A 288,358-nucleotide genomic window follows, 5' to 3' on the forward strand; every position below is an offset into this window, starting at 1 on the left:
GGAGAAATATCAATAACCTCAGATATGCAGATGACAACACCCTTATGGCAGAAAGTGAAGAGGAACTCAAAAGCCTCTTGATGAAAGTGAAAGAGGAGAGTGAAAAAGTTGGCTTAAAGCTCAACACTCAGAACACTAAGATCATGGCATCTGGTCCCATCACTTCATGGGAAATAGTTGGGGAAACAGTGGAAACAGTGTCAGACTTTATTTTTGGGGGCTCCAGAATCACTGCAGATGGTGACTGCAGCCATGAAATTAAAAGACGCTTACTGCTTGGAAGGAAAGTTATGACCAACCTAGATAGCATATTCAAAAGCAGAGACGTTACTTTGCCAACAAAGGTCCATCTAGTCAAGGCTATGGATTTTCCAGTGGTCATGTATAGATGTGAGAGTTGGACTGTGAAGAAAGCTGAGCGCCGAAGAATTGATGCTTTTGAACTGTGGTGTTGGAGAAGACTCTTGAGAGTCCCTTGGACTGCAAGGAGATCCAACCAGTCCATTCTAAAGGAGATCAGTCCTTGGTGTTCTTTCAAAGGAATGATGCTAAAGCTGAAACTCCAGTACTTTGGCCACTTCATGCGAAGCGTTGACTCATTGGAAAAGACTCTGATGCTGGGAGGGATTGGGAGCAGGAGGAGAAGGGGATGACAGAGGATGAGATGGCTGGATGGCATCACCAACTCGATGGACATGAGTTTGTGTGGACTCCAGGAGTTGGTGATGGACAGGGAGGCCTGGCGTGCTGCGATTCATGGGGTCGCAAAGAGTCGGACACGACTGAGCAACTGAACTGAACTGAACTGAACCATCTCCTACCTTCCACAATCTCTGCCTGTAATTCTACCTTCCTTCTATTGCCTACTAGTAAATGTACATATTCATATCTAAGGCAAAGTTCCTATCCTGTGTACCAAGTTCCACTCCTCTCACATACTCAAGGGCATCACTACAACAATTGTCCTCTCTTTGCAGCATTATCAATTGTTCCTTGTCTACTAAAATTTTCCAAAATGTACAAATATATTTTAGCTGTCATCCACTGACTCAGTGGACATGAGTTTGAGCAAGCTCTGGGAGGTGGTGATGGACAGGGAAGCCTGGCATGCTGGAGTCCAGGGGGTTGCCAAGAGTCAGACACAACTGAGTGACTGGACTGAACATTTTAAAAAAGACTCCTTAGACTCAATTCTTCTTCCTGCCATTACCTCATTTCTTCTTTTTACCACAAAAAGCCTTGATAGAATTGTCTAAACTTGTTTTCTCCAATGTCCCTCTTCCCAGTCACTCTTTTAATTTTTAATTGTATTTATTTATTTTTGTCTTTGTCCAACCCAGTCCAGTGTTCTTGCCTGGAGAATCCCAGGGACGGGGGAGCCTGGTGGGCTGCCGTCTATGGGGCCGCACAGAGTCGGACATGACTGAAGCGATTTAGCAGCAGCAGCAGTGCTGGGTCTTCGTTTCTAGTTGCTGTGAGCGGGAGCTACTCTCTTGTTACGGTGCCTGGACTTCTCACTCCGGTGGCTTCTCTTGTTGCAGAGCACAGGCCGTATGGTGCAGTGGGCTGCAGTAGTTGCGGATCTTGGGTGTGCAGGCTCAGTAGTTATGGTGCACAGACTTAGTTGCTCTGTGGTATGTGGGATCTTCCCGGACCCAGGATCAAACCTGTGTCTCCTGCAATGGCAGGTGGATTTTTGACCACTGAGCCACTAGGGAAGCCCTTCCCACTCACTCTTGAAACTCATCTCATTTGGGTTTTTGCTCCTTCTGTTCCTCCAGACCTGTTTTTTATCACAGTTAACCAATGACTTCTGTATTGCTAAATCAAGGAGCAATTTCTCATTCTCAGTTGATCACTTCCCCTATCTCAAAACACTTTCTTCCCCTGCTGTGACAAATGTATAGATTTTTTTTTAGCAAATAATCTTTCTTCTCACCATTCCGCTGTGGGTTGAAGACATTCCCCACTCCCCTCTGATGTTGGATTTACCCATGTGCCCTACTCTAGCCAATGGAGTATTAACAAACTTGATGCGAGCAGTGTCCCCAGGAGCAAGCACGTTTTGGACTGGTTCTTGTACTCCAGTTATCTACCATGGGAAGATCTTTTCCCTGTGGCTACTGACTCTTCATTCTGGGCTCCAGAATTAACACACATGGAACAAACTGAAGCTAAATCTGCAACCTAAAGCAGAGCCATTCATCTAGGTCCACTGAACCTCAACCAGCCTGCTGACTTGCAGGCATTAGGTCAGGTATATTGCTATAAGCCATTGATTTTGAAGTGATTTGTTATGCAGAACTGTTGTGGCAATAGCTGACTCATACATTTGCCTGCCAGGAGACCACACTCTTCTGATTTTACTCCAGGCTGAGGACTGTTCCTTCTCACTTCTTACCGCTTAAAAGTGGGGTACCCCAGGATGAAGTTCTAAAATCTCTTCTCTAGTCCCCTTCGTGGTTCTCTTAGCCATTCTCAGACCATTATATATCATGTGAAAGCTGACTTCTCCCAAATTTATGTTGCCAGGCCAGACCTCTTTCTTGTACTCCAGATTGGTAGAAACAACTTCCTACTTGACACTTCCACTTGGATATCTAATAGGTGTCTTAAATCAGTCCCACAAACAGTTCCTGATGTCCCCCCTCCCAACAGTCTTCTCTCAGTCCCTCTTTTCTTAGTAAATAGCAGCTCTTTCCTTCCAGCTACAAACACCCTGGAGTCAACCTCGACCTCCCCCCATCCTTCACACTGCATGTCAGCTCCTCTGGAAATCCTTTTGATATTACCTTCAGTATATATATGTATATATATAACTATATATATATATATATATATAGTTTTTCTGTTTTTGCCTTGTAGGATCTTAGTTCCACAATCAGGGATTGGCCCTGGGCCCTTGGCAGTGAAAGGGTGGAGTCCTAACCACTGGACCACCAGGGAATTCCCTAGAATATATTTTAAAATTTTGATTCTCTCTAACCACTCTCAGTCAAGCCGGTCCAAGCCACCTTCCTTTCTCACCTGGATGTTGAAAGAGCCTCCTAATTACCAAATTGCCTCTACCGTTCCCAACCTGCTCCTGCCCTACTCTCAAAAGTGTTGTCTTAGTGCTCCCTCTAAAAACTTCAGTTACGTGATGTCACATATTTACTCAAAATGCTTCCCTTGACCCTTTGGCCTCATTTATTGAGGTTCAACCACTCTGGCATCCTTGCTATTCTGTGAACTTGATCATCCGATCCTCACTCCTGCCATTAGCCTCATAGTTCCCACTGTTTGGAATGCTGTTACCCAGATAGACACACAACCTTGCCACTTATCTGTTTACAATTTTGGCTCAAATGCCTCCTTCAACTGAGGACTTCCCTGGCCACTTTAACATTCCAACTCCCTGTCTCCAAAAGCCCGTATCTCTTTCCCTTCTTTATTTTTCTTGGCAGCACCGATCATAACATGACAGTTGTATTTCACTTGTTTATTTATCTGTGGTATGTCATCCCCAACTGGAATGATGCTAAGTGAGGGTAGATTCCACAAGAACAGAGAATTTTTGTTGTTGTTGTTATCTGTTGAATCTCCAGAGCCTGGAACTTAAAAGCACTGAATATATATGTTAAATGAATGAATCCACTTGATTTCTGCCTACTTGAAATTTCATAATTATACGTAGGTGTATGGATAGTGACAAACACAAAAGCAAATATTGTTAAGCAACTGTCTCTAGTTCCCAGTAGCCACGTCTATTAAATGGCATGTTTTTATGATGAAAGCAAAGTTTATCTAAACAGAAGGAGAAATCTTTAGCTTCTCTACTACTTAATAACCTATTTTAACAAAGAATTCCAGGCTTCAGGATCACAATAATCAAGAAGCAAGAATATCTAAATGATTAATAATATTATTTTATTTCCCTTGCCTTTAGTTTCGCTGAAGCTGGGATTCTCTTCAATTTGAGCTTTCATGTTTGTTGCTCACACCCTCCCCAGTGGCTACTATGAGGGCTCTCAATATTTTGTATAAAACCTTTAAAATCTCCTGTTGATGCAGTAGGATTAGGTGGTGGAAGGCCACATCTGTACCTGAGTGAAACATGCTTCTTCTCCCTCCCCTTCCTCCTGGGTAGTCTGGACCTTAAAACCACAGCAGAAACTCACAGACCATGTTTGTGAAGTGCAGGGGGTCAGGACTGCAGCCCCTCCTGCTACTTTCCGGCTTCTAGAAGACAACTCAATTTTCATTCTTGAGTTTTTGCCTCCACAATCATTAACTTCTTAGGATTCTTATTTTACCTTCCAGATATTGATGCCAGGATTTCCAAACACAACAGCGGTTAGGAGGATCAAGATCAGACACAAAGCAAGGCAACGCCTAACATTCATTCTCACCCCACCATTCAGGCCAACCCAGGATAAGGAGAAGTCAATGTGCTGGAGTGTGCTGGCTGCAGCAGCTGCGGTTACTAATCAGGACAAGAAAGTTAACTTGGATTATATACGATTTCCTGTTCACTGCTCTAATAGTCCCCTTCGCTCCCCAATATTTGCCGCAACTCTAGTTTTTAATAAGTAGGGGTGGGGCTGACCCGCACTGGGCCTCTCACGGCCATCGGGTCTGGTCACCATTATAGGCAATGAATTAACCCTCCGAAAGAACCTTTGCAGGAGCTGAGAACTCCCTTTTTTTTCTACCACTCCGCCGCCAGCCTCATCCTCGGCCAGGTTTCCCTCATTTCAGATTTTTCTGCAACTTAATCCTGAGTCATGCTTGACAACAGTTTTCACATTATTTAAACCTTTATTATTTAAGCCTCGAGATGACCTCAGGTGATGACATCTGTGCTCAGAAAGAAATGTCCAGAGGTCAGAACCGATCTTGCCGAGCAACCCTCGGTCCCCGGTCCCAGCGGCGATGCGAGCGGCGGGGCGCCGAGCCAGGCGGAGGATGGGCGCCCGAGGCCGCGCGCACCTCCCAACGGGTCCTTCCCAGCGGGCAGCTCCTCCCCGCGCCCCCTCGCGGGTACCTGGCGGCCGCGGAGGGCGGGCAGGGGGCGGCGCTGCGCGGCGTCACGCGGCAGGGTGGGAGAGCGGGCAGGTGACACCCCGGCCGCCTCCGCCCCTTTCCCAGCTTAGTCGGCGGCCAAGGCAGCAGGGGCCGCTGTGAGGAGCTCCGCGTTCGCGCCGCCGCCCGCCGCCGCCCTCTGCTCGCGCGCCCAGGCGCTTCGGCTCCGCTCCTCGCGGGGTGAGTGCAGGGCTCCCAGCCGGGGGGCCGGGGCCTAACTTTTCCGGGGCGCAGAGGAGGAGAGATGGGGAAGAGAGGGAGATGACCCCAGGACGGGGGGATCGAGGGCAGCCTAGTGGAAGGAACTTGGGCGCGGCGCGCGAGGAGTGGGATCCGGGTCCGAAAGACTCGGGAGCCCGGCCAGGCCCTGCCTGGACTCTGGGGGGCGCTTCGGAAGTTGTGGCCGCGACGCCGGCGAGTGCCCAGGGTCAAAGCCCTTCCCGCCGGCGGGCGGGGCCGCGGAGCTCACCTGCGCCCTCCCTGGGAGCCCCCCAACCCCCCCCCCTCACCCCGCCAGCATCGCACAGGGACGGTGGTCCCCGCCGTCCCTGGGTTTTGAGCCCTCCCCTGGCTTTCCCGGGGCACTGGGCCCCGCTGTTCCAGGCGGGAGGACAAAGGTGCTTGCTGGTGGGACGGGGAGGAAGAGGGACCTCCTCGACCTTGACCGCCGAGGTCATTTTCCCAGCTCCGGGATCTGGCCTTGCTCGCCACAGCCTACCCCTACCCCGCCTGCCCGAGCCCCTGTCTTTCCGCACCTCAGGGGTGCTTTTTGTGTGTCCTCGAGGCCAGAATTAACTCGGGGAGCTGCTCTTGCTTTTTGGCTCCCTGAACTGCATCCTGTCCCGGCAGCGGCTGCTGGCTGAGGAGAGTGATGAGTACAGAGCGGTAGAACAGGTCGTGCCGGAGATGGAAATCGGAAAGCCTGTTGTTTCATCTTCCGAGGTATCGTTGGTTAGAAAATGGGCCTTCCCCCCAATCAACCAGCGCTGATTCAAACTTACCGGATGCCAAGGGAGCGTTCTTTAGAGCTCCCTGGGGAAGGCTGGGACAGGAAGGATCTGGTCTCTACCCCTGTCCAGCTTGGGGAAAACAAGTCCCACAACGACTGAAGAATAGTTTTGGCGACCAAGCCTTTTTCCTCTTACTGATCTATTCCCTCGAAAAGCTTTTTCACTTAACCCTATATTCTCAGGTTACTCTTTCTCACTCTTACTGTTTCACTGCCTTGAAAGAGTCATCATACTTTTGATTGTCCCCAGTCTTCTTGCCCGTCACTTGACTGTTAATTCCCTTACTTTGTAGTTTTTGTTTCTACTGCTGGCTTGAAATTGTTCCCCTCTAGGTCACTGAGGATTAAAAAAAAATCCCCTCCACCCCCAGTGGCAGACATGTATTGAATGCTTCTTGGTCTGGCACTGTTCTAAGAACTTGTATCAAATCTGTTAATTCTTACAGCAGCCCTATGGAGTAAATAAATGAAAACATGATCCTTTTTCAGTTAAGGGAACTGAGACACAGGAACTTGCCCAAAGGCACACAAGTAGCAGGAGGAGATTCCAACTGAGATGCGAACTCAGGGGCTCTGGTCCAGGGCTGAGGCTGGTAACAACCTCTGTGGGTACCCACTCACCTAGAGTTCCTTTCTTTCTTCTCTGACTTTCCTGAAGTCCTGTGCTGTTTCATGCTTCACTGACCAGGCTCTCATTCTCTGGTTCCTTTTTTCCTTCTTGTGTAACTTTGTACTCATTTAGGTTTCCCTTTCATAGAATTTTGTTACTTAGGTTATCACTGCTACTTACTCGCCTTAAATTCTGTGGTTTCCATGGATCTTATTCAGTTTGAGTGTAGCATCTATCAGTGCATATTGTAATACAGCAAGTCCCCCTCATATGAAGGACCTTCCCGATTGTGAACTTTCAAAGGTGCAAGTGTGCATCTGGTTCCTGCAAGAAACAATCTGCGCCGTCAACGTCAGGTGTGAGTGAAATAGCAGCTTGCTCTCCATTTCCTTTTGCTGATGATACTTCAGTTCTATCATCTCCCATCTCTTCTCCCTCCTCCAGTCAGTGACTCTTCTTGCCTGTTCACTTGATGCCAGCCCATGTATGCCAGCTGTTGTACAACTGTACACATTTTCTTTGTGTTTTTTGTGTGTGTTTGTTTTTTATGTATTATTTGTGTGAGAAGTATTATAAACCTATTACAATATAGTACTAACTCTGTTGGACTTAACAAACACTCTTGGAATAGAACTTGGTTGTTTGTAGGGGACTTACTGTATTTCATTTGGATTTGTCTTGCTTTACGCCAAAGCATTTCTAGTTAACACCAGTTATGTTAGCTTCCCTCCCCTTTATCATAGTCACCCAGGTGCAAAACTCAGAGGTTGTGTCTCAGATCACACTTTTCCCAATCTGAAACCTCTTTTCAGCTTTTACCTTGTCTCTTCCTTCTAGCCTTCCTCATTCTCACCTCTGTTCCCCTCTTCTCTTTACTAGTCTCCCTCTTCCCCACTCCTGAACATTTGTTTATCACTTATATCATTTTTTTGTTGTTGGTTAGCTTCTTTCATCAATAGTCATGGTCCATAGAAAGATTGTAAACAAAGTAAGGCTAACTTTTCAAGCCTTGCAACTAGTATCAGCTTGATAAATGGTTGCAGAATATGATACAAGATGAATTAAGGTAGCATATATTGGGTGGGTTGGATGATGATAGAAAACTTAAAAGTTTTTAAGCTGGGTTTTAGAGAATGTTAGGGAGTTTGTTTCAGTAAACAGAGGGGAGCTGGCAGACAATGCGGAAGAAGAGGAGTTGGCCTCTGTCAGCTACATTGCTGAAACCCGCCTATCCCAGCTAAACATTCCACTTAGAAGTGTAATGAATAAGGACCATATCAACAGAGAATCATGAATCCTAACCTTATCCTAGCAAAATAAGATATGAAACCACAGTGAGTTACATGAAAACCCCAATTTTACTGACAAATATAACACATACATAAAAAATGCAGAAAACATAAATGAAGAGATTACCACAGTAGATAATTTAGAAGTAGAATAACTGTCTTATTCTGACAGTAGATATGATAGTTGGATATTCTGAAGACAGGCTAAATGGGAATCTTTTCTCAAAACCTCTGTGTAAGGTGATGTGGGCATGGATTAATCCTGAAAGGCATTGTTGAAGAATAACTGGCTGTGCTTGGGGAGGTCTGAGGTGAGGAGAAAAGAAAACTGGAAGGTGTTAAAGTGGTGAGATTGGGGAGCCAAAAAGAGAATTTCTGCCCCTGAGCATGATTCTACCACAGTAAACATTTTGCCATTTTACCTTTGTCTCTCTCATTTTTTAAATACATATTTTCCTCTGTTATACTATATATAGAGTTTTAATATTTTATATTTTCCTTGTAATATATAGTAAGCATTTTTCTTATAATTTCTAAAACTCCTATTATTTGCATTTATCCCAATAATTATAATATGATTTCCTTAACTAATCCTCTGTTGTTGGATAGGTGTATTAGCAATAATTGTAAACAACTCACATTGCAGTAATGCTTACCTTTGCAGATATGTCATTGTACAAATTGGGATTTGTTTCTTTATGCTAGGCAATGGAATGTACATAAAAGAAAGCCTCTGTCTTCAGGTAATTACTATTTGAGTTGAAGAAATAAGACTTTTTCTAATCTGTTTAATTGTTTATTCTTCTTGGTGTGCTACATGTGCAAACATCAGCTTTAGAATATGGAAGAATTTTGGAGCCTTTGTATATATAGTTGGGTAAACTCTGGGAGTTGGTGATGGACAGGGAGGCCTGGCCTGCTGCGGTTCATGGAGTCGCAAAGAGTCGGACACGACTGAGCAACTTAACTGAACTGATATGTAGTAGCATGTTAAATTGAGAACTGATCTTGAATTTCAATAAAATACATCATAAAGCAGGGAAAGAAGCATCCCATAAACAAAATTGGACTCATCCAATTTGGACTACTCACATTATGAAAAGTTGAACACCCATGCACTTTATAGGATCAGTCTTTTTTTAAAATTGAGGTTTTTAATTACTCCTAATTGATTTAGATAGGAGAAGGGGACGACAGAGGATGAGATGGTTGGACGGCATCACCAACTCAATGGACATGAGTTTGAGCAAGCTCTGGGAGTTGATGATGGACAGGGAAGCCTGGTGTGCTGCAGTCCATGGAGTCGCAAAGAGTCAGACACGACTGAGTGGCTGAATCAAACTGATTTAGATATATCAAAAGCACATGTTATTGCCTCGACAAGTAAAATTATCCTTTTTATTGGTGATAAATATGTCCAAAGAGATAGATATTTCCATTATTCAGATGAACTAAGTTACCATATAACATATAACTTGTAAGACTGCCTTGTTAAAGACAAATCTGCATCCACTTGGAGAAGCAGCCACAGGCCTTGACCACCAGCAGCCCAGCTCCTTTGTTTCCTCCAATATTAAGTATAGAGTCAAACTCAGCCAAAATTTGGGAATTGCAGAAGTTCAAATTCAGTAAACATCTGAGTGTCAGGTTTGCATCAGGCAAAGTGGTTGGCAGGATGCTGAAGCTCGTCCAGGTCTGTGTGGGTTCAAGGGAGGTAAATATAGTACAGTGTGAAAAACTGCGATTAACACAAACAGAGCATGGGGGAAGCCAAACGGGAAGGCAGGCAAAACTGCCCTTCTGAGCCGAAAGAAGGAACGCTGGAAGTAGAGAGGGGCTGAGGGCTGGAAGTCAAATTCAGGCTGTGGTGCATTCAGAGAACTGGAAACACTGGAAACATCACTGCAGAGCAGGGTGTGATAGGAGGTTGCTAAGCATGCTCGGCTTACTGAAGGCTGCGTTTCACCTAGTAAAAATTTTGGATTTTATCCTACAGGCAATGGGGGTGCTTTGGAGCCCTTTAAGAAGGGAAGGGACCTGTTCAGATTTGTATTTCGAAAGCACCCCTCTGCACTTGCAACTTCATCATTCTGGAACCTCTCCCTCTCCTGTGGAGCTTTATCTCTTTTCTCTATCTGACCCTGGAAAGGACAGCTCCCTTCACTGTTTACATGAGATATCTTGATTATGCTCAGTGTACACAATAATTTGGGAACAGAAAATGAGCTTGTGCCAACTGTTTATAGAATGCACACTCTTGCTAACGATTTTGAGGGGAAAAGTTTGGGCATCTTTTAGGTATCAGTCAATAGTCGCAGTCAGGCACTTTCTGTGCATTTTTCTCATGAATTGTCTGCAGACAGCAAGGTCTGCACCAGAATCCTTATAGCACACATGGGTGCAGAAAAGTGAAGAAAAGTGCTCAGGTGAAGAAGCAGAAAGTGTGCTCAGTAAGGGTCCAGGGTTACAAGTGTGCAGCCAGGATTTAAACCCAAGTATAGTTACAACATTCAGGCTCTTCCGCCTTAGTATACTAACTTTGTGGGTTGATTATTTAGAGGGTGTCTCTTAAGACACTAGAGTTCTGATATCCAACACTAGTTTTGTGAGGTTCCAAGTAGCTAAGATGGTAAAAAAAAAAATCTGCCTGCAATGCTGGAGACCTTAGTTCGATCCCTGGGTCGGGAAGATCCTCTGGAGAAGGGAATGGCAACCCACTCAGTATTCTTGCCTGGAGAATCCCATGAACAGAGGAGCCTGGCGGGCTACAGTCCACGGGATCATAAAGAGTCAGACAGGACTGAGCGACTAATACTTAATAATACTTAAGGACAACCATAAACATAAACCTTATTTTAGACTTTTTAGGGTCAGTTGTAGAAATATGAGAACTAGAAAAAGAGGGTTTGGCAAGTTGTCCCTCATCTAAAAACAGCCCCCCGTTCCTTTGTCTCCTTCCTTTCCATCCCAAATTGTGGGATTTTTGTCTTAATAGCACATTTATGATGTATTTGTTTGCTTATTATAGTTACATGGCATAACACAGACAGATCAGAAGGAAAGGCTGCTTGTATCTCACGGGGTCTTACCCTTAGTCTGTCCAGGGCTTCTCTGCTCAGTCCTCTTCTTACCACTTCCTGCCTTCTTCTCTAGGCAGACAGTGCTGTGCTGGATCCTACAAGCCCAAAGATGTGTGTCTGAGAAGCAAACAAATGCTGACCTCACACATTAGACCCTCTGCTTTTATCCTGCAATTCGCTGCAAGGCATATTCTTATACCTTCAGTCTTTGAAAAATTTCTTTGAAATTCTAAGAAGTGAGACTTTAACCTGAAGAAAGAAAGAAAATAGAAATCATTCTTAGGAAACCAATGTCAAGTGACTGCTTATAGAATAACTTATTCCTGAGCAAATGTGGAATTTAAAAAGTGAAGTGTAAGAACCACAACCTCCATTGTTCAAAGGGAGGAGCAAGGGGGTAATAGATATAATATTAAACATTAAGTATAGTCAATATTTTTACAGTTAAAAAATAGAAATATATTAGGTTGAACATATTCAGTTGACATTTCTCTAGGAAAAACTACTTGGATATTGGCAGTTACATATGATTCATCCTAATATGGGGCTTCCGAGGTGAAAATAGTGGTAAAGAGCCCGCCTGCCAATGCAGGAGACATAAGAGACAGGGGTTCGATCCCTGGGTCGGGAAGGTCCCGTGGAGGAGGGCATGGCAACCCACTCCAGTATTCCTGCCTGGAGAATCCCATGGACAGAGGAGCCTGGAGAGCTACAGTCCATAGCGTCACAGAGTTGGACACGACTGAAGTGACTTAGCATGCACACATCCTAATATAAAGATAATCTTCTTGACATCTAACTGGTTGACCCTATGAGCCCTTGTTCATTTCTCCGTAAAATACACCAAATGCTGCCCAGATATGATGAATATGGGCTTCGAGTAGCCTGTTCCCTGCTCCTACGACTGGGTCAGTGACTGTATTGCAAGCCTATTGATGTCAGTTACGCTTGTTATTGTGATTAGGTAATTTAAATGTGTGTAAATCTATAAAAGTACAAAAGGAAAGAGTTTTATTCCTGTGAAGAGAATGTTGTGTCCTTTGGAAAGTTTCCTTTAAAGCGAGTAACTTAAAAAGTAGGCAGGAGAACTGTAAAGAATTGGAGAGATTTTGAAAGCTTGAGAGATAATATCCTAAGCTTGCTTTGCAATTTTTTTCTGTTTGTTTTCTTTTTGTTTTTTAGTTCTCAGTCCACATAGAACACTAAAAGTGAGAATTGTAGAAAATAAATTCTGACTATGGTTTATGTGAGAAAAATATTGGGCAGAAATTCTTCCTCAAGGGAAATCTTGAAACAACTTTGGAAAACTGGGAAATTAGTGCTTATTAATATGTCTTAAGGTAAAGTACATATTTATGGTATATATATAATTTTTTGATTCTTCAGTTTTTTTTTGATTAATCAACCAGAACCAGTCAAAATTGCAGCAGTATTTTTATTTTAATTACAGCTGTTAGACTATAATCATTTATGCTGTTTCATAGTAGATTGTGAGAACCTTTGCCTCTGTAGGTATTTTATGCACCTCATTAATAAAAACAAGTGAAACTTTGCCATTTAGATTGTAAAAATCAGAGTACATGTAGATTTTTTTTCCTTTGCTTAGCATACCATACTAATGGTACATAGTCAACTCTACTTCTTATTTTAAATTAGGCTTTTAGTATCCATATAATATTTAAGCTTATTTTAATAATGTGAACCCATACATAGAACCTAGAGCTGTTTCCTACCTCCCTTAAATGACTTCCATAAAGATTGAAAGCAAAGATACAAAGGCTAGCGTTAGCTAGAATCAGTTAAACTTGATCAATTTCTTAGTGTTATTAAATTGGTAAGTTGAATTAGGCAAGGTATAATTTATTCTAGATTCAAATGTTTGTTATAGTGGTATGATAATTACTTTCTGAAACATTATAACAGGTTAGTGAAAAAAGACCAAACATAAAATGTGAAAAATAAAAATACATTTTCTAATAATAGTATTTATTGAACACTTGCTGTATGCCAGGCACTTTGCTAAATTCTAATGTGCCTTATCTTATTTAATCTTCACAGAAGCCCTACTAGGAGGATGGTAGTGTTTCTAGTGTATAGACAAGAAAACTGATGCATATAGAAGTTGAGTGACTTGTCCAAGATCATGTGGTTAGACACAGCATCGGAAATCAGACCCAGTTCAGTCTGAGCTCCAATGCCCACATGCCCATGCTCTTACCACTTTATAATGTAAGTACTCTTAATCGGAATTTGAAGTATAGATTTTTTTTCTTTTTGTAAGCAGTTTATTTGAGAGGTGGTCCTAGGCAGTAATAGCAGGGACAGGGGAAGGGAGGCAGCCAGTACAAAGAGTGTCAATGAAGATGGTACTACCACTGCTGCGGGTGCCTAGGCCTCCTTCCCACTGGGACACTTCTCAGACTCATCTGTCCAAGCGGCAAAGAAGTGAAAACTTTGTTGGGACATGTGCATGTCTTTCAAAAGACACGTTAAAGTGTTTTGCACTTGGAAAGGACCTTAGAGATCCTTTAGATCAACTTCTTCTACAGATGAGGAAACCGAGGCCCAGCAAGTACAGGTCATTTGGCCAAGGCTTTGTGTGTGTTAGTCAGTCATCTCCAACTCTTTGTGACCACATGGACTGTAGCCCGCCAGGCTCCTCTGTCCATGGAAGTCTCCAGGCAAGAATACTGGAATGGTTGTCATTTCTTCCTCCAGGGGATCTTTCCGACCCAGGGATGAAACCTGGGTCTCCTGCACTGCAGGCAGATTCTTTACCATCAGAGCCACCAGGGAAGTCCAGTCAAGGCCATAAGCCTGTTTAAAATGTGGGACCAGAGTCATATATGTAAAAAACTAACTTATGGTTACCAGGGGGAAGAGTGGGAAGGTATAAACTGGGAGATTGGGATTGACGTATACACATTACTATATATAAAATAGATAACTAATAAGGACCTTACTGTATAGCACAGGGAACTCTGCTCAATAGTATGTAATGACCTATGTGGGAAAGAACCTTAAAATGAGTAGATACATGTATATGTATGACTAATTCGCTTTGCTGTATACCTGTAACTAATGCAACATTGTAAATCAACTACAATTTTAAAACAATTGTTTTTAATTAGGAAATGAAACAAAAATGGGGGACTAAAAATGAGTTCTCCTGATTAGAGTCTAAATGGTTTTCTGACTTGCTAATTATTTTGTCTTCATTAACCTTAACTCTGAATATGACTTCACTACTGAATCTGGTTTTTTAAGATTTTTTTGATGTGGACCATCTTAAAATTCTTTATTGAACTTGTTATTATATTGCTTCTGTTTTATGTTTTGTTTTTTTGGCCCAAAGGCATATGGGATCTTAGCTCCCAACCAGGAATCGTACACACATCCCCTGCATTGGGAGGCAAAGTCATAATCACCACCAGGGAAGTCCCACTACCGAATGCTTAAAGCCCCTAAATTGCCCCATCCATCCTTGTCTGTAAGTAACAGCATTAATTAGTCCTGTAGATTTTACTGTACATCATGACCCGGACAAGGATTGCGTTTCCCCTGTGTGATGAGTGGGACACACAAAGCAATGTGATGTTTCTCGTTCTAAGGCCCATGAATTATAGAACCTAACCCTGAACCATGATTGAAAGTGTAAAAGAAGAAAAATGCATTATCTTAGCCAACACAGCTAAACCATCTGGCCCAGCCCATGCTAGCTCATCTAACAGCCCCCTAACACTCATTCTCTGTCCTTAGCCACAGTTCATCACCTTTAGGTGACTGCCTGAGAATCTCATGGCAGTAGCATCTGTGGGACTGGATGGGGTGAGGTCAGAGGAGAGTTGGTGCCCACTGCTTTTCTGGGCACCCCCTAAAAAATCTGTCAACCTGTAATCTTTCACTATTTCATCAGTAGACAGAGCAAGGATGGGTTGTTAACCATTTCCTTACTACCAAACAAGTAGGTGCTGCTGTTTTTCCTCCTTGTCCTTCTTTGCTTGTACATGCCATGAAAGAAATTCTTTGCATGCATAATCTTAGTTCTTAGTGTAACCCTGAGTGATGTGTATCTCAACTCAATTTTAGAGACAAAAATTTGAGACTCCAAGAAATTTAGGTGATTTCTGCTAAGGTCACTGCAGGGTGAGTGGCAGACCTGCATCTGTGCTTAGTCACCCAGTCATGTCCGACTCTTTGATCCCGTGGACTGTAGCCCACCAGGCTCCTCTGTCCATGGGGATTTTCCAGGCAAGAATACTGCAGTGGGTTGCCTGCCCTCCTCCAGGGGATCTTCCCAACCCAGGGATCAAACCCAGGTCTCTTGCATTGCAGGCAGATTCTTTACCATCTGAGCCACCAGGGAAGCCTGGACCTGGGTCTAGAATGCAGATATTCTGATTACATAGCCTGCCATTTATTCTGTGTGACCTTAGAATCTATTTCTTCCTCTTTAGTAAAGAATCATGGAGGATGGCAGATAATGTGCTTATGAAATAGGACAAAGTTTGTACGTGATAATATATAATTTACATTCCACATTAAAAAGAATATTTGAAATGCTCACAATACATATATTATGATTCAAGCACAGAAGGGGGAAATCTAGGTGATAGAATTATGATAATGGAACACTAAATTTTAACTACTAGCTGGGAGTAGATGAAAGAATAAGATGGTATTACCACAACTCTACTGGTTTGGTTTTTTAAAATGAAAGATCAGTTTTTAAGGTAATTTTTTCCTCCTAGAAATGAATTATAGGAGGAATTTATTTATCAAGTAGGTTCTTTTTTTTTTTTTCAAGTAGGTTCTTATGAAAAGCATCTTGAATCACTTCATGTAAATATAATGCTTTCAATAATAGTTTTGGTAAAGATGGGAAAATATTCTTTAATTAATATTGGTTCTTTATTTAAAGTTTATTTCCTTTTGTCCCAGCCATGTGGCGTGCGGCATCTTAGTTCCCGATCAGGGATCAAACCTGTGCCCCCAGCAGTGGAAGCATAGAATCTTAACCACTAGACCACTAGGAAAGTCCCATATATTAATATTGGCTCTTGATAACTAATTTATTGTGGACAATAATGAAGGTAAACTCTGAAGCATCTCTTCAGGTAAACTTTGAAGCATCTCTTCAAAGGCGTCAGGGTTAGGCTAATAAAGTTTTATTGTTCAGTTGCTAAGTCATGTCCAACTCTCTGCAGCCCCATGGACTGTAGCACACAGTGTTTCCCTGTCCTTCACCATCTCCCTGAGTTTGTTCAAACTCATGTCCATTGAGTTGCATGATGCCATCCAACCATCTCATCCTCTGTTGTCCTCTTCTCCTCCCTCCTTCAGTTTTCCCCAACATCAGGGTCTTTTTCAGTGAGTCAGTTCTTCCCATCAGATGGCCAAAATATTGGAGCTTCAGCATCAGTCCTTCCAATGAATATTCAGGATTGATTTCCTTTACATTGACTGGTTTGATCTCTCTGCAGTCCAAGGAACTTTGAAGAATGTTCTCCAGGACCACAGTTCGAAAGCATCAGTTCTTTGACGCTCAGCCTTCTTTATGGTCCAACTCTCACATCTGTACATGGCTACTGGAAAAACCATAGCTTTGACTATACGGACCTTTGTCAGCAAAGTGATGTCTTGACTTTTTAATACTTTGTCTAGGTTCGCCATAGCTTTCCTTCCAAGGAGCAATCATCTTTTAATTTCATGGCTGCAGCCACCATCTGCAGTGATTTTGGAGCTCAAGAAAATAAAATCTGTCACTGTTTCCATTGTTTCCCCATTTATATGCCATAAAGTGGTGAGACTGGATGCCATGATCTTAGTTTTTTGACTGTTGAGTTTTAAGCCAGCTTTTTCACTCTTCTCTTTCACCTTCATCAAGAGACTCTTTAGTTTCTCTTTGCTTTCTGCCATTAGGGTGGTATCATCTGCATATCTAAGGTTTTCTCTTGGCAATCTTAGTTGTGATCCACACAGTCGAAGGCTTTCGCATAGTCAATGAAACAGAAGTAGATTTTTTTTTGAAATTCTCTTGCTTTCTATCATCCAGTGGATGTTGGCAATTTGACCTCTGGTTCCTCTACCCTTTCTAAATCCAGCTTGTACAAGTGAAATTTCTCAGTTCATGTACTGCTGAAGCCTAGCTGGAAGGATTTTGAGCTTTACCTTGCTAGCATGTGAAATGAACGCAGTTGTACGGTAGTTTGAACATTCTTGTAGACTTCCCTGGTGACTCAGATGGTAAAGAATCTGCCTGCAGTGCAGGAGACCCAGGTTCAATCCTTGGGTCGGGAAGATCTCCTGGAGAAAGGAATGGCTACCCACTCCAGTGTTCTTGCCTGGGAAATCCCATGGACAGAGGAGACTGGTGGGCTACAGTCCTTGTGCTGCAGGCTATAGTCCAGGTGTCAGACACAACTGAGTGACTAACACTTTCACATCTGAACATTCTTTGGTATTGCCCTTCTCTGGGATTGGGATGAAAACTGACCTTTTCCAGTCCTTTGGCCACTGCTGAGTTTTCCAATTTGCTAGCATATTGAGTGCAGCACTCTAACAGTATCATCTTAGGATTTTCAATAGCTCAGCTGAAATTCCATTACCTCTACTAGCTTTGTTCGGAGCAATGCTTCCTAAGGCCCACTTGACTTCCCACTCTAGTATGTCTGGCTCTAGGTGAGTGACCACACCATTGTGGTTATCCCAGTTATTAGGACCGTTTTTGTGCAGTTCTTCTGTGTATTCTTGCCTCTTCTTCTTAATATCTTTTGCTTCAGTTAGATCCTTACAGTTTCTGTCCTTTTAACCATTCAACATCACAATAATCCAAGTCTATGCCCCAACCACAAATACTGAAGAAGCTGAAGTTGAATGGTTCTATGAAGACCTATAAGACCTTCTAGAACTAACACCAAAAAAGGTGTCCTTTTCATCATAGAGAATTGGAATGCAAAAGTAGGAAGTCAAGAGATACCTGGAGTACTAGGCACATTTGACCTTGGAGGACAAAATGAAGCAGGGCAAAGGCTAACAGAGCTTTGCCAAGAGAATGCACTGGTCATAGCAAACACTCTCTTCCAACAACACAGGAGTTGACTTTACACACAGACATCACCAGATGGTCAATACTGAAATCAGATTGGTTATATTCTTTGCAGCAGACAAGGGAGAAGGTCTGTACAGTCAGCAAAAACAAGACCTGGAGCTAACAGTGGCTCAGATCATGAGCTCCTTATTGCAAAATTCAAACTTAAATGAATTAAGTTTAGGTTCTTATAATGATTACAGTAAAACTCATGCTAAGTAAAGCAGGTTTTTTAGACCTAAGATTAGTCTAAGGATGGGCATTAGAGGGTTCATACCATCTCAAAAACATCAAATCTATGTAGACATTGTTGTTTCTGGAGTGGTAGCCCACAGCACCATAGTCTCAAAGCCTATTGATTTAGGAGAGACATGAAATAAAATATATAAAATGCTTAATAAAGTTTCACTTATAAACATCTACAAGGATTAGCTTTTAATGTTAATGTTAGAATTAGGCATATAATGTTTTCACAAACTAACTGTGTAGAATTTATCCAAGTTGCAAGGACACAGCACTAACAGCGAGGCCTCTCAACAGAGATGACCTTCTTCCATGATAGTTTTCATTTCAGTTTTCCTGGTTCTCTAGGAAAAACGACTTCTGTTTTAAGTGGTAAATCAATATTCACTAGTTTATGAGATAAACCTTGACTATTTTCTGTGGGTTAGACACTGGAGATGTAGAAATCTGGAAGTCAACTCCCCTCCTCATTTCTTTCTATATCTCATGCTCACATCCGATTTAGCAGCCATCATGTCAGGTACGTCCCCAAAGTGTATCCTGAATCCATCTGTTTCAATAAACTCCTAATCCTGCTGCCTCCCTACCATCAATTCTCTACCAAGCAAGCAAGTTAATTTTTAAACACATAAATCAGATCATGTCACTGCTTTGCTTAAAAGCCTCTGATGAGAGTTTCAGTTTTATAAGATGCAAAGAGTTCCAAAGATGGATGGAGGTAATGGTTGCTCAACAATATGAATGTACTTAATACCACTGAACAATGCACTTAAAAATGGTTAGTTGGTAAATTTTATGTGTATTTTATTATTTATAATAAAATATAATCATACAACAACAACAAAAAGTCTTTGATGGTTTCCCATTGTACCTAGAATAAAAACTCTGACTCTTTCACTGAGGGCTCAAGACCCTGTGTACTCATTTCTCCGAGTCATCCAGCACCAGTCTCCTCCTTGACTCTGCTTGCTATTACTCCAACATACTGTTTGTCCCTGCCTCTGGCCTTTGCCCTTGCCTTTGTCTCCTCCAGGACTCTTTGCTCCTCAGATCCTTTCAAATGTTCTAGAACTTTCTGACTCCCCTCCTAGTGTTGCTGTCTTCTGTCTCTGTTGACCCAATCATATCAGTCTGTCATGTTTCATTTCTTCATAACTTTTTTTGTTTAAGTTTGGATAATCTTTGTTTTGAGCTTCCCCAATGGCTCAGCGAGTAAAGAATCCACCTTCAATGCAGGAGACACAGGAGACGCGGGTTCAATTCCTGGGTTGGGAAGATTCCCTGGAGAAGGAAATGGCAATCCACTCCAGTATTCTTGCCTGGAAAATCTCATCGACAGAGGAGTCTGGTGGGCTACACTCCAAAGGGTCATAAACAGTTCAGTTCAGTCATTCAGTCCTGTCTGACTCTTTATGACCCCATGGACCACAGCACGCCAGGCTTCCCTCTCCATCACTGATTCTTGGAGTTTACTCAAACTCATGTCCATCGAGTCAGTGATGCCTTCCAACCATCTCACCCTCTGTTGAACCCTTCTTCTCCCACCTTCAATCTTTCCCAGCATCAGGGTCTTTTCAAATGAGTCAGTTAGGGTCTTTTCAAATGAGTCAGTTCTTCACATCAGGTGGCCAAAGTATTGGAGTTTCAGCTTTAGCATCAGTCCTTCCAATGAATATTCAGGACTGATTTCCTTTAGGATGGACTGGTTGGATCTCCTTGCAGTGGAAGGGGCTCTCAAGAGTCTTCTTCAATACCACAGTTCAAAAGCATCAATTCTTTGGCGCTCAGCTTTCTTTATAGTCCTCACATCCATACATGACTAATGGAAAAACCATCACTTTGACTAGATGGACCTTTGTTGGCAAAGTAATGTCTCTGCTTTTTAAGATGCTGTCTAGGTTGGTCATAACTTTTCTTGCAAGGAGCAAGCGTCTTTTAATTTCATCACTGCAGTCACTATCTGCAGTGATTTTGGGGCCCCCCAAAATAAAGTCAGCCACTGTTTCCATTGTTTCCCCATCTATTTGGCATGAAGTGATGGGACCAGATTCCATGATCTTAGTTTTATGAATGCTGAGCTTTAAGCCAACTTTTTCACTCTCCTCTTTCATCAAGAGGCTCTTCAGTTCTTTGCTTTCTGCCATAAGGGTGGTGTCATCTGCATATCTGAGGTTACTAATATTCATTTCTGTGGAACACTGCAATCCTGGATTAGGCTGGATAAATTAATTGTAGGGGGATGACAGAGAATGAGATGGTTGGATGGTATTGCTCAAACATGAGTTTGAGCAATTCTGGGAGATGGTGAAGGACAGCAAAGCTTGGCATGCTGTAGTCCTTGGGGTTGCAAAGAATCGGAGACGACTTAGTGACTGAACAACAACAAAATCCAGAAATAGAAAGCACAATGATTTAATTTAATCTTACTGTTGGTTGCTTTCCTTATACACACTTCTTTTTGAGGACCATTTGTTTTTCTTCCTTTTATGGACTTATCTGTATATGTTGTGGGTGTGTGCTCTTATGTACATGTATGTTATAATACTTTTCCTATGTTCTGATTTGTAATGGGAAAGACCAGTACGGTTTTTGTTCTCTCCAGGAGTTGTTAATCCACATGACCTACCCACCTACTCGGGGTACCATCTCCCTTCCCTGATAAGACACCATACTCTATTCCCATCCCCAACCACACTGAAACTGTTACTGCTAATTCTGGCTTGTCTCAAAGATTTGAGGTCAGTTCATTTCCCACCCTTGCTCTCATGATTCTTGGTTACTGCCTAAAAGAGAAATGCCTTACTAGGCATCACAGCCTTTCTGTTGTCTCCTCCTGCTGTTAACCACACTTCCACTGTCTTTTCTTCATTGAAGCCCTCTTCCACTGTGTTCAAACTCTGTCATATACTCATTGCTATCACCTGCCAAAAATAACTGAGTCATGGCTCTTCCCCATCCCACTTTCACTTTCATCAAGAGGCTTTTTAGTTCCACTTCACTTTCTGCATATCTGAGGTTATTGATATTTCTCCCAGCAATCTTGATTCCAGCAAGTATCTGCAAGAGAATTCCACACTGTTGGGACGGTGGTTTTAGATGTTCTTGGAGTGTTCAAGAAAGGACCAGGAGCCCGGGGTGGCTGATACCCTCTGTGTCAGAGGATAGGTGAGAAAAGGAGAGGTCGGAGAGGTAGTCAAGGCCGCTTAGGACCTTGGAGGCCATTATAGGAACTTTGACTCAGTGTGAGTGAGGTGGGAAGACATTGGGGTGTTTTAAGCAGAGAAGTGACGTAAGGGTTTTCATTTTATTTTGTTTTTTTCTTCGGTGTGTTAAGTATGTTGAAGAGGAACAAAGGTGAAATAAGGGAGACCAGCTGAGAAGCTATTGCAGTCATTCAGATAAGGGAGGACCACTGTTAAGTGAAGATCAAATTGCCAACATCCGCTGGATCTTCGAAAAAGCAAGAGAGTTCCAGAAAAACATCTCTTTCTGCTTTATTGACTATGCCAAAGCCTTTGACTGTGTGGATCACAATAAACTGTGGAAAATTCTGAAAGAGATGGGAATACCAGACCACCTGACCTGCCTCTTGAGAAATCTGTATGCAGGTCAGGAAGCAACAGGTAGAACTGGACATGGAACAACAGACTGGTTCCAAACAGGAAAAGGAGTACGTCAAGGCTGTATACTGTCACCCTGTTTATTTAACTTAAATGCAGAGTACATCATGAGAAACGCTGGGCTGGAAGAAGCACAAGCTGGAATCAAGACTGCCGGGAGAAATATCAATAACCTCAGATATGCAGAAAGTGAAGTGGAACTAAAAAGCCTCTTGATGAAAGTGAGAGTGAAAAAGTTGGCTTAAAACTCAACATTCAGAAAACGAAGATCATGACATCTGGTCCCATCACTTCATGGGAAATAGAAGGGGAAACAGTGGAAACAGTGTCAGACTTTATTTTTTTGGGCTCCAAAATCACTGCAGATGGTGATTGCAGCCATGAAATTAAAAGACTCTTACTCCTTGGAAGAAAAGTTATGACCAACCTAGATAGCATATTGAAAAGCAGAGACATTAGTTTGTCAACAAAGGTCCGTCTAGTCAAGGCTATGGTTTTTCCAGTGGTCATGTATGGATGTGAGAGTTGGACTGTGAAGAAAGCTGAGCACCGAAGAATTAATGCTTTTGAACTGTGGTGTTGGAGAAGACTCTTGAGAGTCCCTCGGACTGCAAGGAGATCAAACCAGTCCATTCTAAAGATCAGTTCTGGGTGTTCTTTGGAAGGAATGCTTCTAAAGCTGAAACTCCAGTACTTTGGCCACCTCATGCGAAGCATTGACTCATTGGAAAAGACTCTGATGCTGGGAGGGATTGGGGGCAGGAGGAGAAGGTGACAACAGAGGTTGAGATGGCTGGATGGCATCACTGACTCGATGGACGTGAGTCTGAGTGAACTCCGGGAGTTGGTGATGGACAGGGAGGCCTGGCGTGGTACGATTCTTGGGGTCGCAAGGAGTCAGACACGACTGAGTGACTGAACTGAACTGAACTAAACTGTTAAGTGAAAAGCGACTTGGATTCCAGAATTTATTTAGAAGGGTGTTGTCAGGATTTGCTAGTGGATTTGATGTAGGGGTAAGAGAAATGGAGGATTTTTTTTGTACTCTAAATTACTACGTGTTTGGATGGACTGGCCAGAATCCCAGTATCCTGCCATCGCCACATCTGAAGCAGACTACCTTTTCCATTTTCATATGCGAATAGAACACAGGGCTCCTTTTTTGATGCTTCCCTCTGCAGCTTTACTCTCTCCTGTTCTTAACCCACTTTGTCTATCATTGCCCCTCCTGAGTCTCACATGCTTTGGACTTTGACATCTGACTTGATTTGGCATCTCCTCATCAGCTATTGCTCTGGGAAACTTCAAAACCCTTTCAGAAGCCAACTTAGGAGTAGCCTTCTCAGAAAAGTTCATTGTCTGACCCAACTGTGATAAGTTCTACCACACTGAGACTGCCTGCTTTCATAGCCTATCTCTGGGACTTTTAACCTGGATATGTGCCAAGAAAAACATTATCAGTTCTAAAAGCCCTTCTTCAAACCGTAGTCTCTGGTTTATCGGCTCTCTTACACCTCCCCTTCTTTATTTTTCCCTTCCAGTGTTATTGAGATACAATTGACGTACATAAACTCTGTATAAGTTTACAGTATAATTATTTGACTTATACATCCTGAAATGATGACCTCAGTAAGTTTAGGGAGCTTTTCAGTGAACTTTAGTGAACTTTGCAGAACAAATCTGAAACTTGGGGGTGGGACTCCAGCATCGGTAGTTCTTAATGTTCTCCATCATCTCATAGTTACAAACTTAAAAAAATAAATTATTTTACCTTGTGATGAGAACTCTTAGGGTTTACTCTTGTGACAACTTTCCTATATATAAAACGTACAGCAGTGTTAACTATATTTATCATGTTGTTACATCCCTGATTCTTATCTATCTTACAACCAGATGTTTGTACCTTTGCTGCCTTTATCCAATACCCTCTCCTTACATCCCTTGCCTCTCAAGCCACAAATCTGATCTCTTTTTCTATGACTTTGTTTTTGAAATACAATTGACCTACAACACTATATTAGTTCCTGGTACAGCATAGTGATTTGGTATTTCCATACATTTCAAAATGATCACTGTGGTAAGTCTAGTTACCATCTATTATCATGTACAGATATTACATAATTACTGATGATTTTCCCCACACAGTACCTATCATACCCGTGACTCATTTATTTTGTAACTGTGAGTCAACCTCTTAACTTCCTTTACCTATTTCTCTCCTCCCCTCACCTGTCCTCCTGTACTCATAGTGTGCGTGCTAAGTCGCTTCAGTCATGTTCGACTCTTTGGAACCCTATGGACTGTAACCCACCAAGCTCCTCTGTCCCTGGGATTCTCCAGGCAAGAATACTGGAGTGGGTTGCCACGCCTTCCTCCAGGGGATCTTCCTGGCTCAGGGATCGAACCCACATCTCTTATGTCTCCTGAATTGGCAGGCGGGTTCTTTACCACTAGCACCACCTGAGAAGCCCTTTTACTCTCAGAAAGACCTTCATTTTCCCTTAGTCTCTCAGCTCTCTACTTCTGTGTTTGTCTGGCAAAACCCTAACTCCAAATTAACCCTATAGTCTTCTTCTGAACATATACCTAGGCAGCTGAACAGAATTGCAGAAAGCTGGGTAAAAAGGTAAATTGATACTCTATTAATGTATAGTTTCCAGACTCAGGTATACTCTGACCAACATTACTTAATCCTTTCACTCCGTGACTCTCAACCTTGGCTGCAAAACAGAATCTTCTTGGAACTTTAAAAAAATCTCAATACTTGGGCTGTCTAGGCCAATTCAGTCTGAAATTTCAGGGTGGATCTCCAGCACCAGGAGTTCTTAATGTCCTCTGGGTGATTCCAGTATGCAACTGAGATTGAGAAACACTGCTTTCAACTTGTCCTTGAAAGATTTTCATTTTCTACGCCACACAAAACCTCTTTCTTTCACTACCCTCCAAAACCTTCCTCCCTAACCCTGTTTTATCTTACTAATCAACCTCACCTCCTACCTTGCTAGAAAACTTGAAGGTTTTGTTGGTGAATCTTTCAATTTCTTGTCCCCATTTAGTCAACTGAACTTTTTAAGCAGTTTATTTATTTTTGGCTGTGTTGGGTCTTCGTTGCTGCACGTGGACTTTCTCTAGCTGCGGCAAGTGGGGGGCTACTCTTCCTTGAGGTGCTCAGGCTTCTCATTGCTGTGGCTTCCCTTGTTGCAGAGCACAGGCTCTAGGCAGGCAGGCTTTAATAATGGTGGTGTACAGGCTTCAGTGTCCCGCAGCACATGGAATCTTCCCAGACCAGGGATCAAACCCATGTCCCCTGCATTGGCAAGTAGATTCTTAACCACTGGACCACCAGTGGGTAAGGACCACTAGGACCACTAGGAAGTCCTAGTCAGCTAAACTTTGAACTGGGGCATGGTTAGTGCCAGGCGTTGTGCTGGGCATTGGGCATAGAGTGGCGGGCAGGATCAGAACAGTCCAGGCCATCCTGGAGCTTTCAGTACAGTGCCACAGGCAGGCGGGTAAATTGTGGCACGTGGTGAGGCAATCAGGTGTCACTGGAGCACACAGGAAAGGCCCTAATTTAAACTCGTGCCAGGAAGGCTGCTTCCCTGCATCAGCTCATCTATGACCTGTCCTCCTTTCTCTTGCCCTTCATGGAGGATGACCTGCCAGACTCACCATCATGCTGGCCTGTGTCTCCATCCCTTCTATTTCTCCTCCACACATTCCTTGGTTGTCCCTCCCTGTTTCTGTCTATTGTTTCTTCCTCTCACTGTAAAAATTCTTAAGGTTTTACCAGAATGATAAAGCTTGATCGTGCATCTCTTTCCTCTTCTCTAGCCTTCACAAGCTGTCCTTTTGGACTCTTCCTTTTTCATCTTCTTTGTGAGATTTCTTCCCTCAGCCTACCTGTTAAATGATGGTATTCTCCACAATTTTTCTCATTCATCCATAACTGATTTTAATCACCATCTAGACATGTGCTGTGTGCTAAATCACTTCAGTCGTGTCCAGCTCTTTGCGACCCCATGGACTGTAGCCTGCCGGGATCCTCTGTCCATGGGGATTCTCCAGGCAAGAATACTGGAGTGGATTGCTGTGCCCTTCTCCAGGGGATCTTCCCAACCCAGGGATTGAACCCATGTTTCTTACGTCGCCTGCATTGGTTGGTGGGTTCTTTACCCCTAGCACCACCTGGGAAGGAAAGCTTCCCAAATCTGTATCGATCTTCAGCCTTGACCTCCCTCCCGAGTGCCTGCAGCCATCTCGACCTGAATGTCCCACAGGCTTGTCACATTGGAATTTATTAATTCCCTATTCCTCTTTCTGTGTTCCTTATCTCCTCTGGTGACACTGTCATGCACATAGTCACCCCAACCAAACCAGTAAATTCCGTCACGCTACCCTATGTCTTTATTGTGTCTGGTGAACCACCAAGCCCTTCCTGCATTGCCTCATACATTTTCCTTGGCTTTGTTTCTACTACCGTGGCATGTCAACAGATCATCTCTGTCTTTGTTTAGGCCTTTCAGCATTTCTCACTGGGATGATTGCAATTAAATCCTAACTGGTCTCCCTGCCTTTAAGGCTCACACCCTGACATTCATCCTTCATCAGGTAGGTCACAACACTTTTTTGGGAGACATCCTTCAGAAGCTCCCTCTGCCTTTGTTAAGGCTGCACACTGTACTGAGAGGGTGCTTCTGGGGTGAGGGCGCGTCTTGAGGGTGGGGGTCTAGGGGATGGGGCTCCAGCAGAACCGTGTGGTTAAGTTCTTTTATGTCATTGTGCTTCAGCATAATATTTTGCCTTTTGAAAGCTTTCCATTGCCTGTGCACCACCTTTTCTTGCTCTTTCTCATTTGTACTTCTTCCTCAATGCATTCGTTATCCCAAAGTGCTCAGTTCCTGCCAATCATTAAGAAGTAGCTCAGATCTCATGTCTTTTAGGAGGTCTTCTTATCATTCACATCCTTATTAATTTATTCACTGAGATTCATGGGACATCTGCGTTGTCTCAGGCAGCCAACAACATCAAAAAAGGTGTAGAAGATGGGAGCGTACCTGGGTGTATTCGAGCAGTGCTCCTTAGATTATCTGTGGTGATAGACCAGTTGAGTTGTTCTTTGTTTTGGCTCTATCATGGAACAATAAGTGGTCCTGTTGCACATGATTAAAATGCAGTTTGCATCACATGTGACTCACCGGATTAATTCAACAACACCCAAACTGGTCTATACCTTGTTCAGCAAGTATCACATACTTAAATGTCACTGAATTGTCAAGCTGCCATAAACATTTCCAAATACTTGATTTCTGGACTAACCTTGGACCAGAATGGTAATAAACCATTCGGACATCAGCACCAGTCCACTGGCCAGCTTTGAGTAGCAATGTACTAGAGGGTTGGCTGTAGATGCTATGGTAGGAGAGAAGACAGTCACACCAGGGACTCAAAAGACTAGACAGAGTAGAGCTGCAAGGTGGGCAGAGCCCTGTTCAGTTCAGTTTAGTTGCTCAGTCGTGTCTGACTAATTGCAGCACACCAGGCCTCCCTGTCCATCACCAACTCCCGGAGTTCACTCAAACTCACATCCATTGAGTCGGTGATGCCATCCAGAGAAGGGCAAAAAAAAATTTTTTTTAAAGATATGCTCACCAGCTAGGTGAACAAGTCATTTTAGCCACAAGGAGAAATTGGAGCATAGAGAAAGGGAAGGTGGAGTAGGCTGGGACCACAAAGACTAGGATTGTTGTTTTTGTTCAGTTGCTAAGTCCTATCTGACTCTTTGCAATACCACGGACTGCAGCACAACAGCCTCCCCTATCCAGTGATGCTGATAAAGTGCTGCACTCAACATATCAGCACATTTGGAAAACTCAGCAGTGGCCGTAGGACTGGAAAAGGTCAGTTTTCATTCCCATTCCAAAGAAGGGCAATGCCAAAGAATGTTCAAACCACCGTACATTTGTACTCATTTCACATGCTGGTAAGTTTATGCTGAAAATCCATCAAGCTAGGATTCAGCAGTATGTGAACTGAGAACTTCCAGGTGTAAAAACTGGGTTTAGAAAAGGCAGTGGAACCAGAGATCAAAATTGCCAACGTCTACTGGATCATAGAAAAGGCAAGGGAATTCCAGAAAAGCGTCTACTTCTGCTTCATTGATTAAAGCCTTTGACTGTGTGGATCACAACAAACTGTGGATAATTCTTACAGAAATGAGAGTACCTGACCACCTTACCTGTCCCCTGAGAAACTTGTATGCAAGTCAAGAATACCAGTTAGAACCAGACTTGAAACAACTAATTGGTTCCTAATTGGGAAAGGAGTATGACAAGACTGTATGTTGCAACCCTTTATTTAACTTATATGCAGAGTACATCATGAGAAATGCCAGGCTGGATTAATGATAAGCTGGAATCAAGATTGGCGGGAGAAATGTCAATAACCTTAGATATGCAGATGATATCACTCTAATGGCAGAAGGTGAAGAAGAACTAAAGATCCCCTTGGTGAGGGTGAAAAGAGGAGAGTGGAAAAGCTGGCTTAAAACAACATTCAAAAAAGTAAGATCATGGCATCTTGTCCCATCACTTCATGGCAAATAAAAGGGGAAAAGGTGGAAACAGTGACAGATTTTCTTTTCTTGGGCTCCAAAATCACTGCAGACGGTGGCTGCAGGCATGAAATTAAAAGATTCTTGCTCCTTGGAAGGAAAGCTATGACAAACCTAGAGTATTAAAAAGCAGAGACATCACTTTGCTGACAAAGGTCCATCTAGTCAAATCTATGGGTTTTACCAGTAGTCATGTATGGAAATGAGAGGTGGACCATAGAGAAGGCTGAACTTCAAAGAATTGATGCTTTTGAATTATGGTGCTGAAGAAGACTCTTGAGAGTCTCTTGAACTGCAAGGAGATCAAACCAGTCAATCCTAAAAGAAATCCACCCTCAATATTCATTGGAAGAACTGATGCTGAAGCTGAAACTCCAGTAATTGGGCCATCTGATGTGAAGAGCTGACTCATTTGAAAAGACCCTGATGCTAGGAAAGATTGAAGGCAAAAGGAAAAGAGGATGACAGAGGATGAAATGTTTCAATAGCATCCCCGACTCAAGGACATGAATTTGAGCAAACTCCAGGCGATGGTGAAGGTAGCAGGAGCATAGTAAATGGGGGTGCTATAAGGTAAGTGATGAGGCTTCAGAGTCAGCAGGAGTTGATTTTATTCATTCAGCAAATACTTTCCAAGAATCAACTATGTACCAGATCCTTCCTAGGCACTGGAGACAGAAGCCAAGCAGAGACAGTTTTCTATCTAGTTTTCTATCTAGCTTAGGAGGGTCTCTAAGAGTAGACAGAGTTAGGCTTTAACTGCAAGCAGTCTTTGAAGCATTTTGAGCTGGAACGTGGCATAGTCAATTTAATCCTTGGGAAAATGACCCTGGTGAATTGAAAGAAATGGATTTGGGGAAATGGATAGCTATTGAATCAGGAAAGTTAGTTTAGGGGTGGTTATAGTAATCAAGGGAAGAGATGATAAAGATCAGAAAGTAGCAGTCAGTGGTTTGGGGAAGAAGTGAAGGTGAGGGAAAGAGACGTATGAGAAAAATTATTGGAGTGATATAAATTAGTGGTCTTGAAGGGTCAGTTGAGTTTAGGATGGCTTTCAGTTTCTGACGATTAGGTTGCTGTTCAGTTGCTAAGTCATGTCCCACTCTTTTGTGACCCCATGGACTGTAGCCGCAAGGCTCCTCTGTCCATGGGATTTACCAGACAAGAATGTTAGAGTGAGTTGCCATTTCTTTCTTCAGGGTTTTTCCTGACCCAGGGTTAGAACCTGGGTCCTCTGCATTGGCAGGTAGTTTCTTTACTGCTGAGCCACCAGGGAAGCCAGATGATTAAGGCTGGTGGTCCAATTAATTCATTGGAAAAGGGTACAGTGAAGCACAAGCTGGAATCAAGATTGCTGGGGAAAATATCAATAACCTCAGATATGCAGATGACACCACCCTTATGACAGAGGATTGAGATGGTTGGATGGCATCACTGACTCAATGGACATGACTTTGAATAAACTCTGGGAGTTGATGATGGATGGGGAGGCCTGGCGTGCTGCAGTCCCTGGGGTCGCAAAGAGTTGGACACGACTGAGCGACTGAACTGAACTGTGGGTGCAAAGGAAGGGGAAGGGATTAGAGGAGTGGTAAGTACAACATCTGAGGACGTTATGCAGTTAGGTGCCTCTTCTCTGTGCTCCTACACTGTGTTGTGCTAACCTCTATCATAGAATTGTTTACTGGGTTTCTAAGCTTATAAACTCCTTGAGAACATGTACTTACTTTTCTGTCCTAAATGTTTGGCAGCGAGCCTAACATGAACAGGCTCCTCAAGTGGTTCTTTAGCTGAACAGAAAGGGAGAATCTTGATTTTCTATTGCTGCCATAACCAATCATCACACACTTAGTGAATTAAAGTAACAGAAAGTTACTATATATAGGTCTGTAGATCAGAAGTCCAGGTTGGTATGGCACATGGAACTGTGCTTAATATTATGTGGCAGCCTGGATACAAGGGGAGTTTTGGGGAGAATGGATATGTGTATATGTATGGCTGAGTCCCTTTGCTCTTCACCTGAAACTATCACAACATTGTTAATTGACAATACCCCAATACAAAATTAAAAGATTTTTAAAAATTAAAAAAAAAAGAAAGAAATCCAGGTTGGGAAGGGTAAATGATGTGCTCTGTGTTTTACAAGATGTTGGCCATCTTTGCTCTTATCAGAGGCCTCTAGAAAGAATCTGTTTCCCAGCTCATTCAGTTTGCTGGCAGAATTCAGTTCTTTGTGGCTGAAGGACTGAGGTCCCTGTGTTGACTGTCATCAAGGGCCACCTTAGCTCCTAGGGGAGCTCTTTCCAGTCCTTGAATGTGGGCCTCTACATTTGAGCACCACCCACAATTCACTGAATCCTTCTGCTTCCAGTCTCTGTCTTCCTTTCTTCTCCCAGTCAGACAGTTCTCTGCTTGAAAGGGCTCATGTGATTATATTGGGCCCACCTGGATAATCCACGATAATCTTCCTACTTTAAGGTCTCTAACCTTAATTCGATCTATAATAGAGTCCCTTTTCTATGTAACATAGTCGCAGATTCCAAGTCTAGGGCATGCACATTTCAGGGGAGGTGGTAACATTACTAACCCTATTAGTAATTATCCACCAAGTTGTGTGGCGATTAGGATCATGTTTCTTAATTATTTATTAATTCCAGCATATCCCATTTGTACAGGGGAGGACAATGAGATTGAGGCTGGCCCAGGTCAGAGGGAAACGGGAGCTGAGGGAGATGACAGTCCTTCAGTGTCTACTATTCCTTCCAGTCATCTGTCTTTTTATCTGTCCCATCCATCCATCCCATCCAGTCATCCTTTCAACCTGTCATTCATAAACATTTGAGTACCATAAGAGTCTATGCTAGGTTGGAAAATGCAGGAGTGAGTGAACTACAAAGATAAATGACTCCTGATTTCTGTTAGCTTGTTTTCAGTATATTGATGTCTACATCAAATTTTCATTAGTTCATACCATGTACTGGTGAGTTTGGCTTGTCTTAATAAGTTTTCTTACCTGCTTTAGTGAATAATCTTTTTTTAACATGCTTTAGCTTCATATCTTATACCAAGGATTCAGTAAATTTGTGTGATTATGATCATTACTGCTTGGGTCATTCCCTTTTATGTGTGGCCATAAAATATAGGAAACATTAATAAATGTATATTTTTGCTGTTTTAATTTTTAACTTTATTAAAATGAGTAACCATTGTTACCAATTTCTTACCAATTTTTCCAGAGACAAGGAAGTATTTATGTTGTACATGGTAATAATTTTATTTTTAAGTGATTATTTCATTGAAGCTTAAAGGTACTTCATTCCTTCTTATATCTACATAGTATTTCCTGATATGAATATGCTAATTTTTAACAGGTCTCATATTGGCAGACATTTAGTTAGTTTCCACTTCTTTTGCTATTAAAAATTGTGAAAAATCTTCTACGTGTACCTTTCACAGTGTTAAATACATAACACCTGGAATATTGCATTGCAACAATTGCCAAATCACTCCCACAGAGGTTGTACCAGCTCAGATTCCTACCAGCAGTATACAAGGGTGTTTATTTCACTATATCTTGGTCAGCACAGTGTGTTATGAAACTTTATGGTCTTTACCAATTTGATAAATAAAAATGGCATTTCACTTTAAATTTGAACATCAGATTGCTGAGTAAGTGTGGACATCTTTTTTGCATATATTTTAGAGTTATTAACATTTCTATTTCTTTTTCTATAAACTATCCACATTTCTTATCCATTTCTCTGTTGGGTTGTTGGCTTTTTTCTTATTAATTTGCTGGCAACCTTTATGTATTAAGGAAACTAGCCATTTGGGAGATAAGCTGCATCTATTTTTCTTTCTGTTTGACTTGTCTTTTCTTTCCCTCCTCATGTTTATTTATTTGACTGTGACAGATCTTAGTTGTGGAGGTGGGATTTGTTGTTGTTGTTGTGGCATGCAGAGTCTTTAGTCAGTTGCAGCCTGTGGGATCTAGTTCCCTGACCAGGAATGGAAATTGGGCTCCCTGCATTGGGAGTGTGTAGTCTTAGCCACTGGACCAGCAGGGAAGTCCTTGTTTGACATGTCTTTTGATTTTGTATAACTTAGGCTTTGGACACACACACACATTTAATTTTAGGTGGGCTTCACATGTTTACAAACTGGACATGTCTGACTTCTTGACTTTGTGTCGTGGTTGGAAAGACCATTCCTCATTTCAGAATTATGAAAGAATTATCTCAGATTTCACAAAATGTTTTTTAAACTTTTTATTTTGAAATAGTTATAGAATCATAGGTAGTTGCAAAATTAGTATGGAAAGGTCCTTCACTCGGTTCCCCCCAGTCACCAGAAATTTTTATAGTTTCTTTTATTTTTTTGTATGCAAAACGTGCTTATGGGGATGGTTTCCCATTCATCTTGATACAGGGGACTTTTAGTGCTGCTTCCGTCTGAAAGAGCATCCTTCTGTAGCCTTGCCTTTCCTCCTGTAGGCCGGCAGTGGACAGTAGAGCAGCCAACACACAAGACTGCTGTTTGTGCATGGCTAAAGACAGTGGTGATTTTATAGCATCCTGGGCATTTTACATCCATGAAATAGGAATTGGGGCTCTGCACCAGGCGCTTCTTCTTGTGTTTCATCTTCTCTTCTGGAGAGGGATGAAGAAGATCCTTTTCGAGAGGCATGTTCTCGTGAGGAGGTCGTCACCGCTGGAAAAAGCAGTTTCATTTTTTAAATGTTTAAATTTTTTATTTCTCTGAAGTTTATTTTGGTATGAGATGTGGATTCCAATTTCTTTCCAATTGGTAACCCATTTGTCTAACATTATTTACTGTCATCTATATTTTCCCCAATAATTGAAAATGCATAGGGACTTCCCAGGTGGCTCAGTGGTAAAGAGTCTGCCTGACATTGCAGGAGACACAGGTTCGATCCTTGGTCCGGGAAGATCCCACATGACTTGGAGCAACTTGTGCACCACAAGTGTTGTGCCTATGCTCTAGAGACTGGAAGCCGCAACTGCTGAGCTTCTGCAACACAATTATTGAGCCTATGCTTTACAACGAGTGAAGCCACCGCAATGAGAAGCCAACACACCATAACTAGAGAGTAGCCCCTGCTCGCGGCATCTAGAGGAAAGCCCGTGCAGCAACGAAGACCCAGCACAGCCAAAAATTAAAATTTAAATTTAAAAAATGCATCTGTCAATCATATGCTAAATTCCTGCATATACTGGTTAATTTTTTCAAATATTTAAAGTATCACAACCAGGGAATTCCCTGACCATCCAGTGGCTAAGGGGCTTCCCAGGTGGCGCTAGTGGTAAAGAATCTGCCTGTAAATGCAGGAGACATAAGAGATGCAGGTTCAATCCCTGGGTTGGGAAGATTCCCTGGAGGAAGGCATGGCAACCCACTGCAGTATTCTTGCCTGGAGAATCCCATGGACAGAGGAGCCTGGTGGGATCGCAAAGAGTTTGACATGGCTGAAGTGACTTAGCATGCATGCATGCCAGTGCTTAGGACTCCAGGCTTCCCTTGCCGAGGGTCCAGATTCAATTCCTTGTTGAGGAACTAAGATCCCACAAGCTGTGAAGCAAATAAATAAGTAAGGAAGTATCATAACATGAAGAGACACTAAACTCTCAGTGTATATTTCCCATGAGCTACATGTTGAGATGACCAGAGTTGACCTTGTTTCAAAATTATTCTGGTATAATTTGGCCTGTTGGTCTAGAATTAACTTTGTACTGTTGTGGGTGTGCTAGGATACAGGTAAATAATTCACTCCTTGGCCTCCAGGAGTTCATCTTAGCTTATTGATCCCAATCTGTTAAAGTAAGGCCTTTAGAATATGTAGTAATTAAGGTGAACCACACAATTAATCTCACAAAACCTTTCTGAGGGATGTATATTATCTCCATGTTGTAGATAGGAAATAGAGACTTAGAAAGATTAAAATTGCCCAGACCCAGGTCTAGAACAAGTGGGCAGAGCACAGACATGTTCTGGCCTTGTTATTAGCATTATCCCACACTGTGCTAGGACATGCCTCAGGCCTGCCGGAGATGTCTCTTTACTCCATCAGTCTAAGATAAAAACTGACATCACTTCTAGGCTGCAACATAACTCCATTGTTCCCTTTTGCCTTAGCAAACCTAAATCACCATTTTTAGTTCTTGCTTTCCAATGAAAAGGCTAAGCAAAGACAGATAACTTTTCCAAGGTTTTTCTGGTTTCACTCTGGTTTTCCTAAAGGAAAAACAAAATACTCATCTGCTTATTGAGTTATCTGAATTTAAGGAATAGATTTAGATAATTCTTAAATTATTTTCCAGTTCTGTGATTCAAGATACATGTTTTTTAACCTTGCTACTTGTTTTCCATAGTTTGATGTGCCTATATAGGAGAGAGTGAACAAAAGCATTTAAAGAATGACAAGTATTTTTATGTGGGTTATTTAAAGGGAAAACATGCTAGAAATTCTTTAATCCAATTAAAATCACATCTGTTAGGGGAAGTCCCGTAGGCTGATTATTGTGTAATATAATAGCAGTCTTGATTTCAGTTCGTTACATTAGCTTGCTAGGATATATTTAAAGTTGTTCAGTCGCTAAGTTGTGTCTGACTCATTGGAGCCTCATGGACTGTAACACACCCATCTCCTATGCCCTCCACTATCTCCTGGAGTTTAATCACATTCATGTCCATTGAGTCAGTGATGCTGTCTAGCCATCTCATCCTCTGCTGTCCTCTTTTCCTTTTGCCTTCAGTCTTGCCCAGGTTCAGGATCTTTTCCAATGAGTTGACTCTTTGAATCAGGTGGCCAAAATATTGGAGCTTCAGCTTCAGCAACAGTCCTTCCGATGAATATTGAGGGTGGGTTTCCTTTAGGATTGACTGATTGGATCTCCTTGCAGTCCAAGGGACTCTCAAGAGTCTTTTCCGGCACCACTGTTTGAAAGCATCAATTCTTTGGCATTCAGTCCTCTTTATGGTCCAACTCTCACATCTGTACATGACTACTGGAAAAACCATAGCTTTGACTATATGGGCCTTTGTTGGCAAAGTGATGTCTTTGCTTCTTAATACGTTGGCTTTGCAGGTGGCACAAGTGGTAAAGAACCTGCCTGCCAATACCGGTTAGACTTAAGACACACAGGTTTCATCTCTGGGTTGGGAAGATCCCTGGAGGAGGAAATAGCAATTCATTCCAGTATTCTTGCCTGGAGAATCCCGTGAACAGAGGAGCCTGGTGGGCCATAGTTCATAGGGTCACACAGAGTCGGACACGACTGAAGCGACTTGGCACGGTACAGGTTTGTCAGAGCTTTCCATCCAAGAAGCAAGGCTCTTTTAATTTCATGGCTGCAGTCACCATCTGCAGTGATTCTGGAGCCCAAGAAAAGGAAATCTGTCACTGCTTCCACTTTTTCCCCTTCTATTTGCCATGAAGTGCTGGGACCGGATGCCTTGATCTTAGTTTTTTAATGTTGGAGTTTCAAGCCAACTTTTTAAAGGCTGCCACTTAAAATTCTCTATGTGCTTTGAGTTCAAAGTTATCAATTCACACACCCTATATGGTCCACTTAAAATTTCTGTTAGTTGCAGTGTAGTGCTTGAGATGCTTTTCATGGGATAGAGGTTTAAGGTGAAGTAAAGCAGGTGAGTCTCTAGCTCTGAAGTTTCCTTTTACTGTTAAGAATCATCACAGTAGCAAAGCAATGTCTTCCAGATGATGAGAACTTCCAGAATGGCCCAGATGTCTTGGAAGTTGTGTCTGTGTGTGGTCTCTGTGGATGGTCCTCACACTGGCTAATTTCGATATCTAGATACAGAAGTCATTTCATGTGTTTGGTAGCGGGGAGTATATTCTTAGGGTCTAGTGAGCCATACCCAAAGCTAGCCATACCCAAGAAACTGGTTCCTAAACTAGAATTCCAAGTCATTCATTTAAAATTGGTCATATATATAGACAAAACCAATACTGAGTAAATGTGCAAGTGGATAATCCTGCTCAGGAGATCCAGGTCTATGTGAGAAGATTGTTTGTTAAAATCAAAGTAAATATGTCCTATTCCATTCTCCTCTCTAGAGATGATTCTTTCTTTTAAATCCTTCATTCAGCACACCCTTCTCTGTAGGGCAGGGAAACCTAGTGAATGCTTTACCAACTGTGTTGTTGAGACTTTGAGGGGACCTCTGTTGTTCAGTTTGCATTCAGTTTTACATCACCTTCACTAATTTAAACAGAACTATCACAACCTGCAGGCATACATACCTTGGAGATATCAAACGTTTGGATCCAGACCACCCCAATAAAGTGAGTATGGAGATAAGGCACATGAATATTTTTTTTCCAGTCTATATCAAAATTAGGTAACATCAAAGATCACTGATCTCAGATCACTGTAAAAAAATACAATAATAAAATGCAAAAGTTTGAAATATTGCAAGAATTGCCAAAAGTGGCATAGAAACACAAGGTGGATCAACACTGTTGGCGGAAAAATGGCGCCAACAGACTTGCTTAATGCGAGATTGCCACAAAACTGCTTTTTGTGAAAAACACAGTATCTGTGAAGCGAATAGAATATATGATGATGAGACAAGGTATACCTATATTTTGATGAACTGCTAAACTTTTTCCCACGGTGGCTGCACCATTTTACAATTCCAGTAACAATGTATGATTGTTCCTCTTCTTCCCTGGTTATTGTCTGTCTTTTTGATGATCACCATCCTAGTGGCTATAAAGTGGTTCTCTGGTCCACTTCCGAATCCCCAGGATAATCCTGGACCTGCTTATGGTCTTAGTAAATGTTGGTTGACCGGCTAAGTTTGTTTTGACATCTTGTGTCTCTTAACACACTGGAAAGCTGTGTGCTGCGGTGAATAGGCACGGACCAGAGTCCTGTTGAACTTTGAAAACCTGCTCTGTGACATAGTAACTGTGTGATTAGGGACAAGTCTCTTAAGCTTCAGTTTCCTTATCTGTGACATTAAGATTGTTGTTGTTGTTCAGTTCCTAAGTCACGTCCAACTCTTTGTGACCCTGTGGACTGTAGCCCTCCAAGTTTCTCTGTCCTCCACTATCTCCTGGGTTTGCTTAAGTTCGTCGGTGATTGACGAATTTGCTTCAGTTTGGCGAATTGACTTCACCATTGAGTCGGTGATGCTTTCTAACGGTCTCACACTCTGCCTCCCCATTTAGATAATATCCTTTCCCTAGAGTTGATATGAGGGTTAAGTATTGAATAGATAATGTGAGTGAGATCCCTAGCATAGGATTTGACCCAGAGCCCTTGATGAGTGGGGAATGTTATTCTCTTGGATAACATGGGTAGCAGCTTACCCTACTCCTGTGCCTCAAGAAATAGAAGCAACGGTTGATTTCAGATACACCTAATTGTACTGCTAGTGGTAAGCTGGGTCAGCTCCCTTTCTTTCTTTATAAAATCTCCCTGCAAATCTACTCCCAGAATCTGTTAACACTTCTTCAGTTTTTGAGCAAAAACCACTGAGGTCTGGTGAGATAGTTGATTGTCATTTGTGGTTTTGCTTCTTCCTTGGGATTTTCTGCTTAAGCTTTAACCAACCCATTGCTAGATTTGCTTGCTTTTGTTAACTCGTTGTTAAAACGGCATTCTTTTCAGAAGCACCGGTTTTAAACACTTTAATAAAAGCAGCTTTTTAATTGCAAAAAAACTGACTGGTAGAAAGGCATGAGGCCGGTTGGAAAAGTGCTGTGTTCTGAAAACCAAGGTCAGGGTTTCAAGCTGCTGCTGCTGCTAAGTCACTTCAGTCGTGTCCGACTCTGTGCGACCCCATAGACGGCAGCCCACCAGGCTCCCCCATCCCTGGGATTCTCCAGGCAAGAACACTGGAGTGGGTTGCCATTTCCTTCTCCAATGCATGAAAGTGAAAAGTGAAAGTGAAGTCACTCAGTCGTGTCTGACTCTTAGTGACCCCATGTACTGCAGCCTACCAGGCTCCTCCATCCATGGGATTTTCCAGGCAAGAGTACTGGAGTGGGGTGCCATTGCCTTCAGGAAGAAGCCATAATTGTGGGATGGCAGGGAAATGCGTATAGATAAGGACTCATGAAAAGCCTTTTTGCATTGCACCTGTGAGTGAGGACACCTTTAAGCAAGAGAGACAGTTAACTGAGGACAGTCACACCCTTTAGTCCATGAAGCACCCTTTAGAGACAGTAGGATCCAGAATCTTCACCGTGATGAATTACAGTATGTCAGATCTATTCAGGAACAGTTCCTCTCTCTTATCATATGCCCAGCCCTTATTTTTTCCATTTGCCTTATGCTCCAGCATGGCCAGGGGCTTGTTGCTGTGGTTATTGATTTACCAACAGAGGCTTCAACCAGTTAAACTTTTCCCTATCACAACACATGTCTCATGATGAAAATTAAATGTACGCCAAATAATAAGTTTGGCTCTATTGTCAAATTTATTGGCAAGGCTCGTTTTGCTACTCTGTGCTCTTCCCTTTCAAGTTTTTATTGTTTATATCTCTCATTTTTCCTTTTTTCTAGAACTTGTGTTAGATTAACACTGAGATTAATTAAACAGAGAAGCATTCTCCAAAGAGAGCAAAGGAGAGCTACAGTCGTTCGAAGGGTAGGATGACAGTCATGACTGGGAAGGGATTTTACAGACTAATGAAAAGAGACTGCATTGTTACTGTCCTCAGCCTTCCAAGAACCCCATGAATGAGGTTTGACTGAGATGTAAGATCAACACACTTGATCTTAATGAGTCAAGGTTATATTCCTAAATTTTATTTGGAGGAATCACAAACTCTCCACCTCAGAATTAGCTAAAGCTAATTTAGCATACTGTATTATACTAAATATACTGTATATACTAAATATACATACTATACAATACATAACATTATTATTGTTTAGTTGCTCAGTTGTGTGCAGCCCCATGGACTGTAGCCCGCCAGGCTACATGGGATTTCCCAGGCAAGAATACTGGAGTGGGCTGCTATTTCCCTCTCCAGGGGATCTTCCCGACACAGGGATCGAACCTGCATTCCTGCACTGTAGGTGTTCTTTACCACTGAGCCATCTGGGAAGCCCAAATAATAATATTCTTCAGTTCAGTTCATCTCTCAGTTGTGTCTGACTCTTTGCGACCCCATGAACTGCAGCACGCCAGGCTTCCCTGTCCATCACCAACTCCCGGAGTCCACCCAAACCCATGTCCATCGAGTCGATGATGCCATCCAACCATCTCATCCTCTGTCGTCCCCTTCTCCTCCTGCCCTCAATCTTTCCCAGCATCAGGGTCTTTTTCAATGAGTCAGCTCTTCGTATGAAGTGGCCAAAGTATTGGAGTTTCAGCTTCAACATTAGTCCTTCCAATGAACACCCAGGACTGATCTCCTTTAGGATGGACTGGTTGGATCTCCCTGCAGTCCAAGGGACTCTCAAGAGTCTTCTCCAACACCACAGTTCAAAAGCATCAATTCTTCAGTGCTCAGCTTTCTTTATAGTCCAACTCTCACATCCATACATGACCACTGGAAAAACCATATCCTGACTAGACAGACCTTTATTGGCAAGTAATGGCTCTGCTTTTTAATATGCTGTCTAGGTTGGTCATAACTTTCCTTCCAAGGAGTAAGCGTCTTTTAATTTCATGGCTGCAGTCACCATCTGCAGTGATTTTATAGCCCAGAAAAATAAAGTCAGGCAATGTTTCCACTGTTTCCCCATCTATCTGCCATGAAATGTTGGGACCGGATGCCCTGATCTTAGTTTTCTGAATGTTGAGCTTTAAGCCAACTTTTTCACTCCTCTTTCACTTTCATCAAGAGGCCTTTTAGTTCCTCTTCACTTTCTGCCATGAGGGTGGTGTCATCTGCATATCTGAGGTTATTGATCTTTCTCCCAGCAATCTTGATTCCTGCTTGTGCTTCCTCCAGGCCAGTGTTTCTCAAGATGTACTCTGCACACAAGTTAAATAAGCAGGGTGACAATATATAGCCTTGATGTACTCCTTTTCCTATTTGGAAACCAGTCTGTTGTTCCATGTCCAGTTCTAATTGTTGCTTCCTGACCTGCATATCGGTTTCGCAAGAGGCAGGTCAGGTGATCTGGTATTCCCATCTCTTTCAGAATTTTCCACAGTTTATTATGATCCACACAGTCAAAGGCTTTGGCATAGTCAATAAAGCAGAAATAGATGTTTTTCTGGAACTCTCTTGCTTTTTCGATGATCCATCGGATGCTGGCAATTTGATCTCTGGTTCTTCTGCCTTTTTTAAAACCAGCTGGACATCTGGAAGTTCATGGTTCATGTATTGCTGAAGCCTGGCTTGGAGAATTTTGAGCATTAGTTTACTAGCATGTGAGATGAGTGCAATTGTGCGGTAGTATGGAGAAGGAAATGGCAACCCACTCCAGTATTCATGCCTGGAAAATCCAATGGACCGAGGAGCCTGGTGGGCTACAGTCGATGGGGTCACAAAGAGTCAGACACGACTGAGCGACTTTTCTTCTTCTTCTCTTGAGCATTCTTTGGCATTGCCTTTCTTTGGGATTGGAATGAAAACTGACCTTTTCCAATCCTGTGGCCACTGCTGAGTTTTCCAAATTTGCTGACATATTGAATGCAGTACTTTCATAGCATCATCTTTCAGGATTTGAAATAGCTCAACTGGAATTCCATCACCTCCACTAGCTTTGTTTGTAGTGATGCTTCCTAAGGCCCACTTGACTTCACATTTCAGGATGTCTGGCTCTAGGTCAGTGATCACACCATCGTGATTATCTGGGTCGTGAAGATCTTTTTCGTACAGTTCTTCTGTGTATTCTTGCCACCTCTTCTTAATATCTTCTGCTTCTGTTAGGTCCATACCATTTCTGTCCTTTATTGTGCCCATCTTTGCATGAAATGTTCCCTTGGTATCTCTAATTTTCTTGAAGAGATCTCTAGTCTTCCCCATTCTGTTGTTTTCCTCTATTTCTTTGCATTGATCGCTGAGGAAGGCTTTCTTATCTCTTCTTGCTATTCTTTGGAACTCTGCATTCAGACGCTTATATCTTTCCTTTTCTCCTTTGCTTTTCGCTTCCCGTCTTTTCACAGCTGTTTGTAAGGCCTCCCCAGACAGCCATTTTGCTTTTTTGCATTTCTTTTCCATGGGGATGGTCTTGATCCCTGTCTCCTGTACAATGTCACGAACCTCTGTCCATAGTTCATCAGGCACTCTATCAGATCTAGTCCCTTAAATCTATTTCTCACTTCCACTATATAGTTTTATATAATATATATATGTATATAGAATTATATAATATTTTTAAACATATATAATATAAATATAGAATATATATATATGTTATACTCTAACTTAAATGTTCATGTCTTCCTTTAAGCCATGAGAATTTCATTAAATGGTCACAATTCAAATGAGTGAAATACAAATAATTTTATTTCTAGAGTTAAATAGAGAAAAAAAGTACAATTGACCTTTAATGAAAATAACACTCCTCAAGTTTTTCAGAATCAAATCCCATTAAAGGAAATCTTTTGAGAGATCAAGTATAACATCTCAGAAAAAGGCAAAAGACACAAGTAAATCCAAGTAAACTGCAAGTAACTGAGAAGTTGACCTTGTCAATGAATTATTTACAGATAAACATGCCTCATTTCCTTATACTTTAACTTAATTTGAAGTTGAGAACATTGGACCTTCCTGCTAGTCAGTGCAACAAAGTGTCAACATTAGCTCTGATCATTACTTGATTGATTCATACCATGGACATTTATTTCTTGCCTTCCCTCCCCTGGTGTAGTTCTGTGTGAGATACATTTGTACATGACACCCCTCTTATTACTCCACAAGAACTTACTAGAGTTTTAAGTGATGCAAGATGTGTCTACAGATAAAATGTAGTGTGGTAACTACCTAACATAGAGGTACAGGTACAAGCAGGAGTGAGAAGCAAAATAATGGACAGCAGTGGGGCATGAGTGTCCAGTCCACCAGACAGAAGACCCCCCGTGAAAACCGACCTGGCTGTCCCAATGCACCAGAGGCAGATATCAGTACTGGTTATTATGCTGTGCTGTAGGACTGCATATAATGTGGATAATTCCACAATGGATTCAGCTAAATAATAATATATAAAGTGTTATCACTCAGTTGTATTTGACTCTTTGTGATCATAACAATTACAAGTGTGTGTCCAGCTCTGTACTGTCTATATTTATGGATTTATAGTGTGTTATCTGTATCATCAGAGACTGGCACAAGATAGTCCTAAATAGCAGACATGTAAGGGTCACTAGAAAGTCTTATATGGTATTGCAAAACATGCTTAACTTATCAATCATGTTTTTTTAAACAAACAAACAAACAAACAAACAAAAAATCAAGATTAGTCTATCCTGAACACCCATCACCAGGATGAGCAGAGAGCACTTAGATGGGTAGGCTCCTTGTTGGAGCTTTGGTTCCTATTTGAAATGCTACTGAAGAGTGATCTCTTCAAATCACAATTTAAGCAGACATTGTTTCTCAAAGCCAACCCCTCTTTCTTCCTTGTGGGTTATCAAGTCTTCTGCCTTTTTCAGACTCATCCTTCCACCCTCAAGCCATTGTTGTTCAGTCACTAAGTCATGTCCAACTCTCTGCGATGCCATGAACTGCAGCACGCCAGGCTTCCCTGTCCTTTCCAACCATCTCATCCTCTGTTGCCCCCCTCTTCTCCTTCCCTCAATCTTTCCCAGCATCAGAGTCTTTTCCAGTGAGTCAACTCTTCACATCAGGTGGCCACACTACTGGAGCTTCAGCTTCAGCATCAGTCCTTCCAATGATTATTCAGGGTTGATTTCCTTTAGAATTGACTGGTTTGATCTACTTTCTGTCCTAGGGACTCTTGAGTCTTCTCCAGCACCATAGCTGAAAGGCATCAATTCTTTGGTATTCAGCCTTCTTTATGGTCCAACTCTCACATCCATTCATGACTACTGGAAAAATCATAGCTTTAACTATACAGACCTTTGTTGGCAAAGTGATGTCTTTGCTTTTTAATAAGCTGTCTAGGTTTGTCATAGTCTTCCTTTCAAGTAGCAAGCATCTTAATTTCATGGCTACAGTCACCACTCAGGGTGATTTTAGAGCCCAGGAAAATAAAATCTGTCACTGCTTCCACTTTTTCCCCATCAATTTGCCATCAAGCGATGAGACCAGATGCCATGATCTAAGTGTTTTGAATATTGAGTTTTAAGCCAACTTTTTCACTTTCCTCTTTCCCCCTCATCAAGAGGCTCCTTAGTTCCTCTTCACTCTCTACTATTAGAGTGGTGTCATCTGTATATCTGAGGTTGATGATACTTCTCCCAGCAATCTTGATTCCAGCTTGGGATTCATCCAGCCCAGCATTTCACATGATATACTCTACATTTCCTAGAGAAGGAAATGGCAACCCACTCCAGTATTCTTGCCTGGAGAATCCCATGGACGGAGGAGCCTAGAGTTGGACACGACTGAGCAACTTCACTCACTTCACTCAATGGGCTTCCCTGGTGGCTCAGACGGTAAAGTGTCTGACTGCAATGTGGGAGACCTGGGTTCAATCCCTGGGTCGGGAATATCCCCTGGAGGAAGAAATGGCAACCCACTCCAGGACTCTTGCCTGGAGAATTCTATGGACAAAGGAGCTACAGTCCTTTGGTGGGCTACAGTCCATGGGGTCGCAAAGAGTCGGACACGACTAAGCCATTTCACTTTCACTTTCACTTTCACTCTACATATAAGTTAAATAAACAGGATGACACTATACAGCCTTGCCATACTCTTTTCCCGATTTGGAACCAGTGCATTGTTCCATTTCTGGTTCTGACTTTTGCTTCTTGACCTGCATACAGGTTTCACAGGAGACAGCCATGTGCTTCCCCAAATGTGCAGGGTGGGGATAAACACAATATCAATTACCCTTTAGAAACCACTACATGCCCAAACCTTTTTCAGTGCTTCATTTAAATATGGAAATGTGATACAGTTCTGGGAGGAGGTGTTTAAGGGGCCTCTGAGAGCATTGGAAAAGGTTTTAAGTCTCTTAAAAAGAGACACAAAGAAAAGACTCTTCTACTACTCTGGAAGAAGGTGTATGAGAATGTGATATTTGGAATGACGATCACCATCTTTTTCCACAAAAATGACAAAGTAGAAATGAACTAACTCAGAAGAAATTTTCCTACCTTTGGACTTCTTTTTCTATGTTTCTGTGTAACAGCTCTTACTGCTTAGCACTTCAAGTTGTGTTCTGTTATTTCCAAATGAAAGCATGATCCTTGATACTATAACATTCCCATTTGAAAAACAGAAATTAGGTGCTTAGTATCTTTGTTTGATATTTGTGTTGATCACTTTTGTTTGCCTAAAAGACAAGGCTTATATTCTAATTTTCTGTAAGTTACTAAGACCTAAGATGTAGCAATAATTTCTCTTTTCACAAATGCTTAAGAAACTTATTTCACCCTTGACACAGTTTAAATACTTTACATTTTGGGTGTATATGCTGACTCCAAGATGCTGCAGATTTCATATCTGTTGCAATTATTTTGAATCATCAGAGAAATTGTTTCCGTTGTTGATTGCACCTCCTGTTCTTCCCGTTCTTGACCCAGATATATTATCATATCCAAGTGACATGCATTATTGAATCTTTTATCATGAATCGTGTGTATTTCTCATACTGTGGATATTGTCATGTCAGAGAACAGTTTGTGCAGTATAAAGAAGAAGCTCTTAAAAAAAAAAAGAAGTTCTCAGTGGGAGGGAGATTCAAGAGAAAGGGAGATATGTATATCTATGGCTGATTCATGTTGATGTATGGAAGAAACCAACACAATAGTATAAAGCAATTATCTTTCAATTAGAAAGAAATAAAAGGAAAAAAATTGTTCCCAAACCTGGCCCATCATCAGTGTCTCCCCAGACATACTAATCTTTCTCTAGGTGATTAGCAATCAACCAGGTCTGGCAACCGCTACTTTTAGGAGTAGAGGAGAGAGGAAGTTTGTACTGTCTGATCCCATACGTAAATGGTTTCAAACCTCTTTTGACAAAGTCAGCCATGTAAGAACAAAATCTCTCAGCAAGTTACAGAAAGCTTGTGTATCAAGTGAGTTGGAAGAAGGAGTCCTTTGGTCTCCATGTCCTCTGTCTACACGGCCATCCCCTGAGATGTCCAGGGTCCTTCAGGTCTTTGAGCACCAGTCCGTGTAGGTCTGCGTTGTTGCTAGCTACACGGCTCCGTCATTTTCTGCAGCTCTTCTGCAACACAGCCACGTCCACTGAGGGCACTCAGGAGACTTTATGCTGCCCTTTCACCTCATGGGAGACACTCGCCATGGCTGCCTAAGGCCATATCAGCCACCTGTTCCCCCTCTACCCAGGCAGCTGAGCCTGATCCCTCTCCTCTCTGTTTCCTTAATCCTACTTGGCACCTCACCAGGGCTTATTGCCCTTTTTTCTGAGATCAGCACGAGTTGCCTTCCCTCTGACTCTCCCCTTTCCCAAGCCTGAAGCATGCTCTTCTGTGCTAGGAGGCATGGAAACTCCCAAGGTTTCCTTCCAGATCTCTTGTCTAGGCCCTTGAGTTCTTCTGTATGGCTATGTAACTAAGCTTTTATAACTCAGAATCTAGGATAAATCTTTCTGGTTTTTTGCCTTCTCTGTTGTGTTTCATTCCCAAGGTGATTTGCATAATCTAGCTGATTAAGGAAATGCCAAAGAGAAACACAAATGTATATATGAAACATAAAAATAAAACACAAAACCCTGTATGGTAAGTGTAAGGAGTATGATGTACTTTTCACTTCTGCTCTGTGTGTGTTTATGTGTATATACGTATAATCGCAGTACACACAAGTATATGGTAATTAGCAAAATTGAAAATCTATCCTTTGAAATAATTTTTCACTGAGTCTGTTCACATTCTCGACTTACTTTATTTAAATTTGAAGTCATAATAGATGACGAAGGGAAAAAAGGATTTAAAATAATACGCTGAGGGCTTTCCTGGTGGTCCAGTGGTTCAGAATCTGGGATTCCCCCATGCAGGGCACAAGGGTTTGATCCCTGGTCCAGGAAGTTCCCACATGCCATGGAGCAAGTAAGCCCGTGTGCCACAACTGCTGAGCCCATGAGCCACAACTGCTGAGCCTGTGTGCTACAACTGCTGAAGCGTACGCACCTAGAGCCCATGCTCTGCAACAAGAGAAGCCGTTGCCATGCGGAGCCCGGGCACCACAACAAAGAGTAGCCCTCGCTTGCTGCAGCTAGAGAAAGCCCACGTGCAGCACCAAAGACCTAACATGGGCAAAAATAAATAAACAAATAAATCTTAAAAAAATACATGCTGGAAAATACACATCCCACATAGTCACCTCAGGCTACTATACATATATTCCACTAATATTACCATAGCCCTAAACATTTCTGGATTTGTTCCTTTGCAGTTTACAAACTATAAGTTGAAAATGTTAGTAAATTATGATTAATCCCACCTCTACTTCCCCCATTCCAACTCCACTTATCAAGACATAGCTCAGCTTGATCCACTGACTTTTGAAACTATTCTTAACTTTTGATTAGTTCTGGGCATGATTTTTAAAGCAGTAGACAAAGACTTTTCTCCCTTAGAGCCAATTAAATGAAATTCTGAAAAACTCTGATGTTGATTTGTAAAGAAAAGCTCAAAAACTGCTTTGAACAGCAGTACCACTGAAATGATATAATTACTGAAGTGATTACTCTGAAGCATTTTATTTCAATGAAAAAATATTGGTCAGTCAGTTCAGTTCAGTTGCTCAGTTGTGTCCGACTCTTTGCGACCCCATGAATCGCAGCACGCCAGGCCTCCCTGTCCATCACCAGCTCCCGGAGTTCACTCAGTTGTTCTCAACTAGGGATGGCTTTACATGCTAGGGGACATTTGGTAACTTCTAGAAACCTTTTAGATTGTCGCAGCTAGAGAAAGAGTGTTCTTGGCATTTGGTGAGTGGAGGCCAGGGTTGATGCTGAGAATCCTGCATTGCTCAGGACAACTCCCCATAACTTGTTTGGCAAAAATGTCAATAAAGCTGAGGTTGAAAAACCTGGTTTAAACAAACAAATGATCACTTTATAGTCTTTCTCACATTTTAATACACTTAAAATTTCTGATCGCCTTACCCCAGCTTCAGGTAGGTCAGTTTTGTTCTCACCCTGCTGCCCAATTTCCATTACAGACCTCCTCTCCGCTTGTACCTTCCTACAGGTCATTTCAGTTTATGTGTCCCTGAGCAGGGTCTGCAGCTAGCCAGATCTGTTCTTGCAGATCTGATGTCTGACTTCTAAATCAGAGATCAGTAGGGAGCCCAGGGCCTCCCAAATATCAAAAAGAAAGGGAGAACCATATAGCCCTTCTGGGATGACAGGCATGCCCTGGGAAAGCCAGATGCTGACTCTACACTCCTTTCCCTCAGGGAGAGTGTCCCAGTATATTTTGCAGGATTTGGATAAATCCCAATACATGAAGGTTCATGTGGAAGTGGTTGGCAAAGGCTTTCAATTTATGGACTCCTGCCAAGTACTTCCCACCACAGGCAACCTTATGGTCACAGCCCTATCTGAATGGATTTCAGAAAGTCCTCAGCAGAGTGCTGCCTTCTGAATCCTATTGGCAGATCTCAAAGTGATCAGATCCCTCAAATTCATTATGTGTCCTGGTGTTAGTATATATGTGGCTTCAAAGAGTCTCCAGGTAAGCTCTTGGAGCAGGTACATATATCACATTTGAACCTGACATCTTTAATTTCAGGTCTAAAGAAGCTAGTCTTTTTGCCTTTTCATACTGTTCATGAGGTTCTCAAGGCAAGAATACTGAAGTGGTTTGCCTTTCCCTTTTCCAGTAGACCACTGTTTTGTCAGAAATCCCCGCCACGACCCATTGTCTTGGGTGGCCCTGCATGGCATGGCTCATAGCTTCATTGAATTACACAAGGCTGTGATTTATGTGATCATTTTGGTTAGTTTTCTGTGATTGTGGTTTTCATTCATGAGGCCGTGGGGTTGTAGTTCTTGCTTCTTCTCTCTGCCCTCTGATGCGTGAGGATAAGAGACTTGTGCAAGCTTCCTGATGGGAGGGCTGTGAGGAAAACTGATGCTTTTGAATTGTGGTGTTAGTGAAGATTCTTGAGAGTCCCTTGGACAGCACGGAGATCAAACCTGTCAATCCTAAAGGAAATCAACCCTAACTATTCATTGTAAGAACCAATGCTGAAGTTGACGCTCTGATACTTTGGCCCCCTGATGTGAAGAGCCAACTCATTGGAAAAGACCCTGATGCTGGGAAAGATTGAAGGCAGGAAGAGAAGGGGATGACAGAGGATGAGATGGTTGGGTGGCATCACCAACTCAATGGACATGAGTTTGCGCAAGCTCCAGGGTATAGTGAAGGACAGGGAGGCCTGGCGTGCTGCAGTCCATGGGGTTGCAGAGTCAGACATGACTTAGCGACTAAACAAAAACAAAGGAGCTAGTCTAGGCAGATTAAGTCTCTCCTTCACCAAATGATCCAGTCACGAAGTGATACTGTCCACTACAAAGAGTGAAATTCATGGTTTGTTGCAGGTGCTGGTCAATGAAATAGAAGCACCAGTTCCCCATCAGTGAGTTCCTGTTTACTCTCATCCTGACACATATATCCAAGGCCTTTGGAGAAGGGCTGAGCTCTGGCAAAGGAGGCTTTTTCTGTTCCCTGATAGCACCTGCCTGTCTTATCTACCCGTTATGGAGGTGTGGTCATCTGTCTACTGTTGCTGAGTTTTAAGTCTCTGCTTTACATGTATGAGAACCCTGACTATTCTGGCCTCTCCAGACCTGAAATTTTATGCCACTGAGTATTTTAAATCAGTTATTAAGGCCCTAGTTCTGCTATCAGCTAGAAGATATCTCTATACCTTCACCACATAAAATTTATTTCTCTCCTTCTGAACAGTACATTCACTAAAAAAATCAAAGGTCTGTATTAAAGGGCGGGTGAGGAGGGTGTCTGGGTTAGGAGGGGGAAGGTATGCCTGGCTCTAGTCTGGGGGTGCTGTATTTACAGGACAACTCAGGTTGCCCTCAATTCATTTACTAACAATTTTCTAGACTAGACCCAGCAATGTAATATTAGCACCGAGTCCATCACTGAGTCAGCTTATAAGGAAATTCTCAGCAGTTTATTTAGTTCCAACAGGCTAAAGGGATCAGGTTTTCTTTTCTTGCCCCATTTTTATACAATGATCCACGTTCCTTTTCCTCTGGTGGGTCCACAAGGGTTAAAGACTGTTGGATAGCAGGTTATCCCCAAGCAAAGGATCAGTGAGAGAGTTCCACTCCAGTAAGCTTGAGCCACCAGGTCCCTTTTCTGTCTCTTCAGTCTTCCCTCACTTGGTGGGTATCTGCTTCTGCAAATTCCCCCTCACAGACCTTTCCAGTGTGAGTTACTCCTCTGATGACCTTCTCCCTCTTCCTCCATCTCAATCTTGCATAGTCTTTTAGAAAAACCAGCTCTGTTTGCTGCCTGTGAGTATTGCTGACCTGCATTAGACTGCTGTGGTCTCTTTGAGGCTTTGTGCTTTAGTGAGGGCTGGGGAGAGGAAAAAGGCCTGAGTGGAATGAGTAGGAGAAGAAGAGGAGGCAGGGCTTGCCCAGAAAACAGCTTAATACTTTGAAATGTAAGTCCATCATTTGCCTTATAAAATTAGAATCCTTCACTCTGATTCTGAATAATTTAAACAGCGTTATTTTGGCAGTTTAATTAGGAGAATAGTGGCCCAAGGTATGTTACATCAGTGGTTAAGGTGAGCGGGAAAGGAGCTTTTATCAGGATCTAAAACACTTATATCAAAACCACTGAAAAACATCAAGGGAAGAATCATGTATAATTTGTGACATACCAGCTCTAAAAATGAAAGTAGTAGAGTTTTCTCTAGATCTGTTCCATACACTGCCATTCAACTTGGCCAGATGCTTTCCATTTAAATTTGTATAGCTTATCTCTACAAATGATAATATCTGATTTTGATTGAATGTTCATTTTTTATCAGATTCTGTGCTCTAAATTTCATATATATTATCATATAAGTTTCATGAATTTTATATATTAACTCATAAATTATTCCAAACAATTATTCTAAAACAATGAGTTGTTGTTTTTTAATCTTGTTAGGTTGTAAATTGCCATTTTTCAGATAAGGAGGTTGAACTTTAATTTTGCCCAGGGTCACACAGCTAGTCAGTGGTGGGATTCAAACCAAGGTCTTTGTGATCCCAAAGTTTCTGCTCCTACTCCCATATCATATGTTTGGTATAGACACAATCCACAGGAAAACTAGAGTCCAGGCTGACTCTGGCAAAATCCTGGCATCCCCACAGCCAATCTTGAGTTTGAACTCAGCTTGAGGACACAGGATGTATCAGATCAGAGGTCTTGCTGAGATACCATCCTGTATTTGGAGAGCTCCTCTGAAGTGTGCCAGGTGGTACAATGGTAAAGAATCCACCTGTCAAGGCAGGAAACATGGGTTCGATCCTTGGGTCAGGGAAGATCCCCTGGAGAAGGAAATGGCAACCCACGCCAGTATTCTTGCCTGGAGAATCCCATGGACAGAAGAGCCTGGCTGGCTACAGTCCACAGGGTTGCAAAGAGTTGGACAACTGAAGCAACTTAGCATGCCCTCTTTAATAGACATTTGGCTTGTCTCCAATCTTTTACTGACTGATACAATGAATAAGCTTGAATATATGTCATTGTGCATATGTGCATATATTTCTATAGGAGAAGTTTCTAGAAATAGGATTGTTGCCTTAAAAATGTGGGTTTATATACTAATTTGCACTGCCACCAGCAATATGTGAGTTTTCCACAATCCTTCCAACAGAGGGAACACACTTTTCGATTGTGGAAAACTCATACATTACTGGTGGCGGTGCAAATTTTGGCTAATCTGACTGATAAAATGTTTGGACTTTAACCCATCCCATGCAATAAAATGCAGTATTATAGATTTTTCTTACTATGGTTAAAGTTAAGCACTTTCTATATGCTTATGAGCCATTTGCACTTCCATTTCTCTGAAATTTGTCCGCTTTATTCTTGGTTTATAGGTGTTTCCTTATCAGTTTCTAAGAATCCTTAATATATTGGGGAGAGTATCACTTGTTTGTATTATGAATTGAACATATTTCTTTCTCCTTGTCATTTGCCTTTTTCCTTTTTTCTTCTTGATTTTCATATGGTTAAATTTATTAGTCTTCTTTTATGTTTTATGAACTACTAAGTCAAATTTAAAAAGTTTTTTCCTACTCCAAGATTATAAAAGTGTTCTCCCTGTTGTCATCCAGGACTTTCATGGTTCTTTAAAAATTTTATTTAAATCTTTGGTCTATTAATACTTGGAGTTTATTTTGGTTTATAGTATAATTTTCGGATCCCACTTTTTATTTTCAGATGACTCTCTAGTTGTATCACACCATTTACTCAACAACTGCTGGTAATTCAAGTGCCTACTGCTTTCAAGTGCATGTATATCATATACAATATGTCTTTTAAAAATATACACATATATTATATATATATAATATAAAATGGCTTTATCTTAGAATACCAGAATAAAGTCTAAATTTTTCTGTTGCAGACCTAGAGGGTTTATTTTTTTGTAAAATATACATAATGTAAAATTTACCATTTTAACCATTTTAAGTAAAATTTCCCATTTTAACCATTTTTAACTTTAACCATATAAAGTTCAGTGGCACTAAGTATATTTGCATGCTTTGTACAACCATCACCACCATCTACCTTCAGAACTTTTTCGTCTTCCCCCCATATGACTTGAAATCAAACATACTGGTCGTTTTATGATGTCCCATTCCTTTGTACGGTGTTGGCTGTTTTCAGAGATGTTAAAATTTGGGAAAGTGTATATCTTAGAATTTATGAAATATGGTACTAAATTCCCAAATGTTTTTGGTATGTTTTTTAGATGTTCTGTTCTGTGCCACTGTTTTGCTTCTTTATGTACTGCTGCTGCTGCTGCTGCTAAGTTGTGTCCGACTCTGTGCGACCCCATAGACGGCAGCTCACCAGGCTCCCCCGTCCCTGGGATTCTCCAGGCAAGAACACTGGAGTGGGTTGCCATTTCCTTCTTCAACGCATGAAAGTGAAAAGTGAAAGTGAAGTCGCTCAGTTGTGTCCGGCTCTTAGTGACCCCATAGACTGCAGCCCACCAGGCTCCTCCATCCATGGGATTTTCCAGGCAAGAGTACCAGAGTGGGGTGCCATTGCCTTCTCCCTTCATGTACCAATGTCACACTATTTTAATTACTAAAGATTCAAAATGTCTTTTAATACACGATAGAGCTAGTTTCCCCTCATTGGTCTTCTTTTTCAGAAGACATCTTTTTCCATCTGTTTTTGTCTATCTGTCCAGATAAACTAGGCACCTTCTCTTTGGATCTTGTAGATCTTCTTTTCCTCCCTCTGTCTACCTCAGTTTCACTTAAGTTATATAAACTTGAATACAGAAGAACTTCTTACACCTGAAGATCAGCTAAAAGTTTGGATCAGAGTATCTTTTCTGAAAGTTTATCTTCTTGACTTGGTTCAACCTTGCCATGGAAGGCACAGTCCATTCCTGACCTATTTTGCTGCCATAAAAGGAAGATGGATGCTTCTATGACAGTTCTTAGAATCGCTTACCCCTTTTGTATCTGGTACATAGAATATCAGCCTTTTTAAGTGAATTCAGCATTGTCTTTATGATGAAAAGTCTTTTAAGTGATTACAGTTGCATCAGGGTTTACTGTGGTTCACTAATGCATTTACCCCCGGTAGGTTTGTTGTTTTGCCAGTTATTCCTATTAAATTTTTAGCATATTTAATATTGTATTACTAGGAACTTGGCTTCTTATTTGCATCTATAGATCATAAACCCATCTCTTTTTTTTGTTTGTTTGTCAGTAATTCCTGTGGAAAATGGCCTTCAGTGATCTTACATCGAGGACCGTGCGTCTTTATGATAATTGGATCAAAGATGCTGGTAAGTAACCAGATTTCCTAACTGTGGCTCATCCTTCCTTTTTTAAGTAACCAGATTTCCTAACTGTGGCTCATCCTTCCTTTTTTGGTTGTATTCTCGTACTTAATAGGATTTCATTGAAACAGAATGAGAGACTTAGCAACTTAACACTCCCTTACAGACACCCCATAAATTGATTTTTTCAAATTTTTATTTATTTGGCCACACCGGGTCTTAGTTGTAGCGTGTGAGATCTAGATCCCTGACCAGGAATCGAACCCAGGCACCCACATTGGGAATGAGGAGTCTTAGCCACTGGCCCACCAGGGAAATCCCCTTGATTTTTATTTTAATTAGTGAAGAAGTATCAAAAATTTCATTGAAGATATGTATAAAGATAGAGGTATTAATACGTAGCTGATGTTCAATATGATGTTTGTAATTGTGAAAATAGCTTTATACCCAGGGAAAGGAATTAGTCCATGCATGGTGGTACATCATTCCAGCTCAGTAGCCATTAGAAGTGATTTTGGGGCACTGTGCTCTTAGGCTTGATTCTGCCCTAATGCTCTTAAGGGAAATAACAGTTATCACCAACAATGACTCTGTCCAGTAACTCTTGAGTGGGAAGGGCCACAGCCCCCAGGGGTATGTCAGAAAGCAGGGGCATTTGCTAGGGTAACCCCTGAGTAATTCTGAAATGCCCACCTTCTCCCATTGCCCATTAAAAAAAAATCAACATTGTTGAAAGGCATTTAATGCCATAGTGAGTGGTTTAAAATCATTAAATGCAAGCAGGTTATAGAAGACCACCTGTATTTCATACATGCATGCTCAGTGGCTCAGTCGTGTCCAGTTCTTTTGCAACCCCATGGACTGTAGCCTGCCAGGTTCCTCTGTCCATGGACTTTTCCAGGCAAGCATACTAGAATGGATTGCCATTTCGTATTCCATTTGTGTGGTAGGATTATGGGTAATTTCTATTTACTTTTCTGTGTCTGTCTACTAGATGTTTGGGGGTTTTGTGTTTTGTCTTTTATTTGTTTGTTTGGCCACAGTATGCGGTGTGAGAGATCTTAGTTCTCAGACCAGGAATTGAACCCTCACCTCCTGCAGTGCAAGTGTGAAGTCTTAACCACTAGACTGCAGGGAAGTCCCTGTCTAGATGTTGTTAAACCACATCAATATGTGTTGCTTCTATAACTGTTATAAAATGTTTTAAACAAACATTTATAACAAATGTTTTATAATACTTAAATGTTTTATAACAAAGGTAGCATTTTTATTTATTTATTTATTTTTTTTCCCAGCCACACCAAAGGTAGCATTTTTAAAAGAATAGACAAGGAATCAGAACATTTCAGAGCTGAGATGGACTTAGATATCATCAAAGCTACCTTCTCATGTTGTTGTTCTTGTTCAATAGGGTCTGACACTTTGTGACCCCATAAACTGCAGCAAGCCAGGCTTCCCTGTCCTCCTCTAACTCCCAGAGTTTGCACAAACTCATGTCCATTGAGTCGGTGATGCCATCCAACCATCTCATCCTCTGTTGCCCCTTCTCCTCCTGCCTTCAGTCTTTCCCAGCATCAGAATCTTTTCCAGTGGGTGGGCTCTTCACATCAGGTGGTCAAAGTATTGGAGCTTCAGCTTCAGCATCAGTCCTGCCAATGAATATTCAGGGTTGATTTCCTTTAGGATTGACTGGTTTGATCTCCTTGCTGTCCAAGGGACTCTCAAGAGTCTTCTCCAACACCACAGTTTGATATGAAAAACTCTCATATCTGCACATGACTACTTGAAAAACCATAGCTTTGACTGTATGGACCTTCCCAACATCATGGTCATTTGTCAGCAGAAAGATCAGAACATACATTTTCTGGTTATGATTAGTACTCTGGTATTTCACATTTGAATTCCTTTCCACATATTCACCACCATCACCACTTTAGATTAGTTTGTTACCTATCAGTTAGAATCACATATTCACCAAATTCAGGAGGAAAAAGTGTCACCTCTTGCTACCTAGCACAGTTGAAATTATATTTCTGTTTACACTGATTTCAGCAAAGATACACTGTTTCATGGTTGCTATCTTTCTCAGTGGACTTCCTGGATGATTCAGTGGTGAAGAACCCACCTGTAATGCCAGAGACCCAGATTTGATCCCTGGGTTGGAAAGGTCCCCTGGAGAAGGAAGTGGCAACCCACTCCAGTATTCTTGCCTGGGAAATCCCAGTGAAAGAAGAGACGGGCAGGCTACAGCCCTTGGGGTCTCAAGAATCAGACACAATTTAGCAATTCAACAACAACAAATCTTTCTCAGTAGATTAAAAACCAATCTCATTTCACTGAAAAAGATGCTATAGTTTTGCCCCTGAAGAATGCAAAGGTTCTTAAAAGGATCCTAAAAAGGATCCCATAAATAGAGAAGTTTCACTCTGGTGAATGGAGATTGAAGGGAATTTTTATATATATATATTCAATTTTTTCTTATTTTTCAACTTACATAATGACACAGAGAATGTATAGATTTCTTTAAAGATTATCTTTCTCTGAAGATTTACAGTAGTTCTCATAAATTCAATATTTAATTTAAATACTATTTTTTGTCTGTTGTAATGGGTTTTATTTATTTATTTAAAAATATGAATATTTTCTTTTCAAGGTAGAGGTGTAACTGGCTACCTGAACTCTCATGATTTAACCTTGGGAACCAAGTAGATTTGGATAATTTTTTGAAATAGACATGTTTGGAAGAACGGATCACTTGCTATCCAACTCTTGCTACTCATTATCCCCATTGTAAGAACCCAAGACATTCAATTAATCAATATCCTAATTCAAGAGCCAAATAGATTTAGGTGATGATGAATATCTATATAGTGCTCTAAGTATAAAATGTTTTAAGATGAACTACTTCTGAATTCCACTTCTAATTTTATTCATGGGTCAACTCTTTATTTTTATTATGAATACTTACATTGAAAAGATTATGAATACTTACATTGACCTAGTATTAGGTCAGAAAAGGGAATGACAAAGGTGAGAAGTGGTTCAGGATAGACGAGGAAAGTCCTGGAAGCAGTGTCGCAAACAGCGTGGGGAGGATGAAAGGAAGAGGCAGGCGATGCTACTGATCTGAAGCTATGCTAATTTAAAGTCTTCAGGGAGGAGGGAAGGATGGAGATGTGTGGTGAAAAGACCTTGATTTAAGTTCTGCCACTATTGTGAACCAGCTCAGTGATCTTGCACAAATTATTTATTGTCTGTGAGCCTCAGTTTCCTTGTTAGCAAAGGAGAGTTGAGCCTGGTATCCCCCAGCTACCAGATAATACGCATGAAAGTGTTAGTCACTCAGTTGCGTCTGATGCTTTGTGACCCCATGGACTGTGTAGCCCACCAGGTTCCTCTGTCCATGGAATTGTCTAGGCAAGAATGCTGGGGTGGATTGCCATTGCCTAATACGCATGAAAGTGCTATGTTATTTAGGAAGTATCCCAACAGAAACAGTGGTGGTGGTTGATGACTTATAGCGCATTTCCATGTTCAAATACTTTTAATATAGCATATCTTTTTTTTTTAAGTTTCTTCATTCTTTTTCCTGTTGAAATCTAGAAGGGTTAAAATGGTTTGTGTTGAGATATATATCTTTATGAGAACACTATTGGGTATAACAGGAGGGGTTTTTTTTTGCTCTGTGTAGTGTGATATTGATCTCTGAGAACCATTAGGAATCATTTTTGGCCATGTTAGTTCTGTTTTACTTTGCCTATACTTCAAAGGGCTAAGGCCATGATCAAGTGCCAAGAATTTCAAGTGTATTCTTGGCTTTGGCCCTAATTCTGAATAGACTTTGGGAAACTTACTGATACTCATTGGCTTTCTGATTGTTAGAGAAGTAGGAGGCAGGCATAGTTATTTCATGTGGAAAATTCCACAGCTACAGAATTTTAAAATGGTTTAATTAATACTTAAGCTATAAGAGGATTTATAATGTTTTGATGTTTAAAAAGCAACTTTCCTTGTATTCGAATAGTAATGATTTTGACCTTTCAGACTCAGAGTGATCTTTTTGCAAGAAGACAGAAAATCTGCTGCCACTCTGAATCTCTAGTACTTCACAAAGTACCAGAGGTACATGTTTGTTTCTCCTTCCAGCTTCTTCATCTTACTGGCACTTAGAATTTTAAAGGGTGTACCCTTTGAGCTAGTACTGCTACTTAAGAAGAGAACACATTCTTAAAAGTGGTTGATGGAAAAGCTCATTAATATTCTATGTATGTGACCCTTATACTCCCCTGTACTCACTCTCCAGAATGCTCTTAGAAAAGCATTATGGGGCTAGTAATAAGTCAGAACGTCAGAGCTGAGGTCTGGACTCTCAGACAGCCTGCCCCTCCATCTTCTGCCTTTATCTGTTGGTAGTACTTAAACGCAGCTCTGATGCTGAATAGAAGGTACAGGAAACTCTCTCTCCCTTATCAGCCTTTTGTCTCTAAAGAAAACAGAGCACACTTCACCCCAGAACCTTTTGCGATTTGTGAGATCATAGACTGAGGCAGAATTACCTTTATCGAGCCACCAGCCCCATCTGACTTGCAGATGTCTCATCAGCGGGAGCCCCCTGCCTCACATGAAAGTGGGCTCCCTATTTGGAAAGGTATCTGCCAAGAGAGAAGGCAGGAAAAATGAACAGTCATCAGAGTCATGGACATATTAAATGCTTTATTTGCTCAGTAGGGAGAGCTAATTTAAGCAAAGGAATAATCTGAGCAAAGCTTTACTTCTAGAAAGTAAATTTGGTCATTATATAGACGATAAGATGGTGGCAGATTGGATCAGGAGACAGAGAAACCACATAAAATTACCGCAGAGCACCTAGCAGTGGGGTACTGAGGGCCTCAGTGTTGCTGAAGGAAGCATTGAACTCCTGGTTTATAACTTTGATGGAACGTTCATCATGGTCATCGTAGCAGCTTATTTCAAAATATAAAGGCCTGGGGAATTCCTTGGAGGTCCAGTGGTTAGGACTCTGCTTCCACTGCAGGGGTACAAAACCAAGATCTGCTGAAATAATAGTAGCAATGCTTACTGAGCACTCAAGTTGTGCCAGGCTCCTTACTTGTAATAACTCACTGAATCCTCTCTGAGATACATGTTGTTTGGCGCCCAGTTCACAGATGAGGAAACTAAGCACAGAGAAGTCAAGTCAGTGACCCCAGGTCACATAATGAGTCCGTTGGAGGGCCAGGATCAGTGCAGGCTGAGAAAGGATTAAAAAGCTGGGTGAATTGTTCTGTTATTTGCTTTGAAAATAGTATGAAATTAAATGAACTAGCTTTTCCTCAAAGATAAGATTTTTTTAAAAATCTGTAGAACTTGAAAGGCACACGCAGGATTTTTTTTTAAAGAAGTATGTGCTTATAATGTTAAATTACAGGAAACATGATTTATTTAAATATTATTTTCTTTTGCTTCCTGAGCCAGCCCAGCATGCTTTTCCTGGCTTTTTGTTTTTCCTGCTGCTACCAGCGGAAGACCAGAAATATGGTATCATTTGATACCCCCATCTCACTACCCTCACCATCACACTACTGTCGCTGAACTAAAAAAAGAATGAAATAAAATATCTCTAATTCAGAAATTCCTTTACTGACAAAAACAAAAACCGAAAACTAGTTTTCAACCATGCCTATGATACCCATTCATAACAGAAACATTTAAAATTTCTTAAAAAGAAAAATAAAAATCACCCATGTTGTCACCATCCAAAGGTAATAATGTTGACATTCTTCTAGAAGCCTTCTTTTTTTTTTTGTTTTTTAGAAGCCTTCTTTTAATACTGGTTTTATATGTTTATTTCATTGAAGATAAAAGCTAGACATATTAATATGGTTTATATTCATATATTTAAGGTTTGGATTACTCGCTGATGGGGGAAAAAAATCCACCAAAGTTTTGGTCATTTCTAAAACCACAATGAGATATCACCTCACACTTGTCAGAATGGTACTCATCAAAAAGAACAAAAGTAACAAATGTTGGTGAGAATGTGGAGAAAAGGGAACCCTCACGCACAGCTGGTGGGAATGTGAATTGGTGCAGCCACTACGGAAAACAGTATAGAGGTTTCCCAAAACCTAAAAATAGAATTACTATATGACCCAGCAATTCTACTCCTGGATATATATCTGGGGAAAAAACAACAACACTAATTCAAAATGTACATGTTCACAGCAGGGTTATTTATAATTGCCAAGTTATGGAAATGACGTAAGTGCTCATCAACAGGTGAATGGATAAAGAAGATGTGGTATGTGCACACACACACACACACACACACACACACACACACACACACTGGAATGCTACTCAGCTATAAAAAAGAACACACTTTTGCCCCTTGCAGTAACATGGGTGAACTTTGAAGGCATTATGATAAGTGAAATGTCAGAGAAAGACAAATACTGTATGATATAACATATGTGGAATCTAAAAAATACAACAAGCTAGTGAGTATAACAAAAAAGAACCAGATTCACAGATACAGAGAACAAACTAGTGGTTACCAGTGAAGAGGAGAGAGAGGGGGAACATGGGGTGGGAGAGTCAGAGGTAACAAATTACTCGGTGTAAGATCAACTGCAAAGATGTTTGTACAGCACAGGGGGTGTGGCCAGTATTTTGTAGTAATTGTAGATGGAGCTTAACCTTTAAAAATTGTGTTTTTAAAAAAGTGTGATCTGGTCCAATTCTGTCCTTTGGTCCCCAGTTCTGTGACAATTTTCCTTACTCAAACTTTCCTGGTGAGTTACTAGACTGTGGCTGGGGTTCCTTAGGGCCTTTCTAATTGCATACAGCACCCAGATATCCTGGGAAACTTGGTACAGGAAAGGCAGGGAATAAATCGAAGTACACAGGGAGGTATGCTGCCTGCATAGCTGATTTCACGGCTTTTCCTGTTCTAAAACGGTGACGTCTTACTACGAATTTTTTTTTTTTTGAGACCTTTGTGTTCTTTGTGTTCCTGCGAATGTCTTTGAGCAACGTTTGTTGAACATTTGTTTCGCACACGATACTTCCTGAAATCGTTCCTGCTAAGAGCATCAGTCCAGGGGCACTTTTCAGCCCACATTGTCCTTTCCCTGTCTGCCACATTTGTTACCTTGATTGCTTCCAGAAGTCCACTCTTCCTCTGGCTTAAGGATATCACACTCTTGTGGTTTTCCTTCTCCATTTTTGCCTAATCCTTCTCAGTCCTCAGTCCTCTCTCCTCCTTTGAATGTTGAGTCCTCCAGAGTTTGACTTTGGCCACTTGCTCTACTTACTCTACTCACTTTTCCTAAGACAGTATCTGAACAACAACTACAAAAAACTCAAGTGTTTTTCTTAACTTCCACCTCTCATTCCCCATGATTAAATGATTTATGAAATTTTATGTTTTCTACCTCCTTACTAGATGTCAAAATGATTGATCCTATTGATTTTCTCCTATCACTACCTAATTTTTAGTAGTTTCATTATGACTTCATTTTCACAAAGGGCTATCTTTCCTAAAGATAGGAACGCTCTGCATTCCACAGAGTGTTGTGGTGTTCCACAAGATGTTAAATAGTATTCTATTGATGCAAAAAATCAGGGCTCCATGGCCAAGTAAGTTTGAGGAATGCTGCATACCACCATTCTCACCTTGGCAATTCAAAACAAACATGAAGCACTAAGAAATTCTGCTGAAAAGTACTTTGTTTGCTTAACTTAGCATTTCTAGTAGACTTTTCCTACTTTTTGGGGTGGTAGTTTAGTCACTAAGTCTTGTTGCAACCCCATGGACTGTAGCCTGCCAGGCTTTTCTGTCTATGGGATTTCTCAGGCAAGAGTACTAGAGTGGCTTGCCAATTCCTGCTCCAGGGAATCTTTCTGACCCAGGAATCAAATCCAAATGTCTGCATTGCAGGCAAATTCTTTACCGCTGAATTTAAAGAATTCTTTAATATCTTCCTTGTATCACATAGTTTGGGACATGCTTTGGTAGGATACAAGGTAAGGCACAAACTCATTTTTCTCCCAAGTAGTCAGTTTTCCTTTTCAATGAATTATCTCTCCCTTTCTTCTTGCTTATATGGCTTTCTTTATCATATATTAAATTCCTAAATATCTGAGGTCCACCTTAGAGCTGACTTTTAGCTTATTATTTTGAGATAAGAATTGATGCTTTTGAACTGTGGTGTTGGAGAAGACTCTTGAGAGTCCCTTGGACTGCAAGGAGATCCAACCAGTCCATTCTGAAGGAGATCAGCCCTGGGATTTCTTTGGAAGGAACGATGCTAAAGCTGAAACTCCAGTACTTTGGCCACCCCATGCGAAGAGTTGACTCATTGGAAAAGACTCTGATGCTGGGAGGGATTGTGGGCAGGAGAAGGGGACGACAGAGGATGAGATGGCTGGATGGCATCACTGACTCGATGGACGTGAGTCTGAGTGAACTCCGGGAGTTGGTGATGGACAGGGAGGCCTGGTGTGCTGTGATTCATGAGATTGCAAAGAGTTGGACACGACTGAGCGACTGAACTGAACTGAACTGAACTGAAGGCATCTGTCAGTTTTTTTGAAGGAAGCCCATTTGAGTGTAGAATAAATCATCTTTAATCACTACAGATATGCCCCAGTATATCTGAGTATCAAATGTGAGCTTTCCAGCAATAAAACTGAGGCCGAGTGAGTCATCAATCATGGAGTCTATTGAAGAAATTTTTGACTTGGATAAGAAGTCAGACTTGAAGGGATATTCAACTTTTTTTGGTAATTAGCTACATCATCAGCAGTCTCAATGGGCAAGGGCTGTATTCCCCCCACCGTCCTTTCCAATTAACAAGAGTGGTATTTAGCAACCTAGGGTTAAAGACTCAATTTTGAATCAGACACACTTGGAAATTTGTCCACACATATTTGCCTTTATAATATTCTGGCTTTGTGAAACAATTTTGTAAAATTACACCCAAGATTACACTTAAGATTATGAAATTAATCACATTTCACCTTGAGTTGCAGTTTTTTAATTAATCTAATTCTCATAGCCTGGAACTAGCAGTAATCATGTGAATTTCTTCTTTACATGATTGTGAGGCTAATACTGTTCTGTTTTTCTGTTTAAAATATCAGATGGGTTAGCCCACATTCTGGACACCTAGAACCCACAGTTCAGATACTTAAATGATGCTAAAGTCCCTTTCAATTGAATAATCCAGTACACAGAAGACCTTTCCCATTTTCTTGGGGAATGAAGAAAGTTAACAAACAGCAAACCAAAACATATTTATATACATGAAAGAATGTCTGGGTGGAGAAACTCTACTGTGTTACTAGTGGTTATAGATGGAGGATACGATTTTTCCATGGACTTGCTCCCCTGCGATGTGGTTTCTGGTTGGGTTCAGCTAATAGAGAGATAGGGAGGAGGGTGAGGCTAGGGTTTTGATTTCCCTGGCCCCTTGTTTGTAGGATCGCTGAATCCCTCCACTGAAGGACATGGCTCCTCACCAGAAGGGCTTCTCCACGTGACTCTTTCCTGAGTTCTGGTGACCAGTACCTCCCTTTGCCCCTTGAGCCTCACTGTTTCTATCTCTGTCCCAATCCCTTGTGATTTCCCTTGACACGAGCTGAAGATGGTAGTCATCACTGACCAAACAGTTCACTGACAGCATTAGGATCTAGGTGCTCACTTAAATGCTGGTTACTGTCAGTTACCACGGAGCTAAATGGCTGTGCACTTACATCTTGTTTTTCTCTTAGATCCTAGAGTTGAAGACTGGCTCCTCATGTCCTCACCTCTGCCACAAACCATCATCCTAGGATTCTATGTCTATTTTGTCACGTCCCTGGGACCAAAGCTCATGGAGAATCGAAAGCCTTTTGAACTCAAGAAAGTGATGATAACATACAATTTTTCCATAGTACTCTTTTCTGTGTATATGTTTTATGAGGCAAGTATCTTCAGTATTCCTAATGGGAGAATTTTACCTGAGTCTTTATGTTCGTCTGTCATGATGTTTCCTCATATGACTTTAAGGGTAACTCTCCAAGGTTTAAGAAATTTCAGAAACTTAGCTCACTAGAGCAGATATTTGCACCCCTCCCCAAAAATATTGTTTTCTATAGACCAAATATTGAACTCCTTAAAGGATCTTGGTATAGTCTACCTTGCAGATAGTGAGAATTAACATTAAGTCCAGGGACTCACACACAGTTAACCATAAAAGATGATTGAATCCATAAATGTTCAACTTTAAGGAAACTCACAGCTGGAGAAATTAGATACACCCAAGACAGTGTATTGCCTGGAAAACTCCATGGATAGAGGAGCCTGGCAGGCTCCAGTCATGGGGTCACAAAAGAGGCGGACACGACTTAGTGACTAAACAGCAACAACAAAGATAGCGTAACTGCCAAGTGGAGGACTGATATTTGAGTCCAGGTCTGTCTGACATCGGAGCTCATTCTGACTCTAATGAGTTGTCATCATCATGGTAGTAATTTGGGGTTCAGAATGTATACACACCCTGATGACCTGTTAGGTGGTAGACTGTTTTGGTTTAGCTGAGTTTTGTGGGGAACAGAGAACTTAGACTTGTACAAGGCAATAGATGAGGGAAGCTGTCCCTTACCTGTCAAAGAGAGGTGGAGAATTTCCAGGACCACAAGCAGACTCATGAATTCTCTCTCTCTCCCTTCTGCTGATTATAAATCTCAGCTACGCTCCCTTCTCTGCTTTTCTGGGATTCCTTGCTTCTCTTTCAATGCTGGCTGGCTTCCTCCTCTTCTGCTCCTTATCCACTTCCTCTGCAGCACAGCCTGTGCTTCCCCATTACCAGGACCCGGGAGGACCTCGCATGGCCTCTCCAGCCTCTCCAGACCTCATGGCCTCTGCACATGCATCTCTCCAGCCTGATTCTTGCTGTGGATTCACCTGACTAGCTCACCTTAAATCTGCTCTGGCATCATTTCTCACAGGCCTTCCTGAAGTCTGAACTTACTTTGCTGCCTTCTACTTTATTTCCAGACTTAACTCACAGGTCACCTTACTGTCCTTTCTGGAGCATAAGCAACTGAAAGGGAGGGAGTAATAGAATAGAGCTGGGGCGTGGGGGTGCAGAAAAATACATGCTTTTGGCGAGTTATCAGAGATAGAATATAACCTACTATATGACAGACCCAGAAGTACTAAGAACAGACCTGGAAGCCAGGAGACCAGGGACTAGTTAGTCCCAGTTACACTACTAACTAGCTACCTGATTTTGAACTAATCATTCAACTTCTGTGGGCCTCAGTTCTCTCATTATATAGAGTCAGGATTGACCTTGTCTCTCAGATCCCTTTATGCTCTGCTATCTAATTGTGTCATTGAATGTGGTGTCTCCAAATGTATACTCTGGAAGGAATCCAAGTATAACCAGTAAGTTTTGGTTTCAGCTTTAGAAATTACAACATAAAAGGTCTGAGAATGTTTGAATCTGAGAGTTTCTATCCCCTGTTAACCAGTAATACCTGAGTAACTTATATGCCAGTTTGGAGATTTATTACCTACCAAAGAGAAATGGTTACTCTTCCTTTGTGAAAGTCTAAAATATAGACATATATGTCAAAAGCTCTGCAGACTTTTGGAATGTTCTTAAATTTAATATCAGGAAAGCATTGAGTTCTGCTTTCTGTTTAATCAAAGGTTTTTGACAGCTGAGCAGTGTGTCAGTTCCAGGACACATTCACACATGGTTGATTGGGTGGAGCACAATTGCATTTGGTCTACATCCTCCACTAAGGATGTTAAGGCAAATGTGCACAAGGTGAAAGGAAGTACATCAGACTAAAGGAACCCACGTGCCTCATTTTATAGTGATGGCTCGAATGTGCTAGTTACTTGGCAAAAGTTGAGTAATAAAGAGAGACCAGCAAAGGCCCCACAGATGGTCACATCACAGAGCTTCTCCTATTCATCGCAGTGCTTATTTGGAGTAGGGAATCAGTCAACCTCATCTAAATGAAAGGAGTTAGCCTGTTACCTCAATCAGTCAGAAGTGAGTCTGAGTACGAGAGTATGAAGACTCTCACTGACAGATCAGGACTTTGTAAAACAGATTTAACTATTTCTGTACTTTCCTTTGTTCCTTCCTTTGAGAAAATTTATTGACTTGTCTTTGTAAGATATTTTTCTCATCCATGAAATATGTTTTTATGCTTTTCTGAATCTTAATTTTTAAGATTTCATAATTTACCAAGTTGATGGTGTTGATATTACAAGTCAAGCTAGGAGCTAGTTATCAAAAAAGGATAGTGTTTTTAAATACTATGGTCTAAGTGGTTTTTCTTTCTCCTTCATTTCTTTTCACCATTAAAATGTTATTCTGATTATGCCTCCTAAACTTTTGCCAAAAAAGTTAACTTACTGTAAAGTTGTCATTTCAGCTTTAATAATAATTAAAAGTACAGACTTAAAATGTAATGGAATAGAAAATGGTATAATCCTTATGCTGGGAAGGAAGACATCTTTCTTAGGGAAGATGCTGGCTTTTGTGAGAACAGGATGCCAGAGAAGAAACTGGTCATATTGTCAGAGCCCTAACTTAAGCCAACCATTTAATATAGATATTAATTTAAAATTAGAGCCCTTAGCTTTTCATTTTCAGATGCTGTTTTAAAAGGAGAACTTCCTACCACTAGACCAAAAGAATATCAATGTAATCTTTGAATTGTGGTCCAGACTTAACAATAGGCCTTTTCTTCTCACCACTGGCCTAAAGTCACTTCGTGGGTGTGTTGGAATTAAGGCTTGCCAGACTGTATTCTCTTGTTAATATTTTTGTCCCTTACTTGTTATGTGAATTCAAAGCAAAACTAATATGTGAGTCTTGTGTTTGGTCTGTCTGGATTTAAAAGCCATGGACTATCACTTCCTATTACATCCACTAACTGAAACAAGAAAAATCTAGTTGTTATAGACATTGGATGAGTACACTGAGAAGGTTGGTTTGCTCATTTATTTGTTGACTAATTGCAAAGATTTGAAATGATCAAAAAAGGCTGATTTCAGACTCAATCACCCCTTTGAGAATACACAAACATGCACAGGCACATAGAGATGTACATAAATAAAGTCAAATACTTACCAGTGTTTGCTGTTTAAACAAAACATTCCTGGTATTTTGTTCTCCAGTTTATTAGAATAATCATTCCAAGAAATAGTCATTTTAATTAGCACACAGTTTATATAAGTGTGACTTTACAACTTTTAAAACTCTTGATGCTTTGATATGAAGTGAGTTCCTGGTTTGTGATTGTTCTAGTCCACCTTTCCCTCTGCACTGACTGCTGAGTTAGCTGAAAATGTAATGAGGAGACGTGGCCAAAACTACCTTTGTTGTAGCTGTTGAGCAAGTACTTTTCTTCTGTGATATGCATGTGCTCTCTTACAGTTTATAATGTCTGGCTGGGGTACAGGCTATTCGTTTCGATGTGATATTGTTGACTATTCACAGTCGCCTACAGCACTGAGGGTAAGTTTCTTTTCAGAAAAACTCTAAATCAGTGTTAAAACTTTGTGGACTCTATTTTTAAATACTGAATGTGAAATCAGAAGGAGTAAATGACTCAATTATCACATATGTGTTGAGTGAAAAAAGCTAAAAATTACAAGAAAAAAAATTCAGGTGTGGGGTTTTCTGTAAAATGCAAATTGGTGCTTTTCTTTTTGAATTTCTTGGATTTAAAAGTAAATTTGTACCTGGTTCCTCAAAAATGGAATTACCATATGATTCAACAATTCCACTTCTGGGTGTATACCTAGATGAATTGAAAGCGAGGATTCAAATGACACACATACCTATGTGAAATAGATAACTAGTGGGAAGTTGTGTAGGGCAGGGAGCTCAGCTCAGTACTCTGTGAAGCCTCAGATGGCTGGGATGAGGGTGTGGTGAGAGGGAGGTCCAAGAGAGAAAAGATACACATATACACATAGCTGACTGACTTCATTGTACAGCAGAAACTAACACAACATTGTGAAGCAATTATACTCCAATTTTTAAAAAAGATATTTGTACACCAGCTTTCACAGCATTCTTCACATTAGCCAAAAGACGGAAGTCAACACACATGTCCATCAACAGATGAATGGATGGATAAACTGATATATAGATACAATGGAATATTTTTCAGCCTTAACAGGAAGGAAATTCTGACACCTGATACAATGTGATTGAGCCTTGAGGACATTATGCTGAGTGAAATAATCTAGGCACAAAGGGACAAGAAATATTGTACGATTCTGTTTTATGAGGAACACAGAGTAGTCAAATTCAGAAACAGGAAGTAAAATGGTAGTTGTCGGTGGGTGGATTCCCAGGTGGGGACTTACTGTTTCATGGGTACAGAGTCAGTCCTATGAGAGGAAGAGCTTTATGGATAGTTGTACAAGAACGTGAAGGTACTTAATGCCACCAAACTATACACTTTAAGATGGTTGAGATGGTAAATTTTATGTAATGTAAATTGTGCCAAAATTAGAAAATATAAAGTTCTTTCCCATGTTAAAAAAAATAATGAATTCCTTTCTATGTGTGTTTCTGCAGATGGTACGCACCTGCTGGCTTTATTACTTCTCCAAATTTATTGAGCTATTAGATACTGTGAGTATATCATCACCACATTTGGTAAATGTTTGATGTTTCAATGAAAGTGATAAACTGTGAGGGTTCGGTTGTCTGATAACTTTGGTTATCTCTCTTCCTCAGGCAGACTCCTATTATCTATTATTTTTTATTATCATTTTAGAGAATAGATAGCATTAACTTATTTTTCAGTCTTTTGCAAATGCCAAAAGATTTTTTTGTGTATCTACCATCTGGTTAAGATAAGAATGTAACTGTCACATATACTACAAAACTGAGCATCTTTATCTAGATGGATGACGGTTGTTCTGTGAAGTAAGTTCAGGAAGCAAAGAACAGAGAATATGTTACCTCTGATTCTTTATATCAAAGCAGTGTGTCATCCACACTCCTTTAACAGGACACATGCTTCAAAATTCATTAAGTCACACTAGAATGTTGTTATCTCTGGGATATCAGTAATTTTGGTAATATCAAAACTATATCCAGCTGCCTTTCTGAAGTCTGTCTTATTGGGTCTTCTCCCTTCCTGAGGATCAACTCAGTGGCTCCTGCGAAAAGCAAGTGCCATGGATTAGGATCCATGATGAGAGGAGAAAACCTTGTACCTTTGTTTCCAGAAACAACAGAAAGCTGGCTATTATTGTATCTTTGTGGCATATGGACCTTATTTATCTGTAATCCATTCTGGCCTAAGACTGCCAAGTGTGTTTTCTTCAGAATATATTCCACTACATCTCTAGTAGCAAATCTAAACATGCTTTACCTTCTCAGCTGGCTACACATAATATTAGAATTATTGATGTGTGTGTTAGTCGCTCAGTTGTGTCCGACTCTTTGTGACCCCACGGACTGTAGTTCAGCAGGCTCCTCTGTTCATGGAATTCTCCAGGCAGGAATACTGGAGTGGGTTACCATTCCCTTCTCCAGGGGATCTTCCCCACCCAGGAATCAAATCCTGTTTCCCCCATTGCAGGCAGATTCTTTACTGTCGAGCCACCAGGGAAGCCCTGAATTATTGACAGAAAGCAGAACTCAGTAAGCACAGAATCCAGGGGTTCTCAAATTTTAGCATGCATTAGAATCACCTGGCTGGGCTTCCCAGGTAGTCCTAGTGGTAAAGAATCCACCTGCCAATGCAGGATATCAGAGATGTGGGTTTTGATCCCTGCGTGGGGAAAATCCTCTGGAGGAGGGAATGGCAACCCACTCCAGTATTCTTGCCTGGTAAATTCCACAGACGAAGAAGCCTGGTGGGCTACAATCCATGGGGTCGCAAAGAGTCGGGCACAACTGCGCATGTACGCACGCACGCACGCAATCACCCGGAGAACTCATTAAAAACACACATGCTTCAACCCCACCCTCAGAATTTCTGACTCAGTGGGTCTTAAATGGAGCTTAAGAGTTTGCATTTCTATCAAGTTCTCAAGTGAAGTTATTGCTGTTGGTCCAGGGTCCACACTTTAAGAACCCCCACTGTCGTCCATGGGTTCTCAACCCTATGGCACTGTAGACCTAATTGCCTTAGAAAACAAAAAGCTGGGCCCCACCCTAGAGATTTGGTGTCAAGATGGTCTGGAGTTACAGACCAGGCATGGTTATTTAAAAACAAAAGACAAACCTTCTTGGACCTAGTAATAGGCAGACAGAGTTGAGAACCATTGATCTAGCCCAGAGGACTTAATCTGAAAAGAAATGGAAGCCAGAAAGTTTTAAGGCTTACCCAGAGAAACGCCGCCACGGTCTGGGAGTAGGACCCCAGATTGCTCGTGTATGGCTTTTTCTGTTGCACTGCGTTGCCTTCCTCTACATGCATAAGCAAATGTGCTTTGACATCATTGTTCCTGCTTTGCGTGTTCTCAGTTTCAGCTTCCATAGGAAACTGGTGCTTCTCTGTGTCCTTCCCTGAACCACATTTCTCAAATACTCTTACGGATACTTTTGTTTCTGCCAGTCTGTTTAGTCCTGTACTTAGAAGTCTAACTTAGCTCTGGTTTTCTACATTTTGAATATTTTTGAACATTTAATTCTGCTGTTGAATATGTTTTTGAGAAGAAAAAAGTCCCGTCCCCCTGCCCCCAGCTTTCTTATTCTACCTCTTTGTTTATTATAGAAATTATAGAGTTTCTGACTAGATATGTTCAATCTGGATGAGGGCTTTAACACCCTTCTCACTTTTCCTAAGCTGCTTTGCTTTCGTTTCCACCTTACTTCCCTAATTAATTCTTCAAGTGTTTCCCTCTTCATCTTTCTTTAATAATAATTTGCTAACTTCTGATTTGCTGCAAGTCTTCTTTCAATTTGCTTGATCCTTTATCTAAATTGGTAGAATATGTTAGGGAGCAGTATAGAATTTCAGTCCTAGGACTTCAAAGTCTGCTTTTCCATATATTTCAAAGTCTGCATGGGTGGTGGTGGTGTTGTTGTTTTTTTTAATTTGAACCAGTAACATTTTTTCAATAATTTTTGGTCATATCCTTCACTTTATATCTTTGATTTTTAAACACGGCATTCAGTATCTTTTCACCTTTTTATTGATTCTTCCGTGACTAGGCATCACACCTAAGTTCTCTTGTACTAATTATCTTTTGAGTTGCCTCTTAGAGAATCAGCTGCTTCTGTAGATTCTATAAGGCAACTCTTTCAAAGCACATTACAATATGGAATAGTAATAGTTTGCACTTGGCCGATATTTTTGTAACATTAGAAAATTATTGGATGATTTTATATGAACTTGATTTTCTTTAAATTATTTCAGATCTTTTTTATTCTGCGTAAGAAAAATAGTCAAGTGACTTTCCTGCATGTCTTCCATCATACCATCATGCCATGGACCTGGTGGTTTGGAGTCAAATTTGCTGCAGGTAGCCAAGGGAGAGTTGGGATTATGTGCTATAATTGGTTACATTTCTGTATGCTCTAAGCATAAATTCTATCTTTAAGTGTGATTTAAAAGAATCCTAAAACATCAAAGAATCACTTTGATCAAACTTCTGACTTTCATTAATTATCTGAAACATAAACACAGGACTCATAACTAGATCTTCCCCCACTCCCCAATACTCTTTAATATGTATGACCTTTGGGTATAGTCTTCTACTCATCCTTTAGTTGTTTTGCTTGGATTTTATTCGTTTCCTATATAATTCTATACATATTTTAAAATAAGTAATAAATGATAAAATGGTAAAATCCTTCATTTTATAGAAATATAGTTAGATAACTATTGCTTATATGTTTCCAGGAAGTTAGAATGCTTATCTCAAGTTCCATGTCTTCTTTGCTTTCAAATTTCCAAAAGCTGATACACCAACAACTCTTTAAAGATGTGTCAGATTACAATTGTCCCACCTTCCCTAAACATCCTACCATATTAAAGGATGCTTTGATTGTTTTTTAAGGTCAAAAATAGTTTAACTCAAAAGCTTGGCGAACAGATTCTTTAGTTGATTTTTATTTTAGGCTTCTGAACATCTAGAATATGAGAGAACAGGAAGGTAAGTACTTTTACCTATCATAAAGTTTTCAATAAGTGATATCCTCAAGGTTATAGTCTTATTAGCAAAAGTTGTCTGGGGGATTTATTTGTTCTAGTTTCTTCAATTTAAGAAGTCTTCCTGTAGGCTTGCAGGCCATTCTAGGCAAAGCTTTAACATTTCTATGGACAGCTCACCTCTATTGGGCACTCTGACTTTGTAAGACTAAAGGAAAGAGAAACTACAATTGAGGAACTCTTGTTTGAGTTTTAGACTCTCTAGACATGGGGAGGAGGGTCGGGGGTGGAAATCTGCATGTCTCAGAGCATGAAGGGACATAGATAAGCCAGTGGCTAGAATAGGATGCCAGAACCTAGGGGAGCTAGAAGGGCTGGCCCTACTTTGACCCAAGGGCATCAGATTTTCCAGTATGTAAAGTAGCTCCTTGCCAAAAATTGGCATTTATCTGTTGAAGACTTTTTTTTAAAGGAAATGTAGTTGTTTTTCTTATAATGTATATATATGAATTTAAAAATTTAACCCACATTATAACAAGAAGGTCTCATCTGAGTCCATTTCACAAATCGAATGTAGTTACATTATTTAATCTCCATTATTTTACTTTGCTTTCCATGCTTTTGTTTTCTCTTGCACGTATATTGCGCCTCTCAGTTCTTTTTACAGTGATATTTCTTGACACTATTTCTTTTGGCGGAAATTAGAAAATACCTAAACATCCAGTAATCGAATGGTTGTGATGTCTTGTGTTTATAATTGTGAAATGCAAATGATTTTGAGAAACATGTAGCTCCAACTCCTGTTAAGCAGCTTGGCTCCTAAATTTATCAGAAATAGATGGCTATTCTTACTATTCTATTTTTAAAGTATGCTGGACAAGGTGTTTTCACACTCTTCAGTTCCGTTCAGTTCAGTTCAGTTGCTCAGTCGTGTCCGACTCTTTGCGATCCCATGAATTGCAGCACGCCAGGCCTCCCTGTCCATCACCAACTCCCAGAGTTTACCCAAACTGGTGATGCCATCTAGCCATTTCATCCTCTGTCGTCCCCTTCTCCTCCTGCCCCCAATCCCTCCCAGCATCAGGGTCTTTTCCAATGAGTCAACTCTTTGCATGAGGTGGCCAAAGTACTGGAGTTTCAGCCTCAGCATCAGTCCTTCCAATGAACACCCAGGACTGGTCTCCTTTAGGATGGACTGGTTGGATCTCCTTGCAGTCCAAGGGACTCGCAAGAGTCTTCTCCAGCACCACAGTTCCAAAGCATCAATTCTTCAGCGCTCAGCTTTCTTCACAGTCCAACTCTCACATCCAAACATGACCACTGGAAAAATCATAGCCTTGACTAGATGAACCTTTGTTGGCAAAGTAATATCTCTGCTTTTTAATATGCTATCTAGGTTGGTCATAACTTTCCTTCCAAGGAGTAAGCATCTTTTAATTTCATGGCTGCAATCACAGAACTTATTTATTCAGATATCTTTCAAAAGACCAGATTATTCTATTCCAACACTGAAGAATAAGTATAAATTAAAAATAAATAGGAAGACAGTACCCCCAAATACAGTAATTAAGAGATACTGACACAAGGGGTCTCCCTTTCCTTCTTTATCCATCACTGTATTTTCTAAATTTTCTTGTTTGAATATCTGTTGATTCTATAGTGGACTAGCAAACACTTGAACAGCATACCTAATATCTGTTCAGTGACAAATACAGCAACAAGAACAAGGGTGTTTCCAGAAATGTGGTGTGGTGTTGGCTTTCATTCCTAGAATAAAACTGTCCAGCTTTATCTGTCCTTTCAAAAACCAGAGCACAGCTGATCTCTATCTAGTATTTAATTTCCTGTTTGCCTATTGTACTCCTCCCTGGGATAATAGCAATCCAGTTTTTCTTTTGAATGTGATGAAAATATTTCTGTGGCAGGTTTTTATATTAATTATGTATATACTCCCTTTCAGAGATACGGAGAATTGTGATAATTACCCAGGTGGTTCCTTTATATTTTTTCCAAACCAAAGAAGTAAAATGTGATGGTACTAATTATAATTCATTTTTTGCAGAACTATTGTAAAGAAGAAAGCAAGCTTACAAAGTACTTTATAAGAAAAGTCTTCCAAAGGAGATATGAGAAGTATTACTAATTAAAATGTGATTGCTATGTGAACAAACATGAAAGTAACTCACCAGAAAACAATCACTACTAGAGAAAATAAGCAAGCTAATTTGATTTGATAGCTTATTTTAATCAGTAACCCTAACTATAAACACTCTTAGCTACACTATGGCCATGCTAAATTCCTGTCCATAGGAGCCTCATTTTAGGACATTCAAATGGTGAAAGTTTCTGAATGGAAAATAGAATCTGGTCTGATTCATTATCAAGCATGAAATAGATTTCCTGTGTATCTGTAATTGTGAGACAATGGATTTGAAAGGTAGCTGGCTTGTCCCCATTTAAGTAGCTTAACTCATAAACTCTTCTATTTTTAAATTACCCTAGAAAAGGTGTTTTTACACCACACTAATTTATTTATTTATGTTTCTTTTGGGAAAAAGACTAATCCAAATGTAAATAATAGAAGCTGGAAGTTTGTTAATAAGTTTCATTAGTTCAGTTTCTTCTTACTTGAAATTTGTGATAATGAAAGGATTAGCTGAAATTTGATTTATTCTATTCAGGAGAGGAAAGTTTATGAAATATAGTATAGCATGAAAAAGACTTTTCATATTTAAATATGAAATTTTAAAATATTTATTTTAAAACTACTTACTTTTAAGCAGTTTTAAATATTATTTAAAACAGGTTATTTTAAGGAGTACTTTGGCAATGGTAACATTTAGAAGTATCTAGCATTGTTGCAATTATGGATGATTTTTTTTAAAGTAATTATTTCTGCTATGAAGCAGTTTTTATGACATTTGTCCTTAGAAGATTGTAGTCAAAGTAATACATTTCAGTTTTGCTTTAAACTTTCTATAAATCACAGTGTTCATGAATTCAGTCCTTTGTCTAATGTAATTAGGCAAATTTGTGAGATTTTGTTTTATTTCTGAAATCAAAGAATATTAGAGTAAGTAAAATAGAATATTTTTAGAAAAATTTAAATTCCAAGTCAACATTACTAAACTGAATCAGGCTGTATGTAAAGAATGAAGATTCTTCTAAATTGTTCATCTTAGGAAAGAGACACTGGGGAAGAGTTTTGTTTTCTTCCCCCACCATCTACTAATCACTTTGTTTTCCCTTTCCACTGTACTACTGATTCAGTTAGGGCTTCCCTGGTGGCTCAGCTGGTAGAGAATCTGCTTGCAATGTGAGAGACCTCGGTTTGATCCCAGGGTTGGGAAGATCCCCTAGAGAAGGGAAAGGCTACCCACTCCAATGTTCTGGGCTAGAGAATTCCATGGACTGTATAGTCCATGGGGTCGCGAAGAGTCAGACATGACTGTGCGACTTTCACTTCATTTCACTGATTCAGTTAAAGACAATTGAAAGAATCTTGGCTTATATTTACTTCAGGGTCTTCTATCCTAACTTGCCTGGAAAATCCCATGGACGAAGGAGCCTAGTCTGCTGCAGTCCATGGGATCGCTCAGAGTCAGACATGACTGAGCAACTTCTCTTTCACTTTTCACTTTTATGCACTGGAGAAGGAAATGGCAACCCACTCCAGTGTTCTTGCCTGGAGAATCCCAGGGATAGGGGAGCCTGGAGGGGTGCTGCCTATGGGGTCGCACAGAGTCAGACACGACTGAAGCGACTTAGCAGCAGCAGCAGCAGCTTCTATCCTAAATCGAAGGTGATCAGTGGGAAATGTGGTAGGATTAGAAGAGGAAACCAAGATAGGAAGGCACAATTAATAATAGTCAAATGGAAACAGCATCAAAATGGTTTAACAATTAATAAATGTTTATTTTGGAAAAACAGTGATTGATTAAAACAAACTTAACATAGCTTACTTATGAAAGCCAGTGGTTCTACTGCCAAAATTTTGTGGCACTAAAAGTATTGAAAACTATTAAGAGTGAAAAAAAGTTAATTTGATTTTACACAATAATATGTAAGAAATGTATATATAGATTCTTAGTGGCTTAATCTGTAGTAACTCAAATTGGAAACAACTCAAACATCTTTTGATTGGAGGGTGGATAAATATGTTGTGATGAATTCATATCAGGTAATACTACACAGCAATAAAAGGACAATTTATGTGGATGCATCTTAAAAACAGTATGTTGATTAAAAGAAGATAGCCACAAAGAATACATCCTGTATTAATTCTAAATTAACTAATTAATTAACAAAAGTAATTAATTCTAAATTAATTAACAATTAATTCTATTTATATGAAGTTTGTAATAGGCAAAACTAACAGTTGATGATGGAAGTCAGAATAAAAGTTACATTGGAAGGAGTATATTCATTAGAAGGGGCACATGGGAACTTTATGTGGCATTAGAAATGTCTTATATCTTGAATTTGGTGGTGGTAACATATTTTAAAAAATCATCAAGTTATACACTTAAGATTAGTGTACTTTGTGGCTTTATATGTTAATTCTTACTAAAAATGAATTTGATTACTATTATTTAGCAATATATTATATTTAAAAGGTAATTCCACTTAGTTTGTTAAGGTAGGTCCAAATCACAGGAAAATCTTAGTGTTAAGATAGAATAAATAAAGTCGTGCTAATTTATTTTCCAGGATTTTATTTTATATTTTACAAAATGAATGTAGTATCCAGCTCCCTCTAATTTTATAGATGTTTAATAATAATGATATTTCATATTTATTTTTCTTCCCACTAAAATTAAAGAAATATACTAAAAGTTCAGACCAAAATATATCTCATCTTAAGGAACAGTGCCCCTATTTTATGATATTTTTTTTCCAGGTGGTTTGGGAACATTCCATGCCTTTTTAAATACAGCTGTACATGTAGTCATGTATTCCTACTATGGACTGTGTGCACTGGGACCAGACTACCAGAAGTATCTGTGGTGGAAAAAGTATTTGACGTCATTACAACTTGTGAGTAGTTAATTTTCTTTAAAAGCAGATATGAAACTAAACTGGGAGTCACTTGACTTCTTTATGAATTAGGATATTAACGAAAGGGCAAAGTTTACAAAAGATAGGAATATAAATTGCCTGGCCTCTAAGGCATCCCGGGTGGCACAGTGGTAAGGAATCCACCAATGCAGAAGATTCAAGAGACATGGGTTCCATCCCTGAGTAGGGAAGATCCCCTGGAGTAGGAAGTGGCAACCCACTCCAGTATTCTTGCCTGGGAAATCCCATGGACAGAGGAGCCCGGCAGGCTACAGTCCATGGGATCGCAGAGTCAGACATGACTGAGCACACACACATGCATGGCATACCATCATTCTTTATATCTTCCCTGAACTTTTGTCAGGAACTTTATTGAAAACAAAGTATATTTGGTAGCCAAGAGGCTCAGACAATTAAACTAGCATGTGTGTTTTTATACCATCTTTATATTATTTTATGCATTTATATGAGGAGGAAATGGTAGCCCACTGCAGTATTCTTGCCTGGAGAATTCCATGGACAGAGGATCCTGGCAGATTACAGTTCACAGGGTTGCAAAGAGTTGGACACAGCTGAGCAACTAACACATACACAACATGGATTTATATAAAATAAATTTATTTATGATCAAAATAATCTCAAAGTTATGTGAACCTCATTAGATATAATATTAAATTAGAAGTTAGAAATTCCATATGCTAGGTCTAAATGACCTTGAGGGAATGTAACTTTCATGAGCCTTCCTGTGTGCCTGCCTGCCTAGTCCTAACATTTACAAGTTTATCTTTCCTCCAGTTAGTAAAGTATTGTGGGAATTAAAGGTGTAGAGTGGCGCTGTAAAATACATGTTGACAAAAGTGACAGCACCCTAAATAACCAAACGGAAGGAAATTATTTTAAGTCCTGCTTGGAAATATTACAAAGTTCTGAAAATTATTCACAAGTCCTTTCTTTTTAAGCATTTTATGCAAATGGAAAGTAATATATGTTTATTGTAGAGAAATTAGAACATCTATACTGCATATAGAATTTGTCTTAGGCGTTTTTTATCACTTAACATACTCTTAAGTGTTGTAAAAACTTTTTAATAATATGGAAAAATACTTATATAGGGAAGATACATGCTGTTTATTATTTTTTCAAATGTGTTGATAATATTTACACAAACACACCTGCATAGAATGCTGAGGATGCTACTTTGACTTTCTAAAGTTTCATTTTCTCATCTGCAAAATGAGAGGAATAATTGTAGCTACAGCACAGAAATGTCTTAAAAGTTCCTTGAGATAGTGCAAGGAGAGTTGATGATGATAATAACAAGAATGATATAAAAATCATAACTATGGTTAGAATAGATTGTGGGTAATCATTATTTATTTTTATGTGTAGATTTTTTTTTTTTATATGTGTAGATTTTTAGTTTTCCAAAATTTCTACAGAACATGTGTTACCTTTTAGTCATGAGAAAAAAGATATCCAAAAAATCTGGACATTAGCCCAAAACATGTAATATGTTCTTTTAAGACTGTGCAGAACGTTCTGGGACACAGAGCCCTTGGTCATATGATGCTCTCTTACTGCTTGAAAATTCTCTGCTATAGCTGGCAGATAGGATATATTTTTGTCTACGACAGTGGAGGACTGCTGGCAAATATGAAGACTCAGTGATGCTGTGGTTCCAATAAAGTAAATGAATGGGTCTCTAATTAGAATGTTTTTATTCCCCGCCCCACCCCATCCTCAACTGAAATAGCCAGGTTAACAACAGGATGGAATGTTTGAAATCAAGCTGTCATAGAAAAATTAGGCCATAAGGTAGTGGCCCTGAGTGTATTTCTTCAGACAAGACCTCAAGTTGAGACTGACGGGTCTCTGAGTGTTAAAGCGCTGCTGCGCCGTTCTGCACGTGTGCGTGCTCAGTTGTGTCGGACTCTTTACGACCCCATGGACTGCAGCTGTACAGCTCCAGGGAATTTTCATAGCACTCCCTGGAGTCGTGTGCTTTGGCACCACTGAACAATGTTCCAAATTCCCATCTGCATTTTGACATTGTTCCACCTACTCTCACTCCCTTGGAGGCTAGATTGAAAGATAAAATTCCCTGTTCAACAGTGGCCTAGATGCGGTTGGAGAGTGTTTAAATATAAGCAAAGAATGTGTTAAATAATTGCTCCATTGTGACTCTTGGGAGCTTAACAGTACTTTCCATTCTTCTATCTGTTAGATCCAGTTCGTTCTTATCACCATCCACATCAGCCAGTTCTTTTTCATGGAGGATTGCAAGTACCAGTTTCCAGTCTTTCAGTACATCATTATGAGTTATGGCTGCATCTTCCTGCTGCTCTTTCTCCATTTTTGGTACCGTGCTTACACCAAAGGTCAGAGGCTACCCAAAACTGTGAAACATGGAATCTGCAAAAACAAAGATCACTAAAGTTCAAGTACAACATAAGTCTATGAAAAAGATTGATATCTTGTCTTCCTTGACAATCAAGAGATATTTCCATGTGCAGTGCATTTTGTATATTTTTCAAAACCAAAAGCTTGTATTTTTATGATAAGTTATTGGGGTTGCTGGTATTTGAGAGCCCAAAGCTCCCAGAGAACAGTCTTCTGATAATTAGAGCCTAAAGCAGCCAGTTTTTCAGCTGCTTTTAAACCTAAAGATCTTATTTAGCACATTTTTTAGATTGAAAGAAGGATGTGAAACAGTACAGTAATCTTCAAAGAAACCCAGTATACATGAAAAATATCATTTGATATTTTGAGCATGGGAAGAGATCCATGCAGTACAGAAGATTCCTTCTGCAGGGTCTGAAAACCTTTAACTATGGGCTCTGGCTTTGTTGCTTGTTGACTATATTCAGAAGACACTGTATTTACTCTAAACTTAACCTCCCATTCTGAAGAGCTAACGTGGTTTTGATAAGTTATCATTTAAAATCACTAAGTCATTTTTAATGAATCTCTTAAATAGCCGGCACCAGTTTTGCTTGTAAGACTTCCTCCCAACACTTTTGCTTGGTAAACTGTTTAAAGGTAACAATCCTTTAGGTTAGTACATTGATGTACTTGATACTAAGGTGGAGTTAATATTTTGAAAACAAGGTGATTTGTTCTGATGGCTTAATGAACACTTTACTGTTACTCTTTTGCACTGAACTTGGCATATTTCTGGGAAGCGGTGAATTTGGCCAAGGAAAAAATACATAGTTGTCTGTAGTATTGATGTAATGTCACTTTCTCATATGATCATGGTTTAAAGGATTATTTTGGTTAAATATATATTGGTTAGATGTGTAAGTGCTCATATCATTAGCACACATTAAATGATTTTATACATAGTTTTCCAGGGGTGGGTGAAGAGTGGCTTGTGAAGCAACTGGAAGCAAATGGTGGCACAGAGACTATCCAGGGAAGACTTGGTGATAGGGGTCTCTCATAAAGAGAGCGAGGGAGAGAGACTGTGTAACAGTTATTGTTATAGATTCACTACATGGAAAAATGTTTTCCAGAATTATGAATTAATTAACAGCCTAGAATTTTTCTTTTTACATATTTATGAGCTATATAATGAAGAACTGCAATGCATTTTGTATAGCTTTCATTTCTTTAAAATTGCTGCTTTCTAAAATTCTCTTGTTTTCACATTTTGTTGGGGAACCCAACTACTGATCAGTAGAGTTTCACCCAAGAAATAGCAATAGTTGGGCATTTCTGAATTTTTCCATATCGCTCTTTTACTTGTTATACTTGATTTTAAAAGGTTGCTTATGCTTGTGTCAGTGGAAGCAATTGGTACCCAGTCATTGTGTAACACATAATGATACTTATTGAACAACAAAGACTGAGTTTCTACCAACTATACATCCATAGAGTTAAGTGTCTCCCTCCTAATCCATTCATTTATACCATGGCCTTTTCTCTTCACATTCAGCAGGTTCGTAAGTTTATTTGCCTGTAGTGATTTCACTTTCTTACAGTATGAAATGATGAAGGTTGGTAAAAGGAGAGATTACATTTAAAAATAAATAAATAATAACAGGAAAGCAAAGGTAAAAGAAACAGCAGCTCTAATTTATTTCTCTATGAGAGTCTTAGGGTCTCCTTAAGTGTTTTCCTGTTTTGGCTCTTCAAATCCAGCCTAAGCTAAAGTGAAGAGGTATGGTAGATGCTGTTACACACACGCACAGTTCCCAAAGACCCCAGTCGGGTAAAGACCAAAAGGAAGCAAAACTAAACGAAGATAAAACAGGAGAGCTGGGTTCGATCCCTGGTTTGGGAAGATCCCCTGGAGAAGGGAATGGCAGCCCACTCCAATATTCTTGCCTGGAGAATCCCATGAGAAGAGCCCGGTGGGCTACAATCCATGGGGTCGCAAAGAGTCGACACGACTAAACGACTTTCACTCACTTGGTATCTTTGCATACTTTCTGCCTTGTACTGCACAACCTCCCCTCATCTTCCTGTAGCCTTTAAAATGATTGAGGTGCCTATGAACTAATAGCCACATGTGATGGAATCACACTGTACACTGTATGAATAGGAGTAGAGAGCTAGAATGTTACATGAAAAGAAATCACAGCTGGCAGAGGCAACCTCCATGTGAATGAACATCAGCAGATCAGAGTGCCACTGGATGCAGGACTGGGTGGGTATTGTTTTCTTAAATGGCTCTGTGGGTCACAGAAAGTTTCTGTTGGACTTCCATCCCGCTTTTCAAGACTTCCTTGCCTTTGGGTGTGCTTTGCTTACCTGACAAATAAAAAGGCCAGTTACAAAACCTGGCTTCTGATACAAAGCTGAATTCTTTAGAACCTATAGCTACATTATAAATAAATACAAATATAAAATTTTAAATATCTGTGGGACATTGCCTTTTTACAGTCTTAATTGAGAAGACTGCATTGTTACATAAATTATAAGATTATGAAGTTGCATTTCTTCAATTATCCCTTATTTCTGTTAACTACTTTAAAGACTGTGGAAAACTCTGTGGAAATTGTCAAAGTTTGGGTCTGATTTTCAGTGTGTGTATTATAATAATAAATTCGTGGTATTGCATGTCTATGTGTGTATGTTTTTCATTTTGGAATCTTAACTACGTATGTTTGCATGGAAAGATGGTGTTTTAATCTGCATATTCATTTAATCAAATCATTTCACACACTTGTTGTACCCTTGCTATGTTTAGAGCCCTGTGCTGGACACTGAAAGTGAAAGTAAAGTTGCTCAGTCGTGTCCGACTCTTTGCGACCCCATGAACTATAGTCTACCAGGCTCCTCCGTCCATGGGATTTTCTAGGCACGAGTACTGGAGTGGGTTGCCATTTCCTTCTCCATGGGATCTTCCTGACCCTGGGATTGAAGCTGGGTCTCCCACACTGTAGGCAGACGCTTTACTGTCTGAGCCACCAGGGAAGTCCTGGACATTAGAGTGTTACAAAATACAAAGATGCCTACCTACCACATGGGACTTTCCTGATGGACCAGTGGTTAAGACTCCACACTTCCACTGCATGGGGCACAGGTTCAATCCTTGGTTGGGGAACTAAGATCCCACACACTGCACAACACAGCCTAAAAAACAAAAATCAAAGATGCCTACCACGTAGTTGATACCCCCTGGAGCTTGCAGGATGTCAGAGAAGATTGTGTTACAGGGAAGTCTATGGTTGGTGTCATATGAGTAAAGGTCCTGGCACTTAGTAGCAGGGAAGGCTCCATGAAGGTATGTAAATGTGGGTCATGTACAGATTATCAAAATGGGAAGTGGGTTAGTGGAAAGAAATAACAAATCGAGGTCCAGAGGCAGGAAAGTGTAGGAAATGGCCAGCAGACCAAATTAGAGCAAGGCATCCTCAGATATGCAGATGACAACACCCTTATGGCAGAAAGTGAAGAACTAAAGAGCCTTTTGATGAAAGTGAAAGAGGAGAGTGAAAAAGTTGGCTTAAAGCTCAACATTCAGAAAACTAAGATCAAGGCATCTGGTCCCATCACTTCATGGCAAATAGGTGGGGATACAATGGGAACAGTGAGAGACTTTATTTTTGGGGGTCTCCAAAATCACTGCAGATGGTGACTGCAGCCATGAAATTAAAAGACACTTGCTGCTTGGAAGGAAAGTTATGACCAACCTAGACAGCATATTAAAAAGTAGAGGCATTACTTTGCCAACAAAGGTCCGTCTAGTCAAAGCTATATATAGTTTTTCCAGTAGTCAGGTATGGATGTGAGAGTTGGACTGTAAAGAAAGCTGAGTGCTGAAGAACTGATGCTTTTGAACTGTGGTGTTGGAGGAGACTCTTGAGAGTCCCTTGGACTGCAAGGAGATCCAACCAGTCCATCCTAAAGAAAATCAGTCCTGAATATTCATTGAAAGTTCTGATGCTGAAGCTGAAACTCCAGTACTTTGGCCAACTGATGTGAAGAACTCACTCATTTGGGAAGACCCTGATGCTGGGAAAGTTTGAAGGTGGGAGAAAAAGGGGACAAAAGAGGTTGAAATGGTTGGATGGCATCACTGACTCAATGGACACAAGTTTGAGTAGGCTCCGGGAGTTGGTGATAGAGAGGGAAGCCTGGCGTGCTACAGTCCATGTGGTCGCAAAGAGTCGGACATGAATGAGTGACTGAACTGAACTAACTGGTGAGACTATGAAATAGCATAAGCACAGAGAATAAAAGACTTACCAGATTTGAGTGGGGGGGAAAAGAAGATTGGTCCTTACCCAAGAGGTTAAGGACCCTTGGGTTATGTTACTTCCACTCCAGAAGGTAAGTGTATTGTTGACTGGAGAGGAGATGAATGGGTGGGAGATGAGGACAGAAGTTTCTGTAGACATTTCTAGCAGATGCAATCACAATGAAACGCTTACAACACGTCCTGTTATACCAAGTTGCCCCAGAGAGAAGACCAAAGGGCTCTTTCTTTTAGTGGCTAACTGGGTGTGGTCATGGCTTTCACTGACAGCTGTCATCAGCTCAGGCTGCACATGCATATATGATCCAACCAACAGCACCACCCTTATCATCTAAGTGAGCACCTATATTCAAGCTGCAGCATTTTTAAAATATCACTGTACTTTGCATATATTCTAAAGTCAGCAGGATTCAGTCCATTTAGGGAACAGCCTGGTTACTAAAGACAGAAGGTTTGGTACAAGGTATTATTGGCTACAAGTGTCCAGGCTGTTCAAGGGGACATTCTGTGCCCAGGTTGCTCACGGGGACTTACAACTTCAATAGGCCTGATGTATGCATCTGACTACCTGAACGTGCAAGCTCTGGATTCAGAGCTGCTGTCTTCTGTCTTAAAAGCTGAATGAACGCTTGTCAGCATGTCTTCCACCTGCTTTGCATTGTCCTGTTCATGAATCTGTTTCTTTTTATTCTCAGGCCAAATATCCTACTTTGAGCCCAGATAGTTTTGCCCAGGTGAGAGCATTATCCTTGGTCTTTTTGCATTTTTACCCATCATAAGAACTTTGTATCCAGCTAAGCCACTGTCATGGAGGGCAGCTGGGGGCAGGAGTTGAGAGCACTGACTCTGGAACCAGCCTCCTGGTCAGATCCTGGCTCTGATACTTAAAGCTGTATGACCCAGGTGACCTCTCTGAGTCTTAGTGTCCCCACTAAAAATAGGGACCTTGGTACTACTTCCTTCATCGGTTCAGTGTCAGTGGAGATTAGATAAGTTAATACAGGGAAAGCTTTTAGGGCAGCACCTTCCTTCCAGTTCAGGCCCCAAACCTCGAAGTCATCCTCGACTCCTCTCTCTCACTCAACAACAAAGGCTTCCTCTTAAAGTAGCAGCAGAATTTGACCACTTCTGGACCCTCATCATGTCGGCCTGTATTTCTAAAATAGTTTCCTCTCTGACTCACTGCTTTGGCCCATGTCTCCATACAATGCATTGTCTACACAGCACCCAATGTCATCTATTAGCAAATTGATGCACGTCACACTTTTACTCGAGACCCAGCAATGGCCTGTGATTTCACCCAGAGATGAAGCCAGAGTCTCCACGATGGTCTACAAGGCCTTCCATGGTCTGTCTCCACTGCCGTTGCCCCTCTGTCCTCATTTCCTATGACTCCCTACTCGGCTTCCTCTGGCCCAGACATGCTGGCTTCCTTGTGTTCACTGGCCTGTGCTAAGCACAGTCCCATCTTAGGCCCTAAGGTTTAGCTTTTGCATCTGCCTCAGGGTCACTTCTTCTTGGCCAAACCCTTCATTTCCCTCCAATCTTTGCTCAGATCACGCTTTCTCAATGAGGCAGGCCCTGTTTACCCTATTTTCTACTGCAACAAGCACCTCCCTTTGCCTTGTACTTTCTTTGTTCCATACAACTATTATTACCTTCTAACATGCCCTACAATGTGCTTAGTTATTATTTATATTGTTTGAAGGTGAAAAGTGAAAGTGTTAGTCGCTCAGTTGTGTCCAGCTCTTTGCAACCCCATGGACTATAGCCTGCTAGGCTCCTTTTGTCTATGGAATTCTCCAGGCAAGAATGCTAGAGTGGGTAGTCATTCCTTTCTTCAGGGGATCTTCCTAACCCAAGAACTGAACCAGGGTCTCCTGCATTGCAGACAGATTCTTTACCATCTGAGCCACCAGAGAAGCCCCCATTTATATTGTTTTTTTAGAATGTCTTTCTCATTAGAAAATAACCTTCTTGAGGGCAGACATTTTTGTCTGTTTTGTTCACTGCAAGTTCCTAGAAAAATGCTGGCATATGACAGGAGCTCAAAAAATATGAGGTTCTCTTTCTCTGCTCATTCTTTTACTGACTTATTCATTCATCCAACAACAGTTTATTAAACTAGTATGTATCAGATTCTGCGCTGAACACTGAGCATAAAAAACAAGTCAAATAATAGCAATCCCCACAGAGATTTGCACTTGGGTAGAGGGAGACAAGTAGGCAAACAAGTCAAGTATCCCAGCGGAAAGTGATTTTTAATCTGCATGATGTAGTGACACAAAGGAGAGAGAATTTTCCCTGGCTGAGGGCAGGACTTCAGAAAAGGATTGAAAGAAGAAGTGGTATCAGCTGACTTGTGAAAGATGAGAGGCTGTTTGTCAAAGAGAAAATGAAGACGAAGAGTGTGCCCAACAGGCAATTCCAGGTGAGAAAAGGAAAGAAACGGCCTGGCATGAGCTTAAGGGAGCTTTGTAAGGTGAATGCAGTGTTTCCGCTTCAAGGGTGCAGGCCCAGGCCCAAGACTGATTGGGAAGCAGGACGGAGGAACATTGGTGTGTTGATTTTGGACATGTTGAGTTTGAGGGGCATCCCTCCATCTAATCTTTTCCTCAGGCACTAGTGTGATGACTGTTCTGTTTAGGCAATGAGATGAGGAGAGAAGAAGCAAGGGTGGTAGGTAAAGAAATGTGGGATTGAGGGAATTTTTTTTTAAAGAAGAAGAAGCATACACATGTTTATTTCCTCTAGGGATGGCTTGAGAAGAAGAGTGAAAAGTTGCATAAACGCAGTGGGGAATGGATGCAGCCAGGGACAGAGGCAGATTTCAAATAATCCCCAGCCTCTAGCTGAGGAGAGCATACATTTGTAGTGGTCCCGATGCACATAATTGTGTTAGCCCATGATCGTGTGGGCACAGAGAGGCTTGCATTGACCAAGGTAGGGATTTGCAAGAAGGATGCAGCAGAACAAGGAAAGGAGAATATTAAGAATGACAGTAAGAGCAGATGAAGTGATGGAGGTGAGTGAAATCAGGATTCTCAAACAACAGTGGTGCTTACTAAGCTCCTTATGTGTCTCATGCAATTATATCCTCAGAACATCCCTACAAGATAGGTACAAGAAGGAAAATACAGATAAAGAAATTAGCACTTACAACATCTAGGTAAATTGCCCAAGATCAGGCAGTTATTAAGTGGTAGAATGCCTGCATGCTCAGTCAGGTCTGACTTTGCAGTCACATGGACAGTAGCCTGCCAGGCCCCTGATGCCAGGCTCCTCTGTCCATGGAATTTTCCAGGCAAGAATACTGGAGCAGATTGCCATTTTCCTACTCCAGAGAATCTTTCTGACCCAGGAATCAAATCTGTGTCTCTTGCATCTCCTGCATTGGCCACTGTGCCACCAGGGAAGCCCGTAAGGTGGTAAAGCTGGTATCAACCCAAATCTGTTTGATTTCTTACTCCTACTCTTAAATCATCGTGCTATAGGGCTAGGAGGGGTTGATGGAATAAGGCTGTGAACTGATTTGTAAGTTCAACCAGGAATGATGAAACCCAAAATAACAGTTACTTTTGCGACCCCATGGACTATAGCCCACCAGGCTCCTCAGTCCATGGAATTTTCCAGGCAAGAGTACTGGAGTGGGTTGCCATTTCCTTCTCCAGGGGATCTTCCCAACCCAGGGATCAAACCCAGGTCTCCCATACTGCAGGCAGACGCTTTACTGTCTGAGCCACCAGGGAAGCCCAAATAAGATAGAAATTCTTTCTCATGTAAAGTTCCAGCCATATGCAGTCAGAGCTGAGTTGGTTGCAGTCGAGCATGAGACCTAGAAACTTTCTATCTGGTAGCTCTATCATATGTCACTTCCATTCCCATAGTTATCTCATGGTCCAAAATGGGTGTTGGAATTCCAGCCATTATTCATATACACATGTTTCAGCCAGTAGGAAGGAGGAAGAAGATAAGAGAAAGACTTGATCCCTCCATTTAAGGATGCATAGCAAAAGTGACCAGAGAAGGCGATGGCACCCCACTCTGGTACTCTTGCCTGGAAGATCCCATGGACAGAGGAGCCTGGTAGGCTGCAGTCCATGGGGTCACAAAGAGTTGGACACGACTGAGCGACTTCACTTTCACTTTTCACTTTCATGCATTGGAAAAGGCAATGGCAACCCACTCCAGTGTTCTTGCCTGGAGAATCCCAGGGACGAAGGAGCCTGGTGAGCTGCCATCTATGGGGTTGCACAGAGTCGGACACCACTGAAGCGACTTAGCAGCAGCAGCAGCATTATGTATAGTAACACTTGACGATACCCCCTTGAGAGCTAAGCTTCTGCATAAATTATCTGGAATTATTCTGCTTGAGTAAGTTGCCTATTCTCTCCCATTTATTCATTCTCTCATTTATTCATAATCGTAGGGACTCATGAATATCTATTGTATACTTTGGGTGATAATCTAATACTACCTCATTTAATTTGTTGCTCAAATTCTTCCAGCTTTGGCCATTGGGAGCTCTCCCAGGTGGCTCCTGTGTCACTTGGACATATCTCTATGTCCTTACTGCCTGGCACTGCAAGATGCTCCAAACTTATCTTGCATATTTTCTGCCCTAGTCCTAGAATCTGCCAGTTCTCCAAGGGCCCTGGTTTCTTTGACTGGAGAATGGTGTTAGAGATCAAGACGTAGCACCAGGTGTGCTCATTACTACTGGGGTGTCATTGCTTCCAGACCCTCTCAGCTGACAAAGCAAGGAAGTATATGTATACACTAACCAGTTTATATGCATATGTCTATAAATGTTTCTATACGTAACATCTGTATCTATATGAAGATAAGCAAAGTTCATATTAATATCTTCAATTCTAATCCATTACTAAATGGATCACTCTAGCTTTGCCCCTTGCTTATCTGTAACTCCATGAGAAACCTGACTGCAGTATCTACCATGCATTTACTTAATAGTTCAGTTCTAGTATACATAGGTAACAGTTTCAGAACTGTTAACCCACAGCCCACTTAGTCAACTAGAGTTCCTTTTCTGTTTAATTTAGAAACTCTACTCATTCCCACAATTACTTAGATCAGCAGCGTTGCCCCTAATCCTCTTCAATGAGGTTGTTTCATATATTTGTAGTACAGTTAGATTATTTTGTCACATTCTACCTTCTATCTTGGAAGCTTCTCACCTTCTAAACAATTTTTAAAATGTTTTGCATCCCTTTAGGTTGACTCTTCGTGCTTTAAAAGTCTTTTGAGTTGTGACAAATATGCGATGTCAGATATCCACCATTATCACGCAGGATAGTTTCGCTGCCCTAAAAAATCCTCTGTGTTTCACCAGTTCAACCTTTTCTCACTTCGAATCCCTGATATTCACTAATCTATTTACCATCTCTATCAGTTCAGTTCAGTTCAGTTCAGTTGCTCAGTCGTGTCCAACTCTTTGTGACCCCATGAATCGCAGCACGCCAGGCCTTCCTGTCCATCACCATCTTCCGGAGTTCACTCAAACTCCCGACCATCGATTCGGTGATGCCATCCAGCCATCTCATCCTCTGTTGTCCCCTTCTCCTCCTGCCCCCAATCCCTCCCAGCATCAGAGTCTTTTCCAATGAGTCAACTCTTCGCATGAGGTAGCTTTGCCTTTTTCAAAATGTCATATGAATAAAATCATGTGGTATGTAGCCTTTTCCAGATTAGATAGTTTCACTTAGAAATATGCATTTAAGATTCCCCCTTGTCTTTGTGTGGTTTGAGAGTGCATTGCTTTTTACTGCTCAATAATAATTCATTGTCTGCATGTACCACATTTCTTTATTCATTCACCTATTGAAGGGCATCTTTATTGCTTCCAGTGTGGGAAGATTATGAGTAAAGCTGCTATAAACATTCATATGCTGATTTTTGTGAGGAAGTAGGCTTTCACATCAGGTGAGTGAATGCCTAAGAGCACAATTATATAGTAAGACCATATGTTGCTTTGTAAAAAAACTGCCAAAATTTCTCCCAAAGTGGCTGTACCACTTTGCATTCCCACCAGCTATGAATGAGAGTTCCTGTGGTTCCACATTCTCTTCAGAATTTGCTAGATTCAGATTTTTGAGTTTTAGACGGTCTAATAAGTATAAAGTGTTATCTCAGTGTTGTTTTATTATTAATTTCCACTTTCCTTATAACAGGTAATATTTCAGTTTAGTTCAGTCACTCAGTTGTGTCTGACTCTTTGAGATTCCATGGACTGCAGCACCTCAGGCTTCTCTGTCCATCACCAGCTCCCGGAGCTGGCTCAAACTCATGTCCATCGAGTCAGTGATGTAATCCAACCATCTCATCCTCTATCGTCCCCTTCTCCTCTTGCCTCCAGTCTTTCTCAGCATCAGGGTCTTTTTCAATGAGTCAGTTCTTCACATCAGGTGGCCAAAGTATTGGAGTTTCAGCTTCAGCATCAGTCCTTCCAATGAATATTCAGGGTTGATTTCCTTTAGGATTGACTGGTTGGATCTTTTGCAGTCCAAGATAATATTTAGTATAATCAATTTCTTTTTGTTCCTCACATGGAATGCCTTCTGTTTTCTGATCTTTGCAAATTTCCACACATTATCCAGCCTTTGTTCAAGTGCTTTCTCATCTGTGAAATCTTTACAGGCCTTATGAGCCCTTATCATCACCTTTCTCATTTGACTTTCTATTGGCGTTAAGTGGAGTGACATCATGCTTGTATCTAACTTGGTCACATTCGGCTACAGATCCACAGTCTTTACCTGTGATTATGAAGCCCAAGCTTTTTAGTTTGCAGCAAATGTATTTGGAGGCCAAACCTGACTTGGGCAATGAGAAACCACCTTTTTATTCATCCGCACAGGGTGAATATTTATATATTTTACTGCAGATATATGGATGTGTTTGATTATGTAGTGCTGCCCGAAACTGTACTGTGATGTTAAATGATATACTGCTCATGTACCACATATTCTCCTTAAAAACATCCTAGGTTACATTTAGTAATCCTCAGTGGAGTGGCATTATTTAAATTGCAGGACAGGGGTGGGGAAGAAATGGATCTGAAGAGGCTAAGAGATTCCTTAGGCTTCTGAGAGTAGGGGAAACCTTCACCTTCCTTTGATAGTATCTCTGGAGAGAAATGGCTGCAGGCCATCAGACAGGTCCAGAGAGAGCCTCATAAAGATTTCTGGGCTGTGAGGCTGATCCTAATGTAGAAAGGAGCTACTGAATCCTTGGGGAGAGGGAGAGAAGGTCAGTGGGCATCATGAGAGCCATCTCTAAGATCAGATGACAAAAATTATTCTCCCCTACCCAACCTTCCCATACCTTGAGAAAATCATGGAAAGAACTGAGGGTATGTTTTAATCTGTTAAATAGGACCAAACAGATAATAATAATAATAGTCAGGGTTAGAAATTAAGTTGGACTATAAAAAAACAGAAAAGGTTCTATTTCTTGAAGTCATGAGTTTGGGGGCTAAGAATCATCCATGATATTAAGAAGAAGTTACATCTAGTCCTCACAGAGAAGTTGATCCATGTTACTGAAATAAACTGCCTAAGGTCTCACATCTTAGATGTCCTTGAATCAGCATCCAAACCTGAGTACCCATTCACAGATCTGTGCAGTTTCTGGTTTCCATTAGTAGACATCCCTGTGGCATCATGTGGTCTGATTGCTTATGTTATGGTTCTGTTCCATCTATTTTCCCCACTTGTGTACTGTGTAACTCTCCAGCTTCCTTCTTTGTACCATTTTTCAAAGTTAAGCAAGATAAATGCTTTCCACAATTCTCTTACCCATTGTAAGAGTAATCACAGTTCCCGAGAGAGGAGCTCTAAGACTGTGATTTTTAAGAATATAAATCAATTTCATACCTATAGGCAAACTAGCCTAGTATGGCAATTCTTCATCTAAAATCTATTTCCTTTGACATTATTTACTTCTATCACTGGAAAGGACTTTTGCATAAAAGTGCAATATAATTTGTCCTCTTTTTGTTGAATCAAAAACAGTTACTTTAAAGGAGTAACATCTAAATTCTTTTCTTCTGCTATAGGAGAGAAGGGGACATCTGTTGTTGCTGGTTGGTGGTGATGGTGGTGGTCGTGGTCTGGGCGTCGGTGATGGTGGTGATGGTGTGGTGGTGGTGGTGATGATGATGGTGGTGTGGTGGTGATGGTGGAGTGGTATTGGTGTTGCTGGGTGATGGTAATGATGGTGTTGGTGATGGTGATGGAATTGTGCTGTGTGATTGTTTTTAATATCTAGTGGCTTCCTTTGACACTTCATTGACTTTTCCAACTGCTTTTCTCTGGACTACTATTGACTTAGTTCAGTTCAGTTGCTCAGTCGTGTCCGACTCTTTGCGACCCCATGAATCGCAGCACGCCGGGTCTCCCTGTCCATCACCAACTCCCGGAGTTCACTCAGACTCACGTCCATCGAGTCAGTAATGCCATCCAGCCATCTCATCCTCTGTCGTCCCCTTCTCCTCCTGCCCCTAATCCTTCCCAGCATCAGAGTCTTTTCCAATAAGTCAGCTCTTCCCATGAGGTGGCCAAAGTACTGGAGTTTCAGCTTTAGCATCATTCCTTTGAAAGAACATCCAGGGCTGATCTCCTTCAGAATGGACTGGTTGGATCTCCTTGCAGTCCAAGGGACTCTCAAGAGTCTTCTCCAACACCACAGTTCAAAAGCATCAGTTCTTCGGTGCTCAGCTTTCTTCACAGTCCAACTCTCACATCCATACATGACCACTGGAAAAACCATAGCCTTGACTAGCTGGACCATTGTTGGCAAAGTAATGTCTCTGCTTTTGAATATGCTATCTAGGTTGGTCATAACTTTTCTTCCAAGGAGTAAGCGTCTTTTAGTTTCATGGCTGCAGTCACCATCTGCAGTGATTTTGGAGCCCAAGAAAATAAAGTCTGACACTATTTCCACTGTTTCCCCGTCTATTTCCCATGAAGTGATGGGACCAGATGCCATGATCTTCATTTTCTGAATGTTGAGTTTTAAGCCAACTTTTTCACTCTCCTCTTTCACCTTCATCAAGAGGCTTTTTAGTTCTTCTTCACTTTCTGCCATAAGGGTGTTGTCATCTGCATATCTGAGGTTATTGATATTTCTCCTGGCAATCTTGATTCCAGCTTGTGTTTCTTCCAGTCCGGTGTTTCTCATGATGTACTCTGCATATAAGTTAAATAAACAGGATGACAATATACAGCCTTGACGTACTCCTTTTCCTATTTGGAACCAGTCTGTTGTTCCATGTCCAGTTCTAACTGTTACTTCCTGACCTGCATACAAATTTCTCAAGAGGCAGGTCAGGTGGTCTGGTATTCCCATCTCTTTCAGAATTTTCCACAGTTTATTATGATCCATACAGTCAAAGGCTTTGGCATAGTCAATAAAGCAGAAGTAGATGTTTTTCTGGAACTTGCTTGCTTTTTTGATGATCCAGCGGATGTTGGCAATTTGGTCTCTGGTTCCTCTGCTGTTTCTAAAACCAGCTTGAACAACTGGAATACTGTAGACTAATTACACAGATTCTTGTTGGTCTTCCCTCCTGGGGTCAAACACATGAATCCCCAAAGTGAATGTTGCTATTATTTTTAGAATATTTTACCTGTGATTCACTATCACATTGTCATTTTTGTACAGTAGTCTTTCTTGCCATTTGTTAAAAGTTCTAACACTTCAGGGTTGTGACACTTGTACTACAATGAACTTGATCTTTGCCTGATTCATTGTTGTATGCCTGCATAGTTTTCCTTCTTTGTTTTCAGCTTTATTAAGGTATAAATAAGGTATAAAGGTATGCAACTTGATGTTTTCAATACATTGTGAAATGTATAAATAAGGTATAAAGGTATGCATCTTGATGTTTTCATTACATTGTGAAATGATTAGCACAATCAATCTAATTAACATATCCATCACTTTATGTAGTTACCGTTTTCTTTTTTCTTCTTTCCTTCCTTCCTTCCTTCTTTCTTGCTTTTTTTCTGGTAAGAACATTTAAGACCTACTCTTTTAGCAAATATCAAGTATTTAATAACAGTTTTGCTACTATAGTTACCACATAGTACGTTAGATATCCAGAACTTTTTCATCATGTGTTGCTGAAGCTTTGTGCCCTTTGCCAATATCTCCCCATTTTCCCCTCCCAACTAGCCCCAAGCATCCCCCATTCTAGTCTCTGCTTCTATGAGTTTGGCTACTTTAGGTACCTCATATTAGTGGACGCATGCAGTATTTGACTTTGAGTCTGGTTTATTTCACCTAACATAGTATCTTCCATGCTCATTTATGTAGTCAATAATTTTTTCAAATGTGTCCTTGTAAGGGGTATATTTTTGTGGCTCTACATTCCCACCTGGCAAATATATATGACACAGTTTTTTAAAAATTAATTAATGTATTTTAATTGGAGGATATTTATTTACAATGTTGTGTTGGTTTGTTGTACAATAAGAGTCAGTCATAACTACATATGTGACTCTTGAACCTTTCTCTTGAACCTCCCTCTGACCCATCCCTTACCTGAACACAGTTTTTAATAACTGAAGATAATCTTGGATAATATGAAAAAGACATGGACTGCATTGATAAATAACTGTTTACTCTGATAACTGAGGTAATAAATGTGGCAGTGCTACTGTGGCTTATAAATAGACGGTGGATTCTTCAATACTATAAAATCTGCATGTCAGATCTTTCCCCCTAATTAGTTGGTAATTGAATTACATATTGATTCTTCAGTTTCTCCTTTCCTTATTTTTATAATTGTTTGAAAAATGGAAAAGATTGTTAGAATAAGACAGAAATGTGTGGTTTATGTGTTTAGAGGCAGTGGAGGAAAGAAGGGTCTGTGTATCTGTAACTGGGAAGCCTTCGAGGAGAAGAGCAGAAGGACGAGTCCATAATGATTTGATTGTTAAGATGTCATTTTTTTTACAATGTTTACAATATGAAACTTCAATGCTTAATTGATTGTACCCTTGCAGTTCCTGTAGAAAGTAAATAATTGTATTCTAGTTTAAGTACAGAATTAGAAAGAAGAAGCAGCTTGGTTATTTCCATTGTTTTTTTCCTCCTAATTCTTTTCAAATACATTGTTTTTCCCAGTCTAATTTAAAAGATAGTAAAAGCAATAAGTAGAAAATGTGGAAAACACAAAAAGTACAATTATAAAATGAAAAATCTACTTATATTCCCCTCCATCCAAAGAGGTCCACTGTTAACATTTTTATATAAATTTTGGATAAGTACTGGCAAATAATGCTATGTAAACAACCTCAACATCTCAGTGGTTTACAACAACTAATATTTATTTTGCAACTCATGGGTCTGTGGGTTGGTTGGGTTGATTTTGGCTGGACTCAGTTAGGCCAGGCTATCCGCATCAGGTCAGGGCTGAGTCCATCTCATGTGACTTATTTTGGGCCCCAGCTTAAGACACAGCACTGAAATTTTTCAGTAAAATGATATGAAGAGGGTATAAGCTAGGCTGATAAAGAGTGGGTAGGGCTACAGATGAAACAGCATTGGCCATAAGTTGCTAATTACTGAAACTGGGTTTGCTACACTATTCTCTCCATTCTTTCATATGTTAAAATTTTTACATAATAAGGAGTTAAATTTGTATCCAAATACTGTTTTTACTATTAGAAAATTCTTTAATCCCAATCCTTTAAGCCTGCATACCATATTATTAGTAGTATTATTATTGTTAATACTTTGTAACAAATATTGTGTGTCTAACCTATAATCCTGTAATGGTCAACAGTTGATCTTAAGATCCTTCCAAAGGTCCATCAATTTTTATTGACACTCCAGACTTGTTATATTTGTTTGGTTCAGTGTGTTTTCAATAATAGATCCAGATAAAACTGGAAAATCTTTTAATAATGAATATACCAGGATCACCACTCTCTCTCCTGCCCCTGGGAGGAATAATCAAATCAATTCCAAAGCAGTTCTACTGTTTTTTCATTTATAGACCATCTGTCATCCTATGTATTTTCTACAGATTCCCAGGGTTTATCAGCATTATAACCAGCTATTCCATTCTTCTGTTAAACCCCAAGAGGACTCCTGGGGACTGACCAAAAGGGCGCTCTACTAATCCTGCCCAGCTCTGTCCTCTCCTGCATTTAATAAAATAAGTCCTCATTGAGGGGCTGGCTCATCACACTCTCTTCTAGACTGAGGTTCTGGGAAGCTCACAGCCACTAGGAAAAAATCTCCTTTTTCCCACATGGAGAATCATACAGGACATCCTCTTTGTCATCTAACATTATTGTAAAGATCCCATCAGTTCAGTTCAGTTCAGTCGCTCAGTCATGTCCGACTCTCTGCGACCCCATGAATCACAGCACGCCAGGCCTCCCTGTCCATCACCAACTCCCGGAGTTTACTCAGACCCATGTCCATCGAGTCAGTGATGCCATCCAGCCATCTCATCCTCTGTCGTCCCCTTCTCCTCCTGCCCCCAATCCCTCCCAGCATCAGAGTCTTTTCCAATGAGTCAACTCTTTGCATGAGGTGGCCAAAGTACTGGAGTTTCAGCTTTAGCATCATTACTTCCAAAGAAATCCCAGGGCTGATCTCCTTCAGAATGGACTGGTTGGATCTCCTTGCAGTCCAAGGGACTCTCAAGAGTCTTCTTCAATACCACAGTTCAAAAGCATCAATTCTTCGGCGCTCAGCCTTCTTTACAGTCCAACTCTCACATCCATACCTGACCACAGGAAAAACCATAGCCTTGACTAGCCGGACCATTGTTGGCAAAGTAATGTCTCTGCTTTTGAATATGCTATCTAGGTTGGTCATAACTTTCCTTCCAATAGGATATTTCCACTGATGGGAAACTCACCCATTAGACCAAAAATAGTCTATCTCCACAGCCTATCAGGGTTTTCACCCATAAGGATAATCTCTCTGTGGAATGAAGACAGCATTCTTAGAAAGTGACTGCTAGCTGAAGAGTCTGTGTTCTCTGATTTTTAGGCACCTATAACTACACTAATTCTTCTATTAGATGTGGTGAATCAATAGTCAACCAGTAGTTCAAATTATTTTCTTTGTAGCACTAGTAATTTAACTGTTTGGTTGGGTTATCTACTGTTCCTCAACAAATGATCCCAAAACAAATATATGTATATATACATATATGCTTGCCTGCCTACCTGCTAAGTCACTTCAGTCATGTTTGACTCTTTGTGACCCTATGGACTGTAGCCCACCAGGCTCCTCTGTCCATGGAATTCTCCAGGCAAGAATACTGGAGTGGGTTGCCATGCCCTCCTCCAGGGGCCATGGATCTTCCCAACCCAAGGACTGAACTCCCATCTCCTGCATTGCAGGCAGATTCTTTACTACTGAGCTACTGGGGAAGCCTATATATATGTTGTAAATAATGCTGCTGTGAATATTGAGGTCATGCATCTTTTTGAATTAAGAGTTTTCTCCACACATATTTCATATATATATATATATATATATATATATATATATATATTTGGCAAATGATCCCAAAGACAGTGACAGTGGCATTGAAAGACAAAGGTCCACAGGTTCTTTGGATCAGGAATTTAGACAGGACACAGCATATATTGTTCATTTCCCTTCCATGATGACTGGGGCCTCTTGTTCTGAAGATTCAGAAGGTGAGGAATGTCTTGAAAGGCTGAGGGCTGAAATCATCTGGAGGCTTCTTTATCTACACGTCTGGCTCCTGGGCTGAAATGCCCCCAAGGCTGGGCTCTGCTGTGCTGTCAGCCAGCACCAACACTTAGCCTCTCCCAAGCTTGGCTTTTCACAGCATGGAGGCTGGGTTTCTGGAGTGAGGACCCAGTAAAGGAACTTCTGTAGAGTGAGTGGTCCAAGAAAACTGAGGGGAACTGAATGGCCTTTTAGGACCCAGTTCCAGAAGCCGTATGGAATCACTTCTGTCATACTCTATCTGCTTCAACGGTCACAAGCCCCCTGGATTCACTGGGGAGACCCACCTCTTTAGGGGAGGTGCTTCAGTGCATTTGAGGGCTTGTTTCCAAACCACCGCATAGCTTCAGACTCCAGTAGGAGTCTGTGCCATCGGCGTTCCCCTGGTAAGATGCTTTGCTCCCAGTATGATAACCGACAGGGAATGCAGAGCAGACTATTGTCTAGCATCACAGTATGGACAGAGTGCTTCATATTCTTGCTTTTCCAAAATTGTTTCCCAGCATTCTTATCTCTAAAACAAAATATGTGCTGTAACCATATCATTTGTGTTTTTAGAGATTTTAATGGGCTCAGTTCATTTCTGTATCTTCTGTGGAGCATTCCAAATATATCATTGGTTTCAGAGTTAGGGAAGGCAGTGTTTCCTTTGGCTGTCTAGCTTCCATTTTCCTGTGTTCAGTGGATAAACCAGTTGGGGTTACAGTCTGTACAGGACAGAACAGAGTGTCTTTGACACCCCTCCAGCTGAAGTAGCTGAATGAAGCCCCTTCAACTGTGTCCTCATCAGGTAGAAGTAGCCAGTGAACTATGCAGGCTCCTGCTCTTGTCTCCACAATACCAGATACCAACCCTTTCACATTTCATGTTGGCTACTTCTCTTTCGTCCCTGCCCACCTTCCTGTGCCTATCCTTTGGTCACTTTTCTATTAACTAATCTCTTTGCATTTTTTAAAACAGCTATTTACATAGCAATCCTATATTTCCTCATTTTAAAATGGAACATTTTAAAGCATTTTTGTTTTTTCTTTCATTTATATTTTTCTGTATCTCTAATTTTTGCAATAAATATGTATACTTAAATAAACACACCCTCATTTATTTTAAAAAAACAAACAGGAAATAATGAAGGTTGGTAAATTGGAGGTATTGAAATCCTTTTGCAGCTGAAATGGAGAAAAGTTTGGTAGGTCCTCAAAAAATTAAAAATAGAATTACCATCGTTGTTGTTATTCAGTAGCTAAATAGTGTACAACTCTTTACAACCCCATGAACAGCAGCATGCCAGGTTTCCCTGTTTTTCACTATCTCCCAGATTCTGATCAAGCTCACGTGCATTGAGTCAATGATGCCATCCAACCATCCTATCCTCTGTCACCCTCTTTTCCTCTTGCCCTCAGTCTTTCCCAGCTTCAGGGTCTTTTCCAATGAGTCAGCTCTTTGTATCAGGAGGCCAAAGTATTGGAGCTTCAGCTCCAGCACCAGTTCTTTCAGCGAGTATTTAGGGTTGATTTCCTTTAGGATTGACTGGTTTGATCTTGCCACATGACCCAGCAATTCCACCTTTGGGTATATATACAAAAGAATTGAAAGCATGGTCTCAAAGAGGTGTTTGTATACTCATGTTCATAGTAATCTTTTTTTAATTCCCTTTTTATTGACTGATTGAAGTATAGTTAATTTACCATGTTGTGTTAATTTCTGCTGTACAGCAAAGTGACTCAGTTATACACATATATAAATTGATTTTTATATTCTTTTCCATTATGATTTATTCCAGGAAATTAGATATATTCCCTTTGCTATACAGTAAGGCCTTGTTGTTTATCCGTTCTATATATAAAAGCTTACATCTGCTAACCCCAACATCCCACTTCATCCCTCCCCCAATTCATTCCACTTTGGCAACCACAAGCCAGTTCTCTTTTATAGCATTCTTTACACTAGCCAAAAGATGGAAGCTTCAGGGGAGTGTGTAATTTCCTCGGGTTTGTCTCACCACAGCAAAGATTTGAAATGGTGGACCAGTGTTACAGCTCTGTAACAGCTCAGAGTTTTATTCCACAAGCAAAATACACCCTAGAGGCATGAGTGTGGGCCAGCCCCAAAGGAGAGGCCTCAATCTGTCTTGGCTTCCTCTTTTTATACGTTTTGTCTCCTCCCCCCTGAGCCTGCCCTATGCAAATTGGGCTAGCCGAGAAAGGGGTTGTGTTTGTTTCGCCTGAAGTTCTCACTCTGTTCTCCATATTTTCTTTTGTTCCTTTTTTGTGGGCTTTTCTCTTTGTCTTTTAGCCACTGCCATTTTGGACTCCTTTTTCCTATTCTAACTACCTAACAGAAGCAACTCAAGTGTCCCTCAAAGGATGAATGGGTAAGCAAACTGTGGCATATACATGCAATGGAATATTATTCAGCCTTAAAAAGGAAGACTTCTTAAGACTTCGCTGGTGGGGAAGTGGTTAAGACTCTGTGCTTCCAATGCAAAGGGTATGAGTTTCATCTGTGGTTGGAGAAGTAAAATTGAACTAAGATCCCACATGCCATGCAGTGCAGTTGGGGGCGGGGGGAAGAAGGAAATTCTGTAGGCATGTTACAACTTTAAAGACATTTGATGAGTAAAATAAGCCAGACACAAAAAGACAAATACTGCGTGATTCCACTTATATGAGGTACATAGAGTAGTCAACTTCATAGAGATGGAAGTAGAGGTGGTTGCCAGGGGCTGGGGGAAGAGAGGAGCAGGGAGTTTAATGGGTACAGAGTTTCAATTTCACCAGAATTAGTTCTGGAGACTGGTTCCACAACAATGAGAATGTACTTAATACTACTTGAACCGTAGACTTGAAAATGGTTAAGATGGTAACGTTATGTTGCTCCTTCCTCTTTGCATTACTATGTCAATCAGATTTGCTGTCAGTTCTGCTAGCATTGTAGAAAGAGTTGGAAAGCTTAAAAAAAAAATTTAGAGCATCTCCACATGCCTCACAAATTATACATAGTTTTAAGGAATCATTCAGGTTATTCTCTGAACTCTCAGTGCTTCATTTATGAGGGCAAAAAGGCAGATCCTTTGAAGTAAGGAAATGGTGACATTCAGCCCTGTGCTCAGACACTTCCCTCCCTAACCCTCTCACCCATCTTTTCCTCCTCCTAGCAAAACAGTCAAACAAGTTTCCAGCTGTTATCCTTTTCTTTCCCTTCCTCCAGAGACCTCTACCCTGCCTTGTAGGCTTTTAGAGCATGTTTGTTTATTGGCTTTGTGTATCTGTGTGTTCCTAAACTCCCACCATTATCAACTCCAATTTCACTTCTGTGTTTCCCTTCTCAAATAAAAGAGGAATTTCTGTTTTCCCTTATCAAAGAAAAAAGGGGAACAGATAGAGTAGGGGCTGCATCCAGGGTTGGATTGGGCTCAAGGAGGAGCTCAATAACTCGATTTCTTATTGTCTGTCGAAATCTTTAAAACGGGCCACAAAATGGGCATATGCTGCTGTTGCTGCTGCTAAGTCACTTCAGTCGTGTCCGACTCTGTGCGACCCCATAGACGGCAGCCCACCAGGCTCTGCCGTCCCTGGGATTCTCCAGGCAAGAACACTGGAGTGGGTTGCCATTACCTTCTCCAATGCATGAAAGTGAAAAGTGAAAGTGAAGTCGCTCAGTCGTGTCCGACTCTTTGTGACCCCATGGACTGCAGCCCACCAGGCATGTGCTAGGTTTAGGGAAAGGGAGTGCCAGTGAGGTTTCACAGCTACCACCCTGGTACATGTTACTTGTCAGCTCTCTGTGCATGATTGCAAAGAGCCTCTCAGCTGGAGTGCTGATGTGTACCCTTGACTCAGCCAGTCTTTTTTGCATTTGTCAATATTCATTTTAAAATATAGATCAAATATTGTCTCTTTCCTGCTTGAGCCCTTCAATGGCTTTCAGTTACCTGGAAGATAAAAAGTGAAACCCTGAACATGCTTTCAAGGTCCTGCAGAGTCAGCATCTGCCCAGCTGACCAGCTACCCTACAGCTCCTTACCCTAGCCGGGTCATTAAAAAAAGACCCTGATGCTGGGAAAGATTGAAGGCTGGAGGAGAAGGGGGCAACAGAGGATGAGATGGTTGGATGGCATCACCAACTCGATGAACATGAGTTTGAGCAAACTCCAGGAAACAGTGAAGGACGGGAAAGCGTGGCGTGCTACAGTCCATGGGGCTGCCAACAGTAGAACAAAACTTAGCGACTAAACAACAACAATGACTGAACAAAGATTTCAGCATTTTTTTGGTTTCTCAGATATTCCGAGTTCCTCTCTTTATCTCTAGATAAAGAGATAAAGTCTGGAAACTGCTAGATCCACTACTCCCTTACTGCCCCGAACACACACAAAATCCTCTTTCCTTTGAACTGAGTAACTCCTATTTTTTTGTCTTTTTTTTTTTTTTTTTTCTGTATCACACCATGTGGGATCTTAGTTCTGCAACTAGTGGTGGAACCCACGCCCCCTGCAGTGGAAGCAGAGTCTTAACCATTGGACGGCTGGGGAAGTCCCTCATTTCCTATTTTAAGGGAAACTTTCCCAACCCAGAATATATCAGACTCCCTGATGTATGCCTAGAACTCAGTGTGCCTATTTTTTAGAACACTTACAGTGTTTTTAATTAAATGTTTATATAATCTTCTGATTCATATGTGCTTTTTTCACTAGACTGTAACCGCAGGAAGGCCATGACTCTGTTTGTCTTGCTTCAAATTTTAATCCTGGGTTCTTAGCACAGTGTAAGTATTCGAAAAATATCCGTTGACTCAATATAGTAATGTAACGATAAGTTGTGAGCCTATTCTATATTACACTGGGTCAGGCATTGAGGGGTAGAGGAGTTAATAATAGCACCTATTTTTAACCTGCATGAGTTTAGAACAAACCTGGAAATAGACGCAAGATTCAGGCAGACAAAGATAAAAAAAATTTCATTGTTTGTATCAAAGAGAAAAGGCATAATAAATACCATTTCGAATTAAAGGCAATAGGTGCTCCTTGGAGAAATGGTCAACTCCGGGTCTGGAGAAGCAAATATATCTGATGAGCTTAAAATATCTTGTAGCAGAAAATAAAGACACCATTTAAAAACTAATGGGGACATATGGAAACAATACAAGAGCTGGTTTCAAAAAGACAATGACAGTAATGGGTGATAATTCATTAAATAAACAAGGAATCCGTGAGTCCATAATTAAATCACTCTGTGGAGGTGGAACCCAGGCATCAGGAGTTTTTGAAGCTCCTCAGGTGATTCCAATGTTCAGACAATCTTGAGAACTGCTGCTGTAAGAAGTCTCTCCTTGGAGAAATATGATTAGGTAAGGAATAAGTATTCAGTGTCCACGTTAGTCAGGGAATGCCCCCAGGTTGTGATAGGATGCAAGCTCAGAAGGAACAAAAGCTCCTAGAGGCTTCAGAAAATAAAGATCGCAAGCCCCTCCTCACAGCCTTTCAGCTCCTACCCAACTGTAGTGTCTGTCCTTGGCCACAGTATTCCAGAACTTTCTCATTAGTTCTAGTAGCTATTTTATGGCCCTCATAGAATTTTCTACGTAGGTTATCAAGTTGTCTGTAAGTAAAGATGGTTTTACTCTCTAAGTCATGGTCCCCAACCTCAATGAGTTCTCAATCTAAGGTGAAAAAACTTACATACAAATAATAATTGTAATACAATTAAGTAGAACAATACAGATAACAGTGAAATTATTTAGAAGGAAATATCTGGAGTTGGTTGAAGTTATCGGAAAGGCAGCTAAAAAACTGAGAGAATCATCAAGAACAATAACAAAAAAGTGATGGACAAAGGAAGGACTGCTGAATTATCCAAAATGATTGCAGTGACTTGTTAGAGGAAATGCTTCTCGGCATTTTACCTAGAAAGATCCAGCTACTGTTGGGGAAATGCTAATTAAGTCTCTTGTATTAAAGCTGACTTTGGAAATTAAACAACAACAAAGTCATACATCTTCTGTTCCATTGATCTGCATCTATCCATTCAACAGTGTCACAAGCTCTTGTTTCTATGTACATAATAAACCTCTTTCCACTTGTTAAAAAAAAGAAAAAAGATGGTTTTATTTTTTCCAATTTGGATGCTTTTTCCTTTTCTTCCCTCATTGTGCTAGCTAGAACCTCCAGTACAGTGTTGGATAGAAATGGTAAGAGCAGACATCTTTGTCTTGTTCCTGATCTTAGAGAGCAAGTATTTGGTCTTTCATCAGGTATGACATTACCTGAGGATTTTCATAGATTGTTATTAAGTTGAGGAAGCTCCCTTGTATTCTCTAGTTCGTTGAGAGCTTTTTTTAAAACTCAGAAATGGATATTGTCAAACACTTTTTCAATTTTTTTCTTTTCTCTTATCTTAAATAAACCCTTTTAAAAATAGAAATTACACACATAACAAGAGTAGAGAGAACAGGAATAAAGAACTCTCATGTACTCATTATCCAGCTTGTTAGAAATGGAAATTTTCAGGCCCCAGGAAAGTTCTACAGAATTAGGAACTTTTGGGGGTTAGACACAGTAATCTGCATTTTCACAAGGCCTCCAGGTGATTCTGATCCATGCCCTTAAGGACTGAGTCTTTTAAAAGATAACTATCATACAATACAGTTTTAAACTCTAATTCTCGATTATCTTCAAATATCTCTTCAATATTCCATCTTCCAATTGTCCCACAATTGTATTTAAACATTTTTAGTTTAAAAAATTTTTAAAGTAGGTTGAATTATGATCTAAATAATACCCACATGCTGTGATTAGTTTCATTTGTCTCAGATGTCTTATGGGTTCTCCCTCTACTCTCCACCTACCTTCTTCCTTGTAATTGCAAATAGCTGGTCACTCACAGATTCTCCCATGTTCCAAATATTACCAGTTGCAACCCCACACCTCATTATTTTTCCATCCTCTGCATTTCCTGAAAATCAGTAACTGCGTGATAGAAAATGAGGTATGGTCAGGTTCAGTTTCAATTTGGGGGGCAAGAATCCTTAGCAGATGAAGCTGTGGTCCTTATCGCTAAAACTTGATTCTAACTATTTGCCCTGCAGCTCTGTAGCTATTCCAGGTTCTGCCTCAAACCTCCTGTCTCATTTGAGGTATACCTCCCCTGTTCCCATCTCCTTGGGCTCTGTACTTTTCCAGGCTCAGTTGAGAAATCTGACTCTGCTTACAACCTTTGTCTAACATTTCTTTAGGATATTTCTGATAACTTTATCATCATGCAAAGATGAACATGTAAGAAGCATTTTTTCCTAGAATGCTGCCCAGGTCCTCTGGCAGAGCCCAACTCCAGACCTCAGCTGGTCTGATGGAGAGAATCAGATAATAATGGCATACCTGTGTTCACTCCTCTGGTCCCCCTACGCCCCAAAGAAGCTACTTTCAGGAGAGGAGTTAGCCTGGCATCTGTGTTTTAAATAAGTCTCCAGGGTTCTGGTATGTAGATGAGATGGAGGTCACTTCACAAGGAAACTGAGGAGCTTCTCTCCCTTCTAATTCCTCACTGGAGCTGAAATCAAAGCACTGCCCTGCCGTTAATTCCAGGAGCCCCCCAATTAGAGAGTTTTCAGAGACAGCTAAATAAGGAAATGTAGTCAAGAGGGTTTGAATGTCTAGAAGGCCTCTCTTTAATTTTAAATGAAAGGGGAAAACCCACAAAAATCCACAAATGGTATATCTGGTCAAGCTGTAAGCTGAATGCTGTGTGCACTTGTCCACGAAATAAAATCCTTTTGTCTCCTTCCCCTCCACTTTTTATAGCTGGCTTTTGAGTTACAATGTAGGTGGACTAAATTCTGGGTTATTTGTGAGTTAGCTCTTATTCCCCCTTTAGCTTTAGGGTAAACTCCTTGTTTCTTTTTTTCTTGCACAGTAGAAGATCTACACCAGTTATGTTTAGGCAGGTGGAGACTGGAGGTCGGCTCCAGCCCTGGTTAGGTTTTGTTTCTTGATCAGAGGGTTTTGTTTCTTGATCAGAGTGCTGGTTACAAAGATGTGGTCAGTCAGTGAAAATTCCCCAAGCCCTATATAGGTAATGTCCATGCGTTATAACCCAGTAAAAACTTGAAAGAATGAAAGGAAAAAGATCTGTGTTGGAAATCAACAAAAGAAAACCACAAAATATAAAGAAGTCATCAAAACAAAACGAAAGAGAAGTCATCAATAAGGATGAAATGCTTAAAATAACTCTTTTCTTTTTTATTCAAGCCAGTTTCAGTCACTCGGCTCTGAAAGAAAATAAGAGTGGCGGTGTTGTAGGCGAATACAATCACCACTGCTGCCTTTGTTAGTCCTTCAAGATAGCCCCGTACATACAGACACCCTGCCCCAAGCGCAGCTCACACACCTTCCTTGTTCCCCAACTGCTTCTGCCTCCCAGTCTCATTTTCATTCTGCTCTGGCTCGGTGCTGCCGACCACTGTCCCACTTCTGCCTCTCTGGGCTCTTGCGTGTGTTTGTAGTCCATGGGCCTTGGCTCCCAGGACCCTCTGCTGCCCAGAGGGTCTTACCTCTGCCCCGGGCACCTTACTAACTACAAGATGTGGGTTGCAGTAGTGCTTTCTAAAAGTTCTGCACATGCTTGTCCTCCTCTACCTTTTTTTTCCTTTTTGTAAACTGAATTCTTTAGGGCTATACTAAGTATCTTTGCTACTTCAGGGAACATTTGTGATGAACCTTTTAAAAGTGCAGATCATTTTATCCTATCTTTAGATTTTTCTTAAAACTGAGCTTAGGGGCTATAAACTCCAATACTTTGGCCACCTGATGTGAAAAACTGACTCATTTGAAAAGCCCCCCGATGCTTGGAAAGATTGAAGGTGGGAGGAGAAGGGCACAACAGAGGATGAGATGGTTGGATGGCATCACTGACTCGATGGACAGGAGTTTGAGTAAGCTCCAGGAGTTGGTGATGAACAGGGAAGCCTGGCGTGCTGCAGTCCATGGGGTCACAAAGAGTCAAACATGATTGAGCAACTGAACTGAACTCAACTGGGGGTTATGGGGGTCAGGCAATTTATGTACTGTACCGATACTGGAATTTAACATTTCAAAATTTGTTTGCTACCTGAAAGTTCAATCACAGGTAATGATTGTAATTCTGCTGAGGTGAAAACTTGAATCTTGAGCCTTTGAAAGTGAAATAGAGGGGGAAATCTTGGATGGAAGCCTGGAGTTCAAGCCTCTAGGGAGGGAACCAAGAGATTAGGATGATTCCCTAATTGAGCTAGCACTGGCTCAGGGCAGGCTGAGGAATCTCAGAAGATGAAATGCCAGGAGTGGGCAGACAAGCCTAGACTCAGAGGTGAAGCAGCAGATTTATGGGTCAGAGAAACTAGTCAGTCAGGGTAGTAAGCTAAAGGGCTGAGATGGGATAGTGAGGGCCTCTGTTCTCTCTATATTCTTCCTTCCTCAAAGTCCTCATTTATCTACAGGGCTTCAATTTCCCCAACTCTACCCTCCCCTCTTGAGCTAATATTTTCAACCATGGGTCATTTCTATTTGGATGTTTCACTATACAGGCTACATATCCAAATTCCAGCTTTTGGCATTTATGAAGAATAAGTCCACTGACTTGAGTAATTCTGAAATACGAGGATAGCATAATATTGTCCCCATAAGATACATAAACAAAAACAGTAGAGAATATCAAGGTCATATTGAACAGAAACTCATAGGGGTTGGCTGGGCTTATATTCAAGCTGGATGACATTCTCTTGCACACTAGCCTCTAAGGTGGGAGTTTTAAAGTTCTGCCTCATCAAAATTAGAAATATGTACATGGATCTTTGCAGCTGCTGATAAAGAGTCAAACCCATCAACCACCTATGCCATCTAGGTACCTAGGATTTTAAACAAGCTACCTTGGAGATTCTCATCTCCAGGATCTTCCTCCTGTAATTCATCCTACGTTTCTTGGACAAACCAATGTCTGTTAAAAAAAATTTTTTTTTTTCCCATCAGTATACTTTCCTGGATTTAGAGAATTATACTTAGCTATAGCAAAACAGAAGCATGGCTATGACATTCCAGAAACTGAACTTGTGTGCAAATGTAAGAATACATTCAGCTAGATCCTTGCTAAAGATTTTCAGGTGCTAACTCCAGACTCTAATGGCGTGATTGTGAGGTGGCAGGAAATGTGTGTGCATGTGTGTGTGTGTTTATGCATGTGCTTATAATACAAGGCATGGAGTATGGATTGTATCTTCCCAGATTCAAAAGGGAGAAACAAATATGGATAATCCTTTAACAGTAAGAACTAACAGAGTAGTAGTTTCAGAAGCAAATTGTATAGGTTACATTGAAAATATAAAAGTTAGCTATTATACTGTAGAGTACATACATATAAGAAATACACTTATAGATAAAGTGAACTGAATTGACCTCAGGAGATAAATAACTGAAGGTTAGTTTCATTTGCTCATTCATTTATTCATTCAACAAATATTTGTGGAAAGTCATTGTGTGACAAACACTGTACCAATCATGTTTATTTACTTTTCCTACTAGTGTATTGCTACAGTATCCCTAATTGCTTTTCCTGCTTCCATGCCTCACCTGCACCCATTCCAGTCTATTATCTACACAATGGCCAGAGTGATGCTTTAAAAACCCTGCTTAAGATCTTGACACACTGAAAACTTTCTAATATATTTTCAAAAATTCAGAGTAAAATCCAAATCCTATAGCCCATAATGTAGCCTCAAAAGCCCTGTTTCCATTCTGTATCTAGCTGCAATGAATGAATAAATATAAATCCTCTATTTCTCTGGGGCATTTATTTTTAAAATGCTGAAATAAAAATATTATTCAACAGTTTCAAAGAAATAGTGTGGTTTTATGTTTTCCATATATTTTTGTCCTTTCTTTTTCACCATACCCAAAAGAACATGATGTTCCTGTAGGTGAATAAGGTTAATGCAAGCTTTGGGGGAAGATTTCCTAATAGAACAGTGACAGTATAGACCAATAAGCATGGAAATCAAGTCACTGATATGACAATTCTAAGAACCTTGGCAAATAGTGTTGATGGGCTAAATGCCAACAAATACAACTGAAGATAGCTGCCGTACAATCCGAAAGGCTCAAGTTGAATGTAAGCACTGACTTGGGTTTCAACAGAGGAGTTCTTTTGAAATGACCCATCCAGCTGGCTGGGAGAACTTTCAGGCAGCAGCAGGCCTGCATGTAGCAGTCAGGAATTCCTGGGGCATTACTGAGAAACACAGCCTCCAAACCCACAAAATACCTGAGGCCTATGTTGCTTTTGCTCAACAGCTTGGAATTTCTTAATGTCAGTGACAAGTCAGGTGTGAAGTCAGCATATGATCTGAATGGCTTACAAAGAGCTGGGGCAAGAAAATTCCCAGCAGGGGAATGGTGCAGAGACTATGAAGTTTGAATGGAAAGAGGACTGTGCCTGGAACATAGTCAGAAAGGTAGAAAGCAATTTAGGGCAGAGAGAGGGTGAGAAATCTCCCAGTTGATGATGCTGAGAGACTGGTAGATAATCAGTCTTTATGTAGTTTGAATTTAAACTACATTTACAAAGACTGTGGCCTTATACATAGATCATTGGGAGATATATCTTTCCAGAAAAAGGAACTGTCTTGTCTTTTGCTCATGATGGACTCTTGGGAAAATGCTCAAGAAGCAGGGCATGATGTTTTTTTTTATCAGATCCCAAGTCCACCTCTATGACAAGTGACGACAGTTTCCAGATGGACAAGACCCTGAAATCCTTTTTCCCTTCTGTCTCTTGTGCCCCATTGGTGTTCCTTCTACGGAGGCTTCGGAAGCGGACCTAGTGGTTAATAATTCTCCTGCTAATGCAGGTAGTTGTAAAAATGTGGGTTCAATCCCAGGGTTGGGAAGATCCCCTGGAGCATGGCATGGCAACCCACTCCAGTATTCTTGCCTGGAGAAACCCATGGGCAGAAGAGCCTGGTGAGCTTCCGTCCTTAGGGTCACAAAGAGTGGGACACTACTGAAGCGACTTAGCACGCTCTACGGGGTTTAGAAGTCAAAAAACCCCCACAAAGTTCTAATAAGATTGGAAGTAAAAAAGTATCTTTATTGCTTTTTTTTTTCTGATTACAAAAGTAATACATATGTACTATTTTAGGAATTTTGGGGGTTTTCTAAAATGCAGCAGCTGCTGCTACTGCTGCTAAGTCGCTTCAGTCGTGTCCGATTCTGTGCGACCCCATAGACGGCAGCCCACGAGGCTCCCCGGTCCCTGGGATTCTCCAGGCAAGAACACTGGAGTGGGTTGCCATTTCCTTCTCCAATGCATGAAAATGAAAAATGAAAGTGAAGTCGCTCAGTCGTGTCCGACTCTTAGCGACCCCATGGACTGCAGCCTATCAGGCTCCTCCCTCCATCCATGGTATTTTCCAGGCAAGAGCACTGGAATGGGGTGCCATTGCCTTCTCCGAAAATGCAGCTAATACATATCTAATTCAGGAAATGGAAGAAGGGTATTAATAGAGCATGGGCATCTGATCCCTGCCTTGTCTCTTTCTCATTATATCTTATCCAGAATGATCGCTGAGGGGACCAGATTTGAACTTTGAATTCGACTGGTAGGTAGAGAATGACCTCAATTGTCCTTTGAACAGTTGCAAATCAGATCATGAAGTCCTAGGGGGAAAATCCTGAGAAACAAAAAACACCTCACAGCCCTGCGGCACAGGACTGAAAATTTCGGTTAGACTCAAAAAAAAAAAAAAAAAAAAAAACCAAAGAACTCAAGTTCCTGGGAAAGAGTACGCTACCAAAAGAACAACAAAGGAAGCTGAATGGGGCTCTTCTTCAGCTCTTTATTGTTCTTTCACGCTGTCAACACTCCCGGTGGCCAAGTGCTGTTATCTAGTTTTCACACGTCCCTCCACTTGAAGAGGCTGTCCACTCGCTCCCTTTCACTACCCACTTCTCCCAATCTTAGCCGCAACCTCTAGATTCAACCGCGCACTTGAAACGGTGTACACGGATTTGTCTATCCAGCCCGGCCGGGTTTCGGTCTCTGAAATACACAAGTTCAGAGCGACCCCTCTGTGGAGACACCTTGCGTGCGCGCAGGCTGGGCAGGCGTGGGCACCGACTCGAACAGAGTTGGTTTCAAGCTTGTGGTTCGCTCCTCCGCCGGAGGTTCGGAAGGAGCCGCCCACCGCCCCCTCCCTGGGGCTCCGACAGCCCCGCCCCGCAGTTCCCGTCACGTGCCGCCGCGCCGCCCAATCAGCGCCTGCAGCGCGTGGGCTCGGGATTCAAACTGCGGCGCTTGGGACTCCGGGATCGGCGCTGGTCGCCGCCGTGGCGTGCGGGCCCATGGAGCACCGCATCGTGGGGCCCGGGCCATACCGGGCCACCAGGCTGGTGAGTGTGTGTGCGGGGGTCTGGGCGAAGCGAGTCCCCGGCCTGCGGGCCGACCGCTGACTCTTCAGTGCTCGCTTCTCCAGAGCTAGTCCGGCCGAGTTCTGGAGGCGGGGCGTGTTTCAGCCTGTGAGGCCAAATTCTAGATGATGCTTAAAGGCTAGCCCGGTCGCGGGCCCAGCCTGTCGAGGGTGGGCGCAGCTTGGATCCCGAGACGGTGGCTGGGTTCTCGCCAGTGAACGGCGACTCCGGGTTTAAAGCGCCCGGAAGAGCACGACGGCACCCTCCTCCCCTTTCCTGGTCCTCCGGAACCCTACGTCCCCCGCCGGGAAAGGAAAGACCGTCAGTCCGTCATTTTCGGGCCACCCGCCGCCCGTTACGGGCAGGGCGTGTCATCCTGAGTGTCACTTGTGGTTGACACTTGAGGCTCTTTTGCAACGGTACCCTAAACAGAGGTGGATCTCTCTGGCCACGTTTCCGGCTCCTGATGTTTCTTTTTCTATCAGCACCCACCTAAATGAAGGGGAAGGGTGGGCCCGGACGGATGATTTGAAAGAGCCTTTACAGCTTCCCTGATGGCTCAGACGGTAAAGCGTCTGCCTGCAATGCGGGAGGCCCAGGTTCGATCCCTGGGTTGGAAAGATCCCCTGGCGAAGGAAATGGCAACCCACTCCAGTACTCTTGCCTGGAACATCCCATGGACAGAGGAGCCTGATGGGCTACAGTCCATGGGGTCTCAAAGAGTCGGACACGACTGAGCGACTTCACTTTCTTTCAGACCCCAGTGGTCCAGGGTGCTGCCTTTTTTTCCTGGGAGAAGAGCGTTGTTAATCAGAGTTCTGAGGCATACTTGATTTCTTTGTGACCTGAAGCAAGTGATTATAGCAATTTCATAATGGAATAAGTGGAGATAATTTGGTCATGTCCAGGGTCGGTTTTAGACGACTTTTTATGAAAGCTTAAAGGTGATTTCGGAGGAAGAGACTGCACTCCTTGGTCTGTCACCACTTCTGGCCACAGCTAACTTGAGAATTAGGCTCATTGTTCCTTGCACCCCTAAGCAATATCCAGGAAAAGATAACAGGATGGAAGATGTTATTGCCCTCATTTATGCAAATAATCCACTTCAGACACCCATAATGATGTTTTAAAAATTTGTTAATTTTTTAATTGATGGATAATTGCTTTACAGGATTTTATTGTTTTCTGTCAAACATCGACATGAATCAGCCATAGGTATACATATGACCCATAATGATTTATTCATTTAAAAAATTCATATAAATTTAGGTTTTCCTTTGGGCTAGTCTCTAAGAGGTATGGATGCTGGTGACAGGGGACAAGTAGAGTTTTTTAAAATAGTGTTTTCTTATCAAGTTCCATTTCACAGTGCCTCTACCACTTGGACGGAGAAGACAATGGCACCCCACTCCAGTACTCTTGGCTGGAAAAATCCCATGGACGGAGGACCCTGGTGGGCCGCTGTCCATGGGGTCGCTAAGAATCGGACACGAATGAGTGACTTCTCTTTCACTTTTCACTTTCATGCACTGGAGAAGGAAATGGCAACCCACTCCAGTGTTCTTGCCTGGAGAATCCCAGGGACGGGGGAGCCTGGTGGGCTGCCGTCTATGGGGTCGCACAGAGTCGGACTCGACTGAAGTGACTTAGCAGCAGCAGCAGCAGCAGCAGCAGCTACCACTTGGAACCATCTGGGGTCAAGGCTATTGGTCGGTCCATCTTTAGGGATGAGATACAGATTGTGCTTTATCAGGGACATTCAAAAACTTGACTCTCTTTGGGACTGCCCTGGCTGTCCCGTGGTTAAGACGTTTCCATCCAATGCAGGGGCTGTGGGTTTGATCCCTGGTCAGGGAGCTAAGAGCGCACATGCCTTAGGTGCCCCCCCATCCCCGCCCCCGCAAAAAGGAAAAAGAACAACACCCTACACCCTCCAAACAAAAAAACGTAAAGCAGAATCAACGTTGTGACAAATTCAATAAAGACTTTAAAAATGGCTCACATCAAAAAAGATCTTAAAAAACAAAAAAAGCAAAAAAGCTTACTCTCCTTTGTGGAGGGAAAGTAATATTCTCCTACTGCAGAAAGAGAAGAGGACAACAGTGGATGAGATGGTTGAATGGCATCACGGATTCAATGGACATGAACTTGGGCAAACTCCCAGAGATGGTGAGGGACAGGGAAGCCTGGTGCGCTGCAGTCCATGTGAGTTGGCGACTGAACAACTGCCAATTTATTCACTGCACAGGGGAAACAGACGCTGGATCTTGGGGTGACTTGTTCCCCTTCTTCCAGCTTTAGACTAAAAAAATAAATTACATGATAATTGAAACTTTTAAAATCTCATATTCACAGAATTGTATGAAGTAACTCTGTAGATGGAGCCTGCCTATGTGAAAGACACTCTTGATTCTGAGTCACATTAAAGTATTATCAAAAGAATTTATGAAGAAAAGTACTCTGTTCTTCAGAAGTTTCAGTTCCCAAGAAGCGATTTTCAAGTCACATTTAGCCAAGACTGATCAAGTTAAACAGGAAACTAAATTATGTGAATAATTGATGAAAACACCTCAGTTTCACCAGAATTTGCTAAGTATCAATTAGTTCTCGACTTTATTCTGTTTGAGAATCTTGAACTTAAACTCAGATTTTTGAAAACACAGAAAGTGATAGGCTTTTTTTTTTTTAAGTGAGAATTCCTGATTTATTGGTGATCTCTGTAGTCATTACAGGTACCCCCCCCTCCCCCTGCCATTGTAAAGTCTCTAAGTGTTATCAGCTTTTATCAGTTGAATCAGCTAGCCCCCTTTCTCTGCCTCGGCTCTGCTTACCTCCCTGGTTCCCAGTTTACCATTTCCATCTTCTCCCACTATCACACTCAACCCAATCTTCAGAAAAGCTTGGGAAAAACCTCGTGGTACTCAGTGAGTGGGCCTTTGCTTCCTCCTTTCACGGCTCACTATACTTTCTCAAACCATGTACAGCTCCATTTTCTAAGGTACCAAAGTCTTATCTGAAAATAACATTTTATGGACTAGGTAAATGTCTATGCCCAAAATCAAATGACAGACTCTGTAAGTCAATTCATGGTGAATATGGACGCTAATTAGCAGTTTACTCATCTTCACTGAAATAACTTTCATTTTTGTAATCCATGTATTAAATAGTTCTGTATACCTTAGTTAACAAGAAATGATGAGAAGAAAATTGATTTTTCTGAAAACAGCATAAATCTACCAATCTATTCTTTGAACTTAATTCTGAGTTGTATCTTCTGATGTAACAGGTAAACTTTAAAAGACTTATAGGCGTCATTGACTCTGAGAGTTTGAATGGGCTCTAAAGATCCCAGTTCTCTCATTTTGTTGTTTTTGTTTAGTCGCCAAGTTGTGTCCAGCTCTTTTCGACCCCATAGACTGCAACACACTGGGCTCCCTTGCCCTTCACTGTCTCCTGGAGTTTGATGCAATATTGTTCTTTACAGCGTTGGACTTTACTTTCGCCATCAGACACATCCACAACTGAGCATCATTTCTGCTTTGGCCCAGCACTTTCATTCTTTCTGGAGCTATTAGTAATTGCTCCCTGCTCTTCCCCAGGGGGATACCTTCTGACCTGGGAGAGCTCCTCTTCTGGTGTCATATATTTTGTCTTTTTTTGTACTGTTCATGGGGTTTTTGGGGCAAGAATACTGGAGTGATTTGCCATCCCTTCCTCCAGGGGACCACGTTTTGTCAGAACTCTTCACTTTAACCTGTCTTGGATGGCCTTGCACAGCATAGCTTGTAGCTTCATTAAGTAATGCAAGCCCCCTCGCCACAACAAGGCTGTGATCTGTGAAGGGGACTCTCATTTTATTTAGGCCTAAAGTGGTGAACTGACATGGTCAAGTTCACACTGCCAGTGTGTGGCAAGTACACCTATATCTAGCACTTGTTTATCTCTGAAGTCCCTGGCCAGTGCTGTATTATAACTCTACTATCATAATATTTTTGATTCTAAGAAGTAAAGAAATGGAATAATGTTCAAGAGAAAAAAATAGGAAGCACATTTCAATATTCAGAAAACTAAGATCATGGCATCCGGTCGCATCACTTCATGGCAAATAGATGGGGAAACAATTAAAACAGTGAGAGACTTTATTTTCTTGGGCTCCAAAATCACTGCAGATGGTGACTGCAGCCATGAAATTAAAAGACGCTTGCTCCTTGGAAGAGAAGCTATGACCAACTTGGACAGCATATTAAAAAGCAGAGACATTACTTTGCCAACAAAGGTCTGTCTAGTCAAAGCTATGGTTTTTCTAGTAGTCATGTATGAATGTGAGAGTTGGATATAAAGAAAGCTGAGCACCGAAGAATTGATGCTTTTGAGCTGTGGTGTTGGAGAAGACTCTTGAGAGTCCCTTGGACTGCAAGGAGATCAAACCAGTCCATCCTAAAGAAAATCAGTCCTGAATATTCATTGGAAGGACTGATACTGAAACTGAAACTCCAGTACTTTGACCACCTGATGCAAAGAACTGACTTATTGGAAAAGACCCTGTTGCCGGGAAGGATTGGAGAAGGCAATGGCACCCCACTCCAAGTACTCTTGCTTGGAAAATCCCATGGAGGGAGGAGCCTGGTAGGCTGCAGTCCATGGGGTCGCTAAGAGTCGGACACGACTGAGCGACTTCACTTTCACTTTTCACTTTCATGCATTGGAGAAGGAAATGGCAACCCACTTCAGTATTCTTGCCTGGAGAATCCCAGGGACAGCGGAGCCTGGTTGGCTGCCGTCTATGGGGTCGCACAGAGTCAGACACGACTGAAGTGACTTAGCAGCAGCAGCAGCAGCAGCAGCTGGGAAAGATTGAAGGTGGGAGGAGAAGGGGACGACAGAGGATGAGATTGTTGGATGGCATCACTGAATTGATGGACAGGAGTTTGAGTAAGCTCTGGGAGTTGGTGATGGAGAGGGGAGCCTGGCGTGCTGCAGTCCATGGAGTCACAAAGAGCTGGACACGACTGAGTGACTGAACTGATTGACTTCAACACTCAGTGTTGTGTTTTGTAATTTGACTCGTGTTGAGAAACAAAAAACAGTTATCAATTACATTTTATCTGTGTTATTCATCTATGTTACTGCATGAAGCAATAGTTTGTTTATTCTCATTACAGTATTCTGTTGCATGAATTTGTTTATTCTTATGTTGATGGACATTTGGGTTTTTAATTAAGTAAGAATGTAATTAAGTAAGAATAGTGCTATTTTGAACAGTGTGGCTTTTGGTTAACATACTTCTGCGGAATATATATACACACTTAAGAATGGAATTTCTGGGTTATACAGTGTGCACATAATTTCTGGTTGCTTCATGTTCTGATTAGCACTTAGTATTGCCCGTCTTTTTCATTTTAGTCATTCTGTAGGCATGTATATTATTGCATTGGGGATTTATTGCATTTCACTGCTAATTCATGAGATTGAACATCTCTGCATATACTATGGTAAATTTGGAGATTCTTTTATATGAAGTGCCTGTTTAAGTGTTTTTTTCATTTTTCTATTGAATGCCCTTTCTTGAGTTGAATTTTTCATTTTGTCTTAGAAATTCTGGTTATATGTTATCTTACTCTACAGATTGCATTTGTTTTGTGTGTGGTTTTAAGAGTTTAAAAAAGTTTAAATCTGGACCAACTTAATTTGAAGCATGGCTTATAGTGTCAAATGAAGTAGAAAAATTGATATGCAGAGGGCATAAAGATGTTTGAATTTGGCCAGGAGGAAGACATGATTGAGAATCAGAGTAGAATTAAATTGCATGAAGTTAGGAGGTGGTTTAATAAAAATAGGAAAAGGGAAAGACCAGTTAGGCGTTTGCGTGTTGAGTACCTGCCTGTGTCCTGTGCTGCACGTCCAGGGAGCATGCGTGAATAGACCCGACCTGGGCCCTTGACGCACGTGGTGCTGTGTACTCAGGGACGGTTACTGTGCTTGAGAGAGGCTAGCGATCAAAGGGAGAAGAGGAATGGACCACAGGTGCAGAGGTGACTGGGCAGCGGAGAGTATAAAGAGAAACTCGAAGACGAGGAAAACGAGGTTACGGTGTTGGGCGAAATAAAAAGAATATGTTGAGCTCAGAGCTATCGTTGAAAGAAAAAGGAAGGACTGATTTCAGTAGGAAGGTAGGTAAAAAATAAGATGCAGAGTCTGTAAATTAATAGACTTGAAAGAGGAGCATGAAAGAAGAGAGAATGGTCCTAAGAATAAGACTGAATTTTCGGAACTTGTAGGACTGGTGGGATGACGGGTCCTAAGGAAATGGAGTAATTATGTAGGAAGAACATCACATGTGAACATTTCATTTAATTTTGGGATGGCTGATAATGGCGTGGATATCTAGATTAAAATTTTTTTTTTTTCTTTTTTAAATTTGGCTGCATCATGTGGCATGTGGAATCTTAGTTCCCTGACCAGGGATCAAACCCTTGGCCCCTGTATGGGAAGCTTGCTTGTATTGGAATAGGAAAGTATTGTGCAGAATTTTTAAACATGCTTTGACACCAGGTACTATATAAAGTTACCTTAACATTTAAAGGTCGTAAATAGGAAAAAAAAAAAAACTTCGACTGCTTCTCTTATTAAGGCAGTCTTTTAAATGGAAAAACACCATTTGTTGTCCTAAATATTTGGGATGCAGTAACCTTTTAAAAAATTCACTAAATGCTTTCCTCTGTTTTTGCCCCAAGTGGAATGAAACAGTTGAACTTTTTCGCGCCAAGATGCCATTACGGAAACATCGCTGTCGTTTCAAAAGTTACGAGCATTGCTTCACAGCGACTGAAGCTGTGGATTGGCTACACGAGCTGCTGAGGCGCAGCCAAAACTTTGGCCCCGAAGTGACCCGTAAACAAACGGTCCAACTGCTAAAAAAATTCCTGAAGAACCACGTTATTGAAGACATCAAGGGAAAATGGGGCCAGGAAGACTTTGAGGACAACCGTCACTTGTACAGGTAACGGCATGTCAGCTCTGATGGGGAGGAGCATGGGGAGCACGCATAGATCTGGTCAGTCTGATGAAATTCCTCCTGTGAGAGAACTTGCCTTGTCCCCGGGAGGGATGCTTGTATTTGTGATTTGCAGGGTGGAGAACTGCATCTGTTGCTATGAGAAAACTGATTGTGCTTGTTCTTGGCTTCATAGAGCACCCGTTAAGTAGTCTTTTGTTGCAGTGGCTTTCAGTGATGGAACCTTTTCGTGCCTTCCGTAACCTGGAAGGATGGCTATAGTAGCAGAGTGTCTCTCCTGGGGAATCTGAAAGGGTGAAACAGTAGCTCTGGCTTGCACCTTTCTGAGCAGCGTGAGGGTGTGTGTTCAGGGGGTTAGTGGCAGAGGTGTCTCGTCTTCAAGTAGAGCTCAGGCTTATCATGAAGAATTGTGCTGGAATTTCCCCATGTCTCAGATTAACTCTGCAGTGCATGGCTGCTCCCCGCCACGTTTCAGTGCTCTTCTGTGATTGCTTACTTACTATGCAATAATCTGAGGGCAAGGATGTCCCTCTGTTGACACTGCCCTTCTCATTGCACGCTAGGCTGGTTTATTCCTGGAGGTGGAAAGGGCCTGCTTGAGACTCAGGAAATGGGGGAATACTTAAAGAAGAATGAAAAGAGGAATCGTTGAGTTATCTACAGAGAGGGCTACCAGAACACCAAGAACCTGTGAGGGATTAAAGGAAGAAATGAAGATGACAAGCCCTTAATATTTGCTGTTGTTTATTCCAATAGAAGAATAAGGAATGCTCTTACAGCACTTCAGTGAGGCATTTTGGGGCCACTGGGACACCTGGCCTTGAGCAGAGAAAATGTGACTGTTCCCTACCTAAGTCATGTCTTTGGTTCCTTTGGGACTAGCTGCTGAGGAAGGCTGTGGAGCAAGTGGAGGGTGGTCAGCAGCACTCAGGCTAACACCAGACAGTGGTGTATGTTTAGGATCTAACTTCCTCATGGAGTTTCATCAACAGTCTCCTCCTCTAGGCATCAGGATTGTCAGCTGGGCAATTAGTTGTCTCTGTACTTGGCAGTTATTTCTGGCTTGCTGATCCAACTTTTAATTAGAATCTTGGGTGATATTAGCCTGTTCTGAGACCATAGTGCTTATTAGTATCAGGCAGTGGAGACTCTAGCCCTGGTTCCACATGACACACTTCATTGGGAATGCTTAAGTGGTTGTTTCTCTTGGGAAGCTATAATTGCTTGTACCCCATCAAGAGGTAGCTCACACTTCTAGGAAGTTGTCTGGAGGAGTAACTTAGAGTGTTTTATTGTGACCTTAGATTGGGTACCATCCATTGAGTCCCATGAGGCTTTCAAAGATGCCAGGCGAGTAAAACAGGAGCCTGTTCCAGGAGCCAGCCCCCGAGTAGTGACTGTCAGAGCGTGTCTCACCTCAGTATGAAGACTTAATCGTTTGTCCTTTAAAAAATAAAGTGCACAGATAGATTACATTCACCCATGAAATAATGGGTTTTTTTACCCAGTTTCTCATAAAATACTTGTGAGTTGTAAAGGGAGTAGTACCTCTTTCATTATCTACCACTTGAAGATGCATAGCTTTCTGTTTTTCTAGTGTTAAGTCCTGTATATTAACAACTGGTGTTTGATGTTCTCAGATTAATTGGGGATGAAGTCTATTTAGACATTCAACGGTTTGTTAAGGGGCCCGTGCCCTGAGTTGAGAGTCAGCTCACTCAGGAGTGCAGAGGCGCCTGTTGGCATGAGGCAGCTTCCAAGACTGAGCATACAGCTTGGGATGACATACTGGCTCGCCAGCGCCCCGGGGAGGACTGGGGACAGGCTGCCCTCCCTGCTCAGTGCCCACCTGCTCCTTGAGGTCGAATAGTACCACTGCCAAACCACAATGAGAGCCCTTGAGCGACATCAGGAGCTCGAGGCATATTAGATTTGAAAAATAGGTGAAGAATCTATAAGGTAAATGCCTACAATGCTTTGTGGAGGAGGAGCCTCTGTAAATAGTGTCGAAGTCGGAATGGGCAGCTCGGAGTTCTTACTGGAAAGAAAGGAGCTAGCATTGTGGAGTGCCTGTGATGGACCAGAGCCACTGCAGTCATCCTTTACCTCAGCACCTGCAGATGTCTCTTATCTAATCTTAAAAAGAAGGAAATTAATGAGACCAAAGGTACCAGCTTGTCCACAGTCACTCAGGTGGTAGGAAAAGAGAATTTGGACTGAGGGCTCTGCGTCTGAGGCCTGTGTTCTTGCGGTGTGCCCGACTGCCTCCATTTCCACAGCATGAGGTTGACTAGCTTGTTAACTAATTTAAGGACTGAATGAGAAAACAGAATAGTAAACAAGAAATAGTCGGTGTAGTCAACATGTGTTCATATATTCACAGAATTCCAGGAATGTGTTAAGTACTATGTAATACATACTGAATGATCAACTGTCTTCTCAAATAGACGAGGTAGGGTGAACATAATCAGCTGAAATACTTATGTAAATGTAGGGATGGGTGGTTGCCTGGGCCTCGGTTACAGAAAGGCATAGGCAGACAAAGCAACATGAAATATAAAGACTCTTAGAGTATTTTTTGAAGACAGAAATTATACACACACACAGAATTTTATAACAAATGATGAGTTATGTTTTTATTTTCTACTGTATTAAATCTTATTTCTAGTTTAAAAAATGTATTTATTGTGTGATTGCATTCACATGTGTTAACTATATTTTATTTTTCAAGAATCTAAGAATAATAGGAAATAGTGAATTAATATGAGAATGTTCCTAACAATCAGAGATATTGCAGAGAAAGGTCCAGAGCTATTTACTGAACCACTTCTTTGCTGTTGGTAACACGGATGACTAGAAAGAGTGGCTAGATTTGCTACCAGTGAAGACAATTACATCATAGTCATCGGGGTCATCATAGGGTCATCATCGTCCAGCCAGACGGATGCTATCATCTGTGTCTAACCAAGTTTGTGGCTCTCAACTTCAGATTAAAAGAACCTGCACTACCTTGTATTTTTACGAGAAATTTCAGTTTATGTAGCAGTTTCTCTTTATGATCTCATTTGATCTTTGTGACAACCCTGTGAAGTAGACAGAGTGGATATTTCATCTTCAGAGAACCAGACACTTGTCTCTTTGAAGCATCTAAATAGAACACCAGGAAATTCCATGCTGATCCCTGAATCACCCATTTATGTATGTGAACAGATAGTTACGTGGGATTATTTGAACCTAATGCCAACAGCAACGCCAAAGCCAACAAAGGTGCGTCTAGTCAAAGCTATGATTTTTCCAGCAGTCATGTATGGATGTGAGAGTTGGACCATAAACAGGGCTGAGCACCGAAGAATTGATGCTTTTGAACTGTGGTGTTGGAGAAGACTCTTGAGAGTCCCTCTGACTGCAGGGAGATCCAAGCTGTCAATCCTAAAGGATATCAGTCCTGAATATTCATCGGAAGGACTGATACTGAAGCTCCAATACTTTGGCCACCTGATGTAAAGAACTGACTCCTTAGAAAAGACCCTGATGCTGGGAAAGATTGAAGGCAGGAGGAGAAGGGGACGACAGAGAATGAGATGATTGGATGGCATCACCGACTCGATGCACGTGAGTTTGAGCAAGCTCCAGGAGATGGTGATGGACAGGGAAGTCTGGCATGCTGTAGTCCATGGGGTCGAAAAGAATCGGACACGACTGAGTGACTGAACTGAATGTAGTGGATTATATAAAAATAGAAGTGTATACTGTTTGGTTGTTTGGACTATTTAATAAGAAGAGCTATTGGTCTATTTGGTTGGTCTATTTCAGATTTTTAGCGGGATAGGTCCTTGATCTGGAGCCTCTACCTGGCCCTTGCCCTGCTCTTGTTACCAGTGCTAGCTCTGGAATGCAGTTGTAACTGGATGCTCATGGTTTACAGAGAGGAATTCACTAGTTCCAGTGTAGTGTGTGCGAGCTAATGTGTTGTTTAGTTGCTAAGTTGTGTCTAACTCTTTGCGACCCCATGGTCTATAGCCCAGCAGGCTTCTCTGTCAATGGGATTTCCCAGGCAGAAATACTGGAGTGGGTTGCCATTTCCTTCAGGGGATCTGCCTGACGCAGGGATTGAACCCTCGTCTCCTGCATTGGCAGGTAGTTCTTTACCACAGAGCCACCAGAGAAGCTCTGATCTAACGTGTAGGGAACCATTTTCTTCTTCTACTTATTCCTGTTCCTTTTTTCTTCGTCCTTCTGCTTCTGTCTCTTTATATGTATCATCTCATGTTCCCAATTCTTTCCCCTTTTCTTTTTCTTCTACTTAGTTTCTCCTTTTCTTTCTGTCTTTTCTCTTATATTAGCTTTTTTATTTTTTCTGGCTTATTTCCAACATGTTTATTTTAATTTGAACCTAAAATTTGTCATGTAGATTTTGTCAGGTTTCTTGAATATAAGTTTCACAGTTCTTAATGTAAAAACAGGAATCGTGCTCCATAGTTTGAAAACTTACCCTATAAACCCCAGTAATGAAGACTGGTATTGGTGAAGGGGTAGATGGATGCTTGGATCAGTGGAACAGAATCGAGTCCAGAAACACACTTAAGAATATGGCCAATTGACTTTTGATGAAAATATAAAAGCTCCTTTAAAGGAAGAGATCAGTCTTTTTGGCGAATGACATTGGAAGTATTGGAAGGCAACTGTGCTCGCCACTATACCACCGGCAGTCACAACATTGGAACAATTAAACATCTGTTCATCTACATGCAAAAAAATGAAGCTCCACCTAAACCTCATTTTTTTATACAAAAATTTATTCAAAGTGAATTATAGATTTCAGTGTAAAACTATGAAAATTTTAAAAAAACAGGAGAAAATCTTTATACCCAAGAGTCAGACAAGGAGCTTTTAGACATGACATCAAACGTATGATTTATAAAAGCAAAAACATGATAAATTGGACTTCGTCAAAATTAAAAACTTTTGCTGTGTGAAAGGCGCTAGTGAGACGATGAGAAGACTAGCGACTGTTGGGGAGAAAATATTTGTAAACCACAAGTAAGTGGACTAATATCAAGAATATATAAAAAATTTGCAAAACTCAACTGTGAAAAAACAACTCAAAAAATAGATTTGAAAGGACACTTCATCATTAGAGCACTAGGGAAATGCAAATTAAAACCCTGGTGAGATACCTCTATATACCTAGTAGAATGGCTAAAATAAGAATACTGATGATGCCAGAATCTAGTGAGGGTGCAGAGCAATTGGAAATCTCATCCAGTGATGGTGGGAAGTCTAGGTTGGTTAACACTTTGAAAAACAAAGTCACTTTGGAAAACAATTTTTCAGTCTCTTTTCAAATTAAACATGTATTACTTACATATGACTCCATATTCTGCTCCAGAGCATTTACCCTAGAGAAATGAAAACTTATGTTCACACAAAAACTTGCATGTGAATGTTTATAGCTGCTCCACTGACTCAACTGTCCCTCCGTGGGTGAATGGATAAACACTGAACATCTGTATGGAATGCTGCTGCGTATATGGGGTGCAGTGAGGGGTGTGACTATACAGTCAGAGCAGGAGAGAGGTTTTTGGTGAATAATGGAAATGTTTCCTAATTGGGATGGTGGTTACACAAGTGTCTGTTGATAGAGCAGTATACACATACACACACACAATGGAAAAAGTGATCAATTTTGCTATATGCCAATAACACGTTTAAAATACTGGAGATTTGAAAAGTTTCTATTTGTACCTCTAGTGAAAGAAATCCAAATGCTCCTGTGGTCCTGGAAAAAAGTCTTCATTGTTGCCATATGGACAGAGGAGCCTGGCGGGCTACATTCCTTGGGGTCACTAAAGAGTCCGACTTGACACGACTTAATGACTAAACAACAGCATCTTTTGAAGTGGGGGATAAGAACTTCAAGTTAATGGACTATTGGCTCCCTCTAGTGGACACCTTTTGTTCTTATAGTAAATTTCAAAATTGTGATTGTGGTTTTGTTTTTCTTTTCTTTTTATTCATTTCCTCAAGTCTTGTGTTCTTATCATGTGATGGCTAGATAAATTTTGTACCCTTCTTATGCATCAGTTTTTTCATCTATAAAATGACAGGACTGGGACTAGTTCTTAAAACATTTATTTATTTTGGCTGTACTGGTCGCTGTTGCTGTGCACAGGCTTTCTTTGGTCGCAGTGAGTGGAGGCTACTCCAGTTTTGGTGCGTGGGATTCTCACTGCTGTGGCTTCTCTTGTTGCAGAGTGTGGACTCTTGGGTGCATAGGCTTCAGTAGTTGGCACATGGACTCCGTTGCCCCACAGCGTGTGGGATCTTCCCAGTGTGTGTGCGTGTGTGCTCAGTTGTGTCCAACTCTTTGCAGCCCCATGGACTGTAGCATGCCAGGCTCCTCTGTCCATTGGATTTCCCTCAAGAATACTAGAGTGGGTTGCCATTTCTTACTCCAGGGGATCTTCCTGATCCAGGGATTGAACCCGCATCTCCTGCATTGGCAGGCAGATTCTTTATCAACTGTGCCACCAGGGAAGGCGATCTTCCCGGACCAGGGATCAAACTGGTGTTCCTTGCATTGCAAAGCAGATTCTTAATCACGGGATCATCAGGGAAGCCCCTGAACTAGATCTCTAAGGTCTTTTTCCATTCTAAACTTTCATCATTCCAAATATTGAGTACTTATCACAGGGGTTTTCCAAGGCTTAGGTGATGAAGAAGATAAGAAATAAATACAACATTCTTTTCCTCCTCAGTTTTGCAGTCTCTCTTAAGAGAGAGTATACATGTATGAAAAAGATAAGTGGTAGAACCAAGGCAGTATTGAGTTTAACCAAAAAATAAGAGGCACTGCACTTACAGTCCTTGGGTTAACATAGCTATTTTGTTTGACTAGCATTACTCCAGTACTTTTGCCTGGAAAATCCCATGGACAGAGGAGCCTTGTAGGCTGAAGTCCATGGGGTCGCTAGAGTCGGACACAACTGAGCGACTTCACTTTGACTTTTCACTTTCATGCATTGGAGAAGGAAAGGGCAACCCACTCCAGTGTTCTTGCCTGGAGAATCCCAGGGACGGGAGAGCCGGGTGGGCTGCCATCTATGGGGTCACACAGAGTCAGACACGACTGAAGCGACTTAGCAGCAGCAGCAGCAGCATTATGTTTTCAGTCATTGAAAAATTTTTTCTCATTTTTATTTTTCAATTTTGTGAAGGTAATGCATTCCTTTGTATCAAAATTTACAAAGTACAGAAGAGTATATTCGAGGAGGGCATGGTAACCCACTCCAGTATTATTGCCTGGAGAATCCCATGGACAGAATCCCATGGACAGAGGAACCTGGTGGGCTATAGTCCATGGGATCACAGAGAGTCGGATACAACTGAAGTAATTGAACACAGCACAAAGAGTATATTCAATGAAAATCTCCCTTCTACTTTGCTTCCCCAAGGTGGGGTTCAAGTCTTGAACTTGCACTGAATCTTTCTTATTTTTATTATTTATTCTAAAGTTGTGTTGGTTTTTTATTCTCTAAATTACAGTTTGACCTGGATGTTCAGTTCAGTTGCTCAGTTTTATCGACTCTTTGTGGTCTCATGGACTGCAGTATGCCATGGACAGGCTTCCCTGTCCATCACCAACTCCCAGAGCTTGCTCAAACTCATGTCCATCGAGTCTGTGATGTCATCTAACCATCTCATCCTCTGTCATCTCCTTCTCCTCCTGCCTTCAATCTTTCCCAGCATCAGGGTCTTTTCCAATGAATCATTTCTTTTGCATCAGGTGGCCAAGGTATTGGAGCTTTAATATCAGTCCTTCCAGTGAATATTCAGGACTGATTTCCTTTAGGATTGACTGGTTTGATCTCCTTGCAGTCCAAGGGACTCTCAAGAGTCTTCTCCAACACCACAGTTCAAAAGCATCAGTTCTTCAGCACTCAGCTTTCTTTATAGTCCAACTCTCACATCCATACATGACTGCTGGAAAAACCATAGGTTTGACTAGATGGACCTTTGTTGGCAAAGTAATGTCTCCACTTTTTAATATGCTGTTTAGGTTAGTCATAGCTTTTCTTCCAAGGAGCAAGCATCTTTTAATTTCATGGCTGTGATTTTGGAGCCCAAGAAAATAAAGTCTGTCACTGTTTCCATTGTTTCTCCATCTTTTGCCATGAAGTGATGGGACCAGAAGCCATGATCTTAATTTTTTGAATGTTGAGTTTTAAGCCAGGTTTTTAACTTTCCTCTTTGACTTTCATCAAGAGGCTCTTTATTTTCTTTTCACTTTCTGCTAAAAGGGTGGTTCATCTGTGTATCTGAGGTTATTGATATTTCTCCTGGCAATCTTGATCCCAGCTTGTGGTTCATCCAGTCCAGCATTTTGCATGTTGTACTCTGCCTATAAGTTAAATAAGCAGGGTGACAATATACAGCCTTGACGTACTCCTTTCCCAATTTGGAACCAGTCCGTTGTTCCATGTCCAGTTCTAACTGTTGCTTCTTGACCTGCATACAGATTTCTCAGGAGGTAGGTAAGGTGGTCTGTTATTCCTATCTCTTAAAGAATTTTCCACACTCTGTTGTGATCAACACAGTCAAAGGCTTCGACGTAATCAATAAAGCAGAAGTAGATGTTTTTCTGGAACTCTCTTGCTTTTTCCATGATCCAGCGGATGTTGGCAATTTAATCTCTGGTTCCTCTGCCTTTTCTAAAACCAGCTTGAACATCTGAAAGTTCACAGTTCACATACTGTTGCAGCCTGGCTTGGAGAATTTTGAGCATAACTTTGCTGGTGTGTGAGATGAGTACAATCGTGTGGTAGTTTGAACATTCTTTGGCATTGCCTTTCTTTGGGGTTGAAATGAAAACTGATATTTTCCAGTCCTGTGTCCACTGCTGAGTTTTTCAGATTTTTTGGTGTATTGAGTGCAGCACTTTCACAGCATCATCTTTTAGGACTTGAAATAACTCAACTGGAATTCTATCACCTCCACTAGCTTTGTTTGTAGTGATGTTTCCTAAAGCGCACTTGACTTCCCATTCCAGGATGTCTGGCTGTAGGTGAGTGATCACACCATCATGGTTATCTGGGTCATGAAGATCTTTTATGTATAGTTCTTTCTGTGTATTGTTGCCACCTTTTTAAAATATCTTCTGCTTCTTTTAGGTCCATACCATTTCTGTCCTTTATTGTGCCCATCTTTGCATGAAATGTTCCTTTGGTATCTCTAATTTTCTTGAGATCTTTAGTCTTTCTCATTTTGTTGTTTCCATTTCTTTGCACTGATCATTGAGGAAGGCTTTCTTATCTCTCCTTGCTATTCTCTGCAACTCTGCATTCAAATGAGTGTATCTTTCCTTTTCTCCTTTGCCTTTAGCTTCTCTTCTTTTCTTTGTAAAGCCTCCTCAGACAACCATTTTGGCTTTTTGCATTTCTTTTTCTTGGGGATGGTCTTGATCCCTGCCTCCTGTACAGTGTCATAAACCTCTGTCCATAGTTCTTCAGGCACTCTGTATATTAGATCTAATCTCTTGAATCTATTTGTCACTTCCACTGTATAATTGTAAGGGATTTGATTTAGGTCATACGTGAATGGTCTAGTGGTTTTCTCTACTTTCTTCAAGTCTGAATTTGGCATTAAGGAGTTCATGATCTGAGCCACAGTCAGCTCCCAGTCTTGTTTTTGCTGACTGTATAGACCTTCTCCATCTTTGGTTGCAAAGAATGTAATCAACCTGACCATCTGGTGATGTCCATGTGTAGAGTCTTCTCTTGTGTTGTTGGAAGAGGGTGTTTGCTGTGCCCAGCATGTTCTCTTGGCAAAAATCCTTTGCCCTGCTTCATTTTGTACTCCAAGGCCAAATTTGCCTGTTACTCCATGTATCTCTTGACTTCCTACTTTTGCATTCCATTCCCCTGTGATGTAAAGGACATCTTTTTTGGGTGTTAGTTCTAGAAGGTCTTGTCGGTCCTCTTAGAACCATTCAGTTTCAGCTTCTTCGGCATTACTGGTCGGGGCATAGACTTGGATTCCCGTGATATTAAAAGATTTGCCTTGGAAACGAACAGAGATCATTTTGTTGTTTTTGATATTGCACCCAAGTACTGTATTTCGGACTCTTTTGTTGACTATGAGGGCTACTCCATTTCTTCTAAGGCATTCTTGCCCACAGTAGTAGATATAATGGTCATCTGAATTAAATTCCCCCATTCCAGTCCAGTTTAGTTCACTGATTCCTAAACTGTCAGTATTCACTCTTGCCATCTCCTGTTTGACTAGTTCTAATTTACCTTGTTTCATGGACCTAACATTCCAGGCTCCTATGCAGTATTGCTCTTTGCGTTGGACTTTGCCTCCATCACCAGTCACGTCCGCAACTGGGTGTTGTTTTTGCTCTGGCTCTGCCTCTTCATTCCTTCTGGAGTCATTTCTCCACTCTTCTCCAGTAGCATGTTGGGCACCTACCTGTGATCTGTCAGTATCATGTCTTTAGCCTTTTCATACTGTTCATGGGGTTCTCAAGGCAAGAATACTGAAGTGGTTTGCCATTCCCTTCTCCAGTGGACCGCATTCTGTCAGATCTCTCCACTATGACCTGTCCGTCTTGGGTCGCCCTACATGACATGGCTCATAGTTTCATTGAGTTAGACAAGGCATATTCAGTGAAAATCTCCCTTCTACTTTGCATCCCCAAGGTGGGGTTCAAGCCTTGAACTTGCATTGAATCTTTCTTATTTTTATTATTCTGAAGTTGTGTTGGCTTTTTATACCCTAAATTCCAGTTTGACTTGGATGAGAAGAAGTTAAATAACTTTCAAATGCACAACAGCAGTAGAGGAGGAATAGCAGATTAGAAAATACTTTATTGTTTCTTTTTTCCATATAAAAGCTTTAGCAAAAAAAATATAGAAAAGTCACAATGTTAACAGTAGCTATTTCTGGATAGAGGGTTTAAAGACAGCACAAATTATTTTCTTTCTTCTTTATATTACTCATAGAATGTATATTGCTTTTATTTTCAGTTTTTTAAATCATAGCAGTAAAACAGGGATAAATCCTATTGTGTGAAAGTTTACAATGACAGTTGTTGAGGCGCTAAGTTATGCCAGAGTTTTCAACCCCATGGACCCCAGAATGCCAGGCCTCCCTGTCCTTCATCTCCCGGAGCTTGCTCAATCTCATGTCCATTGAGTTGATGATGTCATTCACCCATCTCTTCCTCTATCACCACCTTCTCCTCCTGCCCTCAGTCTTTCCCAGCATCAGGGACAGAATGAGTTCTTTTAGGCACCCCTGCTCCACACCATTATCCCACTTGCTTCTGTGGACTAAGAAAGCCTCCTGCCATTGTCAGTAAACAGAGGATGTTGCAGCCATTGAGACTCAGGATGAGAAAGCAGAGGATGCTGGTCCCAGGTAGCTGAGGTGCATATCAGAGGAGTGAGTTCCATAAGCCCAGTTCTTGCATCTTCCTGTATACATAAAAGTGCTAAGTTCATTAACTTGAGATATGTGATTCTCTTTAATTAACAGTAATCTTTCATTATTCCCACTATCTGGACTTTGTCACAAAACTCCTATATCTTGGCTCTCCCCTAACCTCTTTGGAGCAGTCTCTCAGAGTAGTCTCTGAGAGTTATGGTTTCAGTTGACAAGAGTAAAAATTCATCCAGAAGAGAAAAGGCACAAAAGTAGGCAAAAAATCTTGGGCAGGACTTTTTGCTTTATCAGAAACTAAAATGCCATGGGGCTAAACAGTGTGATAATAGACCTGGAATAAATAAATATGGAACTGAATAGAGAAAAAGACAAACTCTCCACCCAGTTGCCTTTCCCACAGGCATCTAATATTATTAGCTTCTAACACAGGGTCTTAACATTTGTGATACTGCAAGTCTTTAGAATAGAAAATCCTCCCCCACCCTCCCAGTTGCCACCTTTCCCATCACTTCTCTACATCCTACCAGATTGTATCATGGTTTTGTTGTCTGCCTGGTCAGCGCAGGAAGAGTTTGTGAGCCAGTCAATGTGGATGGAAGTTGTGCAGCCTCCTGGAATAGTAGGTGGAGGACATCTGTCTGGGTCCTGAGAATGGGGTAGGGTCTGGATGATGAGACGGGAAAGGGAGGGGGCGGGAATTACAGGAGACAGGGATGGTAGGACCTCCGCTCTCAGTCAGGTATGCCTAAGGCAGCTTTACTGGGAGAAGAGGGAGGAAGGAGTTTTATTAATAGGAAGTCATAGGGCTAAATTTGGTGATGTTTCTTAAACACCTGGCTGTGGCGTTGATGTTTATGTAAAAGGAAAAAGCAGCCAAGGCCCATGCTTTGAGTAGAAATGAAGTCTGTGTTCTAGAATAGAGTTAATTGAATAGTAGTAATAGAATAGTTAAGGCAGAGAAACTGGTGAGGTTTTCAGGTAACTGCGGTGGGGGAGGGTGTTGCCCAGATGAGAATGTCAGCCATGGGGTTGAAAAGGAAGGACGGACCCTTATTTTATAGCCAAATTCCAAGCGAGCCCCTAACTGTTCTGTAGACCTTCAGGCTTGCTTGAAGTCTGATACTTTCTAAACGTGTTATCCGTTAGTCTGAAATTGTTGTTTTCATTTAGAATTTTTGTGAATACTTAGCATTTTCTTTTACTGATGACTGGAATGTAACAAAAGTCTTTTTCAAGGCAACTGTCAATCCATCATACCTTGTAGTTCCTCAAACACCCTCAGTGTTCAGTGGGGGGTCTGAGTCTTTGGAATGGCTTTGTTCCTCTTTCCTGTCTCAAGAGCTCTGGGGCCTCAGGTACTGGATGAGCGTCTCAGGGTGTCTGTCCCCGTGCCTCCCGCATGGGTCAAGAATGAACGTCCAGGTTGTGGTGTCATAGTTGGGGAGTAATGATGGGAAAATATGCAATAGGCATTTGACTTTTTTTTGCTGCCACACATTCTAAACTTTTTTTTTGCAGGAGAACTTGTTTGTGGGAGCTTTGGTGGGAGACAGGCCCCGCCCCTCCTTCCTGACCCTAGTGGAAGCCTAGGTGGGTGAGACGCTCTCTCCCAGCCCCTAAGCGGTTGGCGTGCAGGCATGCCACCTGCCCTTGGCAGTTGGTGTGTTTTTCTTCGGACTTTAGACATCTTAGAATTTCTTGAGATGGCAGTGGTGGCTTGCGGGAGCAAGGACAAGTCACCATGGTGCTAGTGGCGTGTTTCACACTCACCTGTCACTTGTGGTTCCTACTGTGTGTGCTGGGGGACTTCCTTTTCTCTTCCTTGTCCTAGCTTTTTAAATTAAAAAAATTTTCTGATCCCAGTTTTCCAGACTCAGACTGATAAACAAGCAGCACCTATGGAAGTGACAAAACTGGGGCAGCTTTCTGGGCCTAGGAAATAGCTCCATACTTTCTGTGTGCCTCAGAGCCAAGCACTGGATCAGATTGGCCCGAAGCCACCAGAGACTTGGGCACAGAGCTCGGGATCCCTGCAGCACTGTTGCAGAGTCTACTAAGAATAATGGTTACGCGTGGCCCGAGGGCTGAAAGTTCTGTATCAGTCAGGCTTAGTCTGAGGTTACATTATCATTGCTATCTTTGGATGTAAAAGATGCCAGTAGAGTGTGTTACGCAGAAGGTTGAACTGGGTTGTCCTAACTCACAAAAGGCAACTCCTGGTAACTGATAAACTTTTGTTTTGTAGTGTCCTTTTTTAGGCTTTTGGTGATTAACTCATGCAAATTTTAAATTTGTGATTTATTTTTCGATCTTGGGCCTTCATTTTTGGTCATAGCTACATGTTCCCTGTCAGGTTACTTTATTATCCCTTCCCTTGATATTTGTTTATCTATTTGGTCTTCTTGGATTTGCTCTTGAAATTTTTTCTTTTTAAATCCTTGGCCAGATTTCTTTTCTATGAATTTATGATGCCTGGTTATTATCATTAATAGGGAATGATGTGTCATTAGTAGGGAATGGAGCAGTGGAATCTAGAAAAATCAAAGGTGCTCAACTCACTGAATGCTCCCATTTCAGATGGGGAGAAAGCTCTTTTTAGTCAGAGAAGGTAGATTGAATAGTAGATTGAGTAGCAGTTCTCAATACAGTTGACCTTGAGACAAAATAGAGTTGACCCTTGAACAACGTAGGGGTTAGGCGTGCAGACCTCCTGCACAGTCCAAAATCTGAGTCTAACTTTTGATTCTCCCCACCACCCGTTCCCCCCAAATTTAAGTACTGAGAGCCTACTGTTGACTGGAAGCCTTATTGATGATAATTAACTGTCAGTTAACACATATGTTGTATGTTATATATCATACTCTGTATTCTTACAACGAAATAAGTTAAACAAACAAAATGGTAAGAAAATCTTAAGGAAGAAAAAATGCATTTATAGTATTAAACTATATTTATAGGTTATATTCATTCTTTTTTTTAAAGACTCTACGTGTACATGAAAACAAACAGTATTTGTCTTTCTCTGACTTATTTTGCTAAGCATAATAAATACCCTCCAGATCCAACCATGCTGTTGCAGATGGCAAAATTTAATTTTTAACAACTGGATAATATTCCCCAGTGTGTGTGTGTGTGTGTGTGTGTATACACAACATATCTTTTTTATCCGTTCATCTGTTGATGGACACTTAGGTTGCTTCCATGTCTTGTCTGTTGTAAATGACGCTGCTATGAGATGGATGGTTGGATGGCATCACTGACTCAATGGACATGAGTTTGAGCAAACTCCTGGAAATGGTGAAGGACAGGGAAGCCTGGAGTGCTGCAGTTCATGAGATTGCAAAGCGCTGGACAGGACTGAGCAACATTGTGAACACTGGGGTGCATGTATCTTCCTTTTTAAAATATTTATTTATTTGGCTGCCTTGGGTCTTAGTTGCTGCATGTGGGGTTTTTGTTGTGTCATGCAGCATCTTCTGTTTGTGGCACATAGGCTTTCTAGTTGTGGTGCTCGGGCTTCATTGCTCCATGGCTTGTGGGATTGTAGTTCTCTGACCAGGGATCAAGCCCATATCCCCTGCACTGCAAAGTGGATTCTTAACCACTAGACCACCAGGGAAGGCCCCATATGTCGTCTTGAATTGGTGTTTTTATTTTCTTCAGAGATATACCCAGGAGTGGAATTACGAGGTCATTTGGTAGTTCTATTTTTAGTTTTTGAGGACATTCCATACTGTTTTCTGTAGTGGCTATACCACTTTACATTCCCACCAGTAGTGGGTAGGGTTCCCTTTTCTCCACATCCTCAGTAACATTAATGTTTATGTTTATAATTTTGTATTGTATTTATAGCACTTATATTTGTTGCCTTCTTGACAGTAGCCACTTTGACAGGTGTGAGATGATAATCTGGCTGTGGTTTTGATTTGCATCACCCTAATGACTGGCAGAGTTGAACATCTTCTCATGTGCCTGTTGTTTATAAAACTCCTAGAAGAAACCACAGACAGTACACTCTTTGACATGTCTTAGCAATAGTTTGTTTTTTTTTTTCAATCTGTCTCCTGAGGCAAGGAAAACACAATAAAAAATAAACAAATAAGACCTAATTAAACTTGAAAGCTTTTGTCCAGCAAAGGAAACCATTGATAAAATGAAGACATCCTACTGAATGAGAGAAAATATTTGCAAATAATATGTATGACAAAGGGTTGATACTCCAACTATATAAACAATTCATACAACTCAATATCAAAAAAACAACCTGTTTAAAAAATAGGCAGAAGACCTGACTAGCCATTTTTCCAAAGAAGATATACTTATGGCCTGTATTTATTGATACCGTTAATTGACTCTGTTTATAGGATGAATTGTCTGTCAGCACCGCAATCAATATTGTCTTATATGATAAAAACACTGTAGATGTTATCTATATCACTAACAATAGACATTAAAAATGAAGAGATAATATGAAAAATAAATTAATATTTATTTACAGGTATAACAGTTCAAACTGACTCATTGTGACCTCACGGACTATAGCCTGCCAGGCTCCTCTGTCCATAGGATTTTCCAGGCAAGAATACTGGAGTGGGTTGCCATTCCCTTTTCCAGGGGATCTTCCCAACCCAGGGAAGATCTGAGCTACAAGTGCTTCACTAAAAAATCCGCCTGCAATGTGGAGACCTGGGTTTGATCCCTAGGTTGGGAAGATCCCCTGGATAAGGGAACAGCTACCCACTCTAGTATTCTTGCCTGGAGAATTCCATGGACAGAGGAGCCTGGCGGGCTACAGTCCATGAACATGACTGAGCAACTTTCACTTCACTATGATGACTCATGCATTGATAACAAAGAAGTAACAGTATGATTGCTCCACAATAGCCTACCCTATACACTAATGAATGAATTCTTACAGAATTTTTATGGTGTATAGTATTAAGGTTATATTCGTAATACAGTATTAGAAACATTTATATTTAAGAAAAAAAAGCTGGTTACCTGTGATGATAGACTGATATTTTCTCCAGATAGAAGAGAGAGAGAGATACCACATACTACATGATAATATAATTCTTTGAAAGCAAAGTAATGAAATAGTTTATTATTAGTTTTATATTAAATATTTATTTATTTACATTATTAGTTTTATATTAATAATATAAAATAATATGAATATATTGTGTTTATATAATATAAATATAAATGAATATTATATAAATATATATTTATATAATGTAAATATAAATAATATAAAACAATATAATAATATAAAATAGCTATTATTAATATTGATTGTTTACATTATTAGTTATATATTAAATATCACTCATCTTATGCCTGTCTAAGGATAGGCTGTCCACTTCAGTACACGTCTTACACAAGATGTTCACAGTGAATATTTAGGTGACGATGATAATGATGTGTCACTAGATTTTCACATGGAGATAAGCTTATTAGCTGTACAGTATAATGATTATTTACTGTTCATTAAGTAGAAGTAGATCATCATAAAGGCCTTCATCCTGTCTTCACAATGGGTAGGCTGGAGAGGAGGAGGGGGCGGGGGTTGGTCTTGCTGTCTCGGGGTGGCAGAGGTGGGAGAGGAGAGGAGGTGGTGGGAAGGGAGGCAGGAGAGGCAGGTTCACTTGGTGAACTTTACAGAATGTATCATAATTTCTGACTTCTTTTTTTGCCTTTTCATTTGTCTAAAAATGTTTCTGTATCGAATCAATCGTTCTACCATTTGTTTTAGTTTCAGTGCCTGTATCCTAGGTGGATCTATCTGTGTAGTAAAAGAAGTCAGAAGCAGTCTTGAGTAACTGAAATCCTTTGGCACTGCTTCTTCTATATCTTCGTCCTTATCATCTGGCACAGGTTAGGAAGCATCTTTCTCCATCAAGTTGTCTTCTGTTAATTCTTCTAGTGTGACATCTGTTAGCTCTTGAATTTCTCCAAGATCCATGTCTTGAACCCCTCGCCCTCCACCTTTTTTTCATATCCACAATAGCTTTCATGATTTCCTTGATTGGCTCTGTTGTAAATACTGTGAAGTCATGTACAACATCTAGACATATTTTTTCTTTAGCAGGAACTTACTGTTTCAGATTTGAGAGCTTTCAGAGCTTTTACCATAACAACAATGGTATCAGTGGTGTAATCTTTCCAGACTTCCCTGACGTTCTGTCAGGGTTCTTTTCCATAGTGTGACAATCCTTTCTATAGAATATCTTGTGTAAATTAGCCTTAAAGGCCTTATGACCCCCTGATATACAGGCTGAATTAGAGATGTATTTGAGGGTAAGTAGATCACTTTGATATCTTCAGTGTTGAACTCATGGGGTTCTGGGTGGCCAGGGGGCCTTGGCCTTGTCCAGTATCAAAAGAACTTTAAAAGGCAGTCCCTTACTGGCAAAATATTTCCAGGGACAAAGCACCAATGGAACTGGTCCAGAAAAGGGGTTCTTGTTGACCAGGCCTTCTTGTAAAACTAGAAGACTGGCAACTGATGTTTAGTTTTCCCTTCAAGGCTCAGAGGTTAGCAGCTTTATAGTCAAGGGCAATCCCGATTGTAAACTCTACCATGTTTGCACACAACAGCCTGACCAACAGCCTGACTCTCTCTGCCTTAAATCCTGGTGCTCCCGTCTCTTCCTTATTAATAAATGCCCTTTGTAGCATTCCTCACCCCCTCAACCCCAAGTAATATAGACTCTTCCATCTGTATTAAAAACCTGTTAAGGCACATATCTGAGTTTCTCCTCAGTGATCTTCTTAATGGTGTTGGGGAATTCACCTGCTGCTTCTTGCTCAGCAGAAGCTGCTTGTCCTGTTATCTCTGCATTGTTGTTAAGCCAGACTTTTTCCTGAAATTACCAAACCATTCTTTGCTGGCCTTAAATTCTCCGATTTTAGATCCTTCACCTTTCTTTTGCTTTAAGTTGTCCAAACAATGATTTTGCTTTTTCTCAAATCATATTAGAGTCTATACATCTTTCTTATAGCAATCCTGCACCTACATAAAAGCTACATTTTATATATTAAAAAAAAAAAAAAGGTATTCCTCAAAAAGTGCAAGGTTTTTGCACCTGCTGGCTTCTTAGTGTCAGCAGCAGCTTCACGAATTTCTCCCCCCACCCCCCCCTTTTTTTTTCTTAAAGCAATGATCCTTACACTGGATTCATTTGTCTTGAGCAACCACACTTTTAGACCTCAATCTCTGTGGTACATATCAAGTAGTTCAGCTGTTTCTTGTCATACCATGACTTTTCTCTGCTTTTTAGGCAGCACTTCCAGCATCACTGGCGGCATTTTGTATGGGTCCCATGGTGTTACGCAAGGTTTATGGCACCAGGCATGATAAAAAAATACATGAGAACTGTGAAAGATCGCTTTTTACTTTGAAACACAATTTATTGGAGATATGAGCTGCTCATGTGGAGGTGGTGAGTCACAGAGCATTGTAAGCAGATACTGGGAGCATGATCTCCCTGTAATGGCAACAGGATGTGACTGCAGATTGCTACAGTAGTACAGTGTGTACACAGTTTTATGTAGTTTTAATATCGCATTTTTATGTTGGTTAGATTTTTCTCAACTGCAAATAGTACCATGTACAGTCTCTGAGTTTGTTTGTAACTTTTGATAAATTTTAGCTTTTTATAGTAGATTTGTGTTTATTTTACAGTGGTAAATGATAAAATAGACTAGTCTCTACATATGGTTTATGCATTTTTCCTCTTAATTTTTCCTCTTAATTTTTTTGATAGTTCTAGGCTATATGGTTCATCTGTGAGTTTTTTCAAATTGTTGCAAATCTCCAAAAAATTCCCACTATGTTTATTGAAAACAATCTCCTTGCAAGTGGACCCACACACTTGAAACCTGTGTTGTTCAAGTGATAGAGATCATATGGGCATCAATCAGTTCTTCTCAGTTAATCCTAAAACTAGCTTTCTGAGAAGAGTGGGAATTTGCCTCGACGCACAGGTTGTTCATTGTGCGTGTGTACTCAGTAGTGTCTGACTCTGCCGCCCCATGCGATGCCTCCAGGCTTCTATGTCCCTGAGATTTTTCAAGCAAGAATATTGGAGTGGGTTGCCATTTCCTTCTCCAGGGGATTTTCAGACCCAGGGACCGAACCCAAGTCTTCTGTGTCTCCTGCCTTGGCAGGTAGATTCTTTACCACTGAGTCACCTGGGAAGCCTGTAGGTTATAAGACTAGGTTTACAGAAGTCATGGAAACATGCCTGATATGCAGCACGCGCTTAGATTGTTTGAATTGATTTGAAGGTATCACACAGAAAGGAGTGCACATTAATAGAAGATTCTGTAGGTTCAGGTCCTCCAAGAAGAGAAGGATTCACCGGGAAGGCAGTGGATACGCAGGCATCATAATGCCAGGGTTGGGGGGAAGCACCTGGGAAAGATAAAAGAAAGGAAAGAGGAGTTAAGGAAGGAGGGCCAAGCCCACAGGGAACAGTTCTGAAAAGGTCTCAGTCTCGGCCCGGCTGATGTGAAGGGAAGTCCTTGGGCAAGCGTTACCTGCTGGGGGAGTCTTGTGTCTTCTGGTGGGACTGACCTGGCTCCAGTACCCGCACTGAGCTCACTAATGTGCTAGAAGCATCCTGGGGGAAGCCTGAAAGGTGCAACAGCTAGAGGCTGGAGGCTGTCCTAGAGGCTGCTGCTCTTGAAGAGGGGTGTGAGCCGTGCTTCTCTGAGTCGGGGCACCATCCTTTCTTGTGCCGCACAGATTGGCTCTTGGGCGCCTTTTTTTTTTTTTTTTTTTTGAGGCAAAATCTAGGAGATGGAAATTACATTCTGCTGCTGTAGCTCATGGTCTCAGGGCTGAGACTGGTGCAGATTCTCTCCCTTCTCTACTCTCCATGGTCGATTCCCCCACCCTCAGCTGTCACATTGGCAGACTTGGGTGGCTTACCTAGAAGTGTGACCTGGAAGTTCATTCTGAGAATCTAGACCCTTGGTAACCATTCGCTCCTCAGGCATGATGTTTGTGTAAGTGCCTGTTCACAGTGCAGTGGGGGAGGGGAGCACGAGGTGCCCTGGGGGTATTCATTCCTTCCTGCCCCCAGGGTAAGAGCAGCCCTGCTTCCTTCTGCTGGTCAGGATCAATTACTCCTGCTAAGGTAAGGGGTTCCTCTTCTTGCCTGTTGCTCTCTGCCAGATCCTGGCAGGAGAACTTACTTCTCTTTGGAGGATGGGACTTGTAACTGCAGAGCCCAGGGTCCTAGGGATGGGTCATGGGAAAGATGGTATGTAGGGTTGTTCCTGCGTCCACCGCTTGGTCCTGGGCAGGTATTCATGTGTGTATTGGACCCAGCACTGTAGAGCCCTCTGACGTAACTCGTACACATTCTGTATGTCCACCTTGTCTCCAGTACCATACTGTCTCCATTAGAGTAGGTTTCTAATGAATCTTGAATTCAGACAATGTCCTCTAATTTTTATTTTTTTAAGTTGTTTTGGCTATTCTAATTCTTCTGCCTTTTCATATACATTTTAGAATCAAATTGTTTATTTTTGGAAAAATTTCTTTTTGAGATTTTGGAATGAAATTGTGTGGAATCTGTAGGTCAGTTTGGGGATTTTTGATAACAAAATTGAGTCTTCTAAATTACCATGGTATATCTCTCAGTTTATTTAGGTTTTAAATCTCTCAGCAGTGTTTATAGCTTTAAATATACAGACTTCACAAATTTTGTTAGATTTAGATCTAAGTAGTTCATTTTTTTGTGTGCTGTTATAAATAGTGGTAGTTTTCCCTGTAGAAAACTTGTGCATTTCTTTATTTTTTATCATCAATATTTAATATATTTTATTCTGTTGTAAATGGAATTTATTTTCTAAATAGTTATTGCTAATCTAAATCAAGAATTTCTTTCAGATCAGATCATGTCTCTCCCCTCCTTATTTGGTCATTTACTTATGTTGGAATCTTTATTCATACAGAATGCGGAATAATTTCTGAGCTTATAGTTCAGAATTCCTTAGTGTATCAAATAACTTTTTCCAGCTTCATCTCTCCTGGAATTCTCTCCTGGAATTCTCCAGGCCAAAATACTAGAGTGGGTAGCCTTTCCCTTTTCCAGGGGATCTTCCTAACCCAGGGATTGAATCTAGGTCTCTCACATTGCAAGTGGATTCTGTACCAGCTGAGCCACAAGGGAAGCCCAAAAATACTGGAGTGGGTAGCCTATCCCTTCTCCAGCAGATCTTCCTGACCCAGGAATTGAACTCGGTCTCCTGCATTGCAGGCAGATTCTTTACCAACTGAGCTATCAAGGAAGCCTGTATATCTCCTCCTTCCCTCAAATACTTTTAGCTCCTGCTACACATTTAAGCAGAATCGTGGGATGTAATCATTGGTAGTTTTTCAGGATTTAAGTGATACAGGACTATATACTGTTATTGGGCTCAAAAAATATGTTGAATGGGTTTATAGAGCACAGTGAAACCCAGCAAAATACTGTAAATTTGCCTAACCTACGGGTTTCTGGGAAACAGTGGTCTTAGAGAGATCAGCTCCTGTAATAATCACTACTGGGCTGGCTTTTTTATACAAAGGCTTCAGGCTACTAAGGCAAAGAGTAAAAGCTGGGGATGCTGCAGATTTCTGCAGATGCTAAAGGAAAATTTTTAGCATGTATTGTGGAAAGCACTTTAAGTCATTCCATCTCCTGTCATTTATGAATCAGATTTATTAAGATTTATAAATTGTTTTCCTTAGTGTTCAGATGCCCTGGAATGTTGATTGATTAGGTAATAAATTCGATTTTATTTAGAGTACACTTGTCAAAGGATAGTAGTTTGGGTATGGATTATTATTTAATTGCTTTTTTCCAACTAGTATTTGGCAACTGAGGCAGCAGTAGGAGACCTGCGTTGGTTAGTTGAATGATTAACTGTGGTTAGTTCCTTTTCTTGCTTCAGATTTTTCAGTGTACAGATATGGAGTTTGTGCTAGATCATTTCTAAGGGGACTTTATAATTTTGGAATCCATGATTATCTTGGGATTAAATCTGTAGTTTGTATTTTATTGTTTATTTTTTGACCCTACTCTACAGTCTGTGGGATCCCAGCTCCTCAACCAGGGATCAAACCCAGGCCATTGGCAGTGAAGTCGAGGAATCCCAACCACTGGACTGCCAGAGAATTCCTTATAGTTTTTAAAATAAAGACAAATGTTGCCCATTAGAAAGTGAAGGTGTTAGTTGCTTAGTTGTGTCCAACTCTTTGTGACCCCATGGACTGTAGCCCACTAGGCTCTTCTCTCCATGGAATTCTCCAGGCAAGAGTACTAGAGTGGGTAGCCATGCCCTTCTCCAGGGGATCTTCCCAGGGCACGTAACCCAGGTCTCCTGAATTGTGGGCAGATTCTTTACTGTCTGAGCCACGATGGGAGCCCCTCCACTAGAGAGAGTTCTGCTCTATTTGAATGTCCTCAATTTTGAGAAATACATTTCTCATGCAAGAGTGTATAAACTATATTTTAACAATTTATATAGGAATAATAAAGCAAACACCTATTACCCACAGTTTCTTCTCTGGAGAGGTCCTCAATATTCCGACATCTGCATTAATCATTTGCTTGCTTATTGTTTTAACACTTAGGTTTGTCTCCTTAAATACTATTTTTGTTTCTGAAACACTTTTCTTTGTTTTGGACTTTATATTAAAGATATCAAAGAGTGTATGTTCTCTGACTTGTTCTTTTGTTTTTCATGGTTTTTGAGATTCATCCAATTGGTATACTTAATTGTAGTTCTTAGAATTTCCTCAGCTGTGTTATATGTTCTCTTATATCAGTATAATCTCTATAATCTGTCTTTTTCTCCTGTCAGTGGAGATTTGGGTTATTTTGAGTTTTTTGCTTTTATAAACAATGCTGCCATGAACATTCGTGGATATGCATCCTTGCATATGTGTGAGTGTATCTTTAGGTTACTCAGAGTTACTGAGGAATGGAATTAGTATACAGGATATGTGTATGTTCATATGTGCAAGTTCAACTTTACTAGGTCGTGCTAATTGTTTTTCATAGTGAATATGCTAATTTTTATTTCAGTGAAAGTCGTTCAGTCATGTCCAACTCTTTGTGACGCCATGATACAGTCCGTGGAATTCTCTAGGCCAGAATACTGGAGTGGGTATCCTTTCCCTTCTCCAGGGGATCTTCCCAACTCAGGGATCAAACCCCGGTCTCCTTCGTTGCAGGAGGATTCTTTACCAGCTGAGCCACAAGGGAAGCCCAAGAATACTGGAGTGGGTAGCTTATGCACTTCTCCAGCAGATTTTCCTGACTCAGGAATTGAGCTGGGGTCTCCTGTATTGCAGGTGGATTCTTTACCAACTGAGCTATCAGGGAAGCCCTTTATTTCAGTAGTAGGAAGTAATTTGTTATTGACTGACTTTAGCTTTTGCAGATCTGTTAAGAGTGAAATGATACTTTATTGTGATATTTTTTTGAATTCCCTTAATTACTAATGAGATTGTGCTTGTGCTTGCACTCAGTCACTTCAGTCCTGTCTAACTCTTTGCGACCCTATGGACCATAGCCCGCCAGGCTCCTCTGTCCATGGGATTCTCAGTGTCTTTTTTTAATTGAATTATAGTTGATTTATGATCTTGTATTAGTATCAGGTGTACAACAACAAAGTGATTTGGTTTCATATATATATATATATATATATATATATACATACACACACATATATATTCGGAGAAGGTGATGGCACCCAACTCCAGTACTCTTGCCTGGAAAATCCCATGGATGGAGGAGCCTGGTAGGCTGCAGTCCATGGGGTCGCTAAGAGTCGGACACGACTGAGCGACTTCACTTTCACTTTTCACTTTCATGCATTGGAGAAGGCAATGGTAACCCACTCCAGTGTTCTTGCCTGGAGGATCCCAGGGACGGGGAAGCCTGGTGGGCTGCCATCTATGGGGTTGCACAGAGTCGGACACGACTGAAGTGACTTAGCGGCAGCAGCAGCATATATGTATATATATTAATTCTTTTCTGTTATAGATTATTTCAAGATATTGAATGTAGTTCCTTGTGGTATACAGTAAATCTTGTTATCTATTTTATATATGGTAGTATGTATCTGTTAACCCCATACTCCTAATTTATCCCCCATACTCCTGATTTATCCCCCACTCCATGTTTCTTTATCATTCCTGATTCCATACCTGGAAATGCCTGCTTCATGTCTTTTGTCTTCTCAATAGGATTTTGTTTTTTCTCATAAATCCTTAGCAGTTAAAAAAATGTATTCTGGATATTAATCCTTTGTCAGTTATATAGATTATAAAACCTCCCTTTTTTTCACCATATGGTGTCTTGATGAACAGAAAAGTTTTTAATTGTGATGTGAATGAATGTATCAGGCTTTTTGTACCCTATGGTTTTTATATCTTGCTTAAAAAGAATTCCTTTATTGCCCAAGGTCAGAGAGAGATTGTCTTATATTGTGTCCTAAGTTTTTTCTTTTTGGCTGTACTTGGTCTTTGCTGTGGTGTGCAGGCTTTTCCAGTTGTGATGTGAGGGCTTCAGAGTGTGCAGGCTCAGTAGTTTTAGTTCCCCAACCAGGGATCGAACCCACATCCCCTGCACTGGAAGGTGAATTTTTAACCACTGGACTACCAGGGAAGTCCCAGTGCCCTAAATTTTATGGTTTTGCCCATATGATTCTTATTCATAGTGTGAATTTGGGGTTATTCTGGTTTTCTATTGTTGAAAAACAGTTTATCCCAAACTTTAGTGGCTGAAAGCAACCATTTTATTTAGCTCATGATTTTTGTGTCAAGAATTTAGAAAGAGCTCAGCTGGCAGGATGCCCCTTATCCACAAGGCATTAGTTGGGCTAGAAAATTCACTTCCAAGATGGCTTCTTTCTCTGCTCACAAATGTGGTGCCTTCGTGCATCTTTGCTCCTTTCTTTTTCTACATGAGCTTTTATCCTCTAGGACATCTCTGTATGGGTAATGCTTCTTGCAGCATGATGGGCTTTGGGTAGTTGCTATTCTTATGTGGTTGTTGACTTGTAAGAGGTGTATTCCAAGAATGAGCATCCCAAGAGCTAGTATTTCCAATAGGCAAGAAGAGGAAACTGCCAAGCAGCTAAGATCTATGCCTGGAGTTCGCAGTGTCACTTCTGTCTGTTCTATTTGTCAAAAGAATTATGGGGCTCACTCACATTCAAAGAGGTAGAGAAAAATAACCTCCTCCTGTTGATGGAGAGTGTCAAAGCCACACTGTGGAAGAAGCATAAAGAATGGGAGATATTATTGTGGTCATCTTTGAAAAATACAGTCTGACCACAAAAACATTTATTTTGAAACTACATTCACCCCCTTCGTCAAAACTCTCAAAATTTATTTATATTTATTGACCTATGTCAACAAAGGTCCGTTTAGTCAAAGCTATGGTTTTTTCATTAATCATGTATGGATGTGAGAGTTGGACTATAAAGAAGGCTGGATGCTGAAGAATTGATGCTTTTGAACTGTGGTGTTGGAGAAGACTCTTGAGATAGCAAGGAGATCCAACTAGTCCATTCTAAAGGAAATCAGTCCTGGATATTCATTGGAAGGACTGATGCTGAAGCTGAAACTCCAATACTTTGGCCACCTGATGTGAAGAACTGACTCATTAGAAAAGACCCTGATGCTGGGAAAGATTGAAGGCAGGAGGAGAAAGGGATGACAGAAAATGAGATGGTTGGATGGCATCACCAATTCGATGGACATGAGTTTGAGTAAGCTCCTGGAGTTGGTGATGGACAGGGAAGCCTGGTATGCTACAGTCCATGGGGTCTCAAAGAGTTGGACACGACTGAGCGACTGAACTGAACTCATAGGTAGCACTTGTTATGTACTTGAGACATGACTGCTATTCCTTGATTAGGTCACAGTTCTGCCTCCTGGGTTCTGTGTGGTTCCTGGCTATACCCTTGTACTCTTAGTTCTAAATTCTGAGTCATTTTGGTCCATGATTGCAGTGGAATAGCTTTCTAAGATGCTTCCTGCTTATAAAAGCTTGAGATTCTTAGTTGTTTTTTTTTTTGAAATTGTGTAGTCCAGATGAATGTGCTCCTGGTGAATTTAAGGTTCTTTTCTTTGTCTCAAAAGAATTTGGAGATAAAGCAGGGAGGTTAAGTAAGTAAAGTGAGTTTATTTAAGCAAGGACCTGCTCTCAGAGGGAGAGCAAGCAGACAGGCATGGAGCTGCTGCCCTAGGTTTCTTTGGCAAGTTGTTTACGAGGGCCATACAAATGAAGGGGTGGAATATTCACTGGGGAAGGAGGAGTTTGGGGGTTGTATTCCTTGATTTTCATCCCAGGTCCATCTTCCCAAGGGGAGGAGGGATTTTTGTCCTTATTTAGTTTACCTGGTGGCTCAGAAGGTGTAGAATCTGCCTGCAATGCAGGAGACCTAGGTTTGATCCCTGGGTTGGGAAGATCCCCTAGAGAAGGAAATGGCAACCCACTCCAGTGTTCTTACTTGGAAAATTTCCATGGGCAGAAGAGCCTGGTGGGCTGTAGTCCAGAGTCGCAAAGAGTTGGACACAACGGAGGGACTAACACTTTGACTTTTCACTTCAGCTTAGATCAGAGGTGCCATGGTATTGGTGCATAATGGGAACTTCTTATCTGTAAGTCTGCTTTTATTGTAATGGGAACATAATGAGCAACAGGTTATGTTTGGACTCAGGAGATTCCCATCTTTCCACACATTTCTTTGTCTGCTTCCAGGACACTTAATGACCCAAAATATGTGCTTTCCTGTCAGCTTGGAGGTTCCTGCTTTTCTCTGGCTGCCCACGGGCACCTGCTGTTTTTAAGATGTATGGTTTCCTGCCACCTGTCCTCTGTTCCCATTTCTCTGCTCATACCTAGCTACCTGCCTATTGAAACCAATGGTGATTCTGTTAGTACTATTTCTGTGAATCTTATTGTGCTTTAATCCATCAGACAAAAGTCATATTCATAAATCTCTTTGAGATAGGCTCTATTCTGTTATTAAGTCTGCTGTGGTAAAACACTCTAAGATTCCTAAAGTGCTGCTTTATAAGGTACTGCCCTAAATCTTTCTGAGGTTATAGCAAAAGTTTTATAGCCACACACTTGTGATTACTCTGAGACAATAATTTATACTAGAAACAGCTTGAATTTGATATTTGTTATAAGGCCATTTTTACTTTGAGAACCTTTTGCTGGGAGAGATTAGGGGTAGAAACAGCTTTACTTTTGAATCATCAAGTCATGACTCCTTTATAGTTCCTGTAAATTCTGCTTAAAAGCTAAAAAGTTCCTTCTCTAGTTTATCTTTCTCTGTCTAAATCTTGTTATCAAGGCTAAAAGAAATAAGTTGGCACTTTGACCATTCATCCTGGAAGACTCCTTAGCCAGGCCTGCCTTTTGTATTTACCTTGTTACTGAAAGTGTCAGTTGTAACTGAACTTTATGTAACTGTGTAACACGGGCCTTTCTCCATCTTCCAGTAACAACCTCGTCGTCGTCGTCATTGTTCTTCCAGCCTTCACTAACATGTGTCTCTGAGACCCTTTAGGCCTCCACTCACTGCCTGGCCCTGATGCCACACATTACTGTTCTGGTTATCTGTTGTTGTTTAATAAAGCTATGCCCAAACTTAGTGGCTTAAAACAATCATTGTAATTTTTATGTAATTTTGTGGGTTTTAGGAAGGGGTTAGCTGGACATCAGCTGGTACTGCTGAGGCCCATCCACAAGCCTGGAACTTCTGTGCTCCTTGACCTCAATTTCTTTTCATGCAGACTCTCATCTTCTCAGGCCTCTTTCCTGTCACTTAGGCATCTCACAGGGTAGTGGGCTGGGCTCAGGGTGGTTGCACTTCTTACATGATGAATGGTTTCCAAGAGAGAGTTTTGCAAGAGTGAGTGATGAGCGCAGGTTCCAAGAGACAGGAAGAAAAGTTTCAGGCCGATTAAAGGCTAGTGCCTAGAACTGCCGCTGTCACTTCTGCCGTTTTCTTTTTATCAAAGTAATTAGAGACGGCTCACCCTAACTCAAATTGACTCTACCTCTTGTTAGGGAAGTGGCAGGATCACACTGCAGAAGCGCATGTAGGTGGGAGGTATTGTTGCAAAACATCTTTGGGACTTATGTTGGCCACAGGGGTGCAGCCTCACTGTTCCCAAATGGATACCAATTGCATCAGAGTTCTTTATTGAACAGTCGGTTCTCTTTCATTGATATGTAATGTCTGTTCTGTCATAAATCAGGTTTCTAAACATGTGTGTGTTTGTTTTAGATTGCCTTTTTGCACTCCTGATTTTCAACTGGGGGTTATTCTGCAGGGGACGATACTGTCATACTTGGAAGAAGGAGCTACTAGCATCTAGGGAATAGAGGCCAGGCTTACTGCTGAGGATCGTACAATGTACAGAACTGCCTCCCGCAGCAAAGAATCATCCAGCCCCAAATGTCAGTAATGCTGAAACTGAGAAATCATGGCCCATACCACCAGTTTTGTCCTACCATATTATCTTAACTAGCTTAAAGTTGGTAGAGTAAGTCACCTCACTTTGTTTTTCATCTTTAAGAATGAATGTCTTAGTTATGTTTGGCCATTTGTGTTTCCATATAAATTTTAGAATCAGTTTATCATGTGTCATGAAAAACCTTATATTTTGGTTGGAATTTGACTTAGCAGCAGCAGCAAGCCAGCCTTTACTTACAAAGCAGAATAACTTTCACCAGTTTTAGAGATTCATTTAATTTATAATTTGTAATTGTTTGGAAATACCTGCCTTGGTAACTTGATTACCAAAAATTTAAGCTGTCTTTCAGTTTATTTATCTTTAGTTTAATAATTTCCAGATCTCATTTTTTTCCTTACTCAAAACTGACTTTTCAAATAAAGTGTGGTTTTTGGGTGTTCTTTTCAAAAGATGGAACTCAACTACTCTCTGTTGCTGCTGCTGCTGCTAAGTTGATACAGTCGTGTCCGACCCTGTGTGACCCCATAGACATTAGCCCACCAGGCTTCCCCGTCCCTGGGATTCTCCAGGCAAGAACACTGGAGTGGGTTGCCATTGCCTTCTCCAATGCATGAAAGTGAAAAGTGAAAGGGAAGTCTCTCAGTCATGTCTGACTCTTCGTGACCCCATGGACTGCAGCCTACCAGGCTCCTCCATCCATGGGATTTTCTAGGCAAAAGTACTGGAGTGGGGTGTTAGTCATCCTTTTTGAAGTCTATTGTGACTGTTTTTGAAATGTTTCTCCATAGTACTCTTATTATTTATAATTCTTCTGGTTCACCTTGATAGAGACTTTCCTTGCAAACCGTAGACATTTAAAATTTCCTTATTTCTGCAGTTGCCTTATGAATAGTATTTTTATGTTTTATTTGGATTTCTTGTTTATGGATATCATGGACAAGATTTTAAGCCTTTAGTTTGGCTTACATAAATAAAAAATAAAAATAGAAGTCTTTATCTATTGATTTCTATGTCAACTTTTAAGAACTAGAGTTCTTATGTTACTTTTTCAACGCAGTACAATATATCCTTCTCCGGCAAGCTAACAGAAAAAGACGCTCGGAGATAAATATATATTTAATTGCCTCTGTTGTTGTTTATGAGGTATGCCCTAGACCAGTTTAAAGAGAGTCAGATTGTATTTAGACTTCTATGTATTTGTCCATGGAGTGATGATACCTAGGGTGGATAAAAGCAGAGAAGGGGTATAAATGGCAGAATAAGGATACTGGGACCTGGAGGAGGGCAAGGGCAACCCACTCCAGTATTCCTGACTGGAGAATCCCCATGGGCAGAGGAGCCTGGCAGGCTGCAGTCTGAGGGGTCTCAGAAGGTTGGACTGAGAGACTAAGCGCAGCACAGGATCCTGGGAAGCTTTCTGTCTCCTCCAAGATGAAATTTGAGACTGTAGCTTCAATCTCAGTGTGAAGTGTTAGATATTCAAGGAAAGGAGGGTTAATCTTTATTAGAAATAGTTACGAAAATAAATATTAGGCCAGATGATTTTTGTTCTAATGTTCATCTCGTCAGCAAGTATTACTTAAGTTTTATCTATCAGTAATTTCAGCGTGCACGTGTGCTTCATCGCTCAGTTGTGTCTGACTCTTTGTGACCCCGTGGACTTGTAGCTTTTAGGCTCCTCTGTCCATGGAGATTCTCCAGGCAAGAATACTGGAGTGGGTTGCCATGCCCTCCTCTCGGGGATCTTTCCAGCCCAGGGACTGAACCCACGTCTCCCACACTGCAGGCAGATTCTTTACCATCTGAGCTACCAGGGAAACTTACTTGCATACTTATCAGCTAAAAATTTCAGCTGGAGTTAGATGGCAGTAAGGGTTTTGAGCTGGGTGAAAGAAATGACTTTCTAGGGTTAGGGTTCCATTAAAAGCATCTTTAATCATGAAAATCAAGTGACAGACCAAGGTTTATTTATTTAAAATGTGTCACATGTTTGGCTTCTGTTTTTTCTTCATAAAGGTTATTTGATGGATGTAATGGATGGATATTTCTTAAAAATCATATGTTGTTGGGTAGTTAGATGTGTGTAATGATGTAAGTATGAATTGATTATCCAGAGTTTGGAATTATATAAATTCTCAAGGGTACAAGAAGTGGGGATTACTGTTAAATATCTATGTTTCCCACTGACTGCAATAATAGAAATTTTCTTCTTGGTTTTTAGATTTCCTCCTTCTTCACCCCTGAAACCTTATCCAAAGAGGCCCCCGTATCAAAAGGATGTTATTGAATTTCCAAAATGGGATGATCCCCCACCAGGCACTTCACAAGAGAACATCCCAGTGAGGCCACTTGTGATGGTAAGTGCCATTATAGAAGCCGGTGGACTAGCAGCGGGAGAGTTAGAAAAAGTCTGTGAACTATTAGGCTTAGTCCAGTTTTTTGTTGGTTGGGGAGACTGGTAGCACAAGAAGATTGGCTTTTGCGTTTTTTCACTCTTACCCATTGACACTTTGACCGAAGAGGTGGTAGCCGTTTTCATACATTTAGACTGAGCAGGTTTCTCATAAAACTCCCTTATAATTTCCTTTTCTTTTCTATTCTGTAATTTCCTCAATTCCTTTTTTGTCTCCTCTTCCTGAACTTTGTTATAATTATTACCCGTTGAAAGTGTGAAGGTTGGGACATGGAGAATTGTGGACCGAGCTCTGATAATATGAACAAAGGTATAGTTTGGAGAACCTAAGCACATTGTAGAATAAACTGCCTTTTTGGGGGCGTACTTTTCTCTTGAAATATCCCCAATAGAAAACTACTAAGATTGAGATAATGCTAAAAAATAAAATATAGACAAAAACTTCTATAGGCAATTTTTTTTTTAAGAATTGTACTAACAACCATGTTTTAAGTTAATTTAGTCTTATAGGACTAGATGTCCAGTTCCTACATTTGCAGAGGTGTGTTGTAAACATTTTTAGGCAATGAGATTGAATGTGGTTATACTGTATCTCAGTTTGGAGAGAATAATTAAGCAGCTTAGCCTTTATCAGAAATAATTCAGGAGTGAGACCAGTGACAGAAATGGGGACTCCCTGTGGACTTGCAGATTTGTCAGGGACAGTGATGAATGTAGTTTTAATTATGCTTGATGATAAAGATAGGTGATATTATATGGAAATGTCTAACAGGCAGAGGGAGGTAATGGCCCTGGAAGTTAGATGAGAGGTCATATTTTAAAGTCATTAGTTTGTTCATTCAGTGAACATTTATTGTTTGCTGTGTGCCATGCACTGTGCCAGGTTCTGCAGATGCAGTTGAATGTGATATAGTTTTTCCTCCAGAAGAGCTCATGCAGTGATAGGTGATTAGGAGGGACTACTCTGAAAGAGTGAGCACAAAGGGTATTTGAGGATCATTTAATTCATTACTAATGAGGAGAAGTTAATTAAGCTCTAGCTGATAGTTTCTGTGCTCGAGAAAATTAAAATATAAGCTCCATGAAATCAGGTTTGTTTTTTTAAAAAACATTTGTATTTAAACACCTAATATGACCCCAATCAGTAGAGAGGTTATTCAGCAGATGTTTTTTCATTGTAAGATTATCTAGTGGTGTTTATACAAAACAGGTAGAACCCCATATTAAACTAATGTGTATGTATGTCATCAATATAATAACTTCCCTTTTCTGCTCTTGTGGTTCTGTGAACCTCTAGGAAGACTAGCTGCACATTAGTCATTTTCATGCACCAATGAAGAAGACAGTGTCTTCTCTCGTCCATTTTCAGTGTCTCATTTTCAGCAACCCTGAAGTTCATCTGCCAGTGACTCTGATTCATCACCCATCCCCCCATAGCTTGTCATGTCCCTGATTATCTGTATATTTCTGATAACCTTGCTCTTGTCTTTTCTTGCCTTAACCTTAAATTAAGTGGTGGAGGTTTGAGCTCCTCGCTTGTTCCAGCTCCTCTAATGCTTGGGCTCTGCTTCTTGTGAAGTGTCCAGAGGAAAAATGGCAGAGCAGGATCTGTTTCCTTGGTTGGGCCTCAATGCAGTCGTTAGATTGATGATGTTAGTGGTCAACAGAGAAACAGTCCATCTTTCTTAAAGGACTTGAGTTCGTCTTCCCTTTTTTTTTTTTTTTATCTTACTTTCCCTCTTTCTATCTCTGCCTCCACTTTGCCTGTTGGTTTGTTTTTGTTCTGTCCTGTCCTCTCTCTTGCCCAGCCATTATATAAAATAAAATGAGGTGCAGCAAATAAAACAGTTTCTTGTGTTTACTGACAGGCAGCAGGTAGAGAGAGAGCTCTGGAAGCAGACTACTGGGTTTGAATCTTGGTTTTTCGTTTATTAGCTATGCAAGCTTGTTTCTCTGTTTCATTTGCTGTGTCTGTGTCTAAGTTTTCTTTTTGGTAAAAGTGGGATGATGACACCCCCAGGGGTAAGATGGTTATAAGACTCAAGTGACGTCATATCTATAGTGTGTTTACAAGAGTGCCTGGCACACAGACTTTGGAAAACTGTTAATTGTTATTGCTGTTATTAATAGAGTTGTTCATAGATAGAGACAGAAGAAAAAAATTACTCATAATGTCATCCAGAGAGAATTAATATTAACTCTTTTATTTTTTCCCTATGCATTTTTTTTAAAGGTTGTCATATTTGCAATATGGCCCCAGGTCCAGCCCCTCACGGGGCCTGCTAGAAGGGCAGGTTGGCCATGCCACCCGGTGCTGGGATGTAGCCCATCTGGTTGTCCAGAGACACACTGCGCTGCCGCAGGTGGTGGGAAATCATGAGGTTTTGCTGGGGTGGGAGGCCCAGGAGGGAGCCCTGTGGGGAGTGCATGTCGGGGGGCTGGCTGTAGACCTTACCCCCCGTGGCCTGCTGCTTCATCAGCATGAAATTCTGCTTGGTTATGAGGCTTTGTGGGGGTGGGGGGGGACATGACACCCTGGTGCAGGCTGTGGGGCTCCATGCCCTGCTGCGGCGGCACACCTGTCCTGCCCAGCAAGGATATCTATCTGTCTGGAGTGGCACATAGACATGTTGAGCTCCCACTGCTATGCATGTTTTAACACTGTAATGAGATCATGCTGTGCTGTTTTGGTTGCCTATATTCTTCACTTAGAACAGTGTGTTCTGTCAATTTTTTAATGTTATTAGACATTCAGTATAATTTTTAATATCTGCATCTTGTCTGTAAAGTACTATATTTATCCAGTCCTTCATGGTTAGATATGTATTATAACATGTTTTCAACTTTTTTGTTCTATGTGTAAACAATTTAATTAGCAGTATCTTTACAGATAAATAATTGAATATTTGTTTAAGATAACTGGAAATGAATTTGCTAGGCAAATGCAACAACTGACACTCCTGCCTTCAAAAGAGAACACCTAATTTAGATAGTTTTAAAAAAAGTACAAATCCACATGATCTTCAAGTTTCTTTTGCAATTCAGTACTTCTCAAAAACAAACCCCAAAACCATATCAAAGAACAACTTCCCAACCTTTTATTGAAAAAAAGCACTTTGTAGATGACTTCTTACATGTTTTGCCTTTAAAAGTTCAAAAGTTCCTCTCTGTGATTACCAAAAGGGAGTTTTAAGACTTCTGTCTAGTAGCCTAAATGTGAGAAGGGAGATGCTAAGAATATTGAAGTGTTAAAGCAGTGTGAGTTTGAGCAAATTACTTAACCTCTTTGGACTTTAGTTTTTCTTCCTGGTCATACCCAGATGTCCTTGTAGAGCTCTTGTTTTTCCTGCCTTCTTCAGATGTCTAAGATCTCAGGACTGCTATCTAACATTGTATTTACTTGACCTTTTCTTTTTTTTTAAAGAGTTCTTGAAAGTAATAGACTTTAATGTTATTGTAAGCAGTCACTTAATTTGAATAGTGTGTGAATTTGGATTGATATTCCTCAAGTTAATTTTGAATTAATGAAATTTTATCACTGCTACTTCACTGGTTAGTTGGCACTCCCACAGGAGAAAATAGCTAATGTCATTCTTATTGCTATAGTTCTTTGGCTGCTGCTGCTGCTAAGTCGCTTCAGTCGTGTCCGACTCTGTGTGACCCCATAGACAGCAGCCCACTAGGCTCCTCTGTCCCAGGGATTCTCCAGGCAAGAACACTTGAGTGGGTTGCCATTTCCTTCTCCAATGCAGGAAAGTGAAAAGGGAAAGTGAAGTCGCTCAGTCATATCCGACTCTTAGCGACCCCATGGACTGCAGCCCACCAGGCTCCTCCGTCCATGGGATTTTCCAGGCAAGAATACTGGAGTGGGGTGCCATTGCCTTTGGCAATTCTTTACTATTCATTTATGATCTGATCTGATCTTTACGAGTTATGCTTTATTACTCTGTAGTCCATGCAAAGAAAGTTAGTTTATAATTAAAATGATTATTTAAATTAAGTTTAAAAAGAACCAAATCAAAGACGTTTTTATAAAATGATACCACTGTCTACTGAAATGTTTGTTCTCTCTTTCTGTCTTTCTCCGCTCCCTCACCCCCAATTAGAATCCTGAGATGTGGTACAAGCGTCACAGTATTGCTATTGGAGAGGTGCCGGCTTGCCGTCTTGTCCACCGCAGACAGGTGACAGAGGCCAATGTAGAAGAGATCTGGAAGTCGATGACGTTATCATAGTACGTGCGTGTGATATTAATGAGAGCTTTAATATTGTTTTTTTCTGTTTTGCTTCTCTGCTACTCTCTGCATACTTAATTTTCTGAAACTGTGTATAAAAATCTCAACTTTTGAGTGCGTTATTTGCACCTATCCTGCTTAGCAAGCAGACCTTAACTGAATTCAGGGAATTTTCTATTATCATTTATATACTAATTAAGAATAGAACTTTAAAAGTTCTTTTTTTTTCTTTTGCCCACAGGACCAAAAATATCTACTGGTTAAATATTTTTATTTTTAAAAATTTAACTGTAGTTGATTTATAATATTGTGTTAGTTTCAGGTGTACAACTTCAGATTCTTTTCCATTATAGGTTAGTACAAGATATTGAATATAGTTCAATATACTGTGTTTTACGGTAAATCCTTGTTGTTTATCTATATTGTATATAGTGGTATATGTCTGTTAATCCCATACTCCTAATTTATCCCTCCTCCTGGTGTTTATCCTTTCAGTGCAGTTCAGTCGCTCAGTTGTGTCCGACTCTTTGTGACCCCATGAATCGCAGCACACCAGGCCTCCCTGTCCATCATCAACTGCCAGAGTCTTCCCAAACCCATGTTCTCTGAGTCGGTGATGCCATCCAACCATCTCATCCTCTGTCGTCCCCTTCTCCTCCTGCCCTCAATCTTTCCCAGCACCAGGGTCTTTTCCAATGAGTCAACTCTTTGCATGAGGTGGCCAAAGTATTGCAGTTTCAGCTTAAGCATCAGTCCTTCCAATGAATACCCAAGACTGATCTCCTTTAGGATGGACTGGTTTGATCTTCTTGTAGTCCAAGGGACTCTCAAGAGTCTTTTCCAATACTACAGTTCAAAAGCATCAATTCTTTGGCGCTCAACTTTCTTCATAGTCCAACTTTCACATCCATACATGACTATTGGAAAAATCATAGCTTTGCTAGACGGACCTTTGTTGACAAGGTTTTGCTTTTGAATATGCTATCTAGGTTGGTCATAACTTTCCTTCCAAGGAGTAAGCGTCTTTTAATTTCATGGCTGCAATCACCATCTGCAGTGATTTTGGAGCCCAGAAAAATAAAGTCAGCCACTGTTTCCACTATTTCCCCATCTATCTGCCATGAAGTGATGGGACCGGATGCCATGATCTTCGTTTTCTGAATATTGAGCTTTAAGCCAACTTTTTCACTCTCCGCTTTCACTTTCATTAAGAGGCTCTTTAGTTCTTCACTTTCTGCCATGAGGGTGGTGTCACCTGCATATCTGAGGTTATTGATATTTCTTCCGACAATCTTGATTCTAGCTTGTGTTTCCTCCAGCCCAGGGTTTCTCATGATGTACTCTGCATATAAGTTAAATAAGCAGGGTGACAATATACAGCCTTGACGTACTCCTATTTGGAACTAGTCTGTTGTTCCATATCTAGTTCTAACTGTTGCTTCCTGACCTGCATATAGGTTTCTCAAGAGGCAGGTCAGGTGGTCTGGTATTCCCATCTCCTTCAGAATTTTCCATAGTTTATTGTGATCCACACAGTCAAAGGCTTTGGCGTAGTCAATAAAGCAGAAATAGATGTTTTTTGGAACTGTCTTGCTTTTTTGATGATCCAGCAGATGTTGGCAATTTGATCTCTGGTTCCTCTGCTTTTTCTAAAACCAGCTTGAACATCAGGAAGTTCACAGTTCACATATTGCTGAAGCCTGGCTTGGAGAATTTTAAGCATTACTAGCATGTGAGATGAGTGCAGTTGTGCAGTAGATTCAGCATTCTTTGGCATTGCCTTTCTTTGGGATTAGAATGAAAACTGACCTTTTCCAGTCCTGTGGCCAGGACTGGAGTTTTCCAAATTGGCTGCTGAGTTTTCCAAATTGGCTGACATATTGAATGCAGCACTTTCACAGCATCATATTTTAGGATTTGAAATAGCTCAACCAGAATTCCATCACCTCCACTAGCTTTGTTCGTAGTGATGCTTTCTAAGGCCCACTCGACTTTACATTCCAGGATGTCTGGCTCTAGGTGAGTGATCACACCATCGTGATTATCTAGGTTGTGAAGATCTTTTTTGTACCGTTCTTCTGTGTGTTCTTGCCACCTCTTCTTAATATCTTCAGCTACTGTTAGGTCCATACCATTTCTGTCCTTTATTATTGAGCCCATCTTTGCATGAAATATTCCCTCGGTATCTCTAACTTTCTGGAAGTTACCTTTATCCTTTGGTAACCTTTGGTGTGAGTCTATTTTTGTTTTGTAAATAAGTTGATTTGTATTATTTTTTTAGATTCCACATGTAAGGGATATCATGTAATTGTTTTTCTCTGTCTCACTTCTGTTAGTGTGGTAGTCTATAGGTCTATCCATGTTGCTGCAAATGTCTATATTTTATTCTTTCTTATGGCTGAGTAATATTCCCTTGTGTATATGTACCACATCTTTATCCATTCATATGTCGATGGACACTTAGGTTACTTCCATGTCTTGGCTGTTGTAAATATTGCTGCAGTGAACCTTGGGGTGCATATATCTTTTTGAACTAGAGTTTTCATCTATTCTGGATATAAGCCCAGGAGTGGGATTGCTGGATCATATGGTAACTCTATTTTCAGTTTTTTAAGGAACTTCCACCCTGTTTCCATAGTGACTGCACCAATTTACATTCCCATTTACAGTAGAGGAAGGTTTCCCTTTTTCCACACCCTCCATAGCATTTATTATTTGTAGACTTTTTGATGATGGTCATTCTGACTAGTGTGTGAGGTGGTGACTTGTTTTGATTTGCATTTATCTAATAATTAGTGTTGTAAAGTTTTTAAACTTTCTAGTTACACTGAAATCTTAAGCTTAATGAAATATATAATGGAAAACTTGGTCTTCTAGATATATGATATACAGTAGGTAACTAAAGTTAACAATATGATAGCAGGTTTTTTAAAAGAAATTTTATAAAGATATACTCGTAGCAGTTTCTTATCATTGGTTAAGCTAGTTTTTGTTATTATAATATTTAAGTTAAAAAATAATTTTCTTGACATTCAGTGTGTTATGCTTTTAAATTAGTGAAGTAGTACATTAATGACAAAAGGGTCTCTTTTAAGTTTGTTTTATATACTCAATGTCTGGCCTTTTTGCCCCATAAAAATCAGGTGAAACACATGAAAACAGCACAGTTTAAAGATCTTCTATAGTGCTGGGTCTTGGGCAGATGATTTTTAAAAAGTAATTAATATAATCATTGTTTGTCTTTTTAGTTTACAGAAAATCCTTGGCCTGGATTCCTTAGAAGAGGTTTTAGACATTAAACTTGTCAACTCCAAGTTCATCATCCATAATGTATACAGTGTGAGCAAGCAAGGAGTTGTTATCCTTGATGACAAGTCAAGTAAGTGCATAAAAGCCATTTTGTTCTCAGTTGACCTAGTATATCGGCTGTACAGGTCCATCTGCTTCTATTTGACCTTTCTGTAAACTCTACATAAGTTTACCTGCTTATTATGTATAGCTTTAGTTTACTTCCAAAGACCTTTATACTAATTGTTTGTATTCAGAAAATGTCGTAGGAAGATGAATAGCCAGGAGTGAAGGTCTAAGCCATATCCATCTAGAGGCTAGTTCAGTGGTAGCCACATGGTAGTATAAAGTGGTTCTTTATCATCCCCAGAAAATCCCTGAGAAGTGGGTAAGTTTAATGCCTAATAGATTCTTTGAGTCACCTTTTAGGTGGTCCTGGGGCCTGACTGATTTTCAGAGCTCTCATTGACCTTTTCATTATGGTGTCTTTGTGTCAGATTTTCTGAGATAGTCTTGGTTTATATCATTCCCCCCCTTTTTATTTTAACAAAGGTAGCTTTTTAGATGTTGAAGGTGCTTTAATTTTTTTATACCTTTTTACTCCAAGCCAGTTTACAAATTGGGGAAAATAAACATTTAGCAACTCCCTGTCCTGGTTTTTGATTAAGAAAAATAAAGTGCTTGTAACTGTAGTGAGCCAGAGTCCCCAGACTGATTTAAAAATTCCTTCCCCTGAATAAGAGATGGATCCACATTGGATGCTGTGAAAGTGCTGCACTCAATATGCCAGCAAATTTGGAAGACTCACCAGTGGCCACAGGACTGGAAAAGGTCCGTTTTCATTCCAATCCCAAAGAAAGGCAATGCCAAAGAATGCTCAAACTACCACACAATTGCACTCATCTCACATGCTAGTAAAGTAATGGCTTAAAATTCTCCAAGCCAGGCTTCAGCAATACGTGAACCGTGAACTTCCTGATGTTCAAGCTGGTTTTAGAAAAGGCAGAGGAACCAGAGATCAAATTGCCAACATCTGCTGGATCATCGAAAAAGCAAGACAGTTCCAGAAAAACATCTATTTCTGCTTTATTGACTATGCCAAAGCCTTTGACTGTGTGGATCACAATAAACTGGAAAATTCTGAAGGAGATGGGAATACCAGACCACCTGACCTGCCTCTTGAGAAACCTATATGCAGGTCAGGAAGCAACAGTTAGAACTGGACATGGAACAGCACACTAGTTCCAAATAGGAGGAGGAGCACGTCAAGGCTGTATATTGTCACCCTGCTTATTGAACTTCTATGCAGAGTACATCATGAGAAACGCTGGGCTGGAGGAAACACAAGCTGGAATCAAGATTGCCAGGAAAAATATCAATAACCTTAAAGATATGCAGATGACACCACCCTTATGGCAGAAAGTGAAGAAGAACTAAAGAGCCTCTTGATGAAAATGAAAGAGGAGAGTGAAACAGTTGGCTTAAAGCTCAACATTCAGAAAACTAAGATCATGGCATCTGGTCCCATCACTTCATGGCAAATAGATGGGGAAATAGTGGAAACAGTGGCTGACTTTATTTTTCTGGGTTCCAAAATCACTGCAGATAGTGATTGCAGCCATGAAATTAAAAGACGCTCCTTGGAAGGAAAGTTATGGCCAACCTAGACAGCATATTAAAAAGCAGAGATGTCACTTTGTCAACAAAGGTCTGTCTAGTCAAGGCTATGGTTTTTCCAGTAGTCATGTATGGATGTGAGAGTTGGACTATAAAGAAAGCTGAGTGCCAAAGATTTGATGGTTTTGAACTGTGGGTTTGGAGAAGACTCTTGAGAGTCCCTTGGACTGCGAGGAGATCCAACCAGTCCGTCCTAAAGGAGATCGGTCCTGGGTGTTCATTGGAAGGACTGATGTTGAAGCTGAAACTGCAATACTTTAGCCACCTGATGCGAAGAGCTGACTCATTGGAAAAGACCCTGATGCTGGGAAAGATTGAGGGCAGGAGGAGAAGGGGACGACAGAGGATGAGATGGTTGGATGGCATCACCGACTCAATGGACGTGGGTTTGGGTGGACTCTGGGAGTTGCTGATGGACAGGGAGGCCTGGCGTGCTGCGTTTCATGGGGTTGCAAAGAGTCGGACATGACTGAGTGACTGAACTGAATTGAACTTGCTTCAAACTCTTGATCCTAGCAATTAGCTGGAGCTAGAATGACCTTTGATTGTGGGAAGATGGTATAATACTTTCAGGTTTTTATAAATTAATATTAAATGAAGCACTGGAGGCTCCTGGGCAGCAAGCAGAGCTGGCCTAGAAGGAGTATGAGCAGTAAGAAGGGAAGAGGTTTTTCTAGGTCATGTTTCTTGACAGGAGCTGAATGTGTCTTTGAAACCTGAAACAGTTTTCCTTTAAAGCCCATGTATCAGGAATGGAGAATGTTAGGAAACAGAAATAAACAGCTTTGCGACTTCTTGAATTGTCAGGTTAATCAATGTATAAAATTAAGTTACATGGAATGAGAGGGCTATAGCCTTTGAAATACTTCTAAAATCCTTCTGCAGTCTCCTGAGTACAGCAGACATGAATACTTCCAGCCACAGCTGGATGATCAGTTTTGTTTTATTAAGTACATACTTGAGAAAGAAGAGAGCACTTCATAGGCCTCAGGTTCATTAGCTCTAACACAAGTCAACCAGGGTCTTTGCAGTTTCACAGACAGTGGAGAAGGTGTCCAGTAGAAGCATGCGTGCTGGTCCATCAGATGTCTGTGGCAGGGCCAGGGGAAGAGACTCTGCACCAAAAAGTTCAGCTGGGGTTTTTGTAGCAATGCTAACCATTATTTTGAGTGAGTGAGTAAAGTCGCTCAGTCGTGTCCGACTCTTTGTGACCCCATGGACTGTAGGAGCCTACCGTGCTCCTCTCTATGGGATTTTCTAGGCAAGAGTACTGGAGTGGGTTGCCATTTCCTTCTCCAGAGGATCTTCCCAACTCAGGGTTTGAACCTGGGTCTCCCGCATTGTAGGCAGATGCTCCACTGTCTGAGCCACCAGGGAAGTCATTATTATTTTAAGGCTGTCCTAATCCTGATAGCCTATACTGATATGTCAGTGGCACTTTCTTGCCTTAAGACATTTTGAAAATTGAAACTTGTAAAGTGATTGAACATTGGACATAACAGAATTCACCTTTTTGTTTTTTGAAAGGTATTTGGTGAACTTGTTTCATAAATGCATTTCATGACTCATACTTCTGCTTTTTCTGTGTTTTTCTTCTTTCTGTATAATTCTTAGGATAATTGATTTGTTTCTTTGGAACAAACTATCAAATTTCTTTTCCCTAAAGCTGTACAAGTACATCTTGTCTTTAGAGAAATTTACAGGTATGGTTTAAATAAGAATGAGTTGTAACATTGCTGCTAAGGAAAAATTTTTATCTTCTCAGTGTTCTGATACATAAGTAAGTGATTTGTGATTAGCCAATATGTTTCATATTACTTGAGACAAATATCATTCTTATGATACCAAGTGTGTATATAATACTTTGAGTTATATGTAATTGAATAAAACATCTTTTTATTTTCCTTTTTCTGCAGAAGAACTTCCTCATTGGGTACTGTCAGCTATGAAGTGTTTGGCAAATTGTGAGTACTGCTGCTGCTGCTGCTAAGTCTCATCAGTCATGTCCGACTTCTGCCATTTTTATGAAATTGACAGAAATTAGTGCCCTGAATTACAGAATATTTTTGCTCAATGGCATGAGCATTTGACACCTGTGAGACTGGCAGTTAACTGGGGATTCCTGTGCTTTCAGTGATAAATTTGTGACTTAGTGGAAGGGCTGAGTTATAGAGCATTTTAAAAGGGATTTTTGTACTTCTGTTTTCTTGTGCGTAAAATCACACTGCAAATAGCATCCACACTGCTTGTTTTGAATGCTTCATCACAAAAAAGAATAATTAGTAATACTGAAAGCAATATTGTAATAGATAAATGCTTGTCAGCAGTGTATTCCTAAAGCATGTGTTCCTAAGTATGCCTTATATTTACATCATTAATTTACTCAGCAGATTCTGTTTCCCACTGGCTTTTTTAGGGCAGTGGTTTAAGTTGGAGAGAAATGTTTTCGAAGACAAATCTAATTAGTGTGCAGCAGAGTTTGGAAGGAGAAGAACCTATATATAGAGAAATAAGAGACTGTTTAAGTAATTTGGCTATCAGATGAGGGGCCTGGACAAGATGATCCTGCTGAAGTTTTTCATAGGCATATGAAGTCTTCTTCGTAGGATATCATGGGCACTGTGAAGAAATGAGTTATTAGAGTATTTCACTAACACTACTGTTGCTCTGGAATTTTTAGAAGTCTTAACTCAAAGAAGGGATTCTAATGGTTAATGGCTTAAGCCAAACAAGTGATTGTAATAAGAATTCTAGTTATTTTAGCCGACTGGTAATTGTGATATTTGGTCTATAGAGTCTTTAGAGTCTTAAAGATCACCTCAGAGAGTTACTTTCTTTCCTCCCTTTTGAGTAAGACTAGCATGTATAGAGATTGCTGTATAAATTATTAAATTAGTAGGCTCTGAATTATTAATTTCACTGATTAGTTTTGTTTGATTATAGAATGAAACTAAAATAACTGTTAACTCACTGTGGGTGATCTTAGTGATGATATAAAAATGATATACTATCATCCTGAAAATGAATAGCAATGTTAGTGTGTGTGAAGATCAAAGTTCTCTGAGTTTATTAAGATTTTCATTGGGTTTTGGTTCATGTTTTAGAACATCTGAGATGTAGAGTCCTGTGGTTTTAGTCTGGAGGAATGCTTTTTATTCTTGCTGAATCATTTTAAAGAAACTAATCTAAATTATATGTTTGGCCAGAGTTGGCAAAGACAAAATAGAAGCTATGAATGGGTTCAATGACCCGTGTATGACTTTTGGGAAAACCAAGGATCTTGAAAGTTGGTCAACTGGGAGTGAACAGAGGAAGCCAGTATAACAAATCTAAGCTATAATATGTTGTAAAGTATATATTAAGGTGTAGTTATGATGTTGAATTCTCAGTGGTGATCAAAATGTAATGAAGAATGTAATAAACCCCCAAGAGAGATGTATATATAATCCGTGAAACTTCTGCAGAAAGGTCAGACTAACTGAGATTACAGTGGAGAGAAAAGACATGAGGATTGACTTAGTCCTGTTCTCCACATGTGTGAGGTAGTGTTAGGTTAGGTGGAAATTCTTGGGAATGGGGACCTGTCTTCCATGTATCAAGTGTAGTACTTTAGAAATGGTTGGCACATCCATAAAGATGCTTGCTTATGTGTCAAAGAAAAAAGGGTGGCCAAAGGGCGAGGTCAGCCTTTTGAATAATTTTATAAAATTATTGATTTTTCCAAATTTGCATTCCCCATCTCCTGAATTTACTATGACTCTGTCAGAGTCATAGCCTGTTATGACTTAAGTCATAGCCTTATCCTTACTGAATCTGGGTTTCCATTATTGTCCAATAGGAAACAGAAAAGATATCAGACTTTTGGAGGCCTCGTGCTTCTTACTCTGTAGGTTTATTGCTCATCTCTTCCTTGGGGGCGATCTGTTGCAGACCTGGGTGCTTTCACGGTTGGCCATTAGGTGAGGGACTGATGTTAATAAATAATACAAAACCAGGTTAGCTGTTTTTCTTCCTTGTGCACGTAGATTGCAAGAATTCAATAAAAGTAGATGTAAACAGTTCTTGTCCAAAGTCTTTCAGGAATAACATTTATAAAAACTGGACTTAAAAATGTATTCTGAAATTCAACATGATAGAAAAACAAAAGATCTTCGAACTTAGGCTTCTCTCATGGGCTTGCCATGCACTGGCATTTGAAAGAAAACTTTTTCTTGGCTTATTTTTGCGTATTTTTGTCAAGAATGATTAAGTGTTCTGTAAGAGATACAACTGCTTAGAATGAACTGCATACTTATCCTTAGAGGGAATAAATAGTTCAAGGTGACGTGTATTGCTTGCTAAGACATGTCACACAATTTCAACTGACTAAGCTTGGGATATTTCAGAAGAGGAAGCAAGTAAAAATGGCTATGTTTGTCACTGGGTTAATGAGGTACCACACATCTAATAATTTTCATTATCTTAGTCCAAATATTTTATAAGCAGCATATAGAACATTAAAAGGTAAGAGACTTTTTAAGGAGACTGACAAAAAGCGGTTTTCACAATGTTTCAATGGCCCAGAATCCTTAACTGTTCTTTTCTGTTTGATCCTTTCTCATTAGTTACAGTGATTCCGTAGGAAGAATTTCCTTTCAGTTTTTACTGGCTTCTTCTGCTGTCCTGAGGGTAGAAATCTGTTCGGGTACAGTTCTTTAGTCTTGTGTTCTGCTGGCCCAGAACTGACCAGTGCAGTCAACATCACTTTCTTCCATGCTGTGATGGAAATAGACAGTGTTGGCCAGCCACAGTGGCAGTGGGCCACTTGCCGTTTCGCTCAGGCATGGGCAGATCCAGTTAGTTGCCCTCTCTACTTGGAGATGTAAATCCTTCCATCTGTATATGGATTGTTGTGTGTCTTTGCTGCCAGCTCAGTAGAGAGCTTGGGGCTTCTCTGATGGCTCAGATGGTAAAAATCCGCCTGCAGTGCAGGAGACCTGGGTTCGATCCCTGGGTAAAGAAAATCCCCTGGAGAAAGGAATGGCAACCCACTCCAGTATTCTTGCCTGGAGAATTCCATGGACAGAGGAGCCTGGCAGAGTATGGTCCATGGGGTCACAAAGAGTCAGACCCGACTGAGTGACTAACAATTTCACTTTCACCGTAGAGAGCTAAGCATTTCTTGTTCCTCTTTGGTCCCTAATACAAGGGGATCTTTGCTTCACTTATCCCAGGCTTCTTGGTTTTTTGGTTGTTCCAAGTTTCTTAGAGTTACTTTGTAATACGGTTCTGCTTGATAAATTATCTTTTATTTTTAAACTTCTTTTTAACAGAAAACATCAGTTTGATTCTGCTTTGGTATTATTTTCTATTATAATTTTGTTTAATAAAAATTCATTAAATACCACTATTCACTTAAAAGCATTGGGTAAATAAAACCTAGATTCTTAGATCAAAAAATTGAATAGGAACTTAGAGGCCACTTTATCTAGTCTTCTATGGTCTCTGTTTGAGCAGCTTTAACATTAAAAAAATTTTTTTTTAATACACATTATCTTTTGATGGTGATCAAATGGAGAATTTTATAATCAGAATGAATTTAAGACACAATGTAAGATCTCCTTTTCAGAATATCTTCAGGAAAAAGAGTATACATTCTTATGAGTCAAATTATTTAGAGGCAGAAATTGTTTATTTCACTCAACTCTGATTCTAGAACTTTATAATATAGCAATGCTAAAATAATTAAAAGCTTTAAAAATTGCTTTATAGATTATCTGTTACATATGTGAGGTAGTTACCATATTAGACTAGGCAAATATTCTATATTTCAAAGAAAATTATCACTGTCTGCATTTAATAAAAATACCTTTCAGAAGGTCACAAAAGAGTTGGGGTTTTTTTGACAATGGAAGTGAGCCAGTGTTTTCCTCATTGTTTTATAATAGATTTTAATTTAGACATAAAGCATATTTATATAAGTAAAATGTATGATATCGATTTTACCCTTGAAAACTTTTCTGATTTTGCATATCTGTATATACCACATATCTGCACAGAGACTAATAGCAATACTTGCAGGTGATTGCCTTACTAATGTTTTTCTTTCTTTTCTTTAACAGGGCCTAATTGTTCAGATTTGAAGCAGCCTATGTATTTAGGATTTGAAAAAGATGTCTTTAAAACTATAGCTGATTACTATGGTCACTTGAAAGAGCCTCTACTTACGTTTCACCTTTTTGATGCCTTTGTCAGTGTATTAGGTAAGTTGGAATATAGTGAACGTATATCTTCATCATCGATATGCGAACATTTCATTTTTCTTTATCTTGAGACTTCCTTTTCCCCAATTTCCATAGTATTTTTGAAATAAAAACAAATAAGCTGCTTGCCTAGTTGGAGTCTTGCTCTATGCAGGAAGAAAAGAAAATAGTTAAGCTCTATTAATAAACCTAAACATGGACCAGTAGTTTTTATTTCTCAGGAAAGAATAATATGTTCATGTCATTTTTACACCAAAAAAAAAATACATATATTGATAGAGAAGAATGTAAATTTGACATTTACTGTTCATGACTACTCTGGATATGACTTCATGAATAGTCAACCATGAGAGAGAATCATTTAGAAATCTTTTTATAGAAGTAACAGAGTTTTGTAGGATTATTTATTTGTGACATGTAAAATAAATATAGTAACTCTTATTCTCTAAAACTTATTGCGATTTCTTACATATATTGATATTTCAGAATGTTGTACACTGTCAAAGAAACATGGTAAAAGAGGGAAAAATCAATATTATTGGTGTAGGTCTTTCTGATATTGTTCCTTTCTCCTTGGAAATCAGTTTTTTCTGTTCCTGTCGTGATTGTTGAATAAGTATTATTGTTTTCTTGTAAACAAATGTTTGCTTTAATGACCAAATCACTGTGTGGGTATCATATTCTTTTATGTAAATTTGTAGAAATTAATGTCCTTTTGGTTTTGAGTGTCGTGGAGTTTAGCAGTCTTCACCTTCCCATTCTTGATCTCATTCTTGCTTCCCCTTCTCTTCCCTTTCTCCTGTCCTATTTTCTTCTTAGAAAGTATGTATGCTGCCATAGTATCCTAACAAAGTATCAGCAATATGTGAATAATATACCTAGTCTCTTAGCACAATACTTTAAATTTTAAGATTTCATAGGATTTCTGATAATAAACAACATGAAACAATTTTAAATCATGTATCTAAGAGGGAGTTTGTTTCAGAGAGATCAATGTTAAGAACTGGAAGTCCCAATATTAAGAACAGATGAAGGGTTTAGGCCTGTTACTGTGTTTTGAGACCACTGGGTCTTCTTGATATTTTGTTTTCCACTAGGGAGTATTGGAGGCTTGTGTACTTGTGAATATCATGCCTAATGATGAGTACTAGCTGTTGTTTAATATGCATAAGGACTAATTGAGTAGATTCTCTTCATGGCAACTTAGTGCCTTTATGCCACTGGTAAAATAATTCCAAAGACAAGATTAAAAACCAATTCTTAGATTTTCTTGTCATTTTCCATTTTCATAATTTTTTATGGTAAAATGATCTGATTTTGAAACAGAAGAACTTGGAATTTTAAAAAAAATTGTATTTAAAAAATTTATTTTATGTTGGAGTATATTTGATTAACAATGTTGTTAGTTTCAGATGTATGGCAAAGTAATTCAGCTATGCATAGACATAACTGTATCCATTGTTTTTTTACCCATTTAGGCTATTCCAGAGTATTGAGCAGAGTTCCCTGTGCTGTACAGTAGGTCCCTGTTGGTTATGTATTTAAATATAGGAGTTTGTACATATTAGTTCCAGATTCACAGTCTTCCCCTCCCTCCTGCCCATCCTCTGGTAACCATAGTTTGTTCTCTTAAGTCTGTGAATCTGTTTCTGCTTTGTAAATAAGTTCGTTTGTATCATTTTTTTAAGATTTCAAATATAAGCGATAGCATGTTATCTCCCTTTCTCCGTCTTACTTCACTCAGTATGGTAATCTCTAGGTCCATCCATGTTGCTGCAAATGACATTCCATTCCTTTTGATGACTGAGTAGGTCCATTTATATATGTACCACAGCTTCTTTTCCCATTCATCTATCGATGGACATTTAGGTTGCTTTCATGTCTTGGCTATTGTAAACAGTGCTACAGTGAACACTGGGGTGCATTTATCCTTTTAAACCATGTTTTTCTCTGGATATATGCCCAGAAGTGGGATACTTGTCTCCATAGTGGATGTATCAATTTACATTCCCACCAACAGTGTAGGAGGGTTCTGTTTTCTCCAGGCCCTCTCCAATATTTATTGTTGGTACATTTTTTTTGATAATGGCCATTCTGACTGGTGTGAGGTGATATCTCATTGTAGTTTTGATCTGCATTTCTTTAATAATTATTGATGTTGATTATCTTTTCATATGCCTCTTGGCCATCTGTATTTTGGAGAAATGTCAAGACTTCTGCCCATTTTTTGATTGTTTGTTTTTTTGATATTTAGCCACACGAACTGTTTATAAATTTTGGAGATTAATCCCTTTGGTCACAGCGTTTGCAGATATTTTCTCCCATCTGTGGGCTTTTTGTTTTCTTTAAGGTTTCCTTCGTTGTGTGTGTGTGCTAAGTTACTTCAGTCGTGTCCAACTCTTTGCGACCCTGTGGACCATAGCCTGCCAGGCTCCTCTGTCCATGAGATTCTCCAGCCAAGAATACCGGAGTGGGTTGCCATGCCCTCCTGCAGTGGATCGTCCTAACTCAGGAATCGAACCTGCATCTCTTACATCTCCTGCATTGGGAGGGGACTTCTTTACCACTAGTGCCACCTGGGAAGCCCCCATTCTTTTTTTTAAATTTATTTTTAATTGAAGGAATTGCTTTACAGAATTTTGTTTTCTGTCAGACGTCAACATGAATCAGCCATAGGTGTACATATGTCCCTTCCCTTGCCCCTGTTCTTTTGCTTTACAAAAGCTTTTGAGTTTAATCACATCCCATTTGTTTGTTTTTATTGCCATTACTCTAGGAGATGGCTTGAAAAAGATATTGTTCAATTTATGTCAGAGTGTTTTGCCTATATTTTCCTCTAAGAGTTTCATAGTATCTTTACTTACATTTAGGTCTTTAATTCATTTTGAGTTTATTTTTGTGCGTGGTGTCAAACAATGTTCTAATTTTGTTTTTTTACATGTGGCTGTTGAATTTTCTCAGCACCATTTATTGAAGGGACTGTCATTTCTCCACTGCATGGCTTTCCCTTTTTTTGTTGTAGATTAATTGACCATAGGTGTGTAGTTTATTTCTGGGCTTTCTTTCCTGTTCTATTGATTTATTTCTGTTTTTGTGCCAGTTCTCTACTGTTTTGATGATAGTAGCTTTGTAGTATAAGCAGAATTCAGGGAACCTGATTCCTGCAGCTCCATTCTTTTTTCTCAAAATTGCTTTGGCTATTTGTGTTTCCATACAGATTTAAAGTTTTTTCTAGTTTTGTGAAAAATGCCATTTTATAGAAATTGCACTGAATCTGTATATTGCCTTGGGTAGTATAGTCATTTTGACAGTATTGATTCTTCTAATCCATGAACAAGGTATATCTTTCTATTTTTTGTTATCTTCAATTTCTTTATGAGCACCTTACCATTTTTAGAGTACAGGTCTTTTGCCTCCTTAGATAGGTTTATTCCTAGGTATTTTCTTCTTTTCGTTGCAGTGGTAACTGGGATTGTCTGTTTCTCTTTTTGATCGTTCATTGTTAGCATATGGAAATACAACAGATTTTTATGTATTAATTTTGTATCCTGCAACTTGACCGAGTTCATTGATGAGCACTAGTAGTTTTCTAGTAGCATCTTTAGGATTTTCTACGTATAGTATCATGTCATCTGGAAACACTGACAGCTTTATTTCTTTCCTAATTTGGATTTCTTTTATTTCTTCTCTGATTGCTGTTGCTAGGACTTCTAAAACTGTGTTGAAAACAGTGGCAAGGGTGGACATCCTTGTCTTATACCTGATCTTAGAGGAAATGCTTTCAGCTTTCACTGTTGAGTATGATGTTTGTCATATATGGCTTTTATTATGTTGAGGTATGTTCCCTCTATGGGAACAGTCCATAGGGGTCGCAAAGAGTCAGACTTGACTGGGTGACTGAAAACAACAATGTTCCTTCTGTGCCCACTTTCTGGAGAGGTTTTTGTTGTTGTTGTTGTTTTTATCGTAAATGGATGTTGAATTTTGTCAAAAGCTTTTTCCACATCTACTGAGATGATATGGTTTTTATTCTTCAATTTGTTGATATGGTGTACAGCACTGATTTGCGAATATGGAAAAATCCTCGTATCACTGGGATAAATCCCACTTGATTATGGTATTTGATCCTTTTAGTGCATTGTTCCTTTCAGTCTGCTAGGATTTTGTTGAGGATTTTTGCATCTGTATTCAGCAGTGATATTGGCCTGTAATTTTCTTTTTTTGTGACATCTTTGTCTGGTTTTGGTATCAGGGTGCTGGTGGCCTCATAGAATGATTTTGGGGGTGTTCCCTCCTCAGCACTGTTTTGGAATAGTTTCAGAAGGATAGATCTTAACTCGTCTTTAAATGTCTGATAGAATTGTTTGTTGGGAGTCTTCAAATCAGTTTCAGTTTCAGTACTTGTGATTGGTCAGTTCATATTTTCTAACTGGTTCAACCTTTGGAAATTGTATCTTTCCAAAAATTTGTCCATTTCTCTAGATTTTCCACTTTATTGGCATATAGTTGCTTGTGGTGCTTATTTCTGTGGTGTTCATTGTAACTTCTTCTTTTTCATTTCTAGTTTTATTGATTTGAGCCTTTTCTTTTTCTTGATGAATCTGTCTAAAGGTTTTTTTTTTTTTAATCTTTTCAAAGAACTAGCTTTTAGTTTCATTGATCTTTTCTGTTGTCTGTATTTCTCTCGTTTTTGTTCTAATATTTATGATTTCTTACCTTCTACTAACTTTGGGTGTTTGTTCTTCTTTCTCTTCTTGCTTGAGGTTTAAGGTTAGATTGTTTATTTGAGATTTTTCTTGTTTCCTGAGGTAAAATTGTATTGCTATACCCTTAGATCTTAGAGGGGCTTCCCAGGTGGTGCTAGTGGTAAAGAACCTGCCTGCCACTGCAGGAGATGAAAGAGATGCGAATTTGATCCCTGGATTGAGAAGATCCCCTAAAGGAAGAAAAGGCAACACACTCCAGTGTTCTTGCCTGGAAAATCCTATGGACAGAGGAACTTGGGAGGCTGCAGTCCATAGGGTCGCACAGATTAGAACTGCTTTTGCTGTGTTCCATGGATTTTGGATTGTTGTGTTTTGTTTTCATTTGTCTCTAGGTAATTTTTCAATTTCCTCTTTGATTTCTTCAGTGACTCATTGGTTTTTAAGTAGCATATTGTTTAGCCTCCATTTGTTTGTGTGTGTGTGTGTGTGTGTGTGTTTTTTACAGTTTTTTAATTTGTAGTGGATTTCTGGTTTCATAGCACTGTGGTCAGAAAAGATGCTTGATATAATTTCACTTTTCTTAAATTTACTGAGGCTTGCTTTGTGGCCAGCATGTGGTCCACCCTGGAGAATGTTCTGTGTGCACATGAGAAGAATGTGTGTTCTGCTGCTTTTGAATGGAATGCTCTATAAATAGCAATTAAATCATCTTGTCTAATGTGTCACGTAAGGCCTGTATTTCCTTATTGATTTTCTATCTGGATTATCTGTCCATTGATCCAAGAATGGTGTTAAAGTCCTGCACTATTATTGTGTTACTGTCGTTTCTCCTTATATGGCTGTTAAATTTGCTTCATATATTGAGATGCTCCTATTGGAGCTGGGTAGATATATATATATATATTTACAATTGTTATATCATCTTCTTGTATCAGTGCGTCCATTCTTTTTCTGAGCTCTTCGATCATCTTTACCGTCAGTACTCTGAGTTCTTTTTTTAGGTAGATTGCCTAGCTCCACTTCATGTAGTTGTTCTTGTGGGTTTTTATCTTGTTCCTTCATCTAGGACATATTTTCTGCTGTCTTATTTTGTCTAACTTTCTGTGGTTATGGTTTCTATTCCACAAGCTGCAAAGTTGTAGATTTTCTTGCTTCTGCTATCTGCTGCCTAGTGGATGAGGCTGTCTGAGAGGCTTGTTTAGGCTTCCTGGTGGGAGGGAGTGGTTTTGCCTACTGGTGGGTGAGTCTTGTCCCTCTTGGGGTCAGAGCCGTGTCAGAGGGTGTGTTTATCTGGAAGTTGTGTGTTCAGGAAGACTAAATAGCCTATCTGCTGAGGAGTGTGGCTGTATTTCCACCTTGGTGGTTTGGCCTGAAGTGTGCCAGCTTTGGAGCCTGGGTGCAGTTGAGTGGGATGAAGTCCTGGTGAGAAAATGGTGGCCTCCAAGAGGGCTTAGACCAATGAGTACTCCCTAGAACTACCACCACCAGTGTCCTTGTCCGTACAGTGAGCTGCAGCTGCCCCCTGCCTCCACAGGAGACCTTCAGTTCTAGCAGGTAAGTCTGGCCCAGGCTCTTATGATGTCACTGCTTTTTTCCCCCCGGGTCCTGATGAGCAGGAGACCCTGCGTGCACCCTCAAAGAGTAGAGTTTCTGTCTCCCCAGTCCTGTGAATTTCGATGATCAAACCCCACTGGCCTTCAAAGCCAGATTCTTAGAAATTCTTCAGTTGCCAGATCCCCAGACTGGGAAGCTTTACATGGACCTCACAGTTTTCACTCCTGTCAGGGAGCTTCTGTGGTATAGTATTTTTCAGTTTGTGGGTCGCTTACCCAGGATGTATGGGATTTGATTTTCTCGTGTCCCTGCTGCCATCTTGTTGTGGCTTTGTCTTTCGATGTAGGGTATCTTTTTGGGTAGGTGCCAGCATTTATTGTTGATGTGTGTTCAGCAGTTAGTTGTGATTTTGGTGTTTCCATAAGAAGAGATGGGCTCATGTCCTTCCACTCCGCCATTTTGTCTCTTCTCCCCATATGGAAAATTTGAACTTGTTGTAGGTAATATTGAACCACTATTCTCTGTAACCTAACAACACAGCTAACATCCTTTCAAATTTATTTTTATTTTGAGTTCTGTCTCTTCTGGAGATGACTATGATGGTTGAGGACATCAAATCTGGTTGAGCAGACACACGAGGGTCACCACTGGATATGCTCTGTGTGTAGTCTAAATGACAGGAGGCTTGCACTGCAGCTTGGACTTGCAATATAACTTCTTTGGTTTTTGACACCCGTGAAATTGGCAGGGTCAGTTGGAAGCTTGGTGGAAGCTGACTGAAAAAATTCTCATTTGAGCAACTGGCTTCTAGAAAATCAAATGGAAGGTGTTTAAAAGTGTATGAAGTCCAATTTGAATCAGTTATATTTGTGATGTCACTTGTCTATCCCTAACCCCAGTTGCTCATTTTGATCTCATCTAGGAATTGAAGCTGGTTGTTTCTAAATTGATGGCAGAGTCAGCCACCATCTGAAATATTATCTATAGACAGTTTGAGGTGGAGAAGGATGGTTAGAATGGAGAATTTATTGTACTTAGGTGTCAGCAATAATGGACTAATGTGTATGAATGGTAATATATTAACTGTCCCTGATTAATCATTCTCAAGTGAATATGTTTCAGATACCCTGCATTGAAAACTGTATTTTTTAGATCTTTACATAGTGAAAATGTACGATGTAGTTATGGAAGACCATAATTTGTTTATATGGATAACAGATTATCTAATATAGCAAGCCTGTTAGAATCTGGGAAAGCCTATCATATCTAAGTACATGCAAACTAGTTGTGTAGGTTGAATCCCAGAAGGACTGACTCATTCCTTAAACTTTTTTTCTTACTTTGATTGAAATAGGATACCCTTAGACAAAATACTTTAAAGTAGGTAATCAGTCTGCTTTGTGTAGAAGCTAATTCTATAGCAGTTTCAATGGAAATGGATTTTTTTTTTGAGGGTCATTCCTTTGCTTCTTGCATGAAATAATACTAGCTTGTTGCCAGAAATGTGACCCTGAGAACAGTCAGTGATAGGTGGAATAGGATATTGAAGAGTTCTTAAAGAAAAAAATGAAAAAAAAGAAAAAAAAAAAAACATTTTTGAGGTTTAAGACTTCCTGTTATAATTAAGAAAATGATTTACTTTGGCTCAGCAGTCTGCCCTAACAACATAACTGAATAATAATCTTCTTTTCCAAAATGGCAGTTTCTTGTATCAACATCAGAGTTTGGCTGACTCTTGAATAGGGTGAATGAGACAGCATAGCAGCCTTTACTCACACTTAACATGCACTCACTCTTCACGTGCTCCCTGGAATCCATTGAGTTGTGTAGCTTGCAATAAGTTGGCATACAGAGGAAGAAACAAGACATAAAGGAAGCACAGAAGAGCATGGGGGCAAGAGTGTTTTGGAAAATTGACTGGCTGGTTGTGTATAGTATTAAAATCTGAGATCTTAGACTATGGGCCAAATGTGTCTCATAAATACATCTGGTTTAACCTGTGTGTTTTAAAAAGAAAATTTAATATAATGAATTGTAAAACTTTAAGAAATGGGAAATTTATGTAAGAATTTATGATTTGGTTTCTTTAAAAAATTAAAATTTTTTAATTTTAAAAATCTGGCAGTTTTGGATCTTGAATTTTCAGTGGTATAAGCTGCTATAGCTGTGTAATGAGTGCCTCCGCTAGAGGGAGCCAGTGTTTCAGGGACATGAATTCCAATTTACCAAGGCCCCAGGATTCGCTGCTGTTCTCAGATGGTGAAGTCAGGTTCGCTTGACCCCTTTTGCTGCTCATTTATTCCGTTTGTCTGCTCCTACAGGCAGGTGGGCTTACGGCTCCCAGTTTATGTGCTAATAGTCTGGAAGGCTGAACACCCCTTTGCTGTTCCTTTTCTCGTAGAGGTGAAATTTAGAAAGTGCCATTGGAATTCACTAGACTGGTTATCTAACTCTTGGTGGCTCAGTTGGTAAAGAGTCTGCCTGCAATGCAGGAGACCCAAGTTTGATCTCTGGTTTGGGAAGATCCCCTGGAGAAAGAAATGGCAACCTGCTTCAGTGTTCTTGCCTGGAGAATTCCATGGACGGAGGAGCCTGGGTGGGCTACAGTCCATGGGGTCACAAAGAGTCTGACACTACAGAGTAACTAAATTTCACTTTCAGACTAGATGTGATCATCTAGCTCAAAGACTGAGATCTCCGCCTGTGTTGTTTAATCTAGAAATATCCGTGAAGTTAGGTTTTCTGCTTTTTGGTTCTTGTGTATAGTGACTTGTAGAGATCCCCTGGAGCTGTGTGCCATCTCTCTGTCCTTATGCTTCAGATGGTCTCAGGGGCCTTATCCCATGGTAATCCTTAGGGAAAAACAGTTCTTTTTTTCAGAGAGTGCCTATTTGGTGCACTTGACCAAAGAGAAGGGCTCTTGCCCATGTTAGTCCAGAGTTCTCTCTGGTCAGGTCTCTGCTGTCAGGTCCCAGGGCTTATGGCCTGAGCTTTTGAAGTTGCCAATGGGCCAAGTAAGCATATTGAATCACCTCCAAATGTAATGACTACTGTTATGTCAGGACTATTAGAATAAAGTGAGTTAGGTAGTTCTTAAAGATAGAAATTTAGGCAATGCCTAGACATTCGCTGGCTATAACTAAACACATACATTATTTATAAGTATACTAGTAATCATAAGAATAATTGACAAAACTTGGGAAAAAATTAAGACCTTTTTTAGACTATTCAGCAGGATTAATTCCAGCTGGATTAGAGAATTAAATTTTTAAAATGCAAATCTAAAATAGTTGATATTTATCTGATGTTGGGTTGGGTGAAAGACTTTCTAATCATAAAAGCTAAAGAACTCATAAAAGTGTTATAGCAGTTTGGGACACTTTTGTCGGAAAGGGGACGTCATCTTGTTTGTGCATGACTCTGTATCTGCCTTTAAGCCAGTTCACAAAGGCAACTTGCTTGGTTTTCCTTAAAAGTGTCCGGAGAAATAGTCTCATTTACTGTGTCTCTTTTTGGGCAGAGAGTTCTTTTCTTTTTTTTTTAACTTTTTATTTTATATTGGAGTATAGCTGATTAACAATGTTGTGATAGTCTCAGGCTGACAGCAAAGAGACTCAGTCATACATATACATGTATCCACTCTCCCCAAACTCCCCTTCCCATCCAACTTGCTACATAACATTTGTAGGCAGGGAATTCTTACCAATTGATATGTAGTTTGAATTCTTACAGCTTAGAATAAACCATTTCCTTTTTATACCTCTTCTCAGTGGAAATGAAACTGTGACTTAACTTTTATATTCTTTTGGTTGTTCGAAAACTACAGTGAACCCTTCTCAAGTCTCTTATATTCTCTGGCTGAACAGATATGATCCACTGACTTTTTGGAAACTCCAGCCCTTCTCAAAAGTATATAAATTTCACTTCCATTTTGACACTCCCGTAAGGAATAGCTTACTGTATATGTTAATGGAATGATCAGGTCTACTTTGCAAAAATGAAAATTTGTGTTCCTAATGATTTGAAAATAGAAATCTAATATCATCTTTGGAGAGTGGGAAAGAGGGTGACAAAGATAGGTGTCACATAAAACACTGGAGAATTCTGAACCTGTCACTTGGTCATTATGGCCAAAAATGTCACCTAACTTCTAAAACATAGAACATTACAAATTCCCATTGATTTTTATTTTATTACTTTCATAAGGAGCAGTTGGGTTTCTTTGAGATTTAATTATTTATTCACTTATCCTTAGTTCAGCTAAATAACAGAGTGTTTCTCTGATTGAAAAAAGTCTCAGATGAATTGCTTAAGTAATTTGGTGACTAGTTTATTTTTTCATTATTTTATTCATATTTCACCAATGAAAACATGAAGCCCAGGTAACTTATTGGTTTGTTGACCTAGTTGTACCCACTCTGGTAAATTGCTTTTCTTTTCTGGGCCTGTTTTCTCATTGTGATAAATAGCAATAATGCCTATCATACTTATGGGTAGGAAAATATGGAACTTAAAGTGATGGGTAACACATTCTCTATTAGATATTTTTTGTTTGTTTCATTTTGAAAACTACAAAGTATTGGAACAATGCATAAGTTGAGATAGGATAATCATATGTTGCTATCTAGCCATGCCTTCTCTCAAATGATAGGAAGATTTTTTTTATGTAAAAGTATTTGTGATAGAGCTTCATAGTCTATAATTAGGATAAGCACTATTGTATCATTCTGAAGTGGCAGTAACAAGTTACCTCTGCGGCTCTAGAAGGCCCTTGTTATTTTCTCAAGAGAAGGAGGATTCATTGATTTTGTGATGATGAGATTTTAGAAATAATGAAAGATGAAAAAATCACTCTTTTAGTTTTTATTTAGCAAAATGAGATGAGTCCAAAGAATAAAATAGCTAAAGCATTGAAACTCTGTGAACCTTAAACAAAAATCAAGAAGCTCTTTGAAATCAGTGAGTACTTCAAGTACTTGTTGAAGATGTTTCAAGTTCAACTGTAGACTGTCATGGATATTTGAAAGCTAAATTCTCTTGCAGTCATTTTTTCCTGAATCTTGTAGTGTGCTTTCGTCAAGGGAGAAAAAAAAAAAAGACTAGGTAATGGTTAGTAATGAGAAAGAAGTTAGGAAATAGAAACAGACAGCTCAAATTAAAGTTTTTGGAAATTTAAGTATTCCTACATGTATTTGAACTAAGGAAAGCAATACAGAGCACTCCAAGATTCAAAGGCAGAGCTAAAAATGTTGACATTTGAACAGATTGAAAAATAATATCCTTGGGACAGGATGCCCAGAAGGAGTTAAGTATTATAGAAATATCAAATCTTCTCTTTGATCACATCTATAGCACTTCATGGATCACCTCTACCCAGGAGGATTTTCAGTTCTTATCTTCAACTCAGATCTACCTCCTAAATTCAAGGCTAGAATATCTGTTTGACTTCTGACTGTGTATTCCTGGATATTTGTTATATGAAGTCCTCAGTTCAAATTTAGTAGTTCATAGGCCATTGTTTCATAAACTATCATGTTGGATGTGAATTCTATATAGTAGAACAGCATTAAAAAAAAACAAACAGATAAACCCATAGAATAGTGTATAAAATGTCAGAGTACATTGTATATAATACGAGTAGGCATATTTATAAACTTTTTTGTTTTAAATATCTATGTATTTGTATATATATTATTGTGATAGAAGATATATTTCTTAATTTTAGTTGTAGTAAAACATTTTTGGAAAACAATACTCTACCTACCTACATAGTAAGATGATTGTGGGGACTTACGTGAGGTTCCCACAATCTTATGTGATTGTCCCCACAGTGAAGACTTCTCAGAAAATATTGTTCAGATATGACTGGTATTAATAGATAACTGAAAAATGCTTGCCTTTCACATATGGTTCATCCTTTACACATGATTGAAAAAATCACATGACTTGTCCTTTACATTCAGATAAAAATACCTTTTACCTATGGCTCATGTTTTATAGGGCTATTCAGTTTTTCATCCCTAATCTTCAGGGATAAACTCCATTCTGTTTTTACTTTGTGGGAGGGGAACTGGCAATCATTTTTATTTTAAAACCAGCTTTCATTTTGAAGTCTCAAGAAAATGGTTTTCTGGACTCTCTTGTAAAAGAGCTAGTTTCAAATATAGCTTCATTGAGAAATTCTCCATTCTTTTCATTCTCTAATCCTTGCCTCAAGTTAAAGAATGCCATTTTATTTGTCTATCTGTTTATTGAATATTTGTGCATATTCTTTGAACCAACATTTCTGTTCCTATGAATTTATCCTCAGGAAGTAATTGGCTGGTATTTAGGGCAGACTGTTTGGACTCAAATTCTTCTCTATTATTGACTAACTGTGTGATTTGGGCAAATGATATACTCTTTTAAGCCTCATTTTCCTTTATATGTAAATAAAAATTATAATAGTATCTACCTCACAGAGATTATTGTAAAGATTAAATGAGATACTGTTAGAGTTTAGAATACTATTAGATTCATAATAAGATGCTTAATAAATGTTAGCTATTTTCATCATCTTTATAAATTAGGTTTATCATTATGAATGTTAGTTGTTCTTAGTTTTAATTTCAATTAAAAATTTTTTTAATTCGAATATAATTACAACATGACTCAGTTGTATGTATACATATATCCCCTCCCTCTTGAACTTCCCTCCCAGCCCCACAACCCACCCCGCTAGGTCATCATGGAGCACCTTGCTGGGCTCCCTTTCCTTCTTTAGCAGCTTCCCATTAGCTGCTCTGTACATGGCAGTGTATGCATGGCAGTGCTCCTCTCCTAATTCATTCTGCCTTCTTCCCCGCTGTGTTCACAGGTCCATTCTCCATTCCGTTTGCATCTCTATTCCTGCCGTATGTTAATATGTATGTAGAGTATGGTATGGAGAAGGCAATGGCACCCCACTCCAGTACTCTTGCCTGGAAAATCCCATGGATGGAGGAGCCTAGGAAGCTGCAGTCCATGGGGTCGCTAAGAGTCAGACACGACTGAGCGACTTAACTTTCACTTTTCACTTTCATGCATTGGAGAAGGAAATGGCAACTCACTCCAGTGTTCTTGCCTGGAGAATCCCAGGGACGGGGGAGCCTGGTGGGCTGCCATCTATGGGGTCACACAGAGTTGGACACGACTGAAGTGACTTAGCAGCAGAGTATGGTATTAAGTAGAGAGTTTTAATTGATAATTAATAATTGCTGACCATTCACTTTTAATACCAAATTAAAACCAAATTGGACTCATTGAGAGGAAGTTGTTAATTATATATTTAAGGGATTCACAGGTTTGAATCTTAGCTATGAGAAAAGTCTAAAGGTCTTAACTGCTTTGGGCTTTGGTTTTGTTTGCAAAATGGGGCAATATTTCCTATGTTACAGGATAGTCAAAATGATTAAACGTGAACAGATAAAATTGCTTAATATATAGTAACTGGGGCCTAGAAGGCATTCAGTAATGTTCAGTCTTCCAAGATAGGGGAGCAGAATTTTCAAAATCTCATTTGATTGTTAAACAGACAAAATAGTGGTATAACTGATCTCCCAAGTATTTTCAGTCACTTAATATACTAAATTTAGCACCTATAGTGTTCTCGACATCAGAGCAGAAAATAAACATTATATACTTGCCAGACAAACTGTGGAAAAGTCTTCAAGAGATGGGAATACCAGACCACCTTACCTGCCTTCTGAGAAACCTGTATGAAGGTCAGGAAGCAACAGTTAGAACTGGACGTGGAACAACAGACTGGTTTAAAATTAGGAAAGGAGTACATCAAGGCTGTATATTGTCGCTGTGCTTATTTAACTTATATGCAGAGTACATCATGCGAAATGCCAGGCTGGATGAAGCACAAGCCAGAATCAAGATTGCCGGGAGAAATCAATAACCTCAGATATGCAGATGACACCACCCTTAAGGCAGAAAGTAAAGAGGAACTAAAGAGCCTATTGATGAAAGTGAAAGAAAACACAAATAGATGGGGAAACAGTGGCTGACTTTTATTTTCTTGGCCTCCAAAGTCACTGCAGATGGTGACTGCAGCCATGAAATTAAAAGACACTTGCTCCTTAGAAGAAAAGCTATGACCAACCTAGACAACATATTAAAAAACAGAGATATTAGTTTGCTCACAAAGGTCCATCTAGTCAAAGCTATGGTTTTTCCAGTAGTCATGTATGGATGTGAGAGTTGGATCATAAAGAAGGCTGAGTGCCGAAGAATTGATGCTTTTGAACTGTGGTGTTGGAGAAGACTCTTGAGAGTCCTTTGGACTGCAAGGAGATAAAACAAGTTAATCCTTGAGGAAATCAACCTGAATATTCATTGGAAGGACTGATGCTGAAGCTGAAACTGCAATATTTTGGCTACCTGGTGTGAAGAACTGACTCATTTGAAAAGACCCTGATGCTGGGAAAGATTGAAGGCAGTGAGAAGGGGACAACAGAGGACACAATGGTTGGATGGCATCACTGACTCAATAGACATGAATTTAAACAAGCTCTAGGAGTTGGTGAAGGACAGGGAATCCTGGCATGCTGCAGTCCACGGGGTTGTGAAGAGCTGGACACCACTGAGTGACTGAACTGAACTGATACTTATAGAATCAAGCCTTGACATGTATAAAGTCTTCCTGAATTCTGTATTTAATTTTAATAAACATACAGGTATTCTCTTGTACATTGTGAATAAAAAGAGTATTGTTCAAAATTTTGGACACACTTTTATAGTACTGTTTTTGTAACCTTCACAATACCCCTGTGAGATTGGTATTAGTATTATTGCCATTTCCAGATGAGGAAAATCTCAGTGGAGATTAAAGGAGTTGAGTAGTTTTTCCAAAGTCATTTGGTTCTAATTCATTTACCATTGTCCTTGCATCTCCACTTTCCTAATATTGAGTATATAAATGACATGACTTTTGGCCACCTGATGCGAAGAGCTGACTCATTTGAAAAGACCCTGATGTTGGGAAAGATTGGGGGCAGGAGAAGAAGGGGGCAACAGAGGATGAGATGGTTGGATGGCATCACCATCTCAATGGACATGGGTTTGGGTGGACTCTGGGAGTTGGTGATGGACAGGGAGGCCTGGAGTGCTGTAGTTCATGGGGTCGCAAAGAGTCAGACACGACTGAGTGACTGAACTGAACTGAACTGAATGTTTTGAATAATTTGCAGAAATTATTTGTTAATTATTTGTTAAATTATTATTATTTGTTCAAGCTCCAGCTTCTCCACTTAAAAGCTGTGTGACTTGGCCTTAGTCTAATATGATTGGTATCCTGATAAGAAGAGGAGATTAATTTTGGACAAATTGAGGGATGACATGGAGCTCAGAACAAGAAGGCAGCCATCTGTAAGCCATAGAGAGAGGCCTGAGGAGAAACCATACCTACTGAAACCTTGATCATAGTTTCTAGCCTCCAAAACTGTGAGAGAAAAAATTCTATTGTTTAAGCCACCTGATCTGTGATATATGGTTATGGCAGCACTAGCAAACTAATATAAAGCAATTATATATAGGAAAAGCTCCATGACTCTGCATGGGAATCTCCTTGAATCTGTGGCTGAATACACACTAAGCTGTGCATCTCTAGGGTGATAGTCCTCAAAATAGGGCAAATCATAACCACAATGAGATACCACTTAACACCCACTAGGATGGCTATATATAAAAGATGGTTAACAACCTAGATAGCATATTCAAAAGCAGAGACATTACTTTGCCAACAAAGGTCCGTCTAGTCAAGGCTATGGTTTTTCCTGTGGTCATGTATGGATGTGAGAGTTGGACTGTGAAGAAGGCTGAGCGCTGAAGAATTGATGCTTTTGAACTGTGGTGTTGGAGAAGACTCTTGAGAGTCACTTGGACTGCAAGGAGATCCAACCAGTCCATTCTGAAGTCCATTCTGAAATCAGCCCTGGGATTTCTTTGGAAGGAATGATGCTAAAGCTGAAACTCCAGCACTTTGGCCACCTCATGCGAAGAGTTGACTCATTGGAAAAGACTGATGCTGGGAGGGATTGGGGGCAGGAGGAGAAGGGGACGACAGAGGATGAGATGGCTGGATGGCATCACTGACTCGATGGACGTGAGTCTGAGTGAACTCCAGGAGTTGGTGATGGACAGGGAGGCCTGGCATGCTGTGATTCATGGGGTCGCAAAGAGTCGGACACGACTGAACGACTGAACTGAACTGAACAAGTATTAATGAGAATGTAGAGAAATTGGAACCATCATATATTACAGGTGGGAATATAAAATGGCAGAGCCATTTTGTAAAACAGTTCTGTAGCTCCTTAAAAAGGTAATCATAGAGTTACCATGTGATTCAACAGTTTCACCCTTAGGCACATACCCAAGGCGCAATTGAAAGTACATGTCACTACAACCGGTACATGAATGTTCATAGCAGCATTACTCAGAATAGTTAAAAAAAAAAACAAAAAACAAGTCCATCAAATGAGAAATGCAAAAAAAGCAGTATATTTATACAATGGCATATTGTTGAGCCATCAAAAGGAATGAAGTACTGTTAACATGCTACAATGTGGGTGAATCTTGAAAACATTCTCAGTGAAAAAAGCCAGACCCAAAAAAATCACATATTGTATGATTCCATTTATATGAAATATTCAGAACAGGCAAATCTATAGAGATAGAGATTAGTGACTTCCAGGAACTGAGGGGAGGAGAAAACGAGGAGTGACTGCTAATAGGTATGGAGATTTCTTTTTGCAGTGACAAAAACATTCTAGAATTAAGATGGTAGTAATGGGCATAATTTAGTGGATATACCAAAACCAATTGTATATGTGTTTTTTTAAAAAAAGATAATCTCATAAAAAAAGAACAAAGAAGAAAGAACCAAATTGGACTTTCAGGAGTTAAAAAGACGAGGGGTAGAGGGAATTGAATACAGCCCCATGACATATAGGATAATATCAAGTAGTCTAATTACAGGACTTCCCTGGTGTCTTAGACAGTAAAGAATCTGCCTGCAATCCATGAGACCCAGTAGACTTGGGTTTGATCCTTGGGTCGGGAAGATCCCCTGGAAGAGGGCATGGCAATCCAATCGAGTATTCTTGCCTGGAGAATCCCATGGATGGAGGAGCCTGGCGGGCTACAATCATAGGGTTGCACAGAGTTGGACATGACTGAAGTGACTTGGCACAGTTCAGTTCAGTCGCTCAGTCGTGTCTGACTCTTTGCGACCCCATGAATTGCAGCACGCCAGGCCTCCCTGTCCATCACCAACTCCCGGAGTTCACCCAGACTCACGTCCATTGAGTCAGTGATGCCATCCAACCATCTCATCCTCTGTCGTCCCCTTCTCCTCCTGCCCCCAATCCCTCCCATCATCAGAGTCTTTTCCGATGAGTCAACTCTTCTCATGAGGTGGCCAAAGTACTGGAGTTTCAGCTTTAACATCATTCTTCCAAAGAAATCCCAGGGCTGATCTTCAGAAAGGACTGGTTGGATCTCCTTGCAGTCCAAGGGACTCTCAAGAGTCTTCTCCAACACCACAGTTCAAAAGCATCAGTTCTTCAGCACAGTCTAATACACATGTATTTGGAATCCCGGGGGAGGGGTTCCTTCAGAATGGCTCATGTAGCCTTTTGCCCTGTTCCGAGCATTCTTGAAGCACTTTATTTTTACCATCAGGCTCAAGTTTTACTTTCTGTTACCAACCCTGGAATCAGCCATTTTTTTAAGAATTCTTGGTTTCTTTTTGTAGAGAATGATACTTATAAGCCAAGATCTAGTGCCAAATGTACTCATTGTTGTTGGTGGTATTGTTCATAGAAAGAAAACATTCTCAAATAGCACTTTAAAAAGTAACCCTGCCGGACTTCCATGGTGGTCCATTGAAGTCCAGTGAAGAATCTGCCTACCAATGCAGAGGACTCGGGTTCAGTCACTGCTCTGGGAGGAGACCACATGCTGCGGGGCAACAAAGCCTATAAGCTGCAGCTACTGAAGTGTGCCGTAGAGCCCAAGCTCTGCAGCAAGAGAAGTGACTGCAACGAGAAACCCGTGCACCACAACGAAGACCCAGCACAGCAAAAAGAAAGTAACCCTGCAATTTAATTTCTAAATTTTCACCAAAAGTACTGTTTGGAAGGAGGGTGGTATAATAGACATCCATGTGCCCGCCATCCTGACCCAGTACATTTTGCAAGGTTGCAAAGATATCCATGTATTTCTGTGCATGTTGAAGCAGAATCACTAAGTTGTTTGATATTCATGTCTTTACTGGTTCTAGCAAATTGCTTTCCAGAGTTGTCCTGGCAATTTACACATCCATTCGTGATATATTCCTATTTGATTGTTTCCTTGCCAGTCCTTTAATTTTATTAATCTGATGGGTATGAAAAGGAATCTTCTTACTGTTTATTAGTCATGTGGGTTTCTTCTTGAGTAAATTTTTTTTCTATCTTTTACTCAATTTTTTTCTTTTGGTTCTTTTTTGTCATTCTAAAAAATACATTCTAGGTACTAATCCTTAAGTCTGGGAAATATAATTTCATAGTCTGTGACTTGTCTTTTGATTGTAATCACAAGGTAAAAAGCTTTTATGCTTTACTTTGGTCAGATTAATTTGTATCAAGAAATCTTATATAATAAGGAATAGACAAGATCATGGGGTGAATGAAATGAACCACCACCTACCACACCAGGGGCCTTCTTGCCTTCTGAAGATCATGTTGTATATATGGTGGGATTGGAAGGGAATCCTTTATTATGAGCTTCTTCCAGAAAACCAGTCAATTAATTCCAACAAGTACAGCTCTGAATTAGACTGACTGAAAGCAGCACTTGACAAAAAGTGTCCAGAATTAGTCAAAGGAAAATGCATTATCTTCCATCAGGAAAACACAAGACTTCCTGTTTCTTTGATGACCAGGCAAAAACTGTTACAGTTGGCTGGCAAGTTCTGATTCATCCATCATATTCACCAGATATTGCATCTTTGGATTTCCATTTCTTTTGGTCTTTACAAAATTCTCTTAATGGCAAAAATTTCAATTCCCTGGTAGACTGTAAAAGGCATCTGGAACAGTTTTTTGCTCAAAAAGATAAAAAGTTTTGGGAAGATGGGATTATGATGTTGCCTGAAAAAATGGCAGAAGGTAGTGGAACAAAATGGCGAATACATTGTTCAGTAAAGTTCTTGGTGAAAATGAGAAGTGTGTCTTTTATTTTTACTTAAAAGCCAAAGGAACATTTTGGCTAACCCAATATCTATATTTGTATCTACATACACTCATACCTTCTTTATCCATTCATCCATTGATGGGCACTTCAATTGACATTGGAATGGAACAGGGGAGCATGCATCTTTTATAAATTAGTGTTTTTGTTTTATTCAGATAAATACCCTAGAGTGGAATTGTAAGATCATATGATAGTTCTGTTTTTTAATTTTTGAGAGTATCTTCTCCCATTCCATAATTGGAGTTTTCATTTTGTTGATAGTTTTCTTCACTGCACAAAGGCCTTTTAATTTGAGGTAGTCCCATTTGTCTAATTTGCTTTTGTTTTTTGGAGACGTATCTCTTCAAATATAGTAAAGACTAATGTCAAAGAGCATACTGCTTATTTTCTTCTAGAATTTTATGGTTTCAGGTCTCACATTTTAGTCTTTAGTTGATTTTGAATTTATTTTTATGCATAGTACAAGAGTAGTCCAGTTTGATTCTTTTGCATGAAGTTGTCCAGTTTTCCCAGAAACAATTATTGAAGTGGCTGTCTTTTCCCCATTGTGTGTTCATGCCTCCTATATTGTAGATTAATTGCCCATATAAGTATGGTTCATTTCTAGGCTCTCTGTTCTGTCCCATTGATCTGTGTGTCTGTTTTTGTGCTAGTACCATACTGTTTTGATGACTGAAGCTTTGTAGTATTGTTTGAAATCAGGGTATACGATACCTCCAGCTTTGTTCTTCCTTCTCAAGATTGTTTGAGGCATTCAGAGTCTTTTTTGTTTCCATAAAAATTTCCTCTCTAATTTCCTCGTTTCTGACTTGAATATTCTTTGCACTCTGCTCTGTCTTCACACTACTCTCATTGCTGTTCAAACATTCCAAACATATTCCCTTGTCATAATCTTTGTAATTGCTATTTCCTTCACCTTGAAAATTTGTCTCTGTGATATTTACCAGGCTTACTCTCATTTTCTTTGGATCTCTGCTCAAATGTCCTTACAGAGTTACCACCAAAACTCTTGGAGTATTTTCCCATCACTCCCCAGCTCCTTTTCCTTTTAAACTTTTCTTCACACAGTCCTTAGTCTAGCATTCAAGACCTTCCAAGATCTCATCTCTACCGACCTTTTTAGCTTATTTTCTACTGGGCTCTCACAGCCTATGCTACTGTCCTGCTGAGTGACTTAGAGTTTCCCTGATATGCCCTTTGCAGATGTTTCTTGCAGCGCCCCTCACATTTTGCTACTTCATGGGCCTCTTCTCACAGTGCACAAGCTCTTCAAAGAGAGCTAGCATTGTTCCTGGCATGTTGTATGTGGCCAGTAAATATCTGCTGAATGTAAAAGGTGATTTGGTCTCTTAAATCAGAGACTAGTGGGAACTTGAAAATGTTGGATATGGACCAATACATTGGTGAAAGCAGTTTCATCTCTTTAGAAGGCTTGAAGATGGACAAATACGGTTGAAGAGAACACAGTATTAGAATACCCTAAATTTTAGCAAAATCATACTGGCTGAGGAGGGTTGACATGTAACACAATTGAATCAGCACACTTAGCTAGAAAAAATAGCTTAATTGGGAGGAACGATTATTTGACAGATGTTATTTAGAAGTAGAGTCTTTGGCAGTGAGTAGAATGATTCCAAGAGCATTAGTCCTGTTATTTAGTCCATGAGAGTCAGGAAATATGGTGACCCTGCTCATCATAAGGAAATAGTACAAAAGGGGAGACTTCAGGACAGGGATGGCACATTCATGTTCTTGCCCATGCTATCTTGGGTCTCTTACACTATCTGAGTATTGAGTGTGTTACCTTAGGCTTAACCTGACTGCTCTTGATTCAATGGGAAAGAATGCTATGAAAATTTAGTTTTAACTGTCAAGTTGTGGGAGGGAAAAATGGCTGTGTTTGTTTTATATATTTGCCATGCCTAGTTGATGGTTTGTATTTTCTATGCTCGTTGTGACAGTGGATCTGTAGCAATTAGCCCAGTATAATTGAACATGTGAACGTGCTTTATATAATTTTAGTAATACATATTTTATAAAAATGTGACCATAATAGAGTCAGGTAGGCTATAGGTTTTTAAAGGAGTAAAACCTTTTATTTTTCCTCCCCTAAATCAGGTTTGTTACAGAAAGAGAAAATGGCCATCGAAGCCTTTCAAATTTGCTGCCTCCTCCTGCCCCCTGAAAATAGGAGAAAGTTACAGCTGTTGATGAGAATGATGGCAAGGATCTGCTTAAATAAGGAGATGCCACCACTGTGTGACGGCTTTGGCACCCGAACACTGGTAGGTTGATTTCTGACATCTAAGAGGATTGGGGTTTTGGGGATAAAATTCACTCGAGTCAAGTTTACTAATTTGGCAACCAGAGGAAGGTACAAGGCAGGCTGGCTTAAGGAGCCATGGCTTGAAATCCACTCAGGCTGGTATTATTCTTTTGGTCTTAGTGACTAAAGAACATTTTTTGTTGTTCAGTCCCTTCGTCATGTCCGACTCTTTGTAACCCCATGGACGGAAGCATGCCAGGCTTCCCCTGTCCTTCACTATGTCCTGGAGTTTGCTCAAATTCATGTCCATTGAGTTGGCAATGCTGTCTAGCCATCTTATCTTCTGACGTCCACTTCTCTTTTGCCTTCAATCTTTTCCAGCATCAGGGTCTTTTCCAGTGAGTCAGCTCTTCACATCAGGTGGCCAAAGTATTAAAGAACGTAATGAAAAGTAAAGAATGAGTAGGGGTAGACTCTGAGTGTAGAGATAGCTGCTGCATCCTGCCTGCCGTCAGCACAAAGAGAAGAAAGTGTGGTCAGGAAAGATCACTGGCCTCTCAAGAAACACATTCTCTCCTTCATGACAAAAAGGGCTGCAAAGTCTTTGTTACTATAACTAGTAGGATAGATGCACCATACATCATAGATTAAAAAACAAAGAAATGAAATAGAGTTGGACCAGACAACTTGGAAAGAGAGAGAAAATGTGTATCTTTCAGGCTATGATCCAAGCGTCCATGAGTGAGGATATTTCTTAATATATTCTCAATTTTGCTTAAAAAAGTAGGCTGATTTTTATTTCTCCTTTATTATGTCAGCGTGTGTTTTAAATTTTTTAATTTTCCTCAGAAAATACAAAGCAAAATTGTCTCATTGGTATGTACATCCTTTCCATATGCTGTTGGACCACTGTGTATGCCTGAGGGTTCACTGGCCCACTTTTGGAGGTGTGGCACAAGGTCAGAGGACCAGTCAGTGCCCAGGAGAGTGATTCTTAACTCTTATGGTAGGTGGATATTTAGGTGGGCTAATGGACCTTTCTGAAATGCTAAAGGAGTCTTTGCATCTATTTCCCAGAAGAATGTATATGTAAAATTTGCATACAATTTCAAGGGATTCCCAAATCCCTGGGGGCTAGAGTCCCCGGACAAAGAGTGTCTGTGTGTGTCTCTTCCTCTGTGCATGTACGTGAGTGAAGATAAAGTATCCCCTGTAGTAGGTGGATGAAATGAAGTCTTATTAAACAGAATTACATTATGTCATGTGTATTGGTGTTTTTAAAATTGAAGTATAGTTGATGTACAATTTAAGTTGCAGGTGTACAATATAGTGATTTACAATTTGTAAAGGTTATAGTCCTTTTATAGTTATAAAATATTGGTGATATTTCTTCTTCAATATATATATTACAATATATACTTGTAGCTTATTTTATACATAATAGTTTGTAATCCTTAATCCCTTACCCCTGCATTGCCCTTCTCTCCTTCCCTCTCCACACTGGTAGCCTTCCATTTTTTCCTCCGTGTCTATGAATCTGTTTCTTTTTTGTTGTATTTGTTAGTTGTATGTTTTGGATTCCACATATAACTGATATCATACAGTATTTGTCTTTCTCTGCCTCACTTATTTACATGCTTATTGGTTTTGAGATAAGATTGTCAGCAATAAAATTTGTAGGAAAAGGGGAAAAAAATCCATCATCCTAAAGGAGACCAGTTCTGGGTGTTCATTGGAAGGACTGATTTTGAAGCTGAAACTCCAGTACTTTGGCCACCTCATGCGAAGAGCTGACTCATTGGAAAAGACCCTGATGCTGGGAAAGATTGAGGGTAGGAGGAAAAGGGGACGACAGAGGATGAGATGGTTGGATGGCATCACCGACTCAATGGACGTGGGTTTGGGTGGACTCCGGGAGTTGGTGATGGACAGGGAGACCTGGTGTGCCGCAGTTCATGGGGTCGCAAAGAGTTGGACATGACTGAGCGAGTGAACTGAACTGAACTGAACTGAAAGGATTGTATTAAGAATGGAGTAGTTAAAATGAATTCTATGGAAGCAACTGCTATATTTTTTATATTTCATTACTTAATGCACTTCTGATGGTTTTGATCAAAGATGATTATCAATGCACTTACAAAATCCTGGAGAAAATAACAGTTAACTAGGAAAAACTATGATGTTTGAAGCACAGATTGTGATAGCTGATTTTTTTTTAAGTAAAATAATAATGAAATTAGGATATTATTAGGCTAAATGGTTATAAAGTACTTTGAACTTGAGTGCTACATGGATTCAAGTCATGATGGTGATAATAATTTTCAGAACTTGTTTAATATATATTTAAAACATCTATAAAAGGAGATGTCTTTAAAAACTGCTCAAACAAGCATCTCTGCTAAGTCCCTGTGAGATATGAGGCACATTCTGTTCTTGCTGGTTGATGAGAAGATTACCCCATCTGAGATGACCAGGTGTGTCCAGGTGACAGGTAAGATGGGCACTCTGTCCTGTGGGTCATTTCTCACTGACTAGTCAGTTTCTTTTTTGAAAAATAGTTCAGAGCAGGTAAGAAACCAAACCAAAACAAAATCCTCATCTTGTGTTTATTTAAAAATTCACTCCCTTAACCTCATTTTTTTTTTTTTTTTTTAAGATGGTTCAGACATTTTCCCATTGTATCTTGTGTTCCAAAGATGAAGTGGACTTGGATGACTTACTAGCTGCTAGGTTGGTGACATTTCTGATGGACAATTACCAAGAGATTCTGAAAGTCCCCTTGGCCTTGCAGACCTCCATAGAGGAGCGTGTGGCCCATCTACAAAGAGTCCAGGTAAAGGAAGGGATGTTACCAGCCCTATAAAATTGCCTGCCAAAAGTCATGTACATTTGCTAGGCTTCTTGGCGTTTTTGTTAATGAAGATTCAGTTAATTTGTACAAAGTGCTTACAACTGGACTTGGTACATTGTAGGCACCGCATGTGTTTGTTCTTGTCTTTGAAAAATGTCTGGAATACCCACTAGGTTTTGTGGTGCCAATCAATGCTGCATACTTTTGTTTGCAAATTCCTTAAATGGGTTGGTTCAGACTCTGCGTATACTTCCTGATGAAAGTGATTTATGTGGAATAATGCCTTGATTCACAGTAGCCTTGCCACCTAGACACTATTTTTTGAATGAGAAAGCTGAGGGACAGAGAACGTAGGTAATATGTCCAAGGTTACAGAGCTAGGATTCACATTGATGAACTCATTCTGCAGAATCAGTGCTCTGAACTACCCTGCCATACTGCCTCGCCATAAGCCATAGAGTGGTAGAAGGACTCACCTGGCTTCAGAGCCATAGGACCTGGGCCAGACCCCTGGCTCCCTACTTTCCTGATTGTTTGGTTCTGAGCAAGTTTCTTAACCCCTCTGGATTTCAGTTTCTGCAAGTGTTAAAATAGTCCATACCTACTCTATGAAGTTGTTGTAAAGAGTAGATGCTGCATTATAAAATCCTTGGCACAGATGTCTGTCATATGGCAGATACTTTTTCAAAGGTAGCTATTTTTATAGTTTTTATTGTCATTGTGGTTACTATATTAAAATGATGCAAAAGAACTATAATGTATTACTATCATGTGGGCCCCACAGTAGAGTTTGTATGTCAGCCTGTGGGAGCAGGAACTCTGGGTAAAGGCAAGCAGAAGGTCTGCTTGGCTCCTTCTGAATGACTGGATCTCTTTCTCATTAAGCATTTTTTGAGGCTCCACAAATAAAGACCAGTGAACTGCTATCCCCCAAAGTATCATTAAATACTTACCTGTTTTTTAATGTGCAATTTAAGAATTAAAATCAAAGTTTTTTTTTTTTTTCTAGTTTTTGGTAATTACCAACCTAATACGTTGAAAGAATTTGGAAAATATAGAAAATACACCCAAAATATCAGAGTAACTCTAAATGTTAAGTCAGTGTTAGAGTCTTTTTAGATGTTTTTCTGTTTCCCCTTCTCCCTCCTTTCCTTCCATCTCTCCCTCTTTTATTCCTCTTTTATAACTTAGTTTATAAGAAAGTTATCTACTTTCTCTTAACAATACAGCAAGAAAAGTTTCCACATCGTTAAATATTCTTGATTGTCCCAAAATGGCCAGGAGCACAGACTCAAGCTAAATGGTATTTGAATTTCTGATGTGCCCTTTATTAGCTGTGTGACTATGGCATGTTTTATAATGTCTCTTGGGGCTTCCCTGGTAGCTTAGCTGGTAAAGAACCCGCCTGCAATGCAGGAGACCCCAGTTCGATTCCTGGGTCGGAAAGATGCCCTGGAGAAGGGATAGGCTGCCCACTCCCATTCGTGGGCTTCCCTGGTGGCTCAGACAGTAAAGAATTCACCTGCAATGTGGGAGACCTAGGTTCGATCCCTGGGTTGGGAAGATCCCCTGGAGGAGGACATGGCAACCCATTCCAGTATTCTTGCCTGGAGACTCCCCATGGACAGAGGAGCCTGGTGGGCTGCACTCCATAGGGTCACAAAGAGTCAGACACGACTGAGCAACTAAGGAGACACACACACACACACACACACACACACACACACACACACACACACACACACACACACACACAACGTCTCTCAGCTTTAGCATCTGTCTGAACATATCTTTTCTCATCCATAAAATGGGATAACAATAGTTAATACCTACCTCTAGGGCTATCTTGAGGATTGAATGGTTTAACACATATGAAGTGCTTAGAATAATGTTTATCACACAGTAAGCCCTCATTTGGTACTGCTGCTGTTATTATTAACATTATTGTTAGATTATTCCATAGAATCATTATAATTAATATTCTATAATATCATTATAATTAGTAATATAATATTCTATAATAGAGATATGCCATATTTTATTTAAATGTTTTTCTTTGGTTTAGTATTTAGATGGTTTTCATTTTTTTTCTCTTGTGCAAGCATTATAACAGTAACTTTTTTATAGCTAAGTTTTTTTCTTGTTTAGCTCCTCTGATTATTTTCTAAGAGTAAATTCCTAGGCGTGGCATTGCATGGTCAAAGATCATGAATGTGTGTTAAACATTGATTGCATACTGTCAAATTTCTGTTTTGAGTGATTGTTTCAGTTTGCATTCCCATCATTGGTAAGAATTACACCCCTGCCTACTTTGGGTATTATTTATTAACATACATACCTTTGCCATTTGAATGAGTGAAAATATAATCTTACTGTTGTTTTAGTTTAATCTCCCACCTCCCCTTGATATTTTATGAGCCAAACTTTAAAATAAAAATAAAAAGGAAAACACAATAACTTTCACTGCATTTCTGCAAGCAACACTGCAGGCAGTGACTCTGTTGCTCTGTGTCTTGGACTTGTGTGTTCACACCGCACAGCCCTGTGAGCTCTTCTCTGTCAGCTGAAGAGCAGAAGGCTGAGAGGTGATGAACTTAACTGCAGAGCAGTGTGATCCTGTGAAGGGGCACAGCAATGGCCCTGAATAAAATCAATAACTATCTGGTTGTCCAGTTACATTTTCTCTCTTAGAAGTACACACTCAAATAGCCAAAAAGTTGTTTGTTTTTGCCCTCAGAATCTATAGATTTCTCTTCTCTCACATAGACCTCTCTGTCATATAATATTTGGGGTCATGCCTTTCTGAAAATGAAGTGTTACCTGGAATGTTCTGGTGTTTCATGGTTGACCCTGGGATAGATAAGCAGTGAGATCTGCATTGTTTTTGACACCTACCTTCTGTTGGCCTCGTCTGTAACTCTTTTCCTCTTGCATAGGTATCTGTTATTTTTCTCATTTCCTAGGCTTCAGCCTGGTACATTTTACTTGGGCCTCACCGTTTATTCTGGCTCTTCTGGTGCTTTTTCCAGACTTCTGGTTCACATAAAAATTAAGTGTTGAGTGTGTGCCCCTTTTCCTTATGGGTCTGTTCTCTCTCTCTCTCTTTCTCTATCGGGTTGTCTAAATGACCTGGTAAACTGATGCCAAGGCATGGAATGTACTTGATGAAATACCCCTTCTTGGCAACACATTTATTTTTAACTGTAGCTTCTGGAAAAAAAATCTTAAACCAAAGATGTGAATGTAATGGTAGGAATCTTATCCACCACAGAAGAACAGTAGGTGAGATATATATATATATATGCACTATACATAGCTCGTCTTGTGTGTTTGGAATCATTTTAGTCAACATGTTTATTAGTTTATGTGTAAGTTTCAGATCTTATTAGTAGAGGGCACAAGGTTTATTTGCTTATGAAAATGGCTTTTAGGTTTAAAGAGGCAAAAACTCTTGTTTAAAACTGTGGCTTATATGAATTTTTTTTGTCATTATGGAAGGACTTTTTTTATAAATTCATTTTATTTTTTAATTTTTAAAATTTATTTATTTTTAATTGAAAGATAATTGCTTTACAGCATTTCATTGGTTTCCATCAAACATCAACATGAATCAGCCATAGGTTTACCTCCATATGTCCCCTCCTACCTGAGCATCCCTCCCACCTCCCTCCCCATCCCACCTCTCTAGGTTGTTTCCGAGCCTGTTTGAGTTCCCTAAGTCATAGAGCAAATTCCCGCTGGCTATCTATTTTACATGTTACTCTCTCCATACCCCCCACCCTCTCCTTCTCCTCCTCCCGACAAGCTGTGACCATAATCTGTTCTCAATGTCTGTGTCTCCATTGCTGCTCTGCAAATAGATTGATCAGTACCGTCTTTCTAGATTTCATATATATGTGTTAGTATATGGTAATTGTTTTTCTCTTTCTGACTTACTTCACTGTGTATAATAGGCTCTGGGTTCATCCACCTCATTAGGACTGACTCAAATGCATTCATTTTAACGGCTGAGTAATATTCCATCACATATATATGTATTACAGCCTTTTTATTCATTCATCTGTTGATGAACACCTAGGTTGCTTCCATGTCCCAGCTATTGTAAATAGAGCTGCAGTGAACAGTGGGTTACATGTGTCTTTTTGAACTTTGGTTTCCTCAGCATATATACCCAGTAGTGAGATTGCTGGGTCATATGGTGGTTTTATTCCTAGTTTTTTAAGGAAACTCCGTACTGTTCTCCATAGTGGCTGTATCAATTTGCATTCCCACCAACCGTGCAAGAGAGTTCCGTTTTCTTCACACCCCCTCCAGCATTTATTGTTTGTAGATTTTTTGATGATGGCCATTCTGCCTAGTGTGAGGTGATATCTCATTGTAGTTTTGGTTTGCATTTCTCTAATAATGAGCAATGTTGAGCATCTTTTCATATGTTTACTAGCCATCTGTATGTCTTCTTTGGAGAAATGTCTGTTTAGGTCTTTTGCCCATTTTTTGTTTGGATTGCTTGTTTTTCTGGTATTGACTTGTATGAGTTGACTGTATACTTCTGAAATTAATTCTTTGTCAGTTGTTTCATTTGCTATTATTTTTTCTCATTCTGAGGGTTGTCTTTTCACCTTGTTTATAGTTTGCTGTGAAAGCTTTTAAGTTTAATTAGGTCCCACTTGTTTATTTTTTGGTTTATTTTCATTACTCTAGGAGGTGGGTCATAGAGTATCTTGCTGTGATTTATGTCATAGAGTATTCTGCCTATGTTTTCCTCTAGGAATTTTACAGTTTCTGGTCTTACATTTAGGTCTTTAATCCATTTTGAGTTTATCTTTGTGTATGGTGTTAGGAAGTGTTCTAATTTTGTTTTTTACATGTAGCTGTCCAGTTTTCCCAGCACCACTTACTGAAGAGACTATCTTTGCCCCATTGTATATTTTTGCCTCCTTTGTCAAAAATAAGGTAACCGTAGGTGCATGGGTTTATCTCTGAGCTTTCTATCTTGTACCACTGGTCTATATTTGGTTTTGTGCCAGTACCATACTGTTTTGATGACTATAGCTTTGTAGTATAGTCTGAAGTCAGGAAGGTTGATTTCTCCAGCTCCATTCTTCTTTCTCAAGATTGCTTTGGCTATTAGGGGTCTTCTGTGTTTCCATATGAACTGTGAGATTTTTTTGTTCTAGTTCTGTGAAAACTGTCATTGGTAATTTGATAGGCATTGCATTGAATCTGTATATTACATTTGGTAGTATTGTTATTTTCACAACACTTTTACTTTTCATTATAGAGTTTTCCCCATGAATGTCATAGCATTCCTTCTAGGAGATACGCTGTACTATCTGAATTAATTTTTGTAATTTATTTGAAAATGTACTTCACTAATAATCCATTTGCCTCAGATAAAATACCCAGGAGCTGACATGGATATTACTTTATCTGCTCCATCATTTTGCCGTCAAATCAGCCCAGAGGAATTTGAATTCCAAAGAGCATATGGCTCCCAGGAACCTCTGGCAGCCTTGTTGGAGGAAGTCATCACAGATGCCAAACTCTCCAGCAAAGAAAAGAAGAAAAAATTGAAGCAGGTAAAAGGGGTATTCTTCCTAAGTCATTTCTTCTCCCTACCGTTCTTATGTTGTTTTTTCCTTTTTATTCTCTGTTTTAAGAGATTTCACATGAATCTTATCTTCTGAGACAGAGCAGTTTTGAAAGTATTATTATTCATTTTATGTACTACTTTACACAACTGTGGTCAGTTTTCCAGATCTTTAGTCTCCACTGTAGATCTTTTACCATTATTGAGATCCTCATTTATGAGGCTATTCTCTAATATTTGTCCTTGGGTTTGATATGTGGTTTGATGTGAATTTATTGTAAGCCCACTTGGAGGAGGTCACCATTAACCCCACCATAGAGCTGCCAGAACTTACACAGGACTGGGAAATAGACTCTTGGAGGGCACGAACAGAACATTGTACACCAGGACCCAGGAGAAAGGAGCAGTGAGCCCACAAGAGACGGGCCCAGACTTGCCTATGAGTGTCCAGGAGTCTTCAGCAGAGGTGTGGGTCAGTGGTGGCCTGCTGCAGGGTTGGGAGCACTGAGTGTAGCAGTACATGCATGAGATCTTTTGAAGGAGGTCACCATTATCTTCATTACCTCCCCCAGGTAGATAGCAGGGAGGGAACACAGTTCCACCCATCAACAGAAAATTGGATTAAAGATATACTGAGCATGGCCCCGCCCATCAGAACAAGACCCAGTTTCCCCTTCAGTCAGTCTCTCCCATCAGGAAGCTTCCATAAGCCTTTTATCCTTCTCCATCAGAGGGCAGAGAGACTGAAAACCACAATCACAGAAAACTAACCAATCTAAACACATGGACCACAGCCTTGTCTAACTCAATGAAACTATGAGCCATGCTGTGTAGGGCCACCCAAGATGGATGGGTCATGGTGAAGAGTTCTGACAAAATGTGGTTCACTGGAGATGGGAACGGCAAACCACTTCAGTATTCTTGTCTTGAGAATCCCATAAACAGTATGAAAAGGCAAAAAGATAGGACACTGAAAGATGAACTCCCCAGGTCAGTAGGTGCCCAGTATGCTACTGGAGATCAGTGGAGAAATAACTCCAGAAAGAATGAAGAGATGGGGCCAAAGCAAAAACACTCAGTTGTGGATGTGACTGGTGATGGAAGCAAGGTCTGATGCTGTAAAGAGCAATATTTCATAGAAACCTGGAATGTTAGGTCCATGAGTCAAGGCAAATTGGAAGTGGTCAAACAGGAGATGGCAAGAGTGAACATTGACATTTTAGGAATCAGAGAACTAAAATGGACTAGAATGGGTGAATTTAACTCAGATGACCATTATATCTATTACTGTGGACAAGAGTCCCACATAGTCAACATAGTCATCATAGTCAACAAAAGAGTCCGAAATGCAGTACTTAGATGCAATCTCAAAAATGACAGAATGATCTCTGTTCATTTCCAAGACAAACCATTCAATATCATGGTAATCCAAGTCTATGCCCCAACCAGTAATGGTGAAAAAGCTGAAGCTGAACGGTTCTGTGAAGACCTACAAGACCTTTTAGAACTAACACCCAAAAAAGATGTCCTTTTCATTGTAGGGGACTGGAATGCAAAAGTAGGAAGTTAAGAAACACACGGAGTAGCAGGCAAATTTGGCCTTGGAGTACAGAATGAAGCAGGGCAAAGGCTAATAATATTGAGTTTTGCCAAGAGAACACACTACTCATAGGAAATACCCTCTTCCAACAACATAAGAGAAGACTCTATACATGGACATCACCAGATGGTCAACACCGAAATCAGATTAGTTATATTCTTTGCAGCCAAAGATGGAGAAGCTCTATACAGTCAGCAAAAACAAGACTGTGAGCTGACTGTGGCTCAGATGAACTCCTTATTACCAAATTTCAGACTAAAATTGAAGAAAGTAGGGAAAATCACTAGACCATTCAGGTATGACCTAAATCAAATTCACTATGATTCTACAGTGGAAGTGAGAAATAGATTTAAGGGACTAGATCTGATAGAGTGTTTGATGAACTATCGGGGGAGGTTCGTGACATTGTACAGGAGATAGGGATTAAGACCATTCCCAAGAAAAACAAATGCAAAAAAGCAAAGTGGCTGTCTGAGGAGGCCTTACAAATAGCTGTGAAAAGAAGAGAAGCGAAAGCAAAGGAGAAAAGGAAAGATATACCCATTTGAATGCAGAGTTCCAAAGAACAGCAAGGAGAGAGAAAAAGACCTTCCTCAGTGATTAGTGCAAAGAAATAGAGGAAAACAATAGAATGGGAAAGACTAGAGATCTCTTTAAGAAAATTAGAGATACCAAGGGAACATTTCATGCAAAGATGGGCTCGATAAAGGACAGAAATGTATGGAACTAAGAGAAGCAGAAGATATTAAGAAGAGGTGGCAAGAATACACAGAAGAACTATACAAAAAATATCTTCATGATCCAGATAATCACGATGGTGTGATCACTCACCTAGAGCCAGATATCCTGGAATGTGAAGTCAAGTGGGCCTTAGGAAGTATCACTACAAACAAAGCTAGTGAAGGTGATGGAATTCCAGTTGAGCTATTTCAAATCCTGAAAGATGATGCTGTGAAAGTGCTGCATTCAATATGCCAGCAAATCTGGAAAACTCAGCAGTGGCCACAGGACTGCAAAAGGTCAGTTTTCATTCCAATCCCAAAGAAAGGCAATGCCAAAAATGCCCAAACTATCTGCTGAATTGTGCTCATCTCACATGCTAGTAAAGTAATGCTCAAAATTTTCCAAGCCAGGCTTTAACAATACATGAACCATGAACTTCCAGATGTTCAAGCTGGTTTTGGAAAAGGCAGAGGAACCAGAGATCAAATTGCCAACATCCGCTGGATCATCGAAAAAGCAAGGGAGTTCCAGAAAAACATCTATTTCTGCTTTATTGACTATGCCAAAGCCTTTGACTGTGTGGATCACACAAACTGTGGAAAATTCTTAAAGAGATGGGAATACCAGACCACCTGATCTGCCTCTTGAGAAACCTATATGCAGGTCAGGAAGCAACAGGTAGAACTGGACATGGAACAACAGACTGGTTCCAAATAGGAAAAGGAGTACGTCAAGGCTGTATATTGTCACCCTGTCTATTTAACTTCTATGCAGAGTACATCATGAGAAATGCTGGGCTGGAAGAAGCACAAGCTGGAATCAAGATTGCCGGGAGAAATATCAATAACCTCAGATATGCAGATGACACCATCCTTATGGCAGAAAGTGAAGAAGTAAAGAGCCTTTTGATGAAAGTGAAAGAGGAGAATGAAAAAGTTGACTTAAAACTCAACATTCAGAAAGCTAAGATCATGGCATCTGGTCCCATCACTTCATAGCAGATAGATGGGGAAACAGTGGGAGACTTTATTTTGGGGGGCTATAAAATCACTGCAGATGGTGACTGCAGCCATGAAATTAAAAGATGCTTACTCCTTGGAAGGAAAGTTATGACCAATCTAGATAGCATATTGAAAAGCAGAGACATTAGTTTGCCAACAAAGGTCCGTTTAGTCAAGGCTATGGTTTTTCCAGTAGTCATATATGGATGTGAGAGTTGGACTATAAAGAAAGCTGAGCATCAAAGAATTGATGCTTTTGAACTGTGGTGTTGGAGAAGACTCTTGAGAGTCCCTTGGACTGCAAGGAGATCAAACCAGTCCATCCTAAAGGAAATCAGTCCTGAATATTTATTGGAAGAACTGATGTTGAAGCTGAAACTGCAATACTTTGGCCACCTTATGCTAAGAGCTGACTATTTGAAAAGACCCTGATGCTGGGAAAGATTAAAGGCAGGTGGAGAAGGGGATGACACAGGATGAGATGGTTGGATGGCATCACCGACTCAAAGGGCATGAGTTTGAGTAAACTCCGGGAGTTGTGATGGACAGGGTGTAGTCCTGGGGTCAGAAAGCTTTGGACACGACTGAGCGACTGAACTGAACTGAACTGATGATGTGAATTAGTGGAGCAGTTGCTTTGAATTCAGAGAAGCTATAAATGGGGACAGTTTCTTTCTTTCTTTCTTTTTTTTTTTTTTTTTTAAGGCAAATCAGACTGAGTTCACAAGTGTAAAATGTCCAGAATTTTGAAAGTCTTCTGTTTTAGATAAGCCAGTATCAAATTGGTTTCTTTCCTCTGGCATCATTAAAAGTTTAGTTCCTATTAAAGAACAAGGTTTTCAACAGTTTAACTAGTTTTCAACTGAGAATATCTTTAACTTGATCTTTTTAAAAAAATTGAAGTGTAGCTGATTTACAGTGTTGTGTTAGTTCAGAATCTATCTTCATCATTTTTAAAGTATTGATTCAAGAGCAAGTCAATGGTATTTATTTTTAGAGACTGAATCCTGCATAGCTTAATTTCTGATCACACCATATACGTACACATATGTATACATAGGGCATGAGAGTTACATAGGGCATGTATGTATACATATGTATACATAGGGCATGTATGTATACACACATAGGGCATGAGGTTTCTAGACTCCCATTGTATTTTTCTCAGAGCAGTTTTGGAGAAGAGTTCAGGGGTGAGGATCAAAGGAAATACATACTCCTTATTCATAAAATTTTTGTAAAATAGTGTATACCAGTATGCTTTTTCTTCCATTTGGGCAGAAGCTGGTGGGGCTGAGTTGGAGAAGCAGGGAGATAGGGAAATTTTTTTTTTAACATTTTCTTTAACCATGTAGAGCATCAGTCAGAGTTACTTGTGACTGTTTTAGAAGGGATGTCTATTTATAGTTAGCAGGGGAGAAATTTTAAGAGGTATGACTAAGTGAGACATTTATTTGACTATTAGATCAAATTAAAGATGAATCAGATCTATAGAAAGTGGAATTCAGTGATTTATTTAACAAAAGAGATGGATTTGTGTTGATGAGAACTTGTGATCTGTTTTCTTCTTATTCTCTCTTCTGATGGAAAGCAGTAAATATTAAAACCAAACAAAAATAGGAAAGTATTAGATCAGAAACTTATTTTAAAATTATTAAAGTTATTTTAAAATTACAGTGCCCAATTTTATTGATTTTTATCTTTTTTTTCTTTTTGACTCTTCTTGGATCTTTTTTGTTTTTTAGTTTCAAAAATCATATCCTGAAGTCTATCAAGAACGATTTCCTACACCAGAAAGTGAAGCTCTTCTGTTTCCTGAAAAACCTAAAGCAAAACCACAGCTGCTGATGTGGGCACTAAAAAACCCCTTCCAACCATTTCAAAGAACTAGAAGTTTTCGGATGTAATACTTGGATAGAGACCTGTTGTTGCTGTTGTTTTGAGTAAATGATTGGCTATAGGATTCTGGTGATGGAAGAACGAGGCACATAAACCACAGACTACTGAATTATAAATACAAAAATTTCCTGACTCCAAGAAACATTGAGCCATTATCAGTATTTTTATAAAACTCAGTGCTATTTTTAAAGGGTACCAATCTATTAAAAATAATGAGACAACTATATATAGTGGTAATGTTAACATGTTTGTAATTGTTAAAAATTTAAGGTGTCTTCATTTTTTTATTTGTTGTTTTCTATTGTGTTTGTAAAATATTTGTGTGTACCTCCTAGTTACTGATGTCTGTGATGATCATGACTGAAGAGTCTCGTATATACTTGAATGAGAAAGACACTGGGTACTGTTACTGTGATGCTATTGACCTAATAGCCAGTTGTGGTTTCTGGTATATAAATTGTTTTTCACTGTTGCACCAAGATTCTTCATGTTCTTTATTACAGTAGCTGTGTCTTTTATTGCAGATTTGTTGGATGTTGTGACAGATTTTATGAAAGCTGGTTCTTCTGTGATGTACATATTAGTTGGTGTTTATTTGTATGTGAAGTAGATTTTCTTGTGCCTACAGTGGTATAATTTCAGTCTTGGCTAAAGATGGAAAATTAAACTGGATAAATTCTTTCAGTTTCATTAGCCCTGTGATTCTAAGTCAAATCTTTGTTGTTTCATGAAAAACAAATGGGTTAAGTAAAATGAGACTACTTCCTTTATAAGTATATTTTCCCCAACGTCCTTAACATTTTAAAGTAAATGGAATGTAAATAAAAGCCATTCTTTTTAATACTCTACTTGGCGTTTCTTTTTTGACATTTATTTAGGTCAGTCAGTGAGCATCTTCAAATGCTAAGTATCATTGCCTTAGCCAGTGTTTTCATATCAATCATTTATTTCTATGATAAAGTAAGAAGTGAGTTTGGGCTTTTGTACTAGACTTACAATAGGAGGTGATTTGTCTGTTTCTTTTGCTTTGCTTTGCCCTCTTGCAAATAGTGGTACACTTAAATTATAGAGCATCTGAAGGCTTTTTCTAAAGAGTGATTACCCAAAAAGCTGAAAGAGCAACACTCAGTAGTTGGCTTGCTCTGCTGTTTGGACTAATTTTTCCTTGCACTTGAGATCTGCCCCTGTTCTTTTGTAGCAAAATGCCTCTTGCAATTGACTCTGATATTGCCCCCTCAGAGATGAAAAGAAGTGTTCCTTTTGGTTTGAGTACTCTTTATTTTGCCAATAAGGAAAGTACTGGGAAATTGTTAGTGTTTCGGCATTTATTCTTCGACCTTGGAATTGTGTTTAGAGTAAAGAGTAAGGACTTTTTGCTTTATTTATTTTTTATTTATTCCCCAAGGTAGAATTGACTTCAACGTCTCCTCTTCTATTGCTTATCTTTGGAAATATATGTTACTGTTTTCTGTTTTCTTTATTTTTTTCCCTTAAAATTACTCTTTTTGTTGTTATGTATAACATACTTACGGAGAGATCATAAAACATAACCATACCTACATGTGAAATTGAGGAGTGGATAAAACCAGTTTTTCAAAGTTGTTGTGCCCCAGTTAATCATCAGCAGTGTACCATCCTCACCAAAACTTGCTGTGGTCAGAGTGTGAATTGTCGGTGTGGTAGATGTGTAATGGTATCTCATTGTGGTTTTACATTGCACTATTAATACGGCTTTTTCATCAGTTCATGGGTTTTGGACTTCTTTCACCTTTGTTCAGATTTTAATAGCTTAGCAAGCTACACACACAGGCACACACAGGGTTGAGATTTTAATCATATTGAACGTATAAATCTACTTGGAAAGAATTGCTAACTTTGCAATATTAAGTTTTCTAGTCCATGAACTTGGTTTATCCCTCCATTTTAGAATAAGTGAGAAATTTAAATATCTCTGTAAAGGTTTGCAATTTTTTAATTAGATTTCTTGGCAGATATTTGGTACTTTAAAAAAAAAGTTTGTATCAAAATTCCCTAGCATCAACAGTTATTATTTACCTTAAAAATACCTTAATGCTCAATCCTATTGTAAATGGGATTATTTTAAAATTTCCATTTTCTTTTTGTGGCTTATATATTGTAAATATAAACTAATCTTTGTGTACAGATGTTTGTTGTCAGCAGCCTTACTACACTTTCCTATTAGCTCTGAATGTCTAGTGCGATCCTTCTGGACTTTCTGCATTTCCCACTTAATAAGCAATGGTGCCACTTTTCTTTTTCATTTCTGTACTTGACAGCGTCTGAAATGTCGCCAGTGATCCCTGCGTCTTAGTGTTTATGCTCTCGTGTAATCTCTCCTTGATTGTGCTTTGGATCTCATGAAGCTTTTAACAAATAGAATATGGCAAATGGGATTGGGCTATCATCTTTGAGATTAGATTACAGAGATCCTGGCTTCCATCTTGCTTGCCCTCTCTTTTATTCTCTCCCTGGCTTGCTCTGATGGAAGCCAACTGTTCTCTCATGAACTGTCCTATGGAAAGGCCCCTCAGGCAAGGAACTGATGTCTCTACGGAATAGCTGTGAGGATAGGAGGCCCGCCAACAGCTGTGTGAGTGATCTTGGAAGTGGATCTTCTGATGCCTGCCAGCAGCCATGTGGGTGATGGAAGCGAATTCTCTGTTGGTTGAACCTTGTGATGAAGACAGCCTTCACTGACACCTTGATTGTAGCCTGTGAGAGACTGGGCTAAGCTATGCTTGGATCTGGAACCACAGAAAATATGAGATAATGTTTGCTGTTATGAGCTATTTAATCCTAGGGTGATTTGTTATGAAGCAACAGATACAATACACTTTGTACTTCTTTCTTTCCTACCTCCCTGCATCCTTCCCTCCTTCACTTTTTAAAAAAAACCATTGTGAAATGTCACTGTCTCTAGTGATGCATTTGTTTGCTCTGTTTCTGCATTCTTACAATTTAGTTATTTTCCTTATACACAACATATAATTGGAATATGTTTTTAAATAAGAGGCCAACTTGATAGTCTTTATTTTTAATTGTAAGATTTAGACAAATTATACTTCATATAATTACTTTATGTTTTGGTATAAAACTTTATTGATATTTTGTAACACTTTGTCTCTACTGTCGTGCCTTTGTTTGAAGTTAAAAAGTAATTTCATGTTTTCTTCTATTAACTTGGAACGTAAGCATCTCACTTCTAATCTTATTGGATCCCCTAGAAACTACATCTTGCATATTAATTTATCAAAGTTTAAAGTTAGTCATTACCTTTTAACCCTCCTCAGACTCTTCAGGAACTTGAAAGCACTAAAAACACTCTCCCAAATTAGATATTATTGTTGAAATATATTTTAATTTTATTGTGTTTAAAGATCATAAAACTTTATTACATATAGTCTTTATTAGGCTTACTTACATATTTTACCACTTTTTTTCTTCTGAAAGTACATTCTTTAGAATTTATGTTTAGTAAGTTGTTGGTTTTGTTTCTCTGAAAATGTTTTACTCTGCTATTATTCTTTTATAAAACAGCTTTGTTGTGATACAATTCACATACCATACAATTAACACCTTTAGTGGTTAGCGCCATAATTAAATGGTTTTTGGTATTTGACATTTAACATTTTTTAAAGTTGTGGTAAAATATAGGTAAGATAAAATCAGCCATTTTAACCATTTTAAAGTGTATACTTGCTCTAAGGGATGCCCTCATTTTTTATTTCTGCTGCATGTAGAATTCCAGGTTGATAGTTATTTTGTTTCAGGATATTCACTTCAGTTCAGTTCAGTCACTCAGTCGTGTCCGACTCTTTGCGACCCCATGAATCACAGTACACCAGGCCTGCCTGTCCATCACCAACTCCCGGAGTTCACTCAGACTCATGTCCATTGAGTCAGTGATGCCATCCAGCCATCTCATCCTCTGTCGTCCCCTTCTCCTCCTGCCCCCAACCCATCCCAGCATCAGAGTCTTTTCCAATGAGTCAACTCTTAGCATGAGGTGGCCAAAGTATTGGAGTTTCAGCTTTAGCATCAGTCCTTCCAGTGAACACCCAGGACTGATGTCCTTTAGGATGGACTGGTTGGATCTCCTTGCAGTCCATGGGACTCTCAAGAGTCTTCTCCAACACCACAGTTCAAAAGCATCAATTCTTCAACGCTCAGCTTTCTTCACAGTCCAACTCTCACATCCATACATGACCACTGGAAAAACCATCGCCTTGACTAGACGGACCTTTGTTGGCAAAGTAATGTCTCTGCTTTTCAATATGCTATCTAGGTTGGTCATAGGTTTCCTTCCAGGGAGTAAGCGTCTTTTAATTTCATGGCTGCAGTCACCATCTGCAGTGATTTTGGAGCCCCCCAAAATTAAGTCTGACACTGTTTCCACTTTTTCTCCATCTATTTCCCATGAAGTGATGGAACCAGATGCCATAATCTTCTTTTTCTGAATATTGAGCTTTAAGCCAACTTTTTCACTCTCCTCTTTCACCTTCATCAAGAGGCTTTTTAGTTCCTCTTCACTTTCTGCCATAAGGGTGGTGTCATCTGCATATCTGAGGTTATTGATATTTCTCCCGGCAATCTTGATTCCAGCTTGTGCTTCTTCCAGCCCAGCATTTCTCATGATGTACTCTGCATATAAGTTAAATCAGCAGGGTGACAATATATTACAGTTATCATTTCTTTGTTAGCCGGCTTGTGTTATGGTGAGAAGTAAACTGCCACGCTGTCGTTCCTCTGTAGGTAATGTATCTTTTCTGTGCAAACTGCTTTTTTTCAGATTTTCTCATTGTCTTTGGTGATCTGCATTTTTTGATGCTATATCTAACATACATGATGAGGTTTTTAAGTAACTATTCTACTTGAGATTTATAGGACCTTTTAAGAAGATTGAAATCTTCTGTCACTTTAAACACTGCCTTTGTCACAATCTCAACTCTGGTTTTGAATCTCTTTTAAACATATTTTAGATCTTTTCTATCCTCTATCTTTCTCCAGCTTCCATAATTTTGTCTTTCTGTGCTGCATTCTGGGTAGTTTCTTCAGTCTTTCTTCCATTTCAACACTTTTCCCTTTAGGTGTGTCTAGTTTACTATTAAATACCTATATGAAATTTACATTCATTTTATAGGTCAGGAAACAGACTCAGTAAGACTGGGTAACTTCCCCAAGACTACCCATCTTGTAAGTAACATAATAAGCAGTCACAACCAACTCTGTCTGACTGCACAGCCCAGGCTCCTTACTAAGGTGTCTTATTATCTCCCAAGGAGACAGTGTGCTTTATATTTTTATGAGCATTTTTAAGATCTTATGTATAAGCTCACATGTTATTTTTCAGCCTAACTTTCTATCTTCCTATCTAATTAATATCTCAAATTTCCTTTTGATTTGCAGTGTTTTCACTATCTTCAAGTCAAGTGAAGTCACTCAGTCGTGTCCGACTCTTTGTGACCCCATGGACCGTAGCCCACCAGGCTCCTCTGTCCATGAGATTCTCCAGGCAAGAATACTGGAGTGGGTTGCCATTTCCTTCTCCAGGGGATCTTCCCAACCCAGGGATTGAACTTGGGTTTTCACTGTCTTACCTAGCATTTTGCCAAATTTACTTGCAGTTTCTTCTGGTCACTTCCAACAGATATCTGCTGATGGTTTTCCATTGTATTTTCCACAAATTCCCACAAAAAATACTTCAACAATGATGAAAACAAGCTGTTTCTGAAGCTGTACGGATGCAATTATGTGTTTACTTACAGATATGGTTTTTAAGGTATTTTTAATATTTATGTATAATTGCTTTTATCTTTAGGTATAATCAGTAAAAAATATTCAAGATATTATCATTGCTCTGAGAGACTGTGGTAAGGAATTTATCAAATGAGTGTTCTGTATAGAAAATCTGAGAGTACCACAGCAATTTTTTTCAGGTTGAATATACCACGTGTATGAGCTTAGTGATGAATTCAATCATTCATCATTCTAATTTCTCCTAGCACTTCGTGTTCCTGCATCTTCCTTCAGGGAAGTCATATCTGGGGTCTAGCAAATGTAACAGACATAAGGGTCATGACTTAGCATTTGTGGTGTCCAGGAGCTTGATTCTGCTTCCCACCTCTAGAAGAGAGTTTCTGTACTTTCTTATAGAAAATGTAACTTAAAAAGAGCTGGTATTTGTGAACTGTTAATGTACAAGATCAGATCAGATCAGTCGCTCAGTCGTGTCTGACTCTTTGCGACCCCATCAATCGCGGCAGGAATCCCTCAGAAGAAATGGAGTAGCCATCATGGTCAACAAAAGAGTCTGAAATGCAGTACTTGGATGCAATCTCAAAAACGACAGAATGACCTCTGTTCGTTTCCAAGGCAAACCATTCAATATCACAGTAATCCAAGTCTATGCCCCAATCAGGAACACTGAAGAAGCTGAAGTTGAACGGTTCTATGAAGACCTACAAGACCTTTTAGAACTAACACCCAAAAAAGATGTCCTTTTCATTATAGGGGACTGGAATGCAAAAGTAGGAAGTCAAGAAACACCTGGAGTAACAGGCAAATTTGGCCTTGGAATATGGAATGAAGCAGGGCAAAGACTAATATTAGAGTTTTGCCAAGAAAATGCACTGGTCATAACAAACACCCTGTTCTAACAACACAAGAGAAGACTCTATACATGGACATCACCCGATGGTCAACACCGAAATCAGGTCGATTATATTCTTTGCAGCCAAAGATGGAGAAGCTCTATACAGTCAGCAAAAACAAGACCAGGAGCTGACTGTAGCTCAGACCATGAACTCCTTATTGCCAAATTCAGATTTAAATTGAAGAAAGTAGGGAAAACCACTAGACCATTCAGGTATGACCTAAATCAAATCCCTTATGATTATACAGTGGAAGTGAGAAATAGATTTAAGGGCCTAGATCTGAGCTATGGAATGAGGTTTGTGACATTGTACAGGAGACAGGGATCAAGACCATCCCCATGGAAAAGAAATGCAAAAAAGCAAAATGGCTGTCTGAGGAGGCCTTACAAATAGCTGTGAAAAGAAGACAAGTGAAAAGCAAAGGAGAAAAGGAAAGATATACACATCTGAATGTACAAGAAGAGGAAACTAAATATTCCTATCTTGCAGTGTCACAAAAATCTTTCATCATGATTAAAAGAGGAATCAGTTAAAGAGACATTTTCCTATATGTGCTTAGCTGTATCACATTATATCTTTATTTTTACCCTCAAGAGTAAAAGCCTATAAACATTAAAGTCTTGGAGTAAAGTAAGAGTGTTATTACCTACTAAAGTCAGAGACAATTTAGCCGTGTGTCTATCCATCATCATAGTATTTGCATGTTTGAAGTATTCACTTCACAATGACACGTTGTTGTTGTTCAGTTGTTAAGTCATATCTGACTCTTTTTGACTTCATGGACTGCAGCACACCAGGCTCCTCTGTCCTTCACTATCTCCTGGAGTTTGCTCAGATTCATGTCCATTGAGTAGGTGATGCTATCTAACCATCTCATCCTCTGCTGTCCCCTTCTCTTGCCTTCAGTCTTTCCCAGGGTCTTTTCTATCGAGTTGGCTCTTTGCATCAGGCCGCCAAAGTATTGAAGCTTCAGCATCAGTCCTTCCAATGAATATTCAGGGTTGATTTCTTTGGATTTTCTAATTTTATGGCATTTGGAATCATTCTTGCATTTCCTTGTTTAAAGCCATATAACCTGCAAAAAAGTATAATACCTTTATATCATTGCATATTGAATCTTCCATACAAACAAATTACTGTAAAATGTAAACTGTGATTATCAAGCCTTAGAGAAAGTATTTACCTTGAAATCCCTAGGCTCAGTGGTAAAGAATGCCTGCCAATTCAGGATTGCAAGAAACTCAGGTTTGATCCCTGGGTTGGGAAGATCCCCTGGAGGAGGAAATGGCAGCCCACACTAGTATTTTACCAGGGAAATCCCATGGACAGAAGAGCCTGTCCATGTCCATGGGGTCATAAAGAGTCAGACATGACTTAGTGATGAAACAACAACATAAACTGATTATCAAGCCTTAGAGAAATTACATGCTCCTGGGTATTCAAGTGATTTGAAATTTGGGACCACATTCATTAACAGAGAATTTGCTTATTTGTGTCAACTTGAAAATGCATTTATTATTGAATCTTATATAAAAAATACACCACCTGGAATAAGTGGAAGATGTATTCAGTAATTTAATAGTATAATGAGTAACTTCTGATGGAATTTTTGTGTTTCAGTGTCTACTTAAGATTAACGTTCAAACTTTTTTAATTTGAAGAAATAAAATGGGAAGAATAATGGAACTAAAGGCTACCAGCCCAATAAAAAAATGTCACTTTCAGTTGTTTAGGGCATATTTGTGTTGCTACATAAGTATCATCATTTCTAGTGCATCTAAGATTTAGTTAAAAATCTGTTTACAGTTTTGGCGAATTCTATCTTGGAGAATTGTTATGTGAATTGTTTGCTTCAAGAATCTAAAATGTATTTTTTATAAACTGTGCCTATTTCAAAATAGAAAAGAATATATGTATTTGTCTACGTCCTGTCAGTTTATCATACCTCTTTTGGGGCTCCTTGCCAAGATTGAGGACACTTACAGTACTCAGAGCCTTTTGTAGCGAATGTAACAAGTTATTCTCTTCTCTTCCATCCCCCACAGATTCTGCACATTGCTGCCAGCATCTCTCTGATAGTAATAACATGGTAGTCTTCTTAAGTAGTCTAGTAAAACAAAGTCTTATTTTTTTTTAAAGGACTAAAGATTAGTTTTATAGGTAGAGTATGTTTGATTTTTTAAATTGAAGTACTTTTATTTTGATCAGTTAGTAAGGCTAATCCAACATGGGAGTAAAGAAGCCTTTTGCTCACTGTTTCCGCTAAGAACTTGTGACCTTTTGACGGATCTTAGCAACAGTGGTAACTTAACCATGATAGCAGAACAGTGTGCTGCTAAAAATAGTTTTACTGGGATAAAATGCAATCTCTGATTTTATGAGAGCCCATGAGTTCTGACTTTCTGAGAGCCCACGAGTCCAGTTTATCTCTAATTACTGATACCTTTATTTATGTACCTAAGTTTTAAAAGCAAGAGAGTTCCAGAAAAGCATCTATTTCTGCTTTATTGACTATGCCAAAGCCTTTGACTGTGTGGATCACAATAAACTCTGGAAAATTCTGAAAGAGATGGGAATACCAGACCACCTGATCTGCCTCTTGAGAAATGTGTATGCAGGTCAGGAAGCAACAGTTAGAACTGGACATGGAACAACAGACTGGTTCCAAATAGGAAAAGGAGTACGTCAAGGCTGTATATTGTCACCCTGCTTATTTAACTTCTGTGAAGAGTACATCATGAGAAATGCTGAGCTGGAAGAAGCACAAGCTGGAATCAAGATTGCTGGGAGAAATATCAATAACCTCAGGTATGCAGATGACACCACCCTTATGGCAGAAAGTGAAGAGGAACTAAAAAGCCTCTTGATGAAGGTGAAAGAGGAGAGTGAAAAAATTGGCTTAAAGCTCAACATTCAGAAAACGAAGATCATGGCATCAGGTCCCATCATTTCATGGGAAATAGATGGGGAAACAGCGTCAGACTTTATTTTTTGGGGCTCCAAAATCACTGCAGCCATGAAATTAAAAGACGCTTACTCCTTGGAAGGAAAGTTATGACCAACCTAGATAGCATATTGAAAAGCAGAGACATCATTTTGCCAACAAAGGTCCGTCTAGTCAAGGCTATGGTTTTTCCAGTAGTCATGTATGGATGTGAGAGTTGGACTGTGAAGAAGGCTGAGCGTTGAAGAATTGATGCTTTTGAACTGTGGTGTTGGAGAAGAGTCTTGAGAGTCCCTTGGACTGCAAGGAGATCCAACCAGTCCATTCTGAAGGAGATCAGCCCTGGGATTTCTTTGGAAGGAATGATGCTAAAGCTGAAACTCCAGTACTTTGGCCACCTCACGTGAAGAATTGACTCATTGGAAAAGATTCTGATGCTGGGAGGGATTGGGGGCAGGAGGAGAAGGGGATGACAGAGGATGAGATGGCTGGACGGCATCACTGACTCAATGGACGTGAGTCTGGGTGAACTCCGGGAGATGGTGATGGACAGGGAGGCCTGGTGTGCTGCGATTCATGGGGTCACAGAGTTGGACATGACTGAGTGACTGGACTGAACTGAACTGAACTGACTGAAGTTTTAAAATCAGGTGTGTTTTAGAATCATTATTAAAAAAAAAAACTAAGGCACCATGGAAAACTCTTTTGAAGATTAGAGTCATGTGGTGGAAAAATTACTTCACATAAGATCTGAACACGGAAAACAAAAAAATGATATCAGCCTTCTTGCTTACTGATTCTGCATAATTTATTCAATGTGGATTTTGTCCATATGCAAATTTGGTCTAAAAGACTCCAATCCTTTAAAAGCTTTTTGATACTAGAAAGGATTTTAAGACTTTTCTAAATAGAATGTACAGGGTGTTCAAATCTGATTGGGTAATATTGCTTCAGTGTTTGATCTGAAGCAATAATGAACATTTACTGACAAATTAACATTTAATTAACATTTACTAATAAAAACATATACTGATATCATTTGTAAATTTCTTAAAACTTCCTACTTGTTGGAGAAGGAAATGGCAACCCACTCCGGTACTCTTACCTGGAAAATCCCATGGACAGAGGAGCCTTGTAGGCTATAGTCCATGGGGTCGCAAAGAGTCAGACACGACTGAGCGACTTCACTTTCACTTTCCTACTTATTAAACTACTAAGTATAATTAGATACAATTTAAGATTATGGTTTTGATTTCAAAAGTTTCTTTTGCCTTTTCACAGAGAATTGAATTAAGTCATCTCTTAAGGCCCTAGGAGGTTTAGGCTATTTCACTTTTCCCAAGTCATGATCCATATAACAAGAACAGATATTCCCAGTAGGGGTCAGTCTTGTGTTGGTAATTATTGTACCAAAAGAAAAACTAAGGATTTTACTTAAAAGGGAAGTATATTTGAGTAGTTACTAAGCCATTAATTGTGGAAAGAAGAAACTTAAAAATAATCATCCCTATTGCAACAAAAGTAACTGTGGGTAATATTTTGGCTCCTCTATTATCATATTTTCCCCCAAAGCTTCAGAGGGCTTGCTAATTACTATCCCAAAGTGAGCTATAAATGGTAAAAAGGAGCAGTTATCTAAATGCAGCAGCAGATAATTTGGGATAAATATCAGATTATTAGCCTTTAAAGTAGAAAAATCTGCCTGCAGGATTGAGGTTAGGGAGAAATCCCACAGAGGTGGGATGATTTTGAGCAAGTCAGTTGCTTGCCTTAGTTGCCTTCTACAATGTGGGAATAACTGCCTGTCCTCTTTCCTTAACATAAATCTTGTTTTACTCTCATCCCTGAGACTAAGTTAATCTTTTGATCTCTAAACCAAGCACTTTATAATAGATGCAGAGATGGAAATCTGGGATAAAATGTGTGTTTTCAGATAATGCCTTTGGTGGTTCTGATGTCAACATACTATAAGCAGCCAGAGAAGCATTGCCCAGAAAACATCTTAGAGGTTCCTGAGATAATCAGTGTGTTGGCAACAGCAGTGATAGCACAGGGTAGCTCGGGGAGGCTTTCATCTGCCATACCTGAAACAAACATGATAAAGCAAATAAAACCTCAAGGCAAGATGCTTAGTCCTTTCTTTGCAGTTAAATTATCGCCCCAGGGTCCTTCCCACTGGCATTTGTAGTGCCAGTATTGTTATAAATGAGAGTATTTGGATTTTAATTTCTGGCATTACTAGTAAACAGTTAGGCAAGTGGACCTGAGCAAGTCACAGACTCAACAGCAGCAGAAAAGTATTGAATGCCTCCTGTTGGTCAAACTAATCCTAAGTGTTGACGTGACGATCTTGGCTTAGGTGATTTTGTAATAGGGAAGAACCATTGTTTTCTATTACAAGTTAATCACTAAAAGGGCATTGTCTATACGGTTAAATTATATATACTGGCCCATTTCTGGAAACCCTGCCTCCCAAGTAATAAAGCATTAACCTAAAGTACCTTTGTTTGGTTCACAGAGAACACCAGGTCCAGCTGTGAACGACTGAAGGGAGAAAGAAATTAACACATCTCCTTCAGAGGCTGGCCTGAACCAGGAAATGTTTCACTTGATCCCCTCCTCTTTCAGTATAAAAGAAGCCTGAATTCTAACTCAGGCAAGCTGTTTTTCTGGGACACAAGTTCACTATCTTCTGTCTGCTGGCTTTCCAAATAAAGTTGCTGTTCCTTGCCCCAACAACTTGTCCCTTGGTTTGTGGCAAGCCGTATGAGCTTGGACTCAGTAACAATTTGTAAGGTCGCTTCCAGTTCTAGTGTTTTGTGATTTTTTTTTTAAACCGTTTCCCACACTTAGCTCTTCATTGCCTTGTGCTTATTTTTCTATCTACATCCTTTTTTCTTCTGAGTAGAACAGCTTCTCATGTCAGCAAGCTTAGTTCTGCATCAAATAGAATAAAAGCTGATCAGGGTGGTTTTAAAGTCAATGCTAATGCTTCATGAAATGCTTTTTTTCTGAGAAATGTTATCCTCATCCTTAGCTTGTCATAATATACCTAACTTCTCTGCCCCTGTTTATGTTATTGTGCCACTTGGTTTAATCCACAGTAGCTAATGAGTGTTTTCCATCATTAGGGTCAATATTTGTGTGTTATATATCTGTACCTATTTCATCAAAGTTGTTGATAAAATACTCAGGAAATTTTAGTAGGCTTTGTGCCAACTGGATTGGTGGAGCTAACCTTCAGTCTCTTTACAGATGTTTTATTTTCACTAGCAGGTTGCTTTTCACCTACATTGTCTCCAGCAAGACCAAAACAAATATACTGTTCATTCCATGAGCACTTTTTACAGTGATTTCACTGGTATTTTCTGACTTAATCCTTGCAAATACCAGACAGATGCAGATGAGGAAACTGGGGTTCAGAGTGGTACCCAATTATAAATGCAAAACTCTGGTCTTCTCTTTGATGATCTGGTACTTTTCCACTTCACCAACACTATCCCTGTGGAATCCTGTCACTGTCAGGCAAGGTATGTAGCCTTGATCCAAACAAATCTATGAAAGCGGCCGGGTGGCGGGGGGGCGTTTATTTTTGGTTCCCCATATCCTCCACCTGTGCCTCTTCTTTCTTATTGGAGTCCTTTTCTCTTCATCCCCTCACCTCCATGGCTGTGCTCATATGCATGTTGAACATCGGTTTTGTATGAAATACCTTTTAGGAGCTGGTGAAACAGCTTACTGCCCGCATGGTACTGCCCTCTCACTTCAGGGTCATCACTATGATGCTGACCTTTGCACTCAGTATAAGTTATCCGGGCTGCACTACATTTCTTTACAAAGATTGGCTAGCTATCCAAGTAGTTAGAGATCTTCGACTCAGTCATGTTTTTTGTTGTTGTCTGGTTTTTTAAAGAGTATTAATATGCCACATCGAAAGAAGATGGCTATAACTCTGAAGGAACCTTGGCCTACTGAGGAAGATGAACTTGTTTACATGTAACTCTAGATGATGACCTCAGTGCCACAGAGCTTGGTAGGGTGCAGGAGTCACAGAGGAGAGAAAGGCAGTTTTTCCAAGGCAGTTGGAGGAATATGGAAAATGTCATTCGGCAGCTGATACTTAAGCTGAGTCCTGAAGAATGTGTCCATCAGTGAGGAAGGCAAGGCAGAAGGCATTCCCTCAATGGGACCAGCATGAAATAAGGCTCTAGTGGCAGCTAGAAATAATTCCACGTGGTCCCTATAATAATAATATTTTAATAGAGCATCTTAAATGACTTTATCTAAAGGCACAAGTAATGAGATTTCATGAATGTGACAGAGTAAGCAGGGGAATTATTGTAAGTGAGGAGTTTCATGGCATCTCTCCAGTAACTTTTCCAAGGTGACTTCCTCTTCTTATTCCAGGCCAGTCGATCCAGATTCCAGTGCTCCTTGGAATTAACTTTTGGATCTTTTTTATGTTGCTACTACACCGTGGATTCTCTTTCTCAGTTTTCACAGGGCATGCCAGTGTTCATTTGTACCAATGCTTTTCCAAAAGTTGCAAAAAATTGTTGCTTTTGATGAATCTTCTTGTGATTTACTTATAAGAGTGATCCTTTTTATTTGCCCATTTCTATTTTTCCATTAACAGCCTGATATTCCATGCCTCTGGGTCTGTACTGTTCCATTTCATAATTGTTTAATGAATGTTAGAACTGGCTCTGCAAATGCATTGCCTTAATCTTGTTGCCTGCAGTGAGACGCTTTTAATATTTTCTCCACATGTGAACTCAATGTTTTCCTTTAGCTTTTCTTTAATTTCCATGTAGTTAATCCCCTTCTACTGCAGGGACCCTGGATATTTATAGATTTCTCCCTTTCACTCTGTCTTCAATAATTTGCTTTTTGCATTCAGTGAACACATCCATCACAATAAATGCTCCTTTCCCTATTTGTATTGACTGGCACTTATATAAACCAGGCTTCATTTTCACACCATTATTAATATTCATGGTAATTTTCAGTAGTTTGGGAAGGTGGTATTAGAGCTGCCATAGGGCTTCACGTTGTCCTATTAGATCAAGTGACTCATGCCATGACGCCTGGTTTCAAATTTTATCATTAAGTCAAAACTGAGGTTATTTGTTTTTTTTCCTTAGTTGACAATATAAAATGAGATTATTAAATAAGTATCTCTAAATTATTCCTCATTTCATTAAAATGTTTTTGATTAGCCTTGTATGAACCAGAAGATGCAGAATATTCCCATTATCAATGTGAAATATTTTCAAAATCAAAAGCCCAACTGTATAAATGTTTGTTAAATCCTCCAGTACTCTTGCCTGGAAAATCCCATGGATGGAGGAGCCTGGAAGGCTGCAGTCCATGGGGTCGCTGAGGGTCGGACATGACTGAGCGACTTTACTTTCACTTTTCACTTTCATGCATTGGAGAAGGAAATGGCAACCCACTCCAGTGTTCTTGCCTGGAGAATCCTAGGGATGGGGGAGCCGGGTGGGCTGCAGTCTATGGGGTCACACAGAGTCGGACACGACTGAAGTGACTTAGCAATAGCAATAGTAGATATAAATAGGGGATTATAAGCAGCTAACATTTTTCATACTTAGATGCTATGGCTTTCTGATTGTTCAATTTGTTTTGACAGAGTCTAGAATGATGAAGTCTTAAAAATTTTTATATTCTTTTTATGTTTTATTTGTATTATTTTAATGAAAGGTAATTTTTTCTATCATTTATGCATGTCATGGGTATGCAGATGGTAAGAAAGGGTAATTGGCAGGGATTAGATTGCTATTCTTTAAGCAGAACCAAACTGGGTATAGTGATCATCAAATTTTCTATAGCTTGGGCACATTTCCCAGAAAATATCTTCAAAGTAGCTCTGTATTGCTGAGAATTTCTTAGGTCAGTCATTCTGCTGTAAGACAGGCCTATACTTTCCTATTAACTAGGCACTTTGATTGTTCAGCACCCTCTTCAGGTATCAGCAGAATTTCCATGATTCAGTTTCTCTGAAACTAGGATACATTTTTCAATTGATTCTGTGTCACAGTTTAATTGGTAGCATTAAACATTTTTTTTTTTTTAGTGCACAAAAATGAAAGGTATCCTAGATTTTATAAAGTGTGGCATTTTATTTTTCTCTTTCCTTTAAATTACTTTGTTGAGTTATGATTGACATAAAAAAGCTATACAATTTCAATGTATACAACTTTATGGTTTAGGAGATAAGTGTACATTCACAGATAAGTGCCACATCTGTGCCATAAACTTCTATCACCTCTGAAAGTTTCCTCCTGCCCTCTTTATTTAATATTATTTTTTTGTGTGTGATAAGAATATTTAACATAAGATCTACCCTCTTAGCAAATATTTAAGTACAGAATATGGTATTGTTACCTACTGGCACTACATTACATAGTAGCTCTCTAGGATTTGCCCATCTTGCATAACTGAAACTTTGTACCCTTTGACTAATGCCTCTCTGTTTTGCCTCCCCTAATCCCCTGGTAATCACCATTATACTCCCTCCTTTGAGTTTGACCTTTGTAAATTTCTCATATAAGTGGTATCATGTAGTAAATATTTATCCTTCTGTGTCTGGCTTATTTTGTATCATGTCCTCCAGGTTTATCCATGTCACAAGTGGCAAGATTTTCTTTTTAAGGCTAAATACTATTCCATTGTATGCATATACCACAGTTTCTTCATCCACTTGTCCATCGGTGGGTACTTGGGTGGCTCCCATATCTTGGACTGTGACTAATGTTTCAGTGAACACGGGAGTGCAAATATCTCTTCAAGATCCTGATGTCAAATTCCTTTGGATATATTTTTATATATCCAAATATTTTATATGTTTATAAAATATATATTTTATATATCCAGATATTCATGATCTCAGTGACTTCGTGTATTGAGTAAACATTCTTGAATGTTCTCTGAGCTTTTCTGTTTCAATCTTTCTTCACAAGATAAACTTCCAACTTGTTCATTTATTCTCTTCAGTTAATGAAAGTTAACAAGAGAGAAAGTTTTTTGAAATATACTTTGTACTCTCCTCTCTTGAATGTCTATGTATATGACCTTATTCCTAGTCAGGTGGAGACATCTTTCTGTAACTATGGGTGGGAAAATGGGAAATTCTAGAACTAAGAGTGAGTTCAGTTCAGTCGCTCAGTCGTGTCCAACTCTTTTCGACCCCATGAATCGCAGCATGCCAGGCCTCCCTGTCCATCACCAACTCCCGGAGTTCACTCAAACTCATGTCTGTCGAGTTGGTGATGCCATCCAGCCGTCTCATCCTCTGTCATCCCCTTCTCCTCCTGCCCCCAATCCCTCCCAGCATCAGAGTCTTTTCCAATGAGTCAACTCTTCGCATGAGGTGGCCAAAGTATTGGAGTTTCAGCTTTAGCATCAGTCCTTCCAAAGAACACCCAGGACTGATCTCCTTTAGAATGGACTGGTTGGATCTCCTTGCAGTCCAAGGGACTCTCAAGAGTCTTCTCCAACACCGCAGTTCAAAAGAATGCAAAGAAAAAAGTCAAAGATCAGCCTTTAGTTACAATAGGATGTTTTTCAATAGCACTGGCAGCATGAAAGTATTGATTTTGTCAAGAAAAAAAGAATTTCCCAAATTTCTTTAAAGCCTCGGAACATATTAAAAGAAAAATTTGATAGGGCTAGATCATAGACTTCCCAGGGGGCACTAGTGGTAAAGAACCCACTTGCCAATGCAGGAGATGTAAGTGACTTGAGTTTGATCCCTGGGTGGGGAAGATCTCCTGGAGAAGGGCATGGCAACCCACTCTAGTATTCTTGCCTGGAGAATCCCATGGACAGAGGCTCATGGGGTCCATGGGGTCACAAAGAGTTGGACATGACTGAAGCGACTTAGCTCACTTAGCTCAGAGCATAGACTGTCCTCTCTGAGTCCAGAGGGTTTGATTTCTCTAGGAAGAAGGATTTGGATTAGAGCAAGCAGAGGCTTTACCCTTTTGGTTTCATAAGATAATGGTTCCTGTTTTTTCTTTAAGGTCTTTGATTTCTCCATCTTAGAACTGTGAGTCAAATGGAGAGAGTATAGAAATGTCAGAAAGGCATGGAGCGGTCTGAGAATGTTTGATCTAGTGCTCTGCTCCCTGTCAAAGCATGAGGTAGGGCAAGGACTCTGGTTCTTAGTCAACACAAGCCTGTCACTCTGGGCCGTGACCAGTGCAGTGCGAGAGCACCATCATGGAGTTACTTTGGAGGAACCTGGAAGAAGAAGACAGGCTGTGTGCCTGGCTCCCCAGGGCCTGTGCTTGGTGTACAGGGGATCATGTCTAAAGTTTTCCACATCCTCAGAGGTGCTGTAAGGGCCAGGGGACCTCAGTGGGCTAGCTCAGAGTGAAGAGACTGTAGTGTGAGGAGCCTGTAAGAGCAGAGACCCACTACCACATAGAATCCTGGCAGAGCATTAAAAAGAATACATTTGAATCAGTTCTAATGAGGTGGATGAAACTGGAGCCTATTATACAGAGTGAAGTAAGCCAGAAGGAAAAACACCAATACAGTATACTAACGCATATATATGGAATTTAGAAAGATGATAACAATAACCCTGTGTACGAGACAGCAAAAGTGACGCTGATGTATGGAACAGTCTTATGGACTCTGTGGGAGAGGGAGAGGGTGGGAAGATTTGGGAGAATGGCATTGAAACATGTAAAATATCATGTATGAAACGAGATGCCAGTCTAGGTTCAATGCACGATACTGGATGCTTGGGGCTAGTGCACTGGGACGACCCAGAGGGATGGTATGGGGAAGGAGGAGGGAGGAGGGTTCAGGATGAGGAGCACATGTATACCTGTGATGGATTCATTTTGATATTTGGCAAAACTAATACAATTATGTAAAGTTTAAAAATAAAATAAAATTAAAAAAAAAAAAAAAAAGAATCCTGGCAGAGAAGCTGCCTGCTTACAGGCAGAAGTGAGGAATCGCAGCAGTGATCAAATGACCCACAAGGCCAAAAGTATTTACAGTCTGGTCTTTCCCAGAAAAATTTTGCCAGTTCCTGCTGTAGGAAATTTTGAATTTTACGACTATAATCATAAATATAGTAATTGATCTGAGACAATTGAAGGTACTGATAACTTCATAGGAAGGCATAAAAGAATGGATTATTTAATTTGCTGCTTTATTGGAAAAGAAAATTATGAACTGTCTTAATTTGGCTGCGGTAACAAATTACCATAGACTCAGGTGGCTTAAAGAGCAAACATTTATTTCTCATAGTTCTGGAGGCTGGGAAGTCCAAGGTCAAGGTGCTGGCAGCTTTGCTGTCTGGTGAGGTCCCACTTTCACGCTTGCAGACTGCCAGCTGCTTGCTGTGTCCTTACATGGCAAAAAGAAAGTAGCTTGTTGCCTCTCCTTATAAGGGCACTGATGCCATTCATGAGGGTGGAGACTTCCCAAGTTAATTCCTTCCCAAAGGCCCATCTCCTGATACAATCACATTGAAATTAGGGTTTCAACATATATATTTTGTTGGGGGACACAAACATTCAGATCATAGTGACATGAATAATGAAGAAATCATGTATTCTCTGAATTAAGCTAATCTGTTTGGGAAAAAAGAAGCAAAGAGAATCAAATTCAGAACTAACAGTAGCCAATGATGCCCTACATTTCACTGTTAATATTAAGTGTCAGACAGAATCAATATTGTAATGAAAAAGTGGAAGGACTATGTGATAAAAAAGCATATATCATCTTGACAGGCTAAAGGGACTCATTTTATTAAATATATATGGTTTAAATGGAAATAATTATGATAGCTATTTGTTAAATATTTCATGATTCCTCACTTGACTTTTAAATCAAATATCAGTCTTGATTATGTCAGATAAGAAGGCATCTGATATATTTAAATTTTATATTTGTCCAGGATTACTGGGCAAATCCTGACTTTCTTAGCGCCCATAGGGTAGAGCCTTATAGTAAGATTGGACCAGCTACCATAAATAAATTCCTTTCCTTTCCTTTCCCTCTCACCTCCTGCCATTTCTGTGGAGGGTGGATGAATTTGCTACCCCAAAGCTTCATGCTTTGGGTGTATCAGGCAAAATAATCACAGTATGGATTTGTACATAATTTGAGAAGGAGTTCCTCTTCTGTCCCTCTTCTTTTGGCTGATGCCTCTTAAATCACAGCTGTGTTGGGTGAACAACTGGAAATATATTAAAAACCATTGAATTTTACCCTTCAATGGGTGAACTGTATGGTATGTGAAACATATCTCAATAAAATCAGAAAACTCACAGGAGAAAATAAAAACTCAGTGTCCAGTTCATGGCATAGAACTAAAAAGACAAATACGGCTCAGCACCTCCTACTAGAAACAGATAGATAAGAGTATCAAAAGTGCACAGTAATGTAAAACAAGAGAACTCAAACATTTGCTTCTATTGAAGATCATCATAAAAATGCTATTCTAAATAGTGTATTTAGGTAGGTAAACAAACCATCAGGACAAAGCTAATTTGCTTTATTACAGTGTAAGGAGTATAATACTAGGCAGAATAGAGCAGAATTGTTATTTTCTAGGTTTAAGGTAATTAAATTATGTATCTGGAAGCCTAGCTTTGTCATATCAATTACGTAGTATTTCTAGGGTCTATGTGAGGTCCTGTTGTGTCTGGGTGGAGATGAGTAGCACACTAAGTAGGCAGTAATTAGATGATTTTAATTTACAAATACAAGAATAAACATTCAAATTAGTTCCATCTTTTAAAGAGTGATATTAAGAAGTGTTAAAATGCACTCATTTTAACAATGTTTCCGTTGCTCAAAACATTTTTGGCATCATTTTCTTTGTCTTTTTCAGGCAGGAAAATGTCAAAACTTTATAATCATATCTCATTTGTGTGTATGAATGTGTTTGTCCATATATAGTATGAATTAGTATCATCGCTTGTTTCCAAATGTCTTCTGGCTGTTTCAAAAGTCAAATCTACCCTTAAAGAGAAAACGTTTGCACTATTGAGAATATTCCAAAGTATGGGCTGAAAGGCGCTCACACAACTGGTTGGAAGATTAAGACTGAAGCACGAGGCTTGGGAATTTGGCAGGGCCTTGGTACAGGAGGTCACAGTAGAGGTCACACCACTAAGTAACGTGGCTTCGCGTGTTCCTACTAGCAAATTCACTGCTCAGATTTTCACCTCCACTGCTGCCAACTGGCCATGGACTCTTGTATCACTTCCTTTAGATGTAATAGTCCCAGTAGGGGTGTTGGTACAGCCTGAGCATGGGAGGATAGGAGGGTGGGGAGGTGGGGAGATGGGATGTGTAAATCCTTTGTCTTGCTCTTTGAATCTGATCCCACCTAAATTCACACAACAGAAGATTTCCCCACAAATGTTCATTACAGATTTATTTAAACATTACTGATATTATAGGTGCATCTTTGGATTCTTTTGTTAAAATGACCATTCATCAAATGTTTATAGTTTAATAAGTAGAAGAAACAACTGTAAAAAGAGATGTTTTTCTAGAAAAGGCAGAGTTCGCACCTGTGCCTTGATATTGGGGAGACAGGAGAGAAGGCTGCTATACCCCCAGCTCAATGCTCTTCTGTCCCCCCAAGGGTAGCCAGAGCCTTGACCTATAGCAAACTCTACTTGGTGGTGCTATCACCTGGACACAGTGTGAGAAATCAGGTAAAAAGGAGAGAGAAGTGTAAAGTGTGCTCACGTTTCTTTATCCTCTCCCTTACCAATGATCATTGCAGTTTCACTCAGAACTTCAGTTTAATCTCTTGTCTGCTTTGGAAGGAAGAAAGTATGTTAAAAAAAATAAGAAGGAACAACAAGAAAACATAGCTGGAAAGGCAAGGGTTCTGTTCTTTGTTAAGAGATTAATGTTCCTAAACTCCCAGGAGACTCTCCTGGCTACTGTGACCACTTTTTTTTTTTTTTTTTAAGTTGAAAAAGTGTGATCTTGGGGAAACTCAGGGGAAACATTTTTCTTCATTTTCTTCTCAAAATAGAGGCAGGAATAAGGCAGGGGAAAGTGTAGATGAGTAAATACAGCCACTGTCACCTTAGCATAATTGGTGATAAAGTGCTGGTGCTTCTTATTTTTATTCTATTGAGTCATTTTTAATTGGCTGTCCTTGAAATCGTGGTTGTTTTTTTTTTTTAGCTGACTTCTTCACTTCTGTTTTTCTGGTAATGACCTTTTTTCAGGGGTGGGACAACTATACTCTGGTGCATGATCAAATAGTCAGGCAAGTATTTCTTGGTGTTATAAACTCATTAAATCTGTCATTTCTTGCAGTATGCTGGGAAGTGCTGTTTACAGCTGCTTTTCGCAGTGTAGAACCTGTCTTCTTTTGAGAGCTACGGAAGCTCCTCCTCTGATAATCCATCTCCTGCTTTATCAGAGCCAAACTCTGCAAAAACTTCCAACACCTGTGGATGTGCTGAACCCTATGAGTTGCCTAAAGCTAGTACTGCAGGTGACATTTTGAGATGCTTCTGGAAGACTTTCTCAACTCAGAGCAGTCGTTCTCAAACACTAGCATGCATTAGAATCACCTGGAGGGCTTGTTAAGCCCCATTGCAGGGCTCCATCTGGAGAGACTGACTCAGTAGGTGTGGGAGGCAGCCTGAGAATTTTCATATTTAACAAATCCAGGTGCCGCCCGCGCTGCTGCTGGTCTTGATACCATACTCCAAGATCCACAGAGATTTATGGCTCAAATGGGTGTGTAAACACCCTAGGTAAAATGGAGAAACCAGGGCAGTAAATCTTTGAATTAATGTTTGTGAAATATCACAGAGTGCAGAGTATTAACAGGAGGAGTTTGGGGAGTGTTTCAGGTAAGTGTATACAATTCCTGCCACCTAGGATCTTCACAGTAACTTTAAGACTTTTCCAAGTAACTCTATTAATCTCATGGAGAATGTTATTTAACAAAATTCTTCTACTTTTAGTATAAAATAGTAATCAGATTGTTTCTTGTTCAGTGTAAAATGAAATATTATTTCACATAAGCAGCAATTTACTATTTTTTCAGTATTTTCCCTATAAAATAATAACTTGAGTTACTCTAACATAGAAAAGATGTGGACTGTCAAAAACTTAGCCAATATGTTGCAACAAGAATGATTTCACTGTTGAGTGCATTTATAAAAGCCGATTTCACTTATATTTCTGGCTCCATCGTCTATAAACAAAGTTGCTTTTATTAAGATCATGTGCTTCAAGGGCTTCAGGACCAGATGGTGGCTATGGGTTGCTCTTTAGACCACAGCCTGAAAACTTTGCTTAGGGAGCCAAGGAGCTTTGGGCTGGTATCTCCCTCTGTTATTTAGGCAAATTATGTATCCCCTTGTAAAGAAACAGTCCTAGGCTTTGCTGACTTCTCTATTGTGTGTGTGTTTCTTTACCTTGTGTTTGCATCTTTATTTCTTTTACTCTGTTTCTTTGCTTTAATTTACTGTTCTTTCAACTTTGTGAAATTAATGCTTTAGATCATTGATTATCAGATTTTTGTATTTTCTTCTGTGTGCATAAAAAGCTATAAATTATCCTTTAAGCACAGCTTTAGTACCTCCTGTGAATTTTGATGTTTATTTTTATTATGTCAGTTTAAGATGTATTCTAATTTCTATCATTTCTTGGGTCTATGAGTTATATAGAAGTTTATTTTTAAACATGGGGGTTATTTAATGTCTTTGAGCATAAAAGTTCTTTATCTTTAAAACACAATAATTGTTAGGAGGAGTAAATGAGCTAATGTAATCAAAATGCTTGGAACAGTGTCTGGCAAAGAGAATTTTCAACAAAGAGTTCAGTTCAGTTGCTCAGTTGTGTCCGACTCTTTGTGACCCCAGGGACTGCAGCATGCCAGGCCTCCCTGTCCATCACCAACTCCTGGAATTTACTCAGACTCATGGTCATTGAGTTGGTGATACCATCCAACCATCTCATCCTCTGTCGTCCCCTTCTCCTCCCGCCTTCAATCTTTCCTAGCATCAGAGTTTTTTCAGATGAGTCAGTTCTTCGCCTCAGGTGGCCAAAGTATTGCAGTTTCAGCTTCAGCATCAGATCTTCCAATGAATATTCAGGACTGATTTCCTTTAGGATGGACTGGTTTGATCTTGCAGTCTGAGGGACTCTCAAGAGTCTTCTCCAACACCACAGCTCAAAAGCGTTAATTCTTTGGTGCTCAGCTTTCTTTATAGTCCAACTCTCACATCTATACATGACCACTGGAAAAACCATAGCTTTGACTAGACAGACCTTTGTTGGCAAAGTATTGTCTCTGCTTTTTAATAAAGATTAGCTATTGCTATTATTATTATTGTTTTAAATATGCTCCAAGTGTTCAAGATAGAAAACATAGATAGCTTACTTTCCTATAAATAGTTTGGGTTGGGGAAAAAAATTTCCACAATATATATGAAACACAATATTTGTTGTACTCTACAGATTTACTCTATGGACATTTACTGATTAATGGATTTAGCCATTCTTTTCAAGGGTTCACTTTTCTGTTGACTTTATTATATAGTAAAGGCCCTGAAAAAGTGTGATTCTTGTCTTTATTTAAGTGACTTTATATCCTAAAGTCTAAAATACATGATTTTATTTTTTAAAAAGTAAGATGCATCTAAATTCTTGAGTATATTTAATGTATTATTAGTTTAACTCAAAAAACTTGAAGTTAACATTTGTTGATATCTTTTATTTTAAAAAATACAATTTGTTGTTGTTGGTTTTGACTCACAAAATTGACTTTATGACTCACAAGTGTATCATATTCCATAGCTTAGAAAGTGCTGACTTACATATTTCATAATTTATTTCCTGTGGCTGGCAGATTGCTATATAGGGTTACTGAGCCAGAAAAGTGGACAAATGGTTATTGGGCATATATTCAACAATATCCTACTACAAGAGTCCCAGTGTGGTAACATGGCTGTCTTTGACCTCTCTGCTTTCCTTTTGGTAAGTGCCTCCTACCACCTGTTTCCATCTCATGGCCCCTATTATTGTAAGATCTCCAACAGGGATGTTTTAATTCAGTTTTAATTCAGCAACTGTCATTTTAATTCAAATGGCTTGCTGACAAGTATGGGTAATTCAAATGATTCTTAGTCATTTCACTTTTCTTCAGGACTGTCTCATGTCTAGTCTTCCCAGGGCTGGAGAAGATATTACATATGGGTTAGGGCAGGACTCCGTCTCAGGACTACCAGCTATCACGGCTTTGTCTGGCTGGTGCAACTCCACTCAAACATTTTAGGGGAGATGTTTGGTGGAGTCACCTTTTTTTTTTCCAGGTGTTTTTTTTTTTTTTTTTTTTTTAATCTCTTTCAGTCAAGTTTTCCCTTGACATTTAGTTGCCAGTGGAAAAAACTTACCCAGGTGATTCCAATGTGCAGCCAGGATCAAAAGCCACTGAGAAGCTGATCTAGGATGTTTCATTTTCTCTTCTTTGACTTTCTTAGCCAGTCTCCCCTCAAAATAACTCTACATGACCATGTTAAGAAAATGGCTTTTTATTCTTCACTTAGTGACAAAGTTTAAATTGCAAAAACCCCTGGGAGTTCCTCAAAATTAAACTTAAAATTATTATTGAACCAGCAATTCTACCGAATGAATTGAACACAGGTGTTCAAACAAAAACTTCTACTTGAGTGTGATATTGTGATTTATAATAAGAAATATATATTTGGTTTTCACCCCATTTGTGGATCACAGCTCCTAAAACCTTTGGAATTTCTTACATGAGGAGTCTTAAAGTGACTTTTGGAAATCTCCTGATGACCAGGGCATGTTGGCAGGAAAACAGATCATCTGTTAAGAGGGTTGGAACCTTCAGGCCCACCCCCTGACCAACTGGTGGAGGAGAGGGGCTGGAAGTTGAGTCAATAAGTGGCCAGTGACAGTCATGTCTATGTAATGTGTGCATGCATGTGTGCTAGTTGTGTCTGACTCTTTGTGACCTCGTGAACTCTAACCCACCAGGTCCTCTGTCCATGGGATTTTCCAGGCAATACAGGGGTGGGTTGGTATTTCCTGCTTCAGGGGATCTTCTCAACCCAGGGATCGAACAGGAGTTTCCTACATTGGCTGGCAGATTCTTTATCAACTGCACCATCTGGGAAGGCACCTATGTAATGAAGTCACCATAAAAACCCAAAATGAGGCATTTTGGAGAACTTCCAGGTTGGTGAGCGCATCGAGATTTGGGGAGCCTCTGCCCCTTCCCAGCACTTGTCCTTCATGTCTCTCCCATCCTACTGTTCCTGAGCTATGTACTTTTAAAACTTTACTTATTCAATTAGCTGCGCTGGGTCTTATTGAGGCATGCAGGATCTTTAGTTGTGGTATGTGAACTCTTCATTGTGGCATGTGATATCTAGTTCCGTGACCAGGAATCAAACCTGGGCCTCCGACTTTGGGAGCAAAAAGTCTTAGCCATTGGATCACCAGGGAAGTCCCCTGAGCTATATTCTTTTGTGATAAGCTGGTCAAGGCAAGTAAACTGCTTCTTTGAGTTCTGTGAACCACTCTAGCAAATTAATTGAACTAAGGAGAGATTGTTGGAAGCTTTTATCTGTAGTCAGAAGCACAGGTTGCAACCTGGGCTTGAAACTGGCATCTGAAGTTGTGGGGCAGTCTTGTAGGACTGAACCCTTAAGTTGTGGAATCTAATGATATCTCTGGGTAGAGAGGGTCAGAATTCAATTATAAGATAAATCAATCAGTCCAACTGGTGTAGAATTACGCAATGGTATAGGGAAAACACATACAGGACTGTATTAGGTGCAGAATGCTTACAAATGTTCATAACAGCATTATTCATAGTAGCTAAAAAGTGGAAATGATTCAAGTGTCTGATGAATGGATAAACACATGTATTCTATTCATGCAATGAAAAGTTATTCAGCCACAAAAAAGATGGAAGTGATACAAGATAAACAGTCAGTCTCTCCCATCAGGAAGCTTCAAGAAGCATCTTACCCTTAACCATCAGAGGGCAGAAAGAATGAAAACCACAATCACAGAAAACTAACCAAACTGATCACATGAACCACAGCCTTGTCTAACTCAATTAAACTATGAGCCATGCCGTGTAGGGCCAGCCAAGATGGATGAGTCATAGTGGAGAGTTCTGACAAAACATGGTCCACTGGAGAAGAGAATGGCAAACCACTTCAGTATTCTTGCCTTTAGAACCCCATGAACAGTATGAAAAGGCAAAAGATATGACACTGAAAGATGAACTCACCAGGTCAGTAGGTACCCAATACACCACTGGAGAATAGTGGAGAAATAACTCCAGAAAGAATGAAGAGATGGAGCCAAAGTGAAAATAACGCCCAGTTGTGGATGTGACTGGTGATGGAAGTAAAGTCCAGTGCTGTAAAGAACAATATTGCATAGGAACCTGGAATATTAGGTCCATGAATCAAGGTAAATTGGAAGTGGTCAAACAGGAGATGGCAAGAGTGAACATCGATATGTTAGAAATCAATGAACTAAAATGGACCAGAATGGGTGAATTTAATTCAGATGACCATTATATCATCTACTACTGTGGGGAAGAATCCCTTAGATGAAATGGAGTAGCCATCATAGTCAATAAAAGTCTGAAATGCAGTACTTGGAAGCAATTTCAAAAATGGCAGAATGATCTCTGTTCGTCTCCAAGGCAAACCATACAGTATCACAAATCCAAGTCTATGCCCCAACGTCTAATGCTGAAGAAGCTGAAGTTGAATGGTTCTATGAAGACCTATAAGACATTCTAGAACTAACACCAAAAAAGATGTCCTTTTCATCATAGGAGACTGGAATGCCAAAGTAGGAAGTCAAGAGATACCTGGAGTAACAGGCAAGTTTGACCTTGGAGTACAAAATGAAGTAAGGCAAAGGCTAACAGAGTTTTACCAAGAGAACATGCTGGTCATAGCAAACACCCTCTTCCAACAACACAAGAGAAGACTCTACACATGGACATCACCAGATGGTCAATACTCAGATTGATTATATTCTTTGCAGCTGAAGATGGAGAAGCTCTATGCTATGCTATGCTATGCTAAGTCACTTCAGTCATGTCCGACTCTGTGTGACCCCAGAGATGGCAGCACACCAGGCTCCCCCATCCCTGGGATTCTCCAGGCAAGAACACTGAAGTGGGTTGCCATTTCCTTCTCCAATGCATGAAAGTGAAAAGAGAAAGTGAAGTTGCTCAGTCGTGTCCAACTCCTAGCGACCCCATGGACTGCAGCCCACCAGGCTCCTCCATCAATGGGATTTTCCAGGCAAGTGTACTGGAGTGGGGTGCCATTGCATTCTCCAGGAGAAGCTCTATACAATCAGCAAAAACAAGACCAGGAGCTGACTGTGGTTCAGATTATCAACTCCTTATTACCAAATTCAGACTTAAATTGAAGAAAGTAGGGAAAACCACTAGACCATTCAGGTATGATCTAAATCAAATCCCTTACGATTATACAAATGGCAAACAGATTCCAGGGATTAGATCTGATAGAGTGCCTGAAAACCTGTGGACGGGGGTTCATGACATTGTACAGGAAGCGGAGATCAAGACCATCCCCAAGAAAAAGAAATGCAAAAAGGCAAAATGGTTGTCTGAGGAGGCCTTACAAATAGCTGAGAAAAGAAGAGAAGCTGAAGGCAAAGGAGAAAGGAAAAATATATCCATCTGAATGCAGAGTTCCAAAGAATAACAAGGAGAGGTAAGAAAGCCTTCCTCAGTGATCATTGCAGAGAAATAGAGGAAAACAATAGAATGGAAAAGAGGAGATCTCTTCAAGAAAATTAGAGATACCAAGGGAACATTTCATGCAAAGATGGGCACAATAAAGGACAGAAATGGTATGGACCTAACAGAAGCAGAAGACATTAAGAAGAGGTGTCAAGAAAACACAGAACTATACAGAAAAGATCTTAATGACCCAGATAACCATGATGGTGTGATCACTCACCTAGAGCCAGACATTCTAGAGTGCGAAGTCAATTGGGACTTAGGAAGAATCACTACAAACAAAGCTAGTGGAAGTGATGGAATTCCAGTTGAGTCATTTCGAATCCTAAAAGATGATGCTCTGAAAGTGCTGCACTCAATATGCCAATAAATTTGGAAAACTCAGCAGTGGCCACAGGACTGGAAAAGGTCAGTTTTCATTCCAATCCCAAAGAAAGGCAATTCCAAATATTTCAAACTCCTGCACAAATGCATTCATCTCACATGCTAGAAAAGTAATACTGAAAATTCTCCAAGCCAGGCTTCAACAGTATGTGAATTGAGAACTTCCAGATTTTCAAGATGGATTTAGAAAAGGCAGAGGAACCAGGGGTCAAACTGCCAACGTCTGTTGGATCATTGAAAAAGCAAGAGAGTTCCAGAAAAACATCTATTTCTGCTTTATTGACTATGTCAAAGCCTTTGTGTGGATCACAAAAAACTGGAAAATTCTTCAAGAGACGGGAATACCAGGCCACCTTACCTTCTCCTGAGATATCTGTATGCAGTCAAGAGGCAACAGTTAGAACCAGAAATGGAACAGACTGGTTCCAAATTGGGAAAGGAGTACATCAAGGCTGTATATTGTCACCCTACTTACTTAACTTCTATGCAGAGTATATCATGCAAAATGCCAGGCTGGATGAAACACAAGCTGGAATCAAGATTGCTGGGAGAAATATCAGTAACCTCAGATATGCAGATGATACCACCCTTATGGAAGAAAGTGAAGAGAAAATAAAGAGCCTCTTGATGCAGGTGAAAGAGGAGAGTGAAAAAGCTGGCTTAAAACCCAACATTCAAAAACTAAGATCAGGGAATGTGGTTCCATCATTCATGGCAAATAGAAGGGGAAAAAAAATGGAAACAGTGACAGACTTTATTTGCCTGGCCTCCAATATCACTGCATATCGTGACTGCAGCCATGAAATTAAAAGATGCTTGTTCCTTGGAAGAAAAGCTATGACTAGCCTAGACAGCATATTAAAAAGTGGAGACATTACTTTGCCAACAAAGGTCCATCTAGTCAAAGCTATGGTTTTACCAGTAGTCATGTATGGATGTGAGAGATGGACAATAAAGAAAGCTGAGTGCCGAAGAATTGATGCTTTTGAACTATTGTGTTGGCGAAGACTCTTGAGAGTTCCTTGGACTGCAAGGAGGTCAAACCAGTCAATCCTAAAGGAAATCAATATTCATTGGAAGTTCTGATGCTGAAGCTGAGGCTCCAATACTTTGGCCACCTGATGCAAAGAACTGACTCATTGGAAAAGACCCTGATGCTAGGTAAGACTGAAGGCAGGAGGAAAAGGGGATGACAGAGGATGAGATGGTTGGATGACATCACTAACTCAATGGACATGAGTTTGAGCAAGCTCTGGGAGTTGGTGATGTACAGGGAAGAAGCCTGTCGTGCTGCAGTCCATGGGGTAGCAAACTGTCAGACATGACTGAGCAACTGAACTGAACTGATACATGAGACAGCATGATGAACCTTGAAAACTTTATGCTAAGTGAAAGAACTCAAACACAAAATGTCACATGGTATATGATTCCATTTATATAGAATATCCGAATAGGTAAATCCACAGAGGTGGAAAACAGGTTAGTGGTTTCCAGTGGAAAATGGAAAATGACTTCTTAAAGAAGTCATTTTCTTTTGAGGTGATGAAAATATTTTGAAACTAGAGAGGTGATGTTTGGGCTTCCCAGGTAGAGCTAGTGGTAATGAATTCGCCTGCCAATGCAGGAGACATAAGAGATGTGGGTTTGATTCCTGGGTCAGGAAGATCCCCTGGAGGGCATGGCCATCTACTCCAGTATTCTTGCTTGGAGAATCTCAGGACAGAGGAGCCTGGCAGGCTACAGTCCATGGGATGACAAAGAGTTGGACATGACTGAAGGAACTAAACATGTGTGCAGAAGTGACGTTTACATAGCGCTGTGAGTGGACTGAAATGTACTGAACTGTAGGTTATGTGAATTTTACCTCAATTTTAAAAAATGAACAAACCAAAACAAGATAGTACTAGAAAATCTGCATAGAGATACCTTTGACTACAAATATAGTCTCTCTTATTTACTACCAAGAACACAAAAACACAATGCTGGGAGAGGTAAATAGTATTAGAGAAGGATTTACCTGCAGCTGCTGCAGCTTTAGTCAGAGGGTCCCTCATGTGCATGCTCCTATTTTAAGTTCCTGTTTGGGGCACTTGTACTGTCTTTGAAACTAAAGTACTTCATCTATAAAACCTAAGAGTTGTGATGATTGAGTTGATATAAAGTCCTAGATTTTATAAAAATCACAAAAATAATATATTCTAACTTCAATTAATTGAGACTGCTCTTTCTGCTCTAAATTTTGGGTCATGTTTCCTTTCAGATTATGATGGTTAAGTGGCCATGGACACTTGGAATTAAGCTGATGGGAGTTTGAATTGGATATTCACCTAGTTTGGGTTATGTGTGATTCATACAGGTTACATGTATAAAACTTAGATAGTGTGGTGGGCTGTACAGTGGCCCCCAGAGATGCCTAGGGCCTATCTCCTGGAGCCTGTGAATGTTACCTTATATGACAAAGAAGACTGCAGATATGATTAAGAATTTTGAGGCAGGGAGACTGTATGAGAAGGTCCTAAAAGCAATCACAAGTGAACCTATAAAAAGGAGGCAGAGGAGATTTGACACAAAAAGAAGGCAAAATGGTCACGGAAGCAAGAGGCTACACTGCTGGTTTTGAAGATGGAGAAAAGGTTTCACAAGCCAAGGGATGCTGGAAAAGCAAGGAAATGAATTCTCCCCTACAGCCTCTTGAGGGAGGGTGGCCTGCTTGATCTTGACCCATGAAACTGATTTCACATTTCTGACCTCTGGAACCATAAGGGAATATGTGTGTGTTCTCAGCCACCACGCGTGTGGTAACTTGTTACAGCAGTCATAGGAAGGTAATATACAGGGAGAGCTAAGTTGCTGCTAGCTACACTGGTGTGGTAATGGCTTCTATAAACTGTGTGTGACATGTTTTTTTGCTTGCCAGGTTATTGGATTATTTTAGCATTTCAGATGCATGTTGTCCTGATAAAATCCTGTGGTTCCAGATGACATGGCACACCCCAAATGGCAGGTGTGATTAAAAAAAGAACCTGAAGAGGGAAGTATTCAAGTGGCCAAACCCCTAACATTCAGTAATAAGTCAATGTGTACAGTATTAACTATAAGAGTAAGTATACCAGCTTCCCTGGTGGCTTAGACAGTAAAGAATCCTCCTGCAATGTGGGAGACCTGGGTTTGATCCCTGGCTTGGGAAGATCCCCTAGAGGAGGGTGTGACAACCCACTCCAGTATCCTTGACTGGAGAATTCCCACGGACAGAGGGGCCTGGCAGGCTACATGGGGTCACAAAGAGTCAGATATGACTGAGCAACTAAGCACAACCAAGAATATAGTTCATAAAAGTGGAGACAGAAGACATAAAGATGTTGATAAGGACTAGGACCTTCTCAAGCGAGAAGTGAAAAAGCAGCAGGAAGATGAAAAGGACAGAAAAGAAAATGTCAGTTGTACAGTCAACAGAAGGACATGAAGATCAGCCATAGCTGGTCGTTGATTTTGATATGTACTCTTGGTTTCCCTGCTGGCTCAGACAGTAAAGGATCCATCTGCAATGCAAGAGACCTGGGTTTGATCCCTGGGTTGGGAAGATGCCCGGGAGAAGGGAGTGCAACCCACTCCAGTATTCTCGCCTGGTGAATACCATGAACAGAGGAGCCTACAGTCTATGGGGTCTCAAAGAATGGGAAACAACTGAGCAGCTAACACTGCCACTCATCTCCCATTATGACTTATGATAAGCACTACTCCATTCAACGATGGCTAATGACTTTTTTCAGAAAAATCATGATCCCATAATATTCGTGAAATATCAAACAGGACATAAATGGACAAAAATGTTTCTTAATTAGATATTTTGGAAAAAGAAAATCATTGCTATAAGATGGGGCAAGCTAAAGCTGTAGGAGTACAAGTATTATATTAATGGAAATGTATTAGGCAGTTAATTAATACAAGTATTATACACTTCTGGATTTTGTAATATGCTCTTTACCACTTTTTAGAAGTTTCTACTTTAACAATTTCTTTTTTAATTTTAAATAAATATTCACTTGAATTTAATATTTTATAATCTGTCTAATGCAGCTCATATTCTGTCCCTGTGTCAAGTAGTCTACATGTACTTATATATTCATTTTATTAAAATATCTATTTATATTTTATGGTTTTATTCACTTTATATTCATTTATACTTTATGTTACTCAGATAAAGGGTAAATGTCTAGTTTCCTTTTTTATTCTGTGGGTAGAAGATTTTCATCCACTGAACAGCTGACCAATTTACAAGAAATGAGGTGAAATTTGAGGGAATAAACTTGAATTTTAAAAAATTCCTTCAGCAATGTCTAGCTTACAATTCATTCAAGTAAACATAATGCTTAAGCAATTTTCCAAGTCTTGATAAGATGCCGTCAACATGATTTAAACGTGAGATTAGCTAATGTAAGTGGCAATTAGATTTAGCTTATACATTTGGAGCTATGATGGAAAGCTCCTGTGGGTACTCTTTTATTGCACACAGAAAGATGAGAAAAAAAGAGTTGTGTTCCCCTGTATTTTTCCTAAGGTGCATTGCTTTGCAAGATCCTCAGAGAGCAAAAGGATAGATGAGTTATATGAAAGAAACCTATATAGAGGATTTAATTATTTCTAAATTGCCCATTTTTTTTCCACCAGCAATAACTACAGAAGCCTTCATTTAAAAAAGTCAATTTTCCTAGGGAAAACAGCAAATAAATACAGCATCTAACTATAATAAGTAATTTTGTACCCTCCTTCAAAGGTTTTCATTCTGAAGAGTCAGGTTAGTTTTAATTCCCATCTAGCCTCTAGTGTGCTTTGACTGATTCCCTAAAGAATAGTAGCATTGATGACCTTGGAGAGACTGTGCTCCCAGGCATATCTGATGGTCATTTAGGCCATTACATTTCAGCGTTCAACATCAAAAATTTACTTCCAGTGCCAAATTTGCTTAGATTTCACCCAGATTTGCCTTTGCCTCCCATCCTTGATATATGAGTATTAATTAACAACTACATGATCATCTCATACATCCAGAATGTCAGAGACACGAAGACCCTCAGAGACCATCTCTTTCAACACTCGTGTTTTTATAACAGATAAGGGAGGCCCAGGGTGGTGGAGGTGCCTTCTGACACACTGGCCTTTATTTGTAGACGTAGAGCCAGAAGGACACCCTGTGGCATTTCCCATCACATTTCCTGCTTGTTACCTTTCATGAGCTGGGCTGTGACATGGATTCAGAGTTATTACGCATGAAATCACAGTCATAAAGCATACCCTTCAGGCCCTCTGATGAAACAGTTAGCCTATTATAAAACAGCTGAAAAAAAGTCATCCATTGTTCTCTCAGATGTTTCTCAAAACAATTTTTATTAAAAGCAAATAAAATGAAACATAAGTATCCAGATATGCCCTTTAAAATAGAGATTTTTGTGATTGTGTTAATTCATTCAGTGTCAGTTGCACTTTGATACATTTCATGAAGTAGAGCTGCAGAATGAAAGCCACTTAAAAGGCAAATTTTCAAAAGAGATTCATGAAATAATTCACATGCATTTAAATTTATTTAAATCTTACAGTTCACCTTTTTAAGCATATTCACAGAATTGAACAAATAGCACCACAATATAATTTTAGAACATTTTCATCACCCCCTCCCACCAAAGTAATCCCATATCCATTAGCAATCACTCTCCATTCCTGCCATCCACTCCCCCAACCTGAGGCAAGAGCTAATGAACTTTCTGTCTGTATGGATTTGTCTGTTCTAGACATTTCACATGAATGAAATCGTACAAAATGTGGTATTTTATGACTGGCTCTGGTTTCTCTCACTTAGCATAACATTGTCAAGTTTTAGTCATGTTATGACTTACGTAAATACGTTGTTGCCTTCTATGTCTAAATAATGTTCTGTTGTATGCATAAACCATGTTTTATTTACACATTCATCAATTGATGACTATCTGGATGGTTTCTACTTTTTTTGGCTAGTATGAATAATATTGCTATGAACATTTGTAGATAAGTTTTTGGGTGGCATATGTTTTCATTTCTCTTGGGAATATACCTAAAAGTGGAATTTCTGGATCACACGGTAACTGTATGTTTAACATTTTGAGAAACTGCCAGACTGTTTTCCAAAGTGACTGTGCTATTTTATAATCTCACCAGCAGTATATGAAGCTTCCAATTTCTCCCCATCTTGGAAAAGGCAAATTTTACAATTTTAACTGGCAAATATTCAATTATTGAGTATCTCCTAGGTGAAAGATCCTAGGTGCTGTAATTTTGGAAATCAATCCTGAATATTCACTGGAAGGACTGATCCTGAAACTGAAGCTCCAATACTTTGGCCACCTGCTAAGAAGAGCCAACTCATTAGAAAAGACCTTGATGCTGGGAAAGATTGAAGTCAGGAGGAGAAGGAGATGATTGAGGATGAGATGGTTGGATGGCATCACCGACTCAGTGGACGTGAGTTTGAGTAAGCTCTGGAAAATGGTAAAGGATAGGAAGGCCTGGTGTGCTACAATCCATGGGGTCACAAAGAGTTGGACATGACTGAGAGACTGAACACCAAGAATTTTGGAAATACTTTGAATTCATTTGTGGGAAAACTTAGAACTTTTCTAAAGTGGATTCCTTCCTGAAGGAAATTATGTCAGTGTCTAATGAAGAGATAGAAATTACACTGGTAATATGAATAGGGAAAATTTCATATTAAATAATTATTAAGTAGTAAAAGATAATTAACTACAAAAGTGAAAGTTGCTCAGTTGTGTCCGACTTTTTGCGACCCCATGGACTGTATAGTCCACGGAATTCTCCAGGACAGAATACTGGAGTGGGTAACTGTTCCCTTCTCCAGGGGATTTTCCCAACCTAGGAATCAAACCCAGGTCTCCCACATTGCAGGAGGATTCTGTCCCAGGGAAGTGCAAAGGGGTAAGTTAAATGCTAAAGAACACAGGAATAGAAAGCATAGGGAGCAGCTATGCCTTCTAGGGCTGAGCAAGAATACTCAAGGGAGGAATAAACTTGGGAAAGGGTTACCCTCCTCTGAGGGCTGAGATCTAGACCTTGTTGGAGAGAGAGAGACTGGTCCACTGGATGGTGAAGTTTTATGAGCTGCCATTCGCCAGGGCTGCCAAGCAGTGAGCCAGGAAAGCCCTACTAGGATCTGGCAAGACCTATGGGAAGGTGGGCGCCACTGAGTCTTCCACATACTGTTGGCAAGCAAGCTGCCTATTTACCGGGAAACTCAGTGGGAAGCTCCCACTGGACAGTGATGCCACTGTGGGGGATCGTCCACTCGCCACAGATGGCAAGCCACAGGAGCAAGAAGGACAAGGAGGAATGAAGAAGGAATGTGCTTTCCTCTGCTATACCTTGCAGTAGCCCTCCTACACTCTACCAACAAAACATAACATAGCACCAGATGGCAAGAGAGATGTGTTTACGCAGTCCACATTAGGGCAAAAAGTGAAAGAAAGTGAAAGTTGCTCAGTTGTGTCCAACTTTTTGTGAATTATCCATGGAATTCTCCAGGGAAGGATACCGGAGTGGGTAGGCATTCTCTTCTCCAGGGGATCTTCCCAGCCCAGGGATTGAACCCAGGTCTCCCGCGTTGCAGATGGATTCTTTGCCATCTGAGCCACCAGGGAAGCCCAGATTAGGGCAGCACAGGTGGAGTTAGAGTTGAGAGGCTATGAGCCAATAACCAGCAGTCTCCTCCTTTGGCTACTGACTTCCACACGCATCCTTTTAGGCGTATTTGAACTTTGTCAACACAAAGCTTCATAGAACTCTGTTCTTCTTCATAGAAGTGCAGAATTTCTCACTTCTGCCTCCAGTGAGGAGATAGTTTCAACAGTCATTTATATCCTCCACTGGTGATGTTACTTACTCTTCAAATTTACTCACAGTTCCCTTGAGCATTCTCTTACCTAAAAGCTAAATTGCGGCGTTTACATTCAACAATTTATATGTAAAATAATGAAGGGAAGAAAGAAAAAAAGAAAATGGTTAAATATACAAATGGTAACATACAAATACACTCATACACATAAAGTACAAAAAACCTGTAAAACTACTGCAGTTCTCATTTCTGTAATTGATAAAGAGGCCAGAGTTAAAGTGTATGGATTTCTCCTTTTTCTACTGTTTATTCTACATACCCATGGCCCTTAGATGGTCAGGGTTCTATACCTGGTGGAGTGATCCAAACCTTCATTTCTAAGAATCTGAGTTCTCAATAATCCTCACTTTAAAAGTTTTGATTCCTGTAGTTTCCTCAGTAACCTTTACTGTTGGTGCCCCCAGAAGATCCCCTGCATTCCACAGTCCTCGCCTCCGTTGTGAAGTAGCACCCTAAATTCACCCTGGTAACCAATCACACCAGCCAACAGAATTACCCCCTTTTCTGAGTTTTGATTCAGTGGCATAAGGAGTACAAAATGCCCTGATGACATTCTCATCCTATGACTTAATTGAACCATTTTATATCCTTTGGTGGATATTCTACATATAATATATATTCTTTTTCAGATTCTTTTCCATGAAAGATTACAAGATGTTGTATATAGTTCCCTGTACTACACAGTAGGATTTTGTTTATCCATTTTGCAAATAGTAACATGTATCTGTTAATCCCAGATTCCTAATTTATCCCTCCCCTCATCTTCCCCCTCTGGCAAACATAAATTTATTTTCTATGTCTGTGAGTCCATTTCTGTTTTGTAAAATAAGTTCCATTGTGTTTTTGTTTTCAGGTTCCATCTATAAGGGATATCATATGTCTTTCTGTCTGACTTACTTCACTTAGTATGATAATCTCTAGGTCCATCCATATTGCAGCAAATAGCATTATTTATTTATTCATGACTGAGTAGTACTCTAGTGTATGTAAATGCCACTTCTTCTTCATCCATTCATCTGTTGATGGGCATTTAGATTGTTACCATGTCTTAGCTATTGTGAACAGTGCTGCTAGGAACATTGGGTGCATGTATCTTTTAGAATTTAGAGTTTTCATCTTTTCTGGATATATTCCCGGGAGTGGGATTTCTGGATCATAACTCTATTTTTTGTTTTTTGTTTTTTTTTAATATATTTTATTGAAGTATAATTGATTTATAATGTGTTAATTTATGCTATACAGCAAGGTGATTCAGATATGCATATATGTATACATATTCTTTTTCATTATGCTTTATTACAGGATATTGAATGTGGTTCCTTGTGCTATACAGTAGAGCCTTGTTGCTTATCCATTCTATATATAATAGTTTGCATCTATATACAGAGCTTCTCAAGGATACAGGTGCTCCACCTAATTATATATTTATCAGTGACTTAATGAAGGGAGTATATCCGGGGTCTTCTTGGGGAATATAACTGGGAGGTAGGGGTACAGGTCATACATAGTAAATCTCTAATACTAATGTTTCCCTTAGCTTTTGTAGACCACTCTTGCGAGCCGGTTTCAGGCAACCAGCACACCAATTGTTAGAGCTACTTCTAGCTGCACAAGCTAACATATGAAATCCAAAATTGCTATTAAATATACCCATATCAAGGAATTTGGCTCAATCTAATTATATTCCATCTTCTTTGTTCTAACACCCTTATAATCTATTTCCGCATGTATTCTCTAGGTTTATGTCCATACATTTAGCAAAATCTTGCAATTCTTATGGAGAGGAGCTATTTTCTTCAATGTTACAGCGTGTGCCCAGCTCCCTGGAGCACGCTGAGAATTAGCCCTGGTTATGGATCTAGTGGCCACAAGAGGTAGTTGTAATTGTGGTAGGTCTTGAAGAGAGGGATCATTCTATTTCAAGTCATCTTCTCCAGATGATGTTACCACAGGCTTCAATCAAAGAAAGGCTAGTGTCCTCAAACAAAAGAAGGCAAGCTACTTCCACTGGTAAGAAAGACTCTGGTCGACTTGGGATTTGAGGATTGTCAATTTCATTTCAATACAACCAGATGTCCTCAGTCCACATTTTAGGTCTTCATTCTTTCCAAGTTAGTGCCCTCACTTTTACATCAGAAACTTAATGAGACTGTGAGTTCAACTGATGTAGAAAATTCAACAACCCATTTTTTGCTGAATTTTTGTAAATTTTTTTTAGCAATGTCAGCTGATTGTCTACAACAAATTAGAGACAGCAAGTGTCTCTGGATTTTCTGATGCTGAATAGTTAAATAATACTTATCTTGGCCATTTTGATGTCTTATCTTATGGTATTGTGGTTAGATTGCTTTCTGAGGACCACAGGATTCATTAAAAAATAGAACTACATTCAGTTCTGTCATCACTAACCTGCTCTTTTTTGATTTTGATACCTCAGTGTTATTAAATGCACTTTGTAGATAGACTTTTCCTCCTGACCTCCAAAGAGAGACACTGTGACTGTGTAAACATTCATAGGTTTTAGGCATCCTCACAAGGTACTGGTTTCATAATGCAATAAAATAGATAGGCTCAATGCAGTGAAGAACATAAATATCTGTCTGATTAGTTGAAGCTTCATGTTGAAGGTGGCTCTTCTGCTCCCGCGCGGTTGTTTCTGAGTGACTGTGCTCCCAGGCGGTCCTGGGTCCCTGGGCCTCCTGGGTTGCTGTTGAAGCATTCCTGGTCCCTGTCTGCGGGGCATGCTTACTTTCGGTGGGTCATCCCACTGTGTTCGTGTTGTACATGAACTTGGGGGACTGTGTCATTATAGTTTCTCCTCTGATGTGAGGGGGGTGGGCTGGGGTGAGGGGAATCCAGAAACACTGCAGGACGCTGGAAGCACCTCCTCTTTCTCTGGAGACTTATCATCCAGGACCCTCTTTTTTAGGACAGCCCTTGCTCCAGTTTCTGTTCCCCTCTAATCTGGGGGAATATTTTTTCTTCTAGGGCTATGGAGGCTAAGTAAGAAATTATTGTCCTTTTTCCTTTTTCTCAGACACTTGAATGGCCTTGGTTCATTTTCTTAGCTTTAAGGGCTTAGTTCTTACACTCCCTCCCACGGCCCACCTCAGAAATCACTTCCAGGAAATCTCATAGGCCTTGTCTGCTTTCTGCCTCAACTTACCTCTAATGAACAAAGAGCTAACATTACGCTTGTGAAGGGGGAATATAGTAAAAAATGAACATAATGTAATACCCCACAACTCTTTTCTCAGCTTTTAAATAACTATTGGGAAATTTTAAAAATAGTGGACTAGTTGAAAGTTCACCAAGTAATTAAATTCTAGCGATTAATACATTGTTTATTTATTAAATAATGTGTATGTTTTAAATGTCATTATCTGTGGTATAAATATACATTGTAACCACTTTCTTTTAAGCATTTTCTCTGGAACTTTAACATTTGAATTGGATTCAGAGCACAGAACAAGCACATTTCTTAAAAGTGTCAGATTTGCTTGATTTTTTTTGGCTCTGTGAAAAAGTAAATACAATATAAAACACCCATTTAATTATAGAGGTTAAGAATGTGCGTTAGGTAATTTATGCTTGAAAAATTCCCAAGTTATATAAACTTGTAGATTAAAAATGAGCTATGGTCATTTGGAGATGGCAGCAGAGCAATTGGTGGATTAAAGGATTTACATGCCAAGGTGAAGACTTCTTGAAACAACCAGAGTTTCCTTGCAAGTCTAACTCCCAGAGTAATTTGTTTCTAAAATATTGAAATGTCATGCAGGAAGATGTTCAAGGATAGGTAAAATTATCCAATCTGCTTTGATTATGCTGAATTGGAGGACAGGTCAAGAGTGTAACAAAAGCTAAAACAGGAGGAAATGAAATGAGCTTATTGTGAACATGGCCTTTTCCTGTTTTAAAAAAGAGGATAGTTTATGCTATTTTGAGAATTGTGAAGTGGGAGAAGCAGATCAGCCTTTCATGTTTCTGAAATAGAATTTTCCTGGCCCCACATCTCTCTCATTACTTGCCCCTGTTCTTGAAAAAAAAAAAAAAAAAAACAAAACACCTTCCTACATTTCTTCTGGAATAATTTCATAGTTGCATTTGCCAGATATTTAAGCATGAATGTGATAAGCAGTGCAAAGACCTTACTCTGTGGTGGTATGAAATGACCGAGAAAATACCGTTTTGGTAATGTTTGTCTTCTGTCTTTATTCTCCATCCCTACTAGTTGAGCGTAGCTGGAGGGAGGGCTCTGTGTGGACGTCTGAGTTCCCCTTTCTCCAGGAGAGAGTTCAGAGGCTTTTGCTGCACTGACCTCTTTTCCTGGGCCTGGTGCACTGGACTGTCGATGAGGCAACACTGGGAAGCTGAAGGGGGAGGTTGAACCACAGAGGATGTTGGAATGCTGAGACCCCTGGTGGTCATGAGAGACACTGTCTTTCAAAGTCAGGGCAAAGACCTATGGGGTGGATCCTGTGAATAACAGTCACCCATCACGAAATGAGCCAGTTGTGTGAGACAGTAGACTTCAAGATTCTGCAACCAAGATAGACAGAGGACCAGACCAGAGACTCTTCCAAAAATGGGTTTCAAAAGCCCCAGTGTTCTTACATTGATGGGTGGGGTACATGCTGTTCTGAAAATGATTGAGATTGGATTTCACAAACCTCATGGGAAAGGGCTCATCCAGTGAGAATTTGGAAAAGTACAGAAGTGTGACATTTCATGGACCTGGGGGTTGTAGAACAAAACCTATACCCATCACATTTGTTTCAAAAGCATAAGCAGTAAGTAGGTCCTGCCTTCTCCCTCGATCTGCTCCTCACATATAGCCAAGGCAAGACCATTTCAGGTTCCCTCTTGGGCCAGATTACATTCTGTAAAGTGTTGAGGAATGTCAACAATTTAAAACTAGAGTTTACCGACTAACTACTTTGTTAGCCTGGTAGGTATTACCTTCTAGGTACTACACATATGAAGAGAAATGTGTGATATCTTGAGGAAGCAGAGCTTATACAGTAAATCTATAAAGTATTGACGACATCAGTAAAAGGTCTGTATAATGGATGTGGCCAGGGCTGGGGCTGGGAGGCCCAGCCCAGAAAGTAGTGCAAAATAATGTCTTCAGTCTTGTTTGATGGAGAAGGCAGCACATGTTTAGGCCCAAGGAAACAGAAGGGAATGTACAGAAATCTTATTTCTGTTCTGCAATGTCAGTTTCCCTGTTATAAAAACCTAAAGTCATATAAAATGCAGTCTTTAGTACATGAGGCATCAGCGAGGTTGTTTATTATGAAAATCTGGAGACTTAGGTACGGATGAGGTTGATATTCTGAAGCTCATAGAATTTGCTAACATATTATTACTTAGGAAAAAAAGAGAAGATTGTAACTTGAAGAAAAAATGTAAATTATCCTAGGAAGAAAAGGAAATCAGAAATCTTGAAGGCTCCCTTGGAGAAAATCAGATCTGTAGTTCTAACCCTGAATCAAATGATATTGGTTGAGAGTTAATGTGCTCTGTGCTAGAGAAACAAATGAATGCCAGTCTTTCCAAGGGAGATGGTAGGCAATAATCCTCTAATTATCTTCAACTAGAAAAAATAAATTCAATAACCCACACTATTCAGCAACCCACACTATTCTTCAAGCCACTATCTCGAATCTTTTCCTCCCTCCTTTAGATTAAACTTCTAAAAATGGCAAAGATATATTTCTCTGAAAGGTTTGTTAATGAACAGATTCCTTTTGATAGAAGTCTAGGCAGGAATAGAGCTAATGAGAGAAATGTAATGGGCCATATGCAAAACAGAGACTACAGTGTTCAAGAATTATCTAGAAATAGTGTCTTGGTGTCAGTCCTAACAGCAAGAGACCAAGAGAAGTATAGCAGGGGGCCTCGTGCAATGCATTCCTCAGCAAAAAGTAGAACCTTATCAACCTAGAGATGAAGGCAGAAAGAACCTCTGGTCCTTGGGCATCCTTGGGCAAATCATTTACTTTTCTGGGCCTTCACTCCCTCATTGAGAACTTGAGGTCCTTGTTCAAGTCCCCAAATTTTCAAGACTCAGGAGCATGTTAATATGCTCATATTAATATCACATATTATTATGACACCAAGTAGCCTTAGTCCTACACTGAGCTGCAGGTACAATTGATGTATGTTTGTCTCCAGTCCATAGATTTGCATATTCACTAAGGATGAATCAGTCAAGGGCCAAAAATGGGAGTTTGAACAGCTGTAGAATGTATTCTTTGTTACAAGGCAACTTTTCACCAGAAGACAGAGAAGCTTATCTAAAAACTGCCATCTGGTGTTTGCATGGGTGTGGAGTGCTGGAGAGGGGAGGATGCTCCAGGAGATCAGGGAGGGGGTTGCTACAATATCTGAACCAATCAAAGAGCCTTGGAGGCTTGAATGATGACTCTCTTCACGTGGCCACAATTTTCTCTTGTTCTTCAGAAGTCATGAGTTAGGTAATTTTTTTTTTCCTGTGAAAAAATAAAAGTGAAAATGCTCCATAGAATATAATAGCAACACACATCTCAGGATTAATTACTGCTTTTAAAAAACAAAGGGAAAGAGACCTTGCCTGTATAAAAGGCTGCGTCCGTGTGTGTGTGTGTGTGTGTGTGTGTGTGTGTGTACTTAGTTGCTCGGTCATGTCTGACTCTTCACGACTGCATGGACTGTAGCCTGCCAGGCTCCTCTGTCCATGATATTCTCCAGGCAAGAATACTGGAGTGGGTTGCCATGTCCTCCTCCAGGGGATCTTCCCAACCCAGGGATTGAACCTGTGTCTCCTAACTTGCAGGCAGATTCTTTAACGTCTGACACACCAGGGAAGCCCATTAAGGGCTGAAGAGCCACAAAGAATTTTGGGAGAAAAGTGGCTGTTATTCTGTCATAGCCACATATACAGCTTTTCTATAAAGATAACAAAAAATTCAAGCCTTTTAAGAATAGAATGCACAGGCATTGGCTATGAGATCACACATAAGCAAAATCTGAGTTTCTGTTCAGATAAGTTGCCCGAACTTAGAGGGAATGGTAGGCTGAATGCCAAATGATGAAAGGTGAAGATTTTCAAGAAGGGAGGGATCAGTTGTGTCACATTCTGTTGACACGGCTGGGGAGTGACCACGGGATTGAGCAACACGAGGGACACTGTAACCTTGATGCAAAGTTTTTCTCTAGTTACAGTAGGTTTAAAAGAGAACCCAGGGCGAGAACTAGAGACACCAAATGAAGAAAACTCTTTGATTTGTTGACCATTTGTTATTATACCAAGTGAGTTGCAAAGGATATAACCAGAGAGAAGCCTTCTTTGAGCTCTGGGTATGACTGCTTTTTAAAGCCATGGAGAGTCAAGGTCACTTGTGATTATAATCTTTCAGGAAAGTGGCTTCTTAGAAAGTTTATACTCTCATTCGAATGTTTCTCCTTTTTGACAAATGCTTTATGGACTACAGCACAAGGCAACCTAATGAAAACTCCTCCCACTGTGAACTGGAGCTTTGCATATATTGAATATAATTACAAGTGCTGGTTGGCTTGATTGGTGCTAAGCGGGATCCCACAAACAGAGCAGTTCAGACTTATAACCTTTTCTCCCTTGACTTTCTACCATAAATTTTTTGAGAGTTTCACGGAGTGTCTGGTAACAGCTCTGGCTCCTTCCCTTGCCATGTGGTGACCCTCCTTTTGGAAGAAAATTGGCTCACTGGGTAGGGGTGATGGCAGGAGGGATGAAATCATTGTTTTGCTTCAGTGTCCGCTCTGCTTGAGAGAACTTTCACCGCCAGGGAGTCTATATTTTTAGAATTAGCATGTTCCTTTTCAATGTTGTGAACATTCATTTTAAAACCTACTATATTTAGTGAAGGTTTAATCATCCAAGTAGGGAAACTAGTTGAAAGCCATCACCTTTCACTCCTTGCTTGTCGAAACAGCCCCATGAAGCTGAGGATGGTAATTTCAGCAACACCTGGTGAGGGCAGTCGACAAGAAAAATTCCGTTTCTGGAGTTCAATGTGAGGAGCAGCAAAAGTCAGTCAGGGTCTTCCCACTCCTGTTCTAGCCCCCTGCCCCCTCCCTCACTGGGACTTGCCTCCTGCAAAACCCTCCCTGGACAGGAGTTGGTGGTGCTGGGTGTCTGCATAAGAGATACCTTCCCTTCCTACATAGGGATTAAGACTGAATTTTGCAAAATAACATGCAGGTAATAGGATCTGTTCATACCATTTACACATACATAAGATGTTAGGAGGCTTCCCAGGTTGCGCTAGTCTTAAAGAACCCACCTGCCAATGCAGGAGACATAAGAGACATGGGTTTGGTCCCTGGGTTAGGAAGATCCCACGGAGGAGGGTAAAGCAACCCACTTGAGTATTCTTGCCTGGAGAATCCCTTGGACAGAGGAGCCTGGCGGGCCACAGTTCACGGGGTCTAAGTGTTGGACATGACTGAGTGACTGAGCATGCATCCAAGATGTTAGGGATGTTGGGCTTCCCAGGTGGTACTATGGTAAAGAATCTGCCTGCTAATGCAGGAGACGTAGGAGGTGGGGTCAAGCCCCTGGTTGGGAAGATCCCTGGAGCAGGAAATGGCAACCCATTCCAGTAATTCTGCCTGGAAAATTTCATGGACAGAGGAGCTTGGTGGCTACAGTCCATAGGGTTGAAAAGAGTCAGACATGACTGAGCACACACACAGCAAGATGTTAGGAAACTGTGCTCTGAATGATGAAATTCTTGGATTTTTCAGGGATGCCATTTATTCCTTCACTTCCTCATTCACTTTTTCTGGCAGGGTCTTCCCCAAACCCATGCCTGGGATTGAAGGTGGGCCAGTCAGAGGAGTGGGTTAAGGAGTTCTGGGCTGAGTCAGGCATGAATAGATGCAGCAAGGCTGCTGGTGGGAGAAGGTACCCACGGGCATTAAAACATGCTCTGAGACACAAATGTATTTTGCACGTTCATTTACTCATTCAGCAAATATTTATTGTATTGTTGTGGGAGATTCGTGGAGCCTGGCACTTCTGGGGAAGCACAGATGAACAGAAAAAATTATCCCAACAAATGTATAATTACGGAGTGAGAGCTCAGAAGAAAAGGAATTGTTCATGAATGTGTAGGAGAGGAACCTGAGGTGATTGGGTCAGTGGAGCAAAGTGATGCTTTTGCTGAGATCTACAGTGCTGCTTCCCAAATTTCGGTGTCTGTGAATCACCTGAGGATCTTTTTCAGATGCAGAGTCCTGGTTTGGATCTGGGGTCTGAAGTAGGGCCTGCAATTCTGCATCTCTAACCCACTCCCCCGTGAGGCTGCTGCTGCTGGTCCATGGACCACATTTTGTGCGCAAAGGATTTTAGAGGGTGAGGGAAAGCAGTGGGGTCTGGGGAGAAATAAGTTTCACAGGGAGGGCCCAGCGTATGCACAGTGTGCTTGTTGGTCTCTCATCCCTTACTGAGGCACAAGGTGCTGGTAAAGAGACTGTTCCACTTTCTTCCATGACCAGTGCTCAGACACTGGTCATCTATTCCCCTGCCAGGACATTTTTCCCCTTTAAGGCTGCTCTTTATGTTTACTTTGAACTTTATTTTAGCTTTTGTAAATATTAGGGCTTCTGCTTAAAAGGACAAGAAGCTAAAGATATTTTTTTTCACACTTCTCCTCAGAATTTGCTAGCAAAAAAGAGGATAGAAACATGAATTTACCTTTAAAACTTGAAGACTTAAAGAGTAAACCCCAAAACATAAAATGTGAGAAGTGCTGCCAATGCAGTAAAAATCAAACATGGATGCAGAAAGACTCCCAGAGTGGGTGTTTGCGGATATAGATCTTAGACTAAGCTGGCAGGAAACTATTTTCTTAAGTAGATGGCACTCTGAAGGGCAGAACCAGTTATCCTTTCTTTGGAATCACAGGAAGAGCATCTACATATGAGGTGGGGTGGAGGCTGGATCTCTAGATCTTATTTCATCCCACAGAGCAATGGAGGAAGCAGAGCTGAATAAAAATAAAAAACATGTAGAAAATGCCATCTTCAGTCTGTCTCCTGACAATACAGGTTAGAGGAGAGCCTGAACTGTGTTCTTCTGTCTAGCTCCCAATATCTGTAGTCTGGAGAGAGGTAAAGGCTAAAAGAAGTCACACATACATCCTTGTCATAATGAGTTTCTCCCTAAACCACTGAAAATTCCTGCTAGCCTGGAATAGGTCATCTTCTCCCCAACAGGTATCATCTTTAAAGTCTGAGAAGAATGCACTTAATTTAGAGATGAGCAATAAAAAGTAACAAAAGCAGGCTCCATACAAGACAGTACAAGACAATAGAGGGAGGGGAAGGAGGATATATATGGCAGAAAAAAAAATCCTCACAATAACAAGTGACCACCAAAATGTTGGAAATTAGGACTAAATAAATGGCTAGAAACTAATAGAACTTAATGAATAACAAAGAGGCTCTAAGCAGAGCAATTGGGAGTTCAGGGGGAAAATACAGAGGTGCCACAGAAGGAGATGAAACAAGAACTTCATAGGGCTCAGGAAGGAAGCAGAAGAGAAAAATAAAGCCATATGGAAATTTAGGCATATTGAAATAAATACAGAGGAGAATAAACACTACTCATGTTAGTGAAGATGAGGTAGACAGGATTAAGAAAAGCAAGCAAAATAAACTAGAGATTAATCAAGTTAAAATGGATTAGAGAGACTATGAAAGATATGGAAGACAACAGAATTGCAATATATACCTTATTTGTATCCTCTAAGACTTAGCCTGGAGATACTATTCAGTACAATGCTTCGGAAAATAAAAGAAGACATGAGTCTACAAATGAAAAGGGCACACTGTACCCAGGAAAAGCTGGGTCAACACTCTTTGGTTGACCAAACAGTGGTCAACACTGACACACATCTAGGTAAATTTATGAATCCTCAAATAACAAGAAAAATTCTTCTGTCATTCAGGCAAAAATCAAACTATTATTAGGGGGGGTGGATCAAGCTGGTGTTATAATGAAGCAGATTACATAGGAAAATCAAAAGCAAGAGAAGGGAATCATAAACTCCGAGTAGCAAGTTTTGACCTACCATATGATGATAACAATAAGTGATCTAACTCATCTACTAAAAGAGGCTCTCAAATTTATAAGAAGTGTGAAGTCCAATTATTCTTAATCATACAATGATAATGATAAGATGTAATAATAAGATACACCTAAAATGGTGAAGCCCAGAGAGGTTGAATATAGAGACTTGGGATAAGACACTGCTACAGGCTGAACTGTGTGCTCCCCATCCAGCCCCCAGCTCACATATTGAAGCCCTACCCCGCTCTTGTGATTATACATTAGAGATGATGAAGGGGGTGATTAAGGTTAAATGAGGGCACAAGGTTGGACCCTGACCTGAGAGAACTGGTGCTCTTATAGGAAGAGGAAGAGACACCAGAGCTTTCTCTTTGCCTTATGAAGACACAGAGAGAAGGCAGCAGTATGTGAGTCAGGAAGAGAGCTCTCACCAGAACCTGACCATGCTGGCACCTTGATCTTGGACTTCCAGATTCCAGAACTGTGTGCACCCAGGTTATGGTATTTTGTTAGAGCAGCCAAGCTGACTAGGGAGCTGAGGGAGAGGGAGAAGGAAGAGGAGGAGAAAGCAATCATAACTGTATGGTTGTATTCAAAACAAAGAACATTATATAAAAATGGCACTTGATAATAATGAAGGATGTAACACGATGCAGTTTAACATGATGAATAAACTGTCATGGAAGAGACCCAAAGTACAGGAAACAGGAATAGAAATGCTTGAATAAGAGAAAACTTCAATTCTTATCTCTGATGATAAAACAGAAAGAGCATGTAAGGGTGTGGACTGCCTAATTGATAGTCATTATGATAACTCTTAGGTATACATCAGGTTGTATACTCTGAAAACATATACTTTCAAGTATCAATGCAGCAGTCACAAAAACTAGCTACATGATAAATCACAGAGAAAATGGCAATAAATTCTCCCAAATAGAGATAGATAATATTCTCTGATAAGAATTGTGAAAATTGTCATCAGAAATTGTAATAAAAATAGAAAAAAAAAAACTTTCCTTACCTCTTGAAAATTAAAGAATAATCATTAAATAATTCTTGAATCTGAAATTGCATAATATTTAGAAAACAACAAAAATTAAAACATAACATTGGAGACTATGAGGCCACTTGCTGAAGTAGTGCTTAGAGGAAAATCTGTAGCATTAAATACTTATAATTAAGAATTAAATTAAGTGAATTAGGTATCCAACATGGAAGAGAAATAATTGAGTGAAACATTAACAGATTAAAGAACTTAATGAATTTGAAGAATTTTTAAAATGGCAAAACTAAGTCTATGAATTGTTTGCTATGCTCATTTTTTTGAAATGATCTTTTATTATGGTAAAATATATATAACACAAATTTGCCATTTTAAAGTGTACACTTCAGTGGCACTAATTATATTTACAATGTGTATAATTTTAAAACTATTTTAAAACTTTTTCATCACCCTAAATAGAAACTCTGTGTCCATTAGGCAATAAATTCTCATTCTCCTCTCTCCAGCCCCTGGTAACTTCAAATTTACTTTTTGTTTGTATCAATTTATCAATTGTATCAATTTATGTATCAAAGATATTTTATGTAAGTGGAATCATACAATATCTGTCCATTTTTGTCGGACTTTTTTCACTGAGCATGTTTTCAAATTTCATCCATGTTGTAGCGTGTCTTAACTTCTTTCCTTTCTATGTATGAGTGATAATCCTTGTATTGCATATACCAAGTTTTATTTGTCATTCATCAGTTGGTGGACACTTGGATGGCTTCTACTTTCTGGCTATTGTGAAAAAGGTGCAACATTTATTTTTTAAAGGGAGAAAGCAGAAATAGATGAAAAAATAGAGAAATAATCACAGATAAATTAGATTACAGGAGATGTATTTGCTCAACCATATACAAATTAATTTAAAAACCTGGATAAAATATATAATTTCTAGAAACTTGGATAAAATATAGAAAATTCTAGAGAAGGTAGTTCCAAGACTGGCCACAGAAGAGTTTTAAAATCTAAAGAGATCGATTATACTCACAAAAATAGAAGGTTTTCAAAAGGCTGCTCCTCTCCTTGACTATCAGGCGCCAGTGTTTTCACAGGTGAGCTCCTTTTAACCTCAATCAGTCCACGGCTTTTTAAAACTCTCATAGAAAAAGAAGAAAAGCCTCTGGTTTCTTTTATAATTATGTTGGTGCCAAAGTCTATCATAAACCATCAACAATAAAATGAAAGAAAACCCCAGACTAGTGCCTTTTGTGACTAGCAATGCAAAAGTCTTCAACAAAATATTAGCCAACAGAAAAAGAAAAATAAAACATGAGCAGGTGAGGTTTATTTTAGGAAGGAAAGGATAGCTTAGTATTAGGAAACCTATTAATACAATTCATCATGCTAATATATTAAAATATAAGTGTTCACACCCTTGGTTGTTGAAAATGTTTGTTGTTAAACTCATGATTGAGTATAGAAAAATACCTCATGAAACAGAACTAAATTCCTACTGCCTTAACATATTTCTTTACCTCAAAAGTCAGCTTATTGTTTGGCAGAAACCAACAAAATTCTGCAAAGCAATTATCCTTCAATTAAAAAATAAATTTTTAGAAAAAGTCAGCTTATGCCTAATGGGTGAATGACAGATGCACAATGTCCATCACATTAGTGAGCATTAATCTTGGGGTACTAGCCACCTTCAGTGAGGTAAGAGAAGGAAATATGAGGTGTATAAAAAGGAAAAGAGGAGGTAAATAATTGTATTTGCAAATAATATGACTCTGTGCCTAGAAAACAAGGAAATTAATGGAAAGATCATGGCCACTGACAACCAACAAAAAGAGAATTGAGTAGCATGGCTTGATGAAAAAATTAATATAATTAATTAATATATTAATTAATTATTAATATATTATTTTATTATATATTATTTATTAATTATTATTTTATTAATTATTAATTATATATTAATTATTAATATATTAATTAATATAAACAGTGACAATTGGTGCTAAGATACAATAAAAGAAAGGATCACATGTCCAGAGAAATGATTCTGAAGTTTATCTAGAAAATTAAACACGCAAGACTAGCTAGGAAGAGTCCTGAATAGCAGAATCAGAATAGCAATGAGAAGCATAAAAGCTCTGATGAACACACATTATAAAGTTAAAATGATTATGGCATTCTGGTACTGTGCACAGATAACCACATCCATGGAACAGAAGTTTCATTTCCTTTTTGTGGATCACAATTTTAAAAGTTTGAAAACTACTTGTGTACATAGGTGATGTATAAATTTTCCACAAAATATATGTATACCGATGGCTGATTCAGATTGATGTATGGCAGAAACCATACAGAAATTATCGTACACTTAAAAATTAAAAGAAAATACATATAAGGATGTACTTGTATATGCATTGAAAAGCTTTGGATGTATGTTCAAGAAACTGCAACAGTACTTGAATGGCTGGAAGATAGTGGTGGGGAAGATATTTCACTCTGTGTTCTTTTATAACTTTTTTTTTCTTTTATAACTTTCGAATTTTGAACCATTTACACTATTAATCTCTTCACAAAAATAACCTATCATTCCCCCAAGTCCAAGGTAAAATAAATGAATAAGGTAAAATAAATACGGAGGGCGGGTATAGAATGATTTGCTTGGATGACTCCTATAAGGGCTTTGACGAGTTACTTGCCTGTGTCTGGAAACTTCCAAGACCTAAATTTCCCAAGAGAGACTTCGGAAAGCCATATAGGAGTGGATACATTAAAGTTAGGTTTTCATCATTTTCCAAGCTTTGCTCACTCTGGCCTTTCCTCTCTTTAGCCCCCAGTAGGAGGCCGGGGTGGCTTGGATATACAGCCTTAATCATTATCACCATCAGCTTCGCTCAGCTCATGGCTGATAAACGCCAGCAGCTGTCTGATTACTTGCAACGCATGTGAGAGCCGGGTGCTTGGAAACGGCGTGCGTAGGTGCATGCGTGCTCAGTCCAGTCTGATTCTTTGCGACCCCAAGGACTGCAGCCCGCCAGGCTCCTCTGTCCATGGGATTTCCCAGGCAAGAATACTGGAATGGGTTGCCATTTCCTCCTCCAGGGGATCTTCCCCACATAAGAATCGAACTGGAGTCTCCTGCGTTGGCCAGCGCAGCTTTCAGCAAAGCCCCCCACCCAAGTTCCTCTTCGTGGTAGATTTTTGCTCCACTTCCTCTAGAGAAACTCTGGAGCCCACCACACACCAGCCAGTTTCCCACGTCTTCAAGAGAAAAAGGCCGTCCTCTTTTCTTCTGAGAAAACACTACAATTTAATGGTCAGCATGAAGAATGTCCTGAGTGTATTTAACTTCGGTTTCAGAGCACAACTCAAACATGGATGTGTTTATATAACCCTTTAAGAGTATTCCCATCAGCAGTCTCTGGTAAGCAGTAGGGGCGTGGCTAAGCGGAATAAATTCCAGTCGGGACGCTCCTTTTTGATCCTGTCCCTTTGGGGAGAAGGCTCTGAGAGTGCCGGGTGGCGGCTGAGTCTTGAAAACCAAGGTCATCATCAAACATTTGCTGAAGCTTTAACAAGGGCACAGATCTGTCCTAGGTCAATATGTACAGAGCTGTACTGGCAAGGAAAGGGGTTCTGATATGAACAGTCTGGAAAATGCCCAACCACCAGTCACTTGAATTGAAAATCTAGACTGAGGAGAACTCAGGATGTCTTCAAGTCGTCAGAATGAGAGGTCATCTCTAAAGAAAGCAGGACAAAACCTTTGCTTTTAACTTGGGGATCACCCAAGAGTCCAGGCTCCTACATGCTCAGTGTGTAACTCTGTCTAAAAAAATTGAAAGCGGAGTTTGTTTTTCTAGCTACTGAGCCTTTGTTATAACAAACTGAGAAAAAAAAATTTCAACTCCATTCCTAAAATGGGGGAAGCACCAATTATAAGTAGAAAAACTTCCTCAAATGACAAACACTACAACTGGATTTTACCTTTAAATCTGTTTTGATATTTCATTATAGGTTCTGGCAGCAAAAGATGTGGAGATAAGGAATCTGACAATGTGAATTTATTGTGTGCTGCATACAGCAGCAAGGATGTTTTTCCTAAAAAATCCTTTTGCTGAAGTCCCAGTCTTGCTCAGATCTAAGTAGCTGGCCACATCATTTGATTTCCTACAGCAAGTTATTCTAAGCCCTTGCTCTCATTTCTGTTTGCTCTCTTCCCTTGTTTCTCCCTCTGCATCAGTAGGATTCCTGTTTCTTTTTTTCACCAACTAGCTGTATGGCTGAGAGCCAGCCAGTAGAGTCTTATGGTCCTTTGTCCTGGCCTTGTATGAGGCATCTGAGTCGGGGTGAAGGTGTCCTATGACTTGGGAAAATAAAGCAGCAAATAGCTTCACATTGAGAGCAACCTGCATGGGGCTCTGTTTACCCATTACTTAGGGAGGAAGCTCGTGGTGAGCAAGCAGATTCAGAGCTATCATTGTTGCCACATGATTCAAGGGAGAAATATGCAGCTTTCAAGATCAAAGTTTTGTTTTTTTTTTTCCCCCAAGGTTACCATTGCAACCATCTTTTTTCCCTCTTGATACCAAATTAAAAATTTTCAAATAAACTAGAGGAAGGCATACAGTTTTTGTGGTTATCCAAAAGCTGCTTTTTTTTTTTTTTTTGAGTGACTTAAGAATATTTAAGTCACTTTCCAGCTCTGAAAATCATGTGACCATGAATATATGCCCTTCCTCAGCTCAAGAAGACACTTAGAGCAAACTTACGTGCTTTCCAGGCTGTACTTCCTCCCCTCTACAGCCATCTGAAATTTTCCACTTTGACATTCTGACAGTCCCTGGACCTCCTGGCTTCCCTGCCTGAGGTGAATCATTCCATCTGGACTGGACCACTGCAGGCAGCCTGCGAGTCTCCTTATCTTTAAGGTGTGGGGCAGAATTTGGATGAGAGAACCTCCTCTGGTAGCAGTAGTGATAGTAAACACAAAACTAACCATTTATGACAATAATAGCAGCTAGCATTTGTTGGGCTCGTTTTATGTACTAAGTATTCTACGTACATTATCTTATGCTTTACAGCAAACTACGAAGTAGGTGTTAATACTAACCCAGTTTTTGGAAGAGGAAACTGAAGCATTGAGAAGGCTATAAAACTTGTTTAAGATGGTGACTGGCCGAGCCAGGCTGCAAACTGAGGTTGTTTGACTTTCACAACCCATGCTTTTACTTCCTTTATAAATATTTACTTGTGTGTATTCACATTGCTTTTTTTAAAAATTGAAGTATAATTGTTTTACAGTGTTGCTAGTTTCTGCCGTACAGCAAAGTGAATCAGCTATACGTATACATATATCCACTCTTTTTTGGATTTCCTTCCTGTTTAGGTCACCGCAGAGCACTGAATAGAGCCCCCTGTGCTACACAGTTGGTTCTCAGATCATGTGGTTTTATCTGCATATGCACCATCTTTCTCATGAGACTCCTGCAAGGCAGCTTGCATCTTCCTTCATTCTTTCATGCCTCATCAGAATGCTGTAACAATAAGTGAGCAAATAATTTCTTACTGGCATTCTTCTTAGGGGAAAAGAATTCTCAAGTAAACTATTACTGAGTTGATTACCTGAATTAGAATGAATTTTCCCCAGTAGCAGGGTACATTCCACAGGCCTTCAGGTAACATTGAAGGTTCTGAAGGTTTTAAGTCATTCCTCTCTGTCGTTTCTTGACCCTACTTCTGAGTGCTTGAGTTGCCTGGTAGGGCTTCTGAATATGAGAGAGATACACTGCTCACTTAGAAAACAGGTTAATGACTAATAAAGATTTTAGAGTCACTTCCAACTTGATAAGATCAGTATCCTAGAACTGAATTATTTTGGAACATTAAATTTGTTTCACTGGCCTTTCATTGGCCTTTAGCCTCCTGCCTAATTCCAATGGAGGCAACAGTGAATTCTCCATAAATAGTGGCTTTTCATGTCTTGTTACTTAATTATGGGCCTTATGAAGAGCCAAGAATTTGTTAAGTGAATCACTGTGCTGTATCCCCCAAAGCTGCTGGGACAGTGTTTTACCTGAGCATCTCTAAAACTTTTTATGTGATTAAGTGATCAAGTGTATCTTGATGATGAGACAGTTGATGATTCTGGAGTGTTTATTTTAGACATCTTAAAAATTACATTTTCCAGTGTTCAGTTCAGTTGCTCAGTTGTGTCTGAGTCTTTGCGACCCCATGAACCGCAGCATGCCAGGCCTCTCTGTCCATCACCAGCTCCCGGAGTCCACCCAAACCCATGTCCATTGAGTCGGTGATGCCATCCAACCATCTCATCCTCTGTCTTCCCCTTCTCCTCCTGCCCTCAATCTTTCCCAGCATCAGGGTCTTTTCCAATGAGTCAGTTCTTTGCATCAGGTGGCCAACGTATTGGAATTTCAGTTTCAGCATCAGTTCTTCCAATGAACATTCAGGACTGATTTCCTTTAGGATTGACTGGTTTGATCTCCTTGCTGTCCAAGTGACTCTCAAGAGTCTTCTCCAACACCACAGTTCAAAAGCATCAATTCTTTGGTGCTCAGCTTTATTGTCCAACTCTCACATCCATACATGACCACTGGAAAAACCATAGCATTTTCCAGTGTCGCTCAGTTATTAAATAATTGGGTTGTATTCAGAGGAAAATAGGAAGATTCTTAATAGTGTAAATTTCTCTGAGATATTAAAAATAAAAGAATGCCAGCAGCTACTCACTCCTTTTTTAAATCGAGGGGCCACAGGGCATTTTGTTTCTTACTAGCCACGTGGGTCAAGAAGCAGCTCTGACGCCTATTTATTCTTCACCTCTCATCTCATTCAGAAAAAAAATGTGACAATTTCTGGTTTTAGTTCTTTTCAATCATGTATCATTTTTCAAAGATGGCTTTTTGCCTGTCATCTTAGAAGAAAGTGTGCAAGGGGAGGAGAGGACAACATAAATGTAGGAATCGCCTGGGATTACTTCCTCCCCCTTGCCCCGTTCACTGCTTCACCATGCATTCCTTTTCTACTGTCCTCACTTTCTGTTTATAGGCAAGTAAATATGTGAGCTCTGGGATCATGCTCTCTAGGTTTGAATTCATCGTGTGACATTGTAGCCTACGTTAGAAGGTTGACATGAGAATTCACATAAAGTGCCTTTGGGTAGTGTAAGCTCCTAGCAAGTGGTCCCTAGATATTAGTTATGATCATTCTTTCCCTTTGAGGTTCTGGTTTCTTGGCCTACTATCTCTGCCCCTTCCACTGTATTTTACATAAGGTAGTCAGATTCATCTTCAAACCATGCCATTTTGATCTTATTTTCAGCTGGTGAAGAATAAAGGAAACTTCCAGTGGTTTAACCATGGCTATGAAATAAAATTCAAATTTCTCATTATGGTATTCAAGGTCTTCTCTAATCTCACCTCAGTCCTTGGCTTTGACTGACACCTCATTCTTTTAGGATGCTTCAAGGTATAGCCCCTGACAAGCACGCTGGTGATTCTGATAAAGGTCGTCTACGGAATGTTTTGAAAAATGTTACTTTAGAGTCTACTGTATGCAATGCATGGTTTTATGTAGAGGTCTTATATCTCTAGATTTTAGTTGCCTCAAGGGCAACAATTTAGTCTTTGGGTCTGTGAAGAAAAAGAATGAACATAACAGGCCTGAGATTGCTACTCTTCAGTTCAGTTCAGTTGCTCAGTCATGTCCAGCTCTTTGCAACCCCATGAATCGCAGCACACCAGGCCTCCCTGTCCATCACCAACTCCCGGAGTTCACTCAGACTCACGTCCATCGAGTCAGTGATGCCATCCAGCCATCTCATCCTCTGTTGTCCCCTTCTTCTCCTGCCCTCAATCCCTCCCAGCATCAGAGTATTTTCCAATGAGTCAACTCTTCGCATGAGGTGGCCAAAGTACTGGAGTTTCAGCTTTAGCATCATTCCTTCCAAAGAAATCCCAGGGCTACTCTTAGAAAGTTCTATTTGTGAGGTTAGTGTCTAGGCATTTGGTTTTCAAAGTGCTTAGTTAACTGGTGCAGTTCATTGTGCCTAGAGTTTTGTGCTAACAGTACAATTTATTTTAGAATTCCTGCTTCCCTTCTGTGAGTTTGGAATTTTTTCGTGTGCTAGGCAAGGAGCACCTGCATGACCAGCCCCCTGTAGAAACCTTAGGCACCAAGTCTCTAAGGAGCTTCCCTGGGCTGGATCACTGCACTGTATTGCAGGGTTTTCATTGCTGTGTTACATGTTCTCTCATAGAAGGGAGAGAGCATAAGGAAGTCTACACCTGGAATCCTTCAGGTTCTCCACATGATTTTTCCCTTATGATCTGGCCGGGATCAGGTTTCTTACTATACTGTAAGAAATCTTAGATGTTGAGTACAACTAGGGGCTGAATTCTTTCAGTTCTTCAAGTCAATGTTGAGATATAGGGGTGGTCTTGGGTACCCCTGACACAGTATCCTTTCTAAAACAATTTTTATAGCAAGTGCTCTATAAATCTACTGTGATTGCCACAAGTCTCCCAAGCATTGTAGATGTTTACAAATTTTAACAGTTTCTTCTTTGGTACTATTTTCTATTTATTTTGGCTTTAAAAAATTGTATCATTATATAATCAGATCAATATTTTTAGTATATGATAGTTATGAGGCATCCTTTTCACTTTTCACTGCTTATAAAGAATGGTTCTGAATTATGATTTTCCCAGGGTATATGCCCGGGAGTGGGATTGCTGGGTCATATGATAGTTCTATTTTTAGTTTTATTTTTTTAAGGAACCTCCATACTGTTCTCCATAGTGGCTTTATCAATTTACATTCCCACCAACAGTGCAGGAGGGTTCCTTTTGTCCATACCCTCTCCAGCATTTATTGTTTGTAGATTTTAAAAAACCTTTTATTTTGATTGGAGTATAGCCGATTAACAAACAATGTTGTGATAGTTTCAGGTGAAGAGTGAGGGGATTTGTAGATTTTTTGATGATGGCCATTCTGACCAGTGTGAGGTGATACCTCCTTATAGTTTTGAAGGGGGGAGGGTGGGATTGAGAGCCAAGAAGGAAGGGATATATGAGCACATGTAGCTAATGCACTTTGTTGTACAACATTGTAAAGCAACTATACCCAATTTAAAAAAGGAATGTGTGTGTGTGTGGTGACTCAGATACGAGTCGCTCAATCATATCTGATGCTTTGTGACCCTATGGACTGTAGCCTGCCAGGCTCCTCTGTCCATGGAATTCTCTAGGCAAAAATACTGGAGTGGGTTTCCATTTCTGTCCCCAGAAGATCTTCCCAACGCAGGTGTCAAACCTGGGTCTCCTGCGTTGGAGGCAGATTCTTTATTGTCTGAGCCACCAGGGAAGCCCTTAAAAAAAGAGTAGTTCTGGTTTTGTTTATTTGTTACCTTTCCTTCTCTAGATTTCAAGCAAGATTTGATATTGCTGGACCAGTTCTTTCGGGCTCTTCTGATGCAGAATCAAGGGAAAATGTAGAGGGAGAGAAGGGGTGAGTTTTGAGGACTGGATCTGGGAGAAGAGTCTTGGTAGGAGGATCTGAAGGAAAAAGGTAAATGAAAGAGCTTGTGTGATGTGAGGCAACCGTGTGAGAAAGGAAGTTTTATGGGTTGTTGCTGGGGACTGAATCCCTTTACCAGGATTTGAGAAATTAAAAAAGAGAATTTATTGTTTTGAAATGACTTCTTGGTTGCTGAGTTGTTTTTCATTGAATAATGACCCATCCTAAGACCAAATCACATTCATAGTTCAAATCTTAAGTTTTGCATTGATTTTACTTTAGGATAAGAACCATACCATTTTTAGTTTTGAATTCAGCATGTGTTAATCCTTAAAAAAAAATTTGATATTGGCTGATTGCTTCATACACAAGCATTTGTTAAATGCCTTTGGCTTGCCAGGCGTGAGATATAGGGGATACATAGAGGAGCAAAAAAGGACACCTTTCCTACGCCAGAGAGGGAAAGTTGCCTGTACTCCTCATTTCCATTCCCGGGCAGTAAATACTAGTGGCAGAATGTGGGCTCCCCTTTTCTTTGCTGCACCCCATAGCATGTGGGATCTTAGTTCTCCAACCAGAGATCAAACCTGCACTTCCTGCATTGGAAGTGCAGAGTCTTAACCACTGGACCACCAGGGAAGTCCCCAAAAGCATCTCCTTTGCCCACCATGGCGTTGTTCCTGACTAGGCGCCACGATGTACAAGGAAAAGAAAATCCGGTCTTTACCTCTAGGTACCCACTAGAGAGTTTGGAAAAAAGGTCCATGGTACTTGTGATTGGGGAAGTAAGTCTCCAAGAGAAGGGCAGCCTGCTGTCTTTCTGAAATCTCTACAAGGTGCCTTTGCAGTCGAATTTCCTAAGGTCTAACTTTTTAGCCCAGAAATTTGACTGGTTGTGAGAGGGGCCTGTTTCCTAGGTGAGGACTCATATCAATCAGCTAATGAGACTGATGTGCCAACGAGAGTGACATACTAACTTGCAACAAAAAAGACCACAGTCCCAGAAATCAAAATACTCATCAGGCTGACCACCATGTTCTATTCCAACAGACAGAACTTATGGCAAACCAGTCAGTAACCAGGATGGATGAGCACAGAACTGAAGCTTGAGGAGTCCCTTATATGACTTGTGTAATTTGTGCTGAGCTAAAGTGGGAATTCACCTCTATAGAGTAACAGCTTTGGTCAGGAGATTTTAAAATCTTCTAATTAAGACTCCTTTTGAGCTGAAGAGAGCTTGGGCAACACTTTCTGCATTTGCGTCTATGGCCTCATTTTCCTACAATTATGTGAATGGCAACCAGACTTTGTGTTGAGTCATCTTTTAAAAAAAAAAAAAGATATGTGTGTTTTCAATTGTATTTTAAGGCAACTTCTGCTTGTTTGGGAGCCACTGAGTGACTCTAAGTTGACAAAGCATATGTCTATTCTGATGAGTAATTTTTAAATAATTTAAATCATGAAGCTTAGAGGGTGATCTAATTCCCAGTTTTGAGGTTTGGCAGAGGAGGGCCTCTCACAGCAGGCTTCATGCCTGTATTGGTGGAGGAACCAGGATACACGTTTCTGAATTTTATGACCTTGGATTTCAGTGGTTTATTTATGTAAATAGTGGAGCTGGTGAAGCAATTATAATTCATTTCCTCATTGTCTGATTACCAATTTCAGCTGTTAGTTTTTTACCTTTCTTTAGTTGCTGCTTACTTGATTTCCCCAGAATTAATTAGCATGAATAATTTTCACAAATATGTTGGCTCTTACTAACATTGTAGCACTATCTACTAGTAAAACAGGCCATCCAATGGTTAGAATCATAAATTCATAGACTGCCTATGAGTTTGCATTGTATACTTACCAACACCTCACAGAATAAGTGACTTCCCCAAGGTCACACACCTAGTTAGTGGTAGAAATGGCATAATTTTGCAATTCCTGTGATTTTTCATGTATCTTACTATTTTATTTGTATTATGTATCAGTCTCTCTGATGGAAAATATGTGTTTATTGAGTGCAGGTCTTTGTGTACTTTTGTACCCTGAGTGCCTGGCATATTGCCTAGGGATGAAAAAAGACTTGTATAAAGGATTAAATAAGAAAAAACTTAGGCTTTTTCTTGGGTCCTCATGAGGTTTTTCCCACTACCTCACATACAAAAAATTAAAGAGTGTATTCATTATTTATTCAGCATGTGTTATGCTCAAGGCAATCTGGTAGGTGCTGTATTGAACAAAGATGATAAAGACACAATCCTGTTCTAAAGAAACAGAGATTGTAAGATTAAACCTACTCATGACTGGAATGCAAGGTAGAATTAATGTGCCCTAAAGGAGATACAACTGCATGACTAAAGCAAGTCAGAGAACAGAGCTGTTGTGGGAAAAGGAGAGAAGACTTCACGGAGGAGGTGACTTGATCTGAATCTTGGAGGAGCATCTCAATTTCAGAGATAAAAATGAGCCAGTAGGTTGGGAGAACAAGGGAAACATAGGAATAGGAAAGTGACTTGGTTTTGAAGCACTGTAAGAAGTCTCTCTTAGGTGTGAGGTGTGAGGGGTGGTGTGTGGATGTGCAGGGGAGTGGGGCAAAGCAAAGACAGGAAGTTGGCTAAGTTCCCAAACAGCTTTACCTGTTCAGGCTCAGGGATGTGCACTTGCCCCATTAACCTCTGTGGTTTTCAAATATGGGAGTGACGACCACATAGGTTGACAACCCACGTAGGTTGTTTGGCAGCAGGAGGTGGGCTGCTCTGGAGGGGCAGGAGAATGAGGCAGTTTGGGAGGTAACTGATATAGCTCAGGAAGGAGTAAGTGAACCATGGGGATGGCAGCAGAGACAAAAAGGAAGGAGTAGCGTGTCAGCCTACATGAACAACACGCCATGGGAAATGCAAGAGGAGGAAGAACCAAAGATGGAGATGCCATTAACAGTGTACATTTCATACTTATCACAGCTTATTAAAATTTTCTGCATGAACACTGATCTTCTTGTTAGTCTGTGAGTTCCTGGAGGACAGGGCCCATGGGATCTGCATCTACCAAAATGAATACAGTAGATGCTTGGTAAGTGTTTGTTGGATAAACAACTGGGACTTAGGAGATTTGACTTGGTAATGGCAGCTGCAGTGTTGATGGAAATAACATGATTGTTTCAGGACGTTCTGGAATTGGGGGATGTCTGTTTTTCAGATGCAATTTCTAGAATTAGATGATAGAAAGAAGTGGGAAACAAGCTGATATATAAGTGAGGACAAGATAAAAAGAGGAAAGAGATGGTATACTTGAGTATAGAGAAGATATAGTAACTGCTTCTTTCAAGATGTCAGGTGAGATTGGAGAGAGAATGCAGCACACACTCCATGGGGGTACAGGGCAGACGGGGAGGACTGGGGTGGGCATGTGGGCTGTGGCAGTCGGTACGTGCTACAGGGGGTGGGGGATCCTGGAATTGAGTGTGCAGGCTCTGGAATCAGACTGCTTGACTGCAAATGCGGGCTCCTCTACTGATTCATTATGTGGTTTCAGTGACCTCACTTTCTCTTACCTCAATTTCCTCTTCTTCAAATGAGGATGATAAAAATACGTGCATAAACACATGTGCGGCACTCAGAACAGAGCCCAGGATGTAGCAAGCACTCCATAAGCATTAGCTACTCTTCTTATTGGAGCCCACTGTGACTGCTTTGTATGCATTATCCCTCTTAGTCCCTTAATAACTATGTAGGTGGCTGTAATCATTTTCATTCCACAAATGAGGAAAGCGAAGTGCAGAGAAGTTTCATAATTTGCTCACATTCACACAGCCATGTCATAGTAAAGCTCATCTAAGACAGATTCTTCCTCAATCCGTCAGACACCCAGGCTGGGGCACTTTCTGCTAAAACACACTGAGCTAGCGAGCTCTGTTAAGACCACTTGTGAGTACTTTAGGTTTGATCAGGAGGTACTGGGGGCCTATGGCAGACCTTGGGGCTGGGGAATAATGTGAGCAGTTCCCAGGCCCCAAGGTCTGCCACAGCCCCCTAATACCTCCTGATCAAATCTAAAGTACTCACAAGCGGTCTCAGCAGAGCTCTCTAGGTTAGTGCGTCTGCTGGAAAGATTCATCTGGCAGTCTTGTAAAAGAGAGAAGGCAGGAAGATTGAGGTGCTAAGGATTCAGACCAGAGATGGCTGAGAAAATGACAGGATGTGGCAAACCAGAGTCGAGCCGTGATGGCAGAACCAGTTGAATTTGTGTCTGACATACATGAGATGGACCTGATGGTATAGGATGGAAATTGACAAAAGGGGTAGGTGTGGGGGTGGAGCTTGGAGTTTCAACTTGCAAGTTTCAAACATGGGACTCTAAGACAATATTAGTACCATGTACCATGATGAGGAAGTTGGGAGGAGAGCCACTTGAGTCACTGCCTCCTTCAGAAGTGGCTACAGAGAAGTGACTGTAGAAGAAAATAGTGTCTGAGCGTCAGAGTGGGACACTTCATTACTTTTAGTGGCAGTTTGGCTCTGATGGGAACACCCTTGCTAGCCTCTACTTCACTGTCAATGCAGCTCTGCCTCCCTCCTCCTTTTAGGAAGAAAGCTGATGTGTTGTTCCTTTTTTCCCTGGAGTAGGATGTTTTCTGTACACAATTGGCACGTGACCTCCTTTGAAAAAGACAGGTAGTTCTTATCCATAGCAAATACAGTGATTTACATTTGAGGAGTTAGGAAAATCAGTTCTGTTGACTTCCTGTTTTCTATTTCAGGCCTCTGAGCAGAACTTCCCTTTTGAATAGGGCCCAGAAGAAAACACAAAGCTGGAATTTTCTCCCAAAGGTGAACTCACGAAGGGATAAGTAAGTTCATGGTGTGAGGTGTTTGCCTCCCCGCGCTCTCGAAGTTTGTCCTTCAGTTGCTCTTTGAGGAATGTTTCTGCTCTTTTCCTGCAGGTTAGTCCCAAACCTTTAGTGCACCCGGGCGTCCGGGTAGGGGGTCAAAATGTGCTGCTCAGACCGAGCTCGTGACCAGATTTGGAGATTACAGTAGCTTCTTCCTTTGACAGTTCCTGAGAGTATTACAGTTTGTATTATCTTGTTCAGGCTTCCTGTCTGAACACTTCATTTTGCTTGCTGGTGGGAAGCTGAACTTTTCAGTTTTTCTTCCCCTCCTCTCTCTTCTTTTCCTCTTTCTCTGTTCATAATTCAAAATTATGTTCACTTTATCATCTTATTGCTTCCTTCATAGCACCCTCTGAGGTGGCTATTACAATCCCCATTTTATAGAAGGTGAGACTGAGGTTGCAGTGAATTGTACTGTCTTTGCCAAAGTCGTTCAGTTAATAACAATTCTGAGCCTGAATCCTCAATCTTTTGTCTTCAGGTATCTCCTGATATTTTTCCCCCCAAACCACATTGCTTTTCTGGTAGTGCCTATGGCCTTTAGGTGGAGAAAGAAATGGCAACCCATTCCGGTGTTCTTGCCTGGAGAATCCCAGGGACGGGGGAGCCTGGTGGGCTGCTCTCTATGGGATCACACAGAGTCGACACAACTGAAGTGACTTAGTAGCAGTAGCAGTAGCATGGCCTTTAGGATGCTGATGGAAAGGAGAGTAAATGGTGGCTGTGAACCCTGATGAGTAAAACAGAAAATGTTAACTAAGGATATGGCTGTGCAATTCTTCAAGCACATAGGACTTCAGGTCTCTTTTTGTGTTACAGACTTTAGAATGATGTGACCAAGGGAGTTATTTCCTGCGTGCAAGGGGCATAACTAAAAGAGTCGGGCGCAGGTGTAGTGCTGGTTCACATGTACTCAGGTGATGAGAGTTCTGCTGGTTGTTGGGCTGAGGATGGTATTTAACATAAGAAGATACTTTGATTTTCCCTGTTCCCTAAATCTTGGCAAGGCAGATGAGTAGGAGGGGAATCAGTTGTTAAGTTGAGGTTGATGGTGAGTATTTGGACTTTAACAGTGCTTCAGTTCTGGATGCAGAAAAAAGGGATCGGAAATTGTGGCTGCTTAGAAGCTGGTAAGGTTGCTCTGGCTTCTTAGGAAGGCATGAGAATTAGGACAGAGAGCAAGGCCTGTGGAAGCCTTGGCTGCCCATCTTGCCTGGCACGTCTGTGGAATAACCCTGCTATGCCAGGGCTCTGGGAATGTTCCTTTGATTTCAGAGGTGTCCTCAGGGCGAGTCACATGACCAGGTTGTCCTGATAGATAGTAAACTCCAAGGGACCTTAGCACCAGGGCTGGCAGATGTCCTCCTGATACGGACTGTGAGCAGTAGCCAAGGCAGGCAGTGCCCTCTCTTCCTGAATCCAGCCCCTCCCCCCTCAGCCCCAGAGCAGAAGTGCCTGTGAGGGCAGTGGTCTGGGCGCTGGCTTGGGGCCACTGCCCACAAGGCTGTGAGATCCTGACCATTCTCCTTCTGGACTGTCACATAGCAGGGAGTGAAAGAGGGCAACCAAATATCGTGGCGAGGAGGGACTGGCAAATGTGGACCCAGCTAGCAGAAATCTCACCGGCGCAAGAGATGCTGAGAGAGGAGGATTTGGGAAGGAAGCTCAGAAGCCTCAGTCCCTGAAAGCACACTCAGGCTTGATATGGTCCAGGTGTGGGGTTAGTATTCCCTGCAACTGACTGACAGAAATGGGGTGGGATGACACACAGAGGGGGCCTGGGGGTAGAAGATAAACGAGAACACAGTTTTGCAATTGACCAGAGGCTGTCTGGTCGCAGGCCACAGGCCTCTGGAGAGAGCTCCTCTCTCTGTGCATTATAGAAAAGCAACCATGCCATCTGCTCTTAAAAAGTCCAGGACAGAATTTCTGTAAACTGGATTCTATTTTGAAGGCATGAAGGAATATGACCACTGAAAAGAACCTCATGGGTTCAAAAAGCAGAGAATCATTTTAAGGAGTAGATACTCAACACCTTTTTTTTTTTTTTTTTTACTTCTTCAGGATTTGAAGGATGGGTTTTATTTCAACAGAGAATTAGAGTAGAAGAACAGTCATGAACAATGCAGTAATACGGAAAATTAAACAGTAAACAAAGTAAAGATCATGAATCAGCTAGAAGCCAAGTTTTGCCTTGAGTATATAAAGTGTGTTGAGGTTATTAACTGCTTGGTTTTGAGTCCCAGAATGTTCATGCCTTTGCTCAAAGTAAGAGTCAGCATTTTGCCCAGGGATGCAAAAGTTTTTCTCGTACCTATGTGGAACGCAAAGCTCTTAACTGTAGTAATTAACTTGGGCTTCCCAGGTGATGCTAGTGGTAAAGAACCTGGCTGCCAATGCAGAAGACATAAGAGACATGGATTCAATCCCTGGGTTGGGAAGATACCCTGGGGGAAGGAATGAACACCTTATTTGTCGGCTACCTTTGAAAGTTGGGAGAAACCATTTCATTAAACAATTTAAACAACATGCAAAAGTTACTTTCATTGAGAAACTGTGATTTTTTCAGGAAAAGCCTTCTCCAACAGCACTTTTCGAGATAGTTACAGAAGGACAATCCTTGCCAACAGAGACACTCGGCCTCTAAGTCTGGCTTTTGGAAAATGAGTATGTATTACTTTATTTTTTTTCTAAACAGGACACTGTGAGCTCTGTCATGTACACTATGAAAATAATTGGTGTTAGTACACTTCGTGCCAGAGTTCATGCTTGTTGAAAGGTGATTGGATTCAAACCAGCAGATTTAAAGGTCAACCGGTTGTTCTTAAACAGTGCAGAACTTTAACTCTTTCATTGTCATAGATTTTAACCAAATGGCCATTTTAGGAAGGAGAGACTGCATACTGTGTTTGAACTTTCTGACCTTTTTGTTCTTAAATTTTTTAAAGTTTCTTGAGGATGCAAATAGTCTGAGAAAGGCCTTCTTAGCTGGCATTTGGAAATGGGTGGGAGGAGAGACTTGGTTCTTTTTAAACTACTAAATTTAGATCAGAACTCTAATGGGAGAGTGGACATCACATAAGCAAATGTCTAAATGTCAGGCTGAAAGGTTTCTCTTTTTTAGTAAGTTTTTCAAATTTGTTGGTAAGACTTAGTAATAGACCTCTCTTTCTAATCTTCCCATCTTTGAGTGATTCTTTTTTTTTTTTTTTTTAAGTTCTTTGAAAAGCCTGATGGAGAAGCCAAAATCTAATTATCAACATTTAACCCAGCTGTTTGATTTTAGCTCCATTTATCAAGTGGGCTTTGGGGTTTTGATGACTTTTTTTTTTTTTTCCTTAGTAGTTTTGGATGCATAGGTTAAATGGTTTATTTTGTTGCTCTTCCAAATACCTTCTGCCTACCAGCCTTTTTCCTGGGTTTCTCCAAATAAGTTAGGGGACTGACCTGTCTCAAATCATTAGGGTGAATTGTAGTCAGCTGACGTTAAGCCTTCTTGTCTTTTTTCAGATTAGTGTCTTGGTGAGTCCCAAGAAGTTGTTCAACATTTTATTATGAGGGCCCTAGTTTGGAAGCTACAAAAGCAGTATCTTTTGAAGAGAAAAGTATCCTCTCTGAGATTGGCACTGGACATTTCCCCATACAAAAGTTGACAAGTGAAGCCGCTGGAGTCCAAGCATCTATCTGCCTTGAGTGTGTGTGAACTCATAGTGATAACAAAAGGCAAACTAAAGTGACCCTGAAAAATCACTGAGTCCCACTTTGTCAAGAAGATACTTAATATTCTCTTCTTTCTTGGTTCCTTCAAAGTTGGCTCTTAGTTCCCTTCTAAATTCTCCACATCTTTGCATCTGTGAGACTGTGCCAGTTACTTAAAAACTCTGTATCTCATTTACCTCGCCTGCAAAATGGGGAAAACATTACCTACCTCAGTGTTACTGTGAAAATTTAATGAGTTGATTCATGTAAGATGCTTGGAACAATGCCTGGCATAAAACAGATGCTCAACAAATATTGTCTTATTATTATCATTATTTTATTTTTTGTGGTAATTCTATCTCTTTCACCAATTGCTGTGCCATATGGAAATGGTTGCTCTGGTTGAGGATTCTTCTGGTTGAGATTGTGCAAGCCCAGGAGTTCAGGTTCAAGCTGCTCTCCATTTCATGTTTTAAAGGCCTCATCTTTTTTTGCTTAAACCCCAGCTGCAGTTGGCTGGGAGACATCCTGTGGGAGATGGTGGCCCTAAAGCAGAGAGCTAGGGTGGTTCTTGAGGGAAGAGATGGAGAGCCAGACTTGGTGACAGTTCAGCCACTGAGGGAGAGGCTAGAAGACCAAAGCAGGTAAAAAGCAGAAGTGCAGCTCAGGAGTGTTTTCAGAAAGGGACTAGTAGACAGGAGCCAGGAGGAGGCCCAGGAAATACCTCCTCAGACAGCTGCCCTTGATCTTCACTCACTGCCTCTGCGGCACCTTGTCCCCTTCTAATATGCCCTCTGAGCCTCTAATATCCTTCCGGGGCTAACGCTCCATCGTCCTTTATGTCCTCTTTGAAGACACTGGGTTCCGGCTGCCTGCCTTACCCTGTTGTTCTCATGTTTTCCCTCAGTTAGCTCATGCATAACCTCCAGTTTTCACCATTAACTCTTATTCAATTCTGTTCTATCACAAACTATTCTCAAATCTAAGGTTTATGTCTAAGCTAAAAGGAAAATGACATAGCCACAAAATACTTGCCATGGTAGGTACCAGGCATTATACCATGTAATCACACTTGGAATTCTGTTGGAAAATAGTTCCCAGAGCATGGTTTTTCAAATATTTTTTTACTGTAGTCAACAATAAGAAACAGATTTTACATTGTAGTCTCCATACATATGTACATATCTCTGTGTGTGTGGATACATGTGTGCATAACTTAAGTAAAATTGTCATGAAATGATGCTTAATCTTGACAATTTCTATCTGAAATTAAGGCTGTTTGTAACCCACTAAGCATATAACCTGCGATTTGAAAAACCTTAATCTGGAGTATTATCCAGGATCTAGTGATTGCCTTTTGAGCCCTTACATGTTATCCATACATCATACATGAAAGATGATTGTGGCCATCTGTTACATTTTCAGGGAGTTTTTCTTAAACAAAAAAAGAAATTCAGGTCAAGAATAGCATATTATCTGTAAAACAATTTATCTTTCCCCTTATACTCTTTCCTGATAATTATTCTCCCTTAATTCCCTCTAAGAAATGACTACTAATTTCTAATGCCATACATTAGTAGTTTAGGAAATGTTTTTGAAAGAAATTAAAGAAGATCCAAATAAATGGAGGACTATACTCTGCTCATGGATGGAAAGATTCTGTGTAGGTAGAGATACCTGTATGTCATAGGGTTGTCAGTTCTTCCGTAAAAAGGTCAATGCTATCACAAAATGCCAGCAGCTCTTATTTTCTTAATGGAGAGTCACATTCTTATTTTAAAATTTAAATGGAAATAAAATTAGCTAAGAATAGTCAATAGAGTCCTAAAGAAAAAGAATGAAGAGTAGGACTCCCTCACATATTGATACTTATAAAGTATGTTAAATAAGACATTGTGGTTTTGATATAAAGTTGGAAACTACTCTGCATTGGGAGCTTGGAGTCTTAGCCCTTGGACCATCAGAGAAGTTCTGCATTAGTTTTATCATCTGTAAAATGGGGTCAATAATTTCTACTTTAAAATGCTGTTTTTAAGGATAAAATTAAAAAAAGAATAAATGGGGTGAGAAATGAGTTAGTATCGTGATATATGTTGCTGTTGTTCAGTTGCTAAGTCATGTCCAGTTCTTTGTGACCCCATGAACTGCAGCATGCCAGGATTCCCTGTCCTTCGCTATCTCCCTGAGTTTGCTCAAACTCATGTCCATTGAGTTGGAGATGCCGTCCAACCATCTCATCCTCTGCCATCCCCTTCTCTTCTTGCCCTCAATCTTTCCCAGTATCAGAGTCTTTTTCAATGAATTGGCTCTTTGCATCAGGTGGCTGGAGCTTCAGTTTCATCACCTTTCCTTCCAATGAATATTCAAGGTTGATTTTCTTTAGGATTTACTGATTTGATCTCCTTGCTGTCCAGGGGACTCTCAAGTATCTTCCCCAACACCACAGTTCAAAAGCATCAATTCTTTGGCGCTCAGCCTTCTTTATGGTCCAACTCTCACATCCATACATGACTACTGGAAAAACCATAGCTTTGACTATATGGATCTTTGTTGGCAAAGTGATCTCTGCTTTTTAATACACTGCCTAGATTTGTCATAGCTATTCTTCCAAAGGAAACATTGATTTTGGAGCCCAGGAAAGTGAAATCTGACACTGTTTCTACTTTTATTTGCCATGAAGTGATAGGGTCAGATGCCATGATCTTTGTTTTTTGAATGTTGAAGGTTTTTCACTCTTCTCTTTCACCTTCATCAATAGGCTCTTAAGTTCCTCTTCACTTTCTGCCATTGAAGTGGTATCATCTACATATTGGAGGTTGTTGATATTTCTCCCAGCATTCTTGAGTCCAGCTTGTGAGTCATCCAACCCAACATTTCATATGATGTACTTTGCATATAAGGTGTCACTCTGCTTATTTAACATATCATGATATATGTTGTGTCCATTATTGTTATTATTATTCTTTATATAGTATAATATTGCTGCTATCTTTGTTCATAGAACAGTATATTGTATTGGGAGATGATATCTGGTAGGAGAATGATTCTTTATGAAATAAATAATTTAAAATAACATCACTTTTTTTGGATTTTATAAAGGTATATACTTGGTGAACACATAAGCCAATGGCATAAATTCTGCATTCTTAATTAAAATTAAAATTAAACCATTAAACATGGTTAATTTTGTGTGTCATCTTGACTGGATTGCAGAGTACCCAGATATTTGGCTAAACATTATTTCTGGGTGTGTCTGACAGAGTGTTTCCAGCTAAGATGAACAGTGGAATTGGTAGACTGAGTAAAGCAGATTGCTTTCTGCAAGGAGAGTGGCCACCATCCAATCTGTTGATGCTTGAGCAGAACAAAAAGGTGAAGGAAGGGAGATTGACTCTGCCTGACTGCTTGAGCTGAAACATTAGGTTTTTGTCCTTTGCTGAGGCTTACACCATTGACCCTCCAGTTCTCAGAACTATACCACTGGCTTCCTGGGCCTCTGACTTGTCAGACTTCTCAGCTTCCATAATTGCATGATCCAATTCCTTATAATATATCCTGTTATAACCAACATCTCCTGTTGATTCTGCTTCTGTGGAGAACCCTAATACCATAAGCATTTATTCAATTTCTAACCAGATGATGTCTGCCTTCTTGTTCCAGCTCTCAACTGTAAACAAGTATCCTTTTCTTGATATATTTAATGTTGTATTTTTTTGCTTTTTATGGTGATTTTACTGTTTACAATGACCCCCAAATGTAGTGTTGAATTGCTGTCTAGTGTTCTCAAACACAAGGAGTCTGTAATGTGTCTTGCAGAAGAAAAATGCAAGAAACATGCACACATCTAACGTGTGTCAGATGAGCTTTATTCAGGCCTGAGCTATGGTGCTATTGGCTGTAGCATTTCAATGCTAATGAATTAACAATATATATTAATTAAGGTGTCTTTAAACAACCACACACATAAAATAAGATCATATGTTGATTGGTTGATGAAAATGTTATGACCAGAGACTCATAAGAACCTATCTTCCCCCTAAGAATAATTGTTCAGTATTTACTATTTCAGTGTTTCCAGTGAACTTTGTAGAACGTAACTATTATGAAGAACAAGAATCAAATGTATAAAAACATTTTGTTTAAGCTGAAAAGATGGCCAACGAATGTGTACTTTTAAACATTTTGTAGATTTATAGTCAACCCAAACAAAGTGGGACTACTTTTATCTGGTTGTGGAAGACACTCTTTTCTGTTCTGCTTAGATTGGTTTATTTTAACAGATGTTTACTGGGGAATGGATTAAATAAGTCAGGCGCAGTTGAGTCAGACTCAACCTTGTGCTGCACTGGAGCTCCCAATCTACCTTGGAAGGCCATCAGAATTGTGAAATCAGCAGTATTGACATAACTTTGTATTCATGGAGCGGACGTCACACAGAGTCAAGATGTTGTGTTTCTTGATGTTCTGAACATAAAGAAACCCAGCCTAGATACAGAAAACAACCACAGGCTGTCCGCAGAGTAGGGATCTGAACAACGTGTCAGTGAAGGTTGGTCTTATCTTAAGCTCCAGAAAGGATCCTAGAGGCCTAGTACGTGATAAGGACCTAAGCGTGTTTAGATGAAGTGCTGAGTCAGAAACCAGGTCCCATGGCTCAGATTGAGTCCTTTCCCACTAAACCATGGGTGTTCTATGTTTTTAAATGGTTATTGGGTCTAGGCTTACAAATGAGCTTGTCTTCCAGAAATTCCACAGATTTGATGTTTAGAAGTGAGTCTGAGACTGTTCAGATATGAGCTCTAAGAGGCCTATTTGCTGTATTTGAGCTTTTTTTTTTTTTTTTTTGAGTTTCCTATTTTTCAGCTGATTCTCAAAGGAGTTCATGATTCTGAAAAAGTGTAAGAACTTATATGCATATTCAGAAGTTTACTTTGTACCATAAGTAGTAAACTGAATTAGGCGTAATAGTGCATTTGACATTGTATTTTGTGCTATCACTTTGGTAGAGAATTTTTAATTTTAAGAAAATGTTAATTTCTGACTGCTGCTGCTAAGTCACTTCAGTCGTGTCCGACTCTGCGACCCCATAGACGGCAGCCCACCAGGCTCCCCCGTCCCTGGGATTCTCCAGGCAAGAACACTGGAGTGGGTTGCCATTTCCTTCTCCAGTGCATGAAAGTGAAAAGTGAAAGTGAAGTCGCTCAGTAGTGTCTGACTCTTCGCGACCCCGTGGACTGCAGCCCACCAGGCTCCTCCGTCCATGGGATTTTCCAGGCAAGAGTGCTGGAGTGGGGTGTCATTGCCTTCTCTGAATTTCTGACTAGGGTGTAGCAAAACAAACTAACCTATGGCAGTGTAAATTAGCACAAAATTTCTAAAAAGACATTTGGAAGCTTTTGAACCAGGTACCAAATTTAACCTTCACAATTCTACTCTAAGGAAGTAATTAGGAACTCAGGAAAAAATACTATGTATGAAGCATTATCCTACAGAATATACAAACTAAGAATCAAAGTAAATGTTTAAAAGTTGTTGATTTCATTAAGATGGCTTAATATAATGAAAACTATGACAAGATAGCATGTAAAAAAAAGTCACAGCATATATAGTGTGATCATAATTTGCATATATGTGACCAGAAGAATGTATATTAACAGAGGTTATCTCCTTAGTACAGGTACTTCTTTCCTTCTTCTCCTTTTTTTTTTTTTTTTGGTATTTTTCAAATTCTCTAAATGACTATATATTTTATAACCTGAAAAAATGTTAAATAATATTTTGTCCATTTGCACTTTGATTTACCTAAGGGATGTTTCTGCCCATTTCTCTTAGTGTCCACATTTCAAAAAGTCTCATCACTGGTTTTGGCTTAAAGTTAAAATGGAAACTCAGTTATTTCACGTTTGTTCAATTACAGGCTGCTTTTCTTTCCTTGGTGTCATTTCGGACTAAACTTTTGTACTCAAACCCCTTTCCAGTTCTTGCCTCTCTCCTCTTCTTTTTGTTCTTTCACTGATCTTTAAAAAAGAAATTTAAATGCTGCCTGCTTTTCTTTGGCAGCCTCAGCCTTTTTACTCCTATTTGTACTACTTAGTTTCAGATATTCATGTGATCCTTGTTTCTTTTTTCATTTTTATTTTTTCTTATTTATTTATTTGTATTGAAGTATAGTTGACGTACAGGCTTTGCTTGTGGCTCAGCTGGTAAAGACTCTACCTGCAATGTGGGAGACCTGGGTTCGATCCCTGGGTTGGGAAAGAATCCGCCTGCAATGCAGGAGACCTGAGTTCAATACCTGGGTTGGGAAGATCCCCTGAGGAAGGGAAAGGCTGCCCACTCCAGTATTCTGGCCTAGAGAAATCCATGGACTGTATAGTCCATGGGATCACAAAGAGTCAGACAGGACTAAGTGACTTTCACTTTCACTTTCATAGTTGACTTACAATGCTGTTAATTCCTGTTCTACAACAGTGATTCAGTTATATGTATGTGTATATATATGTATCTCGGAGAAGGCAGTGGCAAGCCACTCTAGTACTTTTGCCTAGAAAGTCCCTTGGATGGAGGAGCCTGGTAGGCTGTAGTCCATGGGGTCGCTATGAGTACGAGTCAGACGAGACTGAGCGACTTCACTTTCACTTTTCACTTTCATGCACTGGAGAAGGAAATGGCAACCCACTCCAGTGTTCTTGCCTGGAGAATCCCAGGGACAGGGGAGCCTGGTGGGCTGCCATCTATGGGGTCGCACAGAGTCGGACACGACTGAAGCAATTTTAGCAGCAGCTGCAGCAGCATATATATGTATCTATTTATATTCATTTAAAAATATTCTTTTCCATTATGGTTTATCATGCTCATGCTCAGTTGCTCAGTCATATCTGACTCTGGGACTCTGTGGACTGTAGCCCCTCAGGGATTATCTGTCCATGGGATTATCCTGGCAAGAATACTGGAGTGGGTTGCCATTTCCTCTTCCAGGGGATCTTCCCAACCCAGGGATCTAACCCATGTTTATTGTGTCTCTTGCACTGGCAGGCAGATTCTTTACCACTGTGCCACCTGGGAAGCTCCCATGGCTTATCATAGGGTTTGTTAAGTTGGAGGGTAATTGCTTTATAATAGTGTGTTAGTTTCTGCTATATAATAGTGTGAATCAGCTATAAGTGTACATACATTCCTGCCCTTTTGGGCCCCCCTCCCACTACCTCCACCCACCCCTCTCGGTCATCATAGAGCACCATCATAGAGCACCACTGAGCTGCCTGTGCTACACAGCTTTCCACTAGCCATCTGTTTTATATATAGCAGTGTATATATGTCAATGCTACTTTCTCAGTTTGTCCCGCCCTCTCCTTCCCCTGCTGTGTCCACAAGCCCATCCTCTATGTCTGCATCTCTATTCCTGCCCTGTAAATTGGTTCATCAGTACCATTTTTCTAGATTCCACATATATACCTAAATATATGATATTTGCTTTTCTCTTTCTGACTTACTTCACTCTGTGTGACAGACTCTAGGTTCATCCACATTACTCTAATGACCCACTTTTCTTCCTTTTTATGATGGAGTAATGTTCTTTATCCATTCATCTGTCAGTGGACATCTAGGTTACTTCCATGTCCTGGCTGTTGTAATTAGTGTTGCAATGAACACTGGTGTACATGTGTCTTTTTCAGTTATGGTGACCCTTGTTTCTTTACCTCTGTTTTTCCTTTTGGAAGTCAGAAGCAGCATTCCTGGAATACTCTCTTCCAAACCTCAGAGCCTCAGCAGTACTTTTGTGTTGTGCTGTGTGCTTAGTCGCTCAGTCGTGTCCGACTCTTGATGACTCCATGGACTGTAGCCTGCCAGGCTCCTCTGTCCATGGGATTCTCCAGGCAAGAATACTGGAGTGGGTTGCCATTCCCTTCTCCAGGGGATCTTCCTGACCCAGGGATTGAACTGGGGTCTCCTGCATTGCAGGCAGATTCTCTACTGTCTGAGCCATCAGGGAACCCCAGTACTTTTGTGTTAATTTTTACATTTATTACCTTGGGGATTTCACAAGTATTTTCCTGCTGTGTCAGAAGCAGGTGTGACAGGTGTTCATGTTTCCTTGCATGTGTACATGTGTGTGTGTGTGTGCACATGTGTACAAGAGCACGTGCAGATATGGGATGGTCAGGTCGGGAACTGTGTCCAGACTGTACGCAAAGAGTGGGAATATCCTAATCCACTCTGGTATCAGCAGGCTCACATCTGTACTTGGAAAGCTTTGGTGAAGATGATGCAAACTGGGTTGGTTCTGTGGGCCTGCCAGCTGATGCCAGGCTGTTTTGGAGCCAGGTAGGGTGACTTTTAATTTCTCCCAGAGCTTGTCAACTAGCAAAGAGATATGTATATTAGAAAAGATGGTAGAACTTGATTTATAAAAGTGTGAATGCAGGGCTGAATTAAAATGACACCTCAAGGAAGTGGCTCAGGACAAGATCAGGATACTCTTTCAGTCAAAAATCAAGCCTAGGATTTATAGGATAAACATTTTTACATGTAAATTGGAATTCAAAGTAGATATTTGTAATTGAAGTACTATGTGTATTTTATTTTCATAAATATAAGGTCTGGCTTTGAAATTTGCTCCAAGGTAGGTCCATCAGCATCAGGCCTTGAAAATTTTCCTGATGAAAATTTGCTGATGAAATTTTCCTGATGAAAAGAACCAGGCAAATAAGATACTGGCTTGTAGTGTGCAAATCCCATGGCTGTACTATGGAGCACTCAGTGTCTCCTAGCAGAGAAAAATGTACCTTGACATGCTTCCCGGGATCGACAGCTCTTCATCCTTCAATCTAAAGAGAGTTGGGTGGAGAAAGGATAGATAGCCAGGGAGATGAATGATTTATTTTAATATTATTTCCTTTAAGCCCAGTTACATGGGTGAAAATTGGATTATGTGAAATTTACATGGTTAGAAATAAGCATGCAATTGACATGAAATTCCTGAATGCAACAAAGCATCAGAAAGTGAGCCCTGTTGTAAGCGGAGGGTGAGGAACAGTGCTAGTGGCCATGACTGACTGGACTTCAGAACAATGTGAAAAAGTTGATCTTTTCCCTGGCTGCCTGAGTCTCCTCTTTGTATGCCATCTTACTATACTTCCTTCTTGTCTCTCCTTAGAGTTATAAACATCCCCTTCACTTTCTGGGATGACCAATCAAGTACATCTTTGTGCACATAATATAAGATTTATATTAATTCCATTTGGGCATTTGAATTTGACATTGCAAATGTTGTGGAATAAGATGTATGTTTCCTACAGAGCAGACTGATGAGCATTTCATGCTTTGGTTTAGGTGAGCTCTCCTGTTGGCAGTCTGTGTAATATTGGGAATCTGACTTCTTATTTAAACATGCTCCCCCTTTTTTGCTTGTCATGATGATTATTAACTTTTAAGTTAAAGTCCCTACATCAACTGAAATGGCAAATAAATTTGAAAAAGAAGATGCAGCTTTTGGGAAAAGGTGGTGGAAATAATTCTATTCCAGGTTTAGAACTTGAATCTGATCTAAATACAGATTCAGACTGTATTTAGAGCATTTTGCTTTGGCATCTCCATTTAGGTGTGGAGGAGGCTGTTTTAGAGCCTCTTCTTCTTCTTCTTCTTCTTTTTTTTTTTTTTTTACAGAGAGAATGAAACTGCCTGAGGGACAGTACAGAGCCATGGTGAGGGCCAAGATAAAGTCTCAAAGTTGCTGGGCCACACCATGTCCCACAAACAGCAGATGCCATAGAACCGCTTTTTAAAAAATCCTGCCTTTCACATGTCATGCTAAAAATACAGACCTAAACAGACCTGAAAAACTTGAAAGAACTAGACAAGCAAGGAGTTGCTTTTGGTAGTTATACCAAAGCAATATGCAAGGTCATGGAAATAACGCAACAAACAAGAATGTACTGTGTAGAGTAAGACATATTAGAGCTTTCTAAAGTTCCAAGGCAGCTTTTGTAATGTATTCAGAACAGAAGTAAGAATGGAATCATAAAACTGGAGAGTCCCTAGGAGACTGAAAAAGCCCATAGAAAATGATTCAATAACATTGGTGGGTCTGATAGAACGCCCGCATTCCCCTAGACTTCTCATCTCTCTCTTCTCCCTCTTGAAATTCACCTTAGGGGAACGTTCTGTGGATTTCTACCTGCCAACTCAAACTTGGTGCTCTAGTTTTCTAGCTATCTGCATATCTTATAGATGTCCTCTGCAGTTGCTTATTATGTGGCTTGTCACTTGGACTAGGCGCAAAGCTTTAAGGCCAAGAAACCTATCTTTTGTGTCTTTGGAATTTCTGCTATAGCTTGAGTATGACAGTTGTGTCCGCAGATGATGTAAAATGAATATTCCCTAACTCACTGGATACTTCCAGATTGAAAACAAGTTAATCAATTTTTCTTCTATTATTAATATGTGTGTGCCATATTCTGAAATAGCTGTGAAAGACCAGATAAGAGAAAGGCTAGAGGAACAAGTTGCAGACACAATAGTGAAAATGCAAAAGACTGTTAAAAATGTCTTGACATAAATAATAAAGATGGGAAAAGTAATAATGATATAACAACTTTCCATTCTTTAGCACTTGATTTTTCTGAAAATACTTTCAGATAATAAAGAAGAGTGGGATAAAGGTAGTAATAGAAATACCTGCAAGGAAAATAGTAAGGAAATGCAGAGTTAACAAAGCAAAACAACAAAAGAAAGGCAACGAAAATAAAGCCAAGAATAAAGAAATGGAAGGAGAATTATTGGACAGAGTGTCAAATATTTACAACATTGGTATTCTTTGAGCAGGTAGAGTGTGCCATCTAGATCACAGCATGTTTTCATGTGTTCTACCAGATAGTGGGAGAGGGAGTGCCCTGGACTCACTAACACTCTCCATTCTTTTTATAAAAATTAATTTCTATTAGAGTATAATTGCTTTACAATGTTGTGTTAGTTTCTATTTATACAGCAAAGTGAATAGCTATACATATACATATATCCGTCTTCTTTGGATTTCCTTCCCATTTAGATCACCACAGAGCACTGCATAGGGTATTCTGAGCTGTACAGTAGGTTCTTATTGTTGTTCAGTTGCTTAGCCGTGTCTGACTCTGTGACTCCATGGACTGCAGCATGCCAGGCTTCCCTGTCCACCATCTCCGAAAACTTGCTCAAACTCAATGTCTATCAAGTTGATGATGATATCCAACCATCTCATCCTCTGTTGTCCTCTTCTCCTCCTGCCTTCAATCTTGCCCAGCATCAGGGTCTTTGAAATGAGTCAGCTCTTCGCATCAGGTGGCCAAATTATGTGGAGCTTCAGCTTCAGCATCAGTCCTTCCGATGAATATTCAGGATTGATTTCCTTTAGGATTGACTGGTTGGATCTCCCTGCAGTCCAAAGAACCCTCAAGAGTCTTCTCCAACCCCACAGTTCAAAAGCATCAATTCTTCGGCGCTCAGTTTTCTGTATAGTCCAACTCTCACATCCATACATGACCACTGGAAAAACCATAGCTTTGACTGGATGGACCTGTGTTGGTAAAGTTATGTCTCTGCTTTTTAATATGCTGTCTAGGTTTGTCATAGCTTTTCTTCCAAGGAGCAAGTGCCTTTTAATTTCATGGCTGTAGTCACCATCTGCAGTGACTTTGGAGGCCGAGAAAAGAGTCTGTCACTTTTTCCATTGTTTCCCCATCTGTTTGCCATGAAGTGATGGGACTGGATGCCAAGATCTTAGTTTTATACACAGTATTGTATATATGTCAGTCTCAATTTCACAATTCATCCTTTGTTTGTTCTCTATGTCTGTGTCTCTGTTTTGCAAATAAGATCATCTATACCGTTTTTCTAGATTCCACATTAATGCATTAATATATGACATTTGTTTGTCTCTTTCTGACTTACTTCACTCTGTATGACAGACTCTAGGTCCATCCGCATCTGTACAAATGACCCAATTCTGTTCCTTTCTATGACTGAGTAATATTCTATTGTATATATGTACTACATTTTATTTTAATACTTTTAATTTTGTATTAGAATATAATTGATTAACAGTGTTGTGGTAGTTGTACCACATCTTCTTTATCTGTTCTTATTTTGATGAACATTTAGGTTGCTTCCATGTCCTGGCTATTGTAAATAGTGCTGCTGTGCACGTTGGGGGGCATGTGTCTTTTTAAATTACATTTTTCTCTGGGTATATGCCCAGTAGTGGATTTCCTGGGTCATATAGTAGTTCTATTTTTAGCTTTTTAAGGAGCTTCTATACTGTTCTCTGTAGTGGCTGTATCAATTTACATTCTCACCAACAGTGCAAGAAGGTTCCCTTTACTCCATACCCTTGCCAGCATTTATTGTTTGTAGATTTTTTTGATGATGGCCATTCTGACCTGTGTGAGGTGATACCTCATTGAAGTTTTGGTTTGCATTTCTCTAATAATTAGTGATGTTGAGCATCTTTTCGTGTGTCTATTGGCCATCTGTACGTCTTCTTTGGAGAAATGTCTATTTAGATCTTTTTTTGCTCATTTTTTGATTGGGATTTTTTTTTTTTAATATTGAGCTGCATGAACTGTTTGCATATTTTGGAGATTAATTCTTTGTCAGTTGCTTTGTTTGCAAATATTTTCTCCTATTCTGAGGGTTGTTTTCTCATCTTGCTTATGGTTTCCTTTGCTGTGCAAAAGCTTTTAAGTTTAATTATGCCCCATTTGTTAATTTTCATTTTTCATTACTCTAGGAGGTGGTTCAGAAAAGATCCTGCTGTGATTTATGTCAGAGAGTGCTCTGTGTTTTCCTCTAATAAGAGTTTTATAGTGTCTGGCCTTACATTCAAGTCTTTAATACATTTTGAGTTTATTTTTGTGTATGGTGTTAGAGAATGTTCTGATTTCATTCTTTCACATGCAGCTGTCCTTTTTTCCCAGCATCACTTATTGAAGGGACTATCTTTTGTCCATTGTATATTCTTGCCTCCTTTGTCATAGATTAGGTGAGCATATGTACGTGGGTTTATCTCTGGGTTTTCTATTCTGATCAGTTGATCTATATTTCTGTTTTTATGCCAATACCATTTTCACTCTTGTTCACTAAGGTCTTTTATTGATAATAGTCTGGCATTCTGTACTCTAGACGTTCTGTCTACATCATTAAAAAGATGCAGATGTGAGTGATACTCAGCCTCAGTAGCTCATTTCAGTAATTTCACAGAAGCTCAGGTAGGCTTGCTGTGGAAAGTACCATCGATTTCTGATCCTGCTGTAAGGTTCTGAAAACTTCCCAAGCTCAAGAGGCAGGTCTTACATTACTGTCAATAATACCGAATGTGGTAACTTATTATAAAGTAGTTCCAAGATGACATCCCAACCATATTCTAGAACTGACCAGAGGCCACAAAAGGTCCTAAAATGACCTTTATTATTGCTTTGGAGGGATAAGCTACACATTTTAAAAGATATTTCAATAAGGCGACCTACTTGCCTTTTGATGGTGGCAAGCTTCTCTACTTCAGGGTCTGTTTTGTTCAGATATAGTTGAAGGGCATATGACCCACACCAAAGTGTAAAGATCAGTATATTTTAAAGAGAAAGTCAGAATGAAAGATACGAGTGATGGCCAAAGATAAAACTCATCAAACCCTTGGAAAGTTTTCTCATATTCAAATGAAAAAAGAGATCAAATCTTTCTTCCTTTGAGAACACTAACATGGAGACAGACTTAATTGCTTTCTATGCTGTTGAAAGCACAGATCAACTATTTTCAAGATTCAGAGATCAATACCCATGTTCTGGTAATAATTTGACTTCTCACACTTGAGGTTTTGAAACCATAGAGAGCTCTTTCCTTTGGTGGATTGAAGACCTGCTAGGGTTTTGGTCCTTGCTCTGGCCTAATTACTTAATCTCTTTTGGCCTCAATTCCCTCAGTTGTAAGGGGGAATAATTATATCTGTCCTTTATTTTAATGATACTTTTCGTTTCTAAATGTCTGCCATGTGTCAGGTACTGTGCTGTGCCTTTGGCATATGTTATCTTTAAATCTCTCATCAATTCTGCAAGGAAGGAATAATTATCACTCATGTTTTGCAGTTGAGAAAGCCAAGGCTTAGATTCCTCAGGAGCCTGCCTGAGGTCACACAGCTAAGAGGTGGCAAAGCTAGGATAGAAACCTTCATGTGTGTGGACAAAAGCCCTTCCCAGTCCTCCATGAGATTTCGAATTCATTTAAAATGAACATTTGGGGATGTATTTGGAAAATAGAAATGTTCTTTGTAGATTCATGTTCTTATTGCCATTATCATCCTGATGAATATAAACCAGTTAATGTGTATTTATTGAATTCCTTACAGGAATGATTCCCTGGTAGCTCAGATGGTAAAGAGTCTGCCTGAAATGTAGGAGACCTGGTTTGACCCTTGGGTCAGGAAGATCCCCTGGAGAAGGAAATGGCAACCACCCACTCCAGTATTCTTGTCTGGAAAATTCCATGGATGAAGGGGCCTGGCGGGTTACAGTCCATTGGTTTGTAAAAAGTCAGACACGACTGAATGACTACACTTTCACTTTGCAGGAAGTTAGTACTGAATCAGATACCATTTTGGATACTCTATGGAATCATGTACTTCCCCCAATGTAGTGTTATGTAAGGTGCATTATAATAACTAAATGTTAAAATAGTTCTGAGTGATATAGCTTTCACTCTGGGAATCAGATATTAGTTTTTTTTTAATTTTTTTTTTGAGAAAAAAGAAAAGAAGCAAGTATGCTAATCTAAACTGAGTGACTGTTTCAGGAAACAAAAAACAGCTGTGTGTAGTTCAATCTTCAGAGTCAACAAATAAAGGCCCCAGGAACCCTGAAAGCTGATCGGGAAAACTCCAAAGGAGATGAGAGAAATATACTATAGGGATTAGCAAATTTCTGCTGAAAAATTCATGTGTTCACAAACGTGCTGGACCAGCATATCTTCCGCTGTCTGGTTCCTTGTTTGATTTGAGTCTTTAATGACCAATAGGGCTGTTGAAACTTAGTCAAGGAGTTTATCCTTGATTTGGGGATATCAGACTTCCTGCGCAAAAGATGGCTGGGAATCCATTCAGCTCTCCTAAAACAAGCACTAAGTTTTGGAAAGAATTTTCTCTTGTGGGAAACATCCTCTTCCTAAAGAAGGCTGTCAGCATGAGATGGCTGTTTTTCCAGGGACGAACGAGGGGAACCAGTTGGTTCCATAGCCAGGAATCAACCTTTAAAACAGGTTAACATTCGGGACAGACTCCTCTGTCCTGCTTCCTTGATCTTTTTGGAAGAACTGCTTAAACTCAATCTGAAAGTTCACAAAATTGTGCAGAAGAATCAGGCAAGTCTAGAAACGAGCTATTTCTTATTGTTTCTTCTGTTTCTTTATGTTTTGAATACAGATTTAAAAAAAAAACAAACCCACCTTGGGAGGTCATTGTGAGGATGAAATAACATAACTCAGGTACATCTCCTGACGCAAAACAGTCATCACTATTGGATCCTAGGCCATCTCCCTAAAGATGCTCATCCAGTTGTTCTTTAAGGCTCAAGGTGAACTACTGATTCCGTTAGGTCACAGGATGTCTCAAGAGTTAAGAAAAATGCTTTCAAATTGAGGAAAGATGGTGGAGGCTGTCTTTCTAGACCTCATCAAGGATCTGTGTTGGTGGAATATAGCCATCGTTTGGGTTTGGTAAGAGCTTCATGATGGATCCATGTAGAGAAGGAGCTATGCCACCGGACAGCTGGCTGACTGCTTGCCTTTGATTGCCTTGGCCAAATGAATGTGGGGCCACTGACTGACCCCTGCATTTTTCTGCATGGGCGATGGGAGAGGGGAGCCCTTGTCCAGTTCTCCTGTCAGACATTTGGTCACATTTGACTCTCTGCTGGGTTAAGGCAGAAGACCACTGGGGAGGATAAGACCACTAGGTGGCCAGGCTTGGTTTTGTTCAGCACAGTCTGGATTTCGCTGAACCCAAATAGATAAAATCAACCAAACCAAGGTAATCATCTAAGGGATATTTGTTAAAATGCTGGATACTACAAGAACTGTCATCAGCCTCATTTTGCTGTTTGGATTTGGTCCTATTTTTTTTTTTTTTTTGAGTAGAGGAGTAAGAGGGCAGCCTAATATCGTCCATGTCATCCTCTAGCTGCAGCCAGTCAGAACGCTGCCCAGTCCCTAGCAGCTAGTGGCCAGCTAGGCATCTGGTCCAGACCCTCTGGGCACAAGTTCCTGAGCCTGGGGGTGAGGTTACTTTGGTCACAATGCCTTTCAACATCATCCTGGCACTGTGGGAAGCAGAGGCAGTGTTTTCAGCTCTGGGGACTCAACTTAGCTGTGCTTTACTTGTGGCCAATGGCCCCTGGTAGGATGAGTTCTGCTCAGGGAGACAAGGGACTACTATTTGCCAGTTGATGCCAGCAAGTCATTTTATGTCTGGGGGCCTCAGGGTCCATGGAGTGAGGTTATCTCTAACTTTGATCTCATCACAAGCCATCTCTGAATCTGCCTGGGGTCTGCTTCTGCCTGGGGCACGGAAATGTGTGTATTTTTCTTTCCTCCCTTCCAGTCCCTGATTCAGCCGATGATCCGCTAAACTGTTCTTGGCCCACCCCTCTTATATTATCTAAATTTCTTTGTGCAAAAGAACAAGATTAAGTTTGAATGGATCATTGTTTCTTATAAACAACTGCTGATAAAGTCATGAGTTGACCTATTTCTGAAGCAGACAACTGAGGGGAAATTTATGGCTTTCTCTTCTTCAGAATTAACCAGTTTCTTTTCTTGAAACATGTTTTATGGGACTAGACTAATCACCCTGGCGATATGTGGCTGAAGTTCTCTTGGCTGTAGATCAAAGTCTCCGATATACCAGCACAGATAATAAGAAAACAGCACAAGGGAGGATAAAGACTTTACAATGAATTTTGGCATCAGAGTCTAATAGAATGAATTTTTGGAGTCAGGCTCTAGTAAAGCAGAAAAATTAAAGGGATAATTAATTCCTAGAAAAATTGCAAATGACCAATATATAGGAAAAGTGTCTAACTTTCTCTACTAATGAAAGACATGCAAATAAAAACACTCTATCATTTCCCTCTATCATTTTGGCAGAAATGTATATAGTTGGTTAAACCTGGTGTGCCTGTGATGCAGCTGCCTGATGCAACCTTTTGGTGGGTAGTTCAGGAAGCAACAGTTAGAACTGGACATGGAACAACAGACTGGTTCCAAATAGGAAAAAGAGTATGTCAAGGCTGTATATTGTCACCTGCTTATTTAACTTATATGCAGAGTACATCATGAGAAACACTGGGCTGGAAGAAACACAAGCTGGAATCAAGATTGCTGGGAGAAATATCAATAATCTCAGATATGCAGATGACACCACCCTTATGGCAGAAAGTGAAGAGGAACTAAAAAGCCTCTTGATGAAAGTGAAAGAGGAGAGTGAAAAAGTTGGCTTAAAGCTCAACATTCAGAAAACGAAGATCATGGCATCTGGTCCCATCACTTCATGGGAAATAGATGGGGAAACAGTGGAAACAGTGTCAGAGTTTATTTTTTTGGGCTCCAAAATCACTGCAGATGGTGATTGCAGCCATGAAATTAAAAGACGCTTACTCCTTGGAAGGAAAGTTATGACCAACCTAGATAGCATATTCAATAGCAGAGACATTACTTTGCCAACAAAGGTCCGTCTAGTCAAGGCTATGGTTTTTCCAGTAGTCATGTATGGATGTAGAGTTGAACTGTGAAGAAAGCTGAGTGCCGAAGAATTGATGCCTTTGAACTGTGGTGTTGGAGAAGGCTCTTGAGAGTCCCTTGGACTGCAAGGACATCCAACCAGTCCATTCTGAAGGAGATCAGTCCTGGGTGTTCTTTGGAAGGACTGATGCTGAAGCTGAAATCCAATACTTTGGCCACCTCATGTGAAGAATTGACTCATTGGAAAAGACTCTGATGCTGGGAGGGATTGGGGGCAGGAGGAGAAGGGGACGACAGAGGATGAGATGGCTGGATGCCATCACCGACTTGATGGACGTGAGTCTGAGTGAACTCCAGGAGTTGGTGATGGACAGGGAGGCCTGGTGTGCTGCAATTTATGGGGTCGTAAAGAGTAGGACATGACTGAGTGACTGAACTGAACTAGGTGATATGCATGCTTGTGTGCTCAATCACATCCAACTCTTTGCAACCCCATGGACTGTAGCCCACCAGGCTCTTCTGTCAATGGAATTTCCCTGTCAAGAATACTGAAGTGGATTGCTATTTCCTTCTCCAGGGGATCTTCCTGACCCAGAGATAAAACCTTTTTTTCCTGCTTGGCAGGTGGATTCTTTACCATTGAGCCACTGGTAGAAGCCCCCACCTCTGTGTCCTTTAGGGAAGCTTATTTAACCTCTCTAACTCTTGGTAAAAATGGGAATAATAATACATATCAAACCTCTTAGAGGTTACTAAGGGAATTAGGCAATAAAACACACATTAAGCACCTGGGATAGTATAAAAATACTTTTTTTTTTCCCCCACACAGTTTCTGTTTTACTTTAATTGTATGAGTACAGGCAGCTGTCTTCCTATGCCCATGATTCAAAGAGAAAGCTAAGAGGGCTTTGAATAGCTTCCATTGACTTAAATGCAGGAAGTACCCTACTTCCAAATATGTGGAACAGTTTTTCCTAAGGCTGCCGTGTGTCTGAGAAAGACCATATTGAGTAATTGTTTTCTGAAGGCAGGAGAGGAGAGTGGGTGACTGATGGCTGTTGGGCAGCCTAAAATAATATTTCATTCTTGTCATCCTGACACAGTTTAAGATCAAATGATTTTGGATGGTTCTCCTGTTTCCCTCTTGGTTTGGAAGAACAGAGCTTTTGTTACTTATGCTCTTAAACAACAGAGCTTTGTTCTATACTCAGGAGCATATAAACTAAACAGAAGATTTCCTTACGGGCCATCCTATTTGCTGTGAGGAGTGATTCCCAGTGGAAAGTAGACGTGGTTAGCTCCAGCCATCTGTGGAGGGCCCACATCATCACAGAGGAACTTAGCCGAAACCCAGGGGAGCACGGCAGCCAATCAGATTGGGGATTTACTTCTCCTATACTGTGCTAACATTGGTGGACTCAGCCATTTAAAAATGCCCTGCTTACTTGGGCCTTGCTTTGTCCTACAAAACATAATCTTGTATTGCTTTCTTTGAGGCAGAAAAATGAAAATGCCAATATTTTGAGTGTTTTTTACTTTTGGGAACTTCTGGTTCGTAGACAATTGTTCCAGACTGCTGTGTTATCTTTTCAGAGCTGTTGATACTGTGGAATGAGGGTTGTAAATAAGGCTCGAGTTCTCATCAAAGGCTAATGGATCACTAGAAGGACACAAATTAGGTTCTGCCTGTCCTGTATCCCTCTTCTCAGTTCTCTTTCCTTGCACCATACCAGCTCCTGGCTCGCTGCCACACTGCCACACCCATGTGCCATTTTCACTTAACAAAGGCCAGGTCTGAGTAGAATATACGAAGTTGGGATCAATTCCAAATCAATTCCAAATGTTAATAATTACAGCTATTAAGTATGGAGCACTTTGGAACATGCCAGGTTTTGTGTTAAGTGGTTTGCATGCATTATCTTGATGCTTCTCAAGGAGTAATCCATGATGACTGACTTTACAAGCCTGGGGTTGGTTGGTGGCATGTATGCCAGTAAAAATGCAGATTCATAGGTTCCATTCTACACTTGTGAGTTGAGCATCCTGTGGTGAGGTCAGGTCATCTATTACTTTAACCAGCACCTTCAGCAATCCTGATGCACAAGAAGTTCAAGAACCTGTGTGTTATTTTTCAAAGCAAATGGGGCTCAAGTGCAATCTGCTTTCCTTCCACTGCTCTGATTTCTGTGCTTACATTTTTAGGGCAAAAAAAGTAAAAAAAAAAAAAAAATCCTGTGGACTGGGAGATGTGGGCGACTGATACCTCTTAGTAGCTGGTGATTATGACTGTGTCCCTATAGCCAACGTGCTTTTGAGATACCAAGTATTTGTCTCTATTGTGGGAGGATTAAAAATTGAGAAGTCTTCTCTTGACGGATGGTAGCCTGTGCTCTGAATACAGAGAGGGATGCCTCAGGGACTACAGAGGCAGGACTGCGTGAATGGTTGCATGGGTCGTGCACTGCCCAACCGGATGTGGTGGCCTTGCCCCAGGAGTGAAAACCTGGCATTCTCCTTGGCCCAGGGGTAGCCCACTCCTTAGAGGAGAAGGTAACTGATGTGCTGGCGTGGGTCTCAGGGACCAGGAATCTCTGCCTGCCTTTGGTTATCACACCCCAAGAGGCCTGAAATCTTCAGGGTCGTAAATTACTTGGTTCTTGGGTTTATTTCTGCTGCTGCTGCTGCTGCTGCTGCTGCTAAGTTGCTTCAGTCGTGTCCGACTCTGTGCAACCCCAGAGACAGCAGCCCACCAGGCTCCCCAGTCCCTGGGATTCTCCAGGCAAGAACACTGGAGTGGGTTGCCATTTCCTTCTCCAATGAATGAAAGTGAAAAGTGAAAGTGAAGTCGCTCAGTCGTTTCCGACTCTTTGCGACCCCATGAATTGCAGCTCACCAGGCTCCTCCGTCCATGGGATTTTCCAGGCAAGAGTACTGGAGTGGGGTGCCATTGCCCAGGGACATTTAATCATAGTGGCACAGACTGGTTTAATGTGGTTTCTCTGGGCATTCATTTGGTGAGAGGGGAGGACAGGCTCTTTTGCAAGCCACTTTAGTGGAGGAAGCTGAGAGATTTAGCAAAACTATTTTTTTTTTTTCTTTTGAGGGGCGAGGCACAGGTGGAGTGGGAGAGGCACTAGAGATACACTGGACCGATGTCCCAGTTCTGAAGGTTATCCTCCAACACACTGTTTTCTGAATTCTTCAGCCCCTCCCATCCTCCTTGTCTTGGTGTATGTCCAATGCCCAGTGCCTGTCCCCTCAATCACAGGCCTGGACTGCAGCAATATTGTGGGTAGGGAGGCCTCAGCGGCATGAGTGGGCTGTGGAGTGAATGGACACATGAAGTGTCCACCTCTGGATCTGAGGCAGTGTAGTGGGGTAGGGGAGCTAATCACTCACTTTTGGAATTGAGACCCCCTTCCTTTTGTATTCCTCTCCCAGGAGCAGGATAATTAGAATAAGGAGACTTAGTTTAGCTCATTCAACTCCCTGCCAGGCCCCATACACAGCTTTCACATATGCAGTCATTTCTAGCATCCCAGGTAGGCTTCCCTGTGTTTCTTTATCAACTT

At 40.2% G+C, this 288,358-nt stretch overlaps 3 protein-coding genes and 1 pseudogene across 5 annotated transcripts in view; 3 read left to right on the forward strand and 1 right to left on the reverse strand.

The window, feature by feature from the left end:
- Positions 1 to 5,176: 5,176 nt before the first annotated feature.
- Positions 5,177 to 81,985, forward strand: ELOVL7 (ELOVL fatty acid elongase 7). Its single transcript, NM_001078042.1, is given in 8 exon segments — positions 5,177 to 5,244; positions 53,650 to 53,728; positions 63,500 to 63,690; positions 67,174 to 67,254; positions 68,329 to 68,385; positions 71,129 to 71,234; positions 76,764 to 76,900; positions 79,146 to 81,985. Coding segments are annotated over 7 exon segments (846 nt in total). The 5' UTR covers positions 5,177 to 5,244; positions 53,650 to 53,664; the 3' UTR covers positions 79,356 to 81,985.
- Positions 33,054 to 33,331, reverse strand: LOC107131564 (small ribosomal subunit protein eS27-like; annotated as a pseudogene).
- A 28,680-nt stretch (positions 81,986 to 110,665) lies between the features above and the next one.
- On the forward strand, positions 110,666 to 200,914 carry DEPDC1B (DEP domain containing 1B). 3 transcript variants are annotated; one of them, XM_005221501.5, is made up of 11 exons: positions 110,666 to 110,784; positions 117,537 to 117,802; positions 148,990 to 149,125; positions 153,288 to 153,415; positions 156,665 to 156,795; positions 160,298 to 160,345; positions 164,483 to 164,623; positions 186,262 to 186,428; positions 189,066 to 189,242; positions 194,654 to 194,839; positions 199,920 to 200,914. In XM_005221501.5, exons 1-11 carry the CDS (start codon positions 110,737 to 110,739, stop codon positions 200,079 to 200,081), a joined length of 1,590 nt encoding a protein of 529 aa, XP_005221558.1. In that variant the 5' UTR covers positions 110,666 to 110,736; the 3' UTR covers positions 200,082 to 200,914. The 3 variants fall into 3 exon arrangements, with proteins under 3 accessions (XP_005221558.1, NP_001178380.1, XP_059734763.1); NM_001191451.1 differs by lacking the exon at positions 194,654 to 194,839 and having other exon boundaries at positions 110,737 to 110,784; positions 199,920 to 200,081; XM_059878780.1 differs by lacking the exons at positions 110,666 to 110,784; positions 117,537 to 117,802 and adding an exon at positions 120,649 to 121,429.
- Positions 200,915 to 262,909: 61,995 nt separating this feature from the next.
- PDE4D (phosphodiesterase 4D) overlaps positions 262,910 to 288,358 on the forward strand; it is a 1,605,399-nt gene continuing 1,579,950 nt past the window's right edge. The window contains exons 1-2 of the mRNA XM_059878811.1: positions 262,910 to 263,115; positions 263,202 to 263,291. The gene's annotated coding sequence lies outside the window, so the exon portion shown is untranslated. The remainder of the gene's footprint in view (positions 263,116 to 263,201; positions 263,292 to 288,358) is intronic.

This window comes from Bos taurus, chromosome 20 (genome assembly GCF_002263795.3).
Source record: "Bos taurus isolate L1 Dominette 01449 registration number 42190680 breed Hereford chromosome 20, ARS-UCD2.0, whole genome shotgun sequence".
Classification (NCBI taxonomy): domain Eukaryota; kingdom Metazoa; phylum Chordata; class Mammalia; order Artiodactyla; family Bovidae; genus Bos; species Bos taurus.

Bases quoted from the DNA above. Each gene is read 5' to 3' on its own strand.
- DEPDC1B (XM_005221501.5), top strand. From the start codon at position 110,737: ATGGAGCACCGCATCGTGGGGCCCGGGCCATACCGGGCCACCAGGCTG. The intron at 117,803-148,989 runs GTAACGGCATGT...CTTGGTTTTTAG, and splicing joins GACAACCGTCACTTGTACAG to ATTTCCTCCTTCTTCACCCC. The intron at 153,416-156,664 runs GTACGTGCGTGT...TTGTCTTTTTAG, and splicing joins AAGTCGATGACGTTATCATA to TTTACAGAAAATCCTTGGCC.